The 281,661-nt window shown below is 48.9% G+C and overlaps 3 protein-coding genes and 5 long non-coding RNA genes across 25 annotated transcripts, besides 24 other annotated features; 5 read left to right on the plus strand and 3 right to left on the minus strand.

The window, feature by feature from the left end:
• Window positions 1-7,772: 7,772 nt before the first annotated feature.
• On the plus strand, window positions 7,773-9,333 carry LINC01757 (long intergenic non-protein coding RNA 1757). Its single transcript, NR_147205.1, has 2 exons — window positions 7,773-7,892; window positions 8,974-9,333. It is a non-coding gene; the product is annotated as a long intergenic non-protein coding RNA 1757 (long non-coding RNA).
• Window positions 13,743-13,852: an enhancer, noted in NCBI's record as "active region_318". NCBI's record gives its function as "activates an Ori minimal core promoter by ATAC-STARR-seq in GM12878 lymphoblastoid cells {active_cell/tissue: GM12878}" and the evidence as "EXISTENCE:reporter gene assay evidence [ECO:0000049][PMID:35858748]".
• Window positions 13,883-13,942: an enhancer, noted in NCBI's record as "active region_319". NCBI's record gives its function as "activates an Ori minimal core promoter by ATAC-STARR-seq in GM12878 lymphoblastoid cells {active_cell/tissue: GM12878}" and the evidence as "EXISTENCE:reporter gene assay evidence [ECO:0000049][PMID:35858748]".
• Window positions 30,414-31,613: an enhancer, noted in NCBI's record as "MED14-independent group 3 enhancer chr1:20592229-20593428 (GRCh37/hg19 assembly coordinates)". NCBI's record gives its function as "activates an origin of replication core promoter dependent on BRD2, BRD4, P300/CBP and CDK7 cofactors, and independent of MED14, by STARR-seq in HCT116 cells {active_cell/tissue: HCT116}" and the evidence as "EXISTENCE:reporter gene assay evidence [ECO:0000049][PMID:35650434]".
• LOC105376828 (uncharacterized) lies at window positions 36,282-39,185 on the plus strand. Of its 3 annotated transcripts, none has more exons than XR_001737788.2 (3): window positions 36,282-36,786; window positions 37,538-38,381; window positions 38,967-39,185. It is a non-coding gene; the product is annotated as an uncharacterized LOC105376828 (long non-coding RNA). The 3 variants fall into 3 exon arrangements; XR_001737786.1 differs by having other exon boundaries at window positions 37,538-38,287; XR_001737787.1 differs by having other exon boundaries at window positions 36,282-36,492; window positions 37,538-38,287.
• Window positions 43,329-43,870: an enhancer, noted in NCBI's record as "NANOG hESC enhancer chr1:20605144-20605685 (GRCh37/hg19 assembly coordinates)". NCBI's record gives its function as "activates a minimal SCP1, AML or CMV promoter by ChIP-STARR-seq in naive H9 embryonic stem cells {active_cell/tissue: H9 hESC(naive)}" and the evidence as "EXISTENCE:reporter gene assay evidence [ECO:0000049][PMID:30033119]".
• Window positions 54,934-55,445: an enhancer, noted in NCBI's record as "H3K4me1 hESC enhancer chr1:20616749-20617260 (GRCh37/hg19 assembly coordinates)". NCBI's record gives its function as "activates a minimal SCP1, AML or CMV promoter by ChIP-STARR-seq in naive H9 embryonic stem cells {active_cell/tissue: H9 hESC(naive)}" and the evidence as "EXISTENCE:reporter gene assay evidence [ECO:0000049][PMID:30033119]".
• Window positions 55,446-55,956: an enhancer, noted in NCBI's record as "H3K4me1 hESC enhancer chr1:20617261-20617771 (GRCh37/hg19 assembly coordinates)". NCBI's record gives its function as "activates a minimal SCP1, AML or CMV promoter by ChIP-STARR-seq in naive H9 embryonic stem cells {active_cell/tissue: H9 hESC(naive)}" and the evidence as "EXISTENCE:reporter gene assay evidence [ECO:0000049][PMID:30033119]".
• Window positions 55,553-124,196, plus strand: VWA5B1 (von Willebrand factor A domain containing 5B1). 15 transcript variants are annotated; one of them, NM_001039500.3, is made up of 22 exons: window positions 55,553-55,766; window positions 75,254-75,418; window positions 77,514-77,666; window positions 79,000-79,270; window positions 82,208-82,353; window positions 83,268-83,399; window positions 84,060-84,184; window positions 88,034-88,210; window positions 92,568-92,678; window positions 94,858-95,060; window positions 95,547-95,661; window positions 97,444-97,629; window positions 100,981-101,164; window positions 102,324-102,514; window positions 107,110-107,287; window positions 107,757-108,071; window positions 110,134-110,271; window positions 112,923-113,036; window positions 114,834-114,908; window positions 115,535-115,604; window positions 116,733-116,850; window positions 118,435-124,196. In NM_001039500.3, the coding sequence occupies exons 2-22, from the start codon at window positions 75,280-75,282 to the stop codon at window positions 118,939-118,941; spliced, it is 3,648 nt and encodes a 1,215-aa protein (NP_001034589.2). In that variant the 5' UTR covers window positions 55,553-55,766; window positions 75,254-75,279; the 3' UTR covers window positions 118,942-124,196. The 15 variants fall into 15 exon arrangements, with proteins under 15 accessions (NP_001034589.2, NP_001364460.1, XP_047301755.1 ...); NM_001377531.1 differs by having other exon boundaries at window positions 79,056-79,270; XM_011540684.3 differs by lacking the exon at window positions 55,553-55,766 and adding an exon at window positions 55,962-56,450.
• On the plus strand, window positions 104,187-105,465 carry LOC124903870 (uncharacterized). Its single transcript, XR_007065527.1, has 2 exons — window positions 104,187-104,717; window positions 105,138-105,465. It is a non-coding gene; the product is annotated as an uncharacterized LOC124903870 (long non-coding RNA).
• Window positions 107,226-107,726: an enhancer, noted in NCBI's record as "H3K4me1 hESC enhancer chr1:20669041-20669541 (GRCh37/hg19 assembly coordinates)". NCBI's record gives its function as "activates a minimal SCP1, AML or CMV promoter by ChIP-STARR-seq in naive H9 embryonic stem cells {active_cell/tissue: H9 hESC(naive)}" and the evidence as "EXISTENCE:reporter gene assay evidence [ECO:0000049][PMID:30033119]".
• Window positions 118,215-118,715: an enhancer, noted in NCBI's record as "H3K4me1 hESC enhancer chr1:20680030-20680530 (GRCh37/hg19 assembly coordinates)". NCBI's record gives its function as "activates a minimal SCP1, AML or CMV promoter by ChIP-STARR-seq in naive H9 embryonic stem cells {active_cell/tissue: H9 hESC(naive)}" and the evidence as "EXISTENCE:reporter gene assay evidence [ECO:0000049][PMID:30033119]".
• Window positions 118,716-119,216: an enhancer, noted in NCBI's record as "H3K4me1 hESC enhancer chr1:20680531-20681031 (GRCh37/hg19 assembly coordinates)". NCBI's record gives its function as "activates a minimal SCP1, AML or CMV promoter by ChIP-STARR-seq in naive H9 embryonic stem cells {active_cell/tissue: H9 hESC(naive)}" and the evidence as "EXISTENCE:reporter gene assay evidence [ECO:0000049][PMID:30033119]".
• A 282-nt stretch (window positions 124,197-124,478) lies between the features above and the next one.
• On the minus strand, window positions 124,479-193,472 carry LINC01141 (long intergenic non-protein coding RNA 1141). Its single transcript, NR_033887.1, has 12 exons — window positions 193,262-193,472; window positions 170,865-170,947; window positions 170,253-170,372; window positions 165,613-165,665; window positions 164,158-164,227; window positions 163,161-163,465; window positions 143,651-143,704; window positions 142,989-143,110; window positions 142,059-142,187; window positions 138,273-138,416; window positions 126,822-127,072; window positions 124,479-126,719 (listed from the first exon to the last, which is right to left on the minus strand). It is a non-coding gene; the product is annotated as a long intergenic non-protein coding RNA 1141 (long non-coding RNA).
• Window positions 140,162-140,661: an enhancer, noted in NCBI's record as "H3K4me1 hESC enhancer chr1:20701977-20702476 (GRCh37/hg19 assembly coordinates)". NCBI's record gives its function as "activates a minimal SCP1, AML or CMV promoter by ChIP-STARR-seq in naive H9 embryonic stem cells {active_cell/tissue: H9 hESC(naive)}" and the evidence as "EXISTENCE:reporter gene assay evidence [ECO:0000049][PMID:30033119]".
• Window positions 141,626-141,675: an enhancer, noted in NCBI's record as "active region_320". NCBI's record gives its function as "activates an Ori minimal core promoter by ATAC-STARR-seq in GM12878 lymphoblastoid cells {active_cell/tissue: GM12878}" and the evidence as "EXISTENCE:reporter gene assay evidence [ECO:0000049][PMID:35858748]".
• Window positions 144,740-145,939: an enhancer, noted in NCBI's record as "CDK7 strongly-dependent group 2 enhancer chr1:20706555-20707754 (GRCh37/hg19 assembly coordinates)". NCBI's record gives its function as "activates an origin of replication core promoter dependent on BRD2, BRD4, P300/CBP, MED14 and CDK7 cofactors, with strong dependence on CDK7, by STARR-seq in HCT116 cells {active_cell/tissue: HCT116}" and the evidence as "EXISTENCE:reporter gene assay evidence [ECO:0000049][PMID:35650434]".
• Window positions 145,595-145,824: an enhancer, noted in NCBI's record as "active region_321". NCBI's record gives its function as "activates an Ori minimal core promoter by ATAC-STARR-seq in GM12878 lymphoblastoid cells {active_cell/tissue: GM12878}" and the evidence as "EXISTENCE:reporter gene assay evidence [ECO:0000049][PMID:35858748]".
• Window positions 165,224-165,724: an enhancer, noted in NCBI's record as "H3K4me1 hESC enhancer chr1:20727039-20727539 (GRCh37/hg19 assembly coordinates)". NCBI's record gives its function as "activates a minimal SCP1, AML or CMV promoter by ChIP-STARR-seq in naive H9 embryonic stem cells {active_cell/tissue: H9 hESC(naive)}" and the evidence as "EXISTENCE:reporter gene assay evidence [ECO:0000049][PMID:30033119]".
• Window positions 167,356-167,895: an enhancer, noted in NCBI's record as "NANOG hESC enhancer chr1:20729171-20729710 (GRCh37/hg19 assembly coordinates)". NCBI's record gives its function as "activates a minimal SCP1, AML or CMV promoter by ChIP-STARR-seq in naive H9 embryonic stem cells {active_cell/tissue: H9 hESC(naive)}" and the evidence as "EXISTENCE:reporter gene assay evidence [ECO:0000049][PMID:30033119]".
• Window positions 170,820-171,408: an enhancer, noted in NCBI's record as "OCT4-NANOG-H3K4me1 hESC enhancer chr1:20732635-20733223 (GRCh37/hg19 assembly coordinates)". NCBI's record gives its function as "activates a minimal SCP1, AML or CMV promoter by ChIP-STARR-seq in primed H9 embryonic stem cells {active_cell/tissue: H9 hESC(primed)}" and the evidence as "EXISTENCE:reporter gene assay evidence [ECO:0000049][PMID:30033119]".
• Window positions 175,304-175,497: a silencer, noted in NCBI's record as "fragment chr1:20737119-20737312 (GRCh37/hg19 assembly coordinates)". NCBI's record gives its function as "represses an EF-1alpha promoter that drives an FKBP-Casp9 reporter gene in an ReSE screen in HepG2 liver carcinoma cells {active_cell/tissue: HepG2}" and the evidence as "EXISTENCE:reporter gene assay evidence [ECO:0000049][PMID:32094911]".
• Window positions 204,061-204,261: a silencer, noted in NCBI's record as "peak103 fragment used in MPRA reporter construct". NCBI's record gives its function as "represses an SCP1 promoter by STARR-seq MPRAs in K562 erythroleukemia cells {active_cell/tissue: K562}" and the evidence as "EXISTENCE:reporter gene assay evidence [ECO:0000049][PMID:32103011]".
• Window positions 205,564-205,623: a silencer, noted in NCBI's record as "silent region_364". NCBI's record gives its function as "represses an Ori minimal core promoter by ATAC-STARR-seq in GM12878 lymphoblastoid cells {active_cell/tissue: GM12878}" and the evidence as "EXISTENCE:reporter gene assay evidence [ECO:0000049][PMID:35858748]".
• Window positions 207,617-208,117: an enhancer, noted in NCBI's record as "H3K27ac hESC enhancer chr1:20769432-20769932 (GRCh37/hg19 assembly coordinates)". NCBI's record gives its function as "activates a minimal SCP1, AML or CMV promoter by ChIP-STARR-seq in primed H9 embryonic stem cells {active_cell/tissue: H9 hESC(primed)}" and the evidence as "EXISTENCE:reporter gene assay evidence [ECO:0000049][PMID:30033119]".
• On the plus strand, window positions 240,900-243,471 carry LOC124903871 (uncharacterized). Its single transcript, XR_007065528.1, has 2 exons — window positions 240,900-241,083; window positions 242,670-243,471. It is a non-coding gene; the product is annotated as an uncharacterized LOC124903871 (long non-coding RNA).
• Window positions 243,472-247,068: 3,597 nt separating this feature from the next.
• CAMK2N1 (calcium/calmodulin dependent protein kinase II inhibitor 1) lies at window positions 247,069-250,888 on the minus strand. Its single transcript, NM_018584.6, has 2 exons — window positions 249,892-250,888; window positions 247,069-248,397 (listed from the first exon to the last, which is right to left on the minus strand). Exons 1-2 carry the CDS (start codon window positions 250,055-250,057, stop codon window positions 248,327-248,329), a joined length of 237 nt encoding a protein of 78 aa, NP_061054.2. The 5' UTR covers window positions 250,058-250,888; the 3' UTR covers window positions 247,069-248,326.
• Window positions 248,189-249,123: an enhancer, noted in NCBI's record as "H3K4me1 hESC enhancer chr1:20810004-20810938 (GRCh37/hg19 assembly coordinates)". NCBI's record gives its function as "activates a minimal SCP1, AML or CMV promoter by ChIP-STARR-seq in primed H9 embryonic stem cells {active_cell/tissue: H9 hESC(primed)}" and the evidence as "EXISTENCE:reporter gene assay evidence [ECO:0000049][PMID:30033119]".
• Window positions 260,378-261,577: an enhancer, noted in NCBI's record as "P300/CBP strongly-dependent group 1 enhancer chr1:20822193-20823392 (GRCh37/hg19 assembly coordinates)". NCBI's record gives its function as "activates an origin of replication core promoter dependent on BRD2, BRD4, P300/CBP, MED14 and CDK7 cofactors, with strong dependence on P300/CBP, by STARR-seq in HCT116 cells {active_cell/tissue: HCT116}" and the evidence as "EXISTENCE:reporter gene assay evidence [ECO:0000049][PMID:35650434]".
• On the minus strand, window positions 264,126-272,829 carry MUL1 (mitochondrial E3 ubiquitin protein ligase 1). 2 transcript variants are annotated; one of them, NM_024544.3, is made up of 4 exons: window positions 272,583-272,829; window positions 267,900-267,987; window positions 266,747-266,867; window positions 264,126-266,097 (listed from the first exon to the last, which is right to left on the minus strand). In NM_024544.3, exons 1-4 carry the CDS (start codon window positions 272,700-272,702, stop codon window positions 265,368-265,370), a joined length of 1,059 nt encoding a protein of 352 aa, NP_078820.2. In that variant the 5' UTR covers window positions 272,703-272,829; the 3' UTR covers window positions 264,126-265,367. The 2 variants fall into 2 exon arrangements, with proteins under 2 accessions (NP_078820.2, XP_011540439.1); XM_011542137.3 differs by having other exon boundaries at window positions 272,202-272,829.
• Window positions 272,158-273,157: an enhancer, noted in NCBI's record as "H3K27ac-H3K4me1 hESC enhancer chr1:20833973-20834972 (GRCh37/hg19 assembly coordinates)". NCBI's record gives its function as "activates a minimal SCP1, AML or CMV promoter by ChIP-STARR-seq in primed H9 embryonic stem cells {active_cell/tissue: H9 hESC(primed)}" and the evidence as "EXISTENCE:reporter gene assay evidence [ECO:0000049][PMID:30033119]".
• Window positions 272,373-272,862: an enhancer, noted in NCBI's record as "active region_322". NCBI's record gives its function as "activates an Ori minimal core promoter by ATAC-STARR-seq in GM12878 lymphoblastoid cells {active_cell/tissue: GM12878}" and the evidence as "EXISTENCE:reporter gene assay evidence [ECO:0000049][PMID:35858748]".

Below are 281,661 nucleotides of genomic sequence, written 5' to 3' on the forward strand. Positions count from 1 at the left end.
CCAAGGCCAGAACAATTCATCACCCTGGTTCAAAAGCATGTATTTAATGCCTTCCAATGACCCAGCCAGCCCTCAAGAGATTACACCAGAAGACAGAAAATGATTTAGAAGCTGCATTTCCTTCACATATAAGACTATGCAGTAGGAGAAAGGTAAATAAACATTATACAGATTCCTTTCTTTATCTTTACTTTCCTCCAGCTCCTCCAGCTTAAATTGTAAGAGTAAGGACTATAGTTTTACTTGCCTAGCCAACACTTATTTTAAAATTCAACAAAGCTATATTGCACTTCATACTAAGGTACCTCTTGGTGCTATTACAGAATGAGAGTTTTTTTTTTGACAAGTCCACATTTAAAGGATGCAAGATAAGTTGAAGACAATATTTATACATCTGCCAAGGGCCATCTATCTCTTTAATAAGATGGTTACAGTATTCTACTATTTTTCCCTTTCTTTTCATCCCTTATTGTTGTTGTGATGTTATCTGTGCAATAAACAAAAACCAGGAGAAAAGCCTAAAAAGCATCTGGTCTTTTCTTAACCCGTTTTTTAAGTAATAAATTCAAAAAGGGCTAAATCACCATAAGCCACACAGATGGACAATCCTGCCAAGGTGGCGGCCTTCCTTTCCCCAGCACACTGCTACAACAGATACTAAGATGGAAGGATGAGGCTCTTCTTCCCACACGGCAAAATGGGACTGGATAATGAGATCGGTGGCCAGCCTCCTACACACCCCAAACCCACCCCAATTCTGTCTTCCCTTCTGATTTCTCTCCAGAGAAACAATCAGTAGACTGATGGGAACTTTGGTGAGCAGAGCACTGGAAGAGGCGTTCTGGCCATTGTAAAGAACTGAATGAGAGTCCAACCCTCCCAGACCACTGCAGAAACACAAGAATGACAGACAGTTCTCAGCAGTGGTCTCTCTCTGCTCCAGTCTATTCTTTACATTACCACACTGACCTTCCTTCTTGTAACGGACATTTGTTGGTTTGGGGCCCGGCCTTCAAGTACTGTTTGCAGCCACAAGCCTGTCTTCACTTAGAAATTCACTCCTCCCCTGCTTTCATTCAATGTGGTTGGGTTGGAGCCAACCCCACTCTGAGCTGGGGAAGGGGGACTGTGAATTTAAACTAGGCTTAAGGCACCTGGCACAATGCATTCTTCCAGTAACAAATACTGGTCCTGAGGTGTGCATATAAACCAAGCCAGGCGGTCCCAGCCATCTAGACTTAATTCAAGGATAGTTCTTGGAATCACTGGGAAAGCTAATGACCTCTCTTCCCCTAGACCTCAGTCTTGGAAGATGTGAGCCTGGAGCTCATGCACCATCCCACACCATGAGAGGAAAGCCTGCCTGAGAAAGGAGCCTACACAAAGGATGCAAAGCAGAGAGACACAGGAAGAAGCCAGTTCTATCACTTGCGCTGCTGGATCAAGCCACGCCTAAAGATGTCTCTATCCCTGGACTTTCCAGTTAAGCCTATTTGGATGGCTTTCTCTCGAAGGCAACTCAGAGTCCTAATAGAGATATTTCCAATGCCACTGATTTCCAGATATTACCACTTATGCTCAAAAACTATCAATGGTTTCCTACTGCCTATAGGATAAAGTTGAAATTCCTTAGCCTGGCACCAAGACCATCCACAAGATGGCCTCAAGTTACTTCCCCACCTTTATTTTGAATTGCTATCTTAAATGTAACCCTTCTTCTGTCAAGCTGTACACTCTGTCTCCTGAATATTCACCTTTGAAAAACAGTCTTGTTTTTCTAAGAAATATCGTCTCACCCACCGCAGGCCCCAGTGATCTCTCTTCTCTGAATTTCCATCACAGCCACTGTCTTGAGCTTTTCTCTGACACTCATCATAAGCTACCTAACTGCTCTCATTCTTTAACCATTATTTAATGGGCATTAGAGGTACTGAGGAGACGTGACATCTGTCCTCAAGAAACTTGCAGACTAATAGGCGAATCAATGACCAAATATTTATGCAAAGAGTATTACATAGTTAAGATAAGCAGTAAGAAAAATAAAAGGCCAAGTTTTCATCAGAAGGCATTCGTCAGAAGCGGCCTGATCTTTTGTACCTAAAAATAAGACCATAAGCCCCTCAGCTGACTGAACGGAACCCCTCTTGGCCACGTGGTCCCCAGAGAAACCTTAAAAACTGCGTTCCCAGCCATGGCCCGATGGAAGGTCAGACATGCCTCATTATACCTCCTTCCTTTTGCAGTTTAGACACAACAAGGCACCAGCACTAATATGAAAATAGAGATCATACAACTGACAGAATGGACCCTTTGTAGCAATAAGATACTAAACTATAAACAGGACCTAAGGCCACACCGGGCAAGGGTTAAGTCATATATCCTACGCTCAAAGGATAAACTCTGTTCTAGCTGCCACAAGATTTTTCTTTTCCTCCAGAAGCTAAACAAGTGCTGGCCTGGAGATAAGCAATACTGAAACAATGGCAGCTCATCCACTGCCAGATGCTGACCCACTGACCCCCTGCTCCACAAGCCGTAACTACAGCTTTGATTGGACAGGAAACTGATTTCAATAACTTTCTGCTGGTAAGAAAACCACCGACCATGCACTGGCTCTGGCCGGTTCACAGAGGCTACGCACTTGAGTGCCTTTGCATCCTGAAAAGACCTTTTGACATATAGGGCCTAACTGTAATATATTTAAATGTTAAGTCTTCACCCCAAAGTGAACATGGGTTGTATGTAACATGCATGTTTATTCAGTATGCGGGTGTTAGGACCGCCTTCGTGAATATTCATAGCTCCTCCTGTAACCTGTTGAGTATGTATATTTGGCCAACCCATTAAGCTTATGCTCTTATCTTACCCCTTTCTCCCTCAAAGTGCCTGCCTTTTGGGCTCTGTCAGAGGCTATGCTTCCCAGCCTGTCAGGACAGCCACTGTGCATGCTGTAACCCTTTATAGAAAATAAAATCTCCTTTCGAAATTTATAAAGTGTGTAATTTTAAAGTTAACATAAGGAAACTTAATCTAAATTATAGGGGGCAGGGGAGGCCTCCCTGAAAAAGTAATCATCAATGCACAAAGAAACGGCCAGGGTGGGCCAGGCACAGTGGCTCATACCTGTAATCCCAGCACTTTGGGAGGCCGAGGCGGGTGGATCACGAGGTCAGGAGATTGAGACCATCCTGGCCAACACGGTGAAACCCCGTCTCTACTAAAAATACAAAAAAAAAATTAGCCAGACGTGGTGGCGGGCACCTGTAGTCCCAGCTACTTGGGAGGCTGAGGCGGGAGAAGGGCGTGAACCCGGGAGGCGGAGCTTGCAGTGAGCGGAGATCACACCACTGCACTCCAGCCTGGGTGACACAGCGAGACTCTGTCTCAAACAAAAACAAAAAAGAAACAGCCAGTGTGGCTGGAAGGGGAGTGATGGCAGCTGGGAAGGGAGAAGCCAGTAGAGGCAAAGTATGCTGACTGTCAGAGGGCTTGGGAACAACTAAACTTTAATCCTACCAGCGAAGGCATTGGGAGATTTTCAGCAGAGAAGTGGCCTGATCTTTTTGTACCTAAAAAGATCACTCTTGTTGCCATGTGGAAAATGGATTACAGGAGAGTTGAGACAGACAGCTGTTACCACTGTAAATAAACTTTAAAAAAAAAAATTCTAAGCTCCCAGCCAATTGAATTGACCCCTCCTCCTGGCCAAGAACATTCCCAAGTTAACCTGAAAAACTAGGTCAGGCCATGATGGGAAGTGGAGGTCAGACATGCCTCATTATACCATCATCCCTTGGGAATTCAGGCCGAGGGTGACCAGCATTTAACATTAAAACACACCTTAAGACTGATGAAACAAGCCAGGTGCAGTGGCTCACTTCTGTAATCCCAGTACTTTGAGAGACTGAGGCAGGTGGATCACTTGATGTCAGGAGTTCGAGACCAGCCTGGCCAACATGGTGAAACCCCACCTCTACTAAAAGTACAAAAATTAGCCGAGCATGGTGGTGCATGCCTGTAGTCCCAGCTACTCAGGAGGTTGAAGCAGGAGAATCCCTTGAACCTGGGAGTCGGAGGTTGCAGTGAGCTGAGATCGTGCCAATGCTCTCCAACCTGGGTGACAGAGTGAGATTCCGTCTAAAAAAAAAAAAAAGACTGACAAAACAGATTCTTCATAGCAATAAGATACCAACATGGCAGATAGGGGGCCCTAAAAGAAATCAAAGTATTTTACCCCAAAATGTATTTCTTTGACCTTTTTTTGTTTTGTTTTGTTTTGTTTTTGAGACGGAGTCTTGCTCTGTTGCCCAGGCTAGAGTACACTGGCATGATCTTGGCTCACTGCAACCTCTGCCACCTGGGTTCAAGTGATTCTCCTGCCTCAGCCTCCTGAGTAGCTGGGATTACAGGCACTCACTACCACACCCGGCTAATTTTTGTATTTTTAGTAGAGACTGGGTCTCGCCATGTTGGCCAGGCTGGTCTTGAACTCCTGATTTCAGGTTATCCACCCACCTCAGCCTCCCAGAGTGCTGGGATTACAGGCGTGAGCCACTTCTTCTTTGACATATTTTGAAACAGCCCTTGCAAAGTTTGTCTCTACAATCTATAGATTTTCCCTTTCCTTTCCAGATCTTTTTCCTGATCCACGAGGAAATTAACTAAGAGTCTGGCACCTTTTTAAGTCTGATAAGAAACATTTACAATCTATTCTCTCTGAAGCCTGCTACCTAGAAGCTTCACCTGCATAATAAAAACCCTTGTCTGTATAACCCCTCATCTTAACCCCAAACACTCCATTTATTGGTTCCAGGTCTTTAGATAAACTCTTTTCAACCAGCTGCCAATAACGAAATCTTTGAATCCACCTATGACCTGGAAGCTCCCCACCCCACCCTGCTTCAAGTTGTCCTGCCTTTCCAGATTGAACCAGTGTACATCTTACATGTACTGACTGACATCTCATGTCTCCCTAAAACATATAAAACCAAGCTGTAGACTGACCACCTGCACATGTTCTCAGGACCTCCCGAGGCTGTGTCCCAGGCATGTCCTTAACCTTGGCAAAACAAAATTCTAAATTGATTGAGACCTGTCTCAGATACTTTTTGGTTTATGCAGTGGTACAGGAGACAGATGATGGTAGCTTAAACGTTGGTGATATGAGTGGATATGGAGAGAATTGGGTGATTTCAGTTATACTTTGGAGGCAGAAGCTATATGACTTAGTGATTTACTGGATATACAGGCAGGGGAGATATGAGCGACAGGAGATCACAGGATGATGCCTGGGTCCCTGGTTTCAACCACTCCATGAAGAAGGGCAACACTGGAGGTAGAGCAGGCTTGGAGAGATTTATTTCAGGTAAGTTTAATGTTATACAGTTGTAGAATAGGTGCATTTATTAAAGACAGTTGTAGATATGAGTTTGAAGTTTAAAAGTCTAGACTCTTAAGTATGAATTTGGAAGCCTCTGGCATGTAGAAGTCTCTGGCATGTGCCAGAATCCACAGGGGTGGATGAGTTTACTCAAGAAGAGTGTAGAGCTAAAAGATGGCCTGAGAGAACTCCAATTTTCAGAAAGTTGACTTGTTGGGATAGAGGCAACATGGATAAGAGGAAGATATTCCCAGCTTCCCAGATAGACTGAAACTTCTTGAGAAGAGTAACCTGTCTCATTTTCTTTGAAGGCAGTACAGTACTTGGAACTTAACAGGTGTTAAGAAATATTTGTGAACTACACTGAATAACGGACAGAGAATCAGGCTGAGAATCAGAAGTGTATTCTAAAATTTTATGATTCTGGATTATGAGAAAAAACTTTAGCCCACATTCATAATTTAACTGGATGTGACAGGCTGTCATTAATTAAACTGGTATTAAATGGAATCTATAGGCACAAACACTGTATAAGGCTGGGAACAGAAAATAAAAAGGGGTGCAGGGAAGGAAAGAAAAGTACTTCCCATCTTATTTAGTTATTTAATTCTTACCACGTATCTACGAGTAACAATCCTGCATAAGACAGGTTTTACAGATACGTGATTGCTGAAGAAACTGAGGTTCACAAAGTTTCAGTTACACGGCCAATAAACAGGGGGACCAGAATTCAAACAAGTCTATTTATCTTCCAAACCTGCGCTTTTTCTTCTACTGCACATTGTCCTCCAACCCCCGCTCAACAACTCACAGTCTTAGAATGAAAGTTAACTAACAATGCAAATTGGTCTACAATTAAATGTCAAGAGCCGTGTACCATGAATGCTACAGTTTCAAGGGGTGAACAATATGATATAGATGGTTAGGAAGGTCTGGTGGACTAGCTGGATCTTGAAGTAAGGATAAGAGAATATAAGAGTCATGGGACAGGGCAGCAAATCCTGAAGCCACACCACCAACACGAAAAGCAAAGTTAAGCCTCAGAAATTCTCCTTTTATGTATGTGCCTCATTCAGATTCTTAGAGAATATATTCCCAGAGTTAGGTGGCATGTCAGTGATGATGGATATTGGAAAGGAGCAGGTATAAAACTTAAAATCTCTTTCATGACAACTAAAGGTCTGAAAAAGCATGTAACTTTAGCTCTAAATGTAGTGTTCACTGGAAGACATGACGCCAATCACAAGTAAAATAATGGCTGTAATAAAATAAGGGAGGTTGTCTGTGAAAGCTTCATCTTGTCCTAATGTAACTCTACTTGCATCAGATCCCCTACTACCTTATTTTCTGTTCATACCGCGAGACCCTTGAGAGGCAGGACCATTATCATAGTCATTTTCTCATCTCTCAAAGGCTTGGCACAGTGCTTTTGATCCATGTTAGTTATTGCATAAAAATGTGTTTTAAAATATTAGAAAATTTGTCCACAAAAGGAATGGTGAGCTTGTGAATGCAAAGAGGAGGCAATGAGGATGCCAAGGCTTTCCCCCACTATAACTGGGGTTCTATCAACCAAAAGGGGAAGAAGGGAAACAGAAGCCAAATGTTCCACGTTCCATTTTCAACATCAACAATTTCCAACCTCCCAAATTAATTAGTAAACTGAAAAACATTCTGAAACTGCCAGAGAACTATACTTAGAGCAGCTACAAATTACTAACTCATTTTAATTCATTTGAAGGAGTATTAAAGATATACTCTACAGCAAGGACAAAATCAGTCGCCTATATGTACTGGGCCAATCTATTCTCAACTCTTCCAGTGATTAATTGGATCTGTTTGCAACAGATCTGGCCAGGGAGAGTGGGGTGACCAGAGCCCAGGAAACAGCAAAGTTCGACCTCTTTCTTTATAAAAGCTAGCTACATATAAGGCTCAGTCTTTCATAAGAGGTCACATTTATATCATGCTTAAAAGCGTGCCGATGGCTTTCACTTTCATCATCTCATTCGATTTCCCCACAATAATCTTGTGAATAAGAAGCACTTAACACAGTGCCCATTAAGAGTGCAATCAAAGGCCGGGCAGGAACCGGTCATCCCATTTCACAGATGAGAAATATAGGTTCAGAGAAATAAAAGTAAGCGACTGAAGCTCTCTCCAGGGATCCCAGAGGGGACAGGGCTCAGTCTGCCCATCTGTGAAATGTGTGCGTGGGTTGAGATGATTATCTCTGAGGTGTGGTGCATTCCATGACCTCCGAGAAGCTCTACACGGCCACCCGCGGGCCCCAGGGCGTCAGCCGTTCCTACACCCCGGGCCCTCTCGGGGACCGAGTTTCCCAGACTGCTCTTGGTCCCTCCGCTCCCACCCTCCTCGCTACCCCCGTCCTCCGCCCTGCCCCGTGAACCCTCTCCGCTGCCGCCTCCCCTCGCCCACCTCGACGGCCATGTTCGTGGGTGGGGAGAGGCCAGCCCGACCCTCGGACGGCGGGACTCGCGGGCTACTTTAGGTGGGCGCGGACCTGGGGCTCTAGCACTGACTAAGTCACTGCACCTGCGCAAGAGTCTCCGCCACTCTTGTCCGGGTGGGAATCAAACTCTAGCGCCGCCCTTCAGGGCGCTGAGGATTTGTTTCTAGATCTCACTCCCGAGGCTACCCAGGGCCTTTCTCTCTAACCCTCAGGAGGAAGAGCAAGCTCCATAACAGACAGAAGTTTAAATTGTCATTCCCAACTGCTAATCAGGAAGCGGAAGTTAAACTCTTAGCAAAATGGCAGCACCTGGAAAGACAAATGGAGCCAAACTACCTGGGTTCAAATCCTGACTCCACCACACGCTACGTAGGCGACCTTGTCCTTTATTATAGTTTCTTCATCTATTAATATGAGGTTTGAATGTATAAATAGTTGTAAATCAACTGTACCAGAATAATGCCTGGCATACAGTAAGCATTATATAAGTGTAAATTATTATCCCAAATATTTTACTTGGCAAACATTTTATCAATACTACTCTCGAAATAGGCTTTTTGATATTGTTAACATACGATTACAAGATTTTCCCTCTCCTGTCCCCTTAATTGCCAAGAAGTGTTCTCTCCTTTACCTGAGATTTTACCATCCCTCTCAATCTGCTGACCATAAGCCATTTTTCCAAAGGGGGTGTCTGTCTTAGGTTGTACTTGTATATAAAAGAAAACTTATAATTTTGATGTGTTAAGAAACTGAAATGTAGTTGTCACTCAACATTTGACTAGTGGGGGCTCTCTCAATATTTCACTACTTAGTACAAATATTTCAATTAACAAAAAAGCCCTACTTTCATTTCTGAATCTGTGGTCTTACTTTCCATAAAACCTGTAGTAGATTGCAAAAACAAAACACTTCTATTCCTGTATGCATTTCCCTTTGCAACATGTGTTAACTGTATTTCTCATCAAGAGATGAAGTCTATTTCTCTACCCTCTTGAGTCTGGGTTGGCTTCGTAACATGCTTTGACAAATAGAATGCAACAGAAGTCCCACTGTGGAATTTCTGAGCCTAGACCTCAGAGGCTTTGTAACTTCCACCTTCTTTTTTTCTTGTTGGTAGGGTTACCAATGATCCTGATCTGCCCAAGGCTGAGGAGTTTCCCAGGATATGGGACTTTCACTGCTAAAACCAGGATAGTCCCATGCAAAGCAGCATGGCTGATCACCCTACTTGCTGCCATGAGACTACCACCATCCTCGAGGATGATAGATCCCAAGGAGAGAGTGACCCAGTCAACATCCAGCCCCATCAGCATGTGACTTATCCAGCCCCAGTCCAGTCACCAGATAATAGCAAATGCATGAGTTAATTCAGGTGAGACCATCAGAACGATCTAGCTGAACTTGTCTCAAATTGCTGTCCTCTGTTGGAGTTTTTCTGCACATAAAAAATAAAATTGCTGTCCTACATAACTGTAAACAAGCAAAATGGTTGTTTTTATAAACCACCTAGTTTTGGAGTTGTTTGTTATATAGCAGTAGATAACTGTTACAATACTGCAACCCTTTAACTACAGGGAATTATGCTTAAAACCTAAGGAGTAGACTCCAATTTTAAGACAATAAAGCCCAGCCCTCCCTCACCACTTGTTCATTTCTTAGACTCAAAGAATATTGGTTGAGTGCTTACTGTGTACTAGGAACTGTATCATGGGCTTAGCATCCACTACTGAACAAGACAGGTAAGTACTCTGCCCTCAAAAATCTTATCCAGTTTGGGATACAGATATTAAATGAATAATTATAAGTTACGGGGTGCTTTAAAAATAAATGGGACTGAATAGAAGTGAAGGAGTGTAAAAAAAGCAAGTCTTTTTTAAAAAAGAAGTGGCATTTAAACTCAGTTCTGAAGTAGGAGTTATCCAGGTGAAAATTGGGCTGAAGTGTGTTCCAGGCAGAGAGAGCAGCATATGGGAAAGCTGTGGACTAGGAAGGCTCTTGATGAGGAGGGACAAAGTAGCTGGAGTTTAGGAGCTAGGAAAAAAGAGGCAGAAAGTGAAACTAGAGATGCAGGCAGAAGCCCAATCCTGCAGAATCTTATAGGCACAGTGAGGTTAAAATGCACCTATCTGGCATCCATCTTTTCAAAATATGTCCAGCTCCATCTGCTTTTTCTTAAAGACATCTTATGAGGCAACTGTGCTATATGGAAAGATTGATAAACTGGAAGATAGAATGCTGTATTTGTTCATTTTGTGCTTCTGTAACAGAATACCACAGCCTGGGGAACTTATAATAAACAGAAAGGTATTGGCTCACAGTTCTGTAGACTAGGAAGTCCAATATTAAAGTGCTGACGTCTGTCAAGGGCCTTCTTGCTGCATCATAACATGGTGGAAGATCAAGGAGAGGGCGAGAGACAGCAAGAGGGGGCAAACCCACTCCCTCAATAACAAACCTATTCCCATGATAACAACATTAGTCCATCCATGAGAGTGGATCCCTCATGACCTAAACCACCTCTTAGAAATTCCACCTCCCAATACTTTCAAAATGGCAATTAAATTTCAACATGAATTTTGAAGAAGACAAACATTTAAACCATAGCAAGTCCCTAAATCCATTTCAGCAAATAATTAAATTTCACCAACCTAGGTTTTCTTATCTATCAAAGGAAATAATAATCCCTATACACTACAATATATATTTCAGGCATGGGATGGGTACAAAGTGAGTGAGTATGGGAAGGAACACTATAAAATGACAAGTGTTCTATAAATATAAGGGCTATGATATTGAGGTGCTGATAGGCCCACACCCCATGTTTTTGGTCACATATTGTGTTTGGTTCCACCTATCCTAGTAAGAATCATAGATGATTTCATCATTCCTTTTGCTGTGCCCATGGATTCTCCCCATCCCAGATAAATAAATTTTGCCCTACTTTCTTACTGAACCAACTGATAATTAACACTCTAACTTCTGTGTTGCACTTTTTAAAGCGTTGTTTAGCATTAAGTGTTTCATCGTCTGATTATGCGTTCATTCAACAAATATTTTTTGTGCATCTACAACTGCGTCAGGCACAATCCTAGATATGGAGGATATGATCATGAACAAGACAAAGTCCCTGCTCTCTAATAGAAGAGACAGATACCAAAAAAAAAAAAAAAAAATTCTGTAAATGTAATGGCAAGCAGTGACAAATGTTATGAGGAAACAAAAAGCTCAACAGGAAAACAGGGAGTGATGGGGTGAAATATTGTTCATTTCAAACAATAGTGTTATGAATGAACTAATTACCAAGGAAGAAAAATTGTAGTCAGTGTCCAAGGTTTAAGAGAAGCCAAGAAGCTGTTATTTCAGCACCTCTGTCATTAGTTCAGCTCTTTCATACACCAAAGATATTGGTCGTTTATTGTGATGTGGGGCATTGCTCTGGTAGGGTGAGAGGAGACAAGATAAAAATCATCAACTTTTCTTCAAAGGGATCACTATAGTTGGGAACATCACGAAAATGCACAATGCTACAGGACATTAATTTTGCTCAGTGCCATGCGAAAGGCAGATACCTGTATCCTTTCCTTGCCCGTCTCTCCCACCATGCCTGGTCACCCTTGGCTCTCTATATGCTCACCCCTAGGAACTCCTGATTTTTTTCACTTTCTCTCTTAAAAGTTCATGTCCTTCCTGTTTCAGGACTTTTGCTCATTTTGCTCCCTCAGCCTGAAATGCTCCTCATCTCTTCCTTTACCAACTTAATTTAGTTTTCACTGACATGCCATTTCTTTAGGGAACCCTGCCATAGGCTGTTCAGACTAAGTCAGTGTAACAGTTAACTATAAACAAGAATGCTGCGTAACAAATAGCCACAAAAATCTCAGCAACTGACAACTTAAGCATTAATGAACTCCCAAATGTGCAGTTTAGCTAGAGGAGCTGGCCTGGATTGGGATTGGCTGGGCAGTTCTGCTAACCTTGGCTGGCCTCTCTCATTCATCTTCAGGGATGAGGAGCCAATCGGGGCTCCTAGGCTTCACTTAGCTAAGGCAGTTCAGCTGGGATGGGTCTGCTCCACAGGTCTCTCATCATCCTCATGAGACTAGCAGGCCAACCAAGGCATGTTTTCAAGGTGATGGCAGAGGAGCAAGAGGGCAAGTGGGAACACACTAAGACCTGTCAAGGCCCATGCTTAGAATTAGCTCACTGTCACCTCCACTTCATCTTACTGGCCAAAGCCAGTAACATGGCCAAGCCCAAAGTCAAGGGGTTGTGGAAATATACTTTGATGTTATGGAAGAAACTTCAAAGTCACATGACAAGTTTGAGAATGCAAGGAGAGGTAAAGAATAGGAGCAGAAAATGCATTTTACCATAATCAAATTCCCCTTCCCACCATCTCCAAGCACCCTAAACTTCTTCATGGGGCTTGCCACACTTAAAATCATGTTACAGGGTAAGAATTTATTTGTTTGATGTTTTATTTTCTCACTAAATAATGAACTCCACAAGTGTAGAGAATAAGTTAAGATTGTTTATTTCTAACATGGCATCTAACACTGCACTTGGCACATAATAGGTGCTCAGTTTATATTCATTGATTGAATGAATGAATGGCAGAAGCATTAATGGGAGGCATTCACAGGAAGGAGAAATAATTTCTGCATGAGTTAAGCAAAGCTGGCTTCTTGGAGGAAGGGGCTATGAGTTAAGGATTAAGTGCATTTCTCTTCAGCTCACTTTACTCCCTCTGACTGGTTTCGAAGCAGAGACTGGAGTTTACATCTCTTTATTCCAAACAGCAGGAGGCTTGCTACTTCCCCTACCCTCCCTTTGTGGGTGGTGGCGAGGCCTTTGGGAGGGTCCAGATGGTGACTGAGGATGCCCTGGACTGAAGCTGCAAAATCTTTGGATTCTCCATTCATGCCCTCTCCGGTTGCCACTTCACCTTCAGCATCCCAGTCCTGCAATCCTTTCTCCACGTGGCAAGCAAATTGATTTTGTGAAAAACTTGGTATCAAAAGTGGCTTCCCATTTTCCCTAGGATTATGTCTGAAGTCCAGGCAGGTGTCAGAACCATTCAAACCAGAGCAACTCCATCTTAAATAGGAGCTGGGTAAAATAAGGCTAAGACTTACCGGGCTGCATTCCCAGATGGTTAAGGCATTCTAAGTCACAGGATAAATTAGGAGGTCAGCACAAGACACAGGTCATAAAGACCTTTCTGATAAAACAGGTTGCAGCAAAGAAGCTGGCTAAAACCCACCAAAACCAAGATGGCCACTACAGTGACCTCTGATGTTCCTCACTGTTACACTCCCATCAGCACCATGACAGTTTACAAATGCCATGGCAACATCAAGAAGTTACCCTATATGGTCTAAAAAGGGGAGGCAGGGAGGGGAACATCATATACTGGGGCTTGTTGAGGGGGTTGGGGGGTGGGTAGGAGAGGGACAGCATTAGGAGAAATACCTAATGTAGATGATGGGTTGATGGGTGCAGCAAACCAGCATGGCACAGGTATACCTGTGTAACAAACCTGCATGTTCTTGCACATGTATCTCAGAACTTAAAGTATAATCGAAAAAAAGTAAAAAAATAAAATAAAATAAAAGGGGAGGCATGAATAATCCACCCCTTGTTTAGCACATCATCAATAAATAACCATAAAAATGGGCAACCAGTAGCCCTCGGGCCTGCTCTGTCTATGGAGTAGCCATTCTGTATTCCTTTACTTTCCTAGTAAACTTGCTTTCACTTTACCCTATGGACTTGCCCTGAATTATTTCTTGTGCAGGATCCAAGAACCCTCTCTTGGGGTCTGAATCAGGCTCCCTTTCCTGTAACAAAGGCATGGCCTACAGCAGCCTCAGCAACTTCAGGCATGGCACGTCCACCTCCCTCTTAGGCCTCATCTCTTTTTCTGTGCCCTGCCTTTCACCATGTAAGTGCCAGCAATACTATACTACTTTCAATTTCTAGAAAACGCCAAGCCATTTCCTGCCTGGGCCTTTGTTCACACAGCCTCCTCTGCGTAGAACACCCTGCTCCACTTTCCCCACCCTCACCACTGGCTTCTAAGGCTCTACTTATTCATTATATCCTCTGGAAAGTTTTGCCTGACATCTCTAGAAAATTGGTCTTCCCCTCCTTCATTTCCACCTCTCAGACTTCTATTATAGCACATGAAGTACTGTTTAAGAGTATTCATTTCTATGATGAAGTGGTTAAGATGAGAAATTTCAAATGTCAGCTGTGCCACTTGCTTGTGTTAGATGACAGCCTTTTCTTCACAACATATTGGTTAAATAGGTTAAAAGCACTCGGAACATTGCTGGCACAGGGTGAGTGGTCATTAAGTGTCAGCTATTTTCTTTTCTCTTCTTCCTTCCTTGTCAACATGTTTCCTTTCTTGCCTAGGCTGCTAGGAACCTCTGAGAAAATAATAGGGATAGTCAACACATCTATAATCACCTCCCTGGTTAGGGGGTGCTTTCTGTCCAGAAAGGGAACAGACATTAAATCAATAATTTTTACAACTAAGCAGTGAACTACAATGTTGATGGCCACTGTGAGTAAGGAGTATAGGTGCTTTGAAAACATATAGATTGGGAAAATTAAACTGTGTGAGGGGTGGTGTGGTAGGCAGAGTAACAGCCCCCAAAAAAGTCCCTGTACAAATGCCAGAACCTGTGCATAAATCATCTTACATGGCACAAGGGACTTTGCAGATGTGATTAAATTGAGGATCTTGGGATAGGGAGGTGACTCTGGATTACCACGGTGGGTCCTTATGTAACCACAGGGGTCCTTGTACATGAAAGACGGAGGCAGGAGCATCCATGTCAGAGTGAGGGGACATGAGAAAGATTTGACTGGCCACTGTGGCTTTGAAGATGGAAGAAGGGACCATGAGCTAAGGAATCAGCAGCCTCTAGAAGCTGAAAAAGGCAGAGATGGCTTCTTCCCTAGAGCCTGCAGAGGAAGTGCAGCTTTGCCGATGGACGCCGTGATTGTAGCCTTAGTGAGACCCATTTTACACTTGTGAGCTCCAGAACTGATAATAAATAGAAGATAATAAATGTGCATTGTTTTCAGTCACCGAATTTGAGGTCATTTGTTACAGAAATTGTAGGAAACTAACACAGGTTGTCAGCTCAATGCATTTTTGGGAGAAAGGGAAGAAGGGAGAAAGGAAGGGAAGAGGGGAGGGAAGAGTCTAAACCTGGGGGTGCTGAACCAGTAGAAGGAGATGGTCTCTAGGGTCTGCTATAAGCTAATAGCTTCAGAGCTGTTTGTGGGAAGGAAAGCCTCTTGTCAGTCAATATTTACTCAAGGGGAGTCTTGACCTCTGTGCTGTTCCTCACGCTGCTTTATTATGAGCCACCTTTAGCCTTCATTTTAAAACACTCAAAATCAAACACACTGCTGGCCCCAGGGCTCCTGCAAACATATGGAGTTGAGATCCCCATGGACACAGGAGAAACATTTTAAATGTAGATTAATACTTTAATATGAACCCAGCTCCAGCACAGTAATCCTTCATGCCACGTAGCAAACCCCAGGGGAAGCTGTGATTGGTTTGGTGGGATCACCCAGTCATCTCTGTACACAGAGTCTGCACGGCTGCGCCCTGAACTGCCTGACGGTTAAAACAGGATGGAGCTGAGCCAAACTTTGTTTCTCAGCCTCTGCCCTAGATTCTTCTGGGTGCCTCCCTGGCCAGGCCCATGGAAGACGGGATAAAGGCAAAGTCCAAGTTCAGAGCCGACTGTCATGTGCCACAGTGTCCTGGGATGTTCATATACCCTAGCGAGGCTTGTTTGATCTGGTTTTTAAAGTTTCTCTCCAGCAAAACCAATATGATCCTCGAATTCTCTCTCTTTCTGCAACAGCAGAAGTTGCTCTCTGGATGGAAAGGCCTCATTCCTTTTTTAAAAAAAGTTTTATTTTTATTTTAAGTTCCAGGGTACATGTGCTGGATGTGCAGGTTTGTTACCTAGGTAAACATGTGCCATGGTGGTTTGCTGCACCTATCAACTCATCACCTAGATATTAAGCCTGCATTAGCTATTTTTCATAATGCTCCCCCTCCTCCCACTCCACCCCTCAAGAGGCCCCAGTGTGTGTTGTTCCCCTCCCTGTGTCCATGTGTTCGCATTGTTCAGCTCCCACTTATAAGTGAGAACATGCAATGTTTGGTTGTCTGTTCCTGCATTCGTTTGCTGAGGATAACGGCTTCTGGCTTCATCCTTGTCCCTGCAAAGAACATGATGTTGTTCATTCTTATGGCTGAATAATATTCCATGGAGTATATGTACCACATTTTCTTTATCCAGACTATCATTGATGGGCATTTGGGTTGATTCTTTGTCTTTGCTGTTGTGAATAGTGCTGCGATAAACATACACGTGCATGTTTATTTGTAATAGAATGATTTACATTTTGAGGGGTATATACCCAGTAATGGGATTGCTGGGTCAAATGGTATTTCTGGTTCTAGATCTTTGAGGAATTGCCACACTGTCTTCCACAGTGGTTGAACTAATTTACATTCCCACCAACAGTGTAAAAGCATTCCTATCTGTCAGAGGTCTAATATCCAGAATCTACGAGGAGCTTAAACAAATTTACAAGAAACAAACAACCCCATTAAAAAGTGGGCAAAGGACATGAACGGACACTTCCCAAAAGAAGCCATTCATGTGGCCAACAAACATATGAAAAAAGCTCAACATCACTGATCATTAGAGAAATGGAAATCAAAACTACAATAAGATACCATCTCATGCCAGTCAAAATGGCGATTATGAAAAACTCATTCCTTATTTTTGACCACACTGCCTCTGCCAGGAATGTTCCACCCAAATGGGGTATTCAGATGGTGATTCCTGTCTCTCCTCTGAGTATCAGCTTTCAGATCTCCTTAGAGAGGCCACCTCCATCTCTCTAGCTAAAGTCAACTCAGTGCAGTCCCTCTATTGTACACCAGGTTTATCCTTCCAGGGCTTGTCATTGTTAGAATGCTGCAGTGTATACGGATTTGTTTGTTTGTGGAGCTCTTGCTCCTGCTTCACCCGTTCCCACTAGAACATAAGCCCCTTGAAAGCAGGGACCTCTTCGCTCTTGAATGTTACTGTATCTTCAGGCCTTCAACATGTTTTGTTCCTGCCCAATAATCACATTCCCATTTCTCAACCGCCATGTTAAGGGCTGAATCGTGCCCATCCCCCCCCCCCCGCCCAATTCATATCTTGAAGTCCCAGCCTCCAGTACCTCATCATATAGCTGTATCTAGAGATAAGGTCTTTAAGGAGATAATTCAACTAAAATGAGGTCATTAGGATGGGCCCTAATCCGATATGACAAGTATCCTTAAAAGAAGAGGAAATTTGGACATAGACAAGTACAGAGGGAAGACAGTTTGATGACACAGAAAAAAGATGGCCACCTACAAGCCAAGAGAGAGGCCTGAAATAGATCCTTCTCTCACAGTGCTCAGGAGGAACCCACTCTGCTAACACATTGACCTTGGACTTCTAGCCTCCAAGAACTGTGAGAAAATCCATTTCTGTGGCTTCAGCCACCCAGTCTGTGGGACTTTGTTACAGCAGCTCCAGCAAACTCATACACATCATCACAAAGTGGACCAGGAACTTGCAAGAAAATACTCAGTGGAATGTTCATTACCTTATCCATGAACACGCTAGCAAGAAATAGATGCCACTCTCCATTTGTGTAATTTGAGTTGAGTTTAATAAAAGGACTACCTGGAAGATGTGGGCAGGGTATGGGGCAACATAGGGAGGGCGCAACACTGTGGGGGCGAGCAACATGGGGAACCAGTACCACCCTGGGCTGCCAAAGAGAAGGAAGGGGACAGTTAGCAGGAAGCCGAAGAGAAAGAACATTTTGTGGAGAGAGAGTTGCCTGGATAAAAGCTGTGGTCTTTGGAGATCAGCCAGCTTGCAGTGATGCTGCGGGGAGCGGGGGCAGGGAAATAAATACCCGCACCTGACTCTTCCCTCCCACGCCAGGCAAGGCTCACAAATGGCAGAACTCACTGACGTGGTCCACATGGTCCAGACTTCTGTGGCAGAAGCAGAGTAAAGAGGGGTGGAGAGTGGGTCTGGAGGGCTATGTGGAAGATTTCAGTATAACACCCTCTTTCCCCAACTATTGTCAAAGCACGTCTCTTCCACTTGCTAACTCCTACAGAGAAATGAAGCAAATGCACTTTCATCTTCACCTCCTGCAGGCTAGGAGTGCCATTTCTAAACAATGCTCTCGGTATTGAATTCCACTGCAGATGGCCAAATGAGTCTATTTATTGAGTTTTACCAAAGCTTTATTGATACCATGTTGGAGAAGGATAGCACAATCTCAGTCCTGCCTCACCCGGGCTAGAGAGATTGCCTTCCCTAATTATTCTCAGGCAAGAATAATCTACAAGTTTGATGTAAATAAGATGCGTCAGAAGCTCCATTTATCAATGCCCAGGAAGACTCAGAAATAGAAAGAGTGGGTGGCTAACATTTGCTGAACACCTATTAAGTGTCAGACAGTTAACTAGCTTAATCCTGGCAAGAATTATGAAGTTAGCCCAGGCTTAATGGTGTGGGGTTGTAGCCCCAGCTACTTGTGAAGCTGAGGTGGAAGGATTCCTTGAGCCCAGGAGTTTGAGACCAGCCTGGGCAACACTGCGAGACCCCTGCCTCAAAAAAAAAGAATTATGAAGAGATATTACGCCAGCTTCACAGATGAGGACTCAGGCACAGCCAGCAAGTTAGCAGAGCTGGGATTGGTGCTCTGGGGTACCTCACTCCAGTGTCTTCCTCTTGCCCCATCCCAGATGCCTTTCAAGGAAATGAAATGGCTCAAAAAAAAAAAGCTAACAAATAAGGTTAGACTCTCAGAATAATAATAATGCCAGATACATTTTGAGTAGTTACCATCTGCCTAGGTACTCCGATTTACATAAGTTATCCCATGAAAGCCTCAAAACCACCCTAAAGAAGTTTATGCTATTTTATCTCCATTTTAAAGATGAGGACCTTGAGTCTTAGAGGAGTTCAAGGACTTGGCCCAGGTAAGGCCTAGGCTCTCAATTCAAACCCCAGATAACCTGGCTTTAGAGCCCAAGTTCTTCATAAGAATTGGAACTACAGAGAATGGAATTACGATGAACAAGAATACAGGACGTGGGTGAAGAAGGGAGAACCCACGTGAGCAGAAAACCCAACCAGCTTGCTGCCTTGCACTGAGTCAGCAAAGGGAGGTGAGAATATGGCAAAAAGTGCTCAGGAAACCTTCCAGAAAGAACCTGCTCTCTTGGTGTTCGGGAAGAATACAGGAGATTAACTTGGGTTTCTCAGCCCCAGCACTACTGATATTTTGGGCTAATTTTTTTCTTTTATTTATTTATTTATATATTTATTGTTGACGGAGTCTTGCTCTGTCGCCCAGGCTGGTGTGCAACTCAGCTCACTGCAACCTCCACCTCCCAGGTTCAAGCAATTCTCCTGCCTCAGCCTCCCGAGTAGCTGGGATTACAGGCGTGTGACACCACACCCAGCTCATTTTTGTATTTTCAGTAGAGATGGGGTTTCACCATGTTGGCCAGGCTGATCTCGGACTCCTGACCTTAGGTGATCCGGCCGCCTCAGCTTCCCAAAGTGCTGGAATTACAGGCCGAGTTAATTTTTACTGGGATAATAAAATAATTATTGGAGGGATAATTTTTATGGGGGATAATTTTTATTGGATAATTTTTATGGGGGGATAATTTTTATTGGATAATTTTTATGGGGGTAATTTTTATTGGATAATTTTTATGGGGGGTAATTTTTATTGGATAATTTTTATGGGGGATAATTTTTATTGGATAATTTTTATGGGGGGTAATTTTTATTGGATAATTTTTATGGGGATAATTTTTATTGGATAATTTTTATGGGGGTAATTTTTATTGGATAATTTTTATGGGGGGTAATTTTTATTGGATAATTTTTATGGGGGATAATTTTTATTGGATAATTTTTATGGGGGGTAATTTTTATTGGATAATTTTTATGGGGGATAATTTTTATTGGATAATTTTTATGGGGGTAATTTTTATTGGATAATTTTTATGGGGGGATAATTTTTATTGGGCAGGGTTGAGGTGGTCCCGTGCACTGCAAGGTGTGGAGAAGCATCCCTGGCCTCTCCTTTCTTAGATATCAGTAGCATCTACCTGCCAGTTTGTGACAATCAAAGATGTCTATACGCTCTTTTTTGGTTGAGAACCACCGCTGTAGCTCACAACAAGGGTGCAGGGTAGGAGGGAAACTCAAGGTAGAAGCTCTTCATCTTGCAGAGCCAGAAGTAAAACCTCCAGATGGAAGGGCTGACCTCCAGAAAGAAGGCAGAACCCAGGACCAGGAAAGCCACCAAGAAGATTTTGTGGTTTGATGAAAGGACCATGGACTTCAGCACTGGATGGGCAAGACTCAAATCTAAATATGTCACTTATTGCTCTGCAGTGGGGTGGGAGGGTGGCAAATTGCTTCACCTCGCAGAGTTCCGGTTTCCCAGGCTCTCAAAAGGATATAAAAATATCTACCACACAGGGTTGTTGTGGGCACCAGCTGATGCCTCAGTGTTCTCTCAGATGATTGGTTGTCATTTCTCCTCCTCCCTCGTTTCTAAGACCAGCAAAGCCAAGTTCTGCAGCGGGGCTGTGTGACTGCTCTCCATCTTCCTGCGTACATTTCACTCAGATGAAGTCCTTTCTCGCCCTCTAAACAGCTGGCCGAGGATGAGTCACCACCACAGGAGAGCCATATCCTAGAGAATGAAAGGGGAGGGGCATTGCAGGCAGTAAAAAAGCCATTTTGTAGAAGGGCACGGAGATATAACAGAGTATGGAATATGTGGAATGGTAAATTGTCTGGAGCTCTAAAGCATGCAGAATGTCTTAATCCCAAAAACTGAGGCTGAAAGATTACATGGTAATCGGAGTTTGAAAGTTCTCACTGTTGTCTGGAGAACTCCTACTCATTTTCCAAGATCCATCCCAAAGAAGGAAAAATAGAGCTAGTTATAGGTGGATGCAAAGCATTCAGAGTGGGGTAATTCCAGGAGCTGGGGCCAACAGGGTGTTTGGGGACCAGCTTTCCAAAGGCCAAGCCCTTGCTCTGTTTCCCTGAACATTCCTGTCCCATTGTCATCCATCGCAAACGTCATCTTCTTTGTGATAGCTATTCCAGCTCCCCCAGGTAATCTACTTAATTTCACCTACTCACTTTTCTGTGCTCTGTCACTCTTCTAATGTTATCTATGTTGTACTGTAAAAGGTTGGTCCCATGACTGGCTCCTCTACAAGGCATTATGCTCCATGGTGGAAGCGGGGTGCATATATATTAGTCATCTGTATATTCTGCTCACCTAGCACAGAGCCTAGATGACAGGTATTGCCAGTGACCTGCCCAATATCCATCCTTCCCATCTTCCTTTCCAATAGAATCCCAGATGGGCAACATGCTTTATTAAAGATATTCGTGTCCCAGGCTCCCTTGAAGCTCCGATGCCATACGACCCAGTTTGGACCAGTGAGATGCAAGTTGAACTCTATAGGGTGTGCTTCTAGCAAAGCTGTTGTTTTCCTGATAAAAGGTCAGCCCCAGGGGGCTCTTTACCTTTGGCCTTCATTTCTAACCACCTTTACCCCATCTTCCCACCTAGAAGCTTAGACTCCACACATAGAGGTGGAACAGTCATCTTGAGACCATGAGGATGCAAGACACACTGGGGATAGCTGCGCAGGTGCCTGAAGGGATCCTGAGTCCTCAGGATCTCCTTGAGCAGCTGCAGCAGCCTAGGACTTCCTTCGTCTCAATGGTCATTAGATGCAAAAACCAATTCCCAGTTTGGTTAATCCACTGGCTGGGCTTCTGCTTTGTGTAGCTAAATGCTACAACTTGGCACATAACCTATGCTTAGGGAATTTTGATGACCCAGTTGAATGGTCAGCTCTCCCTCTGTGCAGCTTAGGCCACTCAGCCTCCAGTGATGCAATAAAGAGCCATAAGGGATCTGCAACTTTGATAGACTCCTTGGGTTAAAAATTCTCAGGTATTCTCTCTCTCTTTTTTTTTCCCAAGACAGAGTTCCGCTCATGTTGCCCAGGCTGGAGTGCAATGGTGCGGTCTTGGCTCACTGCAACCTCCACCTCCTGGGTTCAAGTGATTCTCTTGCCTCAGCCTCCCAAGTAGCTGGGACTACAGGCATGTGCCACCACATCTGACTAATTTTTGTATTTTTAGTGGAGATGGGGTTTCATCACGTTGGCCAGGCTGGTCTCGAACTGCTGACCTCAGGTGATCCGCCCACCTCAGCCTCCCAAAGTGCTGTGATTACAGGCGTAAGCCACCACGTCCAGTATCTCTCTATCCTCAATGCAGCAAGGACTCCAGGGCTTTCTCCTTCTGGGAACCCTTCTTTCTTAGAAGAGGCTAATTTTGGAGACCATTTCTAACTAGTTGATATACATTTTGGGGAAATCTGTGAAACTGTGGCGTGGGTAGAAGCATTGACTTTGGAATTGGTTGGACCATTTGCCTTTTCTTTCTTTCAGCGGATACATATTGATGGGATGGAGATGTGTGGGCAAAAACAGTCCTCCTTAAGGAACTTAGTCTAGTGGAAGAGCAGAGCTACACTGATGAGTGACTGATTATAAAGGGAGATAAGTAACACATAGAGAATGCCAGAGTATACAAAAGGACTCTTCTGGTGTTCAGAGAAGGCTTCCTGGAGGAGGTTTCACTTAGATTGACATCAGCAAGTGACCTGGATTCAAACCTCTATCTGTCACTTACTATTTGATATACTCCGGGCAATCATGTAACCTCTCTAGGCTTCTATTTCCACAATTGAAACACCAAATTTCTCATATTTCCCTCTCGTATTTGTGAAGCTTAAATGAAACAATGTTCATGGTGCCTGGCCCACAGGAAGCACTTCTTAGACTGTCAGTCACTCTTACGTTTTTTGTTTCAGACCAAGTTCCTGGCTTCTCCGGCCTGGGGTTGGTGTCCTCAACACCAGTGCTCAGGGTGGGTCAGACACTATTAATCTCTGCCAGTTCAAACCTGTGTAGATGGGCTCAGAAGATCATATGCTGGGGAGGATGAGAACAAAGGCTTCAGGCAACAGTAAAAGATAATTAAGTCCCCAGGGCCGACCCCAGGAAAGTCTCCATTTCCTCTGCCTTGGCCCCTTCCTGGGGTCCCTCAATTACCCCAAGATTTCACTGGAGTCAACCTAGTCAAAGGGATGGCTAGGGTAGGGAGACAGTGGGGATCACCCGTGGGATATCCTGGGGAGATCCAAAGATACTGGGCTCTGAGGGGGCTGCATAGAGCAAAATGAGCTCCTTGAACTCAGAGTGTCTCTTCCCCAGTGCTCCCACCAGGAGGGCCGCAGGGCGGGCCCACGCTCGAGGGAAATCCACTTCCCTTCTTTGACCCCCAATTCCCTTACCTGTAAAATAGGTAATTGGACTAAATTAGTGGTTCTTAAGCTTTGCTGCACATTAGAATCATCTGGGGGAAATTAACGCCCCCCACAGATACCAAGCTGCTGCCCCCCAAACCAACTAAATCAGAACCTCTAGGGTGGAAGCTGAGCATCAGCGCTGTGACTCCCTAGATGGTTCCATGTGCAGCCAGCGTTGAGAACTGGTGGCTCTGAAGGTCTTTCCAGCTGTAAGAATAGATGCTGCTTCCTGGCTGTGTGAACTCAGAGAAATGACTTTAAAACTCCATCCCTCCACTTCCTCATCAGCAAAGAAAGAGTAAGAATGATACATCCCTCATCGAGGTATCATAGGATTAAAAGGATGGATTTCTATAGAGTGCTGATAAGAGGGACTGGGCAGCATGGAAGGGCTCCAGCAGGGCAGTTGGAGGTCGCTGTTGCTGCTCTTGTTATAGCTGTTATTGTGATTATGGAGAAGAAGGAGGAAGGAGAAGAGATGGAGGTTGGGGGTGGGGAAGAAGAAGAAACTCTGTGTTAGGCCCTGAACTCTGTCCTTCTCCCCACCGTGGCCATGACCTTCGCCTCAGTCACAGCAGTAGAAGTAGGACAAGTTCTACTCTCACATAGTGAAGAACCCAGGGGACAGGTGTGCACTAGCTTTTGGGAGTGCCCCATTAGTAGGAGAGAGAATGGGTAAACCCACTCTCCTTAGTGGGGCCTTAGTGTTGCACTGCCCAGCGTCTTTGGGGAGCTACTAGAAGGAGTCTTAGACATTACCTAGTTCTAACTTTTTCTCATTTAAGCAATGAAGACTCTGAGTTACAGAGAGGTTAAGTAATTCACTCAAGGACACACAGCCTTGCACCAAGCCAGGTCTCAAGTCTAGGTTTTTAAACAAAAAAAAAAAAAAAAAAAAAAAAAAAAAAAAAAACTTCAGTCTCAAAGTCATTAAAAAAATAATAATAATACTCTGCAGCCTCCTCTCAGAGGACAAAATCCGTCAGCATTAATCAGTCTTTTTTACTTTGGCAGGGATGCCTTATCTCTTCCTTCTAAGCAGACACAGTGCCTGCAGCTGAAAGAGCAATTGTGATAATTAATAATAATATTTTGCACTTGGAATTTTCCCCTGGCAGCAGCTACTCTAAAAGCATCTCCTCATTCAGCCACACATATCAGCCAATTGACCAGTCCACAGGAGCTCCTGGAGCTTCTGCTGCTGGTTCCACAGCCCTGCACGGGGTCCTGGGAGGAACCCAGCCGCATGGGAAATGCTTCCAGCACTCAAAGAGCTTGTTCAGGGGGCCATGCAAAAGTAAACCAGACTAGAGGCTGTCACTGAGAAAGGCATCTGGACTCTGCAACATCACTCTCCTAGGCACAGTAATAAAAGTCAGATATTATAGGAGCTTCCGTTTGATTTACCATCTTATTTCCTTCATCTGGAACGATGCCTGAAGTTCATTGGCCAAGGGTAACTAGCATCCATTCGGGAATAATGCCCGAAGGCACCTACTCCAGAGGGAGGATTAAATGAGTTAAAACACGTACAGCACTTAGAACAAGGCCATGCATATGGTGAGCACCCCATAAATGCTAGCCTTTGTTGTTGTTAACTATATGCCTTGGTGTCTGCATCAGCAAGGATCCCACTGAGAAACAGATGGAGTGCCCAAAAGGTTTACCAGGAAGACAGCATAATAAAGAGACTATTTTTGAGGTGTGGGCAGGGTTAAGGGAAGCCATAAGGGATAGTGAATAGCTTTCTGGCAATAGCAGAGAACTGTTACCATTAAAGGACAAGACCTTAAGGCACAAGGGGAGGGACTAGCTGCTGGTGAGAGCTGGAGCCACAGAAGAGGGAACTCCACAGGGGCTCTGGCCACTGAAAGACCCACCGTAGCCAGACACGTAGGAGTGGGGAGGATAAAGGCCCCAATCTCTCTTTCTTCCTTCCTTGCAGTCTCCTCTTGGTACCTCCTACTGGAAGCCAAAGCCAAGGACAGATGAAGATGGGGTTTGCAGTGGCCGGCCTCTGGGGACACAGAGCAAATCCGAGAACAGCAGATGATGAATCTAGCACGGGGCAGTAAAGGTAGGGAGGAGCAAACAGTGATTAACCAAAGTTAAGCACAACCAATAATTCGACATGACGGCGATGCTTTGTTGTGACGATGCTTTGGTGTGACGATGCTTTGGTGTGACAATGCTTTGGTGTGATGATGCTTTTCATGCCATTGGCCCTGGAATGTTGCAGTTGCATTCTTACATGCCCTCCACACTCAGTTCTTTCTTAAACATTTTAATTTTTCTGGAGAATGTAGTATACCTGTTCCTTGTTCTAGAATTCTGGCCGTGGCCTTGGGCCAAATGCTTTAAAGCTTTGAAAAGGTAGACCCTAGGAAATAGGTGTGAAACTGTGGAAAAAGGTACACCCACATCTAAGCAGCCAAGGAGAGCATCCCGATAGCAAGGCAGGTTCACACCCTCACTACCTGGAACTCCTCTCACAACTCTAGTCTCTCCTCTCCAGGAAGGGAGCCTGTGTGCTGGGCATACTTCCCACTTGCTCAGCAACATAGAGGTTTCTTTCTCTTGGGCTCTGGAGTTGGACAGCCTGTGTCTGGCTCTCAGCTGTCCACACTCAGAGGCTCTGTGCATTTCGGCGAGTCACTCAGCCTCATCTGAAAATGGGGATAGTAATTGTCCTAACCTCATAGGGGCATTGTGAAAACTCCATGAGACCATGCGCGTAAAGCACTCAGCATAATGTCTGGCACATAGCAGGTGCTCCATAAATGTCAGCTCTCATTACACCCCACTGACTGTTAGTTCCTTGAGGTCAGAGGTCATGACTTTTTAACTCTGGACCTCAGTATGAAGGACAGTGCTTGACACATACCTAGTAATAATTGTTGTACAAAGTAGGACAATCATTCCTATTTTCCCAGTGAGGAACCTGAGGCTCATGGAAGTTGTTTGCGTTGCTCAAGGCCACAGAGTTGTTAGAACCAGAGCTAGGATTTAAACCCATGTGGGTCTGATTCTAAAGCTGCATCTTCTACGTGGGTGGTTCTCAAATTCTAGCAAGCATCAGAGTCACCTCGGGGGCTTGTTAAAACATTGTCCATGTTTCTTATTCAGCAGATCTGTGGGCCCAAGTGTCTGTATTTCTAACAGATTTCCAGGTGACATGGATGGAGCTGGTCTGGGGACCACACTTTGAGAACTCCTGGTCTACACTCTCAGCCTCCCAGTCAGTGTCCATCTCCTCTGTGAAGCCTGCTCGGACTTCTTCAGTCTCCCACCAAACATCTGCACCATCCAGTTCCAACCCGAGCCCATAATCCTATCTCACCTTCCAGGCGAGGTCCTAAAGGTTGTCTGAGCTTTCCCACAGGACTGGCAGCTCCTAGTGGTCAAGAGCCCTGCACAGCATTGCCCCCGCACCCCGTTAGAGACCACCTATCATCTTTCCTTCCCTTCTCCACCCTCCCGCTGGGGCAATCTTGCTGTTCCATGCCTATCTGTATTCACACAAACATATACACACTTGCAGCTTTTCCCTTTTTTAAAAACGAAAAAAGTTTATACTATACAATTTCTCTATCCCTTCCTTCCTTATTTCCTTCCTTACCTCCTTATTTCTTCCTTCCCTTCCTTTCGTTTCTTTCCTTCCTTCCTTCCTTCCTTCCTTCCTTCCTTCCTTCCTTCCTTCATTCTTTCCTTCCTTCCAGTTTTACCCTTCTGGAAGAAAATTTCTTCCCCATTCTTTTTTTTTGTTCTCTTTCCTTTTTTTTTTTTGAGATGGAGTCTCACTTTGTTGCCCAGGCTAGAGTGCAGTGGTGCGATCTCAGCTCACTGCACCCTCCGCCTCCTGGGTTCAAGCAATTCTCCTGTCTCAGCCTCCTGAGTAGCTGAGATTACAGGCACGCACTACCATGCCCCGCTAAGTTTTGTATTTTTCACAGAGATGAGGTTTCACCATGTTGACCAGGCTGGTCTTGAACTCCTGGCCTCAAGTGATCTGCCTGCCTCAGCCTTCCAAAGTGCTGGGATTACAGGTGTGAACCACCGTGCCCAGCCTCTTCCTCACTCTTGATGAGTCCTCCAGGAGCCGAGCTATCATGACTCTGCTGACTGTCTCACCCCCCACGTGCCCTCCCCTCTGAGTGACCTATCTCATTGGTGAGTCTGGGCTAAGGAACTGAGTGGCAGTAGCCCAGGCCCTTCCTCCCCACTGTCTCTTGGGTATGAGCTGCCCACGGGGAGCCAGGTTCTGTTTGGCTCTTCCAGTCCCTGCCACGGCCCAATGCTGCCTACACCCGGGTGGGCGAGTCTGCCTATTCTGAGTACAACATAAGGCAACCCACTTCCCCACAGAGCACCATCTCTCCCAGAGCAGCTTTATCTTTAGTGAAGGTGATATTTGGGGCTCCATCTGCCTTTCTCTGGTGCTTATTTCTCAGTTGGTTCAGAATGTGGGTGGGGAAAGAGGGTTATTGTTTATCAGCACTTACAATATATCACATACCTAAAGACCTGGCTCATTTTAAGCCACTGATTCTGTTGGGATGCTTTTGGTGGCACATAACAGACGGTCCAACTAAAAGTAGCTTGGACAATAAGGGGGCTGTTCTCTCATATGGTAAAAATTCTGTGGGCAGATCTCTCCACCCACCTCCTGATCTTAGACTCATTTCCTTCCTCAACTCCTGGCCCAGCTCTGGGTCAATTTTCCCATCACTATGCCTGCTGTAACGGGAGAAAGGGGACAGGAGAAGGTGCACCACCAGGGCCCAATATCTGCTGTGCTACTTCTATCTGTGGGTCCTTGGCCAAGTGATCTAAATGCTCTGACCCTCAATTCCATCCTCTGTGACATGAAAATAACAAGATCTTCCTGCTAAGAGTGCGGTAGAGATGAAATTAAATCATCAAGAGTGCCTAGCACAGTCCTTGACACATAGCAGGACTCAGTACTCGGTAGTTCATGCCCCATTTCCCCTCCTATGACCTTCTCAGTGAAGAAGAAAAACTTAAATCGTCCACTTTAGTGCTTAGAAATGCTTTGATTTATGCCTTAGCTGTGTGTGTGTGTTGCTCTTTGTAAATGGGAAGCCACCCTCATGTACCTGTGCTTTCAACCAGGTCCCAGGCAGTAGGGAACGAGTTTCTCCCATTAGCCACTCCCTGACCTATTTCCCTTTGAGACAGGAGATATTCTTGGGGCTAAAAGTGCAGCTCCTAAGGCACAAAACAGCATTTCTCTCTTGAGGCCACCTGCTGATACAGATGCAATAGGCACCAAACAGACACCCCGTATGAGTCCGCTAGGACTGCTGTAACAAAATACCACAAACTGAGTGGCTTAAACAACAGACATTTATTGTCTCACAGTTCTGGAGGTGGAAGTCCAAGATCAGGGTGTTGGCATGGCCATGCTCCCTCCGAAGGCACCGGGGAAGGATCTGTTCCACGCCGCTCCCCCTGGAACACGTGGTAGCTCCTTAGCACATGGCAGCATCACGCCAATGTGCACATGGCATTCTTCCTGAGCATACATCTTTGTGTCTAAATCTCTCCTTTTCATAAGGACCCCTGCCATATTGGATTAGGGGCCCATCCTACTCCAGCATGACCTCATTTTAACTAAATACATCTGCAGTGATCCTATTTCCAAACAAGGTCACATTCTGAGGTGCTGAGCATTAGGACTTGGACATAGGAATTTGGGGATACGTTCCAACCCATAACATACCCCATGCTTAGCCATAGTATCTCTCAAACACATCACCCTCTTCCCTCTCTCTGTTCTTGCTCATGGGTTCCCTTGACCTGAGATGTCCTTTCCCTTCCATCTCTGTCAACATTCTACCCATCCTTTAAGGCCTACTCAAACACCACCTCCTCCATGCAGTCTTCCTTCAACCATCTGGTCAGAAACAGTCTCTCTGTTCTTTGCCTTCTCTGACATTCTCTTTGTGCCCTCATTATAGTGCTGTTCTGAAGTCAGCCCCACACTTGATTTAGTTGTGAGATGGTGTGTCCAGGGGCAGAGCCCAGATCAGCCACCTTCCAGCTATGTGGTCTAGGACCTCCTTACTCAAGTGTGGCTCATGACCCGCAGCATCCATATCGCCTGATTAGAAATGCAGAATCTCAGGCCCCACCACAGCCCTACTGAAGCTGAACAATCTAGAGTTTATCAAGGTCTTCAGGTATTTCATAGGCACACTACAGTGTGAGAAGCACTGGTCTAGCACAAGTTACTTATTTGAGCCTCAGTACTCTAACCTGTAAAGTGGGGATGGTGATAGTACCTGCCTCATAGAATTGTTAGAGGAATAATCGAGAAAATGTGTGTACAGTGCTTAACACAGCACCTGCAGCAGGATAAGTAACTACTAAATAATGGCAGTTATTATTAGTATTAATATACATTCTTAAAGAGCAAAGATCAAGATTAAATAAAAGAATGCAAATAAAGCTTTCAGAATAACCTCGCTAGGCCCTCAACAGGGGAGAGCTGTTGTTCATCTTAATGACTCTCTCCTGTTTTTCCTACCCACCCCATCTCGGGCTGGTGCCTTGCTAAAGTGTTTATTGGTGTTTATTGAGAAGAAGACAGTGGCCAAGTTAACAGGCCCATATGGAGAGGGAGCCCTGGGCCTCATCAGCGCTAATTGCATTCTCTGGCCAATGCCAAGGCCCTCCTCCCAGGCAGCTGCCCCTTGCCCCAGTTCCACTCCCAGCCAAGAGCCCTGGACACGCATACACAAGAGTTTCCTATCTTCATTCACCTCCTGCAGTGTCCACAGCAGAAAGAGAGAGAGAGAGAACATGCTGGAATTGTCACTGAGAGTGTAGAGAGGTTGTGGAATGTGATTCTGGAACATGAGACACTGAGTTTCTGCCGGGAAGGGAAGGGACAGGCATGTCAGGGCTGCCCACTCTGTGCTGGGATCCTCTTGGACCTTTGCAAGTTCCTTGTCTCATTTTTTCCTCACTACAAAGTCCCTAAGAAGCCATTATTTTTCTTTTCATTTTGTAGATGAGGAAACAGAGGCATATAGAGATTGAAGAGCTTATGTGAGCTCACCAGGCTGGTCAGTGACAGAGTTGGGATTCCAATCTGTGTCTCTCTGATCCTAAACCAGCTACCCTGAGACAGATGGGAAGAAAGGGGAAATGGGAAGACCTTCAAAACCCCTACTGCCCAGTTCTCTTCAGAGCAGAATAAAGACTAGCATAGAGAAGAAGGCTGCCACACAGGTGAGGACCACAGAGGAACCTTCTGGAGCAATCTAGAAGGAGGGTGTGTTTGAGCTGGGAGGAATTTCTGTTTTTATTTTATTTAATTTTTGAGATGGAGTCTTGCTTTGTCACCTAGGCTGGAGTGCAGTGGTGCGATCTCGGCTCATTGCAACCTCCACCTCCCAAGTTCAAGCAATTCTCCTGCCTCAGCCTCCCAAATAGCTGGGACTACATGTATGCACCACTGTGCCCTGCTAATTTTTGTATTTTTTAGTAGAGATGGGGTTTCACCATGTTGGCCAGTTTGTGTCTCGAACTCCTGACCTCAGGTGATCCACCCACCTCGGCCTCCCAAAGTGCTGGGATTACAGTCATGAGGCACCGCACGTGGGCTCAAGCTGGGAGGAATCTTGGTGAGCATCCAATTCAGCCTTCCCGTGGCCACTCCTCCCACAGACAGGCAAACGGAGGCCTGGGGGTTTCAGTGGGCCTTGTATTAGCAACATAAGGAAAATGCACATTTATTGAGTCCTGCACTAGGTGCTGTCGCGAGTGTCTCATCCCCTCCTTTGGAGGCTGCATGAGCTCACCAGCCCATGACAATCCCTATCAGCTGCCATTCCAAATCTTTTTGGGAATTAGGTGGGGAACACATGTTTCAAAAACTCTTATCACTCCCATTTTACAGATAAAGCAACCGAGACTCAGAGCGGTGAGGTGACTTTCCCAGGGCCTCAGAACCAGTGAACAGCAGGGCCAGGATCAAAACCCAGCCCTGCCTGATCCTGAAGCCCGAGATTCCTGCCACTGCCCCACTTAAGAGAAGGAGTCTCAGAGAAAGAACACAGATGGAGGCTGCTCTCTTCTGCCCCCTGTAACCACAGCACAGCTTGTCCCAGGGGGTGGGGGACAAGAGTTCCTTTTCCCAAAGCACAGCAGGCACAACCCTACGATATTAGGAGGTGGGCAGAAGTCCAGTCTAGAGGCCCCCGCTCAGTGGGAGCCTCTGACACCTACTCACCATTGCCAGAGGTAGAATATTCCAGACATCTCCAACTCTGAGCCCAGGGGCCCCTGATTCGGCCAGGCCTTGCTTTCCACTGTTCCTGTCCACTCTCTCCAGCCACGTTTGTCTCCCCAATACTCACCTCTGTAAGCACCCTGTTTATAGCTGCATTCCTTTGATCGCCGCATCCTTTTTCCTCCTATACTTTTATTTACTTAATATTTTTCGTTAAAGTGACTAACTCTTATAATCTGACCTCTTCCTGAAAAATAGCCACAAAATTGCAGCCATAGTATGCTCAACATTCATGTTGAAATCCATAGAAATAAACATGCAACTATTAGAATAAAATTTGTTTATTCTTGTACCAATTAAAAGTATCTAAAGTTGCACCGGAAATAAGAGTATCAAATTCCAGAAAACTCTGGCCTACAGAAACTGAACTAATCTCCACAATGACTTTTGCACGGCAGTGTTATCCTTACCCTCAATTTGACAAAGAGGAAATTGAGCATCAGGGCGGCTTGCCACCCAAGGTCACATAGCCAGTGAGTCGAGGAACCCAGGTTGCCTGATTACTGGTGCCCCACTTTCCCTACTGACCTGAAAAATACAGTTACCTCTGCTTCTCCCTCACCAACTCTTCCCTGAGTCTCTGGCAGTGGCTTCTGGGCCACTCTGCCAAGGCTACCATCCAAAGAGCTGTCCAGTAGCCTTCCCTTTGTTGAAGCTCCTGTTTTCTTTTTATTTTTTTCCAACTATCATTGCATTTATTTTTTTAAAATTTTTTCTTGTTTTTTTAAATTATACTTTAAGCTCTAGGGCACATGTGCACGACGTGCAGGTTTCTTACATATGTATACATGTGCCATGTTGGTGTGCTGCACCCATGAACTCGTCATTTACATTAGGTATATCTCCTAAAGCTATCCCTCCCCCTCCCCCCACCCCACGACAGGCCCCGGTGTGTGATGTTCCCCTTCCTGTGTCCAAGTGTTCTCATTGTTCAATTCCCACCTATAAGTGAGAACATGTGGTGTTTGGTTTTTTGTCCTTGCGATAGTTTGCTGAGAATTATGGATTCCAGCTTCATCCGTGTCCCTACATTCTTGCAACCTTTGGCACTGTCATATTCAGTCTGTGAACCCTCCCCCTGCAGCCTTTGAGGCAACTGGGAAAGAGCAATCAAGATTCTGCAAGGGAGGAAGCCATGCAATGCCTCCAAGTTGTCTAAAACGGGCACATTCTAACTCTCCCTCCCCAAATGACAGCTTGAAGAGAGGTCTTCCCTGAGTCTAAGCTCCTTCATGCTACAAAGGCCAGCAAAGACACGCGAGATTTCTGCAGCCAAGATCAATGTTACAGATCGTTGATTTCATGAAACAGAAATCCACACTGAACCACTTAAGCAAATAAGAAATTCATTGGGAAGATGGGGGAAAGCTTTCAAATTAAAGGAAAACTGAAACAAACATACAAACCAGATCTCAGAAAGAGTAAGAAACCAAAAATCCAGGTAGCGGTAGCAAAAGGGCATCTGCCAGGGCCCTGAGGGTGAATTGTGTTCACACAGTCACTATTTCTGTGTGACTCCCTTTATTTAAACTCCAGAGCAATCTCGGGTTCTGAGTTCACCTCTTAGCTGGGCATTGGACAGGATACCTCGATTGACAGCCCCACCAATCCCGTTCATGGCAGAGAAGGGGGTGCTCATACCAGGAGCATCAGGGCTGTCTTATCATAATGAGGAGGGATGGGTACTGACATCCAAGATCACCACCACATCACCTTTAGAAGACGCCAAGGGGTCCATTATTTTCACAGTCAAGGTAATTCGAGGTCCTTATCAGAGCTGTGAAATGATGTAGGTTTCAGTGTGGATGTTCTCAGATAACCAGCTAGACTAAAGGAGGGTGAGAAGACGTTCTCCTGAGGAGGTCTTGGCCTACAAGTGGTTCTGCCTCCAGATAACTGTCAAGTCCCTTGGTGGTGACCAGAGGTCTAGGGAGAATTCTGCAGGTTCCTACTCACTCATTCTCGAAGCCTCTGTGATGCCTGCTTCCAAAGATGGGCACACAATCTTTCCCATCCCATGTGCCCTTTTGCAAATGTGGCTTTGCTACTCCTCCCACTAAGAGATGAAATCTATTCTCCCCACCTTCTTGAATCTGGACCAGCTCTAAGAGTTGCTTTGACAAATAAAATATAGTGGATGCAATGCTGTGTGACTTACCCATTGAAGTCTTAAGTGGTCTTTTAGCTTTTGGTTTTGCATTTGGTACCTGAAACTTAGGAAATCTACCTGTTATGGACTGAATTATTACTGCCTGCCCACCCCCCACCACCCCCCAAAATTCATATGTTGAAGACCTAATTCCCAATGTGACGTTATTTGGAGATAGAATGCAGATGGAGACCGCCGTCTTCTGCCCCCCGTAACCACAGCACAACTTGTCCCGGGGGGTGGGGGACAAGAGTTAAAGTTAAATGAGGTCATAAGGGTGGGGCCCTAATCCAATAGTACTGGTGTGTTTACAAAGAGAGGAAGAGACACCAGGAGTATGTGTTCGCAGTGGAAGGGCCATGTGAGGACACAGTGAGAAGGTGGCCATCTGAAAGCTAGAAAGAGAGGCTTCATCAGAAATGAATTCTGCCAGCACCTGGATCTTGGACTTCCGGTCCTGCGAGTGGTAAGAAAATAAATTTGTGTTTTAAGCCACCCAGATTTTGTGATACCCTGTTATGGTAGCCCAAGCAGGCTAATGCACCTCCAATTTTTAATGGGTGGAATCTCTCAAGGATTAATCCTGGCCCCTTTCTTCATCCCACACTTTAGTACTGGTATATCTACCCCAGGACTTAGATGTCACCTATATGTTGGCAACTGTAAAATATAGCTTAAACATGGCCACTTCTCTCCAGCCCTGTTGCCATCACCTTAATTCAAGCCAATCTTATCTCTTGCCTAGTATATCAGTCAGCTAATGCTATGATAATGTTGCATAACAAATACCTCCCCCCCACAACACACAAATCCCATTGACCTGCCACAACAAACATTTATTATTCTTGCCAATAGGTTTGTGGGTCATTTCGGAAAGTTCTCTGGGCTACAGGTCAGATTCTGATCTTCTCTGTAGGTCTCCTCATTCTCTGTGAACCAGCAGCTACCCAAGGCATGTCTTTCTCATGGCAGGTGGCAGATGCATAAAAGAGCGAGCCAAACCATGCAAATGCTTTTAAAGTCTCTTCTGTGTTCCATCCACTAACATTCTAACATTTAACTAATGTTAAAGCAAGTCACATAGCTAAGCCTAAAGACTAGGGGGCAGAAAAATATATTCCTCCCATGGAAAGGAAGCCATGACAAGAGGCAGGAAAGGAGGAAGAAACAAAGACAAATAATACAGTCTACCACACCTGGGCTGCTATAATAGCCTCTATTATGGGCATCCCTCCCCAAACCACCAGAAGAGCCACCTTTTAAGATAAAAATTGGATCAAGTTGCTTTTCTGCTTAAAACCTCTTGGTGGCTTCCCATTGCTCATGGAAAAAATTCCAAATTCTTACTGCTGCCTGCAAGGTTCTGCATGGCCTGGCCCCTGCCTCCTGCTTACACCGTTCACCCACTATTCACTCTACCCCAGCCACACTGGTCCTCTTTTAATTCCTTGAACTCACCCACCTTAGGAAAGGTACTCTCCCTAGAAGTCCATCTCCATCTTTCCTCTCTGATATGGTTTGGCTGTGTCCCCACCCAAATGTTATCTCGAATTGTAGCTCCCATAATCCCCATGTGTTGTGGGAGGACCCCGTGGGAAGTAATTGAATCATGGAGGCAGCTTTTTCCTGGGCTGTTCCCATGATAGTGAACAAGTCTCACAAGATCTGGTGGTTTCATAAAGGGCAGTTCCCCTGCACACTCTCTCTTGCCTGCCACCATGTAAGATGTGCCTTTGCTCTTCCTTCACCTTCCACCATGATTGTGAGGCCTCCCCAGCCATGTGGAACTGTGAGCCCATTAAATCTGTTTTTCTTTGTAAATTACGCAGTCTCAGGTATGTCCTAATAGCAGTGTGAGAACGAACTAATACACTCTCCCTTCCTGGAAAACTTCTAGTGCTTCAAGTCTCTATTGAGTTGTCATTTCTTCGGGGAGGACTTGCTTGCCCCTTTCCCACCCTGATACCTTGTATCTTCCTCTTATACATTCTCCTCACTTCCTGTTAGGGTTTTAATTGTGTCCCCCCAAATTCATATGTTGAAATCCTAACCCTCAGTACCTCAGAATATGACTATATTTGGAGAGAGGTTCTTAAAGAGATGATTAAGTTAAAATAAGGTCATTAGGGTAAGCCCTAATCCAATATGGCTGGTGTCTGTAAAAGAAGAGGAGATTGGGACACATACACACACAGAGGGAAGACCATGTGAAGATAAAAGGAGGAGGGAGCCATGTGCAAGCCAAGGAGAGAGGCCTCAGAAGAAACCAATCCTGCTGACACCTTGATCTTGGACTTCCAGCCTCCAGAATTGTGAGAAAATAAATTTATTTTGTTTCAGCTACCGCATCTATGGTATTCCATTATGGCAGCCCAAGTAAACTTTTATACTTCTGATACACTTCTTGACTGCATGAATCACAAAGGTAATCACATGTTTATGATGTAATTTCTTTTACATGCCTGTCTCTCCCACTAGATGGTGCAACCACACAGAGACGTCATCTGATTTACCTAGCGTGGTGCTTGGCACATAGTAGGTGCTCAAAAAATTACTTGAATGAATGAATGAATAAATGTGCTTCATCTTAGTTGACAAAGCAACGGGAGAGGCTGGAGATGGACTTGGTACGGATCCACCCTGCAACTTCCCTTGAGGCATCCACCCTTTCCTCGTTCCTCACAACCCTTCCAAAGCAAAGCTGTTCAACTGTGAGATTTGCAATTTGATTTACTCCTGAGTGACATCATAGCCATTACCATGGCAACACCCAGCGATGCCTGTCTGCCAGACAAAGTCTCTCCCATCAGCAAAGGGCAGATGGACACCCAGGATGGAAAGGAGCCATTTGTGAGGCACAAGCATCAGCCTTTGCTGCCCTGCAGCCAGGGGCTGATGGAGCTGGTGCTGGTATATCAGGGGTGGGTGCCCCTGCGGGGTGGAAGCCTCAAAATCCTTCCTTGCCACGGAAGAACTCTTTATCTCTAAGACAGGCCAGCTGCAGCCAAAAGCAAAATTACGCCAGTGGGGGCCAAGTATAACACAGGCAACTCTGGCTGGCTTATCTGTGTAATCCTCCCTTCGGCCCTCAAAACACTTGAGCAGTAGACAAAGCCATTGTTTTCCTGTCTGACTATCTCTCTCTTTCCCTTCCTGATTTCTTACTTTCCCTCCTGCTGCCTTTCTGTCCTCTCTTTCTCTTACCCTACCTCACTACCATCTTCTCTCTGTTTTTGTCAACAGTTGTCACAAACCTGAAGTGTGTCAGACCCTGTCTTGGACAGACGTGGAGTATTAACTGGTGTCTAGGATGGGTCTCTCTCTTATGGAAAAAGGAGTAAAGCCCCACCCTTTCCTTTTGGGAGGAGGTCTTAGGTTGCAGCTTGTGGGTGAGGGGCATTGAAGAGGAAAGAAATGTTGCTGGTATGATGAGTAAAACCTCAGAACACATTTCTTATAGCAACAGAATTATAAACAAGAGTTGGTTGTAGTTAAAATACTACTGGTATCTCTCCAAGTAGTTAGGGATCAAATAAGATTTTATGGATCAGTCTGGAAATCCAACCAGCATCTTAGGTGAAAGGATCCTGATTCTAAACTTTTAGACACTATCTCACATGCACTGAGAGCTGTATCTAGTGTTCTCCCATTTCCTCTCTCTGTGCTTCTCAGGGCCACTTAGACTTCCTTCATCCCCAGAATCAAAGGGACCAGAAACTTAGAAGATGTCACAATTTTATCTGCTACTGACCCTGCAGGCAGGGCTGCCTGGTGGTGAAACAATATGGTATGTAACAGAGTCGAGACAGGTTTGTGTAGGATGGATGCAGGCTCCAACCCTGTGCTGCACTGCCTGGCTGCCCGATCTCCCTCAACGAGCCTCAGTTTTTCACCTGTAAAGTGGGGATAATGCGTCCACATCTCAGGATCATTGTGAAGAGTGAGGACATCACATATAAAAAAACTGGCCCACAGAAAGCATGGAGTAAATGCCAGCTGTTACAGCAGCTTCTGTAGGAAGGCAGAGCCTGCCTTGCAGCCACTCCACTGGCAAACGTGTCAATAGGAAGAGTGAGAAGTGAGCAGTGCCTCCTGAGCTGATGCCTACAGAGGAGCTGTGACAATCTGCCTCTAGAACAACCTCAGCAAGCTGCCTGGCCCAGGGGAAATCCAACCGTGGTGACTTTGCCCAGATTCTGCAAGATGCTTTCTAATTGTTGGTGTTCACGAGGGACAAGCAACAGCTGAGCTCATTCCCTTCCTATCAATTTGCAACATCTGCCCCAGCCCTTACTGACAGTAGAGAAAAATAAGGACTTTCCGATCACACCTTTAGGCCACCAATCTTCAATGAGTTACTGGGCCCTTCCAGAAATCAGATTTTCTAACTGGTCCCTGCATTGGCTCCAGCAGCTTTGGAGTGTGAGTGCTGTCTCTTTGGAGAGATTGTGGGCTCCTTGAGGGCTCTGCCTTTTTGTTCTGTGTAGCCCCAGCACATAGTAGGGGAAGTCACACAGTAGGTATTAATAAATATTGGGTGGATGGATGGATGGATGGATGGATGGATGGATGGATGGATGGATAAATGGGTGGATGAATGGGTGGGTGGATGGATGGATGGATGGATGGATGGATGGATGGATAGATCAATGGGTGGGTGGGTGTATGGAAGGGTGGATGGATGGATGAATAAATGGATAGATGAATGGGTGGGTGAATGGATGGGTGGATGGGTGTGTGGGTGGATGGATGGATGGATGGATGGATGGATGGATGGATGAATGGATGGATAGATCAATGGGTGGTTGGGTGTATGGATGGGTGTATGGATGGATGGATGGATGGATGGATGGATGGATAAATGGATAGATGAATGGGTGTGTGGGTGGGTGAATGCATTGGTGGATGGGTGTGTGGGTGGATGGATGGATAAATGGATAGATTAATGGATGGATGCATGGATGGGTGAATGGATGGATGGATGGGTGGATTGGATGGATAGGTGGATGGGTGCATGGGTGGATGGGTGAATGGATGGATGGATGGGTGGGTGGATGAGTGAAGTACAATGACTGAAGTAAGAATTGCCTCCTTTCCATAGGGAAATCCAAAAGCATGGGAAGACCCTGGGCCGAGGGAGCAGAGGCTGAAACTCTGGGAAAAGCTGTGAGGACCACAAAAGTGGTTGGGCCCCTAATGGCCTCAAGACCCGGGGCAAGTCATTTCTTGTACCCATACAAGGCGTACTTCATAGAGGCGGGTTGGTGGGCTCGGGTCTCAGTGCAGCCTTTTGCATTGTAGATGAGGGCTTGGGCCTCCATTTCCTCTCCATGGCAGGGGCATAATTATGACAACTCCCTTGTGAGATTCTTGTAAAGTCTTTATTGAGATAATGCTAGCTAAGCAGTTCACAGAGTCTGATGTTTATGCATACTCATGATATAGTCAGAATATATTCATGTTATTTATAACACACAAACATTTATAACACATAAACTATTAATATAATTGTCCAAGGCAGAGGAATCTCTAGAGAGGGCAGCTACAGAGAGAGGGAGAAGTTTGCCTTTATTTAGTCACATTGTTTTCTGATTTCTTCCCTCCCCAGGTACAACAAACCCCACAGGAGGCCCAATGACACCCCCTGTCCTAACTCAGCTCAGGAAGAGGCAGCTGCCATGGTTTAAAGAATGTGGGTTTTTAGGGTAGATAGACCCCACATCTGCTCCATACCTTGCTGCATGAGTTATTTCCCTTCTCTGAGCCTTAGTTTCCTCATTACAAAAATGTAAATAAAAATATCTTCTTTACATGATCATTGTTACTAGGATGAGATGAATTTATGTATTTTTAAGAACGTGGGCCGGGCGCAGTGGCTCACGCCTGTAATCCCAGCACTTTGGGAGGCCGAGGTGGGCAGATCAGGAGGTCAGGAGATAGAGACCATCCTGGCTAACACAGTGAAACCCCGTCTCTACTAAAAATACAAAAAAATTAGCCAGATGTGGTGGCGGGCACCTGTAGTCCCAGCTACTAGGGAGGCTGAGGCAGGAGAATGGCGTGAACCTGGGAGGCGGAGCTTGCAGTGAGCCGAGATCACGCCACTGCACTCCAACCTGGGCGACAGAGCGAGACCCCATCTCAAAAAAAAGACAAAAAAAAAAAAGAACCTGGACTGGGTAGATATTCCCATCAATTCTCTCCCTCCCCTAAAGAGGCAGGGTAGATATAAATCGGGAGTTAGTCCAAGTACAGGAGAGAGATGGTCAACCAGGGGCAGAGCCATCAGGAAAAACTCTGCTCCCAGTCAGCTCTGAAAGGATAAGGCAGAGCATTCCTGGCAGAGAGCAGTATCTGGAAGTAAATCCAATGTTCCAGAAGCTGAGGGGAGGAGGGGAAGAGGGAAGGAAGGAAGGAGAGGCAGGTGTGGAAGTTGCAACCGCAATGACAGAGCTCTGCATTTCAGGCAGAGGGAAGGAAGACACAGAACAGCTTGTAATCGTGGAGGACATGATCAGAGCTGGAGTTCTGAATGGGAAACTGCTGGCCACGTGCGAGGCGGCTAACAGATGGAAAATAACAGAGGCCATGCGTCTAGTGTGGAGGAGATGAGGGGGCCTGAGCCAAGGCAGTGGCAGTGAGGAAGGGAGACTGGGGAATGGATTTTAAAAATCATTTGAAAATATCCATTGAGCACTTTCCCCCAACCTCTGACCACTCCATATCCACTCCAATCCCTCCCTCCAAAGTTTCACTCTGCAGCCAAGTGATCATTTTAAAGCAGATCTCATCACATCTCCCCTGCTTACCAGTTCTCTGATGGCTTCTGAATTCCTTTGAGATAAAAGCCCATGTTCGTTAGACCCCACAGGGTCTGGTGGTCAGCCTGTCCCATGCTGCTCCTTGCTCTTCGCTGCTCCAGCCTGTGTGTTCCCCCAGCACAGGGCCTTTGCACGGGCTGTTCCCTTTCCTGGGAGGCTCTTCCTTCTCCTCCTCCTCTGGTTAACACTCACTCATTGAGATCTCAATTCAAGTAGATGTCCCGACCTCCCTGATTAGCTCAAATTCCCCTAGGATAGGCAAGCACCCTGTAGCTCTCTTGATGGCATTTGTCATCCCAGTTGTTTTTGTACTAACTGATGGCTCCCTCCTCCACTAAAATGTAAGCTCCATGAGGGTCAGCACTGTGTGTTTCTTATCTCATTGTATCCGCAGGGCTTGGCAAATAGACGTGCTCAATAAACATGGGTTGAATGCTTGAGTGAAAGCATGAGCACGCACTGCATGACAGGTACTGTGCTAGGCATGGTGGGAGGCATTGACAGGCAGGGACTCATTCAGGAGCAGAGAACCAGCCGCCCTAGAAGAGAGCTGTCCTTCTGACCCCCTGTTCCCATTTCCCACTGGCTCCTGTCCAGCGTTCAAAGGGCCAGAGCATCTCACAGGGCCAGCATCCCCTTGGCAATGTTGCCACCAGTCAGGCATGATTTGATGCTTATCGGGACCATGCTGGCTGGGCCCAGCCTTGGAAGAGCTAAGGCGGATGCCATGGCAACGACCTAGCTCCTCAGAGGCCCTGGCTTGCTCCTAGGGCTATCAAATCAGGCTTCTCCATTCTCTGGGGACTCCACCCAGCATCCAAGGTCACAGCGACAAACGTCTGAGGGAGAAAAACCACCTTCAAATTTACTCGGAATACATCATTGCAATCAATTTCCTCTGAGAGCCCAGGGGAACCACAGATCAATTAGCCCAGCCCATAGGTCTGTCCACAAGTCCATAGTGACTGTCACCATGGGGACCTGAGTCTCCTAGGTGGAGACAGAGAAGTCACATCTTACAGCAGGTCGTGGAAAGCTCCATGCAGCAAGCAAGAGGCAGTAATATGGTACTTAGGAGAGAGGCAGGCGTCCTAGGCTCGAATCTTGGCTCTGCCTCCTACTTCCCTTCACCTCTCCGCATCCAGTGTCCTCACTTACAAAATGAGGATCATCATAAAGACTTATCTTCTGAGGCTCTTGTGAGGACCAGATCTGCTAATAAGTGAAAATTTCCCGGGCCACCGAGAGTGTACAACAAATCACAGCTGCCTTCATTGGTATCACTGTTGAGAATCCACAAACAGGACCTTATAGAGAGGTGTTGCTAGTTCTTCTCTGTAGATGCTTAAATTGGATTAGCCACCTTTGGAAAATGATGTGCCAAGGTCCTGGTTCTTTTGGTAGGGCTGAGACCAAGGGTTACCTGTCTGGATGTTGAAAGGTATGGCTTTCCTGGCCTGAGAGAGGATGGTTTATCTGAAATGAACTAAATTTCTTAAGTCTTGTGCAATGAAGATGGAGGAAGATTTCTGTGTCAACTCTGTGTGGGGTGGGGGAAGAGGCAGCTTGGCCTGTACCAGGCCCTGTGCTGAGCCCTTGACCTACCTAATCTCTTCTGTCTTCACAACAGCCCCATGAGGCAGGTATCGCCATCCTACTTTATAGAGGAGGATATTGAGTTCCGGTAACTTGCCCATGGTCCATCACGTAATGAGTTCATATATTCTCACAAATACAACTGAGAAGACACAGGGGTAGCTGCTAGCCCACATGCCGTGAAAACCACCATGGGCCATCTTTGGCCAGGAAGCCACCAGTCCCAGTCTCTCCCTGGACTCTTCCCCAACCCAAATACCAATGTTTTTTGATAAGGATGAGGATTGCATGATTGCATTTGCTTGGACGATGGTCCTGGCTGGACCCTGGGCTCTTTTGCCAGCATGTGCTAGTTTCCTCCAATTCCATAGCCGGGACTAAGGACCCAGAGCAGACAGGTGCTCCCCTGGAGGATGTCTGTGAGTTAAATAGGCGAACAGACATCCCTCAGCTCCTAAGCACTATCCCCTCCTTTTTCTCTTTGAAAAGGACTCAGCACAGGCCAGAAGCCATTTTCATTTATGCTTTTTGCCCATGTTACACAGGCCATGGAATGTCTGCAAAAGTAAGGAGCAAAGAAGCAGTTGTGAGAGATGATTTTTTTCACACGCTGTCTCCAGAAGCCCTTGTGAGAGATGATTCTGTTCATGTGTTTTCTTTTCTTTTTCTTTTTTTCTTTTTTTTGAGATGGAGTTTCACTCTGTTGCCCAGGCTGGAGTGCAGTGGTGTGATCTTGGCTCGCTGCAACCTCCGCCTCCCGAGTTCAAGCAATCCTCTGCCTCAGGTGTTTTCTCCAGAATTAAGTCATATTGTTGCAGTAAAGGCCTTCTGCCTCTATCAGAACCAACTTTAGAAGCGAGTGCTGATCCTGACTTCCCGTGTGAGGATGCAAGACTGATAGGAACACAGACACGCTTACTAAATCAAAACTCGACTTTGATTTACTACTGAGAGCAAAGGGCCATAATGAAGGTGTCTTAGTCCATTTTGTGTTGCTATAAAGGAATATCTGGGACTGGGTAACTTATAAAGAGAATAAGGTTTATTTGGCTCATGATTCTGATGGTTGGAAACTTCACAATTGGGCATCTGCCTCTGGTGGGGGACTTGGGCTGCTTCCACTCATGGCAGAGGGTGAAGGAGAGCTGGTGTGTGCAGAGATCACATCTCAAAAGGGGAAGCAAGAGAGAGATGGGGGAGGTGTCAGGCTTTTTTCAACAACCAGCTCTCTTGGGAACTAATAGAACAAGAACTCACTCACCCCCGGAGAGAAGGCGTTAATCTATTCATGAGGGATCCACCCCATGACCCAAACACCTCCCATTAAGCCCCACCTCCAACATTGGGGATCAAATTTCAACATGAGATTTGAAGGGGACAAATACCCAAACCACAGCAGAAGCTGAGCAACCATTAGCAAGTTGTCATTAACGTGAATACACAAAACCCACAGGCCTGGGGCTGCCGCCAGCTGGGTAGGGCCTCAGATGCCTACAAAATCCCTTCCTTTGAGTATTTCTGGAGGTCCAAGAGTGGGGAAGGGCTTGTCCTGCACATACCCTCAAACAAGTCCATGCTAGCTGGACAGCACCACACCATCGTGGTTGTCTGCGCAGGGCTGCGTCTAGTTTTTGTGGATGCTCAAACTACTGTCTAGGATACGATGCTATAGTTTAGTGTTCTCCAAGATGAAGCCTCAAGATGTCAAAGTGGCCTCTCTTCCCATTCTATCCTCCCCATGTGGGAGCCATACTGGGGTCCGTGCGGGTTGGGAAGAATTTGTTCATGCAACAACTATTTATTGAGCATCCACTATGTACCAGGCACTGGGATAAGGTGGTCAGGGAGGACCTCTGTGAGGAGGTAACATTTATGCTGAAGCCTAAAAGTCATTCATGCAAAAAGCAACGGGCATAACACTCTGGTCAGAGGGCACAGAGTAGGGGGAGGACCTGAGGGTTGGGCTTGAGGCACTGAGAGAGGTTGAGTGGCTGGAACACAGGTTAAGGACAGGGAAGTAGGAAGTAAAGTTTGTAGGCGAGTCTGGGCCCGGTCATCCAAGACTGTGGTGAGGAGTCTGGGTTTTATTTTGAGTGTGATGTCATCCCCAAAGTATTTTAAGCAGAGCAAGGATGTGATTTAATTTATGGCTACCAAGCAATGAGTGCACAGTGGGGTGAGGCATGAAGGGCAGCTGAGAGCGGGGAGGAACCACCCATGTGGGCCAGGAAGGAGGCTGGGGCTCGGTCCTGCAGGGAGGCAGGGGGAATGACGAGGGGTGTGTGGACTCGAGAGATATTCTGTAGGGAGAATCAACCATGCTTGCTTATGGACTATCCATGGATAACTTGGTTTTTTGTTGTTGTTGTTGTTTTAATTATAAGAATAATATGTGCTCATCATATCAATGCCTTTCTCAGTAGAGCCCAGACCTGGCCCATGTGTCTACGTCAGGACAAGGCACTCCACAGATTTCTCCCTCTCTGGCCCTGGGCATTGGCACCCAAAACTTCCTCTACACACTCTTCCTTCCCCAGACAGAGGTCATGACTTCTTCTGTGGCCTGTACTGGCTTCAGTTCAGCCAGGAGCACCACGCCCCCCACAAATGAACAGGTACAAATGGGTACATGCTATAGACAGCAGGAAACCAAGCATTGCAGACATTTCTAGGCTATGCCTAGAAGAAACCACCATGTGGGCCATGTGACTACATTTCTAGGCTATGCCTTGAAGGCCCAGAGAGGTCAAGAGACTTCCTCCATATTCCACAGCTACCATGTAGTGAGTTTTAAAACCACAAATGTAGTTTTATTGCCACTGGATCATATATAGTAATTCCAAGAAGCATTACCTAAGAGATATTTTTGAGAATCTGTTTCAATAAATAGCTAGGAATTCACTTATGCAATAAACCCATCAAGTTTCTATTATCTATTATGGTCATGTGTTATCTATTATCTGCTAGATATCTGGCACCCAGCCATCCCCTGGAGTTATAAAGATAAATCAGATAAGGCCTCCTACCCTTGCAAAGCTCCAAGTTTGGTGGATGAGTGGGTACAGGGCGGGTGGGGAGAGGAGGAGTAAGGGTGCCTCCAAACCAAAGGGCTACAATACCACCAGAGAAGTGCTGTGACAAAGTCATGCTTAATATGCTACAGGAAAGCAAATTAATTGTGCATAAGCCCATCAAATGTTTCTGATATAGAGCCTGTAATAGGTACTTCTAATGGCTTGAAAAGAGTTGTTCTCAAGCTCTTTGTAAACATTTTCCTCACAAGTGTACTTAGCCTATTAATTTGGACCACCCACCACAGCAGGTTCTGTGAGGCTAAGGAAAATGTCAATCCTGATGCATACAAATGGTCCCTGATTGCAAATTGGCCATGTGACTGTTTTATGGATTTAAGGCTGTGTTTGTTTCTGGGTGCCCTCACCTAGTATGAGTTCCTTGGCGGAAGGGATCATGTCTGTGGCTTCCTTTTATGTTCTCCCTTCGGTCTTCAATAATGACTCAAGTGCCTACCACGTGCTAGATTGTAGGTGCCGCCGGGCAGAGAGCAATGAACAAGACAGGCACAGTCCCTGCTGTCATGGAACCTGCATTTGATGCTCAGAGGATCTTGTTGCTGGGTATTAATTTCCATGTATAGCTTTACGACTCCTGAATTTCATCTCCAGCTCAGTGTCATCTGAACTCCAAGCTAATATATTCAACTACAGTCTGTACCTGGATACATGATTTACTATAAACTCATTACATCCTAAAAAAATTTCTAGATTCCCACCAATGCCACCACCCAACTGGTCCTCCCCCTGCCTTGCCTATTTCTGCAAATGGCACCACCACCCATGTAATTACACAAACCCATAACTGGGGAGGCACCCTTGATTCTTTCCTTTCCCTTTCACCCACACCCAATCCATCCACTGCTCTCCGTCCCCTACCGCTCCCCACCACCACCACCATCTTTTATCTATTACCACAGTAGCGTTCCCATGATCTTCTCCCGGCTTCCCCTACTCTAACCCATTCTCTACCCAGTGGCCAGGATGAGCTCATAAAATGCAACAAAAGCACATTTGCCCTCTTTATATATCCCCCAGTGAACTCTCATGGTGACCCATCTGTCCCTCCGACCTCTTACTTGCCCCTCTCCTTGGTGTGGGCCACTCTCACTTTGCTCTGGCCCGTTTCATCCCCTTTCTCTTCCTTGGGTTTACGGAGCCCCTTCCTACCCTTTGGAATTATTGCTCCCACTGTCTCTGAATGCTCCTCCCCTGCCCCACCCTTTGAACAGCTGGGAGCTGGGTTCCTCCTCATCTTGCATTTTTCAGCTCGGGTGTCACCTCCTCAGAGAAGCACCCCCCTGACTTCCCAATACAACATAGTAATCCCAGTCCCCCACCCTAGTGACTCTGTAGCAAATGACTCAAGTTATTCCCTTTGCAGCACTTATCAAGACTTTAATGACCTCATTGCTGTGGAGTGTAGGATCCAGATGGTGAAGACAATGTCTATTGGGTTGACCAATCATGGCCCAGTGTCTACACAGAGGAGATGCCCAAATACTGGTTGAATTAAAACAAAACAAACAAAACCCAAACACTTCCCAGGGCTGTTTTGAGGATGGCACGAATCAGCATGTGTAAAACACAGCCCCAGGTACCTGGTAGGTCCTCAATATACTCACACAATGTCCCAGGCAGCCTGAAGATTTCAGGCACTAGAAATGCACTATCCTTTTCTCCTGGGTGTGGGGCAGAGGGGAGCATGAGAGGCCAGAGGGCAGGAAACACATGGAAGTACTCCTGACCACACTTGAAAGAATCTATTTACCTTTGTTTTCCTCCTTTTTTAAAATGTGTTTTTGCCATGTGTCTATTTTTAAAAAGCTGGAAGAGCACGGTACAAGATTGATAGCTTCAGAGATTCAGCCCTTTTTTGTCCCTCTAGCAGCCCTCCCTTGCCTTGATCAGCCACCTGTTCTGAGACGCTTGCATCTGCCCAGCCCCTGGCTCTCCCTGCCATCAGTGAGCTGCCTGGGGCCCCTGGCCAGGCCAGGCTGTGTTCCTGCCCCCAGGACAGCTTTGAAGCCAGGAGCTGTCGCTGCTTGTTTGTTTGTACCAAGGCACTATGAATGGCAACAGATCATGAATAAGAAACAGGCACCTGATGACAGAGCAGTCATCTCCAGCCAGCACCGAACTCTGCCAGCAGCCATCTGTACACTCCAAGCAGCCTGCCTCCAGGAGAGACAGCAGGGTGCAGGGCACAGGGTGCTGAAGTTGTAGGGAGAACCCGCGTTAGCTCAGTAAGCAGGGATCAAGCCCCTCTGTGTGCCAGGAACTATGTCTGTGTTCCGGCCCTGGCTCTGCCACTAAGCCAAGAGACAGGTAAGTTCCTTAACTTTTTGGCTCTTCAGTTTTATCGCCTATTAAGTGGGTATAATAATAATTCCAAATGGATACCTTTTATTCTTGATAAAGGTCTTTTCCATTAGTGATTTCATTTGGCTTATACTCAGTTGTTCAACAAATATTTTCTGAGTGCCTACCTGGTGCAGGCGCCAAGCGTGGCATAGCAGAGGAAGTAACCGAAAGAGCTAAGGTATTGGCCTTCATTGAGCTTGCATTGTAGTAGAGGAGAAAGACATTCATCAAGTTGTTAATTGCAGTTGTGATAAGTGCTACACAATCTACAGAGAGACTGGTACTCAGGGCACGAGAACTGGAGATTGGAGGGTGTGACCTTGATGGTCTCCTGGGGAAGTGATGCTTGAGCTGACACCTGAAGAACTAACGGCTTTAATTGAAGGGAGGAGGGAAGAACACTCTGGGTAAAGGAAACAGCTTAGACAAAACCCAGATAGCCCAGAGCCAATGAGGGCCTGAAAGGGATCCAGTGTTTCTGGATGGTGTGGAGTGGATGGAAATGAAGTGGGAGCCATTTGCAGGGACCAGACCTGCAGGCTCTTGTCGGCAGAGGTGAAGAGGAATTGTGTCTTCATCCAAGCGCAGTGGGAAGACATTGACCACTTTAGTCAGCGTGTCTTAAGATTGAATTTGATGCTTTGCAAGGTCCATTCTGGCTGCTGCATAGAGAGCATTTGGGAGGTGTCTGAGGGGAAGCAGGACACGAGAGGCCGTTGCAGTTGTCCCAGAGGGAAATGAGGGCAGGGCTGGAGAAAGCATCACGGTGGCCTGGGCTGCCATTCACCAGTGGGGAGACAGGAACTCCCATCTCCACTCTAAAGATAAGAAAATCAAGCCTCAGAAAGGAAAAATGGTCCCTACAAATAGCCAGTGATGGAACAAGGACTCATGTTTGACCCCCAGGGATCCAGGGGTGGGTGTCATTATTTAGGTGGGTGCCGGGTGGCTCTGAGTAAAGACTGGTCCCCGAAGCCAGGGAGGACCTCTTTCCTAAGGCTTTTGCCACTAAAGGTGATGAGAGCAGGCTCCAGTTTGACTCCTCCCTTCTCAACAAACGCTGAGCCTTCAGCCAAAGCCCAAAGGGGCCAGCAGTGGCCAGAAGGAGACCAAGCTCGAGGACCAGCTACAGACAGGACCTGGAAGGTGCATTGTGTGAGCTTTGGTAGCACAGAGACCTGGCACAAACTCTGCCTCTACCACCTTCTGGCTATGTGCCCTGTGAGCTTGCCTGTGGCTTCCTGGCATCCAACCTAAGCTACATAGCATTACACCAAGGGCATAAGCCTTTGTAACCTAGGCTGGATACACTGAGGTTGTTAGGGCCCCTTTGACAGATTCTCAGCTGTCCTGTCTCTCCAAGACTGTCCTCTGGTGGGACAGACTCAACATCAGGGCTAAAAGGGGGTGTATCCTCCCTGTACTGGGGCATTAAGGCATAGGCACTGGCGTGGTCAGTGAGGAGGATTATTTTCTCAGTGCTTTGTTTTAACATAACACCATAAGTGATAATAAAATGAAAACTGACTTTGAGTTGAATTGTTTTTAAATTCCCTACAGAAAATGCAACTCTTATTGCCTGGACCTAGAGCAGATGGCTTCCACCACCCGGCCCCCTGGCATGCCATGATCTCTCTCCCACCTTCTTCCCGCCTATGTCAGGTGCCAAGGCTTCCCCACTCCCTGCCACTGCCACCTTCTCTGGGGAGGAGAGGAGTAACTTGCCATGATTCTTTGGGGGTACTGAGATAATAGGGTCATATGTTCTTTCATTTGCTGATTCAACAAATAATTATGAAGCCCCTCTATGTGTCAAGATCAGCAATAGATGTTGTGAATACAGGTGTACATGAGACATGATGCTGCCTCTGAGGTCTCATTTACTTCTTCATCCAGTATTATATTAATTGAGCACCTACTGTGTGCGGGGCCCTGTGCTGGGCATGGGACACTGTGGCCCCCTAAGTCAGGTAATCTAACAGGATGGTTCTGCTTCCTGGAGGAGATGCTTCAGCTCTCCTTTGCAGGGCAGGTAGAAGAGAGCCAAGAGGGGAAGTGGCAGGGTGTCTTCTAGATGGAGGAATCGACATGGGTAAAATCTCAGCGGTGTGAGACAACTCCAAGTCCAGGGAACCACAAGTAGTTCTATGTGGTTGGAGTGAAGAGTCCATAGGAGCAGGGCCAGACATCAAGACAGATCATAAAAGGCCTTGAATGTTATGCTAACAAGTGGGACTTTTTATGGAAGGCCATGGGAGAGTCAATGAAGGGCTTCAGGGCAGGTTGAGAAAAGGGATTAACAGATGGGTACAAGTATCATCAGATATTACAAAGAACTGGCTACAGCGTGGGGAATGGACTGGAATCCATAAGACTAGAGACAGAGAGACCAGGTAGGAAGCTGTTAGGAGGCTGGAACTGATGCCAGGGGAATGGAGAGGAGGACCTACCCAAAAGACATCAGGAAGGTGAAATCTACAAGAGGTGGTTGATATGGTTTGGCTGTGTACCCAAATCTCATCTTGAATTCCCACATGTTGTGGGAGGGACCCAGTGGGAGGTACTTGAATCACGGGGGTAGGTCTTTCTCGTGCTGTTCTCGTGGATAGTGAGTAAGTCTCATGAGATCTGATGGTTCCTATAAGGGGGAGTTTTCCTGCACACACTCTTTTTTGCTTGCTGCCATCCATGTAAGACATGACTTGCTCCTCCTTGCCTTCTTCCATGATCCTGAGGCTTCCCCAGCCACATGGAACTGTAAGCCCAATTAAACCTCTTTCTTTTGTAAATTTCCCAGTCTTGAGTATGTCTTTATCAACAGGATGAAAATGGACTAATACAGTGGTATATCAGGTAGCTATAGCCAGAAAATGCTGCATAGCAAACCACTCCAAACTCAGTGACTTAAAGCAGCAATAATTTATGGTCACATATCTCTAGATAAGCTAAGAATTGGTTGATCCTGGCTGGGCTCTGCTGGACAGCTCTGCTGAGCTGTGCTCGACTTGCTTCTGCATCTGCAGTTGGCTGATTTCAGCTGGGCTTGATTGGGGTGGTTTGGTGCTGCTCTGTGTATCTCTTCTCCTCCTGGAACCAGTGGGCCAATCTTGGCGTATTTTTCTTATGGCAACAGGGGCAGAGTCCCAAGAGAACAAACCCAATCAGGCAAGCCCTTTATCAGCCTTTAATTATGTAATTCCCACCAATATTAAATTGGCTACGTCATGTGGCTGAACCCAAGGTGAAGGGATGGGAGCAACATTCCACCTTTTTAGAGGAAGAACTGCCAAATCACATAGCAAAGGGCATGGACACAGGGAGGGGTGAAGAACTAGGGCAAGTCATGCAATTTCCTGGAGCAGGTAAGAGGTTGGAACAGGAGAGTAGAGAGAAAGGGAGTTCATGAGGGTTTGTTTGTTTGTGTGTTTGTTTGCCAAGAGCCCAACTGTCTCCAAAACTTGAGCTTGGCCCCCTTCATACCCCACAGCCATACTTGGCTGGGTCCAACCCCTTCAGGAATTAAGCCTGAGGCAGGGTCCTCTCAGATGCAATGCCTATGCAACCTGGCTACCCTGCTCAAGATGTTCTAGGGAAAGAGCCACCCCTAGGCCCCTGTCCCCCATCTAGACTCTCCCTAGTCTCTCTGACAGCCCTGCTCTGGCCCCCGCCCCAGGCTGCATCACTGAAGGACTAGCTTTCCTTTCTTATCCAGAATGTGTTGGTTACACACTCCAGAGATTTGTTTCCCTCCATGTGGGCAGAAACAGCCGCACAATTGCTTTCAATCATGTAAACAGAGGGCTGGGTGGGAAAAGAGGTGTGTGTTTGCAGGCAGGAGGAATCCATTGCTTCTGTCCTCTGAATTCCCTCTTCATCTCTGCACCCACCTCTCTTCTCTTGCTGCCATTCCAGACCATCCACCTTGCATTCTCCAACTGCAGAACAAATAGGAAGGAGATTTAGCCTCTCCAGAGGTCAACCCTGAAGGAAGGAGGCAGAAATGGCCTGTACCCTGGCTAGCCTGACCAGGTGACCTGGGAGAAGTCATCTCCCCTTTCTGGATCTCAGTTTCACCCCTATAACATAGTAATATTCATCTAGGGAACATTGCATGTTTATTAACATTGCATGTTATTTTAACAGATGCTTGTATGGTGCTTACTAAGCCCTTTGCAAATATTAACTCACTTAATGATCATAACAGCAATTCAAGGCACCATCATTTTACAGAGAGGAGACTGAAGCACAGAGAGAGGTTAAGTAATTTTCCCAAGGGCACACAGCTGGGAAATGATCAAGCCAGGGTTTGAACCCAAGCTATTTGGTACCAGAGTCCACATTTAATCATCCTATTATGCTGCTACTTCCTTTCCTGGCCTCTCTGAACTTCTAGAAGTTCAGCAACCTGGACTCTTGGAATCATGCCTGTCCTGTGTCCTTTATTTCCTCTGAATGGGTATTGTGGATTAAATTGTGTCCCTCTGGAAGATATGTTCAAGCCTTTTTTTTTTTAACTCTTAAGTTCTGGGATACATGTGCAGAATGTGCAGGTTTGTTTCATAGGTATACATATGCCATGGTGATTTGCTGCACCTATCAACACCTCATCTAGGTTTCAAGCCCTGCATGCATTAACTGTTTGTCCTGATGCTCTCCCTCCCCTCACCCCCACCCACAGGCCCTGGTGTGTGTTGTTTCCCTCCCTGGGTCCATGCGTTCTCATTGTTCAACTCCCACTTATGAGTGAGAACATGCGGTGTTTGGTTTTCTGTTCCTGTGTTAGTTTGCTGAGGATGATGGCTTCCAGCTTCACCCATGTCCCTGCAAAGGACATGATCTCATTCCTTTTTAATGGCTGCATAGTATTCCATGGTGTAACATATGTTCAAGTCTTAACCCCCAGTACCTGTGAACGTGACCTTACTTGAAAGTAGGGTCTTTGCAAATGTGATCAAGCTGAGATGCAGTCATACTGGGTTAGGGTGGGCCCTAATCCAATGTCTTTATATGAGAAAGGAAAGGGAGATTTGGAGACAGACATGGAGACACACACAGGGAAGACGGGCCTGTGAAAATGTAGGCAGAAGTTGAGGGATGCAGCTACAAGCCGCAGGATGACAAGGATTGCCAGCAACTGCCAGAAACTATGAGGGAGCAAGGAACAGTTCTTCTGCAAAGACTTCAGAGGGGGTGCGGCCCCACTGGCACCTTGATTCCAAACTTCTAGCGCCTAGAAATATGAGAGAATAAATGCCTGCTGTTTTGATCCACCCAGTTTGTGGTCATTTGTTCTGGGAGCCCCAGGAAACTAATACAATGGGGTAAGAAAATCTTGAACCCTTCAAGAAGAGGCAGCTCTCAGCCTTCTCCACACACACCATTCACATCTCAGGTCCTCTGTCTCCCGCCACCTCTCATGTCCTCTTCATGCCTTGTATCCACTCAACCAGGCTGATGTTGTTCTCCCAAAGAGTTTTGGTCCTAAAATGTAAACTCCAGGCTTGGGACGGTTTAGTCAAAAGGATGACCAGTGGATACAGATTTCTGGTCCCATATTCACTGAGAGACAGGGATCTTGAACTTTGTGGGGGACTGAGAATTGGACTTTGGGAGCCTGGGGATGTGTGGAGGTGGTGGAGGTTAGAATTCTAAGTGGCTATGTCCCCAAGCCCCGGTCCCCTATCTCCAAGGAACCAGGACTCTCTGAGCTGAAAAGTGACTCATAGCCACTCTAAGAGGCATGAGGTCGTGTGGCATTGTTGCAAGGATGCTAGACTTGGGAGTCATGGAGAACTGAGTTTGAATCCCAGCTCTGCCACTTCTTGGCTATAACAAAAGGCCAGTCACTTCACCTCTCAGGCTCAGTCCCCACCCCCTGTGGAGCGGGGCTGATGGTACCTGCTGCACTGGGTGATTATGAGGGTTAAATAAAATAATGCATGCAGAAAGGCTTCAGGGAACTGTTGTGTGGGACAAAATCTGGTTGGGAACCTGTGTGCCAGGTTCCTGGAAATCTGTGTCTTACTCATCATCACTTTCCCCAAGCACTGGCTCCAAGGCCCAGCTCAAGGTGAGCAAGTGTAAGTATCGAACTGAAGGTAAGCTTTGTCTCATCCTTGGTTAGTTCTTGTATGACAGAGGCACCTTTCCATTGCCCAACCTATCATTTTCTCCTCAGCCTATGACAGCAGTTTTGCTTCTCTCTGGAGACTGATCCAACACCCCAGCCGGCCTTCAGAGGTAATCCAGGCAAAACAGCCAAGCCTGAGAAGTTCATTTGCCCGTGTCTAGTTCACCTTCCTCTCACCTCCTCCATTCCCTCTGCCCAGCAGTCCCCCCAAATTCCCCCTCCAGAATGTTCTCTAAGGTTCTTTTGCTGGGGCTTCCCTTTCAACTGTCTGACACCTTCATGGATGGGGAAGTCCTGAGACTTCAGGTAGCATGTTTCATGAAGTTCTGGGGGGGGATTCAAAACTCTTTTGGAACCCTAAGGTGTGACTGCATAATGGGGAATCACTGGTTCATGGACTTCTGGCTAAGATCACATATCATCTGTTACCCCAGCAGGGAGTTCTTGCACCCCACCTGACATCTGTGCTCCCTTTTGCCATTGCATCCACCCACTACCCCTATCCTATCCTCAGGCTCCTCTCTCCTTAGGCAGAGAGTCCAGAAGAGGGGCTGATCATCTGTCCCAGATGAAGTCTCTTGTGTGGAGAAGGAGGTAGGGTGGAGAGGTGGCATCAGACAGACCTGGGTTCCAACTTTGGCTCCTCCACGTCCTGTGTAGCCTAAGGAAACTCACGTCACCTCTCTGAACTCATATTTGAAATGAACATAGCATAGCATCCACCTCCCAGTGTTTGGTACAGAACAAGTGAGATGCACTTCTTCCAGGCTATGTGTGCGGTGCCCAGCTCACAGTGACAGCTATAAAAAGCCAATAAGATATGGTGGAGTTTCCGGTGTTGGGATCACTGTGAATTTGAATCCCTGCTCTGTCATTTCATGGCTCTGTACCTTCAGCAAGTCACTCTGCCTCTCCAAATCACAATTTCTCTGTAAACTTGGAAGAAAGGCCCTCTTCTTGAGGATTTTTATAAGGCTTAAATGAGATGTGTGATCATTTGCTTCATCCTGTACCTCTGAAGCATCTTTCAACTTTGAACTCTTTAACTCTAGGCTCTGAATTTAGATTTTGCAGTCCTAACCCAGCTGGCCACTGGCTTCCTTGATTATAGCAAGCCCCTGGCTCTCTGGGCTACGCAACTTTGTATCTCCAAAGGCCAGACCTCCAGTCTGATGCCCCCAGGGGCTGCACCTAGAATCCTAGCAATTTCCCGTGTGGCTTTGGCATGGCCAGGAGCAGCAAGGGATGGCTTGGGACTCTAAGGGTGAATAGGCATGGCCAAAGGCCCCGGCAGAGGACCTGCCCATGACCACGGTCACCAATACTGTCTGTTCACTACACCGTGGCCTCATGGGGGAGAATGGATTGGCAGCTTGTAACACTTGGCTAAAAAATAAACTTGCTGGGGGGCAGGGAGATATAGAGGGGCCAGCTCCTGCACAGGCAGTAGGTACCCCTGGCCCAGGCAGACTCTGCACAGTGTTGAAATACCCTGGAGGCAGCCCCACTCCCCAGGGAGGAGCTGCCCGAAGGACTGTTATCACAGGCCAGGCCCTTTCCTTCAGCCTCAGCAGGGATTAGCTGAGGCTGCTAAGTGGCCTCCAGCTTTCTCCTGTGCTCCGGAGAAGGGGGGAGGGAAGGGCGAGGGGTGGGGAAACAGCACCAGCGGTGTGTGCGTATGGGGTGATTGTCATGGTTACGCTCTGACAAAACAAATGGCTCGGCCTCCTGCAGGCCACCTAAACAGCTATCGCAATGTGGGCATTGATCAAGCCAGCTGCCAGGGCAGCGGGCGCAGGGCTTGGGCACTGGAGCCCAGCCCCGGACCGCACCTCCAGCAGTGCTGGGTGCAGAAGGCAGTCACTGTGGCAGTGGAGAGACAGAGTGTGTACCCAGACACGTGTTGCTTCTGGGGTAAGGTAAGGGCTGGCCCCACTTGTGTCAGGAGGAGAGGCTGGACAAGGGGGCTGCTCTGGGTGGGCAAGGGCATGCATGAGTGTGTGTGTGTATGTGTGTGTGTGTGTGTGTGGTGAGTTTGTGTGTCTATGGGCATGTGTGTCAGGGTGTGTACACTGTGTGCAGGCACCATGGGGAGGAGCCCAGGATGCTTCAGCATAAGAAGTGAGGGAGCATGGCCACATGTTGCTACTCAGGTCCAGCTCTCTCTCTCTCTTTCTTTCTTTCTTTCTTTCTCTCTCTCTCTCTCTCTCTCTCTCTTTCTGTCTCCTCTATTTCTCTCCCTCCCCACCCCTTCTCCTGCTCCCTCTTCTCTTTCTCGTTTGCTTTCTGTGTCTGTTTCTCTTTTTTCTCTGTGTGAGTCTGCGTCTCCTTCTCTCTGTGTCTCTGTCTCTCTCTTCTCTCTGCCTCCTTCCTCCCTCTCTCAACCTTCCGTCCCTGCCACCTGTTTCCACCACTTCCTGGTCAGTCCCCCATCATCCCTCATTTGTCCTCCAGAGCTCTGGGGCAGTCAGGAGCTCTGCAGGGTGCCCACCCCGGCAGCCGGGCTCATGCCTGCTGCCCTTCGGATGCCCCGCAGCTTGTGACCATCCCCAGAGCCACCGGCCAAGGGCACACCCTTTCCTGAGCCCCGTGTCTCCTGCAAGGTAAGAGGGGAAGGAGAAAAGGTCCTCGGGCAGAAGGAGGCGGCTAGTGGAGAGGAACTCAGCAGCGGGTGCAGTGTGGCGCCTGCTAACGCATCAAGCCTCCGCTGGAAGTTCCACCATAACGTCTGCGGCAGCCCCAACAGTTCCACCCCATGCTCCCGCCGCCGGCACCACAGCAGCAGAAGGAGGCCTGTGGGGCGGGGGCCAGAACCTTTCCCTCCTCCCTTCTGAAGAGCAACAGGCGTCACACCATCCTGCCTCTCCCACTAACCCCGTTCCTTCTTTTGCTTTTTCTTTCTTTTTCTCTCTTTCTTTTTTCTTTTTTTCTTTTTCTTTCCCTCTGTCTCTCTTTCTCTTTTCTTTCCCTCTCTTTCTTTCTCTCTCTCTCTTTCTTTCCTCCCCCCCTCCTGTCCTCCCTTACCTCCTTCCTTCTTTTTTTTTTTAGACTTAGGAAGTAAGTCTTCTCTGCTGAGGCGCAGCCCCTTCCCTGGGCTCACCTGTCTAAACCCAGCCAGCTCATGGGGACTGGACGAGGCTCAAAGGGGTCTAGATGAGCTCTGGTCCTCCTGCTCCTGGGAAGAGGTGGTGAGGCCACGAGGCTCTGTGGTCAGCTGGGTTGGCCGGTGGGGCTGAGCACATGTGCATGTGTGTGCGTGTGATGCATGCAGGCATATGCTCTGGAAAGGTATATTAGGGCATGTGTGTGTAAGGGGATTACCTGGAGGGTAGGGACGTGTATCGGGGAACTACATGAGTTGGTAAGTGGGTCTGTGTGTGTATATAAATGTGTTTACGTGTTTGTGGGTGCATGTGGGGGACACCCTGTGTTTGCTGCTGTGCAGGGATTTAAGAGTGCAGTGGCATGCGTGTGTGTGTGTGTGCACACGTGTGCACATGCAGAGAATTGTGAGTTGAACTTGACCCAAAGGTTGCTGGGCAGGGTCCCCAAAGTCTGATATGTGGCTGTGGGGCCCTCATCACCCAGCCTTGGCTGGCATCTGTCTGCAGGGATAGTGCTTCAGTTGTCTCCAATCCAGCCCCATCCAGGTGATGGTGCAGGGCTGGTGGTCACTGTGCCCGGGTGGGTGGCCTGCAGACCCCACTGCCTTGCTGGCTTGAGATGTGCCAAGGCTCCTGACCTGGAAATGGCTCAGGCTCTGAGCAGCCTCCTCAGCTTCAGGGATTAGGAAACTCAGGATCTGTGACCTCACAGAAAATGGGGTGAAGACCAGCCCCAGATCTGGGCCAGACACAGCTCTCAGAAGGTGCTCTAGACACTGGCGATTAGGCTGTTAGCAAAGTTGTCCTAGCTGGGAGGAGGAGGTAGAGGACAGGCAGCCCCACCCAGGGTGATGACACCAGTGTTCTGTTCCAAGGAGCTAGGACACCCACTCAGCCATCCCTGTGGCCCCTACTCACCTGGCAGCCCCTGGGCCCAGAGGGAAGAAGCACTTTTGTGCTTCCTCTGTCTCACTCATTGCGGCTTTGCTCCAGGCTCTGCTCCGAGCCAGCACCTTCACTGACCTCTTGTTACCAATGATGCGAATGCTGGTTATGGCTCTGTGAGAGGCCAGCTCCATGGGGACAAGGGACAGCTCTGAGGAAAGGAGGGCAGTGGAAGAGGCACCCAGGGACTCAGGGGCAGCACTCCTCCAGGCCACTGGCCTGGGCTCCTTTTCGGATACCGGTTGTCCTCTCTGCTAAATACCTACCTGGGTTTCTCTCAGTACCCCGATGGTTCCCTCTACAACACAACCTCCAGTGACCAATGACCAGGCTATACAGACACAGGTTTCTCGTGGTCTCACAGGCGTCCTTACTCCAGTCAGCCTGGGAAGGGGCTTGAGCAAGGCCAAGAAGAGGGTCACCTAAACAGGAAGCTGACAGACATCCCTGGGGGAACTGGGAACAGCCCAGTGGGGTCACTGGACTGAGTATGACTCCAGGTCACCAGGGGTGCACAAGTCTTTTCATCCTATGAAACCCTCTGGGTTCCTGGATTCCTTAGGGAGAGGGGATTGGGATCAGCGGTATTCTGTGTGGGGCTAGGCAGGCTTCCTGAAGGAGGTGACACTAGAGTGGGGATTTGGAGGAAGCAATGGATGGATGTGGCTACGTGGGTGGACAGAGAGGAGCAGGGAAGTGTTTCCCACGTGACTGGAGTGTGAGTGCAGGCAGCGCTGGGAGGGGCAGGAGGTCTTCGTCGATCAATGTCAGTTTGAATGAACAGACAAGAAAGGGTGGAAATAGGGAAAGGAATGAAAACCATTGGATCACTGGGCACCCACTTCATGCCGGGCTCTGGGCGGGATGTTGGGTCTCTGTCCTCAAGAGGCTTGCAGTCTCAAGTGGGGAGACCAGTGGTCATCAATTACCCAAGCTTATGCAAAATAACACTCAGGAGAAGAACTCCTGGATTTGAGGTACAGAGGCAAGGGCTGGGTCAGAGACACATCTTTATTGAGTCAACTGCTTATGCATCGAAGCAGGGTAGGGCAAGTTTGAACCTGGAGGAATTTTTGTCTTCGGCGTCTGGTCACTTGCCTCTCTATAGTCCTGGCCCCAAGGATGAGCCTGCAAAACTAGCAGAGAAGGAACAGTTAGACATGGGGGTTGGGGAAAAAGGGACAAAGAGTACTATCTAGTTTCTTTCTTACCTGTGTCATTCCCTTACCTGGTGCCTTACCCATGGGGTTTTATTTATTTATTTATTTATTTATTTTTGAGACGGAGTTTCACTCTTGTTGCCCAGGCTGGAGTGCAATGGCATAATCTCGGCTCACCGCAACCTCCGCCTCCCAGGTTCAAGCAATTCACCTGCCTCAGCCTCCCAAGTAGCTGGGATTACAGGCATGCGCCACCACGCCAGGCTAATTTTGTATTTTTAGTAGAGACGGGGTTTCTCCATGTTGGTCTGGCTGGTCTCAAACCCCCAGCCTCCCAAGTAGCTGAGATTACAGGCATGCACCACCACGCCAGGCTAATTTTGTATTTTTAGTAGAGACGGGGTTTCTCCATGTTGGTCTGGCTGGTCTCAAACTCCCAGCCTCAGGTGATCTGCCCGCCTCAGCCTCCCAAAATGCTGGAATTACAGGCGTGAGCCACCATGCCTGGCCTCCCATGAGGTTTTACTAATCTCTACTTTACAGGTGATAAAACTGAGCCTTGGAGAGCTCAAAGAGCTAGCTATAGCAAACAGCAGTGCCACCCTCTAGAAGAGAACTTAAGACCGCTCCATGCATGGAGATTGTTACAGCAGGATTTAGCTGAGCAAAGCTGGATCCTAGGGGCCCAGAGGAGGGAGCAATCACTCCTAGATAAAGGGGTGGGGAAAGGCTTCAGGGAGGAGGTGGGTTTGAAGGGACCCAGCAGGATGAGTAGGTTTCAAAACACAGAGATGGGATCACAGGGCTCTGGGTTGAGGGAGGAACGTAAACAAGGGTGCAAAGTTGAGGCTCACAGAGGTCTGGGGAAGAGCACATATTCTAGTCTGGAACACAGAGTCAGAGCGGAAGAGAAATATGGAATCAGGCTGCAAAGGGGGATTGTGGGGCGGAGCTGAATTTGACGTGAGCAAGTCAGGCTTAGTTAAGACTATGAACAGTCCCAGAGCAGGGAAGCACTGTGGTCAGATCAAGATCTCAGGAAGACAAATTAACAAGCCTGAGAAATTGAAATCTCACCTCTTGAATCCTCACTGGGGTCTGGAAGGATCCTAGTCCCCAGTCTGAAAACCCTTTGCTAGATCGTGCCTTGTGAATCTTCCTAAGGCAAGGGTCCCCGGGTGTCTCAGCACAAAGCTCTTCTCCCTATTCCCATGACCACACTGAGGATCAAACTGCTGGGCACAGGACTCTCTGCCAAGAGGTTCCTTCCCTGGGTGCCACTGTGGAGACAGAGACAGGACCCAGGGCCAGGGCAGGCAGCTGGAGTGATGGTCCCAACCCAGCCTAGAATGTGGCCATTGAGGGAGTGGCTGGAGGGCAGGAGATGGGTCTACCTGGTTCGCCGTAGTGTCCCCCCTTCCTTATTCAGGCCCCATGGAGGAGTCTGCTTAATCATTATCTGTGACCCCATAGATGTGAGGTTGTAGGTTGTTTGGTTTGTTTGATGGAGTTTTGTTCTTGTTGCCCAGGCTGGAGTGCAATGGTGCGATCTCAGCTCACTGCAACCTCCGCCTCCTAGGTTCAAGTGATTCTCCTGCCTCAGCCTCCTGAGTAGCTGGGATTACACGTGTGCACCACCAAGCCTGGCTAATTTTTTTATTTTTAGTAGAAACAGAATTTTCCCATGTTAGCCAGGCTGGTCTCGAACTCCTGACCTCAGGTGATCCGCCCACCTCAGCCTCCCAAAGTGCTGGGATTACAGGCGTGAGCCACCATGCCCGGCCAAGGTTGTAGGTTTTTTAAAATGTCACCCTAATAGAGAACATGAATAGACTGTCCACTTACAAAAGTAGTCCCTGAATAAATGTCTGTTCTTGCTCAGAACCAGCGTTGATCCCTGCCCTTCACCCAATACCCATGTCCATCAGTTTCTCCGTCAGGTGGGGTAAGCAGCTGATTATACAAAGCCAAAGGATTGCACGGTGAAACTGACATCATGTGAAAGTTGTGGGAGTTAGTGAGGCCAATAAAAGAGGACATTGGAGGACTCCTAGTCCTACACAAGGCCATAGATAAATGAGAACCTGGCATTTAGGCCAGAGAATGACAGAAGAGAATATGCACAACAATGAGTTCATGATAAGAAACTTTAATCATTATGCTGTGACAGTGAAATATGACCTTTTTAAAAATGTCATATCATGCTAGCATATAATTCTGTTCAGGAAAACCATGCCCTGCTAAACCAATCAATATTTGATTTGTCCTTTGAGGATTGAAAGTTTTGGCACATGGTTGTAACTATAATCTTATTTTGGTCCAACATAAGATTCTATTTTCATATTTTTAGTCTCATTTCTCAAAATGAAATCCCAACTGAAATCTTTTCTTCATTCACCCTTTCCTATGACACGTTGGTCCCTGTTCTAAGTGGATTCACTTACAGTGGGCTTTTTCTGGTCAAATTATTGGGTTAACATGGGGATCTCTCATGATGAGTGTTTAATGCTTGTAGAGTTTATGAATGAATGACTATGGAGTTCTTTCCAGAACCATTCACTTTTGCCTTTCAGGCCTCTTGCTTCTGCATTGCCTGCCTCGCCTCAGGTCGTTCATTAGTTTATTCAGCATTTAATGAGCACCTGCTGATTGTCAGGCTCTCTTCTAAGGCACTGGGAATACAATTGTTGACAAAATATACAAAGATCTCTGTCTTCCTAGAGCTTATATTCTAGTGGACCCACTAGAATCTCACCTTCTTCCACCTCTTACTCCCTTTGGATACCATGGATTCTATTCCTGGGACCATCACCTTTGCTCAAAGACCCAAACATTCATGGCTGTACTAGCCAATTAGATTAGGCTACGCTGCAGTAAAAAAGCAGCAACGTTTTAATTCCTGCTCTTGCCACATGTACAAAGTAGGCCGTGCCTCTAACGGAGGCTCCTTGGGGGCACATTCCTCCATGATCGCTGTGGCAGAGAACATGACATGGGCAAGCACACATTGGCTTTGAAAGCTTCCACCTGGAAGTGACACACGTCGCTTCCACACATTTCATTGGCTGAAGCCAGAGGCACATCTAGGCCTTCAAGGAAGCTGGGAGCTGCAGCTTACCACGCACCCAGAGGAGGAGAAGGCAGAAGATCTGTACAATGGCATGAAGATCACATGCAGCCTTATTTAAGAGCGGGGCATCATAGCCTTGATCAGAATACTTATAGGAAATAGGGGAGAAAGGACAGGTCATCTTGGGTTGAGTCCCTTCAAGGATCTTAGCCCTCTTTCTCTGACAACTAGCACTCAGTGCTGACCAGCAGATCTGAATGCCTGGTGGCCAGCAGGATTGGCCTCTGCCACTCTCAAGCCTCAGCACAGCAAAGCAGCAGGTCCCCTATTCACAGAGGAAGCTCTGCCCTGGGAGCTCCAAACCTCTTGTGTTATTTCCCCTCTGAGCCTCAGTCTCCTCCTGATCCTTAAAATGGGATAATAATCCGTATTTTGCTCCTATTCATAGAGCCCTAATTAATTCATGGATGTGAAAGTGCTTTAATTATAAATTGCTTTCTATGAGGCATGGAGGCTCATTATGATTACTTTCATGACTCGGTGGTGGATTTTTTTTTTTTTTTTTTTTTTGTTTGTTCAGGGGACAGAGTCTTGCTCTGTCTCCCAGGCTGGAGCACAGTGGTATGATCATATCTCACTGCAGCCTGGAAGTCCTGGGCTCAGGCAATTCTCCTACCTCAGCCTCCCAAGAAGCTGGGATTACAGGTGTGCCACCACACCTAGCTAATTTTTGTGTATATGTGTAGAAATGGTCCCTCTATGTTGCCCAGGCTGGTCTCAAACTCCTGGCCTCAAGCAGTCCTTCCACTTCAGCTTCCCAAATGGTAGGATTACAGGCATGAGCCACCCTGCCCAGTCTCAGTGGTGAATCTGAAAGGGTAAGCTGGTCAGGGGCTACAGTCTCTTCACTGCTTACAATTCCATCATTTTTAATCCTTTCCTTTGAATTCTTGAAGACTTTTCTAAGATACCCCATTTCTAAGAGATTCCTTACAAGCCTATCAGGAAGTCTGGCCTTGATTAGCTTTATCCCCACATCCCACCTTCCCCTACACAGGGCAAAGCCACCAGCTCACCTTCACAGTCAGCCAGGCACTGTGCCTGGCGCTTTATGCACAGTTCTCTTTCTCATCATCATGAGGCAGTGAGGCGAGCTCTACTTCTGTGCCCTTTTATAGATCAGAAAACTGAGGTCAGTGAGGTGAAGTAGCTTGCCTGTGTCACCCAGTGCTACAAGTCAAAGCCTGGCTTTGAGCCTAATTCCTAGAGCCTGAGGAGCTCCTGATGCCCAGGCTGGCTGACGAGGGGGACTCTGCAGCTGGCCTCCTCTCTCTGCTTCCTTGTCCCTGGTTGGTTCAGTCTGTGTTGCTGACAACCCTGTGTTGTACTTGGGACTCTCAAAGAGAGGGCTTTTCTCTTGCTTCTGTGGATGTGGGATACCGTTACCATGGATTTTGCTATGGCACAGTGGTAAATGCAGAGGCACTGGAATGGAAGTGGCCGGAGTTCAGTTCCCAGAGTCATCCCTTCCTAGCTTTATGACCTTGGGCAGTTTTACTAACCTCTCTTATGTTCACTCAGATCACCCTGTAAAAAGAAAGAAAGATTGCACTTACAGGGTTATGAGGGATCCATGTGATCATACACATAACTTTCTTAGCACAGTGCCTACGACCCAATGGAGGAGTTTGTGCAAAGTGTCGGGAACCTCTAAACCCTAAAACCCTGCCTCCTTAAACCTGGTTGGCAATGGGAAACTCGGTATCCTAAATGCAGCCTCTCCAACTGTCTCTCCCTTCCCTCTTAACCTTCAGCTGGTTCTGCACCAGCTGGAGCCCAAGAAGAGGGGCAATACCAACCTTGCCTGAGGTTTTCCTGCAGTAAGATGCCCCATGAGGTCCATTCTGAGGCCTCTTTGTGTGTCCCTCGTGCTCCAGTTTTGGTTTTTTGTTTTGTTTTTGTTTTTGTTTTTTGAGACAGAGTCTCACTCTGTTGCCCAGCCTGAAGTGCAGTAGTGCGATCTTAGCTCACCGCAAGCTCCACTTCCCAGGTTCAAGCGATTCTCGTGCCTTAGCCTCCCAAGTAGCTGGGACTACAGGCGCCTGAAGCCCTGCCTGGCTAATTTTTGTAGTTTTAGTAAAGGCGGGGTTTCACCATGCTGGCCAGGCTGGCCTCAAACTCCTGAACTTAAGCGATCCACGCACCTCAGCCTCCCAGAGTGCTGGGATTACAGGCGTGAGCCACCACGCTCGGCCTCCAGTGGCATCTTGTTGAAATGACTTCGAAGTGGGAGTCTTCTCTAGTGTGCTGACTTGGTAGGAGAGACAGCCAGGGTACTGATCTACTGTCTCCACTCAAAACATGGGGAAGATGCTGTCTCCTTTCCCCACTCCTACCCCCGCCTCCCCACTCCTAGAAAGCACAGCAAAAGGGCAGAAGCCAGTGAGAGGTAGAGCCCTGGGGGTTTGCCGCAGTTGGTGTGGAAGGGTCACAGGCCCTGCGTAAGAGCAGCTGGCTGGCAGGTGCACTAACTCAGCCTGGGCACCTGGACCTCACTGGAGAGGAGCAGGCAGCAGGGGGGCGCCATTAACAACCCAGGATCTGGGGCCAGATGCTTGGATTCAAATCCTGGCTCTACACCCACTCACTGTGTAACCCTGAGGTTTTCTTCACCTTTCTAGGTCTTGGTTTCCTCTGCTGCAAAGTGAGGATGAGCTGCTTCATAGGGTCTTTCTGGGGATTCAGTGTGAAAATCCCTCTGGCACTCAGGAAACAGTGTCACCTCTGAGAAGAGACTAAGTAGTCAGACACACAGATCCCTTCAACTGGGCGGGGTGCATGAGGAATGAGTATACATCTTCAGTCCTGATGTGGGTTGTCTCTCAGAGCAGCTGAGACCCTGGACTGTCAATCTGAAGAGATGGGTGGCATGAATTCTCAAGGTGCACCTCCTCTTGTTGTTAGATAAAGATGCCAGGACCCAGAGCCCAGAGGGACCCCGTGGGAAGGACCTTCTCCAGGTCATTCATGTATTCATTCAGCAAATAAGTATAGAGGGTGATGAATCTCTGAAGGTGGAGTCCAAATCCCACCACCAGCTCCACCACTTACAAGTGTATTACCTTGACCAAGAAATGTAACCACGCTGGGCTTCAGTTTCCTCTTCTGCAAAATGGGGATAATAGCCTTGCCTTCTTGATAGGATTGTCCTGAGGGTTACTAGAACTAATTCATGAAAAGCACTTAGAATGCCACCTGGCATCTACTCATGGCTCAATATGTGTTAGCTGATATTTTTTGAAAACTGTTTTAGGCACCGTTCCATGTGCTAAGAACCATAACAAGGAAGAAGTACAGTTTTGACCCCTACCCCAGGGTCTTAAGACCCCACCAATCTTTACGCCCCACCAGCTGTGCTCCGTCCAGGCCCAAGAGGTATAGCCAGACCATATGTGTGATGGCAGGGTCCCAGTCTGGGGTTCACATGCAGTTGGTGGCAGGACTTGTCCTCAGGCCAGGGGGCACTTTGACTCCCAGTGCAGTGACCTCTGCCACCCCACAAAGCCTCTCTGTGGAGGGGGCGCATTGTGTACGGGGAAGCAGTCTCACAGGTTGGCCCAAACTGCTCTGGGACCTCAGAGAGAAGGGAAGGCAATGAATGTATTCTTTAGCCAACATCTAGGCAGGGGGCCCTGGGATGGCTGGGTGGCAGGTCTGAGGGCTGTAGGTGGCCAGAGCCCCCATGGGGTAATGCCAAAACTCAGATGCCCAGATGCAGTCATAGTGGGTGGGAGAGTGAAGCCGGAAGGATAACCCAAAGAGAAAAGGGAATGAAAGCAATAGCCAACATTTACTGGGGACCAGAAACTGGGACAAGCATTTTATAGGACAGTGTCTCCCTTGCAAGCCTCTCAATAACCCTAAGAAAGAGAAGACATTTTTACCCGCCCACTATACAGAGGGTGAAACTGAATTTCAAAGAAGCATCCAATGAGAGACCACTGGAGAAGGAAGAGGAAAGGCAGGTTCCAGGGGCAGGAATTCACTTCCAAGCCTGTCATTTTACCACTTCAAGGTTTTGCAGGCAGGCACAGCACAAGGATTTACTCTTCAACTCCCTAGAAGCCCCACTGCAATGGAGTAGCTCTAGAGGGGCAGTGGCTGGATTCAAAAACAGCTCTCCCTGTGCGCCACCAGCCGGTGAGCCCCTCAGCACACGGGAAGCGGTGTGCTGGAGACAGGGACAAGGCTCGAAGCCACATAGAGAATTTACTTAGTGCTTTTCAGCGGAGCCACAGGGATGCTAGCAGCTCTGCTGGGTGAGCTCAACTTGCAAACATGCCCCCAGAAAGGTGGGTGTACACTGAATTTGTGTAATACAGCCCAATTTTCCCAGCGATGTGTGGGTGCATTTCTGAGTGACCCTCAGTGAGCAGAGGCTCCAACGCAGGAATCTTACTGGGCCCCCAGTGGACAGGCATGGCGCAGTTTCTGTATATGTAAACCACTTCCTCGTTGATCTAATCCGACAAGCATCTTTTCACACGCTTAGCCCAGATAGATGGCCCTCATTTATCTTTTCAAATGTGGATGTGTCTATTTCTCCCTTCTTCAGCAGGCCCAAACAGTCTCCTAGCTGGAAGCCCCAGACACCGTGGTGGCTTGGCCCCAGCCTCCTGTCCAGACTGACTGTCCAGGACATCTCAACTGGCTGGACTCCAGGTCTCTCAGGCAGTGTGAGGACATAAAGCACCGAGAAGCCTGAGCATTCTGTGCCTTGACTACTCCCCCAACCCCCTGCCCCCACCAAAGGAGACTACAGCTATCTCCAGGATAGAATCTCATGGGCTGTGGGCTGAAATAAATTTCTCCCATTGTTAGATTCTTCAGACGAACCTGTAGCCAAGTCCTATATCCACCCCATGACACATTTCATTCTATTTATTTGGCCACTGACTCATTCATTCAACCAATAGAGCACATGCCATCCATTCATTGTTGAGCACCAACTATGGGCCAGACACTGAGGAGAGACAGAGTCTCCTGCCTCAAGTTCTGGGGGCTAACTGCTCCTGGTTGGGGTGGGTGGGGGACAAGACACAAGGCCTGAGGGCAGGGGCCCTGTACTTCTTGGTCATTGCGGTAGCCCAGCCTAGCAGTGTCTGGCACAGAGCAGGTCCTCCATATAGTTCTGTTAAATGGACACACGGCACATGGATGATGAGACAGATAACGTGAGTGGTGCTGACTGTGCTGGTGGCAGGGGGCAATCTTAGGCAATGCAGGACCCCGAGAAGGCTCCATGGAGGTGGTGGCATTGAAGCTGGCCTTGAAGGATGGCTAAGGAGGGAGAGGTGGAGACAGCATTCCTGGCAAAGCCCACAGTGCCAGAAGAGATAGCGGTAGCAGAAGTCAGCCTTGTTTGGAGACGTAGCGAGAGGTCTTGACTGGCTGGAGCATGGGGTAAATGGGGTGAGGGTTGGCCTCACCGTCAGGGATTTGTTACCCGTGTTGGCTGGATATAGGCCTACGCGGGGAGGTTTAGAGGAAAGAGACCAGAATACGAGAAGCCCAGAATTCTAGAAGGTTAGGACAATCAGACCAGATCCAGAGAACCTACCGACTTGGCCCCACTTTGATAAGAGTGTTGGTGCTATTGGTGATTGGGTGGCCCTTAGAGCACGGGCTTCTAAAGGGGACATGAAAGCAGGACTTCCTAGAGGGGGCTGGAGATAAGAAAAGAAGCAAAGGCCCCTAGCCCCAGGTAAGAGGGCAGGTGGCAAGCCCAGAATTGCTTGTGGGCTCACAGTCTTCATCTAGCCCAGGCCTGGCTGAGCCCACACAGGTAGGGGACCCCAACTCTATGGAGAAGCATCTAGGAGGGATCAGGCCAGGATGAGGGTGAGTTGCTTCCAGAATGGCTTTGCAGGTGGGAGGAACATGTTTCTGGGACAACAATGTGCTGGAGATGCAAGGGAAAGGGTAGATTTCAGCAGTAAGATCAGAGTCAGGGTCAGGGGTTACTAAGGCAGATGCTAGGCAGAGGCCCATGGGACCTTCCCAGCTCAGACCTGGAGGAAGCTAAGGCACAAGGAGGTTAAGTAACTTGCTCAAGAATACGCAAAATGTGAGTGGCAGAGCCCAGCAGAGTGACTGGGCCAATTACTATGGAAGTGGCCATCCCAGGGACACTAACCTCAGGCAGTTTGCCAGAGACTGGGACCTAGGTACCCCTAACCACTACCCCATGGGCAAGTTTCTGCCTTCCCAATCTCTTTCTGAAAAGCAAATATCCCCCAGCAAGAGGGGCATGAGGGCCTTCTCCTTGACCCCAGGAGCCCTGACACAGCCCCCTGCCACCTCCACCTCCCTTGTGATGGCTGAAGCCAGCAGGGCCCCAGCAATCTCTTCCCTCCTGTGCTCAGCACGAACTGGGAAGCAGCCTGAGCAGGGGAAATAGCAGGCTTTGGAGTCCGGGCTGGTTTCCATTCAGCTTGGCCACTTTCTGGCTGTGTGATGGCTTTTGGACCTCCATCTGAACCTGGAAATTGGGAGTAGATGTATTAGCAATGCCTGTAAAGCACTAGAACCTGGTAGATGCCCCTATTCAGAGCCCCTCCTCCAAACCAAGCACAGTCCAGGGAGCTGGAACAAGGCAAAGGAGGAGGTGCAGCCATTGCTCTTTCAGAACTCACAGCCCCATGGGAAGTTAAAGCCATTGCAGATGAGTGGTTACAGTGCCGCAGGATGTGGGGTGTGATAGACAAGGGCCCAAAGGCTATGCAAGCCCGGAGGAGAGCGTGTCTGATGGACTGGAGTGTCAGAGAAGGAGAAGGCTTCCTGGAGGAGGTGGATCTAAGCCTTGAAAGAGGAACAAGACTTTGAAGGCAAAAGAGGCAAAGGGAGGCAAAGAACCTGACGTGTTCAGGGCATGATGAGAGGGTCAGTGTGTTTGGAGGAAGGCAAGCATGTAGAACGTGGAGGGCGGTGGCACTGGAGAGAGACAAGGACCCAATGGGGAGAGCCTTGAATGCCACACTAGATGTTTGACTTACTCTTTTGGACAAAATCAATGGGAAGCCATTACGCTAAGGAAAAATGGAGGTGTGTGTGTGTGTGCACGTGCGTGCATGTGTGTGTGTGTGGTGACAGAGGGGACCAGAAGGGAAACAGCCTGGAGGTTGAAGGAACAGGTAGGAGATGATACAGTCTAAGGGAGATCAGTGAAGCAGCAGCAATGGGAAGAGAGAAGAGAGGATTGCAAGACTCGCTCAGGCAGAGGTGACAAGGCTTGAGGGAAGCTCGGCACAGGAGATAGTGTACCCTCATGTTTAAGCACATGGTCCTTCTGCTGTGGTTTACTCTTAGGTCATTGTTTACTGGCTGTGTGGCCATGGGCAAGTTGCCTCACCTCTTCGAGCCTTGGTATTTTCATTTATCAAATAGGGATACTAAGAGTACTCACCTCCGAGAGATGCTGAAAATCATATATGTAAAGCACTCAGTGGTATTTCATCCATTCAGCAAATACTTATTGAGCATCTGCTATGTGCCTGGCACTACTCTGTGGGCAGTGGATACAGCAGTGAATAAACTAAAACAAAATCCTGGCCCTCACAGGGATTACACCTTGGAGCGTTGGGAGACACATTAAACAAGATAAATAAGCAAGATATATATTATGTCAGATGGTGATAAGTGCTAAGGAAAAAAAACAAAGAAAGGAAGCTGGAAAGTGTTGGGAGGTTGCAATTTTAGGAATGAGCGAGTGGTCTTGAAGATGGACCCATCACAGATGGTATGTGAAGTTCAAGGCATGGGAGTGGAAATGCAGGCTGAGCTGGGAAGGAAGCAAAGGTTGCTGACATGCGGGATCAAGGGGTAAATGCCCAGGTTGTTGATGCACTGTTCCCAAGCATGCTCGAGTCACCTGAGATGATGGCAGGGCTTGGGAAACAGAGGAAGTCATGAGCCAAGCGCCAAGTGTTGACTAAAGGAGTATGATTGAGACCTTAGAGAAGGCAAGCCACAAGGATGGGATAGCCAAAATGCATCAGCCCCCCAAGGAGAAGGGTTTTGACAGGAGGACAGAAGAGTGACAGTCTTGGAGCAGCAACTGGGACCAAGGACACAGAGAGTTTCAGGAGAGGCACAAGATCTGGGGGAGTTTGCTGGCCATGCAGGGGCAGCTGTAGAGGACACAGGGGAAGGTTTGGAGAGGTGGGCAGTGGCCAGGAGCTGACTCAGGGGCACAGAATTACAGAGCTTCCCCCATGGTTTGATGGCCTGTTACAAGACGGGTGGCACTTATGGTAGGCAGGGAGGGTGGGTTTGGGCCATGGTACATAAAAACTGGAATGGGAGCCCAACAGATTGAACCTCCATAGCTTCTCTGTGGAGCCGCCCCTGACCTCATGGCCAGAGGATATCTCTCCCTCAGCGGAACCCATGCAAAACCCAGAAATGACCAGCCTGGCATTGTGATGACATATGGATCCATGCATTCATTCAACAAATATGTTTCACCCCTTTCTATGAGGGCAAGCACAGTTCAAGGTACTAAGGATGCATCGATAAGAAAAACAGGCCCCAATCCCTGCCCTTGTGGAAGGAGGCAGATGAAAAGCAATAAATGCAATGTTTTCTACATAACACATTGGAGAGACATGCTATGGAAAAAACTCCAAACAGAGCAGGATGAGGGATCTGAAGGAAAGGAGGAGAGGGGTGCAATTTTAAAGTAGGTTTTCAGGGCCCTTCCTGAGAAGGTGCCACCTGAGCAGACGTGAAGGGGTGAGGGAGCGAGCCATGAGCACGTGCATGTCTAGAGGCTGGAGTGAATCAATTAAGGGGTGGTCAGAAGGGAAACCAGCGGGGGCTCAGATCAATGGGGGCTTGAGGGACGTGGGGGCCATCAGGGAGTTTGAGCCATGGAGTCACACAACTGGATCCTTGTCTTCAAAGGACGACTCTGACTGCTCCACTGGGAATAGACTGTAAGGGGACAATGTGGCTGCTGCAGTGGGGATGACAAGAAGAGGCCAGATCATGAACTTCTGTCTTTATTTACTGGCTGTCTCTTCCATTAGTATCTCTACTCACGCCTGCCTGTTCCCACTGCATCCCCAGCACCTGGTGTCCTTCAGTGTCCTTGGGAGGCTGCTGGCACTCATTCATTCATTTCACTTTAGAAATATTTATTGAGCACCTATTATGTGCCAGGCATAAATATGAATAATGTCCTGCCCAGAAGGACAGCAACCATTTGGGATTTAGCATCTCTAGGCCATCAGAAAAGTGTTGGTATTTAACAGGCACACCAGGAACCTCTCTAAGCCGTATAGAACTCTTAGCATCCAAGTTGGACCCAACATTTCATCAGGAAAACACAGTCCAGAGCCTCAAATCATTCCAATCTTTCTATGTGCCTCTTAGAGAATATGAGAGGGGATCCAATTTATAACTCCGGGCACTCCTTCTGAAAAATCCTTTTTTCTTGCCCTCCCCAGTCCTCCCTCCCTTGTTCTTTAAGGCCCTCCCTCCCTCTTCTCCCCTGGCCCCTTTTGCCAGCTCCACTCAATCCCTTTCTGGTTTCTCTCACCTCACCAGCTCTTTTCCAGATGTAGCATCCCAAAAGTCAAGGAACTGGACAAAGACACGCTGTGTGGCACACTGAGGAAGGAGGTGGGGAAGGTAAACATAGTGTTGACCCTCACACACTTGACAAGCCCCACTCACACCAGACACCATTCCGAAGACTGAGCCCTGGCTTCCCACACCCTGACCCGGAGATGCCATGGCCTCGTCCCTGTCCCTGGGTGTTTCCTGTGGCCCGCGCCCACCTGAGGCCCAGGTTGGGACAGAGCTGGAAGGGAAGACACTCAGCAGAATCTACTCTGGTCCTCATGGTCCCCATCTCTCATGGGGATGGCCCTGGGCCCCTCCCAGGAGAAAGTCCTACACGCACACCCATTTACCTGTGTGCCATTGAGGCACCCCAAACCCACATCCAAAGCCAGCACACTCCCTTGAGGCCTCACTGTCCTCATCTGCAGAAGAATAATACCTTAGAAGGTTTTATGAGGATTAAATGAGATAATATATGTGCCTGGCACATTTTCAGTGTTTAATAAATTCCCGCTGTCATTGCTGTGACCTTTCCCCACTCCCACATTTCCTCTGCTGCTAGATTATAAACTCCTTGCCATGTGGGCTGGGTCTCATCTTTGTATAGCCAGTGGCTAATTCAGGGCCTGGAATACAGTAGGTGCTTATCAATGCTGGATGAATTGATAAAAAATATGCATTAACCAGGCCTCCACAGGATTTAAAGTTTATTCTTTCCAAGGGGTTCTGACATTCTTTTTTTTTTTTTTGTAATATAGATTTTGGTTTTTTATTTGCGTGCATGTGTGTGTATTTTTTTTAAGATAATTTCAACTTTTAGATTTAGGGGGTACATATACAGGTTTGTTACATGGATATGTTGCATGATGGTGAGTTTTGGGGTGCCACTGATCCCGTCACCCAGGTAGTTAGCACAATACCCAATAGTTAGTTTTTCAACCCTTTCCCCACTCCTTCCCTCCCCGACCAGTAGTCCCGAGTGTCTATTATTGCCATCTTTATGTCCATGAGTATACAAAGTTAAGCTCTCACTTACAAGTGAGAACATGGGGTTTTTGGTTTTCTGTTCCTGCATTATTCGCTTAGGCTAATGGCCTCCAGCTGCATCCATGTTGCTGCAAAGGACATGGTTTTGTTCTTTTTTATAACTGCATGACATTCCTAAAGGGTCAATGCTGAGGGAGTCTGCCGTCTGTTATCAGATGAGATGTCCCTCATCTAAGCCCCGCTCCCTGGGCCAGGGACAGTGTGGGCAGATTGGGTTGGGTAAGATGCCTTCGGCAGAATCTCACCCCAAGGTGGACTGGAGCTGAGGTCTGGGATCGCTGCATGTCTGGGTGCTGGCTCCCTAAGGCTGCGTTCCCCAATCAGCATTCCAGACAGGAGCGAACCAGGATGCAGGGGGACTGGGCGGGGAGTGAACATTGGGAGGGGGGATGTGGCTCTGTCAGGAAATGAAGGCCGCCATCTTGTCCAGCACCCTCACGTCTTGCCTCCCCACCCCCTTGAAGTTGCCAGGCTTTGCTCTGGCCACCAGGAGAGAGATCTCCTGAGAGAAGGCTACTTGGGGAGACAGCAGCTCCCTCCCGGCTCTTTATCTGCCTGCTGCTGTCAGTCAGCCCAACAGGAGATAAGCCCAGAGCTGTCTGGGCCTGAGCCCAGAGGGAGAACATAATTAAAAAGCCACTGCTGGCCTGGCGGGGTGCCGGGGTGTCGGGGAGCACCTGAGGATCTCAGCTGGGGACATGGAGGGGACCCAGGGGGAAACAGTCCCTTCTTTGAGAAAGAGCAGGGTAGTCAGCACTCACTGAACAGCCTTGCAAATAAAGGGCAGCAGGCTACCAGCCCAGGGAAGCTTTGCCTGGCACCTACCCCGCAGACAGGAAAACCAGAGGGAATCTGACCTCAGACTTCTATCCCACACCCTTCATTTGACTTTGCTTCCCATTCCCACCCCACTTCTTCAAGGCATGTGATTACTTGGGCGAGGGTCTTGGGAGGCCCTAGATCATTGAGATGTGGTCCTGAGAAGTGCTATGGAGGCCTTCATCCTGCAAGGATGAAAGCCATGCATTCTCTTATTCATTCAATCAACACAAAGGGGGTTGTGAAGCCAAAGTCGAATCAAGGTGAAGCCAAAGTCGATGTGGCCCATGCCCACGTGTGTAGCGCCTATGCTCAAATGGGAAACAGAGAGTAACAGACATCGCTCAGAAACAGAACGCAGCACAACAAATGGATAGAGATACTCTTGGGGAGAAAAACTCAGCTCCGTGGGGGGATGACAGAGGATGCTGGGCACACTGGTCTGGCCTCCCTGCAGAGGGGACCCAAGTTGACCATGAAGGATGAGTAGGGGGTTACTGGTTTAAAAATGAGCATGGGGTGGGCCTTCCAGGCAGAGCAGCAAGCACAGGGATGGAAGGAACAGGACACATGTCCGGAGTGGAAACTGCTGGGACCCGCAGGGTGTGTTTGGGGACCGTGGTGATGCTGGGCTGGAGAGGCCAGCAGGGGCCCAACCCCACAGAGCCACAGGCCACCTTAAGCTTTGGTTCTCTGTCCAAGAAGCAAGGGAACCCATTGGTGGGTAGAAGAGGGTAGTGGGGTAGCAGAGACCTGTCCAGTTTATGTGTCCAGAATGTTTGTTCTGGCCAGTGGGTGGAAGATGGATTCTTGGGCAAGAGTAGATTCAAGAGGCAGATCAGGAGCTGCAGTCCAGGCAGAGGTGGTGGTGGCCTGGGACAGGGTGCTGGTGGCCATGAAGGGAGGATGTGGACGGATACAAGGGCTTTTCTAGGGAAGACACATGGGTCTTGGCGATGGATTGGCTGTGTGTGTGTGTGTGTGTGTGTGTGTGTGTGTGTGTGTGTGTGTGTGTTGCGGGCGTGGGGGTGGGGGGTGGTGAGAAGGAGGTGCAGGAATGACTCCCAGGTTTTGGCCTCTACACCTGGAAGAATGTGGCTCCCCTTACTTTGGTGACTATTGGGGTTGGCCCTCACATACCAAGCGTTCACTGCAGTGGGCAGCCTCACTGAAGTCAGAGGAGGGACGTGGTGAGCTATTCCAACGCTCTCATTCTGCAGAGGCAACATCTGAGGCTTAGAGATTACCGGACACATAGAGGATGGGGTCAGAGCCTGAGCCCCTCGACTCCCCTCCCCGCGTGGTCTGTTGGGGAGAATTCCAGGCTGAACGTGAGGCTCACTGGGCTCTAGCCCTGACTGTGCGCCAACGCTTTGAGTGAATCCCAGCAGGTCACATGCTTTCAAGCCTCAGTTTCTCTACCTGTAAAATGAAAGGAAGAGAACGGCCACTTCTCTTCTCAGGGGAGATTGGTAGTTATCCTGCGGTCACTTCCTTCCCAGGAACTGGGAAGTTCTTGGGGAAAATGAAAACAATGATGCTCTGATTGCTTGAGGGTGTCTGAAACGGGAAAACTAGGTTGAGGGGACCTGGGGGAGCCTCTTCCCACTTCCTGCCCTTCCTGTGTCTCACAGGTTCTGAAGGCTGAGTAGCCAGCGGGATGCCCGGCTTGCTGAATTGGATCACGGGGGCAGCCCTGCCCCTCACCGCGTCTGATGTTACCTCCTGTGTCAGCGGTTATGCCCTGGGCCTAACTGCCTCCCTCACCTATGGCAACCTGGAAGCCCAGCCCTTCCAGGGTAAGGACACCTGCTGGGGCCTCCCCGGGACCACCCCCTCCTCCACAGTGAATCCCTGTTTTGACATTTACTCGCTGACTGACCTTAGGCAAGTCATGCCACCCCTCCGAGTCTGTTTCCTCATCTATAAAATGGTGAGATTCTTTCTGCTTTGCAGGCCTCAAAGCTAGTAGCAAGGAGGGTCAGGATTTGAGCTGAGGAGGTTTGGATTCAGCCCCAGCCAACTGTCCCTGCACTTTTCTTTTTCTTTGAGACAGAGTCTCATTCTGTCGCCCAGGCTTGAATGCAGTGGTGCGATCACGGCTCACTGCAGCCTCCACCTCCCGGGCTCAAGAGATTCTCCCACCTCAGCCTCCCAAGTAGCTGGGACTACGGGCATGTGCCACCACACCCAACTAATTTTTGCATTTTTTGTAGAGATGGGGTTTTTCCATGTTGCCCAGTCTGGTCTCAAACTCCTGAGCTCAAGCAATCCACCCACCTCGGCCTCCCGAAGTACTGGGATTACAGGCATGAGCCACAGCGCCAGACTGTCCCTGCATTTTTACAGTCCACAAGGCACACTGTCCACAGGTCAGTCCCACACTTTCTCCAGGGAGCCTCACAAGAGGAGAGGCATCAAGACTCAGTCAAAGCCAGGAGCCTCCACTCCTACCATGGTTCTTGCTCCTATGACCCTGGGGAAGCTGCCACTCCCTCAAAATCGCTATGCTCCTCTCTGCTGTCCAGATGCCCTGGATTGTGGCGGAGCAGATGAGGTAATACAGAAGGCAGGACTTTGTGGACTGAGAAACCATCTGTGAATATGAACCACGGTCAGGGATGTGGAGTCACACTGGCCTGCCAGAGTCATTTGTAAATCAAACTCCTCTCCTTCCACTTCAGGAGGGGAATTGTGGGAAGGCTAGGAGGACACCGGCCAGGATTCCCTTCCTATCCGCAGTGATGGGGCCTCATAACCACCAAACTTCATGTCTTTGGTCACCAACCTTTGGTGACCAAACCTCAGCCCCACCTGAGGTTCTGAAACCCCTGCAGGCTACCCTGAGGACCAACACTACCCAAAGGGAGCTGCAGGGAAACTTTCTTTCCCTTAGAAATCTCCTGGGCAGGGCAAATGGCCCTGTTCCTCTGTTCAAGGAAACCTAGAGAGGGCGACTTAAATGAGGATCTACCTGTGGACTCAGGGGGCTAAATACCAAATAACTTCCAGCAGCCCTTTGGCTTTCCACGTGCAGAAGGAACAAGTGCCCCCATTTTACAGATGAGGAAACTGAGGCCCAGAGGGAGCGGAGGTCGGGGTTTGTGAGGGGCTCACCCTGGACCCAACATTGTGCTGTTCCAATATTAAGAGGGTAGATAAAATAAGACCTTAACACTGTAAATGTGATCCCCAGCCGCCAGCATTACTCAGAAGCTGCTTAGAACTGCAGGACGTCTGGCCCTACCCCAGAGCTACTGAATCTGAGTCTGCATTTTAACAAAATCCAAGGTCATTCGTGAGCTTCGAAAGTTTGAGAAGCACTAAGATATAATAATGTGTGGCACGTGGCTTAATAAATGATGCCTATTTTTTCGATTCTCACTACAAACCCTGGGAATTAGGCTTCATTATCCCCATCTTACAGGTGGTGCCAGGAGGCCTAGAGAAGCTAAGTGTCTTATCCAAGGTCACCTGGCTAGGAAACATGATGGGGTCTGGATTAGAACTCTAGTCTTCCTCCAAAGCCCCAATCTTCCATGCCACAGGTGGCAAACCTGTGGCCCATGGACAAAACTGACCACACAGATGTGCTATATGAGGCCCACACAAGTCCCATAGAAACCCATGTTTTCACTCTCTTGGAAAATCAGAAGTTCTGGCCACACCAGGCTCACACACCTGCAAAATAAGAGCTGGCCCTGCCGCTGTGCTTACCCACCTGGTCCCAGAGCTGGGAGGTCCCAGTCTGGCTCTCTGCCGAGGCCTCTCGGCATCCAATAAGCGGCAGTGGGCACCACCCAACAGGCAGACCAAGGGTTCAGGTTCCTTCCAGGCAAGGGGTGTGCAGGGTAGGCCTGGGGCACCCCGTGATGCTGGGCCCTGCTCCGACAGGCCTCTTCGTGTACCCCCTGGATGAGTGCACCACGGTGATCGGCTTTGAGGCAGTCATTGCCGACCGTGTCGTGACAGTACAGATCAAGGACAAAGCCAAGCTGGAGAGCGGCCACTTCGATGCCTCCCATGTTCGATCCCCAACAGTCACAGGTAAGGAGACCAGAAGGGCTGCCGCGGGACCTGGGTTTGGCCAGCCAGAGGCTGCCTGGGCTGGAGCCTCAGGCCAACTGCAAGGATAGCAGTGGGATATGAGGCAGAAAGAGCACTGAACTAGTCAAGAATCTTGGACAGAATCCTGTGCCACCTTGGGCCAATAATGAACTTCTCTGAACCTCAGCTTCACTGTCTGTAAGACAGAGGTAATTGACTTTCTGTAGTCACCTCAAAAGTGTGAGGCTCAAAGGAAGGGAGGCAACAAAAGGATTTTAAAGGTCTCTCTAGAGAACAGAATAACATATCTTTTAAGTTCAGAGGCTGTGGGACCAGTCACACCAGGATTTGACTTCCTTTCCTGTTGCTCACAAATGGTGGAGCTTAGAGAAAAAATTAACCCCCTCTGTAAAATGGAATAAATAGCTGTCCTCACCCGATGCTCAACAAGGACAATGCACGCAGAGGACTCACATCACAGTAAATACTCAAAGCATGGCTACTAATGCCTGCTACTGAGGAAACTGAGGCTCAGAGAGGGAGAGCAACTGGCTCAAGGTCAGTAAAAGACAGCTGTTACTGCCTTTTAGGCAGCACGTCACACAGCATGTTAGTGGAAGAGCCAGGGCTAGAATGTAGACCAGGTATAATATAATGTAAGAGATTCTTACTACTGGATCTACGATCAAGGTGAAGTTTGTTCACGTGGTTATTAAAATGTTCGGTGAGCACTCATCCTGTGTAATGTGCAAAGTTGTCCCTGAGTTGTTATGATTTATCACAGTCTGAAAGGCTAGTTAGGATCTGTCTAGGAGTAACCATGATGGGAGCAGGGGGTGGAAAGTGGCTGTGTCAAGAGAGGTTGTGATGATGTTAGAGGAAAAGACCAGCCCAGATCAGGGACCAAGGAGGTGTTCACGGAGGGGTTGTGTGGGTGGGTAGACTGGCTAATTAGGGATGAAGGAATAGGTGTTTTGATAAAAGGAAAGAGCATGAGCAAAACTATGGATCCCCAAGGTGGAGGACGCTTCGATTTGGTTCTTGGGGTGGGAAGTAGAGTTTGGAGGATGAAGATGTAACTCTCTGTTGGGGGTTTTGTGAGTCCAAGTTTTCCACTCCCAGCAAGGTAGAGTGGAAAGTTCACAGGCCTAGAGTCAGACGCATGGGGGTTCAGATCCTGCTTCAATGGCTTACTTATTCACAAGTCACACCCTCAAGCTGAGCCTTGATTTTCCCATCAGCAAAATGGGCCACTCACACTTACCACAACAGCAATCTTAGAGGGGATCAGAGATAATCTATGTACAGCCCCTGACGCCAGCCTGGCACTTAGGGAACATTCTGCAAGACGGGGTTTCCATAGCCCCTCATTCCTGCACACCGGGAAAGGTGACCTTGGACGAGGATTTGGAGCGGATCCTGTTCGTGGCCAACCTGGGGACCATTGCCCCCATGGAGAATGTCACCATCTTCATCAGCACCTCCTCGGAGCTCCCAACGCTGCCCAGCGGGGCTGTGAGGGTCCTTCTGCCTGCTGTCTGTGCCCCAACCGTGCCCCAGTTCTGCACCAAGAGCACTGGCACCTCCAACCAACAGGCCCAGGGGTAAGGAAGCCCTGCCCAGACCAATCAGAGTCCCAGGTGGGCAGCAGAGAGTGCGTCAGGTGACATTAGTAGGGGACAGGGTGGGGGGAGACAGGGAGGAGATGGGGAGGCTCTGCTCTACGATTGCCACCCTCTGAGCCATTTGCTTCTCCCCTGCTCACTTTTAGAACACTTAAAAGTATCCCTGAAATGCCCCTGTAATGGTACTGGCCAGAAGTTATGAAATTTGGACAGCTTGGAATCAGCATTTCCAAGCTGTCCAAATTTCATAACTTTACTCAAGAGGTACTTTCTGAGCACCTACAATGTGCCAGACACTGAGCTGGTTGTTAGGGATAGAGAAAGAGAAAAACCAACATGTTTCCTGACATTTTGGAACTTGGTGGAAGACCATTATACAACGATTAACACAATGAATTATGTGACTAATTATGTACTGGAATGCGTTATTGACTGAAAAGTACAAGGAAGGAGAAGTTCATTGGGCTAAGAGTATAAAAGACGGACCCAACCTAGGGGGCCAGGGGCTGGACCAGGCTTCTCCGAGGAGTGATGTTTCAGCTGAGAACTGAACGATGCGGAGGATGTAGGCACAGAGAAGAGCGTTCTCGTGGGCGAAAGCAGCAGGGACAAAGGCCCTGGGGTAGCAAGGACAGGGCCCCAGAGAAGAACAGAAGCACAGGTGGCACGCAATGAGGCTGCAGAGGCATTGGATGCCCTTTGGCCCTGGCTAAGACTGCGTTTCTCCCAAAAGCAACAAGGAACCATTAAGAGGGTTTTTGACAGGATGGGGAGGGGAACATGACAAGCCCAGTACTTGGACAGTTTCTCTGTCCTCCCCTGGTGTACAGGAGGGAAAAGGAGGTGGGTCACAGTCCAAGGCACTTACAGCTGAGATCATTTTCTATGAAAATAAGTGCTATAGGGGATGGAAGGGGACAGAGTGGGACAAGTGCTATTTTAGCTGCAATGGACAAGAACTAGACACCATTTGTGGCCTGACCTGAATGAAGGGTGCAAGCCATGGACATATTCTAGAGGGAATATTTTGTGCAGGGAGAGTCACAAGTGCAAAGGCCCTGAGGCAGCAGCAGGTGCCATGTGTCACGGCAGCAGCAGAAAGGCTGGTGTGGCTATCGCAGAGTGAGAGAGGAAAGGAGAGAGGTCAGATGGGTGGTGACAAGGGGGAACGTGCAGGGCCTTGAAGGACAACACTTGGCACAACAGAGAAGCTGGTGGCATAAGCCAGTCTCAGACCAAAGAGCGCCAGCCTGTGTGTTGTCTTTGTAAGTGTTGCCAGTGATGACGAGCCTTGTGCATTTGAGAGGCAGGGCCTAGCTAGGACATCCGGACCTCAGTGGATCAGGGAACAAGAGGCTCAGGTGGCCCTGATGCCACTGAGTGGGTCCTAATACGCTTATTCCTGCCCATTCCAGCAGGCAGAGTTAAGAGTGACACTCTTGGGAAAAGACTGCCTCAAACCCCTGTGAATCTCAAAGGAGCTCAGATAGAGTGACACAAGACAAAATTCAAAAACCAGATGATGCCAAGTATTAGTGAGGAGAGGGGGGATGCTTGTTCACTGCTAATGGAATTAGGAAAGGGGACATCCACCCTGGAAAGCAATCTGGCAATCCTCGGTGTGGCCTTTCACCCAGGGATCATGGAGAAGTTCTTTCACAAGTCCAAAGGGAGCACGGACAGGGATATTCATGGTGGCGTTATTTGTGGATGCAGGGAGGCCGAGCTGGGAACAACAAGTACAATGTAATGGATGCCCCCAAGTGACATCAAGTTAGCAGCGAGGACTTGGGTTTGCAGCCACCTGGGTAGAGTTTTAAGACGTAACACGGTGCCAAAAAAAGTAAGAGATCGAGGGAGACTCATAATATAAGGCAATCTTGTCAGCTTAAAGCACAATCACACCCAAATGCTGCCAAGTATTTTACAAGGATGTGTGCATATGGAAGGACATAGATTAAAGACCTTAGGGGGTGTGCCTGTGGAGACAGAACAGGATGGGAGATGGGGTGGAGATTGCAAAGAAAGAGGGTCCCGAAACGTGAGTACTCAGCAGGTGACAGACACTTGGCTAAGCCGTTGCTCCTGGAGTCCTCAAAGCAACTGCAAAGTATTGTCCCCATTTAAAGGATGGGAAAACAAACACTTAGAGGAGAAATGACTCGCAGGGCTTGCAGCTTACAGAGACAGAGCAGAGATTCAGGACGTGGCGTGACGCAGTACAAACTCTTTCACCATGGAGCCAGACAGACCTAGGCTAGGAGATCTGGGCCAGGACTCTGCCAAATCTTAATAGTGGGAATGGAGGCCGAGACGGGCGGATCACGAGGTCAGGAGATTGAGACCATCCTGGCTAACACAGTGAAGCTCCATCTCTAGTAAAAACAAAAAAATGAGCCGTGCGTAGTGGCGGGCACCTGTAGTCCCAGCTACTCGGGAGGCTGAGGCAGGAGAATGGTGTGAACCCGGGAGGCAGAGCTTGCAGTGAGCCAAGATAGCACCACTGCACTCCAGCCTGGGTGACTGAGCAAGACTGCATCTCAAAAAAAAAAAAAAAAAAAAAAAATAGTGGGAACTTGTGCCAGTTACCTCACCACACTGAGCTTCAGTGTCCCCACATGGAAAGTGGAGACCCTGAAATCTTCCTCCCAGAGCTGCGGTGAGAACGATGTGAGCTACCCATCGGGAGCACCGTGCCTGGTGCCTGGCCCAGTGTGGGTGCTCCTTGGAGGTGGCTGTGCCTTACATCAGAATCCAGGCTCTCCCTGGGGTCAGGTTGAGTGGGAGAGCACGGGTCTGGGGGCCCCCTTGGTGGGCTGGGCTGCCTGGAACTCATCGTCCTCTCCTTGTCTTCTCGCGCTGGACCCCTTCTTCCACCCTGGCTGGTCTCCTTTCCTTCCCCCGGCCCTTTTCCAGCAAAGACAGGCACTGCTTCGGTGCCTGGGCCCCGGGCTCCTGGAATAAGTTGTGCCTGGCGACTCTCCTGAACACCGAAGTGTCCAACCCCATGGAGTATGAGTTCAACTTCCAGCTGGAGATCCGTGGGCCATGTCTGCTCGCAGGTGAGAGGGAGACATCCAGACGGGATGGGTGAGCTTCAGGCGAAAAGCCAAAGGCTGCCAGGGATGGGACGGGGGTGGGAAGGAAAGCCAACTGGCCCAGATGGCAGACCTACTAAAGTACACAAAGCCTGTGGACCCCCATTTCCCATGGCCCCAACAAGCAGCCCAAAGATAAGTCCCTTCCCAGGATGGATTTCAAGGCAACCGACTTTCACCCCAGTGGCTTCCTCGGAAGAATGTCCATGGGGAATGGTGGCCCTTGGTTCTCTCCTAGAGGCCACAGCTGTAAAGCTGCTTCCTGGTTCTCACCTTGTCTACATATCAGAAGCACCCAGAGACACCCAAACATCCTGCATCCTAGATCCCACCCCCCAGAGATTCTGGGGTGAGTTCCAGGCATGGAAACATTTAAAAGCTTCCCAGGAGATTCTAACATGTAACCAGGATTGAGAACCATTGCTCTGAAGCTTCTCCCCACAACCACTCAGAGCCTTAAAAGGACACTAGGATATGGTTTCTTGTCAGTGCGTCCTCTCCTAGAGCAACATTGCATTCCAGTGTGAGGTGCGTTTATGGAGCACCCGTCAAAAAAGCACCCTCCGACGGAGCGCTGAGAGCCATCTGCTTGGCAGGATGCTGGGATCAGTGCGTGCCCTATAAGAATGCAACTCCTCCGACCCCCACTAGATCCTGAGTTCAGAGCAGGAAGAGTCATCAGACACCATCTATCTAAGCTTTCATTTTACAGGTGGGGAAATTGAGGCAGCCTGGCCATGGTCACACTGCAGGTCAGGAGCCCCTAACGGGGCTGGCATGTCACTCATCTCTGGCCTGGATCTCGGTGTGCCCCAGCGAACTCCTCTCTCTCCTGACCTCATGAGCCTATATCCCCCTTGCCTTTCTATGCCACTCAGGGGTGGAGAGTCCCACTCATGAGATTCGTGCCGACGCCGCCCCATCTGCCCGCTCGGCCAAGAGCATCATCATCACCTTGGCCAACAAGCACACCTTTGACCGGCCTGTGGAGATCCTCATCCACCCCAGCGGTACGGTGCCCCACAACGGGCCCCTGGGCTGCCTGTGGGAGGGAGGAGGTGCTGATCCTGTGGGGACAGAACATGTGGCCCCCCGCCCAGCAGCTAGCTAGCCAGGGAAAGAGTCGGGGTGGGGGGTGTGGCCAAGGAGAGGAGACCCACTACTTGCCTTCTGGGAAAGTTGGCTCTAGCTGGTGGAATCGAGTGTCTCCTGCCCTGATTCAAGCTCCAGAGGCCTAGGGTCTCATCCACCCATCGGGGCACTTTACCCCCAGGCCAGCTGAACAGAGAGAGGATCTTTGAAACCCAAAGCTCAGTGATACCCTGGAAATTCTGTAGCCTCAAGGAGAAATTCTTGTCTGTTCAAGAATTCACAGAATGTCAGGACCTAAACACATCAGAGAGTCATTTAACCCCATCCTACTACCGTTTTACAGATGGCTCAGCTGAGGCCCAGAGAGGGGCAGTGAGTCACCCATGGCCACTAGGCTCCCCTGCCTCCCAGCTAAGGAGTCTTCCCTAGCCCTACACTGCTTCAGGCAGCCAGGGCTTCCACCCCGCTTCCAAATGGGAGTCCCACCCCTGTGAGAATCTTGCACCTAAACCAAAGCCCCCAGCATCCTTCTCCTACGATACCTGGCCAAGTGCTGAAAGTCGATCTCATCTCTGCAGAGCCCCATATGCCCCATGTCCTGATAGAGAAAGGGGACATGACCCTGGGAGAGTTTGACCAGCACTTGAAGGGAAGAACAGATTTCATTAAAGGGATGAAGAAGAAGAGCAGAGCAGAGCGGAAGGTGAGGGCAACTGAGGTGGGGAGCGGACGGTGGCAGAGTTGGGGTGGCGCTGAGGCCTGGTCTCCACTGAACAAGTGAGGTGGGGAGGTAACCTGCCCGAGGTCATCCAGCAAGCTGGAGGCAGACACCAGGCAAGAAGTGTTTCCTTCTGTGGGCCCCCGGGCACTGCAGGGCACTTTCAAATGCCCCGTCATCCTGGCTCTATTCCCGCCTCCTGCCAGATCACCTTTCTCCAGGACCTAGCAGGTGCCTAAGCCAGGAAAATTTATATATGGTGGCAGAATGGCCTTGGCCTCCTCCAGGCCTCTGCATCCCCAGGGGTGCCCAGGACCCTTCAGCTCCTTACCTCCTGGACCTCCCTTACCCACCAGCTGGGTAGCCTCTTGCTCTTCCTCCCTCTGGGGCCCTTGCTTGCTATGACATAAAGGACAAAGGCAGAGTGGGGAAAGCCTGAGAAAGATCCTCTCCTTCTGCTGTCCCCCACCCCATGAAGCTGCAGGACAAGGAGGCCTGGCCAGGGGCCAGGAATGGGAAAGGGAACGTTGGAGGCTGAGCGTCAGCCACAAGTCACACCCCATGCTCTGCCTCCCGCTCATGGTCCTGCACACTGAGCCAGGTCCTGAATGCCAAGATAGGTTTCAGAATGATGGCTCATCTCTTTCCATTAGCCCCCTTTTTAGATGAGAAAACTGAGATCTGGCACCCAAAGATCACCAGTAAGCTGGAGGAAGGGAAAGACTGTGATCTCAGAAGTTAGATTTGGTGACCAGGAGGCTAAGGGATGAGAACGGATTCTGTGGGGCAGTTGAGCTGGATTTCACACCACCACCCATGCTCTGCCCGCCTAGCTGGCACAGGGCAGTGGCAAGGTGGGGAAGTGGACAGAGACCCCCCTAGAAGCACATGCTCTCCCAGAGGTGCCCCTCAGCCAGATGAGTCAGTTGGGATAAGAAGCTGGAGCCCGGGGTTCTCAGAGTAGGGGGTGGCAGTGCCAGAGGTCCCATTGAGCTCTGAGAACTGCTGCCTATGGGCCAGTGGGGCCCAGTGGGCCTCCCAGGCCTGGGGCTGGCTGCCCTGCCTGCCAAGCCTTAAATAATTGGCTCGGGGATGGCGGAAGCAAATGAGAATTAACTTGCCACCTTGGGGTGGTTATGCAAATAGCCCGTATTCTCACAAACTCCAGGGATGACAGCAATCAACCCACAGCTGCTAAGAAATGATGAGTTTATTAATAATTGGATAATGGCAGCTTGAGGAGACATTAGAGAATCCTGAGCCAGGGCACCAACCCAGTCCCTCTGAGAGGCAGATAAGGTTTCTGGAGGTGGCTTCTCTCACTGGCAGATGTGGCTGCTTCTGCCTAGGGCTCTGTCATCAAAAGAGCCCGTCTGGGCTGTGGCCTCTGGTGGAGCGGCTTCACGTGGGAGAGAGACAGCGAGATCCCTTGGCAGGGAGAAGAGTGGGTTGTGGGTATCCACAGGGTGAACATCAATCAGGAAGAGTGGGTGGGACAAGCTGTCAGAAACCCTGGTTTAGCAAGGAGAGGGTAGATCACATAGAAGGGCACACCACGCGTGAGACACAGAGATGCCAAGAGTAACAGAGGCAAAAAAAAAAAAAAAACACGAAAAGATGCACACACAGGTCATTGGCAGACAAAAAGGCCCACACAGATTAATTCCCTCACTTATTTATTCAACAAATAAATCTTAGGGGGGCAATACTGAGAATGACACAGTCTTCATCTTCATGGAGCTTATATTCTGGGATGGAAAGACAGAGGAAGAAAAGCAAATCAGGCCGGGCGCGGTGGCTTACCCCTGCAATCGCAGCACTCTGGGAGGCCGAGACAGGTGGACCACAAGGTCAGGAGATCAAGACCATCCTGGCCAACATGGCGAAACCCCGTCTCTACTAAAAATACAAAAATTAGCTGGGCTTGGTGGCGCATGCCTGTCATCCCAGCTACTCGGGAGGCTGAGGCAGGAGAATCGCTTGAACCAGGGAGTTGGAGGTTGCAGTGAGCCGAGATTGAGCCACTGCACTCCAGCCTGGTGGCAGAGCGAGACTCTGTCTCAAAAAAATAAAAATAAAAAAGCAAATCAATGAGCCAGATCTGTTTGGAGAGGGCTGATATGATCATGAGTAGTAGGTGCTGGGTGTTCTTTAGCCGGGCGTCAGCAAAAGCCTGTCTGAGGATGAGACCTGGCAGAAGACCAAGAGCCCAACGTGGGAGGAATGGATGGAGAGGGCACAGGGGATGGAAGAGCAGGAAGCAGAACAATGGTGACCTTTTTGGAAAACAGGAAGAAGGTCAGTGCGGCTGAAATATAGGGAGCAGAGTGGGTAGAGAGGAGGTGGACAGGCAGGCAGGGGTCAAGCCACAGGGGGCTTCCTAAACTATGGTTCAGAGTATTCAGTGAGGGCACTGCTTGAGCAAGAGAATGACAAGAACAGTCGCTCTGGCTGCTCTCTGCAGAATGGACCACAGGGAGATAAAAGTTGGAGAAAGAGAGCAGGATGAGACTATTGCAAAGGTCGAGAGAGAGAGACAGTCCTCTCCTGAACACGGGCAGTAGCAGTGGAGTCAGAGAGATGTGGACGCGTTCTGGCTGCATGTTAGCAGCAGGACTGGCAATGCTTTGCTGCAGGATGGAATGCGTGGAGTGAGGAAAAGAGGGGAACTGAGGACAACTGTTAGGCGTTTGGTTTGAACAACTGGGTGGGTGGTGATGTCATCTATTGAGATGGGGAAGGAACCCAAATAGACAGAAACTGAGAAACAGACACAGAGACACGTGTACACACAGAGACAGCCAGATAAGGAGACAGAGAGAGAAAGTCGGGGTGGAAAGTGAAAGCAGCGTGAGAACAAAGGAAATGAGATTCTGTGTGAAGGGGAGGGGGAGAAGCAAGGGGAAGGGTCCTGGCCTCAGGGCCAGCTAGGAGGCCACATAAAAGGATAAACACCAAGGCCCTGTCCCTTCCTTAATCTTTACTGATCCATCTCTGGACTAGGCCCTGTGTTAAATTCTGGAGAGGTAAAAGAAGCTAAGAGATGACCTGCCCTCAAGTATAATAGCAAACAAGTTGACGGGAGGCAGAGATCGGAGCAAAAAACTATTCGGTGTGAGAAGTGCCTGGGCCTCCAGGACCAACAACAGCAGCACCAGCAATGGCAATGATGGCTGCTGTTTAGAGGCCATTGCTCTCTGCCAGGCAGCCAGCTTCACAGGTGCACTGAACCCATGCAACGACTCAGTGAGGTATGTCTTCTTGTCCTCATTTAATGGATGAGGAAACTAAGTAATTAAGTCCACCTGGAAATTGGGGAAGCCTTTCCAAACAGGTAGAATTTGAAGAGTGAGTAGGAATTTAACAACGGGAGAGAATCGGTAAACCAAGGAAACCCAGTTCACAGCCAACATGAGCCAGAGAGCAGTATACACACTGAGTGTAAAAGCGAGAGACCATTACTCAACCAACGGGCTTCTCGCGTCTGTGCTGACTCAGTTCATCCTCACAACCACCCTGAGAAGCGGACATTATTCGCCCCATTTTACAAATGGGTAAATAGACCCAGAGGAGGGACTCACCCCCATATCACACAGTCGGATGGTGACAGAGCTGGGATTCAAACCCAAGTCTTTCTGTCTGCAAAGTCCATGCTTGCTGTTGCAACCCGTGAAGGTCTAGCAAACAGAAGAGCTGAGCACAGTCAGCCCGGAAGTCTTCCATGCAGAGCCTGAGCAGGATGTGGGTGCACGGTGAGTGACGGGGACCAGCATGAGTCCCCAGGAGTACCTCTTGACCCTGATTGCCCAATCAGAGTGTTCTTTCCTCTTCCAGACAGAAATCATTCGAAAACGCCTCCACAAAGACATTCCCCACCACTCCGTCATCATGCTCAACTTCTGTCCCGACCTCCAGTCAGTCCAGCCGTGCCTGAGAAAGGCCCACGGGGAGTTCATCTTCCTCATTGACAGGAGCAGCAGCATGAGCGGGATCAGCATGCACCGAGTCAAGGTACCTGCTGAGAGAACCCCTCCCGAGGACCCGGGGCTCCAGGGGAAATCAGCTGTGTGCCCCCAATCCAGCTTCCTCAGCACTTTCTGTTCCAAGAAACAACTTTTAAAAATCAGTTTAAACAGAGATACCCAAACTCCATTTGCATCCCCATAAAAACATGAAGTGGTGTGAGCAGAAGCTGAGCTGGCATCCATTTATAAGGGATGAAGTCATCCGTAGCTGTCCTTTGCATTCTACAAACTTTAGCTAAAACACTCCAGTAGGTACTGAGTGGAGCAGGGCACAGGGAAGAGGGGAAGGGAAGTAACATTTGCTGAGGGTCTGCTATGTGTTGGATACGGTGCTAGCCACTTAACGTGAAGCTTGGTACCTCATCCAGACAATAATCTTATGCGTTTGATCCTATTTTTGCCATTTTCCATATAGAAAAGCTGATCTTGAGAGTTTCAGTCACCTGCCCAAGGTCACATGGCCACTGTGGTCTAAAATTAAATCCATGTCTCCCTGACTGTCCCCACCACCTGACATCAGAGCTTCAGTGGACATGGCCCCTGCCATCAAGGAATGTGTAGAATTTGGTAGAAAAGACTTGGTTTCTCTTTTTTTCAAATGCCTAATAGGTGCCAAGCCTTGCCCTTGGCCATCTGGAAAAACAGCAGAATGTAAACACATTTGCTGTCCTCAAGGAGCTGACAGTCAAGAGAGAGGCACAGGCCTGCTAGCCAATCAGAATACATGGGAGCTTGGTCTCCCTGCTAAGGAGAGCTCCTCAGGAGGGTGGAAGCAATGGTGATAGAATCCTCCCCCCTCACAATCCAGATGCATTTCACCTGCCCCCTGCCCCACCCCCAGGAGATTACTGGTCTCCATTGTGGCATTATCCAACACTCCCTTGTATTTTTGATTGTGCAGATGTCTGTCTCTCTGGAGTTATGAACTCATTTAGGAAAAGGGTCGTCTATCCTCTCACCTGTCTTTTTCCATGGGGCCTAGCTCTGTGTTTATGCATAAAAAGCCTTCTATCTCTTTATTGATCCGGGTAAAGGATAACTGAGTTCAGGAGAACAAGGAAGGAGGGGGCAAGAACAGAGTGGGGCTCTGCCGTCACCTGAAATTTCATCTTTCCCCCTAGTTTGTTCCCAGAGCAAGCTCTTGTTTCCAGGGCAGCAAGCTCAGCAAGGAGAGGAGGGTTGGGTGGGATCTGGGATGCCAGGTATCTCCATGGGTTTGCTACAGTTGTCTTGAAGTATGACAAAGGAATCATACACAGGACCCAAGTTCCTGTTTGAAGTCTCATGACACAGGGGTGTAGTAGGGCTGATTGGCACCTTCTTCCCCAACCTGCCCACCGTCAGAGGCAAACATTGGAATGAGAAGCTGTCCTCGGTGCTGGAGTGCTGAAGCACGCTCAAGGCCTCTGTGGCCATCTGTATCCCGTTCCGCATCTTTATCAGTTCGTAAGATGTCTCAGTTACCCTAGAGCATCACAGAAGCATAAACCTAAAACATGCCTTAGGGAGCATTTAATCCATTTTCCCTCCACTTTCCAGGTAAAGAAACTGAGTCGCCAAGAGGCTAAGTGCTTTTCCCAGCATCACAGGGCTAGTGAGAGAGCCTGGGCCTTCTATGTCTTGCTTCAGAGCTCATTTTCCTTACATTGCTTATGGAGAATTATGCATACTGTTCCACTAAAAAATTCTCTTCTCTGATGATGTCATCTCTGCTGCATGGCATCATGCCAAAAGCAACACCTGGATTCCAGGGTCAATTCTGCCACCGATTTGCTCTGTGACTGTGGACAAGCTGATTTTCAACTCTGGGATTCATTCATACTTTCTGTAGAGAGAGAAGGATCAATTCAGGCAGAGTGAACGTATGTCATATATCCCTCCGCTCCCCTCCCTCTCCCAAGCCCAGGTAGACCTCAATTCAATAATTGGTCATGACATTTTTTTTCCTGCTGAGCCTGGACTCAGTCTATATCCTTCTCATCCAGTGTTCCAGGCAGTTACTACCAGTTAAATGTAATTAGTTCATAAATGGAAATCCACTTCCTGGACTGAAAGCCTGTCCAATCTTTGCATTCCAGAATTCTCGGACAATAACTTTCTCTGGCTCTCCTTTCAGTCCTCTTTCTCCTTGGAATCTCTCCTGCCCTTCTCCAGTTCAGCTCACTGAGCTCAAGGTCATGCCTTCACAAATGGCTTTGCATTGGTGCCATCCATTCTGCTAAACATGACCCTTTTAGAGAAAGGCACAGAAATTACTCAGGCTACACACCCCTTTCCCCACTGACAATGAGGCCACTGGAAGGTTGCTTGGGTCCTTAATTGTGACCCACTGGGTTGAAGTTTTAGGAAAATCTAGGCTCAGGGAGGAGGGAGAAAATAGAAATCCAAAGAGCTTATGCCAAAGGGGAAAGTCCGGCCAATTTAATTTCCTGCAGCTGGTCTCATTCTTCAGCTGCCACTTGCTGCCAAAAACATGGCTTTAAAAATTCTAATAGGTGTGAGCAGAGACAATCTGTATGGATCAGCAGAATCTCCTCCTAGCAGGAATATGCATTAGTGACTAATGAAAAAATAAGCAGACATTGACTTCTTTTGTAGAGAAACCAAATGTATTGACGCAAGCAATGAAGAGAGATTGAGAGAATGTTAATGTTAATGTTTGCAGGGTGGGGGATGGGATTGGGGTGTGAGTATGTGGAGCCTGGAAATCTGTGTGGTGTAAAAGGTGCCAGAATCCTCTTGCAGCTGTTTTCTTCTAGATCATGAAGGATGACGGCTTCCCTGAAGCCATGCTGAGATCCCTGGGGTACTATCAATAAACAAGATGGGGGACATGGGGGTGAGGGGGAGACAGACCTTCATTCCTCTGCCAAGGCAGAGCCAACATGAATAAAAATCTCAGAACTGTGGGGTTTTTTTGTTTTGTTTTGTTTTGTTTGAGATGAGTCTCACTCTGTTGCCCAGGCTGGAGTGCAGTGGCGTGATCTCGGCTCACTGCAGCCTCCGCCTCCCGGGTTCAAGCAATTCTCCTGATTTAGCCTCCTGAGTAGCTGGGATTACAGGCGTGTACCACCATGCCCGGCTAATATTTGTGTTTTTAGTAGAGACGGTTCAGGCTGGTCTCGAACTCCTGACCTCATGATCTGCCTGCCTCCACCTCCCAAAGTGCTCGGATTACAAGCGTGAGTTACCGTGCCCAGCCAAAGCTGTGTTTTTAAAGCCTCTGTCATTAGTCTTAGGTTTTGCAATCCAGGGCAATTCCTTAGCTCTCCTGAGCCTCAGTTTCCTTATCTGTAAAGCAGGGTTATTAATATTAATATAGATCTCACTGAGTTGATAATGATAACCATTTGCTGAATGTTTACTATGCACCTAGCTGAGGCTCAGAGGGGTGACATAACTTAGAACATTTAGCACATAGTAATTGCTTGATATTTATCATTGCATTGTATCATAACCATCGTCACCATCATGATCATCATGATCATCATCATCATCAATTTTGCTTCTACCATCACCTCCACCTCCCTCATTGTCACTATTTTTTTTCAGTCTACCTTTATCAAGGTCTCCTGCTGGGGTTACATGGGTTATGTTTAGTGTCCATAGACTTTGGAGGCAAAGTGACATGGCTTTGAGTCCTGACTCCATTATTTACCCTCTGGATGCTCACCAACATGTTACTTCCCCTCTCTGTGCCTCAATCTTCTCTTCTATAAAATGGGGATAAAAGCGTACCTGCCTCGAAGGGTTATGGTGAAGATCAGTGAAGTGATGCATGTAAAGTACATCCTGTGTACCTGACAAATATGAGCTGAAGAGACTGCCCCTGAGGATGTGTCCTTAGTGATGGTTAGGTTGAGTCTGATGCAGAAGGTCCCACAGGAGGGCCAGAAGCCATTCCATCCACAGTGTGACCTGGACCAGGCCACTTTCCTCCCTTGGACATCAATTCTGCTTTGGCAGCAGGGAGAGGGTGCTCCCTGCTCTCCCCACCTCTCAGGATCAGGAAGAGGTTAAATGGAACTGGAAAGCCATAATAGAAAGGCTTTAAGAAATCAGACCTGCTACATGGATAAGTTTGATGATGATGACGACGACGACGATGATGATGATGATGGTGGTGGTGGTGGTGGTGGTGGTGGTGGTGGCTTTGGTCCAGCCTCTGGTCAGTGTCAGCAAATTTCTTGATGTGAGGGAAAAGGAGTTGCTGGGTGCAGACAGAGGAGGGTAAAGGTCTGTTTGGAGGCTGCTCGTGTGCTGGGAAAGGGAATATTGGAGTGCAGTGGCCGAGTGACAAGAACTCCTTCCTGAATCCTGAAAACCCCTTTCTCTCCTGCCAGGATGCCATGTTGGTGGCCCTTAAGAGCCTCATGCCAGCCTGCCTCTTCAATATCATTGGGTTTGGATCCACATTTAAGAGCCTTTTTCCTTCCAGCCAGACCTACAGTGAGGTAATGAGGGGGCAAGGCTGGGACCAGGAGGGTGGTGCATGGTGGGGAGCAGAGGAAAGGAGGGAAAGGGGAAAAAATAGTTAAAACCCTAGTGCTGGCCTCAGAAGCTGCCTACCCACAGAGAACCCAGATCACACCCGGGGGCAGAGAACTGAAGAGAAACTATCTCTGTTTGGACATTTTTCTGACATCTCAGCCTTCTGACATCCCCTCCTCTTTAGAATCAAACAATATTTTGGGCAAAGTGTGTGTGTGTACAGAAATGAGGTACGGAAAGTGGGTAGAGAGAGGACATAGCCCAGGCCTGCCACTCACTGAAGCCTCCGTTTCACAAGGATGATGGACGCATGCAAGGTTGAGCTAAGGAAGCGGCTGATAAGGAGTAGGGGAGTGAATAGGTGGATGAGTGGGCGTGGCAGCGGGCTAAGAATGGAACTCACAAGGCTCAAGATACTGTGTGAAACAAGAAGGCTGTGGCCCCAGCAGCGTGTTCAAAATTGGAGCATCCTACCCAGATCTAAGAAGAGGAAGAGAGGGAGGGAGGAAGGAAGGAAAGGAGGGAGGAAGGACAAGCAAATGGGACACTTTTCAACTAAAAATAATGTTATGAGTTTTAAAAATGCAAGAATAATATATGTTGCATGCGCTTGTAATCTCAGCTACTTGGGAGGTTGAGATGGGAGGGTCGCTTGAGCCTAGGAGCTTTGACTCCAGCCTGGGCAGGACAGTGAGACCTCATTTCTACAAACAATGACAACAACAAAAGAATAATATGTATTGATCATTCCACAATGTTTAAATGTACATATCAAAAACAAATTTTTTTTAAAAAATCTCCTGTGATTATGTCAGTCAGGATAAAAGGAAGAAAAGACACTGCTAAGAGCTTAGTATAAATCCTTCCAGCCCTTGTTCTATGCATTTACACACATTTTCAATAAAGATAGGATTAGGCCTTCCATACTGTTCTGTAACCTACTTTTCTAACGCAGCAGTCTATCATGAATGTATTTCCATGCCAGTAAGTATTAATCTGTAATGTAACTGTAATGGCTTCCTAGTATTTCACTACACAGATAGATTGGGACTTATTTAACAAAACCCCTGCAGTCAAGCATTAAAGTTCTTTCCATTTTATTTAGTCATCTTTGTATCACAGATTTTGCATGTATCTTTAATTATTCCCTTAGGATTAATTCCTAGCCTTGCTGGCTCAAAAGCTACACATACATCTTAAGACTTTTGAAACATGCCATTACTGCTTTTTTTTTTCTTTTTTCTTTTCCCTTTTTTTTTTTTTTTTTTTTTTTTTTTTTGAGATGGAGTCTCTCTTTCTCTGTCACCCAGGCTGGAGTGCAGTGGTGCGATCTTGATCTTGGCTCACTGCAACCTCTGCCTCTCAGGTTCAAGCGATTCTCCTGCCTCAGCCTCCCAAGTAGCTAGGATTACAGGCATGTACCACCACACTTAGCTAATTTTTATATTTTTAATAAAGACAAGGTTTCACCATTTTGGCCAGGCTGGTCTCGAATTCCTGACCTCAAGTGATCCACCTGCCTTGACTTCCCAAACATGCTGTTACTTCTAAGTCCTGTCCAAGGGTGGATGTTGAAATAGCATCCCCCTGAGCCAGGAGAAGGAGGTCACTGTATCCAGTGGGAATTTACTCTTGCTGCAAATGACATCCATCCTTGGCCAGTTGGGACCCACACAGTTGGTCCAGAGCAAGGAAATCTGAAGCCTGGATTAGAGAAATGATTTTCTCAAAATGTCACAGGGGGCTGGTGCCAGAGTCAGTCTCTGGTCTCAGATCTTAAGATTTCTAGTCCAGTGCTCTTTCCCTCACACCACCCACCTCCCTCATGAGAAAAAGAAACCTCATGTGTGCTAAGGAATCAGGGGTTTAATGTGTTCCAGGAGTGCTTCTATTTTTAAAGGAGAACCCGGAAAGGACAACTGGTTGGTGTTTCAGGCATTGGTAGGGGGTGCTGTTGAGCAGGATGACACCAAATGAGTGGCCACCCATTCTTCCTGTGAGTGTGGGCAGGGATGAAATTGGGAGCATGGGTCAACTCTGGTGAGGCTAAAAGAAGATCTAGGGAAACAAAGTCCTCTTCCTTAGGTGGTCTAGAGTCTCTGTACCATACGGTGACACTGGGGACTGTCTGCTTCTCTGCAGGACAGCTTGGCCATGGCTTGTGATGACATCCAGAGAATGAAGGCCGACATGGGTGGGACCAACATCCTTTCCCCTCTCAAGTGGGTCATCAGGCAGCCAGTGCACCGAGGCCACCCGCGGCTCCTCTTCGTGATCACAGATGGCGCTGTCAACAACACAGGGAAGGTGCTGGAGCTGGTGCGAAATCACGCCTTCTCCACCAGGTCGGCCTTGGCTGAGGGTCTAGGCTCGGTGACTCCAGGCTGCCGGGGCTGGGGCGCCAGAGCCCAAGGGCAATGTGGAAAATGCCAGAGGGAGAGGATAGGACCCACAATTCCCAAAGGGCTTTGCTTCCAAGATAGTGTGGGCTGATTTCAAAGTTCATCTTTTTCCCTCTCAAGTTCTGAATGGGTGAGCTACCCATGCCTCTGCACACGACTCACAAGAGAAGCCCAGGGAGAGGTCCCACAGCCAAGGGAGAGGCTGCTCCCGCTCTGTGCTGGGTGGGAATTAATGGACTGTCTGTGGGTGAATTGATGGGTGTGTATGTGGGTACCCCCGATGGCCCCTCTTCCTTCTCCCTCTCCCTCTACCTGAATATAGGGCCAGCTCCAAGATCCTGCCAGACCATGCTCTGTCCCTTTCTGCATCAGGAGGCAAAGATGCAGAGAGGATAAGACATAGCAGCCTCTCTTCTCCCTTTCCGCCAGGTGCTATAGCTTTGGAATTGGACCCAACGTCTGCCACAGACTGGTGAAAGGACTGGCATCTGTGTCCGAGGGCAGTGCTGAGCTCCTGATGGAGGGGGAGCGGCTGCAACCCAAGGTAGGCAGCAGAACCCACGCAGTCCCTTCTGGTGCTGGAACCTCAGAGGCTCAGACCAGTCACATGGCAACTCAGTGGTGGAGCTGGGATGACACCCCAAATCTGAGCTCTTCACTAGGCCACACTGCATCCCAATGAGAACCAGAGACTTGCAAGCCACAGAGCAGGCAACTCTTGAAGCAATGCCAGGACGCTAGATCCCCTGGTCTCCAGCCACTGGACACACACTCCATCCACTGCTGGACAAGATGAGGCTCCTGGAAAAGCTACCACCTATATGGATTGAAGTTGTGTTTGAGGTCCATATCTGGACATGTTCCTGATGATGACAAATGGTGGCTCAGAAGAATCTAAAGAACCCAGAAATAAAGGAGGCTATAGTCTGCTTTCCATGTCCTGCACATTTGACACGAATAATCTAACCCTTAGAAAATCCCCTTGTCAGTCCAGTAAACAAAGACAGGGCTGGGATTAAGAGTGAAGATGTTTATTGGGGATAGTGTCTATGAAAGGTGGAAGAGGAGGAAGCAGGAAGAAAAACTCTTCAGGCCAAGAGGCCAGTCCAACAGCTGTGAAAGGAAAATGGGAGCAGAATTGGGCAAGAGAGCCTCAAACTGTGATGCCCTGGCAGGGTCTCAGCCATCCAGCAGGGAGCTCTGGAGCAAAGGTTGCCCATCAAAGTCAGGGATGTGCTGAAATGAGCAGGATCTAGTATCCCTGCCATGCTGAATCATTGACTTGGGGCTTCCAGGGAGAGAGATGGTCTTGGCTCAAAAGCTGGGGTGCTGCATCTGGAAGCTGTCACCTAACGGCATTTCTTGCAGCAAGAAGGCATGGTCTTTCTTGAAGAGAGATTTGAAAGCTCACCTCTATACTTGCCACAACCCCCAAGTCATTTTCTCCAGGTTTGCAGTACAGAACATCCAAGGAAATCAGTCTAGGTGATGACCACAGCTGTCATTTACTAAACACCTACCACACCTAGCGCATGTCATTTACTAAATACCTACCACATGTCAAATTCAGTATTGCAAATAATCCTTCAACTACACCCTCCTACTTTAACAGAAGGGAAAACTGAGGCCCAGAGAGGTAAATAAATTTGCTCAAGATCATCATCCAGTCCATGGTTTGGCGCAAACCTGTGTGCCCTTGGGCTAGTCACAGCCCTACTTTGAGCCTCAGATTTTCTCATTTATAAAATGCTAAACTGGCCAGGTGTGCAGTGGCTCACGCCTGTAATCCCAGTACTTTGGGAGGCCTAGGAAGGTGGATCACTTGAGGCCAAGAGTTTGAGACCAGCCTGGCCAATTTGGTGAAACCCCGTCTCTACTAAATATACAAAAATTAGCTGGGCATGATGGCGGGTGCCTGTAATCCCAGCTACTCAGGAGGCTGAGGCAGCAGAATCACCTGAACCCAAGAGGTGGATGTTGCACTGAGCCGAGATCATGCCACTGCACTCCAGCCTGGGTGACAGAGCCAGACTCTGTCTCAAAATAAAATAAAATAAAATAAAATAAAATAAAATAAAATAAAATAAAATAAAATAAAATAAAATAAAATGCTAAGCTTAGAAAAGATGAAGCGAAGATGCTCCCCAACTCTGACATTCTGTGAGTCTAAGAAGCTCAGAAGTGTGCTCAGTGCTAGGCAAGTCACCACAAGGCCTACTGTCCCCTCTTCCCTGCTCCCACTCCCCACTAAGCTGATACTTACATGATCTTCTGTACACATCTCTTCTCATACATCCCCCAACTGCATTCTGACCCTGCCCTACAGATGGTCAAATCCTTGAAGAAGGCCATGGCCCCAGTCCTGAGCGATGTGACTGTGGAGTGGATCTTCCCTGAGACCACTGAGGTCCTGGTCTCACCCGTCAGCGCCAGCTCCCTCTTCCCTGGAGAACGGCTGGTGGGGTATGGCATTGTATGTGATGCTTCTTTGCACATCTCCAATCCCAGATCTGTAAGTATCCTAGAAATTCCACGGGTCCGTGTGGGCCCAGAACCCATGCCTACAAATCAGCCTTAGCTGGAAAGACTATTTGTGACAGCTAGAAACCAACTGGAAGTGGGTTTGCAGCTGTGGGTTTACAGTTTTCCCAGTTGTGGGTTTACAGTTGCCAGGCCACAGGCATTCAATCACAGTGGCATGGCTAAGGTAGATGCCACCATCTCAAAAATGTGGTTATTAAGAGCCCCTGCAGTAGAACCACTTGAAGAACTTGTTTAAAATGCACAGCTTTGGGAGGCCGAGGCAGGAAGATCACTTGAGATCAGGAACTTGAGATCAGCCTGGCCAACAGGGTGAAACCCCGTTCTCTACTAAAAATATAACAAAATTAGCCAGACATGGTGGCAGGCACCTATAATCCCAGCTACTCAGGAGGCTGAGGCACGAGAATCACTTGAACTCGGGAGGCGGAGTTTGCAGTGAGCTAAGATCGTGCCATTGCACTCCAGCCTGGGCGACAGAGCGAGACTCCGTCTCAAAAGAAAAAAAGAATGCAGAGCCCTAGCTTCCACCCAGGTCTGTTGAATAAGAATCCCCAAGGATAAAGCCCAGGAAACTGCATTTTACATAATTTCCCCTAAGTGATATGGTGCACACTTTAGTTCAAGAACAAATGCACTCAGATTTCCTTCTCCACACACTCTAGTAAGCGCGTATCTCCTTAGATGAGTTTGTGTTTTATTTCTTTACGTGGATGATTCCCTTGTCTGTGGTGGCAGAAGTGGGATGAAAGCCAAGAACTTCTGAAAGGGAGGTGAAGTTCATGCTAAAATGTGAGAGGTTGCCAAAGAAGCTGTTTCCTCACCTATCTTTCCTCTTTCGTGAGTCTGTCCACTCTCTCTAAAGGATTTCTCATCTTGTTTTGTTTTTCAAAAAAGAAGTCACAAACTCAATGCCTATAGAAATTGGGCAGGTGTGGAATGAATGAAATGGACTTGGTGTAAAAATAAAAGGGGCCAATGCTGTGATGGATAGCAGTTACCACTGAGCTCACAGTTGGAAAGGCAATAGGGAGCGGTGAGGAATATGGCAAACTGGATGGCACACGCCCTGGCTAAACTGGGCAGCCCCTACGCAGCCCTAACAAAGTGCCATCATGCAGAAATGTGAGCCCTATGTTAAATGTGTGTCTCATTTTTCAGGAGAAATTGGAACTTTATGTGAAAGCTCCAGATTTTTTAATGTTATGAAATGTTTTCAGAACTGTGATCAGGTTAATGGTTAATGTGTTATGGAAAATGGAGTGTTCAGCCGCAGGGAGAAAATGCTAAACAAAATGCTGGCCAAGTCCTTGCACAGTCCGGGCCTTCCTGGGAGGTCTAGAAGGCACCAGTTCATCAACAGACCCTCCCACTAGAAGGGACTGGACGCAGTCATCAAATCCATTCTCCTTTGCTTACTCAATACTGGCAACGTTTGCCCTGCTACTGGTAGGGATAAAGAGGACCTTCACATATTGTTGGTGTAAATATAACTTGCCGCAGCCCTCCTGGGAAGCAACCTAGAAATAACTAATAAAATTAGAGATAGGCCGGGCACGATGGCTCACGCCTATAATCCCAGCACTTTGGGAGGCCGAGGCAGGTTGATCACCTGAGGTCAAGAGTTCGAGACCAGCCTGGCCAACATGGTGAAACCCCATCTCTACTGAAAATACAAAAATTAGCCAGGCGTGGCGTCAGTCACCTGCAACCCCAGCTACTCGGGAGGCTGAGGCAGGAGAATCACTTGAACCCGGAAGACAGAGGTTGCAGTGAGCCAAGATCATGCCACTGCACTCCAGCCTGGGGGATAGGGCGAGACTCTGTCTCCAAGAAAAAAAAATTAGAGATACATAAACCTTTCAACCCAGAAATCCTACTCCTAGGAGTCTAGCCCATAAAAATAAAAGTGATGTAATGGATTTATGTCCAAGGATTTATTGTAGTATTTTTTATGGTGACAAAAATAAATGGCCACAAACTGAATGCTTAACAACAAGGGGTGGTAAAATATTGTGCAGTCAAATGCTAAAAAGAATGGTTGAGGCCAGGCCATGGTGGCTCACACCTGTAATCCCAGCACTTTGGGAGGCCAAGGTAGGTGCCTGGCTTGAGGCCAGGAGTTCAAGACCAGCCTGGGCAACCTAGTGAGACCACTTCTCTACAAAATATAAAAATTAAAAAATTAGCCAGACGTGGTGGCATATGCTTGTAGTCCCAACTACTCTGGAAGCTGAGGCGGGAGGATTGCTCAAGCCCAGGAGTTGGAGGCTGCAGTGAACTGATGATGCCACTGCACTCCAGCCTACGTGCAGTGTGGAGACCCTATCTCTAAACAAACAAACAGAAAGTAATAGTTGAAATGCAGAATTTCCAAAGTGTTTCAAGTGCAAAATTCAAGATACTGATAAGTGTGAGCAGTATAGCAAAGTTTTTATGAAACAAAAAATGACCCCCAACAGCTGATGTGTTATTTATACATAGAGGTGACCCTTGAACAATGTGGAGGTTAGGGATACTGACCCCCTATGCAGTCAAAATTTCACATATGACATTTGACTCTCTAAAAACTTAACTACTAATAGGCTACTGTTGACTGGAGGCTTTACGGATAATATAAACAGTCAATTAACGCATATTTTGTGGGTCATATGTATTATGTGCTGTATTCTTACAATAAAGTACGCTAGAGAAAATAAAATGTTTTTGAGAAAATCATAAAGAAGAGAAAATACATTTACTATTCATTAAGTGGAAGTAGATCATCATAAAGGTCTCCGTCGTCATTGTCTTGACATTGAGTGGCGAAGGTGGAGGGGCTGGTCTTGCTGTCTCAGAGGTGATAGAAGGGAATAAGTGGAGGAGGTGGAAGGAGAGGCAAGAGAAGCCGACACTCAGTGTAACTTTTATTGGAAAAAATCCACATATAAATGGACCCACGCAGTTAAAGCTTGTGTTGATCAAGGGTGAACTGTATGTTTAGATCAGGGAGAATGGAATGGAAGGAACAGATGGTTTATTTTGGTAATTTCGGTTACCTATTTGGAGACAGGAGTGGCATTTAGACTTACATTTAAAAAAATTTAATGAAGTCAATAATTAAAAACATAAACAACCTAAGTGTTATGAAACGATAATTCCATTCACCATCTCTTGAACAGAAGTTTGTCTCAATTCCCTAAGCAAACACAAAGCTTTCCTGTTGAGCTGTTTCTTCAGAGATGAAAACCGCACCACCTCTGCTCACACCCCTTGCTCCCTGCGGAAGTCCTTCCTGACACCTAGCCTCACTCCTAGCCCTCTTTTCTGTTTCTCCCTACAGGACAAGAGGCGCCGGTACAGCATGCTGCACTCTCAGGAGTCTGGCAGCTCTGTCTTCTACCACTCTCAGGATGACGGACCCGGGCTGGAAGGTGGAGACTGTGCCAAGAACTCGGGGGCACCCTTCATCCTAGGGCAGGCCAAAAATGCCCGGCTAGCCAGCGGAGACTCTACCACCAAGCACGGTTCGTCTGCGGCTCTGATGATTGCTGCCTTACATTGAGCACTTACTATGTGCTAAGCACTTGGTAAAAACCACCTCATTGAATAGTTAGCAGCTGCAGAGGTGGGTACTGTTATACCCACTTTACAGATGAGGAAATTGAGACTTGGAGAATTTGAGCAACTTGACTTAGCTCATAGAGCAATAGGTAGAGTACAGACAAAGAGTCCGGATCTATCTGACTCCAAAGCCTCGTTATGGTGTTAGTTTCCATTCAAAGGGTACTTATCGATTCCTTACTAAGGTTAGGGGCTGAGAGCAACATGGGAAGCAAAGATGACTCAGACATGTCCCCTGCCCTTCCGGAGCTTTCCACATAGTGAGAGATACATCTGGCACTAACTCTGATAGAAAGCAGAGTGACAGGGTGCCAGGGACCCCTAGAAAATTTAACAAACTATGGGAATCCCAGGAGAAATGAGCACATCTGCTAGAGGATATCCACAAAGACTTCACAAGGGGACTGCTTCTTAGAGGTGGGAAGGGAGAGGACGTTCCAGGCAGCAGAAACTGCCTGAGCAGCAATGTGGAGAGTGTGACACTTAGAAAGCACACACACAATTGGCTTCTGATCTAGTGTGTTTGACCCACTTTGTACCTTTTATTTTATTTTTTATTTTTGAGGCAGAGTCTCACTCTGTCACCCAGGCTGGAGTGCAGTGGTACGATCTCTGTTCACTGCAACCTCCACCTTCTGGATTCAAGCAATTCTCATGCCTCAGCCTCCCGAATAGCTGGGACTACAGGCGCATACCACCATGCCTGGCTAATTTTTGTATTTTTTGTAGAGACAGGGTTTCGCCATGTAGCCCAGGCTGGTCTGGAACTCCTGGCCTCAAATGATCCACCCACCTCGGCTTCCCACAGAGCTGGGATTACAGACGTGAGCCACCACACCCAGCCACATTGTACCTTTTGAAAGAAGCAGCAGGGAGAGTAGCTGGGAAGCTAGACTAGGGCCAGATCCGGAGAGGCTTTGGATGCCAGGGGAGGCATCTGCATATATTTCAGTAGGCAAGAGGTGGAGAACGTGAGACACTTCCAAACAGGAAAGGGGATGCAAGCCCCACTCTTTCCCTGCTGTCCCACTCTGATGGTTCCCCATCACTATCCCTGTCCAGATCTGAACCTCTCTCAGCGACGGAGGGCATACAGCACCAACCAGATCACCAATCACAAGCCCCTCCCAAGAGCCACCATGGCAAGTGACCCCATGCCAGCTGCCAAGAGATACCCACTGCGGAAAGCCAGGCTGCAGGACCTCACCAACCAGACCAGCCTGGATGTCCAGCGGTGGCAGATTGATTTGCAGGTACCCAAGCAGGACAGATTAGGGAGGAGCTGGGGAAGGCGACAGGCAGGGGAGAGCTGTGTCCCCTGCTTCAACCGCAGGACGTGGCCATCCACAACTTACACTGCCAAGTGAGTCACTCCCTCTTTCCTTCCCTAGGCCTTCATCTGCCTTACCTCCGAGGACACCTTCCAAATCAGGACACCCACCGGTCAATAAGCTCGCTCATTCCCTGCACACACACTGCCCAGTTGGCAAGGAACATTTGCATGTGCTCTTTCATTTGACTTTATAGCAGACCTGGGGGAGGAGAGAGTTTAGGGGCCCACCTTGGCTCAGTACAGATGTGGAAATTGAGAGCCAGAGAGGTAGGGCACTTATCCAAGGTCACACAGCCAGTCAGAGGATTGTAACCTGTCTGACCTTTGAAGGACCCCCTGCCTTCAAAGCCTTTTATTCCCCCTCATTAGATTGCACCTCCTACAAATTCCAGGGGATATACATTTACCCAGGGCAGAGAGGATTTTTTGTTTATTTGTTTGTTTGTTTGTTGAGACAGAGTCTCGCTCTGTTGCCCAGGCTGGAGTGCAGTGGTGCCATCTCAGCTCACTGCAACCTCTACCTCCTAGGTTCAAGCAATTCTCATGCCTCAGCCTTCCAAGTAGCTGGGATTACAGGCACGTGCCACCATACCTGGCTAACTTTTGTATTTTATTTATTTATTTATTTTTGAGATGGAGTTTTGCTCGTGTTGCCCAGGCTGGAGTGCAATGGCGCAATCTCAGCTCACTGCAACCTCTGCCTCCTGGGTTCAAGCGATTCTCCTGCCTCAGCCTCCTGAGTAGCTGAGATTACAGGCATGTACCGCTATGCCCGGCTAATTTTTGTATTTTTGGTAGAGACAGGGTTTCACCATGTTGGCCAGGCTAGTCTCGAACTCCTGGCCTCAGGTGATCCACCTGCCTCGAACTCCCAAAGCACTGGGATTACAGGTGTGGGCCACCACGCCTGGCCTGATTTTTGTATTTTTAGTAGAGACAGGGTTTTGCCATATTGCCCGGGCTGGTCTTGAACTCCTGGGCTCAAGCGATCTGCCTGCCTCGGCCTCCCAAAGGTCTGGGATTACAGAAGTGAGCAACCATGCCTGGCAGCAGAGAGAATTTGAGAGTTAGAGAGCCACAGCTAGGCCAGGGTTTCTCAGCCTCAGCACCATGGACACGATAATTTTATATTTGGGGGCAATTCTGTGCACTGTAGAATGTTCGGCAGCATCCCTTGGCCTCTGCTCGCTAGAGGCCTCCTGGGAATAACACCATCCCCAATCATGACAACCAAAAATGTCTGCAGACACTGCCAAATGTTCCCTGGGGAGCTAAATCACCTGGTTGAGCACCATTGTCCTAAACCAAATTGTGGTTTCATCCATTTTATTAAGAATGGGCTTGGCCAGGCATGGTGGCTCATGCCTGTAATCTCAGCACTTTAGGAGGCCAAGGCAGGCAGATCGCGTGAGCCCAGGAGTTCCAGACCAGCCTGGGCAACATGGCAAAATCCTGTCTCTACAAAAAATACAAAAATTAGCCGGGTGTGGTGGCACATGCCTGTAATTCCAGCTACTCGGGAGGCTGAGGCAGGAGGATCACTTGAGCCCAGGAGGCAGAGGTTGCAGTGAGCTGGGTTGATGCCACTGCACTCCAGCCTGGGAGACAGAGAGAGAGATCCTGTCTCAAACAAAACATCAAACAAACAAACAAAAGAATGGGCTTTATGTAGATTTGTCCTTGTAAGGCAGTGGTTCCATAAAAGCAGTCTTTTCACTCTCCCTATATGCCCCCTCCCACTTCCAACCACCACCCCCATCCCTCCCTGCCTCCACTTACACATAAGCCCGCTCTCTAAGGGTAGGGACACTGCAATCTTATCCCTAGGGGCCCTTCTCTGTGCTTATTGAGGGACCACTTGATGCAATCAGAAGGCAACTGGCCCTGCGGTCTGGCTGACTCTGATCCTCAAACATGTCACTCCACTCTCTGAGCCCCAGCTGCCTCATCTACAAAATGGGGAGAATAGCTTAGGCACATGATTGAACTGCCATCCATCAAAAGATATTTATTGAGAGCCAACTCTAAGTGGAGGACTCTTCCAGGCATTGGCTGATAAAAGATGCAGCGCCTGGCCCAGCACCTGGCACCCAGCAGGCATCCTTGGCTGGCAGCTCTATTTGGTGAGAGCTCTGGACAGGCTGATTCCCCTTTACTTCTTTCCTGCGCGCTCCCTAGCTCTTCAGACCCATCTCTGCTCTTCTCTCGCCCCCTCCTGCCTGGCTTCTTCCCCAACCTGATGCCCCCTTATGCATGCACACGCAACACACTTATATGTGCGCGCACACACACACACACACACACTCCATGCACCCTCTGGCTGGATGAAGGGCTGGATCTTAGACTCATCTGTTGCCATGGAAACGTTACCAGCTTCTGTTGCTCTCTGTGACCCAGTGTAGTGTTGACGGCTGGGGGAATCCTAGTGTTTGATTGGGCAAGGAGCAGAGGGTAGGGATCCCCTGGGACTTAGCAGCCCTGGCTGGGGTCATCCTGGGAGTGACCAGTCCCCTCCTTCTCCCACATCCTTGTACCCTTCCTAGGACCTCTGGCTTAGAAAGACAGAAAGGCAGCCCCCATTTAATGGGGAAGCACGGTCCGCCTCCTAATAAATACTTGATAGGGATGGAAAAGCCCCCATGGTTAACTGTTGGCCTAAAAAACTGTTACACCTGGTAAGTGTCTTTTCGCCCTCATCCCCTCCCCCTACCAGGGGATATATATGGTCCCAGAGGCTTCAAATTCATTTCTAATTAATTTAATATTCTTCAATTACAAAAGTAATACATACTCAGTGTTTGCAATAAAAACCCTCAAACAATTCAGTCAGGTATAAAGTACAAATAAAAGGCCCCCTGTCCTATTCCCAGACCCACTTGGTTTTGAGTGTTTCCTTCTAGAAATATTAATACTACACACACAAACACATGCATACACTATACACGTATGTATTTTTAATAATCACATATAAAAACTGCTCTCCAACTTACTTTTCAAATGTCTTTTTAATTCACTTTTTAAATAAATAACAGTGCAAGGTATTTATTTAAAAGTGAATTTACCCTTTTTGGTGAACAGTTCTATGAGATTTGACTAACGTATATGGTCATGTAATCATCGCCACAATGAGGTTACAGGACAATCACAATTTACTTTTTTAAAATAAGTTTTATCTTGGACGTCTTTTCACTTTGGCATGAAGAAAGATACTTCTTTATTTTCAATGTTGTGTGACGTTCCATTGCATGGGATATACCAGAACTTATTTGCCAACCCCTACTGATGCCAACCCCGACTGATTTGGATCGTTTCCAGATTTTTACATTTACAAACAATACTGCAACAAGTATACAGTACTTGCACATCGATATTTGCACTCTTGTGTATTTCCACAAGATTGAATTCCTGAAAGAGGAATTACCAGACCAAAGGGGCTTGCGCATTTTAATTGATAGCACATTGCTAGATTGTTCTCCCACAGCTGTGTACCCATTTACATTAGCACTGACAGTCCATGACAGACTCTGTCTTTCCATTGACCACAGGGGTGCCATCAAACACTTAAATATTTGCCAATCTGCAAGATGGAAAAAAATTACAAACTTGTTTTAATTTACATTGTTCAAATTTTTCGTGAGGCTGAGAATTTTTTCCTGGGTTTATTGGATACTTTTGCTATAAACGGCCTGCAAATGCCCTTAACACATTATTCTATTAAGTTAGTCTTTTACTCCCAGTGATTTATGAAAGCTTCTTGAAAATGATCTTTGTCATGACTATTGCAAATGTATTTCTCCATTTATCCCTTGCCTTTTGATGTCTGTTTGTACCAGCACAAGAATAGATAGATTAAATCAACAAAACAGAACAGAAAGTCCATAAATAAAACCAAACGTGCATGAAAGCTTTGTTGGGATAGAGGTAGGAAACTGATTAAACTGCCTGGATTCAAATGGAAAAACTGCATTCAATAAATTGTGAGATTCTTACCATTTGAAAAATCAAGAAAAAATCTGATTCCTTTCTCCTTACTCCAAAATAAATTTCATGTAAATCAAAGATTTAAACACACAAACAAACAAAAATGAAATCCCAAAAATTCTAGAATATTTTTTGAGTGAGAAAGACCTTTTAAGTATGACATATGGGAAGACATAAGGAAAAAAGATTGATAATTTTAACCATACACACAAAACAGTTTAAACTTTATGGCAAAAAAAAAAAAAAAGTGGGTTTGGAATTATCCATGGTGTATGATTTTCCATGGCTTTCCATGGTTTGGGATTATGATTGTTGATGTTTCTCATGGATAATGGAGACTGGGTCATGCGTCCCTGAGTACTGGAGGGGCAGTGCCCAGGAGGAGCTGCTGTGCCCCAGGAAAGAGCTGGTGGGGTGGGGGTGGGGGAGCAGAAGGAAGGAGGGTCCAGCCACCAGGAGCTCTTCCTCCTCCTTCTCCTCCTCCTCCTCCTCCTCGTCCTCCTCCTCTTTCTCTTTCTCCTCTTCCATCCCTAGCCCTTGCTGAACAGTGGTCAGGACCTGAACCAGGGCCCCAAACTCCGTGGCCCAGGGGCCCGAAGGCCCTCTCTGCTGCCCCAAGGCTGCCAGCCCTTCCTGCCCTGGGGCCAGGAGACCCAGGCCTGGAGCCCTGTGAGAGAGCGGACTTCTGACAGCCGAAGCCCTGGAGATCTGGGTAAGTGACCACAGGGTCCAGGACCCAACTGGGGACAGGGAGGAATCACTGGCTGTTGTTCAACTTCAGATGACAGGCCCAGAGGGCAGATGCCTGGGTCTGTCCCCTTGTGGTCTGCTGCGGCTCACCCCTCTCTGAGGACCTCACCAATCCCACGCTTCCCAGTCACCCTGGTTCTTGGGTGGCCTCTGAGGCTGCAGCTCCATTCTCTGTGCCCCTGTCCCACCCCATACTATCTGGCCCCCTCAGGCACTGGCTTCCTGGGAGGCGGATCTGTCCTCCCTTGGGGACAAGCCCATGCCCCCGCAGCTGTCCTAGGAAAGCAGTTGGAGTTGCCTGTTCCCTGGGGAGATGGAGTGGGTTGTACTTGCTTAGAAGTGTCTGCTCCCTGGGGAGGAATGATGTCCCCTGGGAGTTGGCCGTCTGTCCCCCAGGTCAGCGCTTGGCCCACTTGTCCCTCTGCCCGCAGAGCCGTCCCACCATCCCTCTGCCTTCGAGACAGAGACGTCCTCGGACTGGGACCCCCCAGCCGAGTCCCAGGAGCGAGCCAGTCCCAGCAGGCCCGCCACCCCGGCCCCGGTGCTGGGCAAGGCCCTGGTCAAAGGCCTGCACGACAGCCAACGCCTGCAGTGGGAGGTGAGCTTCGAGCTGGGGACCCCTGGACCGGAGCGGGGCGGCGCGCAGGATGCCGACCTATGGAGCGAGACCTTCCACCACCTGGCGGCCCGCGCCATCATCCGCGACTTCGAGCAGCTGGCGGAGCGCGAGGGCGAGATCGAGCAGGGTGAGCGCCACGGAACTGCGCCCCTCCCGCGGACGGCCTCCGGAGGACAGCCCCGCTCCACAGCCGCTCCCCCTTCCCCACCCGCCCCCGGTGATCCTCTCAGCCCCGCGTGGTCCGCCCACCTGCTTCCCGGGTCCTACCCCACCCCCTCCTCACAGCCCCGCCCAATTCCCCGCCTACTCTCCCTATGACCCGCCCACCTCTTCCCCTTCCAGGCCCCACTCTCGCCCCATCCCCTCATTACAACTGTGCCTAGTGCCCCGCACACCCCACCCCTCCATGGCCCGCCCACCCCGCCACTCCCCGCCATAGCCCGTCCCCACCTCCATGGTCAGCCCACCTCCTTCCCTGACCCAGCCCCCACCCTGTGCCTGTCCACTTCCCCCAGGACCCGCCCCCCCTCTCCCGTCGGCCTCCAGGACCCGCCCCCTCCGCACAGCCCCGCCCACTGCCCGCCCACTCGCCTCTCCGGCCTCCAGGCTCCGCCCCCTCCCCATTCTGCTCAGTGCCTGGGCTCATTCCCTACCCCCACTCCAGGATCAGCCCTTCATCTCTGGCTTCAGCCCCCTTCATCTCCCCACAGCCCCGCCACGGCTCACTGCTCCCCCACTCCACCTCACACCACAGCCTTCAGGTGCCTCCCCTCATTCCCAATCGCCCTTCCCCTCACACCCGTCCACCCACCAACACACGCATAGCCCAGGGCTCCATTCCATTCCCGCCAAGATCCACCCTCTTCCCCCTGCCTCCGAGTAAGTGGTCCTCTCCCCCAGCCCTGGGCTCTTCCACCCCCATTCAGTGACCCGTCCTCTTCTCTCCTGCCTCATTTCTCTCTCTTATGGGCGCCCCATTTCCCAGTGCTTCTCCCCTGCAGCGGCCCCTGTCTCTCCAGAGACAGAACAATGGTGACAGCCCACACCTTCCTCCAAGTCCCCCAGTCCAAGGGCTCCACGCACTCATTCATCACGCCATTATTTACTGTGGATCTGCTGGGGGCCAGGCTCCCACTGGGCCCGGTAAACCAGCTGAACAGCCCAGTGAAAAAGCAATCTCCATCCCTTCCTTACCCATGAGTGCTTGACAAACTAGCAGGGAAGCCAGCATTAATCAAATCATTACACAAATAATTAATTGAGTGCATTTGTCCTAAGTGCTATTAAGAAAAAAGACAGGGATCCAAGAGATTGTATAACAGGGACGGTGGGGGAGCTAATTTAGTCCAGGAATTGGGGCAGACTTTACTGAGAAAGTGACTGGTGGGATCTTGATGGAACACACTTGGAGAATATAAATATAAATAGAGAACGGTTATATCATTTCTTTGTCGTGGGTTTTGCTTTATTTCTGTAATAATATTATTTTGTTTATATTTTACTTGTATTTTTGTATTGTACGTGTTACTTTTTTTCTTCCCATGAGCTCCTCACCTTACAGTTCACGAAGCACTTTTCTACCCTCTCTCTCCTTGGCTCCTCATACAGCCTTCTGCAGGCTGCAAGCCACGGAGACTGCTCACCTGTTCAAAGGAAAGGGATTGGGCTCTGGGGTCAGACCATCCTGAGTCGTGATCTCAGATCCGTTCCTAACTTGCTGTGTGACCCTCAGCTCACCACTCTCCTCTGATTTGCAATGTCCTCAGCAGTTAAATGGGTCAGATAAGTGGTCCCCACCCACCAGCCAGGGCACCTGTGAAGTTTTACGGCAACGTTCCCATTAGACATCTGCAAAATTAAAGTACAAAATACAGACAACATAGTGGGTTGGGTGTTTTTAAAAATAAAACTACAGTTATTTAAAGGAAGTAGCTGTCTTTTATTCTGAGACAATGTCTTACATTTTTACATTAAAATATCCTTTATTTTGTGAAATGATGACGTGAAATGATGGTGTTGTTTTAAAAAATGTCTTTAGTTAGCAAGTTGGCAAGCCCTTGATTTTAAAGGCTTCTTTAATCCCAAAGATGGGGACCACTTAGGTAGAGCCCCCTTTTTAGCTTCCAAAGCTTGTGTGTCAGGGAAGACTTTCTGAGTCCAAACAGTGACCCCAGTTTCTCCCTCCACAGGGTCCAACCGCCGCTACCAAGTGAGCGCCTTGCACACCAGCAAGGCCTGCAACATCATTAGCAAATACACAGCCTTCGTGCCTGTGGACGTGAGCAAGAGCCGGTACCTGCCCACCGTGGTGGAGTACCCCAACTCTGGTAAGGCAGGCGAGCGGCCGGGGGCACTCCTGGGGGCCAAGCAGCCCCTGTGGACTAGGGGAGGGGGCTGAGATACAAAGGACCACAGACCAGCAGGGAGCGGGGTGAGACAGGGCCTAGAAGCAGAAAGGCCCCCAGTGGATGATTTGGCTGCTAGGGGGTGGGCGCCCCTGGGGCCTCATCCCACTGCTCTGCAGAGGCCGTTAAATCACCCCACTCCCTTTTCTCCACCAGGTGAAAATGATTTTATTGTATTTCTTCAACCGGGACAATATGTGCTCATTATAGAAAATTCTAAACTATAGAAAGATATAAAATGTAAAAAATAACTAAGACCAACAGTCATCCAGGAGTGTATACTAGTCACCCACTTGGTGTGACCATCCTTCCAGACTTCTCTCTATGGATATCAGCATGTAGAGAAATCAAAAGACAGATCATTTTACATGAATTGGATTATCCTAATATGTGCTATATTTTACAAAATATGGGCGTGGAAAGTGCCACTCCATGAAATGAATCTATATCATTTTAATAGCATATTCCTCTGCAGGGAGCTGTCATCCTCAGAATAGCCAATTAGTGTTCCAAAGCACTTTGTATATATTTTCAATCCTTTAATCCTCAAAAACAGCTCTACAAAGTAGACGCTATTATTATCCCCATTTTATAGATGGAAAACAGAGGCAGAAGGAGCTGAGTTACTTTCCTGAGGTCACACAGCCGTGATGGGCTGGAGCCAGGCTTTACATTTATTGCCCTGGCTCTGGATTATGCATTTTCTTCCACTCCTTTCTACTGTCTCTGAAAATTTATTGCAATTTTTAAAATCTATTTAGACCTTTATTTTATTCCCCATTTGGTTATTGTAAATTATACCTTAAAGAACATCTTTGTGCATCTGTCTGGTTATCTCCTCAGGGTTAATTAATTCTTAGAAGTAGGATTGCAATGTCAAGGGGATGCCCATTTAAAATTGTGATGTATGTTACCAAACTGCCCCCTTACCATCCCACAGGTTATTCAAATCTCCATCCTCTCCAACACTGAATATTGTTTATCTTTCTAAACTCTGCCAGTCTGATAGGTGAGAAGAGAATCTCTCTTTTGTCATTTTTTAATTGTGAGATGCTTGTCATGTTTATGAACTATTTGTGCTTTTTTTGTTTCAAATTACATTTTCCTGTCCTTTATGGTCACCCCTCCCCTGCTTTTTATTAGCAGACGTCCAGAAAGAATTGTGTTTGGAAATAAAATATGCCCTTCCTAATTCCACCTGTCCCCCTTTTCTTATCTGTGGTACCAAAGTGATCAACCCTTCTCAACTGTTGTCATTTCAGGCAATGGAGTGGCCATTTAATCAGGCTGTTCGCTTATTCATGTTGCAGGGATGAGCGTCCCTCCCACCTGTCTATGACCAGCCTGCTAGCATCTGTAGCCACAGCCTAGGAAGTTAGGGACCTGGCCCATATCTTAACCAAAGTCCCAAAGCCCCCTAAGATCTAGATCAGCACTTCCCCAAGTGTGTTCCAAGAAACTAGAGCTCTAGTCTCATGTCCTATGAATAGCCATCCAGCATAAAAATAGAAAATACCAGATTAGGAAATACATTTAAGAACCACTGGATTAGATAAAGTTCAAAAGCTTTCTTTACTGCAGAACTTCTCAGAGCATTTTGTATGTTAATATACATCAAGAGGCTCAGAGAATGGGCTACAGTATGCAGCTTCTCCAAAACTTGTTTCCCAACACAACTCTAATTTTTAAGGAAAAACTTACAGACTAGTGCTCTCTGAGAGTGGGGTTCCCTAAAGCATACTTTAGGGTGCTATAACTTCTTTCTTCTTCTTCTTTTTTTTTTTCTTTGAGAGAGTCTTGCTCTGTTGCTCAGGTTAGAGTGCAGTGACACAATCACAGCTCACTGCAATCTCTAACTCTTGGACTCAAGTGATCCTCTCACCTCAGCCTTCCCAGTAGGTGGGACTACAGGCACGCACTACCACACCCAGCTAATTTTTTATTTTTATTTTTTATTTTTTTATTTTTTTTGGTAGAGATAGGGCCTCGCTATGTTACCCAGGCTGGTCTTGAACTCCTGAGCTCAAGTGATCCTCCCATCTCAGCCTCCTGAAGTGCTAACATTACAGACATGAACCACCCTGCCCAGCCCAGGGTGCTGTAACTTCATCTCTTTTCCATCCAACCCCTCTTGGTGATGCCCTGGGATTTCAGGGGCCTGCCCTGTGGGAGGGGTACTTGGGACATGGATCTCTGAGACAGTAAACAGAGAGAAGAACAGAATGTTCCTGAAAAAACTGGCCTTTTAACTTCCTGGAAAACATTGTGCCTTCTTGAACATTCTCTCAGCAATAGTATCTACCCAGCAAGCTAGATATTATTATCCCCGTTTTCTAGATAAGGAGACTATGGCTCAGTGGGGTCCGCACCCATCCAACTGGAAAGAGATGGGGCTGGGGCTCAAACCTGGGTCTTTCTGACTCTAAAGCTTATGGTCTTACCCTGTACAACACCTTCCTGCCTTTGGATAATTGAAAGATTGAAGCCAGAATCATTCCTGTCAGCTCTGGGGGAAAGGCAAAGGACTGGCACATTTGTACCCAACCACCCGCTTCCCCTTGTCTTCCGCGAAGGAGCTGCCCTGCGTATGCTTGGCTCTCGGGCCCTGGCCCAACAGTGGAGGGGCACCTCTTCTGGCTTTGGAAGGCCGCAGACGATGCTTGGAGAAGATTCGGCACCAGGAAATGGTAAATTTCAGGCCCTAAGTAAGAGCCACCCTGGGCACTTTCGGAAGCCTGGGCCCCTGAGGTTACCGCGTCCTCCTGTCCGAGGCCCTAGGACCACTCTCTGAGTCTGCACTGTGGGCTTAGGCAGGCCCAAGGCAAAGCCAGTCCTCCCAGGCTCTCTGAAGCCTAAGAGGGACAGAGAGGCTCGGTATGGCCGGAGCGCACCACCACTGACACAGTTCTCTCTTTGCCAGGGAGCGGCACCACCTCCCTGCCGGCACCTCTCCCCTTCTGAGGTCTGCTGACCCTGGTGCTGTTCCCTGCCTCCAGCCTCTGAGTCCTCCCAGGCACCAACTGCCAGGAAACCTAATAAACAAGGGAAAAAGCGAAGAGCGAAGAGGCAGTCCCATCTGTTTGGGTCCCACCATCTGTTTCTTTCAGGATTCCCAACAGCCTCCTTTGAGCCTTCACCTGGTTTCATTGTGCCTGCAGCTTGGCTCCTTGAAGAGCTGGGATTTGACCTTTTTGTGACCTTGCACTAGTTCCCAGGATGGCTTTAACCCTCTGTGTCCTGCATGGATGTGTGTCTTTCTGTCTCTCTAAAGACAGCCTAACTGCTGCACTCATCCTAACCCCTTTCTAGGTTCCCTCACGTGCACAGGGAGGATCTCCTGCCTTTTGCTGTGCAGGAGGAAGACATCAGAGGTCCCGCCTGGCCACTAGCCCAGCCACCCAGACCATAAGGATTTTTTTATTCCAGGTCCTAGAAAGTGCTCACAGACATTGATGGGTTTTAAAACAAAAACAGAAACAGAACACAGTGTGAGGGGGTGGAAACCCAGAGGAGCTCTTCAGAATCAAAGTGTTCTCTCAACTTCTTGGTCCCATTGGCCTCCAAAACCCAGGAGAACCAGCTCCACCCCTGAGCCAAGCTGAACTTCCAGTCTTCAGGAAATTGCTGGTCTGTACCTTCCTTTCTCCGAAGCTTAGCTTTTGGTGGCCTATGGCTTCCATCAAAATCACAAATCCTTTATTTTATTTATTTATTTATTTATTTATTTATTTAGATGGAGTCTCACTCTGTCCCCCAGGCTGGAGTGCAGTGGCACGATCTCGGCTCACTGCAACGTCCACCTCCTGGGTTCAAGCGATTCTCCTGCCTCAGCCTCCCGAGTAGCTGAGACTACAGGCACCTGCCACCATGCCCCGCTCATTTTATATTTTTAGTAGAGTTGGGGTTTCACCATATTGGCCAGGCTGGTCGCGAACTCCTGACCTCAAATGGTTCATCACCTTGGCCTCCCAAAATGCTGGGATCACAGGCATAAGCCACCATGCCTGGCTACAAATCCCTCCCTTGAAATTGTTCTCTGATTCATGCCCACATTCCTGACTTTTTTTTTTTTTTTTTTTTTTGAGACAGGGCCCGTAGTCCAGGGCTTTACTAAGCACTTAGCAATGGACTAAGCACTATCTGCGTATTATCTCATTTCATCTTTACAACACTGTGAGATAGATAATATTATCCCCAATTTGCAATCAAAATGTATAAAGTAATTTTGCCAAGTCCCCACAGCTGGTCAGTGGTGGTGGTAGTGGTGGCGGGGGTCAGGATTTGAACCCAGGCCTGTCTAACCTTATGGTGGGGCAACGGTTATATCTGTGAAAGATGAAGGCCCATCCGAGCAGGGGTGGAAACCCTAGCCTTGTTCCCCAACCCACCTGCAGACACCGTGAATTAGACCATTGCTCTCCTGAGGGGATGGGAGGCGAGGAAGGGAGGGGAGAGGTCCAGCCTCACTGGCTCCTCTGTCCTAGACATGGAGGCAAGTCCCACTGCTCTCTTCAGCGAGGCCAGGTCCCCCGGCCGCGAGAAGCACGGTGCTTCTGAAGGTGAGTGGGCAGGTGGCGCTGCCTCTTCATCAAGATGGTGACAGGGATTGGTCCTGGGGTCAGGAGAGTATCTTAGCACCGACAAAGTCCTCAGGGCTTCATGGAGTCCTCAAAGCAGCCGTCTGCATGGGGAATAGGATTATCCCCAATTGAAAGATGAGGAACAGGTGCAAAGAGGTGAAGTGACTTGCCCAAGGTCACAGAGTACTCTGGTGACAGAGCTGGGCCTGGATCAGGCCTCCTAGTTCCCCGCTGAGGGACCATTTTTGCCACTCCGCTCTGCCTAGAGTCCTCTAGCAACGTGCCAAGGAGGTCAACTCAGTGTCCCCATTTAGGAATGAGCAGGGCTAAGTGAAGCTGTCACTGTCCCCACAAGTAACTTTCCAGAAGATCCCAGGGGCTGCCGGCCAAGGAATCTTAGAGGCCAGCTTTTTACAGGCAGACATCTCATCCCACCCTACACCAACTGGAGCGGAAGGAGCTCCACAGCCTAATGGTTAGCTCGAGTCCCTAGGAACTTAGCTAAGCACCTGCCCCTCTCTAGGCCTCTGTTCCCCCAGTTGGTCAGTGAGCAGTTGGACGGGGTCATCTTCAGGTCTCAACTTGGTCATTCTGTGGCTCTCCAGGTCCCCAGCGCAGCCTGGCTACAAATACTCTTTCTTCCATGAAGGCCTCAGAGAATCTCTTTGGATCCTGGTAGGTGGGATTTCCAATAAAGGTACACTCTCCTGCCACCCATTTTCCTGGGGTGGTCCCTGGGGTTTTCCCTGACTTGGAAGGCCAAAGACAGGTTCAGCCTGACATTTAGGCAGGTGTCGTAAAGAAGGCACTCCTGCCCAGAGCAATCACTGTCTCCCAGGTCTCACCCTACCTCAAATCCCCCACTTTACTTTATCTCCCACACTTCCAAGATCTCTTTCCAAATGCAAGTATGCATGGGAGGGCTGACATAAAACTCTTCTGACCACTGGACTGGACAAGAATGTGATAGTAAAAGAGGGTCACAATCCAGGTATAGTAGCTCACACGTGTAATCCCAGCACTTTGGGAGGCCGAGGCAGGAGGATCACTTGAGGCCAGGAGTTCGAGACCAGCCTGCGCAACACAGTAAGACCCTGTCTCTACAAAAAATTTAAAAATAGGCCAGGCATGGTGGCTCACCCCTGTAATCCCAGCACTTTGGGAGGCCGAGATGGGCAGATCATAAGGTCAGGAGTTCGAGACCAGCCTGACCAACATGGTGAAACCCTGTCTCTACTAAAAATGCAAAAATTAGCCAGGCATGGTCGCATGTGCCTGTAGTCCCACCTACTAGGGAGGCTGAGGCAGGAGAATCACTTGGACCCGGGAGGCAGAGGTTGCAGTGAACCGAGATTGCTCCACTGCACTCCAGCCTGGGCAACAGAGCAAGACTCCATCTCAAAAAAAATAAAAAATAAAAAATTAGCCAGACATGGGTGTGTGCCTGTAGTCCAGGAGACTGAGGTGGGAGGATCGCTTGAGCCCAGGAGGTTGAGGCTGCAGTAAGCTACGATTGTGTCCCTCCAGCCTAGGTGACAGAGTGAGATCCTGTCTCAGAAACAAAACAAAAGAGGGTCATCAGGAGAACACTAACCTCTTCCTAGTCCCAGCTGCTGCTAACTCATTGAGTGACTTGGAGCAGTTGCTTCGAGCCCATGTTTCCAGGCTTCTGCTTCCTTAGCTATCAGATAAGGAGGCTGGAGGGAGCCATCTATTGCATTCCTTCTGACCCTGACTTTCAGGGGCTTCTGGGTGGGCACTGGAGGTTGGGATGCCCAGGGCCACCTGACTTCACCTGCACAGGCTAAATCTCAACAAGTCCAGGCTACTGACGCGAGCAGCCAAGGGCTTCCTGAGCAAGCCACTGATCAAAGCTGTGGAGTCGACCTCCGGGAACCAGAGCTTCGACTACATACCTCTGGTGAGTGCCCTGACCCCAGGTGTCAGTCTCCCTCCGCTCCACTCAGCAGCAGGGCCTTCCTGTGATCCCCCTGCCCACCTCTCCACTTCCTCAAAGAGAAGAAGGCTTTGGTCTTAGAGCTCAGATCCCCTGAGTTTTGAGGTTTCCTAGAGCTTCCCACCCAAGTAGTTAGCAGGGCAGAGGGAGTTTGCATGAATCTCCCCTGCCCAGAGGCCTAGGGATATTGCTAGAAGCCAGCACCAGCATCACGAAAATTCTTTGCAATCTGCTATCTTTGCCTTAAAAATTCGTGGGAATTTTGCATTCTACTCCACGCATCTATGTGTATCTGTTTTTCAGTACATAAAAATAAGCTTTGAAATGACTCACAAGTGAGTAAAATTAACATCCCAGGGACATGGACTGTGTTTAGCAACTGGGTCTGCAGACACCTCAGCATGCTGTAGCAGGGTGAGAGACTCAGGTCTGGAGTGGGCTTCTCTGAATTAAGGAGCAAGGGAGACTGGCCCTGCCACATCTGGGGCCCCTCAGGGCTTGGGAAACAGAGGATGCTCAAAGGAGGAGCACAGTTTGAGCATCACTGCATACCTCTTCTGTCCCTCCATACCCAAGTGCATAATATTCTGAATTTCCAAATATCCAGGGCAACTGAGCACTAGGCATGTTTTTACTCAACAAGTATTTATTGAGTTAGGCCCAGTGCTAGACCCTGGAGAGACAACATTGAACTAGACAAACATAGTTTCTGCACTTATGGTGCTAAGTATCTAGTAGGATTCAGACAAGGAACCAGGCAATTCTAACCCTTGGGAGTGGCAATGGGAGAGGTCTGGTTTGGTTGGGGAGTACAGGGGGTGGACATCTAGACCAGGCTTGAGATGTGGGGAGCAGACCCAAGCATGACTTCTTGGAGAAGGTCAAGGCTAAGCCAAGACTTGCAGGATGAGGAGATATGGCCAAAGGCCTCCAGAGGAGAGACAGAGCTTGGCAGCTGGGGAATGGAGTTGGAGAGGGTAAGAGTCAACGATTAGGTGGTGCAGAGCTTTATTGATCATATTTTGGACTTAGTCTATGAGACACTGAAGTCATTGAACTGAGCCTCCAAAAAGTGTGTGATCTATGCCTCTTAGAGATCCCTCTGTATGTAGGACAGATGGATTGGGGGTGGGGAGAGGGGAGGAAAGAGGAGGCAGGAATAACATGAGGAAGCACGTGATGGATTGCAGAGCGATTTAGAAAGTAGACCTGTTGAGACTCGGAAACTGATGGTTACACAGGGAGAAAGAGGAAGGTGAGCTGCTAGAGTTCCCTGCATTGCAGGGGACATTCCCAGTGGCTGAGGTGAGGCCACCCACCTAGGACAAGAGGCAAATATGGAGTGAAGATGTTGACTTCGGCTTGGAGAATGATCTGTTTGAAGTGTCTGCAGGATAAAGGATAGAGATGCTCAATTGACCTGGGTATCCTGAAAATCCCCCAGGCAGGCAGGGTGGGGTGGGCAACATGGATCCAGACTTTTGCATGGCCTATGGCTCCCTGGGCTAAAACATTTGAGGCCCACTGAAGGGCTTCCCCCACACACAGGTGTCTCTGCAGCTGGCCTCCGGAGCCTTCCTGCTCAACGAAGCCTTCTGTGAGGCCACGCACATCCCCATGGAGAAGCTCAAGTGGACGTCCCCCTTCACCTGCCATCGAGTGTCCCTCACCACCCGCCCGTCTGAGTCCAAGACCCCGAGTCCCCAGCTGTGCACCAGCTCCCCGCCTAGGCACCCGTCCTGTGACAGCTTCTCCCTGGAGCCTCTGGCCAAGGGCAAGCTGGGCCTGGAGCCGAGGGCAGTGGTGGAGCACACTGGGAAGCTGTGGGCCACGGTGGTGGGGCTGGCATGGCTGGAGCACAGTTCGGCCTCCTACTTCACTGAGTGGGAGTTGGTGGCTGCCAAGGCCAACTCATGGCTGGAGCAGCAGGAAGTACCCGAGGGCCGCACGCAGGGCACACTCAAGGCCGCTGCCCGCCAGCTGTTTGTGCTTCTGCGGCACTGGGATGAGAATCTCGAGTTCAATATGCTCTGCTATAACCCGAATTATGTGTAGTTGAGTGACGGGGAGGCTGGGTGGAGGGAAGGGTGGGGAGGAGAGGGATGGGCAGGGCCATGTCGGCCTGGTTTCGGGGAGCTTTTGGAGCTGTAACTAATATTTCAGTTACTAGAAAGAGCCCTGGACTGGCAGCCAGGAGGCCTGAGTTCAATCCCAACTTTGCTACCATCCAGCCATGCAACTTTAGGCCAGTGCCTGCCCCCGTCTGGGCCTCAGTTTCCTCATCTATAAAATAAGAGGGCGAGATGAAGGAGGTGGAGTGGATCTCAAATGGTTCAGTGGTTCCTTTCTGCCCATTCAGGCAGTCCCGGGCTGACTGCTGCTGGGGCTGGCGAGGGAAGATGCAGTGGAAGCCTGAGCCCTGTCTGGAGGTAGACCACGTGGGCACGGAGTGGACACAGCAATGCCCACTCAAATAAAAGGGCAGATGAGAGAACCCAGTGACCTCAAGTAACCAGGCCTACAGGCTTGCATAGGCACATAGAGACTAGCAAGTCTGGTGCCTGTAGGACAGGCTCTTGTCTCCATGGTAACAGCCAAGGACCCCCCCTAAATCCCACTTAAAAGCCAATTGGAGAAGCATCCTTCTCAACGCTTTACAAAAGAGTAGTTTGGGGGCCTTTTGTTTTGGCTAGGAAGCTTCCTTAATACATACTAGTATTGCCTTGCAGATCATTAGTGGCTCCCTCACTAAGAAGAGGTGGTGGCAGGACCAGGGGAGACACCTTGTGAGTTGACGTGTTAGATTTAAGCAGCAGTCTGTGCAAAAATAGTCCTAAAAGAACAGACATGGTCACAGAAGTCAATGAAGACACCAGACAACACCTTACTTAATTTTCCCACTTTTAGGAATTGGGTAAAGCGAACTGCATCACTTGTACTGAGGCACGAGGGAGCCACCACCAAGTAGGTCGCACCATGGGATCAGGGGGTCCTCTGGAGCCATGCCACGCTGTGGGAGAGAGGCTTGGCTGCAGTGCCTTTGGGGATGGCAGCTCTGGCCAGGGGAGGCCTGATTTGTTTGGTGAAATGAATGAATTGACACTTCAGGCTGGATCCCCTAGGGGCTTCCTGCCCTCAAGCCCACTGTGTGATGCCTACATGGGGAATGGCGTGCTGTGGCCGCAGATACCCTAATGGCTGGCATAGAGCTGCCCAGTCTCCTCTTCCCCACTGACTCCCCTGGAGGTGGGTCTAGACCTCACCAAGGAACCCCACCAGCTTGGGACTTCAGGCTGAATCTATCCACCCTCGAAGCCCCCTCCTTCAAGGCCTTAATCTCTCCTCATCAAATTCCTGTCCCAACCTTGGAGTGAAGCTCCACAGACTTCCCTCGTGGGAAGGCCTTGGAAGCTTAGCTTATCAAACCAACTCGTGGGGTCCTGCGGGCTCTGGCGCAAGCCCCGGCCTCAGGAAGACTCGAGGGGTGTGCAGCCTCCAGCAGGGGCTGGAGTCAGGGAGGAGGCTCCAGCAGAACGCCCACTGGGCACAAGGGGAGAAAAAGCAGCCCCAACATGATATGGTGCCCTGCCCCCCACCCCCACCCCTCCATCTATGCCACAAGTCTCCCGCGAGGGATTCTCACAGCCCTTTTGAATACTTAAGATGAAATCCCATTGCTGCCTTGTGGACTGGCTCTGCTTCAGACTTACCCTCTGGGGAGGAACCCAGGCAGGCAGGCCTGGACACTGTGGCCATCACAACCCCAGGTGGGGCAGGATGCCAATCTGGGGTGTTGGCTCAAAGTCAGTGCCACCAAGGCGGGTAAGAGCTTTGGGTTGTCTTGCTCCAGGCTTCCAGGAGATGTGAGCGGAGCTTTGTCATCTCCCTGCACACTCCCCATCCCCTGCCAAAATCACTTCTTTAGCTATGCAGGCAGCAGCCTCAGCTTCAGGGTAAGGGTGGCCGGGGGTGGCATCTACTTCCTGGACCACAAGTAATGGAAAAAAAATGCCAGGTTTTGAGTCAGAACACCCAGACTCAGGTCTCAGCCTAGTACTAGTTTGGGCAAGTGGTTTCTCCTCCTAGGTGCCCTGGAGCTGGGGCTTTCTCCTGCTCTGACAGTCCCAGACTCTCTGCCTCTGAGATGTTTCCCTCTTCATGAACATGAATTTGCTTGAGTTCTCTGTGTGACCTTGAACAAGTGGCGTGTGTGTTCTGGGCCTCTTTCTTCCTCTACATAACCAGGCTGAACTGGGCTGTCCAGCACCTCCCTGCCCCACCAGATGAGTCTGATTCTGGGTCTCCAGGCCTCAGCCTGGACAATGGCCAGGGCTTGAGGTGAACCGGTCTCTGCCAGCATAGAACTAGTGCTACAAGATGCCTAGCAGGAGCAACCAAGAAATCCAGCAAGGTGGTGGGCATGCCACCCACTTCTCTAGGAAAGTTCCTCAGACTGCTCCCGCACCGGCCACTGGAGCTCTGCAACATGTTTGAGGCCCAAGAAAACTGCTGATCTCTGCAACCCTGGCTCCCCTGCCCAGCCCCAAAGGTGCAGAAGAACAAATCTTCATTGGTTGCAAATAACCCAAGAGCTATGGGGGCAGGTCTGGACAAGAGACATTTTTAAAGAACTTCAGTGGTATTGAGATGACATGCAGCCTCAAAAACGTGCTACCGGGACTGCTAGGCAGAGGACCTAGGGGACTCGCTTTAAGGAAAAGATAAGAACCTTTGGTAATTAGTACATACATTGAAGCTAACAGAGTTCTAAAGTTTCTCAAGCAGGGAACACATTGCCCCTGCAATCTCATTTACTTTGGGTTAATCTGGTTTAACTTGCTAAACCAGCCCTTGCTTTCTAGGTCATACAAAGGAATATTTATGCCCTGCACTGTCTGAAGAAAGGGCTAATGCCACCGTAAGACAAAGCCCAGCCTCCAAGCTGCCTTCAGTGGGAAAAACACTGAGCTGAGAGTTGAGGAACCCAAGCATGGGTCCCAACTCCACCACTAGTGTGCTGTGTGACTTCTGGCAAATTACTTGCTTTCTCTGAACCCCTGTTTCATCTTTTGTGGAATGACGGGGGTTCACAAGATCAGCATTTCCAACCCTGTTCCTCACTTAGATGAGACGTGAATAAGCAACCTATGAGAAACTGTGCTATGGGCAAAGATGTTGAGGAAGCAGTAGAAAGACAAACTTCTTTAGATTAGGACAACCTGACCCGTTAATATGTTACTGTGCGTTGTCAGGCTCCGAGCAGGTGACCCAGCAGCAGCTCTTCTCTGGTTACTAGGTCGCAAAATGCTGGTCTAGATCTCTCTTAGGGCTCCTGCGGCACTGGCGTTCAGAAAGCCTTTACTGGGTGCCTACTGTATGCCAGGCATGGCATACTGGGGTACCACAGTGAACATACGAGGTGCTGTCCCTGTCCTTTTTGGAGCTTGGCAAGGAGCATTTGAAGAGTCTCTGTTTCATGAATCATTTTCCCACTCCTTGGTTCTCTAGGTGGGTTTGTCTTCACTGGCCCTAGAATGGTCCTGCCATCTGTGGGTGTGGCCTCGTATTAGCACTACCTAGGTACCCTTTGCGCTAACGGCCAGCCCCCTGAGCTTTCAGGCTCTCATTTATGGTATGGGTACAGATGACCACAATAGCTCATGGTATTGCACAGCCAGAGGGGAGTTGGTGCTGGGGGCCTCCTTGTCCAGGTGGAGCAGGAATGTCCCTGCAACAGAGTGCCCCGAGGGCCCAACCTCCCACCACATGCAGATGCAGAACCCTGTCTCAGGCCCCTCAGCTCGAGACCAACTCCAGATGCCAGGATAACTGGGCCCCATCCTTTGGCAGACTTACACTGGACTTGTCCATAAGCGGCCTCGGTTTCCAGCCGGCACCCATGTTTCCCCAGCCAGTCCCTTCTCTGCGGGCAAAATGAATGGCATCCCCTAGCCTTCACTGACCTGAGCTGCCACTCACTGCCACTTGCTGTGGCTGATGAATAGACTAGCTGCTTCCAAGACTCGATTCTGGTGGGCTTTCACCTGCTCTTCAGAGACATGAAAAGCAAGGGTTCCTCCTTCTCCCTTCCAGCTGGTTCACCAGGAACAGCTGTCAAAAAAGGTTTCTGGAAGTTTCCTCTAGATCCTGACTTGCCCTCTGTTAATCCCTACCCTTATTTGAGGGCCATGCTACTGTTCCCCTTCTCTCTTCCTTGGCAGGGACTCCCCATGAGAGGGAAGGAGGAAAGGGGGTCTCCCCTATCTGTGTACAGTCTGCCCCCCCACCCTGCAATTGCCTGCCCCATTGACCTGCCTGGCTGGATCCTGTGTGACACCCCAGCACCTATCATTCAGGGGTCCAAATGCCCAAATGCACATCTCTCTATGTGCCCATTATAACATCTCTAAGTGGTCTCTAGAATCAAATGCACTCCATACTTTTAGTGCCCTGGGAAAGGAGAGGGAAGGGTACTGCCGCCCCATGAATGGGGCATGTGCTCATTGCCTTGGCATCTGGAAGATTTTGTTCTTACCAATCTAGCAGAGACTAGAGAAGTCAACAGAAAAAAGATGGACACATTCTTCAGCTGTAACATAGCATGCTCTGCAAAGCCAGTGTAAAAATAACCAGGGCAGGGGTGTGTGTGGCATTTTGCAGCTGGGTAATCTGATCCGCAGAGATCTGTCCAAGGTCAGGGGCTTGGCAGCAGCTCCTGGCCACGCCTACAGCTCCCAACCGTGGACCTCTCTGCCCTGTGTGTCCAGCCCTGCTCCCAGCCCGTTGACTTTAGCCTCTCAACAGCACTGCCTCCCCGGGTTACCCGATGAGGTGGGATTTTTCTCCTGTTCATGCTGCAAATCTCCTTGGCTCAGGGCCAGCCGTTTTGAGCTTACAGCCACGTCCCAACGCAATGCGCCTCATCTCAATGCCGCTGACTGTGGTGACACATGTGGTATAGTTTCACTATCTGCCCAGGTGGCTTTGGCTCAAGTGGCATGGCTGGTGCTTGTCCCCATCAGAGCCTCAAGTGCCTATGGCATGCTACCCGTGCCCTTGCCTGCTCATCTGTAATGTCCCCATAGTGCCTATGACACTTTCTTCTTCTTGGGATATGCATCACCTGCTTGCCTGGTAGCCAATTACATAGATGTCATGGAAGCCCTGGATGTCAGCCGTCTAATGTCCACTAATACTCAGCAAATCCTACCATGGGGCTGTGTGTGTGTCTGTTCTCAAAGAAATGGCTTCTTTGTACATGGTGGCTACCATTATCTAGGCTTTGAGCTGATAAAAATTGTTGAACCTGATCATATGACAAAGTTATACTTGTGTCTGATCTTTTATTCTCAAAGCCAAGGATACCTGGCTTTCAGACTAGCAGTTCGGCGATCTGTTTGCCTCACTTCATGTGTCACATCTGTCTTCGTTCGGGTTCCCCATAAGGTGACTAATTGTCGTGGTGTGCCGGGGACTGAGGAAGGTTACCAGGATGTGAGACTTTCAGTTTTAAAACTGGCACAGTTCCAGTCAACCTGGAACAAGTTGGTCACAGCAGTTCCTTCAAAAGCAAAGCCTGAGACAAGGATTCAGTGCAAATAGTTTATTTGGGTGATTCCAGAAAATACCCTTAAGGAAATGTGGAAGTGAAATAGGAACGCAAAGAACACCAGTAAAGGGAAGGTTACCAAGGAGATTACTGCTACAGGTGTGGACCCTCGCCCCACTGGTAACTCTGGGAGTCAGAGTAGATGCACACCCCAAAGCTCACAGTGAAGGAACGGGGTGCGTGTACACCAGCTCCACTCAGCCCTTGGGGAAGGCCACTCTGGAGGATTCATTCCTTGGTGCTTCTGGTCTAGCACAGGTGCACCAGCTGAGCAGGCTCCTGCAGCCCGCGAGAAAGCTGCCAGGCAAAGAAAGGTAGGCACTCGTGCTAATAAAAGGAGAACATGATGCAGTGTCTACCATGCGTTTCCTTCAACCCTGGCACCTCCCCTGCACAAATGATTGAGACATGCGTACAGTATCTTTGCAGATTTTAAAGTTCCAGATATGCTATCTACTATTCCAAGACCTCTGTAATAATAAATGACCAGGATGTATCATTATTGAATAGAGAAAGCCTAAATTACAAAGGGTAACCCACATTTTTTTTAGTACATTTGGTTTGAAATTAGCAAGATGAACCATGAAACTGATTTTTTTGGCTTTTTTAAAAAGAAAGAGATGCAGGTGCTGGCAGATGGGAGTCAGGCCCAAGTGCACTGACCTGAAACACGCCAAGGGGCTGCAGCAAGGCACTGACGGCACCTGCAGCAGTGTCTCTCCTGAGCTGCTTGCCACATTTCAGATTTCTCCCGGAGGCAATTCGTGATCACAAAATATATTTATTTGAAAATCATTACCAGCCACCATCTTGTCTTGGAACCCACACAGACTGACCCCAAAATCAAACATAAGGCTCATTTAGAAATCCTTCAGCAACTTGCCTTGTTTCCTCAAAATCAATCATCCCTTTTCAGATTTGAGGGAGGACAATGGACTATAATAGGAATTCCCAATAAGCCAGAAACATTGCAGCGATGTGCTAAGGGCTCCTAATGGGAAAAATTGGAGGAGCCCCCAGGCTGAAGCTGACATGGTAAACAGAAACCCTGTTCACATGCATGGCCCTCCTAGGTGATGTTCAGCTGGATAATGGACTGTCACTGTGATAGACAAGCCCTCTCCCTGGCCCTCACCATGGCTCTAGGCTGCTGGGGGGACCTGACGTCCCCTTTGTAGTACCTCACTGACTTCTATGAGCCTGGCACTGCCTCTCCCTTTGTAAGACACGTGCTTCTTTGTTCTTTTCCTCCACTGTGCATCCTGTAAAGGCCAGTTTTGTGTGTGTGTGTGTGTGTGTGTGTGTGTGTGTGTGTGTGTGTGTCTGTGTGTGTGTCCTGCTGGGATGGCAATTAGGATGTCCTAGTCCCTCACGGGTGAAGAACACATTGAGGAAAGCAGGTTCTCGGGGCTCCTGGGTTAAAGAACTCTGTAGGAGACGAAGTCAGCCCGACAGTTCAGGATTCTGGGTCTCCTGGGTCCTCCGTCCCACAGTACCCCACTCCCTCCAAGGCACTGCTTGCCCCCCGCCCCGGGAAACCTGAGCTCCGCTGGGCTCAATTAATCCGTATCCTGGTCTGAAACGGAGAGAAAATGCCAAGTCGAGTCCAGCCTAGCTCTGCCAAGCTCTGTTGTTCTGCCATCAAGCAGCAGTTGCCCTCATTTCCATCTGAGCATCACCTAGAATCTCCCAATTATGAATTCATCCTAGAAGCATCCAGACCACCCACGCACCAAGTCCAGCAACCCCAGATCCAGGGCCTGGGAGAAGGAAGGCGGCACACGTCCTCTATGATAAGTGAGACAAGGGTAGTCTGGGAAGGCATCTGCTGGGAGGGGTTCCTCTCCTAGCCTGGGGGAAGGAGGGGCCCTGGATACCCAGGATGGTGGCCATGCCAAGTTCCTGAGCCCTCAGTAAGATCTCGGTGAAAGTTGTTTAAAACGGCTTCCTCAGCCATCCCGAACTGAACTAACCACCCCCTACGCTACTCCCAAGCTCCAAGATCCTCCAGGTTGCACATATGGGTCCTCTCGGGTGCTGACCCAGGCTCCATCTACCCTTCATTCCTGGCTTCAGAATCTGGGGTTTCCCATGGGTAGGAAACCAGGGATCCTTTGCAGGAATTGCCTTCGCCCTCCAAGCCTGCTGTTCTGATACCGTTCAGCAGAGGGCGCTGTGGGCGTGCACTGCCTTCCAGGCCCGGACCAGCTCCTGCCAAAGGCATCTGTGGAAAGAGGAGTGGCAGGGATGAAGGGAGGCTTCAGAAGCTATTCCTGTCCCCTGTCAACAGTCTTTCTTCTCTGCTAAAAATGTGACACTAGCTCACCTGGGGCTGGAAAGGAGAAGGTGACCTCTTGGTCCTTCCCTGCTTGGCCCACTCCTCCTCCTCCAAACTCCATGGGAAGCCACTCTCAGGAACACTTCCCAGAGCTTCTCTCAGCAGCAGCCTCACAGGGGACACTCTTATTACACGTATGTGTGTCCTGTCTCCCCCATCGGATTGGGAGCTCCAATCATGCTTGGAAGTCTCCTCCAGGGCAGGATGCTGTTAGGTGAAAGGCACTTAGAAGAGACCTCCTGACAAAGCAACACAGGGTAGAGACCAGATTCTCAGGATTCCCCAGACAAGCCATTCAAGTCCTTGCATGTTCACTCTGCCTATGAGGGACATTTCCCAGGGACACACTCCACTCCTGTCATCCTTCAAAGTTCAATGCAGAGCTCATCTCCTCCAGGAAGTCTTCCCTGACTGGCACCCCCAAGGCAGACTGGACCTCTCCAACCTCTGCTCCCACAACCCTTTGTGCGTACTCTAGGTAATGCCTGCTACGAGCACTTCTCAATGACATTTCAGGGCTGTGTGGCCATGTGTCTCTCCCATCAAACTATGAGCAACTTGAGAGAAGAGACCTGGCCTCAGTCATCTCTAGGCCCTCTGCAAGGTCTGGAACATCCTAGCTGCTCAGTAAATGTATGCTCAAGTGCAAGGTTAAAGTCTGACCCAATCATTCCATCTTTAGTGAAAATCATCAAAAGTTACAATTAGAGAGTCTTAAATGTCAGACAGGAGTCCGAGGTCTTTCCATTGATTCATCTCATTTGCTCCTCACAACTCTACAGATTACCATGTTGGTGTTATGAATTAAGGACACTGAAGTTCAGATTTATTAATTAATTTTATTTTTAATTAGATAAATAAAATTACCTATAATTTTATTTAATATAATAAATAAAAATACAATAAAATAAATAAAAAATAAAATAAAATAATAAAAATAATAAAAATAGATTTTATTATTAATTTACCCAAGGTCACCCAGCTAGAAACCAGTGGGGCAGGATTCAAACCCAGGTCTGCCCCACTCTGCAGTCAAGTCCCTTAAAGGCATTTATGCGTTCATTCATTCATTCCATCTGTGAATTCACTACACAGCTACTGAGTGCCAGGTGCTACCAGGCTAGGCTAACACAGCCAAGTAGGGGGAAGACGGGAGAATTTGTTACTGAGCTGTTCATTTTCTCCCAAGTTAATGGAAGAACTGCTCTTCCCTGCTCAACTGCTGGGACTGCAAGTTCCCTCTCCTCTCTCTCCTCTTGCTCGCCAAGTCTCTCTCGCCACACCATCTCCAGAAGGCAAATGAAGCCCAGCTCTTCCTGTCCCTCCCCAAGGAGGCAGCTGGGAACCAGGAGGCTCAAGACACAGAAGGAAAATCAATGACACATCTTCCTGCCTTTCCCCAGCTCATCACACACTGCTCATTGGGCCAGCAGGAAAAGCAGCAGACGGGCTCCGGCTTGGGGGACCCAGGTTCCAGCTGCTCCTACTGTGAGCAGTCCCAAGATGTCAGACCTGGAAAGGGTGCTTAGAAACCTCCAAACACTCACCCCCACCCCCATTTTATGGATGGAGATACTGAGGCCCTGGGAGGGATAGGCCCTGGGCCAGAATCACTCAGGTCCCGAAACACCTGCCTTCACTGGGCCTGAAACTCTCACATTAGAGCTACTCTAGGGTAATGCTATGGTTTGAGTATCTGTCCCCTTTGAAACACATGTTGAAATTTAATCCCCAATGTGGTAGTATTCAGGGGTAAGGCCTTGAGGAGGTGATTGGATCATGAGCGCTCTGCTTTCATGAATGGATTAATCCATTAAGGGGTTATCATAGAAGGGGAACTAGTGAGTTTATAAGAGGAGGAAGAGGGCCAGCTGCAGTGGCTCACGCCTGTAATCCCAACACTTTGGGAGGCCAAGGCAGGTGGATCACCTGAGGTCAGGAGTTCGAGACCAGCCTGGTCAACATGGTGAAATCCCATCTCTACTAAAAATACAAGAAATTAACCAGGCATGGTGACAGACACCTGTAATCCCAGCTACTTGGGAGGCTGAGGCAGGAGAATCACTTAAACTGGGGAGGCGGAGGTTACAGTGAGCCAAGATCATGCCACTACGGTCCAACCTGGGCAACAAGAGCAAAACTCCATCTAAAAAAAAAAATAATAAAGGACAAGACCTGAGCTAGCACATTTGCCATCTGCACACTCGGCCTCCTCACCATGTGATGCCCTGTACCACCTTAGGACACCAGAGTCCCCACCAGCAAGAAGGCTCTCCCCAGATGTACCCCCTTGACCTTGGATTTCCCAGCCTCCATAACTGTAAGAAGTACATTCCTTTTCTTTATAAATTACCTAGCTTCAGTTATTCTGTTATAAGCAACAGAAAATAGACTAATACAGGTAACGTATTCATAAGAGCCACCGTGAAAACGTATGTGTTACACGTAGAGGTGAGGGCTAGAGATAAGTGACGGCAGAGGGGCCATGCACATAACCTAGATACTTAGGATGGTGGAGATGGGGCCCTAGAGCAGCAGGGAACCCTAGATGGAAGGGTAGCAAGATCCGGAAACGGGCTGGAAGAACAGGTGGGGCCCAAAGAAGACAAATCCTGCTGCTCTCCCCAGTTGGTAGTAAAACCCAGATCCCTGGATGCTGCAATAAGATGGGGGGAGGGGCTGTCCACAGCTCCTAATAATCATTCAGCAAAGGCACAGCTCACTACAGGTGCACAGACTATGTGCCCCTAGGCAAGTGCCTTCACCTCTCTGGGCCTCAGTTTCCCTGTCTGTTAAAAGAGGGAGGTGAACTGGATAACTCCTAAGGTTCCCTCCATCTCTGAGGCTGTACATTAAATATCTTGCTTCCAGACCTGAGAGCATTCAAGGATGACAGGGTGAAGGAGACTGCCTCCATCCCGCCCTTGCTTGCTGTGAGGTTGTGTCTGCTTTCCTGGAGGCACGGACTCTTCTTCAGGCCAAAAAGCCCAGCTTTCAGGTGGCACAGTCCAGCATGGGTGCACCTGGTCCAGGGATGGAGAAACGGGCTCAAGGAACCCAAACAGCCACCTTGAGCCTCCAGTAACCACCAACCAGGCAGAACACCCGGATTCAGTGTCAGAAGGCCCCACAGCCACCAGGACAACATCCCTCCAGGCTTAGGGACAGGAAGAAATTACAACCACCATCAATCAGAGGTTTGGCCTCGGGTAGCGAAACATGCATGAGCTTCTGGGCTGACCTCCCTGGCCAGCCATCATCTGCCTCTCACTAGCTGGGCAAGTGACTTTACCTCTCAGTGCCTTCGTTTGCCCATCCGGAAAATCCCCATACTACCTCACTTACGTTCACACAAAGAAATGTGCTTGGCCCAGTGTGGCTCAGCAGAGGGTCCCAGGAGGTCCCTGCACAGCTGGCTTTGAATCCGACTTTATTGTGTGGGATGGGAGGGGCAGGGCACAGTTCCCTGGATTTTATTAAGCTGTGATTCCCAGCCCAGAGAACTTTCAGGATGACACCAGCAAGGCCTAGGAGTTGGCAGACAGTACCCACAGTACCAGTAATAAAATTAAACGAATCAGTGTTCTCAAGTTAGCCGCTCTCCTAATCACAACGGCTGCCTAGAGTGGGGCAGTGCTAATGCATGGGGCATGGGTGGTCCCGGCAACAGGGGTGAGGGGTGAGGGCCTCCACCAGGCAGGAGGCAGAAGCCAGCGTGGCAGGATCCCGCTCCCTTCTGGGTCTTTCCAGCCTACAGCTGGCTTCTGGCTTTGCTGGGCTATATTTTATGTCCCTCTTCATCTGCTTCTCTGTCCCAATAGGTCGCCCACCCCTGGCTTTGTCCCATCTCTCCACGCTCCTCCAGGGTCTCTCAGTCTGTTTTCCCCCTCCCCTCACCCCTCCTTCCTCCAACGAGCACCCTCCCCAACCCCTGCGCGCGCGCTCCTCCAAACCCCGCAAAGCCGCAGCTGTCCTTAACCCACAATCCTGCCAATTAAACCGCTCCCTCCGGCTCTGGCTGCGGCTGCTGACGTCGGAAGATCCAGGCGAGGCGAGGCCGCCGCCTACGCGGGTGGGGTTGGGAGAGGCGACGGCCCCCTCCTCGGGCCCCGCGGCCGTCGGTCAGTCAGCCGGCGGCAACACGAGCCCGCACTAGACCCAAGCGCCGCCCGTCGGTCCCCACTCCCGACGGGCCTCGCATTCCTGGTCCTCCACCTTCTGCCAAGACCCTGCCCACGCTTCCCGCACCAGCCTTAGGTCCCGAGGTCCCCAACTTTGGCGAAGATCCCGCCTGGGCTCCCCGCATCTTCCCTTGGTCCCAAGGTCCCCAACTTGTCGCCAAGACCCCGCCTGGGCTCCCAGCACCGCCCCTCGCGCTCGGGGTCTCCCGCCCCACGCCAAGTCAGCAAATGCACCCCAGGTTCTGCCTCTCGCGCTGCCGCTCCGCGACCCCCACTCCGAGTTCCCCGCGTCCCAGCATCCCAAGTGCGCTCCCAGCACCCTCCGCGCCCCGACCGCGCACGCCCCGCGGACGCCGCGCCGCGACCCCGCTGGGTCCCCCGCCCTCCCGGCAGCCTCCGCGCGCTCGGTCCTCGGTTTCCCCTCTCCGAGCGTCGCTGGCTCTGTCTCCACGAAGGCGTCGCAGTGGGAACCGGGAGGGGGCACATTAAGAGCAATTAGCCTGCGCACACTTGGCAGCGATACCTTAATAAATAATAGTCTGAAAGTCATGTAAATAAATATTAGAGCGCATTACGCGGGCAGGAGGCGCGGCACGGGGCCCGCGAGCTGGTGGCGAGACACCGCCGCCTCTCGGGATTGGCACGTGCAGGCGGGGGCCCGAGATCCCCGCGCCCCGGCGGCCTGCGACCCGCTGCCAGGGGCCGGGCAGGCAGGGGTGGAGGGAGAGGCCCGGGGAAGGAGCCCCAGGGAGACAGAGAAAGCCACAGAAAGAAATAGGGAGAGGGGAGGGGGAAGAGAGAGAGAGATGGAGGGTGTGAGGATGCAGCAGGGAAGTGGAAGAGGCAGAATTTGGTCCCCTAAGGCTCTGGGAGATTCCTCCCTGCTCCTGGCCAGGCTTCTTTTCCTTGGCCGGGCTCTCCTCCTCTGCCTCTCTGACTGCCCCTTCCCAGTCTCCTTTGCTGGTCTCCCTACATCTCCCCAGTCCCACCGCTGGAGGCGCAGGGCTCAGACCTTGAATCTCGTGGCTCCTAGCCTCATTCATTCACTCGAAGAGCACAGCCCGCCTAGGTGCTTCCCAGTCATCCGCCTGTCAGGGGCTCCCACCTGCAGACCTCCAGCCAGATCGGTCTCCTCTGACCCACAGGCTGACAGCTCCCTTGGACGTTGGACCTCAACTGGCCGGACACTGAACGCCTGCCCTCCCCTCTAGAACCTGTTTCACCCATGCTGTGCCCCAGTTCAGGAAACAGCTCTAGCTTTCTACTTGTGGAGGCCAAAAACCTTCGTGCCATTCTTGAGACCTCTCTCTGACACCTCATATGTAGCCCCTCAGAGAGTCCTGCCATGTCCACCTCGAACATGTTTCCAGATTCCTCCCACTGCCACCTGCTCCGCGCTGCCGCTTAGCCCAAGCCTCCCCACTCTCTCACTGGGACTGCAGCCACAGCTCCTCCTCCCTGGGCTCCTGCCCCCCTTAACCCTCACCATCACTGTGGACAGAGTGGAGGCTATAAAAGTACAAGTCACCGGAGTGGCTGGGACTACAGGCACGTGCCACCACGCCTGGCTAATTTTCTGTGTTTTTAGTAGAGACAAGGTTTCACCATGTTAGCCAGGATGATCTCGATCTCCTGACCTCGTGATCTGACTGCCTCAGCCTCTCAAAGTCCTGGGATAACAGGCGGGAGCCACCGCATCCGGCCAAGGCAGGAGAATCGCTTGAACCCGGGAGGCGGAGGTTGCAGTGAGCTGAGATCCCACCACTGCACTCCAGCCTGGGAGACAGAGCACGACTCTAATTAAAAAAAAAAAAAGAAAGAAAGAAAAGAAAGAGAAAGAAAGAGAGAAAGAAAGAAAAAAGAAAGAGAGAAAGAGAGAGAGAAAAAGAAAGAAAGAAAGAAAGAAAGAAAGAAAGAAAGAAAGAAAGAGAAAGAAAGAAAGAAAGTGTTCACCTCTCTGCTCAAAACTTTGCTTCAGAGGAAAAGCCAAAGTTTTTAAACTGCCCCACCAGGCTCTACCATTTGCCCTCCACCCCCGTCCTGGCAGCTCCGACCTCCTCACCCACCCCTCTCCCCCTCGCTTCTCTGATCCAGCCACCAGGACACCCTCCCTGCTCCTCAAATGCGCCAGACCTGCTCCCACCTTCGGGTTTTGGCCCCGGCTGGCCCCTCTTCCTGGAACATTCCCCAGATGTCATCTAGTTTAGCCCATCTCCTTCCAAGTCTTTGTTCAAATGTCCCATTCTCCCTTTGGCCATCCTATTAAAACTGAATTTCTCCTCCAGCCCAAGAAAACCTCCTCCTTGACATTCCGCTTTCTATTCCTTCATAGAACTCAACCCTTTCTAATACCCTACATCACTTACTGATTTTGTTCATTCTCTCTCTCTCCCAAATAGACAGTAAGCTCCATGAAAGCACGGATTTTTGCAATTTTTTCCCTTCACTGTTGTATCCCCAGTACTAGAAATAGTGCCAGGAACATAAAAGAGATTCAGTAAATATTTGAAAGAAGAAAGAGGGTGGATAGGAGGCTGGAGGGAAGGAAAGGGGAAAGGAGGAGAGAAAGAGAGCCCGGAAGGAGGGAATGGTTTGGGCAAAGGCAGGGCAGCCTGGGCAAGCATCATGGGGAAGGGAGTACTTGGAAGGACCCTGCCTGCTTGGAGCTTGGGGTGGCCCCAGGGCTGGCATTTGTGAGTGACTCCTTCACCAGTTGGTGCCCAGGCTGAAGGGGCACCAGGTTGGGGATCTCAGATGCAGCAGCCCCACCCCAGCCAACACCCCCACCCCCAAACCCATGGCAGGGAGCACCAGCTCCACCTTAGGCCCCAGCTGGGTGTTGGACGCCAGTGCTGAGGGCGGCCCTGCATGGGTAGGCCCCTGGTAACAGCCACAGTAATTACTGGTTGTATGCGATTAGGGGATAATTATGCTTAATAAGTCCAAAAGTAATTACCACGCAGGCTGCTTGCTGCTTTGGAAAACAGGGGCCCCCAGTGAGTGGGAGCCAGATAATTGAGAAGGGGGAGAGTGGGCATTATGGGCATCGGGGTGCTGGGCCATTTCTCTGGCAGATGCCCGAGTCCTCCCTGCCTCACCCCCACCAGGGGCTTGCTCACCTCCAGTGATGAGGAGCTCACTGTTGCGCAGGCAGCTCCTTGCATCATTGGAAGCCTGTGTATACAATTTTGCATACAATTTAGGCTATTGCTATTCCTGACAATAGCATAACCTCTTCACTTTCTTACTAACATCTTAGCATGTGAATAAACACAGACCTAAAGTATCATTCATAAAAGAAGCAAAGTGTATCCTTGTAGGTATCACCATGGATTGTCTTATTGACTCACCACAACACCGACGTAGTGTTTCTCATTAGTGCCACTGCACAGTGAAGAAACCGAGGCTCTTGGGGCCCAAGGTCACAACAGTGGAGGATAGCAGAGTCAAAACTCACATTGCAGTCTGCGTGATGCTGAAATCCATGTTCCTAACTCTTTAGCTATACTGTTACTCCTTGGGGGCCCCACAGAACCAATCCAATCCACTTTTCCAGAAACGAATCCGTGTCTTCTTGAATCTTTCTTTCTTTAGACAGAAGCCAGTGGCTGGACACGTTGCACCCTGCCAAGGAGGCCTTGTGGTGCAATGAAAAGGGTGCCCTGATCCTGCTGCCAACTAACCTTATGGCCTTGGGCAAAGTCGCTTGACCCCTTTGGGCCTCCATCTTCCTGTCTGTGCAAAGGGGGCAGGGGCACCCCAGCTTTGCTCCCTCAGGCCAACCCTAAGACCCAAGCAGCCCCAGGCCCATGCTGGCCAAGGGCCCCCATGCTAGAGGCTGGGGGAAACTCAGGGACCTTTTCCAACCCTGGAATGGTTCCCTTTCTTTCTCACTGTGCTGCTCTTTAGAGTTACGTCGGGAAGAGGCCTGAGAAAGAGCAGCGATCAACACTCTGATCTGGACATACAACCCTGCCCTTCCATGACCTCAAACATCTGCCTTCAACTTCATTGTTAGAACTCAATTTCTACTCCACCAGAGGAGTGGAAGTTTGCAGGACTCCAAGAATATCACAATAAAATGTAAATGCTTTTCTAAAGTTTGCCATCGTCACTTGGGTAGAGATCCATTTGTATGATTGTAATAAGCTACGATGGTTTATAGGATGACACTTTATATCAATTTTCTTACTTGATCTCTACCTCAACCCTGTTGAGGCATGTGTAGTGCTGTCTGTATTTTACACATTAGGCAACTGAGGCCCAGTAACTGGGAAAGAAAAAGAAAAAAGCTTGTCCAGAGTCAGATGGCTAGCAAAAAGCAGAGCCAGGATTTGAACCCAGGTCCAGTTCCAAATCCTGTGCTCATAACCACGACTGTATACTTCCATCTGGCCTAGAGCTACCTGCTGTAGCATCTGGGACATCAGATAAGAGAATGAGACCGGATGCAATGGTAGAATCCACCCTCCTCCCCAGTATTAGAGCCCAGGGGCCTCGTCACGGGCTAATGAAGCTCTCTGGCCCCATCTCGCCGGCATCTTTCTTGGCAGGATGCCCAATGCAACTGTTTCTCCACCAAGGAGGGTTTTCCTGAGGATCCCAGGGGAAAAGAGAAGTGCCTGAAAGAACAAATACCACAGCAGAAGCTTCTCATCTCTGCCTGGAGCAGTGCAACATGGAGACAGAGAACACGCGAACATAATTAAGACCATTCCAGCTCTGTAAACCACAAGACCTGCAGGCCAAAAGAAGGAATGGGGAGGGAATAGCCTCATTTAGCTCCTGTGGACTCCAGAGGACCACAAATGTGGATTCACTAGGAATATGCATCCTAAAGCCCCCAGAGTAGAAAAAAATTGCTACTGCCATAAAAATAATAGAACTGTCAACCGGCCATAAAATCTGCTCCATTAATAGTAAAAATATATCATGGAGTTTTCTTTCCTGCAAGAGTATCAAAATTACAATTTTTTTCAGAAAATCACAAAATAATATCACTGACAAACAATGATCCATGAGAGAGGTGGACCAGGGTTGGGTTACATAAATGCTCCCCAAGGTAGTGGGGTCCCAAATCACCCTCCTCAGGAGATTTTCGAACACATGGAAGGCAGGTGCCCACCCCAGGGGATTCTGATCCAACAGGTGAGATGCGAGACCTTGAAATCACAGAATTAAGTGGAAATCTCCCGTCCATTCCCACAGAAGATTCTGCAGCAGCCCTTCCAGCCAGTGCCGGGGTTGGAGACCACTGCCCAGGTGCCCAGCCATGTTTCAGCACCAGGGACAGGGCACACAAGTCCTCTCTCAAAAGGATTCTACTTGGTCACTCTGCGTATGTGGGGAGCTTTTTTAAAAAAAAATGCCTTAGCTCTTTTACTTTTCTTTTTCTTTTTTTCTTTTTTCTTCTTCTTGTGGGTGGGAAACTGAGGACATCTCGCCTCCTCCCTCTCTCTGATTGGGAGAAAAGCATGTGCTCTGGGGTGAGCACTGCAGCCCAGCTCCCGAAAGGCATGAAAAGCCAACCAGGGAGGGAGCAGATGAGGAGGGACTGTCCTCTAGCAGCAACAACACAAAGACCTCCTGCCTTTATTTGATAATGAGGAAGAGGAGGGAGATGGAAAGGTCTAGGTTTGGAAATCCTGTGTAATAATCTTGAGTCTCACCCTAACTGGCTGTGTGGCCTTGGGCAAGCCTTTTCTCCTCTTGGGGACTGCCCACACACTTCCTGGGCCCTGTGCCTGGGGAGGGTAAAGCTCGCATTTGACCCTACATCTTCCTGATGACTCAGATAATGCTTTCTCGCTCTACCTCACTCAACATGGTCTTCAAACAGTGAATAATCCCAAATCAGCAGTTCTCAAACTGTGATCCACTCAAAAAGTGAGAGTGTCCTCAGAGACAGGTGTTTGGTGCATAAAAGAAGAGATTGGGAGTACTATAGTAAAAATAAGTTTGAGGATTACTAAGGTAAACAGAGTCATACAGGTCTTTTGCTGTAGGACTTCTGGACCCTCTAATGTGCTATTGTGTTATTTTCAAGATGGCAGCCAAGAAGTATTCAGTGTTTTTCAAACTTCCTTTCATGCAATGCTTCTAGGAATCACTAACACTTATAGAGCACTTATTAAGAGCCAGGAATTGTCCTAAGATCTTTCCATTTTAAGGCAATTAATCTTTATAACAACTTATGAAGCAGGTATTATTATTATTACCATTTGCAGAGAGGGAAACTGCAGCACAGAACGACTTAAGCCCTTGCCCAAGGTCACATAACTATCATGCTGCAGAGCAAGGATTTAAACCCAGGCAGATGGGCTTCAGTCTGTGCTTTTAACGGTATCATGGAACCACCTCTCCCAACTTGAAGGCTTGGAGTTTATTAAGTCACAGTTTGGGAAATGCTATTGTACATGCATGTCAACTTAGCCTTGGAAATTTTTAACAATAGATTTTAAAACTTTTTCTTTGATTTTGGCTGATGTTTAGATACCCTGAGCAAATAGTGGCAGGCCCAGATGATGGCTGGGAGGCGGCGGGGGGGCCAGTGTGGTTCGTTTTATTTATTTGTTTGTTTATTTATTTATACTTCAGATTGGCTTTTCTGTATGTGAGGCAAAGAAGCTACATTTCTTTTTATTGATATGCAGTAATTTACATATTTCTGGGGTACATGTGATATTTTGATGCATGCATACAATATGCAGTGATCAGATCAGTGTAACTGGAATGCATTTCTAATGCCCTGGTTGGGGACAAGAGAAAGGAGGGAAGAGGGCATAGCTGTAGGAAGGAGGGAAGAAGAGAAGAGGTAAAAGAGAAGACAAGAGGGACAGAGAAGGAAGAATGAGGGCAAGAGAGGAAGAAGGAAAGGCCCAGAGGCTGAAGAGCGGTGAGAGACTGGGCTAGGGAGAAGGAAAGTAGAGAAAGAGAGACAAGACAAGAGAACAGGAAAAGGGCCGAGGAAAGAGGGAAGTGAAGACCGCCCCAGCCTCAGCTTCAGTACTCTCGGGGCTTCTCTCCTGTCCCCTGTTCTCTGCTCTCCCAGCCAAGAGCAGCTGCAAGGAGAGGAAGTGAGGTGTCCCCTGTCAGGGCAGTGGCTCTGCAGGCTCCTGGGGGGACAGGTTTGGGGGTTGGTCCTGCCTGGGAGCCCAGGACTGTGTCTTGAGGGTCCTTCCCATCGCCTACATCCCATTTTGGCCCCGCCTCCTCTCCAGGCACTTTTCTGTGCTCTTTCCCCAGAACAAATCAGCACCTGTCACCAGCCACCAGGAGCCTCCGCTCTCTTGTTCTCCCTCTGGAACTTCAAAAAGGCTTAACACGGTTTCTCTGCAGCGGTTCCTCCCCTCTTAGGTGGCTCAGTCTGCTCCGGACTCAGCTGTGCCTCTCATCATCCAGTCTTTAAAAAAAAAAAAAAAAAAGTGAAACATGGATTCTGCTTCTCTTTGCACAGGGAACATCAGCACCAAATTGGAGCATTGTTGGTGACAGTCCATGCTCTGGGCCCAGCCTTGGGTCTTCCTTGAGGGCATCAGGGTGATGTCATCGCACTGGCATGAGCTTAGTGGACTCCAGCCCCATTCCGGTCAGCACCCCCATCCCAGCCTCAGAACCCTCATAGCCCAAGCCCTCACTCCTAGCACCTCTAGCAGGAAATTTGGAACCAGTGTTGCCATGGCAACCATGATACCAGCAATTGTTCTTCATTATGCTTGGGGATAGAATTATATGACCTGGAATCAAAACAAAATGCAAGGCATCTAACACAGTGGAGGGAGCCATGAAGCCAGGGAGCCTCCATCTGCTCTTAGCAAAGTTACTCTCAGGCAGATTGAACAAGTTACCTGTCCTTACTGGGACTCAGTCACTGCACCTGTCAAATGGTACAGCTGTGTGCATATGAGGAGGGTTGAATAAGATTATCCCCAAGCTCTCTGAATCTGCGGATGCCTTCAGGAACCCAGTAGCAAGGTGAATGTATGAAGGGCCCCTCAACACACACCCACAGTGCTTATAAGAGGGTAAAGAAACAGTCAGAAGGTCAAAAAGGTATCATTAAAAGTTCTGATGTCGGTGTAACTTAGGCCAGTTAGTCCAAAGGAAGGCAGCCTCCCTCAATGAGCTGGTCTGTCTTAGAAAAAAAGTACCCTTCTTGGGGGTGACTGCCAGGATTCCTTGGTCCTCTTCCACTCGACCCACTCCCCAAAGCAGCCCTCCCTTTGACCCAACCATTCCCCTTCCAGAAATCTCCTGAATGCTCAGGCCTGAAACAGAAAAAGCTTGAACACAAAGAAACACATAGCAGTCTTGCTTATAACAGTGAAACTTTGGAGTCCATCCAAATGTCCAGGTATAGGGGAATGGCTAAGGAAATTAGGGCACGTATCCCCAACCAGAATACTATGACAGCCAGTAAAAATTATACTTGCCAAAAGTTGTATTCTCCAAGGACAATGCTTCTGCTTTAATGTTAAGTAGGAATAACAAGAAGCCACATGGTGCCTGCTGTGGTTTTTTTAAGGGCATAGGGGAAAAAATGCTGGGTTTGGGGTAAATTCTGTTTTCTTCTTTGAACTCTACTTCCCTACATTTCTACAGCTAGCATGTATTATTATATTCTAGAAAAATTAGTAAGCCATTTCTAAAGGGTAGGCCTTGCCAGGAAGGCAACAGGGCTTGGCTGTTCTTGGTTCAGATCAGGACTCTGACATTCTACAGCCATGGGCTTGAGGACTTCTGACCTCTCCAAGCTGTGGTTTCCTCACATGGAGATGACAATGACACCTATGCCAGAAGGCTGCTGTGAGGATGGAATGAAACAAGGCCCCTGGAGCCCCGAGTACATGGTAGAGACCTGGCACATAGTAGGCGCCCAGAAAAAGTGGCTATTGTCTGGGTTCTTAGTGGCTGTCATCTCAGACTGGAGCTGGCTCGGCTCTGGCAGCCTTTCTGAATCTTGGCCTCTGCCTCCCAGCCTGCAGAGTGTTGCCTCTCCTGTGCTCTCTCAGCCCTGTCTCCAGTCCCATCTGGAAAGCCTGCCCGCTCCCCTACCAGCCCAAGCCCATCCCCAGATACCAGCCTTCCTGGATCGTGCTCAAGGAATTGCCCACGAGGTTGTTCCAGAATGCCAAGTGGAACTGGGGCTCCCCTAGCTCCGGCACAGGCTGAACCACCTCCCAGCCCCTTCCAGCATCCTTAGGGTCTGCCCCACCACATTCAAGCCAAGGGTTCTCTGATCCCAATTGCTCAAAAAGAAATTCTCTAGCTCCAGGGGCTGTGCCCTTTTCGAAGCCTGTGCTACATTTTCTGGACCCTCTGGGGAAGACACCGCTGTGACCTTAGGAGAGAGGCAGCCAGGGCTGAGTCAGCCTCTGCAGCAGAGCCTGGGGGACAGGAGCATCTTTCGATGAATCAGCCCCACCATGCCTGGTGACAGACATGCTTTACCTCTGATCATTCCACCATTTTGGCACCTAACAAGCAGGGAGAGGCGGAGCAGAGCAGGCAAGAGAACAAAGAATATTTTGCGGGAGCCGGAGGCAACTGAGGACCTCTGCGGAGTGACAGGCAGACAGAAGCAGGCAGGACGGGGGGTAAGTAAGTTTCATAGCTGGGACTTGAGACATCAGCATGGCGGGAGGGACCCTAGGAGGACCCACTTCCTTCTCTGCCTTTTCTCTCTCATTTCTTTTCATCTTCTGTTTTCTCTCCCTCCCTTGCTTTCTTCTCTTTTTCCTTTATTTTGTTTTTTTCCTTCCTCCATGCTTTCTTCTTTCCTTTCTCTACTCATTAATTCATTTCTATTTTCTAGTGCTTCTTTTATCTATGTATTCAACTGATATTACTCCTGCTGAGTCCTGTGCTGGAGTCATTGGGACAAAAATGACACAACCCTGGTCCACACACACTGACCGTTACAGACCTCACCACTCTAACAGTATGGAGGCTCAGAGAACCCAGGATAGACCAATGCCCTGAGGGTGTCTGGGAAGGCTTCCTGGAGGCGGTGCCTGCCATGTAGAAGGAAGAGACCTTGGCCCAGCAAGCAAGGCAGGGTGAGCGTCCAGGCAGAGAACAGTGTGTGCAAAGCATGGCAGAGGAACTGGGCAGGAGTGGCCAGAGGTGAAAATGTAGCCAGATGGCAAGGGGCTGATATGCCGCTTGTTGACTTAACTCTGGACCAAGCACTTTGACAAGCATCTCCCTTTTACAGATAGGGAAACTGAGGCTTGGAGAGTAATGTAACTTGCCTAACATCACCCAGCCAGTAAGTTGCATAGCTGGGACTTGAATCTAGACGAAGGTGGCTCTAATAGCCATGATCTTGCCCCTTGACCACGATAAACCTCAGCTCAGGGGTTTGAAGAGGTGTAGACCACTGCCGACAGACAGGTGACCAGTGAGGCAGACTTCTGCAGTCTTCGGACACATGAGGCACTTCTCTGCTACCCACAGAGGCAAGGGGCACCTGTCCTGTGGGTAATGCCACTGGGGAAATCTGTGGCATTGTGCTTGGCCTGTCTGGGAAATGAGCCTGAATGATTTGAAGGACAGCACTCTCTCCCGAAATCCCTGTGTATTGTTCTGACTGGGCACCTCTAGGAGCCAACTGCTGGAGGTGGTGCGTGAACCACACAGCAGCCACTTGCTCCCAGCCCTGCCCTGGGTCTCTGAGAATCACAGAGTTGCAGGCAGCGTGCCCCAGGAAGGAGCCTAGAGGCATTACCACCACAGGCCTGAGGGTGGCAGTGCTGAGTGACTTCGCCCGCAGCCATCACCTCCTCATCTCTAAAGCACAAAGATTACCCTCAGCTCCTCGTGGCTGGTGTCTCCTCTTTGCTCGACAAAAGGTGGGGGCACCCTGGGGGAGAGGGCTTTGGAGGCAGAGCCTTGAGTCCAGGTCCCAGCTGTGTGACCTCACCTCTGGGAACCTCAGTTTCCTTGTGTGTAGGACCCTGATGATAACATCTCCCTCAATACCTAATGAAAGCAAATATTTATGACATCTACTTGAAATAACACAAATTAAGCACCAACTTACCAAGTTGCACTTATTCATTTATTCAGCAAGCAGGTATCAAGTATCTATATGTGCCAGGCACTCACATGGGGGTAGCGGTGGGACACCCCAGATACCAGAAGCAACAAGGTTCCTGATTTAATGGAGCACCTATGCCGGAAGGGGAATGGAGTGACAAAGAATAAAACTGAGTACTGTAAAGGCAAGTGGCTGGGAAGCTACTTGAGGCAGGGTGATGATGGAGGGCTTCTCTGAAGAGGTGATAGCAAGGAGCCAGTCAGGCAAAGACCACGGGAGGACATTCTGCAGAGGGAACAGCACGTACAAAGGCCCTGAGGCAGGAACAGGCTTGGCGTACATGAGCCTGGTGAGGTTGAAAGATGGCAGGATGGTGTGGGGAGAGTGGCAGGGGCTGAGGTTGGAATGGTGAGTCCGGCCAGCTCAGGACGGGTTCCCGGAAGGCCCAAGAAAGGAGTGTGACACATAGCAGGAGGTTAATGTTAGTAGCTGTGGGTATGATCTCCTGGTCCCATGCCCTCATTTTCTAGCTAGGGAAACTGAGTCTGGCCTATCAGACTTATCTTTTTCCTACAGGTGGGCTCCTTTCTGGCCTGTGCAACTGCCAGTCCCTCTGCTAATGGCCCAGATGCCGAGGGCCCCTGCGCCATCACAGCTCAGGTCTTCAGTTCTGAATGAGATAAGTGGAGCCCCAGCCTCCACTAGGCCTGGCACAACTGCCTTTCCCAGCCACCTCCAGCCCTGCCAGTTTCACCGGCTTCAAAACTGTAAGATGGCTGGGTGTGGTGGCTCACACCTGTCATCTCAACACTTTAGGAGGCTGAGGCAGGAGGATCGCTTGAGGCCAGGAGTTTGAGACCAGCCTGGGCAACACAGCAGAAGCCTGTCTCTACAAAAAAATACAAAAATTAGCCAAGTGTGGTTGGTGCTCACCTGTAGTCCCAGCTACTTGGGAGGCTGAGATAGGAGGATCACTTGAGCCTGGGTGTTCAAGGCTGCAATGAGCTATGTTGGCACCACCACACTCCAGCCTGGGCAGCATATTGAGACTCCATCTTAAACAACAACAACAAACTATAAGATGATGGCTATCAGGAGAATGACCACCTCTCTCAACACCTGCACCACCTGTAAGCTGTGCTCATGTGTGACCCCTCAGGCCCTCTCCAAGAATAGCTGGGACAACTAGGCCCTTTCTGTCAAATGCCTACAATGCTGTTATTCAGGGCTGTCCCCCAAGAACCACCGCATCCCCACGTTCAGCAGTCTCTCCTCTCTCTGTCTCTCGCTATCTGTTCTCTCCCTCTTTCTCTTCTCACTCCTCGTCTCCATTCTCAATCTCTCCTCCATCTCTTCTATTTTACCTTCTTCCTTGTCTCCACCCCACTCCTCTTCCCTCTCTCTTCTCTAGATTGACTAATTCGTTTGTTGGATGGTTGACTGAATGATTGATTTCTCTCTCTCTCGGTTCCCAACAGATTTCTAGAATGCCTAAAACTCAGGGTCCACTATTGTATTAGTCTGTTTTCACGCTGCAGATAAAGACTACCCAAGACTGGGTAATTTATAAAGAAAAAGAGGTTTAATGGACTCACAGTTCCACGTGGCTTGAGAGGCCTCACAATCACCGTGGAAGGCAAAAGGCACATCTTACATGGTGGCAGGCAGGAGAGAAATGAGAGACAAGCAAAAGGGGCTTCCTCTTATAAGACCATCAGATCTCTTGAGACTTATTCACTACCATAAGAATGGTATAGGGGAAACTGCCCCCAGAATTCAATTATCTCCCACCAGGTCCCTCCCACAACATGTGAGAATTATGGGAGCTACAATTCAAGATGAGATTTGAGTGGGAACATAGCCATAGCGACCATATCAACGATGATCCAGTCCAGGTTTTCGGGTGGCCAGGGTCAGCCCGGGAGCTGACGTCCACAACCCCAGAAGAGGAGAGGGCTGCCAGGGAACCAGCACTGGAAAGTCCACCAAGAGAGTTTCTTTCCACAGTGCTGTAGACAAACATTGAGATGGGGGGCAGTGAGCTCAAGGTGTGTCCCCCAGCAAGTGTCTGCAGGGCGGCACCCCACCCCGATGCTGCCCCCTTACAAGCAGAACCACCAGCTTCCAGGAGTGTCCAGGGGCAACCAGGCAAAGTCAGAATCATCTTGGGAGCTTATTGAAAATACAGATCCCCAGGCCCACCAAGAATTACTAAACTGCATTTTCCAGGGCTGGAGCCCCAGCAACTAGAATTTTAATAGACAGTGGGAACTGGGGAAGCCAAAGCTGGGTGAGGGCTGGAGAGAAGGGAGTTGGCTCCCTACTTTGTCCTTCACCAGATCACTATTGGGCATCTCCTATGTGCCAGGCAGTGTGCTCAGAGCTGGGTATACATGAATGAAGAAAAGAGACACAGTGCCCACCCCTGTGGAGCTCACTCTGCTGGGATCCTGGCCGGAACCATAATGCTCCCAGGCTCCATGTAATCCTGCTCTGTCCATTTCCCCTGCCTGCCACCTGCCCTCTTTCCCCACCCCCCAGCCCCTTGGCCCCTAATGCCAGCTGCACCAGCCTCACCTGCTTCCTTGAGTGTCCTGTGCCCTTCCTACTACCAGGCATTTTCCACACAGCTCTGTGCTTGAAACCCACCCCAACCCCACAGCTGCCCCATCTTTACCTCATTAAACTCACTCATCCACCAGAAGCATTAGGAGTGGAATGGAGAAAGGCTAGATTCTGAAGCCAGAGGGCCTGCGTTCGAACCCTCACCCTGCTGCTTATTAGCTGTATATTATTGGAAAATGCACTCAATCTTTCGGTGCCTCCGTTTCCCAATCTGTAAAATAACAAGAGTTCTTATCTCATAGGGGTAAGGAGGAAATGAGTAAATATGTATGAGTGAAGCACTAGGAACAGCGCGTGGCCCTGCGGATAACAGAATATTGAAGAACTGATACCACACAGGTTACAGCCAGCTAACAAAGTTAACAACCAGTGCTGCAGCTGCAGCCCAGCCCACCCAGCACCATTAGCACTCTGTAAGTGTTATCACTGGGATGCCCAAAACCCACTGGCCAGTCCCTGTTCCACATTCTCTCAGCAGCCCTTGCTTCTTTGGGGGTAGAGCTTAAAACTCTGTGTAATTGTTTCCATTCGTGTAACTACTGGAGTCACATCTGTCTTCCCTTCTTCCCCATAAGGGCAGAAACCACATCTACTCTGTCCTCACCACTGCCACCCCGCTTCCCAGCACAATGCCTGACACTTCGTGGGAGGCCAAAAACTATTTGTTGAAAGAGCAAATAAATGAAGGAATCAAGTGTAACCCTCTTAGAGCCTGGCCATTTCGCCTCCTCCTTGAAGTCAACCTCAGCATGAGTCACATTCACAGAAACATTCATCTCATACCCAGAGATCATCAAAAGACCAGCTGAAGGCTTTTCTGCAGTCCTTGAGAGAATGCCAAAAGGTGGGGTTGCATTCACCGCTCAGGAAACAGCTCAAAATCCTTCCACTCTCGCTCTTGCCTGCTCCAGCCTCTCGGGAAAAGGGCCAGTCTGCTACTCCAAGAGAACACGCGGACTGAAGTGCTGTCCACGCGGTGTTCAGATGGGGCTCTGGAGGCCATGCCATGTGATCCCTCGGTGAGGAAAGGATTCCCTGGCCAGCCATGGGGAATATGAACTCCTGAAGATGAACAAGAGCTCTCAGCCCCCTCCCCCAGGCCCACCCAGCTGTCCTGAGGTCCCCTTGGAAGAGACCAAAAGAGAAGAAGCAACAGGGGGCCAGAGACCCCCAGGCCCCCAACCACCATATACCACATAAACCAACTGATGAGGAAAGAAGGTCCTAATACAGGCACTTCCCCTTTCATTCTTGATAAACTCAGAGTCCAAACAGCCCTCACAGAATGACTGCAATGTCAGGGAACTGAAAAAGAAGAGCTTACTCTCTCCCTTCAATAAGTTTCTTCCCTTCTCTGAGCCTCAGTTTTCTCCATCTGTAAAAGGGCTGCTAAACTTCCTTCCAGCTGGAAACCAAGATGGCGGTCTTGGCAAACCTGGCACAGCAAGAAAAATTGGCCTAGGGCATAGGCAGGAGGAGTTAGAGAGACAGCCAAGTCTTCCTTTGAGTCAGTCAGAAAGACAAGAAGGCTTTTTTTTTTTTTTTTTTTTGAGATGGAGTCTTGCTCTGTTGCCCAGGCTGGAGTGCGGTGGCGCACTCTCGGCTCACTGCAACCTCTGCCTCCCGGGTTCAAGTGATTCTCCTGCCTCAGCCTCCCGAGTAGCTGGGATTACAGGTGCGCACCACCACATCTGGCTAATTTTTGTATTTTTAGTAGAGACGGGGTTTCGCTACGTTGGCCAGGCTGGTCTCAAACTCCTGACCTCTGGTGATCCACCAGCCTCGGCCTCCCAAAGTGCTGGGATTACAGGTGTGAGCCACCACACCTGGCCAAGAAGGCTCTTACATGACCGAAAAGCTTAGGACAGATTTTATCAAAATGTTTGTATTATAGGAATGCCTCTAGATCGAGGTCTTAACCAGAAGTGATCTCTCCCATGGCCCTCAGGGTAGTTTACCTTATCTCTCGAAGACACACCTGTAGGCTGTGTTGTATTAATTATATGTCTGATCTCCTTGAGAAAGCTGTAAAGATCCCTGTGGTCAGGAAATACACTCATTTTTGTGTCCCTGGTACCGTATCCTATGTGCTAATGAACACTCATTAAATGTCTGCTGACTTGAGTTAAAAAAAGAAACAAAAACCACTTGCTGTGTGATGTTGAGCAAGTTTCTTAACCTCTCTGAGCTTCAGTTTTCTCATCTGTAAAACAAGAATTTAAAATGTACCTGCCTCTAGGGTCATTTGAAGGATTAGTAAAGTCACACACATAAGGGGCTTAGTTCTACATCTATCATAGATAAAGCTCTCAATAAATGTTAGTAATTAATAGTATTAATTGTGATTGTAATGAATGTGGTGTGGTGAAAATGATGGTTATGATGATGTGGTAATGTTGAACATGGAGATAATGATGGTGGCTATGCAGATGGCAGTGGTAATCATGGCAGCGAAGTTGGTAGTAATAGTGATGGTGGTAATGATTGTGGTGATGGTGGTGACGATAGTGGTGGTGGTGATGACAGTGGTAGTGGTGATGGTGGCTATGGCCATGTGATGGTGGTAATGCTGGTAATGGTGTCAGTGATGAAGACAGTGATGTGATGTTGATAGCCTTGACTGGGTCAGCTCAGGTTAACCCAGAATCAGGTCCCACACTGGCTCCTTGGGTCCAGCCAATAGTTGGCCACGCAGACACTTGGAACCCTGACAAGGCCTTCTGGCCTCAGTACTGCTGTTGAGGCGGAAGCAGAAAGCAGACACCCACACTCAATAAGAGGCTGGGATGTTTCATATGGCATGTTCTGCCAACAAAAGGTGAATGTAATAATTTTGAAAGGAATATTTGTGCACTGGAGCTGAGGAACAGCCATTTAATACGGTGCTCGGCAGGGGAGGAGAGGCACGTGGGCAATAATAAATATGTATCCATTACACCCAGGAGGGCGGCGGATGCTCGTGTGGATCAGAGGCTGGATGCTGTTTGTTTGGGAAGGGATTGCCTGCAGAAATAAACCACAAACCTTTATTGGGAACCTACTGTGTGCAGGTCTGCTTCTGTGAAGGGCACGGCTAAGCATGAAACCCAGCTGTAACCTCTGAAAAGCTAAACGCAGGGAAGGGAAGACAAAATATATAGAATAAAAACTCTGGCACCTGTCCATTCATTCAATAAATGCACACTAAATACCTAGTCTGTATCAGCCCTGTGGTACGCACTGGGAATACTGAAATAAAAGAAAGCCTCCGTCCTCAGGGAGCTCCCAGCCTGGAGGGGAAGACAAATGAGTAAATAAATATGCACCTAACAGTGGGCTGCATGCCACCTGGGTCCATCACCCATCCAGGGCTCACAGTCTGCCAGGCATCGTCTCACTCATCTCATTATGTTAGTCTCATAACACATTATGTTAGCCTGTAAAGTTGGTGCCATTATGATAGCCACTTTACAGAGCAGCAAACTGAGACCCAGAGAGGTTAAGTAATTTGCTGCAGATCACTGAGCTCCTAAGTGGAAGAGTCAGGATTTGAACCCGGCCCTGGGAGACTCTTAGGCACCCTGCTGGTTCATGAGAGGGAGGGTTCAACTCTGCCCAGAGAATCAGGGGGGAGGGTTCACAGAGGAGACCCCTGAGCTGGTCACAAAGGACAAGAAGGGGTGTGCTGGAGGCTGGGATGTGGAGGGTGGGCAAGGCTTGAGCAGAACAAGACTTTCTAAGAGGGGCAGCAGCAGAAGCAGTGGTGTAGAGGTGAGAAAGCCTTTGGCACTCCCACGGGACAGTGAGAAGACCAAAGTGGCTGCAGCTGAAAGGTGAACGAGGTATTGAAGCTGCTAAATTAGGAGTGGGAGCCAGGTGCAGACAACTGTACTGAGAAAGCTCAGCTCTGAGCTTCCACTAGACCGGCAGTGCATAAACCAAGTAGACTCTCTGCCCTCCAGCTCCCTGGCCCTGAAGAAAGCCAAATCCTTCCTGGGCCCCAGATTAGCACTCCACTTTCAGATAGGACTGGTGAGGTGAAAAGAACATGAGCTTTAGACATAGGCATGCCTGGGTTAAAATTCCACCCCCGACCCACACTACCTGTGCAATTGGGACAATGTATCTAACCTCTCTGAGCCTCAGTGTTCTCATCTGTAAAACGGGCTCAATAATACATACCTTAGTTTTGTGAGAGTTAAACAGTGTAATGCTAGTAAAAGAGAAAAGGCTCACCTAAGGTCTGGCATCCAGTAGATGTTCATTAAAAATAGGTCCCTTTTTCCTTTCTCCTGCCTTCCCTTCTGGTTTTCCCAGTTCCTATACAGCATGCAAATCATAATGCACATTACTCCTGGAACAAGCCTGAGAATCCTTTGTGGGTGCTGTCTTGGAATTCAGAAAATACAATTCCCATATAGGGAGGATGCAAGTTTAATACACATAGTAAAGGAAGGTGCTCTTTGCATTCCCCAATGTTCTGCTTACTCTTAGGTTAGAAATAAGTCTAAAACACTAATCTATAGACAGATGAGGCCAGGTGCTTCTGTAAGGTGCAGGATGCAGGGAGCCCCCCTTCCTGTGGCTGGGGGACTGGGGGTGGAAGGACACAACACCCCTATCTGCCTCTTCCCTTCTGCCCAACTACCACTAGGATGCTTGAATGGAAATGCAAATTTAACCATATTCAATTCCTTTCTTCACCCCCAAACCTGGATTCCCCCAGCCCCACGTTCACCACTTCAGTCAATGGCTCATCTTCCCGTCCAGAAGTCTAGCGGTCATTGTCAACACCTCCTCACACCCCTGTCCTCCATCTACCACTAAGCCTTGCTTATGTCACTGCCTGATGATCTCAGGTCACTTTCGTGACCCTAACTCAAGCCCTTGCCTTGTGTCACCTGGACAACCCCCACAGCCTCCCGATTGGCGTTCTCATTTCTGCTCCACCCCTTCTCCACACGCTGTTAATGTCACTTCCTCGCCTTGTGTTTCCCACTGCTCTCAGAATAGAGGCACCACTGTCTTAAAGACAATCTTCCGTAACGGGCCAGAAAAGTCCTGAGGAGTCGGCCCCACCTTCCTGCGTATTCTCACGTCACACCCTTCTCCACTCAGTCACACTGCCTTCCTCTCCCTCTGCACACTCATCCTGCTCCTTCCCACCCCAGGGCCGTTGCACATACTGTTCCTTCTAAGTGGAAAGCTCTTCTTGGCCCTATTTGTCTATATAACATCTCAGTGGAAGGACGCTTTCTCTAGGAAGTCATCCATGACCTTCCAGACCAATTCTGAGCTTCCATGTAGCACCACATATGTCTCTGTGTAGCACTTATCTAGACCGTAATTGTACATTGATTGATGTGGTCATTTGATTAAAGCCAGTCTCCCTGAAACCCCCAGAGGGCAGGGAACATGGCTAGTTTCACTCCTTCTAGAACCAAGGGCCTGGTACATTGTAAGCACACAATGAATAGAATCAGATGAATGAATAAAGGAGGGAAGGAATGAATGAAGTGATGCTTCTGTACCCTCCTCCCCCGATCTTCAGTAAAACCTAGACTCATACAAAGGCAGACGGAGACACTAAAAGTGACCTTCCCATGTCACACAGCAAGTATAATTGAACTAGACCCAGAGCAATCCAGGCTTCCTTACTGGAATGGCTTTCCCAGACCTGCTGACTTGGGGTCTAAGTTCCACAGTGGGGAGGGGTGCAGGAAGGAGTGAGTTGGAGGAGCATCAAGGGCCAAAGGAGGGAAGAGTTTTATAGCTCCTGGTCTCTGCGCACCTGGGCTCTAATCCAGGCTGCAAAGCACCCTGGCGAGAAAAATGTGTTTTCTGCATGTTATGCTGGGCCCCGCCGACACCATATGCAAATGTATGCAAATTATGTGCAAACACAGTCTCTGGTTTAGATGAGAAAAACCAAAAGCCTGGTATCAGGGGAGCCATCTAAGACTAAACCAAGCTGGCAGGCCCTCCTGGCCCGCAAAGCTCTGACGCAGCCCTGCTGGCTACACAACTAAAATGGGGTGCAGGTGTAAGCAAGTGGGAACAACTCCCCCAGAGAATCCCCCACCTTCTGCCCTCCAGAAACACAGACCATCAACCCCAGGGGACTTGGCTGCTGTGAACTTTGGGCTATTTTTCCTGAAGTGGGCTTACTCCCCAGGCCATCCTCAGCACAGCTGTAAAAGGGTGTGCTCTGGGGGCCACTCTGCAGCCCCCACAGAAATGTCTCCATCAGTAGTGACTTTGCATGACCTCACTCTTTGGTCTGTGTCTGAATCGCCTGGGATGCACACTCAAAAACAGATTCCGTGGTCACCTTCAGAGGTGGAACTTGCAGGTCGGGGAAAGCCTTCCCCTTCTTGGCTGACGAACTCCTGTTCCTCCCTCCTGGAGATGCAGATCTAAATGTCCTGTGAAGCGCACCCTCAGGCCCCCTCACTCTCTCCAAGTACCATGGGCCTCCTGCCTTCCTTGGTGATCCCACAGCCCTGGATACCCCCAGTCACAACACTGGGCCTACTGGGGGCAGGAGTTTGTGTAAGGGTTTGTCTCTCCCACTGCACTGGAAAGGCTCGGAGGTACATGACCAATAGGAAGGGTTTTGTGAGTGAATGAATGAATCAGCAAACCAATGAATGAATGTGAGTGAAAGGGAAGCAAGGAGAGAATGCATGTAGCATCAATGATCTCTTCAGGAAAATTCCAGAGGGTCTGAGAGTGCTAGTAAGGCACAGACAGCATGGGCTGGGCAGATCTGGCCTCCTGCTCCCAGGTGCCTCAAGGGCCAGCCCTGCCTTGGCTGACATCTTCCCTGGCTCCTGTTCCCCCTGCCCCCCACCTCCCAGCATCAGCCTAATCGGCTGTCAGCACCAAAAAGAGCTGTTCCTTGAAACCTCACAGCCCATGATTGGATCTATGGCAGCTTCCTAAGCCGCTCAGTGGTTCCCATGGCAACCCGGCTGGTACCAGACTGGCAGCGGGCCACCTGGAGGAGATGGGGGGAGGAGGGGAAGAGGGGCAGACATGTGTGGGGTGGCTGCCCGAGGCAGGGCTGAGGGGGAGGAGGAAGGGAGAGGCAGAGAGAATAGAGAAACTCAGAGAACCCTGGAGAGAGAAGAACAGGAGTTACAGGGACACTGACATGAGTGGGGGGCTGCAGGGGCTGGGAGAGATGGAGAGAGGTCAGATGGAGGAAATTCAAGGAGGCTGGGAACTTGGGAGACGGGGAGAAGGTGGGAACTTGAAATGGGGCAATACGGGGATGATGGGAGTGGAGGGAGGGGTCTAGAGAGCCATGGGAAACTGGGCAAGAGGTAGGGCAGACCAAGACCAAGGGGGATGAGGGCAGAAGGCAGAGAGGGCCTGGTCAGGCTGCAACTGAAGCAGGAAGCCAGAGGCCTGCAAATTGGGGAAACTAAGGCAGAAAATGGCCTCTGACCCTGCCCCACACGACACACAAATCAGGAAAGGAGGCGGACAGAATCACTGCCCACGAAGCCTCCAACCTCAGCCCATGTCCAGGCTTGGTGCCTTGGCATCACCGTGATAGAGCCTGGCAGAGGACTGTCTTTTTTGACACTCTAAAGGCCAAGGAGCCTCAGCAAAAAGCCCCTACATGACTAAGGTGCCTCCGATCATGATGAAATTGGACTCCAGGAGGAAGCTCTGCCACCCCTCCCAAGCAAACAGTGACGCTGACAAAGAAACGAAATGGTACCTTCAATGTGCAGGGTCAGCCTACAGATGCCCGCCCCAGAGAACCGACTGTCGAGGCCTGGGAGATATGGTTTGGGGTTGCCTTGTCGGGAAAAGGCAGCCAATAAGAGGTGACAGACTGGAGATTAGGAATCCCAGCACTGCTTCAACTCACTGATGGCCTTGGACTCACTTGCAGTCACTCCTTTGTTTAAGTCAGATGAGGTACCCGGCAGGAGCTGTCCATGTGCAACTGCCAGGAGCCCAACTCAGAGTGGCTGAAGCCAAAGGGAAAAGAATTTGCTCATGAAATTGACAAGTCCAGCCATGGATCCAGGAGCTCCAAAAATGTCCTCAGGGACCCCTTGCCTCTTGACTTCCTTCTTGGTCATTTTATTCTCAGGCGAGCTTTCCCCCTGAGGAGGCATGCGGTCACCAGCAGCTCCAGGCTTATACCCTACCCCAGTAGAAGGAGCCACTTTGTTCCTAATGGTACCAGGAAAAGTCCTAGGATTGCTCATTGGGCAGGGTTGGGTCTCATGCTCATCCCTGCAGAGTGACAGTGACAGTGCGCCCTCCTGCAACAAGTCACGTGCCAGGGACTTCTCTAGGAACATGTATGTCTTAACCCACTTAATCCTTAAAAAGGTCAGGACTACTGCTATTTACATTTCATGGATGAGGAGATTGAAGCACAGAAAGCTTATATAACTTGTCCATAGCTAATGAGTGGTGCAGCTAGAATTCCAACCCAACCCAGATGGTGTGGCTTCATGGTCCAGGCTCTCAAGTACACAAGGGTCACATGGAGGGCTTGTGAAAGCACAGAGTCCTGGGTCCCAGCTCCGAAGCTTCTGATTCTGGAGCTCAGGGGTGGGACCTAGGAATTCGATGCTATCTGCAGACCATGCTTTGAGTGACACTGAACTACCCTCAGGTGCTTCTCATGAGCAGCTACTTGCTTCAGCTGCTTGCGCCAATCACAGTGACTCTGATTCGCCACACCTGGGTCCCACGGCCAACCAGGTATGGGGGAGGTGGGGAATCAATACCTAAGCCATATGGCCCAAAAATGAGGGAGGGTGGATGTAAAGGAAGAAAACGTGTTCTGTAATCAGAAGGGATGCTTGAGCAACTTGGCACCCTCACTGTGCTTTGATTTCCTTATCTATGATATGAGGATAGTAATAGTACTTCCTCATAGGATTGTTGTGAAGATGAAATTAGTTGATACTTGTGAAGCACTTACAGTTGTCCCTGGAACATAGTAAGTACCCAATAAAAATTGGATACTCACTTAATGTACATTAGCATGAACACACACATATACAAGAACACAAAGGCACCCAGCCACTCACTTGCAAACACACACGTGAGGACGCAAACATATGCAGGACACACACAACACAATTTTGGGCATGTGGTCATATACAAAATCTCAAACACATATAACGACCCACCCGTGAACACACAAATGGTTACACGCTCAAAAGCCTTGGAACACACAGTAAGCTGGCCCGAGTTTGTTCTCCCAGATCCTCTGAGTCCACTGCCACTCTCTGCTCCTTCGAATAAGCTCTCTTTGATGAATATCAGGAGGAGGAGCAGGGCTGGAGCAGGGCAGCCTCCTGCCTAAGAGCCAGACCAGATGTTTAAATCAGACAGTTAGGTTTAGGATTGTTTCTACCAATTACTGGTTGACTTTCAGCGAGTTAACTTCTCTGAGCCTGTTTCCACCTTCAAAAAATGAGGATGATGAAGTACCCACTCCTTGTGGTTGTGAGAATTCACAGGGTAAATTCCTTTATGCCTTGGAGCTATAGAAAGTGCTCAGCGAGAGTTAGCTGTGCCTATTGTTTTATTATGACAATCATCTCTGGTTTCTGGAGTGGCCTCCAGATGTGGGCAGGAATCAATGCATGTTTAGAAAAATGGCCAGGATTGGGTCAACCCTCAAAGCTACCACAGAACCAGGTCCCCACCTACCGCCGAAGCAGTGGAGGCCGCGGCAGCACTGAGTGACTGCCACCGTACCAGAGCTGCAGCGCGCACAGCCGGCCCAAGAGCTGTTGACAGCTTTCTGCAAGCACTCACCATCTCCCTCTGCAGCTACGAATGGCGGGGTGGTGTTTGTAAATTACAGCAATATGTAATTTTTATTCAGTGATTTGTGTAAACTTACAGGATCCATAGCGGGTGTGGGCAGACATGATTTGCATTGCCAAATGGCCTTCTCTGTGGGCAGGAAACAGGCAGCCTGGCTTGGTAGGTCTGCCTGAAGTCATCAATGACAGCTCCACATTCAAGGACAGTAGGTGTTAGGAACAAGGTGGCATGCAGGACAGCTCTCCAAAGCCCTCCTAAAGCCAGGCTCCAGCTCCTGCAGACCCCTCCTGCCACCCCTTTCCACCCTCCCCGGCACTTGAGCCAAGTGGTTAAGAACCCAGGCTTTGGAACCAAACAGACCAGGATTCAAATCCTAGCTCTACTACCTCCTCCCCTCATGGCCTTGGGTGAGTCACATCAGCTCCTGGGTCCTCAGCGCATCCTTGGGGAAGCAGAGCAAATAAAAGAGCCTGCCTCGGCTGGGTGTGGTGGCTCACACCTGTAATCCCAGCACTTTGGGAGGCCGAGGCAGGTGGATCATGAGGTCAGGAGATCAAGACCATCCTAGCCAACATGGTGAAACCCCATCTCTACTAAAAATACAAAAATTGGCTAGGTGTGGTGGCACACGCCTGTAATCCCAGCTACTCCAGAGGCTGAGGCAGGAGAACGGCTTGAACCTGGGAGGTGGAGATTGCAATGAGCCAAGATCACGCCACTGCACTCCAGCCTAGCATCAGAGTGAGACTCTGTCTCAAAAAAAAAAAAAAAAAAAAAAAAAAAAAGAGCCTGCCTCATAGGGTGATTGGAGAACAGAGAGATAAACATACACTGTATGTGCACGGGCATATACAAGGGCTCAGGATACAGTAGCTAGGATCCTGACCAGTATTGGCTCCTCAGTGGGTACTGCCCTCTCTTCACCCCTTCTTCCCAGAAACAATCACCAAGTCTTGGCCCCAAGACACCATCACCCATTGGCACCTGCAAGCTTCACTTGGCATAGACCTCAGGAAACAACAGCAGCAGTGTATAAACTATGAGAGGTATGACTCACTTTTGTGTTTTTAAAACACTTTGAGCACTAAACCGAGATCCATGAGGACAGAGCATTTGTCCTATCTACTGTTGTACCTTAGCTTCTAGAACAATGCCTGGCACATAGTAGGCACTCAATAAATATTTGTTGATATATTTACCCACTCATTCATTCTATAAACATTACTGAGCATCTCCTATGATCCAGACGCTGTGAGCACAGACAGAAATCAAGGATGGCAGTGGGAGGGAGGTGCCAGAGGCGAGGCTGAGATGAAAGGTGGAGACTTCTCCAGGAGGCCTGGCCCCCTCACTGCCCCAGGCTTGATTTTAACCCTGAAGAGCTACTTGAAATCTCTACGCAAAGGAAGAGGCATTTGAAAGTCACTGCCTCCCACATTATGTAGTCATTCAAAAAGTTTTTGTTACCCAGCCCTAAACCCAACAAGGATGCCAGAGAGCCTGACTAGGTACTCTCTTCTTTGGGAACTTTTGGCTTTTGAGTACAGCCCATTCAGATCATTCCATCTGCTCCCTGCACCTTAGAGTTAGCATAAACTGGGTTAATAAGTACCTAATCTAGGTGTTTTGCTCATGAGAGTAGCTGTGTCCCATCTGTTCCCCAGCTCTCTCCAAAACTGGCATGATGGCACTGAGAGGTGACTTCTTGAAGTGCCCAGGCCCCACTTATTCAGCCTGCTTAAGTTCTAGTGAGCTTCCAGCAGGCACTTGGGCTGTTCATATAAGTTAACCTCCTCTCCCTGGCAGCTGTCACGAAAGATAGTTTTCAGTCTAACATCTTGAGGCTGCCATTCAATGACCACGTACAATCTGGCTCTAACCTCACATGGATGGATGGGATGGATGGATGACTGGATAGGTAGGTGGATGGATAGACAAATAAACTGTTGACTCTATCTCTCCCTCTCCCCTCTCAATGGGTCTGCCCCTCTGGGCATGAAAACCTGCACAATCTGCCCCCACCCCTGGATGGATGGGCAGATGGGTAGATAGATGAATGGGTAGGGATGGGTGGGTGAGTGGATGGATAGATGGGTTGATGGGTCAGTGGATGAACTGTTGACTCCCAGATCTCTTCTTTCTTCTTGGTGAGCCTACCCCTTTGAGCATGAAAACGTATGCACCACTGTCTTGAGGGTTCCCTACAGGTTACTTATCCAGAACCCCAGAAGGGTAAGCCTCCAACATTTCCCCATTCTTGGGGAATGTCCAGTCCATAACAGCTAGTGAAATAAGTGATGTAACACAGAAAAACATTCATTCACTCATTCATTCTTTCTTTCTTTCAACAAACATGTATTGAGGACTTACTATGTGCCAGGCACTCTGTTAGGCATGGAGTGATAAACCAACCACTTAGTGGCTTCAGGAACCTGAACAGGATCAGCAGTAAAAAGAAAACGCCTGCATTCCTCCACATTCTCATATACACAGGTTTGGATTTATACATTTATCCAAATGCCTAAACCCCCTTCCCCTTCTCCCATCCCTCTTAGAATTTCCCCCAACCCAACCCCAGGGATGGTATCTCCCTTAGGGTTGTTTATACTATCTCTAGGTGGTATCACAGGGAAGTCTTCTTCCAGGCCTAAATTAAGCTTGTACACTCATTGCCTCCTATTACTATTATTCCATGTGCAGCGGTGGATGTGCTGTGCTGAGCTGCTTTGCTCTTATGGTAATAACCCTAATACCAAGGGCATGCCAACCATAGTATGCTTCTCTAATCAAAACCTTGCAAACAATCAAACATTTACTTTCTTGTTTCATCCTACAGATGCCAAATTATATTCAACTGATCTATCTCTTTTTACTTTCTAACCAAGCCTTGTTTCTCTTGGCTTAGCTCTACTTATTTTGTTAAACACTGTAGAGAACCAAGTTCTCTTGGTTCTGAACCAAGAGACGTTCCATAACCATCTGGTTCTGAACCAAGATGGAGTAGATGCATGTCTCCCTATTCCTCATGCTAAGTACAGCTAAAAATCTTGGACATTGTATCTAAAACAAGCAAAGTAGACTCTGAAAGGTGGAGAGAAGAAGGAAGACTGGCTAGGAACTTCTGAAGCTAAGGGATGACACAGTGGTGAGTTCCTTGAGTTCTCTGATTATTTCATAGATCTCAGGCTGAATGCTGGAGAAGCCAGCAATCTGGAAATGCCACTGGGAGCAGATTTAAAAGCCCCAAGGAAATCTTGTTGTCCCTAGTCAAAGGACCAGAAAGAGCAAGAACCTAGTACATAGAAAACTTCTAAATGATTACCACTCCACCCTAGCCAAACATCAAAGGGAAGTAATGTGGCCCAACCTAAAACCCCTTCAGCAAAGGCCAAGTAGAGAGCCTAGGCCTCTACCCCCACCAAAGTGGTATCAGAGAAGACTCAATGGAGAGCCAGGACTTTCATACCTGCCAGGTAGTAGTACCCCCTCTCTCACCCCAATCCTGGAGTCAGTGGAGGCCACATTAGAATTGTGGACTTCCACCCCTGCCCATTGGTAATGAGGCACCCCCTACCCTCCCTACTGGTGTGGTATTAGAGGAGACTGAGTGGAAATCATAACCTTCCTCATAGTCATGAAGCCTTCTCCAGCTCCAGTATCAGTGGAGACTATGTGGGGAGCAATCATGAGGTACCCCTTCCCTCCCAGCTGGGGCTGTGTCAATGGAGATCTAGTGAAGAGCCTGAAATCCCACCTCTTCCCAACAGTAGCAAGCCATGTCTCTCATTTGGGGTGTCAAATGAGGATGAGCGGGGAACCTGAGCTCTCATTTGCCTGGCAGTAATGAGAAGTCATTTCCCTTCCCCCACGGGCATGGTGTCAGATTTAAACAAGATGTAGAATCTCATAACACCCAAAATGTTCAAGATATAACTGAAAATCATTCATCATACCAAAAACCAGGAAGATCTCAATTTGAATGAGAAAAAACAATCAACAGATGCCAACACTGAGAAGACACAGATGTTGGAATTATCTGACAAATTTTAAAGCAGTCATCATTAAAAAAAAAATCATTGAACAAGCAATTCCAAAACATTTGAGACAAGTGAAAAAATAGAAAGTCTCAGGAAACAAAAGATATAAAGAAGAGCCAAATGGAAAATTTTAGAATTGAAAAATATAATAAACAATTTTTTAAAAATACAATGAATGGGCTCAGCAGCAAAATGGAGAATAAAGAAGAAACAAGCAATGAATTTGAAGGTAGAACAATAGAAATTACCTAATCCAAAGAAGAGAGAAGATAGACTGAAAACAAATGAGCCTCATGGACCTATGGGACTATACCAGAAGATCCAACATTCAAGTAATCAGAATCCTACAAAAGGAGAAAGAGGATGGAGCTGAAGAAGTATTCAAAGAAATAATGACTGAAAATTTCCCAAATTTGGCCAAAGACATAAACCTATAGATTAAAGAAGCCAAGTAAAACTCAAAGAGGATAAACCTAAAGAAACCCACATTAAGACACATCACAACCAAACTTCAATAAGCTAAAAACAATGAAAAAATATTGACAGCAGTGAGAGAAACAACACCTTATCTATGGGGGGAAGAAATAGCTTGGGCAACAATGGTTTATCAGAAATCATGGAGGCCAGAAGAAAGCAGCACAAAACTTTTCAAGTATTAAAAAAAATAGTAATTGTCAACCCTTAATTCTGTATCTGGTGAGACTATCCTTCAGGAATCAAGGAAAAGTCAAGACAATATCAGACAAAGGAAAAATGAGAGACTTTGTCATCAGCAGACCTACCCTAAAAGAATGGCTAAAAGAAGTTCTTGAAATATTAATGGTAAAGAAATGAATCTTGGAACCTCAGAAAGGAAGAATAACAGAAAGAGCAGAAAAATGGAGAGATATATACATAATAGATTTACCTTCCCTTGTAGAGTTTTCTAAGATAAATATATATATATTTGAGACAGGGTCTCGTTCTGTCATCCAGGCTAGAGTGCAGTGGCATGATCATGGCTCACTGCAGCCTCAACCTCCCAGGCTCAATCAATTCTCCTGGCTCAGCCTCCCAAGTAGCTAGGACTGCAGGTGCATGCCAGCATGCTCAGCTAATTTTTGTCTTTTGTTTTTGTTTTGTAGAGGTGGGGTTTTGCCATGCTGCCCAGGTTGGTCTAAGTTATATTTGATCATTGAAGCAAAAATAATAAATTGTTAGATGTGGTTCTCAAAATATGTAAAGAAAACAATTAAGACAATTATATTTTAAATGAGGAGGAAAGGGAACTTTAAAGGAGGTAAGGTTTCTATATTTCACTGAAACTGGTAAACTATTAACATCAGTAGACTGTGATAAGTTACGTAAGTATAATGCAATACCTGCTAAAACCACTTTAAAAGATCTATATACAAAGAAATACACTCAAATATACTCTAAATGAATCAAAATAGAATTATTTTAAAAATGCTCCAGTAAACCATAGGAAGGCAAGAAAAATAAAACAGAAATAAACACAGAAGGAACAAACAGCAAAAAGTATAATGACAGACTTAAGCCCTAAAGTATTAATTACATTAAATGTAAATGATCTAAATAAGTCAATTGAAAGACAGAGATTGGCAGAGTGGATTTTAAAAAACATGATCTAACTATATACTATCTATAAGAAACTTACTTCAAATATAATGATATGGATAAGATGAAAGAAAAGATTAGAAAATGATGTATCGTGCAAACAACGATCAAAAGAAAGCTGGAATAGTTACAATAACATCAGAAAAAGCATAGGAGCTTTATTTGTAATAACCAAAAACTGGAAACCACCACAATATCTTTCAATAGGCAAACGATTAAACAAACTGTGGTACATCCATACCACCAAATACCACTCTGCAATAAAAAAGAACTAACTATTGGTACATATAACAACTTGGATGAACCTCAAGGACATCATGCTGAGTAGGGGAGAAACATCTCAAAAGGCCACACACTGTATTACTTCACTTATATAATATTCTCAAAATGATAAAATCATTGAGTCAGGGAACAGATTAGTGGTTGCCAAGGTTTAGGGACAGTAGGGAAGAGGGGCAGGGGTGGGTGTGACTATGTAATAAGGAGTCAGCTCTATTTTTTTATATATTTTTTTCTTTGAGACAGAGTCTCACTCTGTCACCCAGGCTAGAGTGCAAAGGGGCCATCTCAGCTCACTGCAACCTCCACCTCCCAGGTTCAAGCAATTCTCCTGCCTCATCCTCCTGAGTAGCTGGGATTACAGGCATGCACTACCACACCCAGCTAATAATTTTAGAAGAGATGGGGTTTCACCATGTTGGTCAGGCTGGTCTCGAACCCCTGACCTCAAGTGTTTGATGTTTGATATCTGACACTAGCCACACCCACCACTCCCCCTTCCCCTTTTGTCCCACATCTAGGCAAGATAATAAAACCTGAGAGCTCCTTCCTTTGGCACTAACAGTAAATTCAAACCACAAAGGCCAGCCCATGCACCAGGAACCATTGAGGTCCACAAAAAACTCATCCCAATTCTTGAGGTCTATTTTTAAAACTCTATAATATCCTTGTGGTCAATCCATCTATAAAAACTGAAATCCAGTCCTCCTTTCCTAGTCTCTCAAGCCATTTTTTACCTGCTTGGGAGCTTTTCTGCTCTTTCTTAAGAGCCTCATTGTGTGAGTAATAAACCTTTAATACCCTCTTAGGGTGTGTGGTGGGTAGGGGAAGCTGCAGGGGATGGGTGGGTGTCTGTGTGTGTGATCATTGATCTCTATAAGGATACAGCAGTGTCTGCTCAACACTGTGCCTGGCACATAGTAGGAGCTCAACCTCAGAGTAGAAAGTGAGATATAGACGGGGACAGAATATGAGAAGCTTTGTAGTAAAGGGGTGCATACAGAGGGGTTGGACCCATGGGAAAGGGTCAGGGCTGAGGTTCCCCAGGCCCATGCCTGAAATCAGAGAAGGGTATGCAGTGCTTTACTGTCATTTAGCTCAGTTCAGGTCCATACTACAAATGCTCTCTCAAAGCTCTTCTGTGCCCAGTTCCGTGGGATAAAGATGGTCCCCTGCCCTTAGGCACTCCCAGAACTAATGCCAAAGAAGTGGGAAGGGTCTTGGCTACTCTTAGAGACAAAAATGGGACTGAGGCTTCTCCAGGGCAGGGACTGAGTTCAGGTTATCTCCAGGTCCTCCTGCCCAGCACAATTGTAGCACACAGTAGATGCTCAATACAGATTTGAAGAATGAATGAACCCACTATTCTCTCCTTTGAGCCTCTCACTAAACCTCCCCTTAAAAAGCCAACACAGGGCCAGGCGCGGTGGCTCATGCCTGTAATCCCAGCATTTTGGGAGGCTAAGGCGAGTGCATCACTTCAGGCCAGGAGTTCAAGACCAGCCTGGCCAACACGGTGAAACCCCGTCTCTACTAAAAATGCAAAAATATAATAATAATAATAAAATCAGACAGGCGGCCAGGCATGGCGGCATGTGCCTGTAATCCTAGCTATTCGGGAGGCTAAGGCAGGAGAATCGCTTGAACCCAGGAGGCAGAGGTTGCAGTGAGCCAAAATCACGCCACTGTACTCCAGCCTGGGTGACAGAGTGAGACTCCATCTTTAAAAAAAAAAAAAAAAAAAGCCAACATAGGAGTTGTTATTTCAGCTTCAGAGATGCCAGCGATGCCTCTCCAGAAGGAAGGAAGACAAGGAGAAGGGGGCTGGAAATGGATGGGAGTAGGGGTGGAGTTTCTCTGAAGTGGATCCTGTGGACCAGATCCTCAGGCAGGAGACCCAGGTCAGGCCCTGTGAGTCCAGAGTGAGCTGGTTTGTGCCCGAGTGAGCAAGCCAGGGAGGGCCAAAGGCCTGGCTTCTGAGCCTACCAGGCTTCATCCAGCTTCCTGGTGTCTTTGTGCCTGTCCCATTTTACCTCCCTAGATTCTCAGTAAATCTCTCAGTGTTTTTCTGCTGGGCCCAGGGGACTCAGGAAAGAGCTAAAAACTCACACTGATCCTTTGTGGGGAGTGTTTGCAGCAGGAGGTGTATCAGGAGAACCCTAAGGGTCCGTGAGCTCGAGAGCCCCAAGCAGCTCGGTATTGCCAAAATGACTGACCAGGGTTTGAATTGGCTTCCACTGCTTACCAGCTGTGGTATGATCTTAGCAAGTTACTTCACTGCCGAGGGCCTCAGTTCATCTATCTGTAAAATGGGGATCATTGTAGCAACCCATATGGTGAATGACAGGATTCTCTTTGGGAAGAAAGTGATTTTTTTGTGTGTTTTCATTTTGGGGTGAGAATGAAATGGCACAATGAAAGGAGAGAACATAGCCCAGTTTCTGGCAATGGCTGGTACCTCAGACATGCAGAATCTCCAGCAGAGGGGCAGGTATCTGGGAAAGAAAAAGAGAGACCCCAGGAATGATAATGAGGATGGCAATGATGATGAAGATGATGTTGGTGATGAAGGTGACAATGATGGGGATGATAGCAAGAGGACAGAAGAAAGCTTTACTAAATACCTACCTTATTGAAGGTTAGGCTCTGTTCTAGAAGTTTCTCATGCAATATCTTACTGAATTCTCCTACCAGCCATCTTGTTAACCCATTTCACAAATGAGGTACCAGACCCAGAAGTTAAGTGACTTACCCAAAATCACAGAGCTCAATTTCAGGTCTGTCCAACTGTGGGACATTAGTTCAATCTCAGTGAGTGGGAGACAGATGGAGCTGTTCTGGAAGCTGAGCCTGGGCCTCACCCAGGGAGAATTTTGCAGATCTATCATCCTCTGCAGCTTTCTGATCCTCTCTCTTGATTCATTCATTCAGCAATAAATGTCCACTGTGCCTGGCCTTGGGGCTGGGAACACTGGAGTGGCTCACATAGTTCCTTGCCTCTGGGGACACTCAGGTAGTCACAGGTGAGAAGGGAGAGAGTGCCAAGAAAACAATTAACTACAAAACAAAGCAATGAGAACCACCCTTAAGACAATGGGAACACCAAGAGGGAGTGACATTCCACCAGGAGCAGGCTCAGAAGGCTTCACAGAAGAAGTGACTTTGGGGTGGGTTTCAAGGGATGGATAGGAGTTTGAGGACAAGGTGAAAATGGCGGAGGGAACTGTCTGAGCTAAGGCACGGGGAAAGGGAAGAAAATCTGGCCAGGGAGTGCTGTGGAGGGAGAGTCCAAAGTCGCTCTTGCTTGGGTATCAGCCAGAGTAGAGGGTCCATGGAGAGGTGGTAAGGGGGTGCATTACAAAAGGACCCGCTGAATGCCAAGTTATGCAGTTTGGATGTTCCCAAGGGCAGTGGAGAGCCATGGAAAGGGGCTGAATCAGGCAGTGAGATGATCAGGTTTGTGTTTTCGAAGGCTGGCACTGGTGGCAGTGGCGCAGGGAATGGAATAGGCAGTGGTGGAAAAGAAGGAATTTGGAGAGGCAATAGGAATGGGTCTGGGCCCCCTTTCCCTGGGAGGAGGCCAGAGAAGGGGACTGACACCCCAGTGACGTCTATCTCGGACATCCTCTCCAATGCCCTTTCTCCTACTACTTGTCTTTCCCTGGAGCAACTTGACACCCCGGAGTGGAGGGCGTAGACACTGGCTAAGCACCTGGGCCCTGAAGACAGACCCAGGTTCTGCCACTTACCAGCAGAGTAACCTTGGACATGCCACGGACCCTCTCTGAGCCTCAGTTTCCTCACCTGAGCAATGAGTCACTGCAAAATTGAATACAATCATATATAAAAGGGATTAGCCCAGGGCTGGAATAAAATTGGTACTTGGCAAATGCTAATGATTATCCCCATTGGATGAATGAAGAAACAAAGGCCCCAGAAAGGGGCTGTGACAAAGCCATGGAGGGCAGCTCCTCCCACTCCATGCCCTTCACCTTCATCATGGTTCTCCTGTAAATGGCCTCCTGGCCCCTCACTTTCCTGCTCTGCACAATGTATGAGGGCCCCTCCTGGAGCCAGGGGTCAGGGCAGGGAAGTTGGCAGATACGTGGAGTATCAGAAGGGAGAAGCAATGGCAGCCGCAGGGGTTTAGTGAATTACTTCACTCCCCAGCCACACCCTCAAACTCCTCTGTCTCCCCTGCCATCATCCGACCCCCCCTGGCTATGAAACTCTCCTCTGGCTCCTTTCCCATGGAGCCATTCATGGGCATGAATGGCTTGTCCTACTCCTCCTCCCCTGCCTTCCTACAGAGCAGATAAAATTCCCCTACCCGGGAGCAGAGTACCCATGAACAGGACTTCCTGGCGACCAGGATAAATAGTGAGCCCCCAAATTACCCTTGCTTGGGTATCAGGAGCTCTGGGTTCAAGTCCCAGCTCTGCCATTAACTCGCAGTAGAATCTGGATATTTTCCTTCTCACGACCTCAGCTTCCCCATCTCAAACGGAGTGGGTCGGATTCGATGCTCTCTAAGGACCTCCCACCTCTGTCCTGCGGCTCCTTCTGCCTTCTGTTGGCTTCCTCCCTCCTCTCCTCTCCCGAGCCCTTTCCTGGTCCTCCCTGGTTTTCTCCTTCCAACCCACAGCCTCAGACCTACCCACGGTTCCCACAAGCTTTGCTCAAGCTGCCTGGGGCTCCCAGGGTCTGAAGGACACAGATCCCACCCCAGCTGTGAGCATCCCCCTGGCTGCCGTGGGCACAGTGCCTTCTGACACAGTGGTGCCTGGGCCCTCCCACTCAGAGTCAGCGGGGCCCAAAGGAAAACCCCTCAGCTCTGTCTGAGCCAACTGCAGAGGTGGCCAGAGCTGGGTTTAAAAATATGAGAGCCCAAGTACCCTCAGTGCCAACTGCCCACACAGCCTGCAGGCTGTGCTGCCCACTTCCCAGATGTCATCATGGCCACCGTGGGTGGCACAAAGGGAATGTGGTGGGGGGGTGGTGAGCCCAGAGAGGCCCGGGGGTGGCTAGTGAGGGGGACGGACATTCCTGAGAGCCTAGACCACAGAACAGGGCTGTTTACACCATCTGGTCATACCCACTTCTTTGGTCTCTGGAAATAACCAAGCCAATTCTGTTCAGACTCACAGTGTCATAGGAAGTGGAGTCTAACGAGCCTGGAATCGAATCCTGAGTTGGCCACTTACCGGCTGTGTGACTTTGGGCAGGTCACTTGCCCTCTCTGAGCCTCAGCCCCTATCTGTAAAACAGAGATAAGAAAAGTACCTACTTCCTAGGGCTCTTATGAGAATTTGATGAGACAATGCCTGCAAAGAGGCTTAACATAGGGCCCAACCCGTAGTAAGGACTTGATCAGTGGTAGTTGTCTTGGCTATTACTGTTATCATGATGTGGTATGGCTGGTCTTTGCTAGAACTCCACCAAGGAGCAAAGGAGAGAGTAGGAAATGAGATGTCCTTGTTCCACTCTCTTGTCACATCCAGAACCCCCAAAGTCCAGGCACATCTGGCACCCATGAAGCTGACAATGGGGTTCCTTCTGTTTGTTAGATAAACAGGGATACTGGGGCCCAGAGAGGGACTGTGTCCTGCTCAAGCAAGCTGGCAGCAGGTAAGAGTCAGAAGCTAGAAATTTGTATGACCCTCTCCAAGGTGAGAAAAACATAGCACCCCTGGAACTGGGAGGGCCCCTAAAGATTTCCCCTCCTTTTTCCAGAAAGGGAAACTGAGGCCCAGAGAGGGAAAGGGATTTGTCCAAGTCATGAGACAGCTAGGACCCAAGCCAGGATTCCCAGCTCCCTGACCCGGGCTCTCTCATTCCGTCCCGCCGCCTCGCCCTGCTCACTCCTGCCCCGGCCCTGCCTGCAGTTCTCAGTCCCAGGGTGGGCAGCTGGGCAAGGCGGGAGCAGGAGCCTAGCCCTGCTCTGCTGGGGCTGGGGGCTGCTCTGCTCCCCCAATCCCACTGGAGCCTGCTGCATCCTTATGTAACCCGCTCCTGCTTTCATAACCCACTGCTGCTTCCTTCTGGAGTGGGAGCTCCGGGAGCAGATTGGAACGCAGGGAGACATGAGCTGCCTTCCTATGAAAATAGGGTCATTACCAGCACTTGGGCTCCAGTGCCAGCTAATGGCCTTCTCTCATGGCCTGGGGCCTGCCAGCCTCTCCCCAGGCCCAGGGAAAGAGGAGAGGCCCAGGTTGGACTGGCATCCCATGCCAGGGCAGGGCACAGAGGGAGATCACCATCTTGGGATGCGGATGGATTCTCTACTGCTCTGGCATCCAAGGCAGGGACCAGCTCCCAGACTCCAAAGACCCAGGCAAGTGTATCAGCCCTAAAGAGTTCCCTGGAGAGAGGCCTGCAGGCAGGCACATTGGGGAGGCCATAGGCTCTCAGGGTTGAGTTGGAGTTGGAGCATCCTGGTCTCTGGCCAAATAACTATAGACACGTCAGTTCACTTCTCTGTGTCTTCATTTCCTTATCTGGAGAATGGGACTAAATGAGGACCAACCTCATTGGTTGCTGGGAATATTAAATGAAATTCTGACTGGCAGGTGCCTGGCCTAAAATAATGGCTGAGGAGTCAGCATCCCCATTTAGCAGATGAAAAAACTGAGGCTCGGACAGGTGACGTGACTTTAGGAGTACACTTCATCTAACAGCAGCAAAGCTATACATAAGACAGCAAACTCATCGTGCACTGAGCACATGCTACACATACGTGGACTGAGCTTCTCCCCAAAACAGCCCTATGGGGAGGTGCTATTATTATCCCCATCTGACAGATGAAGAACTCATTTTAAAGGGGCTAAGTGACTTTCTTAAGGCACACACTTGGGAAGCGGCCGAGCCAGGATTTGAACCCAGGCATCTGGCTTCAGAGTCTGAGTTCTTTGCCACCCCTACAAAACAACCAGGACCAATAGACTGAGACTGCAGTAAGCAGGAGTTAAGCTAGACGCGAGTCAGGAAGTATGCCCCTTCGGCTTGCCACCATTCTTTAGAATCCCAGTCACCTTCCACCTTACCTCTCTTTGGCTGCCACTGTGCTGTGTGATCTTGGCTGGGCCACTTAACCTCTCTGGGCTCTTATCTCCGCATCTGAAACAAGGAGGCTGATCCCTAGGCTAACAATTAGCAGGGTCATTGTGAGGACACATTAAGATAACGACTTGTAAACTGCTTTTCAGCTGAGAAAGTATCACACAGCTGGGACGGCTCATCACTTCCCTGGCCTCCAACTCCCTCCAACTCAGCAGGAACCCGCTAATGGACACCAGGAGCCTCTCAGCACCTCTGGCTGTTCAAACAAACACCTCTCCCCTCACTGCCCCTCCCCTGGGCTGCCCTTTGGATACAGAGGCAAAGCTCCCAGTCTTCCCTCTAGCGCTGGGGCAGACCAGTCTGGACACTTGAGTCACAGCCTTCCTGCCTTCCCTCAACAGGGCATTCATTTTAGCTGAGCCCCTGCTGCGTGTTTCATGGGCACCCTCACACCTAATCCTCGTGATTACCTCCACGAAGCTGGGCTTCATCTCCCCCATTTTATGGATGAGAAGCTACAGCTCAGAGAGGTGAAGTCACTGGCCTGGAGTCACACAGCTGTCAACCCAGTAGAGCCAGAATTCAAAGTAGGTCTCCATGCCTTTAGTGGCCTCACTAACCCACTTCTCAGGAAATGGGTCTTGTGCCTATTTTGCAGAAGTGACTGATGCTCAGGAAGCTGAAGGCACTTTGTCCGAGAAGCCAGGAAGAGGAATGGCCAGGCTGGCAACTCAGAGCAGCTGCCTGCTACCAGGCCCGTGCTCCTCCCTGCAGTTGGATGTCTTGACCAGGATGCACAGATGAGACCTGTGACATCCATCCCCCCAGAGAAGCCAGGCAGGTGGACACCATCATTGTTGATGGAGAAGCTGAAGCCAGACAGACCTAGAAGTTTGCCCAAGTCCCAGGGCAAGGAGTGCCAGCGTGAGAACTGGACCAAGTCATGTCCCTCTCTGGACCTCAGTCTCCCCAGGTATATGAGAAGTGCCGGACCCTGGCTTGGTCAAGTAGACCCATTAAGGCCCCTCCAACTCCAGGAGGTTGTGGCCTGGGCAGAAATCCCCAAGCCTGGCTGATCACCAGAATTCCCTGGGAACATGCTTAAACCCCCAATGCTGGGCTGCACCCCGAGAATGTCTGATTTGGTGGAACTAGGGAGGGAGCTGAAAACCTGCGTTGTTTTATCCAGCATGACCTCAGCTCACGGCCCCCAACCCCAAGCTTCTGTGATCAGCCAAGTCAAGATTCCCAATATAGGACAATTTTCCCAGTGCCAGATGGAAACCAGTCCCCTGCCTGCCTTCACAGAGTTCACGGCTGGGATGGGAGGTGGACTCAGGGGCCTGTGGGACTCTGGGGTAGGTCAGAGATGGCATCCAGGGGTCTCTGTTGCAGACCACTGCTCTGTTAGAATTCTAGATTTTGAATTGGGGTGAGACCTTGAGAAGTCTCAGCCTTCTTACTTGAGTAATTCTTCATTTGGCAGATGTTTATCAGCCCCCACTATGTGCCAGGCACTGTTTTCGGTGCCAGGGTGTAGCAGTAATACAATGCCTTTGCTCTCATGCTGTTTCTGTAATGGCGCAGAAGACAGTCAATAAACAGCCAGGAGCAGCAGGGCCTTCCGCAGCTCCAAACAGCTTTCCCCAGGCATGATCTCTCCAAATCTGCCCTGAATCACAAGCTGGGAGCTTAGACCCCATTTTACAGATGAGTCACTGAGGCTCCGAATGCCATTTCCATACCATGTCTCCCCACACTGGGCAGGCGACACCGCCGATGCTTCCCAAGCAACCCTGTGTGTCGGCTGCTGATTAGAACTTTCCTGTTGCCATGGCAACCCCCCTGGGGAGGCCTGCCCTACTTTGCATCCCTGGCATAGGGCGGGCAGCCTCACCCCGCACCCCTGAGACAGAGAGATGGGGTTTATCCCACTTGCTGCAAAACAGGTCCCGCTGGAAGAAGACCTGGGCTCCCTCACTCAGATGTTCAACCAATGTTTAGCAGCACCAACACCGTCCCAGAGACTGAGCCAGGCCCTGGGACAAGAGGAAACATAAGCTGTGGTCCCTGCCCTTGCAAAGCACACCGATTCACAGGGGAAGCCGACAGATAGCCACGAGCCTGCCTGTGAGGCTGAGGACCACAGCAACGATGCCAGCAACTCAGGGCCAAGGCAGTTCTGAGCCCTTCCCAAGGATTCACTCATTTACTTCTCCCATTAACTTTTGGGGTAGGTATCAACAGTATCCCCATATGACAGATGAGGAAACTAAGGCCTCAGAGAGGTTGAGAACCTTGCCCTAGGTCACACAGCTGAGAAGCAGGAGAGCCAGAACCTGGAGACAGGGAGACTCTGAGCCACTCTGTAGGTGTTTGGTGAAGGGACCCCGACTCCATCAGGGTGGCCCAGGAGGGTTTCCCAGGGAAGGTATCTATCCTCCAAAGTGATCTCAGTAAGAGGAGAGGAGGGTAGAGATGGGAGCATGGTGGAGCGGGGACTCTGAGAGCTTCTGATCACTCAGTGTTGGGGTGAGTGGCCTAGTCCCCCACTCTGTGCCTGGTGAGACTCAGCTAGGCCTTGGGACACACGACTTGGGAAAAGAAAATACAATCCAGGTAGCCAGTGCTGGAGAGGGGCACCGCAGCTACAAGGCACGGGCCTCCTGAAAAGGCTGAAATGCCTCTGGAGGCTTCCAAGGGAGCAGTTTGGGACAGGTGTGCACACACTCCACTCCCTGCCCATCTTCCCACCCTTGGGCAACAACACCCTGTACCTACGCACCTGTGAGGAGGAGAAACTCGGAGTGCGGCCGGGCTTAGTCCTTGCAGTCCCCGCACAAAAATACTTTTATTTCCAGGTGAGTGTAACGGTTACGAGTGTGGACTGTGGCGCTGACTGCCTCTGAAAATGCAGAGAATCATCAGTCCTGTGTATATCATAGTGTTGTTGCAAGGGCTGGATGAACAGACACCTACAAAGTTCACAGTACTTGGCACAGAGGGTGTGTAACTGTGAGCTGTAATTATCTTTGTAGCACGTGGATGCACATGGATCTGCATTTTTACACAGCTACATGTGTGCAGGTGTACAAGCCCATGCACACAGTGAGGGCACACCCATGAGAGCACCCCATGTCTTGCCAGTATATGTGTAAAGCTACCTCCTCGAGTGGGCTTGAATGGACACTAACTACCGTGGGGAGGGGGGATTAGCAGGGAGGAGCCAGTAAACACAAGCACCCACAGGTGTCTGCAGGGAGGGAGGGCGCGGCACGCCCATCCCCAGAGAATAGGTGCCTTCCTGTGCGTGCACCTGGGCTTGTATATTGGCGGGGTTTGGGCAGCGAGGGGGTAGGGATGAGGATATGTGATTTGAGGTTGAAGCATTACAGACCTGGGTTTAATTTATGTTGAGATGAGGAAGGATCTGGCTGTGTTTTTCTCCTTGAACCACTGTGATGTAAAGAAATCTCAGCTCTGCAAAACAAAGATCAATCAGCAGGGAAAATAAAAAGTGCTTAAGGCTTAAACCTCCTACCACAGGCCCCCAGGGAGTGTTAAAGCCACAGTTGAGGAAAGAGAAACATGATTAAGATTGAAGTCAGGAGTCCACAGAGGGGGAGTCACGCCAGCCAAGGGCTTTCCTGTTTTCCCAGAAAGGAGGCTTCCCGGAGGAAGCCATGACCCGTTGGAAAACACTCAAAAGCCTGTCTGGGCCCCAGCCTTCCCCAACCCATTGAGAAGATGAGTCTTCTTGGGAGAAAAACAAACCCTGCTTTCCCCACCATCACCTTGGATCTTACTTGGAGGGAAGGGACTAGAAAGAAAAGACTACTTGGGAGATTGCCCTGAAATAAGACCTCCCCTTTCTCCTTCCCAGGAGGATATCTGTGCCTCAAGCTATCAGCAGTTATACAAGACCACAAACCCAAGTAGCAAGGAGGAAAACACACCCTGGAATGAGAAGCCCCCTCCTGCTCGTTTAGCACTTAAGAGTTTTTGAAGGCATCACCTGGTGAATCTGCGGCACACACAGCGAGACTCAGTTCCTTGCTTGAGATCACACAACCTTCCATCAGTAAATCTAAGATTCGACCCCTTGTCTGACTCCACTTCTGGTGTCATTTTCTTTACATCACAGCACTGCCCAAATGTAACTGTGGGGACTAGTGTATGCCACCCGAAAATATGAAGGATGGTTGAGCTGAAAGCAATAAGAAGCAGCAGGCCAGGCACGATGGCTCAAACCTATAATCCCAGCACTTTGGGAGGCTGAGGCAGGAGGATCAACTGAGCCCAGGAGTTTGAGACCAGTCTGGGCAACATAGGGAGACCCTATCTCTATAAAAAAATAAAAATAAAAATAAAAATATTAATTAGCCAGGCATGCAAGACAATCCTAAGCAAAAAGAGCAAAGCTGGAGGCATCTCATTACCTGACTTCAAGCTATACTACAAGTCTACAGTAACCAAAACAGCATGGTACCCATACAAGAACAGACATATAGACCAAAGGAACAGAATAGAGAACTCAGAAATCAGACCACACACCTACAACCATCTGATCTTTGACAAACCTGACAAAAACAAGCAATGGGGAAAAGATTCCCTATTTAATAAATGGTGCTGGCAGAACTGGCTAGCCCTATATAAAAATTGAAACTGGACCCCTTCATTACACCATATACAAAAATTAACTCAAGATGGATTAAACACTTAAATGTAAAACCCAAAACTATAAAAACCCTAGAAGTAAGTCTAGGCAATACCATTCAGGACATAGGCACAGGCAAAGATTTCATTATGAAAACACCAACAGCAATTGCAACAAAAGCAAAAATAGACAAATGGGATCTAATTAAACTGAAGAGCTTCTGCACAGCAAAAGAAACTATCATCAGAGCGAACGCACAGCCCACATAATAGGAGAAAATTTTTGCCATCTATCCATCTGACAAAGGTCTAATATCCAGAGTCTACAAGGAATTTAAACAAATTTACAGGAAAAAAATCAACCTCATTAAAAAGTGGGCAAAGGACATGAACAGACACTTCTCAAAAGAAGACATTCATGCAGCCAAGCAACATTTTTAAAAAGCTCAACATCACTGATCATTAGAGAATGCAAATCGAAACCAAAATGAGATACTGTCTCATGCCAGTCAGAATGGCTATTATTAAAAAGTCAAAAAACAACAGATGCTGGTGAGGTTGCAGAGAAAAAGGAGTATTTTTACACTGTTGGTGGGAGTGTAAATTAGTTCAACCATTGTGGAAGACAGTGTGGAGATTCCTGATAGACCTAAGGCCAAAATACCATTTGACCCAGCAATCCCATTACTGGGTATATACCCAAAGGAATATAAATCATTCTATTATAAAGATACATGCACGTGTACGTTCACTGCAGCACTGTTCACAATAGGAAAGACATGGAATCAACCTAAATGCCCATCAATGATAGACTGAATAAAGAAAATGTGGTACATATATGCCACGGAATACTATGCAGCCATAAAAAGGAATGAGATCATATCGTCTACAGGGACATGGATGGAGTTGGTTGGAAGCCATTATCCTCAGCAAACTAATGCAGGGACAGAAAACCAAACACCACATGTTCTCACTTATATGTGGGAGCTGAACAATGAGGTCACATAGCCACAAGGAGGGAAACAACACATACCAGGGCCTGTCAGAGGGTGGGGTGTGGGGAGAGGGAGAACATCAGGAAGAATAGCTAATGGATGCTGGCCTTAACACCTAGGTGATGGGATGATCTGGGCAGCAAACCACCATGGCACACGTTTACCTACGTAACAAACCTGCACATCCTGCACATGTAATACCCCTGAACTTAAAAGTTTGAAAAAAAAATGGAAAAAGAAATAAGCCAGGCATGATGGTACGCACCTGTGATTTGCAAGGCTGAGATGGGAGGTTTGCTTAATCAAGGTGGAGGCTGCAGTGAGCTGTGATGACGCCACTGCACTCCAGCCTGAGCAACAGAGTGAGACCCTGTCTTAAAAAAAAAAAAAGAAAGAAAGAAAAAAAAGCAGATACAGGAAAACTCTCGGCAAACTCTCAGCCCTCCCTCTATTGGCCTAAAAGCAGAACATAGATTTACAAAGACAAAAGGTATCCTGACCCCCTTCTACCAGGAAGGGCAAAGGTTAACTGTTGAAGACAACTATAGATGCCTATCACCTGGAGGTGATACCAGAGGGATGGGGACTAATGAGCTTTACTAACCTTGATCTGCCAGCTGTTACCTTCCCCCAAGTTGCTGCCCCTCAAGACTCAAAGTTCTTTTCCTGTGTCTTGTCACTTCTCCAGAAATTGACTGTTCTTTATTGAAGATATTCTATGAGCTGGAATTCAAACCAGCTCTCCGAGAACTACTCATCCCCTGGCTGTCTCCCATATGGATATGAAATATCCATGTTAATAAACTTTGGTTTGTTTTCTCTTGTTAAGCTGTCTTTTGTAACAGCAGTTCTTTCCAAGAACCTATAAGGGTTGAAGAAAAGCTTCTACAAAATATACCAACAGCGATGCTCATAATAGAATAGCACAGGGTCTGCTCTCAGGGAGTGTACTGGCACAAAACCGAACAGTCAGAAACAGGGGCTGGTTTGTGCGGTTCCTAGTCAAAGAGTCACAGAAAAGGAGGGCTCCCATGGCCTGGGTGGGCAAGAATGCTCCCAGAGGATGGGGAGTTTTTCTGGGAGCCTTAGAGGATAAGTAGGGTTTGGATAAGTTGTGGGGTACAGAGGCATTCTACGCAGGGAGACATTATGAGCAAAAGGGCAGAGACCAGAAGGAACTCGGTGTGGTGGGAGTGGGGTAGGGAGGTGGGCATGAGTAGACTGGATGGGAGATTGTCTGTTTGGCAGAAAGGGAGATAAATGAGGTTGGGTGGAACAGATTGCCTGGACCATAAACAGGAGGCCCAGGAGACACAACTGTGAGCTTCTTACCATGCTTAGGCCCAAGGTGGTGCAGGCCATTCAGCAGGTACTTAACATCTTTCTGGATGGATTGATGGATGGATGGATGGATGGATCGACGGACAGATCTCTAGTCATGTATGAATACATGAATAGAGTGAATGAATACATGAATACATGAATAGAATACATTAATAAATAGTACATGGTGGGAAAAGTGAGTATTACAAAAGGGGATCTGTGCTGAGAACCGGGAGTCTGAAGTTCAGGTTCCTGCCCTGCCACTAACCAACCATCGGAGGGACACTTCTGGGCCTCAGTTTCCTCATCTGTAAAGCCCTGGTGATTCTCGAGAGTTCTTCACACTTCTTTGTAGACAGACGCCGGGGCTCAGGCAAGAAAGCCTACGCTAATAAGCAGCCCCAGGGGAAGCCAGCAGCAGGGGCCCTTCCCTCCTGGCTAAGAAAACTGCCACTGGGGAGAAGAGGAGGAGAGCCCAGGCCTAGCTCTGAACGTACCTGATGTCACTTCCCCTCCCTGGTCCACAGTTCCAGCAGATTCACTCCAGCATTTTAGGATTCTGCGAGATTTGTCTGAGGGGCCTGATTTATAGGAGAGAGGAGGCCAGCCTTGCCCCTCCCTTACCCCACTTAGGATGGTAAAGCAACTTGGGAAAAGCATTTACTCTCAGCTCCCGGAATTACCCTTCACTTTCCTGGCAGATAAATGGGGCAAAACAGAAGATGCAGTTACATTTAAATGGAGCGAGGCAGGTGGAAGTTTATAAGATTTGAATACACTTTTTGGCTGCTTTTGAATATTCATTTGCCCAAGGGAGAATTGGGCAGCCAGAATCTATGGGTCTAAAGGAGGTTATTTAAGGTTGGGGGGAAGGGTTGGCAGGAATCCCTGTTCATCAGACTCTCAGGAGCTAATTGCAATTCTTCACCAGCTAAAATGTCACAGGCTCAGAGTAAATTCTGGGAGTTGATACACCTCATGGTTACTGTTGCCATAGCAACTACCTCCCTGTAACCATGTGTACCAGCAGATCACAGCTGACAAGACAAGCCCAAGGAGGTGAATGATGGGGAGCCAGCCCAGGACTCCAGCAGGCCCCCAAGAGTTCTAAAATATGTCTCATAAAGCTAGAATACACTCTGGGCTTCCCAAACATCCTTGAGAATTCTGAAACAAGAGCCCAGAGTGCTGGAACAAGCTGGAATTCCAAAATCTGTCCTCAAATTCCAGAATACTTTCCCCAAGGTCCAGAACACACCCCAGAGATCCAAAGACTCCCCTCCATTCCTGTCAGTCTCTCCAGGTATGCACCTCCAAATCCTAAAGCGTACCCCTGGATAGCTAGAGCAGGCCCTTAAATTATTCTCACCCTCTTGAATTGATTCTTCCTGGGAACTGGCTTTCTGTCTGAACTGCAAGGATTAAGGAGCACTCAGGGCTTGTGTTGGAGAAGACAGTCGGGGGGGTGACCTGCGGAGTGAGCAGATGAAGGCCTTGTCCTGATCCCTTGGAAACACAGAGCATCACAGACGTGCCTCATCACATGCCAGGCCTCAGAGTCAAGGGTGGCTCCCCTGGCCCAGGCATCCCTGCTGCACTCCATGCTGTGTCTTATTCTCCGCAGTGGGGATGACTCGCCCCTGACTCATCCCTGCTCTCTGCCAAGGCTCCTGTGTGACCATTAGCACATCGATCCTGGGGCCCTTGGGAGGGGGTGAAATTGGAGGACCTCCTGGCCCTCAGAGAAAGCTCCTCTTTACCCAAGCAGCCTGAGGTGGGATGTGGCTGAGTTGGGAAGCCTCACCCTCCCTGCCTGGGGCTGGGGGAGCTTCCTGTCTGCAAGTTGACCCTTCCCCAATCATCCCTGATGACACAGTCACTCAGCAACTCCTGAACAAGGGCACCATCTCCCCAGATGGGTAGGAAACCTCAGCACTATCTTAGACTCTTCTCTCTTCCTTCCCCACCACATTAATTCACTGCCCAGTTGGCTCCATTCTTTGTTTCTTTCTCGCCTGGATCCCATCCCTCCCACCATCCCCACTGCCTCGGTCCAGGCCTTGTTATTACTTAGCCTCCACTCCTGCCCTCTCCACCTCATTGGCCAAATGCAAGGCCCTGGTGACTTCACTGCTCTGCCCAAAGCATCAGTGCCTGCTCCCACGTGCTGCCCATCAGGTTCAACCATCTCACCAAGAATTCAAGGCCCCCGATATCTGGCTTTGTCCAAAACTCAACTTCTCCCAAATCCTGACGGTTGTGTGAAATAGCCCCAAATTCCTGCCCTCCCAAACCTTTGCTTCTTCTCTCTTCCTCCTCAAGGGCTCTTTGCACCATCTCTAAATCTCCAAACCAGTTTAGGGGCCACCTCCTTGGAGACTACTGAAGCCATTACTGACCTTGCCCTTCTCTGAAACCCCAGAACTTCTTGTCTGTGCCACTGTTTTTAGAGTTAGCTATGGGTTCTCAGAGCTGCAAGGAGTCTTAGAGGTAATTAAGTCCAGTGTTGTTGTTTTTTTCTTAATTTCTACTTTTATTTTAGATTCAAGGGGTACATGTGCAGGTTCATTATATGAGTATATTGTGTGACGCTGAGGTATGGGGTATGATTGATCCCGTCACCCAGATAGTGAGCATGGTTACCCAAAAGGTAGTTTCTCAATCCAGTGGTTTTCAAACTTGGCTTTGTGACACCCTGAGAAGCGTGGGGCCTTAAAGACTGTAGGAGGAGGGTGGTCCTGAGGGGTGGTCCAGTCAGCAGGGACACAGCCCTCTACACCTGCTCCAACTCAGAGCAGCCTTACCTTGATCTGTCTTAGACGGGCCATTCATTCATTCATGCATGCATCCATTCATCAGCTGTTTACTGAGCACCTTCACTGTATCAGCTTCTATCAATAAGACAGTGAATAAAGAAACTAAACCTGTAGCCTCATGAAACTTGCAAGCTACCGGGGAAAACAGACAAGAAACATATTAACAAATAAAGACACAAGAAAATGTCAAAAAGTGGTAATTGCTGAGGACACAGTAGGATGGGAGTAAGATCCAGAATGCCGTGGAGTGCTCAGGGTATCATTAGATGGTCTGGCCGGGGAACGCTCCCTGAAAAAGTAACATCAGAGCTGACCCCTGGATGGCAAGATGAGGGCCAGCGATGCACAGCGTGTTCTAGGGGAAGGATAATCATGACAAAGAAAAGACCAGTGCAGAAGCCCCAAGGCAGAAACAAGCCTGTCATCTTTAAAATCACAGAGGGCAGAGAGCAGTGGCAGAGCTGTCCAAGATGAGACTTTTGTAGCCAATTCCACTTGAAGAATTGGATTTTTCTGCCAAAAAAAATAGATAGACAGATAGACTTATAGACAGAACCCACTGACCTAGTCTAATCCTGCCACTTCACAGAGGAAAAACGAAGATCCAATGTGTCCAAGGATTGTCCAAGGTCCAACTAAGAGCTGGTGGCGAGCTGGGACCAGTGCCCAGGTCTCAGGATGCTGCCCGGGCACCATCTGTCACTCCTTGTGAGTGGGTCACCCAGGGCAGGCCTCCCTGGCCTTTGACTTTCCCAGCCACTTGGCCAGCCCTGCTCTTGATGCCAACCGCACCCTACCCTGCACACAGGTAAGAAGTGTGAATGAGACAATGTCTCCCTGGCCAGCCGAGCTCCAGGGAGCAAGCAAGAGACAAATAAAAGGCTTTATTGGATTTGTTAAACACGCACCCTGTGGCCAAGGGCCTCCTGGCACCAGACGGCATCACAGAGGGAAAAAAGAAAAGCGGATGATGAAATTAAAAGGCATTTCATTGCCAGAGCCAAGGCTGACATGCACAAATCCAGAATGTGTCTCTCTCCCTGGCTTCTCACCCACCTGTCCTCCTGTGTCCCCAGCCTCTCTCTGATGCAGCCGCCCTGGCCGGGGTCACAGCTCACACCATGACACGGGGCCTCCTGCACAGCCATCTTGAGGCATCTGACCCAGGAATCAAAGACCCAGAAGGGATTCTGGGGAAAGAGGGAAACGTGAGAAGTGCCTGAGAGGTCATGGAGTCCATCCCCCTGTCCCTGGCATGATCTGAACTTGCTAACCTCTTCCACATAAGAGCGCAGGCCCCAACCCAGGAGAAGGCAGCTCAGGCTAAGGCCAGAGAAGGGGCCAGAGGGGTGAACAGGGAGAAGACAGACAGTCCGGGTCCATGGCCCAGCTCTGCCACTGGCCAGCTCTACAATATTGGCAATTCACTGTACCTCTGTGAGCCTCAGTTGCCTCTGCTGCAAAAGAAGAAATGCCCATGGTGAGGATGAAATGAGGTATTTTGGTGTAAAGCTCCTGGCATGTAGAGGGCACCAACAAGTATTGGTTTTAGAGGCATCTGGAGCCCCAGTTTTCTATGTGACCTCCACTGAGGTGGGAGAAAGTTTTTAACTCCCCCCGATACTCCACCAGACTCACCACAGTTTCCCCAGAGTCTCTGATCAGGGCAAACTATTTGTGTCTAATTACATTAAATTGCATAATATTTTCACCGCTTTCCCAAGAGACTTACCTGATTTCTCTCTGTTCATTTCTGTGTGTGTGTGCATGTGTGTGTGTGTATGTGTGTGTGTGCATGCATAGACACATTTTGTTAAATGGATGTTCCTAAGGCCAAGGTTACACTCCTCCTGTCTGTGCTGCCCTCAAGAAAGAATCTATGGGGATTGCCAAGCAACCTAAGGAAATGAGATGGTTTGTAGATTTCTTTAGAGGAAGTCATGTCATGCTGGCCCTTTTCAGTGGTTTTTCCAATAAACATCTTTTGAGCACTTCATGTGTGCAAGGCAATGTATTTATTAATATATTTTGTTCACAAAAGTGAACAAGAGCCCCTCTTTCTTTCCTGTTGGAGCCTACATGTCAGGGCTCTGGGACTGGATGATTAAGAAGACCTGTAATCTGTCAAATGACCCAGTTCAAAAGGTGCTGATAAATGAACCCATGTCAGCCTGAGGAGGTCTCTGACAGCATGCCGTGGGATTCTGTCTTTGGGATTTCTCATCAAGTACACAACAGTTGAGGAATCCTGGAGACAAGCAAGTTCAGGGCATTCGTGCACAAATGTTACAGGACACCTGCTCTGTGCCAGGCACTGGGGACACAGCTGTGAACAAGACAAACCAAAATCTCTGTCCTCATGGGGCTTACATTCTAGTTAAGAAAGACAGACAGTCAATCAAGAAATAAGTTAAGTAAAGAAAATGTCCAGAGGCTGGTAAGTGCTATGGAAAAAATAAGTGGTTGGGAGTACTAGAGAGTACTAGGAGACAAGGGTTAAGATTTTAAAGAAAATGATCAAGGAAGGCTTTGCTGAGAAGACAACATTTCAGTAAAGGCCCAAGGGAGGAGAAACAAACCATTCAAACCACCTGGATGATACAGAACATTCTGAACAAAGGGGAAGCAGGTACAAAGGCCCTGGGGCAGCAATGCACCTGGCATGTATGCATGTATGTAAACAGCATCTTTTTACATGCAGGTATCTTAGTGGCCTGATTGATCTGAAAGAAATAAACAGAGAGAAATCAGGTGATGCCCTCGGGGAAAGCAGTAAAAATATAATGCAATTTAATGTAATTAGACACAAATTGTTGGCTCCGATCAGCCAGTGTGGCTGCAGCAGAGTGACCAAGGAGAGATGGGCAGGAAATGAGGTCAGAGGGGAGACAAAGAGGGGACCATTGCAGGAATCCAGGTGGACAATGAGAGTGCTTAGCCCAGGGCAGACATACAGTATAGTGGTTAAACATGGGCCCTACAGCCAGGTTGCCTGGGATCAAGATTCACCACCTATATCAACTTGGACAAGTGACTTTGACTTTTCATTCCTCAGTTTCCGCAACTGTGAAATGGACATGGTAAGAGTATCTTCCTCCCAAGGTGGTTGTCAGGGTTAAATGAGCTAAGGCCTATAATACGATTTGGTGCATGTTAAGTACTTAAATATTAGAACTTTAACTTTACAGTGGAGAGAACTGGCAAACACCACCTTCACCAAGCAGTCAAGGTTGACATCACCAGTGATGTCGTGTGATATCGTGCACTTCCAATACCATATGAGATGGCACTTTACCCCTTTGACGTGCTTTCCAACAGCCCATAAGCCCAATCTAGTTAGGAGAAAACATCAGACATCCCCAAACTGAGGGACATTCTACAAAACACCTGGCCCAATACTCCTCAAAACTGTCAAGGTCATGAAAACCAAGGAAAGACTGAAAAACTGTCACAGATTAGGAGACACTAAGGAGACGTGAAGACTAAATGTGATGTGGGATCCTGGGTTGGATCTTGGAGCAGAAAACATTAGTGGAAAACTGGAAAAATCCAAATAATGGAATTTAGTTAATGGTGATGTACCAATGTTGGTTTCTTAGTCTGAACAAATGTACTGTGGTCATGTACGATGTTAACAATAGGGGAAACTTGGTGGCAGGGATGAGGATGGGAGGTTCGTGTGTATTAAACTCCCCCAAGGCCCAAAATGGTATCTTTATATTATTCATTCAACAAATATGTAAATTCCACTCAATCTACAGGATCCCAAGGGGAGAAACAAGAACCAAGCAAGAAAGCAAGGACTGGAAAGGAGGAGGAGTTTTCTTTTTTTCTTTTTCTGAGATGGAGTCTCACTCTGTCACCCGGGCTGGAATGCAGTGGTGTGATCTCGGCTCACTGCAAGCTCCGCCTCCTGGGTTCAAGCCATTCTCCTGCCTCAGCCTCCCAAGTAGCTGGAACTACAGGCGCCTGCCACCACACCCAGCTAATTTTTATATTTTCAGTAGAGACAGGGTTTCACCACGTTTGTCAGACTGGTCTCAAATTCCCAACCTCAAGTGGGAGGTTCGGCCTCCCAAAGTGCTGGGATTACAGGCTTGAGCCACTGTGCCCAGCGAGGAGGAGTTTTCTAATAATGTTATCTATCCCTGAAAATGATGACTTCTCCACTACAGGAAGGGCTCAAACAGGAGCCAGAAGAACACTTTGCCGTGGAGACCAGACTCTAGCGTTCCAAAAAGAAGGCTGCAAAAAAGCCTCGGCATTCTAGTCTCCACCTTCTCATCTGAATTTCCAGTAGGTCTCCAAGCCTGAGCCCAACCACCACTGGCTTGGCCCAGCTCACACTCTCCCTTCCTGCCCCTGACAAAAGCTGCAGCTGGCAGAAGTGAGCTGTTCAAATCTTTTACTGTTGACACAACCACACATCACCACAGGTCATCACTGTCAGTCATTCAGCAAACCCTCACTCAACATGGCAGAGGGTCACAGAGTTCAGAACACAAGCCTTAGAGAGGCCACCTCTCAGCTGTGCCACCTCTAACTATGTGACCGTGACCGGAGCCCTTTACCTCTCTCAGCCTGCTTCTTCATTCAAAAACAGGGATAATAATAGAACCTACCTCAGGGTTGATGTAAGTGCTCACTAAAAGATAACTATTAATATTATCATTATACTTATGCAGCAGGCACTATGCTGGATGCAAGCAGGGCACAAAGTTGAATAAATCTAACTCTAACGTCCTCTTGGAGGGAAGTCAGGTATTGAACAATTAATTACAATGCAGGAGATAAGTACTATCGGGGTATCTATCAGAGCACCCACTCCAGGCCTCCAGCCCCAAATCTCAAGACCTCAAGGAAGGAACTGAGGGGGCTCCTCCCACCTTGACTTTAGCTGGAGCTGACAATCTGCCAAAGAGGACTGGCATTGGAAATCAATGCGCCTTGATTACAGAAAACTCTTTCTGACTTTCTAAAGACACACCAAACAGACAGACTTCCCCTAAATCCTCAGAGCAGAGCCCCGATCAGCCCTCCTCTTCCCCAGACAGCCCTGCCCCATCACCCCGCCAGCCCTTGCCTTCTGCCGTATCTCTTTCCTGCAGGTACCCCAGGCGCTGCTCTTCACTTGATGCCTACTGCCCCGTGTTTGCACCAAGGAGGCCTCAGTTGCCCCAGTGATGACTGTCCCCAGCTTGGCCAGCAGGCAAGGACACGATGTGTCAAGGCCAGGCTGTTTAGAGGCCAACACTGAGCGCAGATAGGCCAGTCCCTTAATGGCAGAGGACTAAGCTGGTGGACCAGGAACTCATTATCCAGCTGCCCAGGGCAATAGAAGGAAGTCAAACGGAAGCACCCACTGCTGGGGGAGCACAGAGGGAGTGGGCCAGGGCTGGGGAGGCCTGGCTCAGGGTCACAGCCATTTTTGTTGCATGCCTACTCTGCACCGGGCACTGTGCAAATGGTCACACCCATTAACTCATTGTGTCCTCATGGAAAGGGGGACTGTTTTTCTCTCCATTATTTAGATAAGCAGATTGAGACCCACAGCATGGAGGAGCTTCTGCAGGTCCCGCAGCTGGTGGATGGCAGAGCTTGATTCCCCATTCAAGCCCACACACAAGCCACTCCCCTGGCCTGTAACATCTGCTCCTCTAGGGCCTCCCGGGCTGCAGGCCTTGCATGGGCTCTTGGGACACTGAGCTGAACAAGATACAGTCCCTGTCCTGGAAAAGTTCACAGTTAAAGGTGGACAGAGAGCAGCGGCCATTTGCAAGAAACCTGATGGAAACCTGATTGATAGAAGTGTCCCTGATGGAAGGACACTCACGACTCTGACACAGCATGCAAGCAGCAGCTGACTGTGCCCTGGTCCTGGGGAACTGCCCTGAGGTGCATCCTGGAGCTGGACCTTGCAGGACTTTCTCAAGGGACTGCTCTTCCAGCAAGGGGAACCTTAGGAGCAAGGGCCACCTGAGTCCAGGTTCTGTTCTAACTTCTGACCCCAAGTCAGGGAACTGGGTCTTATTCCTTGGGCCTTGGAAAGGTCCTTCTTTTAGCATCCTGGGCAGCAGCCAGGGCTTTGGAGTCAGAGAAGCCAAGGCCAAATCCCCCCTCTCCCACTTTCTAGCTGTGCAATCTTAATCCTCAAGACAACAATAATAATGCATGGATGGAAACATGGATTAATTAATTAATTAAGGGGAGGGCTGGTAGATCCAGAGCTCCTGGCTGCAACCAGGTCAGTTCCAGAACCTGGACCAAGGTCAAGCAATCATTCATTCATGCCTGCAGGCAACACATATTTGTTGAGCACCTACTATGTGCGTGCCAAGCACTATTCTAGGTGCTGAGGATACCACAGAGAACAAAATATATGTCTAATGCCCATAGTTGCTACAGAGAAAAATGAACTAGGATAAGGAAGGTAGGGGGGCCCCAGAGTGAGGAAGGCTTTACTTTTAGATGGAAGGGTCAAGGATGCATCACAAGTGTCCTGAAGGAGACGAGGAATTGAGCCCCAAAGATACCTGGAGGAAGAGTGTCCCATTTAAAGAGGAGAGTGGGGAATCTTGCCTGTGTGCAATGAGGTGGCCAGAAGGCCAGTGTGTCTGGGAAGGTGGTAGAGCTGGATCACACAGGCCTTGGTCTTCACTGGGATTTGGACTCTCATTCAGAGTAAAACGGGAGCCACAGGGGAGCTTTAGGAAGAGGAGTGACAGAGTATGACAGATAGAACATGCTGCTGTGCTAAATACAAAGAGAGAAAGAGGGAGGTCAGTGAGTGAGGAGGCTATTGCGACGTCCAGGTGAGAGACAGTGGAGGCTTGGTCCTGAGTGGTCACAGTGGAAGTGGTGAATTCTGAATAGATTTTGAAGGTAGAGCTCACTACATTTGCTGAGCGATTGAATGTGAGGTATAAAAGAAAGAGAAGAGTCAAGGATGGCACCAGAGTTTTGACCTGAGCAACTGGAAGCATGGAGCTGCCATGCTGGGATGGGGAAGTCAGTGAGAAGAGAGGACGTCCACATAAAGATGGCAGCTTGGACACGCACAGCCACTGCAATGCTAAAGTCATCCCTTGGGTGCTCCAATAACAGTGATGAGATTTCTTTAAATGTCTGAGGGAATGAACCCACAGGATGGGAGAACAGGAGAGGGGACAATAACAATGAAATTTCAGGAGCTGGAAAATAAACGAATGATTGAGAAAAATGCATCAGAAAAAAAAAGTCCCCCAAAGGCTCAGGGTTTGGCAGCACCAGTTACCTCTGGAAGCTGAGGTGAAGGAGAAGTTACAACAAAGAGGAGCCTTTGAAAGGCTGTTTCAGAAGCTGTCATTGTCCCAGACTAGACACCTCTAGACTGGGGGACACCGGGCTCAGTGCATGCAGTGGCACTCTATTGATGACACAGAGTTTCCATGAAAATGAGCAGTCTGGATGCCAAGACCCCAACCATGACAAACCACTCTGCTCTTGGGACACTGACAGCCAGACTTATACCCTCCAGACAGACAATTGGAAGAGTCTTCTCTGGGGAGCATGATGGACCAAGGAGAAAATATTATACCTAGAGAAACCCTAGAGATATCAACATGGAAGTTTCTCCAATTAAACAGCCCAGTCACACCATCCTACAAGGAAGCCCACAGCCCACAAGACCCACTCATGTACTCAGAGCTTCTAATCAGCTTATGCTTTCCTATTTTAAAATACATGCAAGATAACTGAGGTTTACTAGACATCAGAAGAAAGCCTCTAATCTGAAAGATAAAGAACAAAACACAGAGAAAACACCAACTTGAGGATAACAGAGAATAGCAAGGAGAGGGGGGAGAAAACCTCCTTAATATCATCAGAGAGACAACAAAAGACATGCATGAAATTGAAATAGGATTCTCATAAAAAAATAGGAAGAGAACAAAATAAAAGAGCTTTTAAAAATGAAAATACAATGGCAGAAATTAAAAAGGGAAAGTTGGAAGACAGGGTTGAGCTCTTCTAGAGTGACAGATGCAGAAAATGGAAGAGAAGTGTTTTTAAATTAGGATTTGTCCAGGAGTTTCATCTTCTAAAAAGAATTTTTAAAAAGTAGAGTGGAGGGAATCATCAATAAAATCATTCAAGAAAATTTCACAGACCCAACGAACAGCTTTCTAGATTTCAAGAACTCACAGAGGGCCCAGCACAGTAAGTGAAAACAGACACATTATTGTCTATTTTCATTATTAAATAGACACACCAAGGCATATTATTGTGAATTGTCACTACCCTGGAAACTAAGAGAAGATTCTCTACTTCCACATTTAAAAGATTAGGAATACAGAACAGCTTCCTTCTGAAGGCAATACTGATAGCCAGAAGGTAATAGAGTAAAGCCTTCAAATTCTGATGGAAAATAATTTCCAGGCGAGAATTCTATACCTAGCCTAAAAGCCAATCAAGGATAGGGATAGAAGAAAGACATTTTCAGATGTGCAAAGTCTCAAAAAACCAACATTCCACGTATCTTTTCGCAGGAAGTACTGGAGGATATGCTCCACCAAAACAAGGGAATAAAACAAGAAAGAGGAAAATATGAGATACTGGAAACTGAACATCCAACACAAAAGAGAGACGGAGGAACCCTCCAGGTTGACAGTAAAGAGAGAGCCTAGGATGACACCTGTGTGCTAGGTGTAAAAAGCAACCAGTCCAGCCTTAAGCAGGTCACAAGGCTCTGGAAGATTTCATCAGGAGGATGAAATTGATAAAAAACCTGATGCATCTAATTGTCTTGAGAGAAAATGTACACTATTGGTCAGGAGTTTGGCATACTTAATTTGTTACAAGTACAAGCAAACAAATATATCTTTTTAAAAAGGCAACTAGTAACTCCAGGGAAAACAAAAACTTGCACAGAGAAAAAAAAAGAAATCATAGCATTACTGGGAGGATAGGAGAATGGAGAGAGCAAGTTAAGGACTGGGAAGGAGAGCAAAGAGAGCTAAATCATCATCTTCCCCAGTGCAAAGTCAAACAGCTAGAGTTCCGCTTCTGTCATGGAAATGTGAGGCTCTCTGCAGATTTGTTCCCTTGTGAAACTGCTGGAAATTATTTTTAAAACACTATTTAAAGCCCCTGGAAATGGTCCTAAGAGCATACAGCAAATAAAGAAATGTTTGTTCAGGAAAACGTATGAAAACTCCATAAGAATAGCAAGAGTCTGTGACATTTGAACCATGATCCACTCTCTCCCTCTCTCATCCCATCACAGCACTATAAAAACTCCACTGCAGATAGGTGCAGCCCATAACACGGGGCTCCTTCTCCCCTTAACTCCAAGTTGGAAGCCTACAGTATCTTCTCAGGAAGAACAGGACATAAGCATTTCTCATCCTGTCCAAGCTTACTGTTGCAGATGCTAAGTTTTAGGTGAGTATAGCTGAGAGATAGGGGATCCCTTCTTCTTCCCAGCCCTCACCAGTGAGATGGCCACTCTAACTTGGGTGTGGCAAGCTGACAAATCCTAGGTCCCCAACTACTCTCACCCTGGCTCATTCATAAAGCAGAGGTTCCACACCAGGAGAGGCAAGCTGAGAAGACCAGAGGTTACAGCCAGCCCCCACTTCAGCAAGCACCCAACTCCTAAAGTAAGGGTCTTACTGAGAGAAAAGCATGCCACTGTCCCCATCCCTAGCTCCAGATATTTCACCCATGGGGAGAGACAGACCATGAAACAGAGAGTTCTGAAGCTTGTCTAAAAGAACTGACTTCATTTGCAACAGCATGTGGGGAAGTTAAAGTCTAAGGGCACTCTCAAAAACAATAGAGGTTGTGGTGAAAACAATTCAGAGGAGACTGGTAGATCCATCCATTTGAGATATAAGCTAGACCACTGACTAGTTTGCCAGAAAGAACTAGAGAATGAGAGAGCTAACAAGAGCCCTCCTGGGGTCAGAGCAGATCTCAAACAATGACCTCAAAAACTACACCTGCAAAGGAGGTCAGAATTGCTACAATATATTATTTTAAGTGTCCAATTTCCAATGAATAAATTATGAGGCATGCATAGAAGCAAGAAAGTTTGACACACATGAAAAAAAATTAGGCAACAGAAGCTGCCTGTGAGGATGACCATATGTCAGATGTAATAGAGAAAGAATTCAAAGTAGTCATTATAAATATTTTCAAAGAGCTGAAGAAAACCATGCTTAAAGAAGTAAAGGAAGGTATGGTAATAATGCCTCATCAAATAAAGAATACAAATAAAGGGACGAAAATTATTTTTCTGAAATGGAAATTCTGGAGCTGAAAAGTACAATAACTGTAATGAAAAATTCACTGAAAGGGCTCGACAGTAGATTTGAACTGGCAAAATAAAAATTAGCAAACTTGAAGGTAGATTGACAGAGATTATGTAATCTAAAGAACAGAAACAGAAGAAAAGAATGAAAAAAATGGGCAGAGTCTCAAAGAAGTGTGGAACATCATTAAGTGCATCAACATATGCATAATGGGAGTGCCAGAAAGAGAAGAGACAAAGAAAAGCACGAGGAAAGGTTCAAAGAAATAATGTCAAAAAAACTTTGTGACTTGATTTTTTAAAACTTTAATGTACAGATTTATAAAACTCAAAAAAGCTCCAAGTAGAATTAATGCAAAGTAGTAAAAATGCTGAAAACTAAAAAGAAGAAAAGAATCTCAAAAGCGGCAAGAGAAAAAAAAAAAAAAAAAACAAGAATCATCACTTGCAAGGGAGCCAAATAAGATTAACAGCTGACTTCTTATTAGAAACAGTGGAGGCCAGAGGCAGTGGGATAACATATTCAAAGTACTTAAAGATAACTCCCAACCAAGAATACTATATCCTTAAAAACTTCTCACCAAAAGGAAGGAGAAATAAAGACATTCCCAGTATTAATCTCATACCAAATCCAGACAAACATATCACAAAAAACTATATATCTTATGAATATAGATGCAAAATCCTCAACAAAATGCTAGCAAACCAAATCTAGCAACATATTCAAAGAATTATATACCATGACCAAGTGGGATTTATCCCGGGAATGCAAATTTGGTTTAACATGTGAAAATAAATTGATGTAATATGCCATATCGATAGATTTTTTAAATTACATTATTATCTCAATAAACACAGAAAAAGAATTTGACAGAATCCAACACTCTTTAGTGCTAAAAACACTCAACAAATTAGGAGTATTAGGGAACCTCCTCAACCTAATAATGGGCATCTATGAAAAACCCACAGCTAACATACTCAGTGGTGAAATACTGGATGCTTTTCCCCTAAGATCAGGGACAAGACAAGACTATCCATGCTCACCACGAGCCAGGGAACTTAGGCAAGAAAAAGAAAGGAAGAAGTAAGATATAGTTATCAAAGAATGACATGATCATGTACATAGAAAATCCTAAGGGATCAGAATCCATTAAAACCTATTAAAACTAATGAACAAGTTCAGCAAGAGTAAACGAAAAAGATAATATACAAAAATCAATTGTATTTCTTTACATTTGCAGTAAACAATTTGAAAATGAAATTAAGAAAACAGTTCCACTGGCATTAGCACCAAAAAGAATAAAACATTTAGGAAAAGGTTAACTAAAGAAGTATGAAACTTATACTTTAAAAAGCGCAAAATGTTGTTGAAAAAAATTAAATAAGACCTAAATAGACCAGGCACAGTGGTACACACCTGTAATCCCAGCACTTTGGGAGGCAAAGGCAGGTGGAACACTTGAGCCCAGGAGTACAAGACCAGCCTGGGAAACATGGTGAAACCACATCTCTACGTAAAAAATACAAAAATGTAGCCAACATAGTGGTGCATGCCTGTAGTCTCTGTTACTCTGGAAGCTGAGGTAGGAGAATCACTTGAACCTGGGAAGTCAAGGCTGCAGTGAGCTGTGATTGCACCACTGCACTCCAGCCTGGACAACAAAGTGAGACCCTGTCTCAAAAAAAGAGGACCTAAATAAGTCAAAAGATGTCCTATGTTCATGGATTACCAAACTCATATTGTTGATATAAGCATACTCCCCACACTGACCTATAGATTCAATGCAATGCCTATCAATGCAATCCCAATGGCATTTTTTGTAGAAATGAAAATTCCAATCCCAAAATTTATATATAATTGCAAGGAACACCAAATAGTCAAAACAATCTTGAAAAAGAAAAACAAAATTTGAGGAATCACATTTCCCAATTTTAAAACTTAATACAAAGCTATAAAAGTCAAAACAGTGTAGTACTGGCATAAGGACAGACACATAGGTCAATGGAATAGAATTAAGGGTCCAGAAATAAAGCCATACAGCTATGGTCATTTGATTTTTGACAAGGATGCCAAGACCATTCAATGGAGAAAGAATAGTCTCATCAATAAATGATGCTGGGGAACTGGATAGCCTCATGAAAAAGAATCACGTTTGACCCTTAACTTACACCATACACAAAAAGTTAACTCAAAATGGATCAAAGATCTAAATGTAAGAGCCAAAATTATAAAGCTCTTAGAAGAAAACAGAGCGATAAATCTTCATGACCTTGGATTTGGCCATGGGTTCTTGTATGTGACACCAAAAGCACAAGCAACAAAAGAAAAAAATAGATAAGTTGAACTTCATCAAAATTTAAAACTTTTGTGCTTCCAAAGATACAATTGAGATAGTGAAAAGAAAACCCACAAAATAGGAGAAAATGTTTGCAAATCATATGTCTGACAGGGGACTTGTATATAGAAGGAACTCTTACAAGTCATAATAAAAAGCCAAGTAATCCAAATTAAAAATGGGCAAAGGACCTGGATAGACATTTCTCCAAAGAAGATGTACCTATGGCTAAAAATACATGAAAATATAATCAGCATCATTAGCCATCAAATCAAAACCACATTAGATACCATTTCACACTCACTAGGATGGCTATAATCGAAAAGTCAGAATAACTTCACTGTTGGTAAGGATGTGGAGAAACTGGAACCCTCATATATTGCTGGTGGGAATGGAAAATGGTGCAACCATTGTAGAAAATGCCTGGCAGTTCCTCAAAAGGTTAAACATAAAGTTACTCCATAACCCAGCATACCCAAGAGAAATAAAAGCATATGTCCACACAAAAACTTGCACACAAATGTTCACAGCAGCATCATTCACACTAACCAAAAGGTAGAAACAACCCAAACGTCCATCAACTGATGAATGGATAAACAAATGGTGGTATATCCAGACAATGGAATATTATTCAGCCATGAAAATGAATAAAGAACTAATATGTACTATAACTTAGATAAACCTTGAGAAAACTGTGCTAAGTGAAAGCAGCCAGTCACAAAAGACCATGTACTATATGATCTGTTTACATTCAATGTCCAGAATAGGCAAGTCTATCGAGACAGAAAGTAGATTAGCAGGTGCCAAGGGATGGGGACAAAGGCAGGAGATAATAGCTGAAGGGCACAGGCTTTCTTTTTGAGGTGATGAAAATGCTCTAAAATTGATGTAGTGATGGTTAAATAACTCTGTGGATATACTAACACCCACTGAATTGTACCTGTTAAATGGGTGAATTGTATGATATGTGAATTATATCTCAATAAAGCTGACACAAAATAAGTTAATTAACTAACCAAAAAAAAAGAAAATTCAAGAAGCAGTGAAACAAGCATGTCATTTAGAAACATGAATACAAATGTCAAAATAATCAGCTAAAAGAAGTCAAAGTGGTTTCCTCTCTGGGGTGGGGGAAATGAGAGTGAGTTAATTTTATAATAAACCTCGTAGAACTGTGTTATTATTTAAACCGTGTGTGTATGCCTTTTTGATAAAGATTAAAACTTTTGGATTTATAAATAAAACCTTTAGTCTTAGGTTCTGAGCCACCCCATTGCAGAGCTTGGAGGCTGTAAGGAGGGTAGCTGGCCAGGTACCTTAAATTTGCTCTTGCAGAACTGAAAGCTTATACATTTGGCCGAGGGCCAGCCAGGTTCTGGCCCCAAAGAGAGGGAACAGGTGGGGCTATGGGGTTATTCCAAGGCTGTAGATCTTGCCTGATCCTACCCACTGCCTTGAAAATCTGGGCCTCTGCTTAAAGGAGAATTATTCAGAGTACACAGTGGTCTAGAGGAAACAGGCCCACTGCTGGGGAAACTGTCAACTGATCTAAAATCCGCTGGCCTACAATGAACACCTACTGTGTACCAGGCACCTCCACAGACATCCTCTTGTAATCATCTCAAGGACCCTGGGAGGCAGGTGTATTGATCCCCGTGCTACAGATGAGGAAACTGAGGCTCAGGGAGGTTTAGCAGCTTGCCTGGAGCCACAAAGCTAAAAAGATCCAGGTTAAGATCCCAAGTCTGGCCATCCCCCAGTCCAGCACTCTATTCACTACAGAGCTTTCCAGTGCAGAGGAGGCAGGGAAGGGACTTGAGAAAGGGGAGCCCCTTCTCTGAGCAATAGAAACCATGTTTGAGCTCAGCTCATTCCAGGATGTGAGTCATAGTGAGAAGCCCAAGTTAATCACGAGACAATGAAGGCTCTAACTTGGAGAAATGACTCCACAGGCTCCATGGGAGCTGCAAGCAGTGGCTCAAAACAGGCAGGTCCAGCCCCACAGCGTTCCACATCACTAGAGGATATCGTCCGTCACTGCTCCTCTGCTTTTGGGGCCATTCAGATGTAGAACCAGACTTCAAGACTACCCTTGGACCTCTGATGCCAGTTAGGGCCACCCCACACCAAACTCCAGGTGAGAGTCAGCAGTGACTTTTTAATCTGGAAGGGACCTTAGCCACCATCTAGTCCACTATTCTTATCGCACAGATGGGAGATGAAAACCTCAAACAGAAAAGAGTTGCTCGGGGTCACACAGCGAGCGAATTCGCCACCAAGCCAGCTCTCCAGCCAAAGCGTTCTGCATGCCGCCTTCCCTGCCTCTTCCTCCTGTTAGTGCCAGTGCCCTCCTGCTTCTCACTGCCACACCCCCAACCTGGACGCCCCCTGTTCTCTTCGTAGTCACACATGTCGCGTCATTACTTTCTCCTTATACACCCAAGCCCAGCACCAGGAAAACTACAAATTAGCACTAAAGAGTGACCGCTGGTGGCTCATGCCTGTAATCCCAGCACTTTGGGAGGTTGAGGCGGGTGGATCACTTGAGGTCAGTAGCTTGAGACCAGCCTGGCCAACATGGTGAAACCCCGTCTCTACTAAAAATACAAAAAATTAGCCGGGCGTGGTGGCACACCCCTGTAATCCCAGCTACTCAAGAGGTTGTGGCAGGAGAATCGCTTGAACCTGGAAGGTAGAGGTTGCAGTGAGCCGAGATCACACCACTGCACTCCACCCTGGGCGACAGAGTGAGAGTCTGTCTCAAAAAAAAAAAAAAAAATTAGCCAAGCGCAGTGGTGGGCACCTGTGATCCCAGCTACTCAGGGGGGCTGAGGCAGGAGAATCGCTTGAACCCAGAAGGTGGAGGTTGCAGTGAGCTGAGATCACGCCACTGCACTCCAGCCTGGGCAACAGAGCAAGACTCCGTCTCAAAAAAAAAAGAGTGACTGCTGGGCCCTCACTTCCCCAGAATCTTTATATTTTAAAAGAATCTTAGAATATCTCTTCCTCTCCCTCTCCCACTCTCTTTCCACAACACACAGGTACCTCAACGACCCCTGGGAAAGGCAATCATGGGTTCACATATATCATTAGGTTTGGATTCAGATAGGCAGACTTGGGGTCTATCTAATTCTAGGTCTGACATTTAGTAACTACATGACCTTGGGACAGTCACTCAACTTTTCTGAACCTCAGTTTTTTCATCTGTAAAGTGGGGACAAGAATACTCCCCTTCCAGGCTGGGCCCAGTGGCTCACACCTATAATCCCAGCACTTTGGGAGGCTGAGATGGGAATTTGAGATCAGCCTGGCCAACACAGCAAGACCCTGTCTCTATAAAAATAAAGAAAAATAAATATATATTTTAAAATACTCACCTTTCAAAGACACGGCAAGGATGAAGGGAAGTTGATGGCTGTGGAGTCCTTTACACAGTACCCAGAGCAGAGTGAACCCCAGAAATGCTGAGGTAGACAGAGAGAAGGAGGGAGGAAGGGAGACCTACAGGCTTTTCTTTTTTCTACAACAGTCGTAATTATTTCATGCACGAATCTTGTCTCTCCACTAGAGCTCCCTGAGGCTGAAAACACAACTTCTGCTTCTGAACCCCTACCCCACCCAGCACAGGGTTTACATCATAGTGGGGACCCCAAAATCCTTTGTCTCCCTGCTTATTACAGAAAGACCAGCTTGATAGGGAAACCCACAGACCTGGATTGTGGCACCGGCAAACCTCCTCTCTGGCAAGGAGTTCAGAGCGGCTTTTCACAGGGTCCCTGGGAGGCAGTCAGGACCAGCTCCCCCTCATTTCACAGATGGGCAGACTGAGGGCCACGGCCTAGGCAGCAGTGCCAAAGACCCAGAGTCCTGACCATCAGCCCTCCCCCACCACCAGTGCTGCGAGGCCAGCTCAGCCTCCGGGTCCACTTAGGTCCTCCTCCTGTCCACATTCGAGCCCTGTGTTGTGATGGCACTGCTGGGATGCTCTCTTGATGCCTGCTTTATTTTTAGATGCTCTAAGACTGTTGGGGAAGAAGAAGAGACCCACTTTCCTGTTCAGAAACATTGTCATCACTTTGAAAACGCCTCCTCCGTCTGTCACAAAAAGGCAGCTGGGCCTTCCACTTTGCAGTGCCACAGCTCCAGAGCCATACACGCTCCCATATCCTCCAGGCAGCCTGGCCCCTGCCCGAGTACTCCCCAGTTTATCTCACACCCTGTTCCTTCACTCTCAACCCTCCACAAAACCCCTGGGGCCTGGGATCCATCCTATTCTCCCTCCCTCCACCCTGGCTTTGCATCTGCCCTTCGTTCAGCCTGGAAGCCCTTCCCTCTTGCCTCTCTCGTGGGAAAGAAGGAACCTATTCACCCTTCAGCTGCAGCTTAAATATCAGACCAAGACGATCCCCTGGTCTGCACCCAGAACTTCTCTTTTGTAACACAGTCCACATATTAGCAACTACTTAAGAATTTACAGGCTAGGCAAAGTGGCTCATGTCTATTATCTCAATACTTTGGGAGGCCAAGGTGGGAGGACTGCTTAAGCTCAGGAGTTCAAGACCAGTCTAGGCAATATAGTGAGACCCCATCTCTACCAAACATAGAAAATTAGCTGGACATGGTGGTGTGAGCCTGTCATCTCAGCTACTCGGGGGGCTGAGGTGGGAGGATCGCTTCAGCCTGGGAGGTCGAGGTTGCAGGGAGCCGTGATCACGCCACTGCACTCTAGCTTGGGCGACACAGCAAGACCCCATCTCAAAAACAAGAATTTGCTGCTAATTTCTAAATTATTTTTCTCTTTTATATAATAATTTCATCCCTGTTAGGTTGAAAGATCCATGATGCTAAGCCCTCCTCCACCTTGATCCCCGCCATCCCCAGTGCCTAGCAGAGCCCCTAGCACATTGGAGGTGCCCAATAAACATTTGTTGACTGACTGATTCACTTCTAAGGCCAAGATATGCTCCCCCTTGAGCGTTGCGATCAGTTCCTGTACGTGATTCCATCCAGTCCTCACAACAGCCTCTGAGCAGGGAGTGGTTACCCCCCTTTCACAAAAGAGAAGACAAGCTTGGAGAGGTGAGGTGACCTGCTCAAGGTCACACTAGGTGTGAGGGTTGGGATGCAAATTCAGGTCCCACAGAAGCACCCTCCCCATCAAATCCCCTTCCCCTGAAGGCTGTTAGGAGAAGGTGGTCGTGCCATCCATCCTCAGTCCTTGGGGACAGCCCAGACCTGCCCCAGGCTCCAAACAGGCTAGAATCAGCCCCGCTCTGCAGACGACCCAGTTGCTATAGGGCCTCCTGCTTCTGCCCACCCACCCCCGGTGAGGTGCCCATGGAGGGTCTTAGGCTGCTAAATCCCTCCCAGGGAGACCGTGGCGCCCCAGCGCCCTCTAGTGGTGGCAGGAAGAGTCTGTGGGGAGGGCAAGGAAGGGGAAAGGGAATAGGTTGCGGGAGGGAGGAGGTGAGGAAGGGGAGAGAGGATAAGAGATGGGAAGAGAAAGGTGGAGCTGAGAAAGGGAGGGGGAGAGGAGCAAGAGGAGGCAAGTGGGGCACTTTGTCCTGGGCCCTGGAGTCCCTTCTCCTCTCTGGTGCTCCCTCTGACAGTTGCCACCCTGGGTTTCTGCCCTCCAGCTGGCCTAGCCCTGGGGGCCTGAGAGGGACATCCCTGCTCCAGGGAATTGCTGATTCGGAAGGTCCATCTCCTGGTCAAAGCCCTCTCCCAGCTGAAAAGGGGCTGGGAAGAACTCCATCCGTCTCCTCTCCACCTCCTCTCACCCATCAGAGTCAGTAGGGGCTTCCAGATGCCCCCCGCCCCACAACCACAAGGACACACACCACCCGGCTCTGCCCCAGCCTTTCCCTTCTCCCTCCCTGCCCAGCCACCCCAAAATCCCAGCAGCTGCAGTTGCCATAGAAACAGCACCCCCACCCCACCCCCACCCCTTTCACACAAACAAACTGCAACCTGGGGAACAGGGAGCCGCTGGAAGAGGCCGAATGTGCAGAGCCAGCTCATTTCCCGCTCCTCTCACTTCAGGATAATTAGTGCAAATTAAATTTCACACCCCTTCTCCCGAGCAGTTAGAGCTCCCTGGGAATGGATACTCACGATTCATGGGGGAACATGCTCAGATGTCTCTTTGCAATGTGCAAATACAAGAGAACATTTCTCAGCTTCGAATTCTCAACAATTCCCCAAAGTTGGCACTAAGGCAGGAGTGCAGGGCCAGGAAGTAAGTGTGCATGTCCGAGTGAGGTGGGGACAGGTCCCCCCAGAGACGGGAGACTTGAGTCCAACACTCAGCTCTGGCACCCTTCCCCTAGGTTTTCTCACCTGTAAAGCCATAAAGAGGGGCCAAGTCACCGAAGAAAAGAAACCTGCTGGTCACCAAGGCCTCCAGCTCAGAAGGGTCCCTTCTTGGTTTAAGACTCTGCTTTCTAATTTTTGAACAAGAAGCCCACATTTTCATTTTGCAATGGATCCTGCCAATTTTCCAACCGGTCCTCCTTGCACGAGTTTATTTATGCATATTAGGTATCTGGGTGAGGAAACATGCACAACACTCCTAGGCGCAAATAATAATAATAGCACCCGCTGTGGGCCGGATGCTGCTCTGAGTGCTCTATGTGGCTTCATCCTCACAGCAAGCCTGTGAGTGGTTTAACACAGGGCTTCTCAAATGTTAAGGTGCCTGGGCCTGGGGATCATGCTGGAGCACAGGGTCTAAATCAGCAGATCTTGGGGAAGGCCTGTGATTCCGTATTTCTTTCTTTCTTTTTTTTTTTTTTCTTTTTGAGACAGAGTCTCTCTCTGTCGGCCAGGCTAGAGTGCTGTGGTGCAATCTCGGCTCACTGCAACCTCTGTCTCCGAGGCTCAAGCAATTCTGCCTCCGCCTCCTGAATAGCTGAGATTACAGGTGTGTGCCACCGCGCCCAGCTAATTTTTGTATTTTTAGTAGAGATGGCGTTTCACCATGTTGCCAGGCTGGTCTCAGACTCCTGACCTCAGGTAATCTGCCCAGCTCAGCCTCCCAAAGTGCTAGGATTTTTGGCGTGAGCCACCGCCCCGACTGACATTTCTAACAAGCTCCCAGGGGAGACTGATACTGCTGTCCCTGAGAACTCATTTGACAAGCAAGGGCAGCAAAAGCGTGGCCTAGTAAAGGCCTTGGTGCTCCTGTCCCCTTCTCTGGAAATGCCTAGGAGATACTTCTTCCTCCAGGTGAGGGCTAGGAACACACGGCCAATTAATGGCTGGCAAGGGCTGGCCTCCTTCTCTTATGGTGGCCACCTCTGCGAAGCTATTTATGATTCAGAGCTCCCCATGGGATCAGGCTGAGACTAGACACCAGCTGACCCCACATCTCAGCTTTGAGCTTTTCCTCCAGTTCTACCCTGTTTCCCACACTGGCTTGCAGTTTCTCCCACAATAAATTGCTTGAGTAAGAATGCTTGTCTCGGGCCCTGCTTCCCAGCAACCCAACCTAAGGCAGGGAGATACTACCATTTTCCTTATTTTAATGATGCAGAAACTGACCAAGAGGTTAGCTTGCCCAGAACATATAAGTGATAGAGGCAAAAGTTGAACAGGCAGACTCATTCCACTACCTCTATATACTTGGATATACAATGCAAATCCGTTTTTGGACTCGCATACATACACTCACATCAATGCACCTGTTTACATGCATGTCTATATACACAGCATATTTTTGTGTGCAAAACGACACTCATATGCACACAAGTAGATATCAGTTCACTCAAACACCTACTTCCACACATGCACACACCCCTGACATCTACATCCCCAAAGATGAAAATGTGCATATTCATTCATTCATTCAATTCATAAATGAATTGTCACATACGTGCTTGGACATCTTTTCACCAAGTCTCAGTGCAGACTTCGCCCCCTCCTGGAGCTTTCCCTGCCTCCCTGAGTGATATGGTTTGCATCTGTGTCCCCACCCAAATCTCATGTTCGATTATAATTCCCAGTGTTGGAGGTAGAGCCTGGTGGGAGGTGACTGATCATGGGGGTGGGTCCTTCATGAATGGTGTAGCACCATCCCTTTGGTGCTGTTCTGGTGATAGAGTTCTCACAAGATCTGGTCGTTTAAATGTGTGTGGCACAGTCGGCCGGACACAGTGGCTTATGCCTGTAATCCCAGCACTTTGGGAGGCCGAGGCAGGCAGATCACCTGAGGTCAGGAGTTGGTGACCAGCCTGACCAACATGGAGAAACCTCATCTCTACTAAAAATACAAAAATTAGCTGGGTGTGGTGGCACATGCCTGTAATCCCAGCTACTCAGGAGGCTGAGACAGGAGAATCACTTGAACCCGGGAGGCAGAAGTTGCCATGAGCCGAGATCGCACCATTGCACTCTAGCCTGGGCAACAAGAGCAAAATTCCATCAGAAAGAAAAGAAAGAAAGAGAGAAAGAGAGAGAGAGAGGGAGGGAGGGAGGGTGGGGGAGGGAGGGAGGGAGGGGGAGGAAGGGAGGGAGGGAGAGAGGAAGGAAGGAAGGAAGGAAGGAAGGAAGGAAGGAAGGAAGGAAGGAAGGAAGGAGTGTGCGGCACCTCCCCTCTCTCTCTCTTCCTCCTGCTCCAACCATAAGAAATGCCTGCTCCACCTTCGCCTTCCACCATGATTGTAAGTTTCCTGAGGCCTCCCCAGAGGCAGAAGCTGCTGTGCTTCCTGTACAGACTGCAGAACCTCTTTTCTTTATAAATTACCCAGTCTCAGGCATTTCTTTATAGCAGTGTAAAAATGGACCAAGACACTGAGATTAGGTCCAGAGTCCCTCAGGCCCCGTCCTCACCCCTTTTTCCAGTCTGTCTCCTCTGCCAGTCTGAGAGCTCCTCTGGGACAGGGTACTTGGTCTGATTTGCCATTGTAACCACAGGGTCTGGTACAGGGCCTGGCCCATAGTAAGTGTGCCATACACATTTGTCGAGCTGAATTTAATCCAGCTCTGCCATTTACTAGCCATGTGACTTTGGAAGAGTCTCTTCCTTCTCTGCATCTCAGCTTCCTCATTTCCTCAACTCCCAGGGAGGTGGTGCTGTCGGGTAGCAGGTGACCCAGTCCAGTCTTTTTTTTTTTTTTTTTTTTGAGGTGGAGTCTCGCTCTGTCGCCCAGGCTGGAGTGCAGTGGCACAGTCTCGGCTCACTGCAAGCTCCGCCTCCCGGGTTCACACCATTCTCCCACCTCAGCCTCCCGAGTAGCTGGGACTACAGGTGCCCGCCGCCACGCCCTGCTAATTTTGTGTATTTTTAGTAGAGACGGGGTTTCACCGTGTTAGCCAGGATGGTCTCAATCTCCTGACCTTGTGATCCGCCCGCCTCGGCCTCCCAAAGTGCTGGGATTACAGGCGTGAGCCACCACGCCCAGCTGACCCAGTCAAGTCTTAAGGAAAGTACTAGAAAACATTTCTTAAAGGACAGGAAGGGGCATTGAGCTGAAATTTGAAGGCATGTCAGAATTCAGCCAGGTGAAGAGGGAAAAGAAGAGTTCCAGGCAGATGGAATAGCATGTGATGTGCAAAGGCTCAGAGGTAAGAAGGAGCTGAAAGGAGAAATCTGCGTGCCTGGAGTGCGGTAGGGAGATTGCCCATGGAGAGGTGCTGAGAAGCCACAGTTTGCATTTTATCTTGAAGGCAATGGAGAGCCGTTGAACATTTTAGTGAGGACACAGCTGATGTGGGTTTTTAAGCACCCAAGCCAGGCGCGGCAACTCACGCCTGTAATCCCAGCACTTTGGGAGGCCTAGGCGGGCGGATCACCTAAGGTCAGGAGTTTGAGACCAGCTTGGCCAAAATGGTGAAAACCCATCTCTACTAAAAGTACAAAAAATTAGCCAGGGGTGGTGGCGCGCACCTAGGTTGAGGCAAGAGAATTGCTTGAACCCAGGAGGCGGAGGTTGCAGTGAGCTGAGGTGGCACCACTGCACTCCAGCCTAGGGGACAGAGAGAGATTCCATCAGAAAAAAAGAAAAAAGCACCCAGGTTGCTATGTAGAGACTGGATCAAGGCTGAGGTTGGAGAGCAAGAATGGAAGTGCAGACACCATTTGAAACACTGTTGCTGGCAGCCAGGCATGGGCATGAGATGACAGCGACTGGGATCTGGGATTAGGATGGGGTCAGTTGAACCAGAGAGAAGCAGATGGTTTCTACACAATCAGAAGGTAGCATCAAGAGGTCTAGTAACAGCTTGGATGTAGAAACTCAGAGAGAAGGAATAACTGGCTAGACACTCCAGACCTCAGAGGGACCCCCATTTGACGGATCTTCCCTTGTATACTTCCCTGCCACACCCATCCCCATGGGAAGCCAGGGAGCTAGTCCCTCTCTCTGCCTCTGGTCTGCTCCCTTTGTCTTCCCTGACCACTGCCAACCCCATCAGTGTTCAGGGGCAACTCAGTCAGGGAGCTGTTCTGCAGCCTGTCTGGTCCTTTAAAGTCATGGAATTTCCGTCCTTTCCAGCCTCATCTCCCACAGAGTTCCTCTAGGCAGGGCTCTACCACAGATCCCAACTCAAAGACACCAGTGGGCGTTCTGCTCAGCCCACGCTCGTCTAACTGGCCCCCAGGCACCACCTGCAGCAGCAAGAGCCCCAGAACTGGAAGTTCCTGCCTTCACTGTGCCACTCACTTGCTGTGTGACCTTGAGCAACTCTCTCTTCCCCTCTGGGCTCCAGTTTCTCCATCTGTAAAATGAGAGAATGGGATGCAATGATGCCTAAGGCTCTGGCCAATCAGAGCACCAAATCCCCTAGGTTGCAATAATTGGTACCAAGGTGGGCGCGTGACCCAAGTTAAGCCAATGAGCACCCATCCTGGGGCTCCTGGTTGAAACTTTGTATAAAAGCATCTCACTTTCAGCAGGGTTTGCTAGCTGGCAGCATGTGAGCCTGGAGATGGTGGTAGGGGGCCTCAAAAGAAAGTGTGCTTGAGGACAAAGCCAATACTTCTCCCTGAAGGTATGTCTCAAGCTCCTGGATCCAGCCATGCCTGAAATCAGTTACATGGAACAATAAATTCCACTTTTTGCCTAAGTCAGTCTGAACTGCATTTCTGATGTTTGTATCCAATGGGATCCTGACCTGTATAAGTCTTTCTTTCCACATATATGTGCTATAAAGTTGAGGACCTCAACTTTAAAATATTTAATGCTTTCTCTAGTGATGCCTTCAGGATGCCTTCTTTGCTCTCACCTGTTTCTCCCAGTCCCCCTATCCTTGAACCTAGCTGAGGTGTCACCTCCTCCAGGAAGCCTTCTCTGACCGCCCTACCTTCCAAAGTAGGTTTCTCTAAACACTAATCCTTCAAAAATCCCATTTAACAAAAAGGATTCTATGGTCAAACAAGCTTGGGAAATGCAACATACTATATCCTCCTTTCGGAGGACTCATTGCACTGAGCCCATAAAGAATCCTGAGAAGTTCTATCCAGAGAAACCAGTTCATTTTGTCCAGTGTTTCCCAAACTTATTTCCTCATGGAGCCCTCCTCCCTTTTTCCATGGAATATCTATTAACCTCCTGCAGGGTGAGATTCCAAGGTGTCACTTGGGCAAACACTATCCGTAACTTCCATAGATTCACTCTCAGTCCCCTTCAGGGGGGGTTTCAGAGCAATTAAATGCCTACTGTGTGTGAGGCCCACAGCAAGTGGCTAGGAATACATCAATAAATCAGACACACCCCAGCTTGGGAGGAACCTGCAGGCTGAGCGACAGCCACACCTTACTGCTTGAGTCTGACCTGGGCCCACCAAGGCTGTATAACCTTGACCAAGTCACTCTTCTCCTCTAGTCTTCAATTCCTCCAACTGTAAAATGAGAGAATGCAATGCCACAATCCCTAAAGACCTGGCCAGCCGGAGCACCAAATCCCTTAGGCTGCCATGATTGGTTCCAGAGTGGGTGCATGAACCAAGCTGAGCCAATGAGCGTCCATCCTGGGGCCCTGCAGGAAGTCAGTTGCCTCCACAAATCATGTGCCAAATGTGGGTTTGAACGCATGGGTGCATATTTTGGAGGAAAAAGAATGTGTTGGCCAGGAACGTTGGCTCACGCCTATAATCCCAATACTTTGGGGGGCTGAGGTGGGTGGATCATTTGAGGTCAGGAGTTCAAGACCAGCTTGGCCAACATGGTGAAACCCTGTCTCTACTAAAAATACAAAAATTATCCAGGTGTTATGGTGGGTGCCTGTAGTCCCAGCTGTTCAGGAGGCTGAGGCAGGAGAATCACTTGAACCCAGGAGGCAGAGACTCCAGTGAGCAGAGATCACACCACTGCACTCCAGCCTGGGCAACAGAGTGAGACTCCATCTCAAAAAAAAAAAAAAAAAAAAAAAAAAAAGAATATGTTTTCTCCAATGCCTCCATGACCCAAAGGAGGTTTATAAATGCTGGCAGCGATGAAAACTCAGTACCAAGAAAATGTTAGGGTGAGGAACTTAAGGTTTTGTACGAAAGGGTAGGGGGATTAAGACTGTGAGTGGATGAATGTGTTCAAGCCTCCCTGAATACTTTACATTCACCTAGCTGAGATGGTTTTGATTTCCTGGCAGATAAGGACTCAGTCTCTGATGAATTGCAGTGATATCATTTAATAGCTGTGTGTCCTCAGGCAAATTACTCAACCTCTCTGCACCTAAGCTTCCTCATCTTGAAAATGCCCCCCAGGTCTGACCTCACAGAGGGAGGATTAAATGAAATCAGGTAGGTGAAGTTCTTAGTCCAGAGTTGGACAAAAAATAAACTTTAAATAAAGGTTAGCTTGAACCGTGATAGCACAGTGAAAACCAATCACAAAGAATGGTCCCTCAATGATAGGGACAGCGATGCTCTTCTACAGAGTTTCCCTAAGTAATAATGGGGAGCCCCACCCTCCATTTCCATCTCCCTCCCACCTCCTGCCCACCAAGACCTTTGCAGGCTCCTCACCCCTGCAGGGTCCCCAAGATGCCTGTCAGTCCTCCTTACCCTGGGACAGAGTCGAGGCTGATTTGGGCATCCAGGCTTCCGTTCTGACGCTCACAGCCCTTCTGGGTTTGTGCCCTGGAACTGGGAGTTCATAATTCTTACAGTCTATCTTAAGCAGCCGATGGTCCTCACCTCCTGGTATCCACGGCCCTGTGTACTGGTCTCCCCATCAGGGTGCACTGGACCTACAGACTTGCTTCTAAGGAATAGAATACAACAAACATGTTGAGATACCATTTAAAAATTGGGTTCCTAAAGCCTCTGGCTTCCTTATTGCTCACCAGCCCTCTCTTGTTCCTTCTCTGCCTGCTCTGCTGGAAGCCACTGCCGTGGTATGAGCTGCCCTATTTGGAGGCCCATGTGGCAAGGAAATGAAGGCGGCTTTTGGCCAGCAGAGAGCAAAAAGTTGAGGACTTCAATCCAACAATCCATGAGGAACTGAATTTTGCCAACAGAAGGGATCGTGGAAGCAGATCCTTTCCCAGGCAAACCTTGAGACATTGCAGCCTCAGCTGGCACTTTCATTGCCATCTCATGGGGGAACCCGGGCCAGAGGACCCAGTTAAGCCACACCTGGATTCTCACCCACAGAAACTGCGAGATAATAAATGCTATTATTTAAAACCATTCAATTTGGGGATAATCTGTTACACAGTAATAGATAACTAATACACATTGCAAAAAAGAAGGGGGTTGATTTTGGGGGACTCACTGACCTGGAAAGTCCAGGAGTAGAGCTTGTTTTGGGTATGGTTGGATCCATCAAATGTCAACAGGCATCCTTCTGTCTCAGTCTGGGTTTATGTGAGAGCAGGGCCTGAGACAAGGGGATGCTTGCAGGTGGTTTATTTGAGGGGTGATTGCAGGAATGAAGGTGGGAGGAGATTGAGATAAGCACGCTGCCTCCCAGAAGTGTCTTTCTGAAAAACAGGAGCCAGGGGCACTTACCCACCAGCTCTGCACTGCACTGGTTGAGGGTGGTCCCAAGGGTATTAATTCCTCTGGACTTCAGAGCTGCACCCACGCTCAGGCTAGCGGGCTCCTCAGCTCAGGAAACTCTTGAGGTGGATCCTGCCAGTGTGTACAGGACTATTCACTGCAGCTGTACCTGAGCTCAGGCACAAGGAGCTAATGCAGGATGCCAAAAACATCTACACTCTCTCCTGCATCCCTCAACTCCCCTCCTCTGAGATGCTTGCAACATCAGGCAGCTTCTTCCAGAGGCTGGCAACAGTACCATGGACAGCCCCAGGCTTTCTTCCTGCAGCCTAGCAACCCCAAGAGAAAGAGCTTCTTCTTGGTAGTTCCAGCAAAAGTCTCAGGATTGCATGTCATTGGATGACAAAGATCATATGATCATCCCTGAACCAATCACTGCTTCAGTGGACTGGGCCTAAGGTTTGACCCATCCCTGTAGCCATGGACTAAGAGTAGTTTCCCTAGGGAAAATTTGAGAAGCTGAAGAAGAAGAAGCTATAAACGCTGGCCAGAAAACAGATAAACAGGCGTCAGTTACATCCACATGAGTCATGACTCATATTAGTGGATTATAAGGTCAATTTATTAGGTGATAACCAGCATTTTTAAAATTAGCATTTTTGAAATTAAAGTAAAACAGTGGCTATCAAACTTTAGCTGCTTCAGAATCACCCAGAAGGCTTCTTAAAACAGCCTTCTGTTTTAAGGCTGGGCCCTACACCAGAGTTTCTGATTGCTGGGCCCTACACCAGAGTTTCTGATTGAAAGAGTCTGGGATGGGGCCCAAGAAACTGGATTTCTAACAAGTTCTCAGGTGACGTTGATGTTGCTGGTTCAGGGACTCCACTTTGAGAACTATGGAAATACAAAATATCAGACTATACTGCAGGTAATATGGCTGTTTTATTCCATGAAACTTGTTTCAATTACATATGCATGTGGACACTGGGTAGCCACGTGAAAGGTATTTCTTTCTTTCTTTTTTTTTTTTTTTTTTTTGAGACTGAGTCTCACTCTGTCACCCAAGCTGCAGTGCAGCGGCACAATCTCTGCTCACTGCAACCTCCACCTCATGGGTTCAAGCGATTCTTCTGCCTCAGCCTCCAGAGTAGCTGGGACTACAGGTGCATGCCACCACGTCCAGCTAATTTTTGTATTTTTAACAGAGTTGGGGTTTCACCATGTTGGCCAGGCTGGTCTCGAACTCCTGACCTCAAGTGATCTGCCCATCTCAGCCTCCCAAAGTGCCAGGATTACAGGCATGAGCCACCGTGCCTGGCCAAAAGGCATTTCTTATTGAAATCACCCTACTGCAGTGAGATTAAGTAATTTGTCCAGAATCACACATCTACTAACTGAAGGGACAGGAATTTGAAGGCAGGTCTAACAGGCTTTTAACTGCAGTGCTCTACTGATCATGGCACTGGCTGCGCTAACTACAAGTAACTCATTACAGGATCTAGGCTAGTTGTCAAATCCTGTGTTTGTCACATGAAGAAGTTACGATACAAAATAATAGACCCCAAAATATATTGGCTTAAACAAGATAAAAGTTCGCTTCTCTCTCATATGACAATCCAGAGGTCCATTGTCCAGGGCTGGCAGGGCAGTGCTGCCAGCCTCCACGTGTGGCTTCCCTCCTGGGGCCCAAGGGGTCTGCTCCAGCAGCGGGAAGTGAGGAAGAGGAGGGTAAAACACACTCACTTTAAAGAGCACAGCCCAAAGTCGCATGTGCCACTTTTGCTCATATCCCATTGGCTGGACCCCAGTCACATGGTCAGACTGGCTGCAAGGGAGGCTGGGAAATGTAGTCTTGAGCTGGAAGGCTGTGACTACTAGGGGACAACCGGTATACTCTACAACACCAGGTAGTGTGGCCTCATATGCCTCACTGAGGTGCCCATCGAGGGGGAGGACAGCCCTGGAAAGACACCCAGGTGGTCTCCCAGTGGCGGTTTCCCCCACAGAGCACAGAATGATGGCAATACTCCCAAAGACAGGGTCCAGCCACCTCTCCCGAGCCCCCAGCTGTGGATCTAATACTAAACCCCTACCCAGACCATTCTTGGCTTAACATTTTCTAACAGCTTTCTACGGACAGCATATTTTCCAGTTTATTCTATTGTGTCAAGTGGAGCTTTCAATTTTAAGCTTCAAAGTTTATTTACTTAGAAAATGTTTGCTTTATCAAAAAAGGATGCTGTGTGGATACTAATAAAGCCTTGTACCTCCAGCCAACAAAATAATCACCTCTGGCTGAATGGAAGTGAGACCACATTAGACTTTACTCCAGGGCTCATTTGTACTGGCCCTGCCACCAAACTTCACCTCCCTGTCTTATTTCCAAACTGCAGATGCCTCGTTTTCTAATTTTCCCCATAAAGCAGTGACTCATAAACAAGAACAGATTTCTCTTGCTTGCAGAAAAGGTAAATTGCTGGCAGAAATAAATTTGCAGATGCTAAAATTTCACAGGAAGGAGCTCACTGGTGCAGAGGGTTTGATATCCTGCCCTGCTCCGCTCTTCCCCCACCTATGTGTACCCTTTATCTTCCCTACCAAGCCAAGCTGGGTGCTGTTAGGGCCTTGCTGAACTCTACAGGCATGGTGAGGAGGTGGGCTCTGCCTTGGAGAATGACTCCCCTGTTTATCTCTGGGTTTGTCCCAGTTCCTGGGCCTGGGATTGGACTGGGGGCCCCTGAGGCAGAGGACTCCAGCATCCCGGCTCCACTCAGTACAACGACCTCGATTTATGTGGGTTACTCTCAGCCTGTGGACCTGTCACTTGGTGAAGAGCAGGCCTGTGGGACCTGCCCAGGGCCTGCAGGAGGTGCTTCCTTGCTCAGGCAGATTGTGGAACCCAGGCCAGCAGGTGGCCAGCTCAGATGCCACAGCATCCTCCTTCCAAGAGTGAGAGCCCGGGGTGAGCTCTAGAAGTCTCCCTGTCTGACACAGAACCCGCGTCAAAAGGGAAGAAAGATGCAAACTGTCATTTCCTAAGCAGCTGCCGTGTGCTCTCACTGTGCCAGGTCTCCAAATGCATCTTTCCCAATCTTCACAAGCAAGTCCTTGTAACCATTTTCCAGGTAAGGAAACTGAGGCACAGAGACGGGACATCACTCACCCACACTCACACTGCCCTCAAGTGACAGAGCCTGGATTCAAACCACCCTTGTGGCTGGTCTCACCTTCCTGCAGGCCTCCCTTCTTTCTCCATCTCTCCCCAATTCCCCCACCCCCTCATCCTGCTTCACTCCTGCCCAGCCTCATCTGGAATATTGAATCCCTCCTTCTCTCCCCTGCTCTTTTCACAGTAAGCACAGAGCATCCAAGGGGGAACATTTTTCCAAAGAAAACAAATTTAAAGGAGCCAGGGGTGGGGGTAGGGAAAATCTCTGAACGCAGTAGGAAAAATTCAGCAGAGGCAAAGGCCTCAGAGACTCAGGCCAGATGGGGCATGGGTGCCTCCTCCACCCTCAGCAAGACACTCAAGGACAAATTCGATTTACAGTCACCCACTGCATACCCAGGGCTACCTTAGCAACTAAGTTTTAAATTTGGTAATATCCTACACCTCTTTCCCATGCCTAAAATCTTCCCTGTTGATAATGTGTTAATTTAAGCTTCTAATTTCTCTTAAAATCCAGGTTTCTGCACCCTCCCAACCCACCACCCTCCTAGGAGGGGTTAGTCATTTACACTCTAGTATAAATAAGTCTCCTGGCCCTTCCTGAGAGAGGATGTTCTGAGGAGAGTTTAGCCCCAGAAAGAATCATAGGCTCTCTCAATGTCCACTCTTCTCCAGTAGCCAGAGGGACTCCAGGCTGTATCATCTCCAAACACTCCAGGGCTGAGTGGTACCAGATGTGGCCAATGACTGCCCTGGAAGACAGCAGGTCAGGTGCCTTCCCACACTAATCCCTAGCATGGCAGAGGCCTGACTGAGGTCCCCACAGACAACAGATGGTGAGCCAACTTCTGCGTTGCCATGGCAGCCCTGGAATGGGGGTGAGGAGACTGTGCTGGGTGTGCACAGACACTTATACCTAGATTACATGAGGGCACGTGGGGAGATGGATGCAAATTTCAGACATTATAGTCCTCTCCTCCACCCCCATCTGGGGACTGCAGGACTCTTTAAAGGTGCCCAGGCAGATGGGGCAGTGGTCGGAGGTCCAGGACCCAGAAACAGACCTGGGCTCCAGGGCTAGGCCTCCTCCTCATCCCTGGCTAAATCACGGCCAGCTGTTAGGTCAAGCACAACCAAGGGGCTGCCAGGGCCTGCATCCCCCTGCCTGGCAATTCAAGGACTTATTCTGTGTAGGACACTCAAAGACAACAGGAGCCCCAGAGGCAAAAGATCTTTGGGGGCCAAAGGTCAGATCTGTCAAGAGAGGCCCCTAGGACCTGCCTCTCTTGTCTCTACCAGGAGTCTCTGAGCGGCACCAGGGGCCAGTGTAGGACCCAACCCAAGCTGATCCACCCACCTCCAGCTCCTTGAGGGCAATTCTCACTCCCTGGGCCTGTCTGAGCTGTGAGAGCAGGTGCCATTGAACCATGATCTGGGTCAAGCTAGCAGAGTTGAGCCACAGCACTGAACCTCGAAGCCCAGCCCCAACCCACCTCCAGAACCAAGCCTGCTTCTCAGAGGACTGACTGCATGCATTCACACGGTGCATTCACACCATGCACACACACACACAGAGTTCACACTCAGTGCACCCGGTATATACAGGAAGCACTCAGGGTGTGAGCACATCATGCATCTGCCCCAAGGGTCCCCTTATCCACCAGTGCATGCACACACACTGTGCACGACTTGTGCACACAACACACGCCTAGGAGGCCCACACACCAGGCAGAAAAAGGATACAGTGAGAACTTATGCAAACACACCCACATTCCTACGTGCAGTATAGACAGTGCATACAGTATAAATACAGCATGCATGGAATAATGCGCATATAGTGCCACAGTAGAGCAAGTTCACACTGCACAGGCACACACACACGTGCACATATACATAGCAGCATTCACACACGCACGTGCACACACACAAACACACACACACAGAGTATCTTCAGCCCTGCAGGGCCAGCCCAGGGAATGTCAGAAAGAGCCAGGAAAATCCCTTCCCTCCTCCCTGGAGGTGAACAAAGACCTGAAGGGTCATTCACTGAGGCAAGTTGGGACCTGGGGAATTCCTGACTTGGCATCTGGGCCAGCCCCTACAGACAATGAGGTCAGGGACCTATTCTCCTAAGAGAGGCCCAGGAAGGAGTATCCTGGCCTAAGCCAGGCCCAAGAGCCTTGTAATCACCTGGGACAGAGATGGGGCTGGAGGACAGCCCCAGGGAGGCTCCTGAACCAGCCCAAAGCCTGCGGCTCCATCCTGCCTGGCTCCCGCCTTCTCTCTCAGTTATACCCAAAAGGCCAGGAGCCCAAGGTGGTGGTGGGGGGCACTGAACAGAAAGGAGTCTGGGTCTAGGCCTGGCTCCACCTCTACACAACTGGGCATTCTGGACAGGGCCCTTCCCATCTTGAGCCTCGGTTATCCCCTGATACCCAGAGGGAATCACCTTGATCCTTCTTGTCCTCATATTGAGGTATATGTCACATGGGTCACTCGTCACCTAAACATCTGACCCTTGGCCGGGCGCATTGGCTCACACTTGTAATCCCAGCACTTTGGGAGCCCAAGGCAGGCAGATCACTTGAGGTCAGGAGTTCAAGACCAGTCTGGTGAAACCCTGTCTCTACTAAAAAAAAAAAAAAAAAAATTAGCCAGGTGTGGTGGTGCGTGCCTGTAGTCCCAGCTACTCGGAAGACTGAGGCACAAGAATTGTTTGAACCGGGGAGGCAGAGGTTGCAGTGAGCTGAGATTGTGCCACTGCACACCAGCATGGGTGACAGAGTGGGACTCCATCTCAAAAAACAGAAAAGACATCTGACCCAACTAGATGGTGAGCCCACGGTCAGGGTGATGCCCCCCCACCCCCTGTAGGATCTCCCCAGCATCGGCACTGGATGGGGCTGTGGACAAGATCAGTAAGAGGCTTTCACCACCCAGGGATAGCCTAGTCCTTCCATCTGGCCTGTGCAGGCTGGAGGGTCTTGCCTGGTCGGCTCTTTTGAGCCACCAAGCCCAAGCCCAGAACTGGTGTACCTTGCTGGGGCGCAACAACCCTAGCATGATGCAAGAAGCACCAAGCTAGAGGTCAGAATGTGTAGGTTCCAGCCACTGACTCTCTGTGACCTTGAATGAGTCCTATTTTGTGCCTCAGTTTCCTCATCTTTAATACAAGGAAGTTGAACTAGAACTGGTCTCCGAGACATCCCATTCTAAGCTTCCATGTCACCAGAAGCAGGTGGTCTGAGCTGGAGCAGGGAAAAGGAGAATCTGCCAGGGAAGGTTCCTCTCCCAAGCTGAGATTCCCCGAGCATCCTTCAGGCAGGCGCTGGGTCAAGCCCTTTCTGCGCACAGTCTCATTGACCAGGAAGATGCCACTAGGATCTCCCATGTGCAAACCAGGATGCAGCAGCTGAGGAAGGACCCAAGGTCACACCCGCAGTAAGTGGCAGAACCATAATTGAATCTCACGTTTATCTGATCATTTAGGCATAGCTTTACTAAATTCTTTACAAGTATTAACTCACTTAATCCACACAATTCCAAAGGTGGGTGCTATGATTATCTAGATTTTGGAGAAAACAGAGGCCTGTCTGTTAAGTAACTTGGAAAAGCCATACAGCTAGAAAGTGGAAAAGCTGAGACCTGAAGCCAGGCACTTTCCACCCAGAACTTAACCTCCTAACCATTGTGCTAAACTCACCCTTCCCTGCTCCCTCAAGGGAAGCAACAGACCGTGCCCAGACGAGGTCCTACTCTGGCTAAAAGCCACATTTCCCCCCCGCTCCTGCCCCGCTACTGACCATGTGTAGCTGTTATCAATTGACTCAGGAACACTGTGTAACAACCACCCACACGACCTCTATGGCACACAACAATACATAGTTACTTCCCCTCACCAGTCTGCAGGTCAAGTGGGTGGTTTTGGGGATCTGGACCAGGCACAGCTGATCTCAGCTTGTCTTGCCCAGGTGTCTGCTGACAGCAGGCAGGTGAAATGGGGGCTGAATTGTCTAGAATGCTCTCACTCGCATATCTGACAGTTGGCTGGCTGTTGCTGGGGTGATGGAAGTGACTGGGCCACATGTCTGTCATCTTCTAGCAGGCTAGCCCGGAATTGATGACATGACAGTGGTAAGGGTCTGCGAAAGAGAGAGAGAGAGAGACAGAGAGAGACAGACAGACAGAGAGAGACAGACAGAGAGAGAGGGAGAGGAAGCTGCAAGTCCTCTTGAGGCCTAGACTTGAAACTAGCACATTGCCACGTCCTCCACTTTGCAGTGGCTAAAGCAGATCACCAGGACAGCCAGAGCTGGGGAAACAGACTCCACCTCTTGAGGGAGAAGCTGCAGAGTCACTTTGTAAATGGTATGATTACAGAGAAAAGGGAAGGATTGGCACATCTTTGCAATCAATCTGCCACACCATGGGTCTGTTTCCCACTTTCATTTTTACACATTTTCTTATCCTATCCGAGTCACAAAAAATCAGAGCTGGGATGGGGGCGGGGGGACTTAAAAATTAGCTAGTCCCTAGTTACCCATTCTGCAGATGGGGAGACTGAGGCCCATAGAGAGAAAGGAACATGCCAGGGGGCCTGGGTTCAGGCTCTTCCCTTTGGTTTGGGGACCAGTGCAGACCAGCAGCCTCCCTCTGCCTCCTTGCTGCTGGTGTCCTCACCACCACCCCACTGAGCTGGCACTTGGCACTGAGTGCCGGGTAGACGGTTCTCCTCTCATCCCCCGCCCACCTCTGCTATCCAAACTGAATGCTCTTATTTATATGAGTCACACCAAGCCCGGACATTTGTGCAATTGTCTTCCACATACAAAGTGCCTTTGCGCATTACCCTATCCCCATGATCGCCCTAATGAGAAAGGTAAAAGCAGTAATAATAGTCACCCTTAACACTTACTGTGCACATTCTAAGGGGCAGGCATTGTTCTAGGTGCTGACTTCTATTCACTCATTTAATGCTTATGTCAACCCAAGGAAGGAGGTACTATTGTTATCCCAAACTATAGAAGGGGAGAATAAGCTCAGAGAGGCAGAGTGGCTTACCCAAGCTCCCGTAGCTGATAAATATCAGGGCACAAACCTAGGTCTGTCTAGCGTCAACGCCAGGCTATGCCAACACACTGGGAGGTGGTGCCTAGGTTCCTTCAGTTTCCTCTCCCCAGAGTTCTGGCCTGGAGTAGGGCTGGAGCTGTGGCTCATCTCCTTAAATAGGAGAGGTAAGCCCATCAGTCTACGTAGCAGAGAGATAAAAAAAATGTAAGACACCTGTAATCCCAGTACTCTGGGAGGCAGAGTGGGGTGGATCACTTGAAGCCAGGAGTTGGAGACCAGCCTGGCCAACATGGTGAAACCCTGTCTCTACTAAAAATACAAACAAACAAAAATTAGCCGGGTGTGGTGGTGCGTGCCTGTAGTCCCAGATACTTAGGAGGCTTAGGCAGGAGAATCACTTGAATCCGAGAGGCGGAGGTTGCAGTGAGCCGAGATCGCACTACAGCGCTCCAGCCTGGGTGACAGAGTGAGTGAGATTCTGTCTCAGGAAAAAAAAAAGATGTAAGAGAGCAGAAGAGCTCAGCATGTGGAGCTAAGCAGCCCAGGTTCAAGTCCTGGTTCTGCCACCAGCTAGCTATGTGACTTTGGGTGATATATTTGACCTCCCTGCACCTCAGTTTTCCAATCTAGAAAATGGGTGTAATTATTATAGTACCCACTTCCTGGAATGGTCATGAAGATGAAATGAGTTGATGTATATGAAGCAATAACTGGCACGTAGTAAATGCTCAATAAGCGTTGGCTGTTATTATCCATATCTGGCCCTTTTGGCTTCTGGAACACCAGAGAGCAGACAAGTCAGCGCTCAGAGCTGCCCTGCAAGAATAAGATCTCTCCATTGGCGGAATGATAGAGAAGCCGACCAGGGGTCTGCTCCCCTCCCTTTGTGCCCCCTGAGCACTGGGTTCAGGCTTTTAGAGACTCTAAGCAATGAAAAGAAGAGGGGGTCCCATCCCCACCCCCACTATCTAAGTCTGAATAAAAACAATGCTAAAATCTAAAAGGAGCACGAAGAAGTTTTAACCATGCTGACTTTGGGGATGATGACAATGTGGATGCTGTGTCACAAATATCATTGGAGTTTATTTTGGTGCCTCCTTCTTGGAAACACTGAAGCATTCGCTTGGTCTGACTTGGTATGGTCCTGCCCTGGGCTCCCAGGTAGCCTGAGGGGTCAGTGAATTCCATGGCAGGGACTGGGGACCCTCAGGAGGGGAGAAGCAAATCCTTTCCCAAGAGCACCCCATACTACAGGGGGACGCAAGGAGAAAACCCTCACCCAGGATGCTAAAAAAAAAAAAAAATTCCTCCATCCAACAATGTGGCAGCTGCGGTTGCCAAGGAGATGATGAGGAAAGCAGGCAGTGCTGCCTCCCACTTGGCAGAGCCCCTGCCTCCACCCCGGCCCAGGAGGGCATTCTCCTGGTGTCATCCTGGGGGCGAGAGGCCAGGCCGGGAAATAGGAGCCCGAAGGTCACATTTCTGCATTGTCACCCATTGTCCCCAGAGCAGAGGGCATGGACCAAACAATGGGCTGATGAACAATAGGGAACAGCAGATGGTCTCTCCCCCAACCTGCTCACCCCCCACCCGAAACCCCACCCCCACTCCCCAGCTGGTGCCGCTGGGCTTGCCAGGCCCGCCTGGGATGTCCGGGTGGGGGGCCCAGGCTCAGCTGGCTGCAGACCCCAGCATTGCACCTGCCCACAGTGGGTTTTTGGAAAGAGGCTCTGACTGGGAGTTAAGACCCCTGCATGATGGAAAATCAAAGGAAGAATAATAACAGCTAACATTCACTTGTGTCTAAAATAAATCTGCTCTTTGTATAAAATCCGAACTCCTAAAAGGCACAGCACAAGCCAACCCCAGCCCACCACTCTCTACGACTCTCCCTAGATGGCTGTCCCAGGGTGGCACCGCCCTTCTTTCTGCCCCGAAATACAGTAAGTCCTTTCCAACCTCTACACCTTTGCAGGTCCTGTTCTCCCACACCTGGAAATGCCTCTCCATGTGGCCAGCTCCTCCTCATCAATCAGGTCCCCCTTCCAATATCACCACTTCAGAGAGACTCTCCGACCATCCTGTCTAAAGTAAAGGGCAACTTGGCCCCTTCAAATGGCGTTTGTCACCAGTTATAATTGTTGATTTGTTTCCTTCTTTATAATCTGCCTCCTCCACTGTGGATAGGTGCCACGAGCACAGGGACTGCGTTTATCTGTTTATCTTCTTCTCTGCTGTCTTCCCTGCACCAAGAACAATGCCAGGCACACAGTAGGTGCTCAGTAAATATTTTAACTTCTGGACAAGCTCTCCATACTTAATCCTCCCAATCCACCCTTCGAGGTTGTTTTTGTCCTCCTTTTATAGAAGGAGGAATGGTGGCTCAGAGAGAGGTTAGGAACTGGGCAAGCCAAGACTGATGGTAACAAGGATGTGGAGGGAACTTGGACTCTGCTGGTGTGGATGCACAATAGTTGAGCCATGTTGCAAAACGTGTGCATATATTTACCATATGACACAGCAATTTCATTCCTAGGCATTCACTCAAGATAAATGAAAACACATGTCCACACAAAAGACTCATGTGTGACTGGTGAAGCAGCTTTATTTGTAATAGCCAAAAACTGGAAGCAACCCAAATGTCTATCAACTGGTGAGTGGACAACATGTGATACCTCTTACCTCTTTACAATGGAATACTATTTAGCAACGAAAAGGAATGAACTACTGATACAAGAAACAACATGGATGAATCTCAAAATGACTATGCGTGAAAGAAGCCAGACATGAAAGACATAGACCATACAATTCCATTTATGTGAAATTCTAGGAAGGGCAAAACTATAGTGACAGAAATGGTGGAGAGGATTCACCGCAAAGGTGCAGGAGGGGCAGGAGGGGGTTCCATGAGCTGATGAACATGTTCTATATGATTGCAAGATTGTGATATGATAAGAAATATATATTTAGTTCTCCTCCCAATTCCTGGTGTAAAAGTTTTTTAAAACCCTTGGAATTTCCTAGGTTACAGGAGGGGGGTAGGCAGCCTCTTATTATTATATTATTCATAACGAGTCCCTTTCAACCACACCTGAGTTTATTCTAATGAGGTGGCTCTTTCAGGATACCGCTGGATGCCAAGAAGACCAATCCTGTGATTAGAAGGGTGGAATTTTCAACCCCACCCCATGACCGCTGGAGAGAGGAGAGGTGCTGGAGGTTGAATTGATCACCAATGGCCAATGACCTAATCAATCATGCTTACATAATGGAGCTTCTGTAAAAACCCTAAACAACTAATTTCAGGTAGCTTCCCGGTCTGTGAAAGTATCCACATGCCACAAGAGTGGCACACCCCAAATTCCACAGGGACAGGAGTTCCAGAACTTGAGACTCTTCCAGACCTTACCCTATGAACCCGTCCATCCGGCGGTTTATTTGTGTCCTTTATAATATCCTTTATAATAAGCCAGTAAAGTCTAGGCAGGGTGGCTCACGCCTGTAATTCCAGCACTTTGGGAGACCAAGGTGGGCAGATCACTTGAGGTCAGGAGTTTGAGATCAGCCTGATCAATATGGTGAAACCCCGTCTCTACTAAAAAGACAAAAATTAGCCAAACATGGTGGCACATGCTTGTAATTCCAGCTACTCGGGAGGCCAAGGCGGGAGGATGGCTTGGGCCCAGGAGGTTGCAGTGAACTGAGATCACACCACTGCCCTCCAGCCTGGGCGACAGAGTGGGACTCCATCTCAAAAATGAAGAAGAAGAAGAAGGAGAAGGAGAAGGAGAAAAGGAGAAGGAGCCAGTAAACTATTGTCCTGAGTTCCGTGAGCCCTTATTGCAAATTATTGAAACTGAGAAAGGGGTGTGGGAACCTCTGATGTGTAGCCGTCAGACAGAAGTGTGGGTTACCCAGGGACCCACTGCTTGCGATCAGCATCTGAAGTGGGGCGCAGTCTTGTGGGACCGAGTCTTTAACCTGTGTGGTCTGTGCTAACCTCAAGTAGTTAGTATCAGAATTGAATTAAATTGTAGGACACCCAGTTGGTGTCCACAGAGAATTGGAGAATTGCCTGGCGTGGGGGGTGGCGGAACACACATTTGGTGCCAGAAGTGTTGAGTGTAAAACAGATCCTAGAAATAGTAGACAAAGTTTTCCTTTCATCATGACTGTAATCGGTTGTGGTAATGAGACTGTATACATTTGTCAAAACTCATCAAATTGTATACGTGAAATTGGCAAATTGTCTTGTCTATAAATTACACCTCAATAAAATGACCAAAAAGGGGAGGGAAGGAGTCCTGAGTTTCAGTTCTAGCTCTGGCATTCTTCCCCTTGAGCAAGCCACTCCCCTCAGCAAAGTTGTGGAGTCAACCTGGGCGCTGAGTCTGGGCCTCCTTGACACTTGGCTCTCGCCAACCTGGTGAGTAAAGCCCATCCAGGAGCATTTGCAACCCAGCCAAACCCATCATTCAGGCTACTCCTGGTACCCCCTCCAGCAACCCCTCAGCAGGCCTGGAGTTGAATGGGGGCCTAGGGGTCCCACTGTCCTGCTCTCTATCCCTTGGGCCTAAAGATGTGTGCACGGGAAGTGCAGTCCAGCTCCAGGAGAAGAACCCAGGGAAGAGGCCCACAAGGCCCTGGAAGCAGCCCAGTGCCATTCAAGCAGGTTGAATTGATCACCAATGGCCAGTGACCTAATCAATCATGCTTACGTAATGGAGCTTCCGTAAAAAGCCTAAACAACTGAGTTCTGATAGCTTCCTGGTCTGTGAAAGTATCCACATGCCACAAGAGTGGCGCACCCCAAATTCCATAGGGACAGGAGTTCCAGAGCTTGGGACTCTTCCAGAATTGGGGGGCCCAGTCCCCAAAGTATAGTCCAGAGAAGGAGGTATGGCTTCCAGGGGAACCTGGGCCATTGGCGTTGCAGACTGCTTGCCCCGTAAGGATGGGACTCGCCGGAGGAACTTCAGATCAGAGCCTTTTAAAGCATATGCAGAGGCCCCAGCTGCTGAGGTCTCACGGCTACAGGCAGTGCTGACAGGTAGTGATTCTGGGCTCAGATCACGAGGAGTTTCAAACGCCAGGCTAAAGAGTCTACTCTTCTGAGGACGTGTGAAGCGCCATTGAAGACTCTGGGAGCAGATCTGTATTTTGGAAAGATTCATTTCACACATTATTGATTATCTACTATGTCAAGGTGCCAGCCACACACAGTAGTGAGAAAGGAGTATTTGGTGGGAGGGGAAAGGGAACACCATTGACTGAGCAGCTGCTCTGTGCCAGGCAGGCTCAGTACTGGGCACTTTAGAGAAATGCTCTTGGTCAACCCTCCCCCATCAACTAGAAGGGAGGCACTCCTCCCCATTTCATAGATGTGGACAGTGAGGCTCAAAGAGGCAAAGTGAGCTGCTCAAGATTACACAGGCAGAAAGGGGTTGAGCTTGATTTGGAACTGGGTCTGGCTCTAAACCCAAGGTCCTTTTTGCTGTCCCCAAGAACGTAACTCTTCTGCAGTGCAGGCAGGAGTGAGGTGGAGAAGCCTCTGCCCTCCACAGAAGGAGCCCCACAGCCCAGCCAGCTGGAACATATATTGACTGCCTTTTTATTATTATTATTTTATTATTTTTAGAGACAGGGTCTCATTCTGTCACCCAGGCTGAAGTGCAGTGGTGAGATCATAGCTTGACCTCTGGGCTCAAGCAATTCTCCCACTTCAGCCTCCCAAGCAGCAAGGACCATAGGCACTTGCCACTGTACCAGCTAATACCTGCCTTTTTTAGAAGGAATTTAAAACTATGCAAAGCAATTAATTTCAGTGGGATTTGCATCCCAATTCTCAGTGATTTTACCACCCTCACCCTCCTCCAGCCCCTTTTCAGTTGGATTTTCCATCATCCTCACAGAAAAGCTAGAAGGGGTTAAGGGAGGGGGATTTTTTCCCCTCCAGGAAGCCTGCTTTTTATATTCCTTGGAAGGATTGGACTGGAGCCAGCCAGGGAACACCACTAAAGTTTCTCAGCTGAGCGCGGTGGCTCACACCTGTAATCCCAGCACTTTGGGAGGCTGAGGTGGGCGGATCACTTGAGGTCAGAAGTTCAAGACCAGCCTGGCTAACATGGTGAAACTCCATCTGTACTAAAAATACAAAAATTAGCTGGGCGTGGTGGCGGGCGCCTGTAGTCCCAGCTACTTGGGAGGCTGAGGCAGGAGAATCGCTTGAACCCAGCAGACGGAGGCTGCAGTGAGCCAAGATCACACCACTGCACCCCAGCCTGGGTGACAGAGCGGCTCTGTCTCAAAAAAAAAAAATAAGTAAAAAAGAAGTTTCTCTAGGATTTACTCAGGTGGAGACACCAGCCAAGCCATCACGGATTCTTCTCCAAAGACCACAACTGCTGGGTGTGTGTCTGTGTGCCTGTGTGTGTCTGTGTTTGTGCATATGTATGAGTCTGTGTGTCTGTGTGTACCTACATGTCTGTATGTGTATCTGTGTGTCTGTGTATCTGTGTTTGTGTACCAGTGTGACTGTGTGTCTGTGTGTGTATTTGTGTGTGTGTGTGTGTACCAGTGTGTCTGTGTATCTGTGTGTGTACCTATGTGTCTATGTGTAGCTGTGTGTCTGTATGTGTATCTGTGTGTGTGCCTGTGTCTGTGTGTATGTCTGTGTTTCTGTGTGTGTATCCGTGTGTGTGTGCACCAGTGTGTCTGTGTATATATCTGTGTGTGTGTGTATATTGGTGTGTCTATGTGTCTGTGTGTACCTACGTGTCTGTGTATGTGCTGATGTGTCTGTGTGTCTGTGTGTGTACCGGTGTGATTGTGTGTGTGTGTCTATGTGTCTGTGTGTATCTGTGTGTCTGTGTGTGTAGCTGTGTGTGTGCCTGTATGTCTGTCTTTGTGTATGTGTGTGTAGCTGTGTGTGTGCCTCTGTGTATGTCTGTGTGTCTTTGTGTATGTCTAGTGCCTGTGTATCTGTCTGTGTGTGTGTGTGTACCGGTGTGTATGTGTATCTGTGTGTCTGTGTGTATCTTTGTGTGTGTGTCTGTGTGTGTACCTATGTGTCTGTATATGTATCTGTGTGTCTGCCTGTGTGTGAGTGTGCGTGTCTGTATCTGTATCTGTGCATGTTTCTGTGTGTGTATCTGTGTGTGTGCCTGTGTCTGTGTGTGTCTGTATGTAAGTCTGTGTACCTGTGTGTGTGTGTGTGTGTGTGTGTGTAACAGTGTGTATGTGTATCTGTGTGTGCGTGCGTACTGGTGTGTCTGTGTACCTATGTGTCTGTATATGTATCTGTGTGTCTGCATGTGTGTATGTGTGTGTGTAACAGTGTGTATGTATATCTGTGTGTGTGCGCGTACTGGTGTGTCTGTGTGTCTGTGTACCTATGTGTCTGTATATGTATCTGTGTGTCCGCATGTGTGTATGTGTGTGTGTGTATATGTGTGTGTCTGTGTACCGGTGTGTCTGTGGGGCTATGTGACCTTCTAGTGGCTTACGGTGAGTGCAGATGCTCTGCATCAGACCAGGGCCCCAGTCCTGTCTGTGCCTCTCATTGGCTGTGGGTTCCCCACCAAGTCACCTAACCCTCAAGCCTCCTTTCCCTCCCCTGTGGAATGGGAATGGTGATGCTTTTGCTGGCTAAGTTGAACTGAGGATTGATTGGACAATGTATTGTGTGCATCATGCCAAATGCAAGCGGATTGTTCAATATATGTAGGTTTTTGTGTCGTTAGGGCCTTTCCTACTTCTTGCTAATACCCCTTTCATTCACCCATTCCACACGTATTGATGGAACTCCCATTATGTGCCAGGTGTTCCCGTTCTGGGCACTCAATATCCTTTCCCAGAGATTATAGAATAGAAACCAGACTCGAGTACACCTAGTTCAAGTCCTTATTCATTCATTCACTCACTATTTATTGTGCCCCTTTCTAGCTATGTCACCTATGCAAGTCATTTTCCTCATGAAGCCTCCATTTCCTAATTTGGACAAAGGACATGGAAATAATACCTGCCTGCCTGCCTTGTTTCCACTGGAAGGATGGACTAAAAACAATAAAGTATAAAAGAATGTTTTCATTTAAAACATTGTAAAATAGTAGTTGTTACTAATGCAAGGGGTTGCAACTCCACGTAGGGTATGGTGCTGTATGACTGCAGTCAGAGGAAATCTCAGGCTATAAATGGGAAAGATAGCCAGGCACAGTGGCACATGCCTGTAATCCCAGCATTTTGGGAAGCCAAGGCAGGCAGATCACCTGAGGTCAGGAGTTCAAGAACAGCCTGGCCATCATGGTGAAACTCCGTCTCTACCAAAAATACAAAAATTAGGCGGGTGTGGTGGCACATGCTTATAATCCCAGCTACTAGGGAGGCTGAGACAGGAGAATCGCTTGAACCCAGGAGGCAGAGGTTGCAGTGAGCCGAGATTGTGCCACTGCACTCCAGCCTGGGAGACAGAGCAAGACACTGTCTCAAAATAAATAAAACAAATAAATGGGAAAGGCAGTGGAAGTTTATAGGTGTCCAGCTGAGCCACAGCACCCGTCTTGCCAGAACTTAGTATGAGGTCCTCACTTTAGCAGGTGCATCCTGACTCCATGCCCACCCTGGCCCAGGGAGCTCCACTTTCTCTGGGCCTCTGTGCTCTTCCTTCCTTGAGACAGTCTCTTCTTGGATTGCTTCCTGTTCTTGAAACTTTCTAATTGATCAGCCTCAGGCTACATTACACTCCAGAGCGCATCAGTGGCCTCTACCACCAGGATGCAGTCACTTCTCTTCCCCAGCTCCACATTTCTAAATAGTTGTCTCCCCAGCCTGTTACCCTCAGGGGTAACCAACAACACAACACTCTCAACAGAAACTTCAAGAACCAAGGTCACGCATACTCACTTTCAAAAATGTTTTGGGTTTGCCAGGTGTCCCAGCCTGGAATACTCCCTCCTCCTCCCTTTGTCTATAAAATGGGGATAATGATAATACCTACCTTGTTGAATTTTTGTGAGAATTCAATTAGAATGTGTAAAGTCCTTAGAATACTGCTTGATGCATAGTCCATGCTCAACAAATGTTAGTTTATGATTCCATCCTGCAGGAAGCAAATCAAGAAGTCTCCCCGGCCAGCTGATTTCTCCCTCTGAGCTATTGCAATGCTTGAGTGGGTCTTGACTTTTGCGTAACTTCATCCATTTTGTAAACATTCATTGGATTCCCATAGAGATCAATAAAGCAGGGTGCTGGCCCCGAGGAGCTCCAGCCCAATGGGGAAGACAAAGAAGCAGATCACAGAATCCAGGGTAAATAGGGCAGGGATGGAAAGAACACAGGAGACTGGAGAAGCCCAGGGCTTGGCAGGACTTAGTCTAAAAGGCTTCCTAGAAAGACCATTGCCCGAACAGAGTTTTTGTTGTTGTTGTTGTTTTGTTTTGGGTTTTTGTTGTTGTTTTTTCAGACAGAGTTTCACTCTTGTCGCCCAGGCTGGAGTGCAATGGTGCGATCTCGGCCCACTGCAAACTCTGCCTCCCGGGTTCAAGCGAGTCTCCTGCCTCAGCTTCTCAAGTAGCTGGGATTACAGGCGCGCACCACCATGCCCAGCTAATTTTGTATTTTTAGTAAAGACGGGGTTTCACCATGTTGGTCAGGCTGTTCTCGAACTCCTGACCTCAGGTGATCCACCCGCCTCAGCCTCCCAAAGTGCTGGGATTACAGACGTGAACCACCGCGTCCAGCCCCGAACAGAGTTTTGAAGGATGAGTAACTGTTAGTCTGGCCAAGAAAGGGAGTAAGGACCCCTTAGACAGAAAGAACAGCATGTCCAAAATCCCAGGGGTGAAGGAGGCCTGAGCCCTTTGAGGAATTTCAGGTCATTTGGGGTGGCCAGAGCGGAAAAAGGTGAGGCTAGAGACAGGCTGGGAAATCATCAGAGACCAGATTTTGAAAGCCCTGTTCAAAAGATAAGGCTTCTTTTTTTTTTTTTTTTTTTTTTTTTTTTGAGACAGAGTCTCACTCTCTCGCCCAGGCTGGAGTGCAGTGGCATGACCTTGGCTCACTGCAACCTCCGCCTCCCAGGTTCAAGTGATTCTCCTGCCTCAGCCTCCCGAGTAGCTGGGACTAAAGGTGTGTGCCACCATGCCCAGCTAATTTTTTGTATTTTTAGTACAGACAGGATTTCACTGTGTTAGCCAGGAGGGTCTCGATGTCCTGACCTCATGATCTGCCCACTTTCCTTCCAAAGTGCTGGGATTACAGGCATGAGCCACCACGCCCGGCCAAAAGGTAAGAATTCTAAATGTAACCTGGTATCCTGGATCAGAGCCTTCAACAGAAAAAAGGACAATATTAGGAAACCTGGTAAAATCTGAATAACATCTGTAATTTAGTTAATAATGTTGTACCAGTGTTCATTTCTTGGTTTTCCCAGCCATACCATGGTTATGTAAGAAGTTAACATCAGGGGAAGTGGGTAAAGATATACGAAGATATTCTGTAATATCTTCGTAACTCTTCTATAAATCTAAAATGATTTCAAAGTTCAAGGCTTTTTTAAAAAGCTAGATTTATCTTGAGGGTAATGGGGAGCCATTGAAGGTTTTATAGACATGATATAACCAGGTCAGATTTGTGTGCTCTGAAGATTACTCTGGCTAAAGTGAGAGATTGGAGGGGGCAAGCCACAACCCAGAGAGAGAGCTGCCCTGATCCAGAAGGCTGCAAGGATGGGGAGAAGTGAGCAGAGCTGAGAGCTCACTAGAAGGTAGAGTTTAAGAAATTTGGCTTTGATTGGATAAGGAGGTGAAGGAGAGGGCTAAGCCAAAGAAGACACTTGAGTTGCTGGTTTGAGCAACGTAATCACCAGCATTCTTTGATTACAAGTGACAGAAACCCTATCAAACCATAAAGGAAAGGGAAAATTGATTACCCATCCATCAAGCCCTGTTCTGAAACAAACTGAGAGAAGTCAGAGGTGGAGTTGACTCAGGGGTGATTAGGACCTAGGCCTTAGGCTCCTTCTTCAGGGTGCCCTCTTTCCTTCTTCTTTTTTTTATTTTTATTTTTTGATGGAGTCTCACTCTGTCATCCAGGCTGGAGTACAGTGGCACAATCTCAGCTCACTGCAACCTCCACGTCCCAGGTTCCAGTGATTCTCCTGCCTCAGCCTCCCGAGTAGCTGGGATCACAGGCACCTGCCACCATGCCTGGCTAATTTTTGTGTTTTTAGCAGAGATAGGGTTTTGCCATGTTACCCAGGCTGGTCTCCAACTCCTGGCCTCAAGTAATCCACCTACCTCGGCCTCCCCAAAGTACAGGGATTACAGGCATGAGCCACGGTGCCCGGCTCCCTCTCTCCTCTTAATATTTTAGTGTCATTCTCTCTGTCTAACTGCAAAAAGCTCAGTACTCTTGTCTTTAAAGCCTTATAATCACCCAGGAAAACACATTTTCCTATCAGCTCCAGCTAGAAAAATCCCAAGGAAGACCTCTCATTGGTCAGGGTTGGTCATGTGTCCCTCTCTATACCTGGCCCTGTGTCATGGCCTGGGGAACTATGATTGGCCCAATTTGGATGTTTTCCACCCCATGGCCAGAGGGTAGAATGCTGATGTGCAGGTCCCATTGGAACTAGAATGGGAGAGTAGCAAGTGCCAAGAAAGGGGGTGCTGGTCCCAAAGAAAGAGGGAAAGAAAAGTGCAACAGACAGGCAAAAGATATGATGTCATTTCCAGGAGATAGAAGAGCAGGGGAGAGGCAAGTGAAGGAGATGGAGCAAAAGAAATTGGGTTTAGCTCTGGAGCTGGGGAATTTCAGGTGCTTGGAGGACATCGAGTGGAGAAGCCCCACAGGCTCAGGTGGAGTCCTCTGTGTGAACTCCATTTGGCTGCCTGTGACCTTGGAACAGTAAACATCCTTCTCCTGAAGCCCCCAGGGCTTCTGGGGCCAATGCTTTTGTCATTGGCTGGGCCTCCCTGGCCCTCCCTGGCACACTAACTCGTCACTGCCCACTCACAGTAGAGCTACATGCTTTGTGAGGCTCTGACCCTCCCCAGAGGAGGAGAAGGGAGACAGGATATTGGGCTGCCTGTGGAGAGTTTTGTCTCCTTCCTCACCCCAGACCTGGCCTTCATGGAAAGCTCACTCAGGCCTTTCTCACTCTTCTCTCCCCAGAGGTTGAGATCGGGAACCACACTCCTTATTAGGAGGGAGTTGGAGATGGGAGTATGAGGGCAGGGTCAGAGCTTGAAGAGATGAAGGTTGGGTGTGGGAAAGTTTACGTTGTTGGGGGGAAGATGTGCAGGTCAGTGTAAATCATTGCCCCGAAAATATTTCCCACTATGATAAAGCAAAAGATCTTGTGCTCTGGAGTCAGAAGCCTGGCTTTAAAGCTCACCCTGTCATTTGCTGACCATGTGACCTTGGGCAAGGCATTGAAACTCTCTTAATCTCACTTTTGTCATTTGCAATATGAGGATAGTAATCCTACTTCATGGAGTGTTTGGAAGATTTTAACTTCACTTACTTGATTAGTTCATATATGTACTACATTTAGCATAGTGCTTGGAACAAAGTGAGCACTGGATAAAGGATAACTAACCATCCTCTTTGGCTTCAGTTGTGCAACTTTCTGGGATTTTGAAAGAATGGGTAGATGGTTGCATGGATACATGGATGGACAAATGAATGGATGATGGATAGATGGGTGGTTGCACATATGGATAATTATACAGATGGATAGTTGAATGGATATCTGGTGGGACACAAATATGAATGGATGGATGGATGGATGGATGGATGGATGGATAGATCAATTGACTGATGTATCAATTGATGGACTAATGATTGGTTGGACAGATATATAGATGGATAGATGGTTGGACGGATAGATGGATGGATGGATCATGGATTGCATTATGGTTTGAGTGTGTCTTCCAAAGCTCATGTGTTGGAAACTTAATCCCCAATGCAACAGTGTTGAGACGTGGGACCTTTAAGAGATGATTAGGTCCTGAGGGCTCTGCCCTAAAGAATAAATCAATGTTATTATTGTGGGAGTGGATTTTTTTTTTTTTTTTGAGATAGAGTCTCGCTCTGTCGCCCAGGCTGGAGTGCAGTGGTGCAATCTCGGCTCACTGCAAGCTCCGCCTCCCAGGTTCACGATATTCTCCTGCCTTAGCCTCCCGAGTAGCTGGGACTACAGGCGCGTACCACCACGCCTGGCTAATTTTTTATATTTTTCGTAGAGACGGTGTTTCAGCGTGTTAACCAGGATGGTCTTGATCTCCTGACCGTGTGATCTGCCCGCCTCGGCCTCCCAGAGTGCTGGGATTACAGGCGTGAGCCACTGCGCCCGGCCGGGAGTGGATTTATTATCACAAGAGTAGGTTTGTAATAAAAATGAATTTGGGCCCCTCTCATGCTCACACTGTCTCACCATGTGATGCCTTTCACCATATTATGAAACAGCAAGAAGGCGCTCAATGTGGCCCCTCAATCTTGAACTTTCCAGCCTCCAGAACCTTGAGCCAAATAAATTTCTGTTCACTATAAATTACCTATTCTCAGGTATTCTGTTGTAGCAGCACAAAACAGACTAAGACAGGTGGTTGGATAGACATGTGGTTTGTTGGTTGGATAAATGATTGAATGGATGGATGATTGTTGTTGGATGGATGGATAGATGGATGGATAGGTGGATGGATGAGACAGTGAGATATGTAATACATAGTCCCTGTCCTCACTGAGTTCACAGTTCAAGGGAGAACCAAGATACTGAAAAGGATTATTACAACAGAGAGAGGTAGAAAATCCAGCTAGAGGAGGCCAGAGGGTAGGGGCAAGCAGGAGTTAGCTTGTCAGAAGAGGAGAAGAGATAATGAAGGTAGTTCCTGCCCTCAAGGAGTTCATGATCTAATTAAATAATTAGCCATTTCAGATTTCTTTTGAAACCGAGTCAGGTATAAATAAATCTGTAAACAGAACAGTTAAGCAAGCAAGGTGTTCTTCAAAAGGCAGTGAACTCAGATGTATAATAACTCCTGATTCAAAATATCATTTTCTCCCTGGAACAACCTCAGAGTTAATTTCCCAAATTTGCCAGAACACACACATTTCTTTGTCTCTGCTACTCAGCCTTACCTCCTCCCTAGGCTGCCTATGCCACTGTGATAGAAAAATAAGTGCACGAACCCATCTCCACTGTGAACACCCACAGCTGGTGAGTTACAAGGTGAGACAAGCCCAATCATCTCTGTTAGAGCTCTGCTCCCCTCCCACAAACAGGCCATCAGAAGCCAGGGACTAAATGTCCGCAAGCTTGCACAGCATTTGCCTACCTATAACTGGTTTAGGTTTTAGTCTTAAATGGGATAAAATTCATGATATGAAATTTGAAAAACACCTACCCAAGAGTCATTGAATGAACCGCAGACTTGGCCCTGGCCCCAGCTCTGCCACTGGTCATTGTGCAGTCTGGGGAAAAGAGGACTCTTAGGGCCTCAGCTCCCTATCAGTCAAACAAACAGATAGGTTGGGATGATCTCTGAGCTGTCTCTTAATTCCGATATTCAGCATCATATATATTTTTATTTGTAGGTTAAAAATGAAGGGATTGCAAGGATGTCCCAAAGATTGCATGACTTGAAGCAAGCTCCTTCCACTCTCTCAGCCTCTATTTACTATCTGACACAGGATAGTGGTCATGCCAACCTCACAGCCTTGTGGTAGAGTTCAAATGAAGCTATGCCTGTGAAGATGCTTAACAGTCTATAGCGCTCCAAACCAGTGAATAAGGGGATGGCTTTCTGGACATTCTGAATAAGGAAGGAAGAAGCAAAAGTGCTATGGGGCATCCACGTGTATGTGAGCTCCACACTGGATCTGGAAGGCCACTGCCCAGCTTTGGGTGGGGAACTAAGGCCCAGAGAAGTACAGAGACCCCTCCCAAATCAATGGGAGCATTAGGACTGGAACCCAGGTCCCATCACAACCAGTGCACCACTTGCCACAGTCCAGGCCTGACCAGAACCTTGGTCCTGCTGGGGTCTCAGCTCTTCCAAGGTCTTAGATGTCAGAGTAAAGTGAGATCAGATTCCAAATCTCTTCTCCCAGCAGTTTTTGCAGCTGCACCATCCACATGTGAGGAGGCACACAGGCGGAGACACCCACCCTGGCAGCAGTGACAATGGTGTTATGTCGGCAGCTGGGAAGTGGGTGGCCAAGGGAGGTGTTGTTTTCCACTGTGAGATGCTGGCACACTGGGAGGCTCATCAAGACTGCTGCTGCTGCTGCTGCTGCTGCTACTATCATGGCTGCTGCACAATGGGGAGGGAGGGGGATGTGAGGCCTCAGAGCAAATGGCAATGGGACCGAAGTCTCCAGGCAAGAAGGGGTTACTTACTGCCCTTTGATAACTGCCTGCCCATTGGCCAGGCTCCAGATGGTGGCTCACAGCTGGGGTTCTGGAGTCAGGTGCCCTGCATTCAAATCCAAGTTCTGCCACTTACTACCTGTGTGGCTGCAAGCAGGGATTTAATCTCTTTACTCTAGTTTCCATGTATATAAAAATGGTTTAATCATAGAGTCCCCTTCAAAGGGATGTTGGGAGGATGACATGAGATAGAGTGGGCAAAGGGCTGTCAGATTCTTAGGTCAGATTCCTAAGAAACAGCTTCTAAGATGAACATTTGCATGCAAGAGGCTTGTCGGGGAGGGCTCTTGAGAAAGCACCTGATGAGGTGAAGGAAGGAGGACTGCACAGAAGGAGACACTGAATGATCTGCAGCAGCCACAAACTGGAGCTCTAAGGCAGGATTCCCCTTCAAATTCTCCTGAACTGAGGCCATGGGGCTACACCCAGAGAAAGGGTGTGGCCTTGACTTAGGCCAAAGGCAATTCCAGGGAAGCACTCAGCAGTGTGCTTTCAGCAGATAACACTCTTGGAAACTGGGGGATGAATGCCCCAGTCCTGAAGGGGGACTTCAGCAGTGCATGGCATCATCCACCAATAGGGCTTAGGACTCAATAAATATTAGCTGTTAATCTTCATCATCATTACCACCATCACCACCACCATCATCATCATCACCACCACCAACATCATCACCACCATCACCATCATCATCATTACCACCACCATCACCACCATCATCACCAACATCATCATCACCACCACCATCACCATAAGCACCAACAACAGCATCATCACCAACATCATCATCACCACCATCACCATCATCAGCATCACCATTTCTGTCACCATCATAACCACCATCGCCATAATCACCACCACCACCACTACCATAATCATCATAATTACCATCATTATCACCATCACCACCACCACCACCATTATCACCACCACCATCACAAGCACCACCACCATCATCATCATCATCATCATCATCATCTTGTTTAGCCCCAAAACCACCTTGGAAAGTGGATGCTGTTAATGCCATTTTGCAAATACAGAAACTAGGACAGAGAGAGGTTAATTGACTTGCCCAAGGATGCACAGTTGTGCATGGTAGAGCCAACACTGGGATACCAGATCTGTCTGTCTTCATTCCAGTGCTCATGCCTCTTCATTACAAGGTGAAATTCTGTCCATCTCAATCACCTTTCCTTCCAGAACTGGATAGATGGCCACCCACCCACTCCATGGACAGGAGCTCACTCCCACTCCAGCAGCCAGCTCCAACACTGAGAGTCTCTGTTACGGAGTCACGAAAAGTTTGTTTCTCCAAAGCTTTTACCCATTGAAGCCCTAGATCTATGCTAAAGAAATCTAGCTCCCCCTCACACATTTCAACCATGACTATGTCCACCTCCATGGCAAGAGAATAATGGGGTTCCAAGGGATGGGCCTTAAAATATCTGAGTGTCACATAAACATCCAAAGCCCTGAAATGCTCTTGGCCAGACACCTTCCTGGAGAGCTGCTGCTCTAAGCCCTTGATGAACCCATGGCGACAAGATGAAATCTAAACCCACCCACTTAGCTAACCCCACCACTGCCCTATCTCACCTCCCATCCTGGGCCTCACTGGCATGTTTCAATCCCTTCACATACCCTGACTGCTCTCACTCTGCACCTCTGAAGAGACCCTCCTCTCTTCTGGGTGCTCCCTTCTTCTATCTCCTCTCCTGGTTTCCCCCGACTCACTCCTTGTGTACCAGCTTAGACATCAGCTTCCCCAGGAAGCCTTCTCTACCCTCCAAAGCCCAGTCCAGGGGCCTCTCCTTAGAGTCCTCTGTACCCAGCACTTGTGCCTCCCCCACCACACCGAGAGCTTCGTGAAGGCAGAGACTGTGTCCTCACTGCACTTGGCACAGCATCGGGCATGCAGCCTGTGATTAATAAAGTGAACAAATGAATGAATCACTGAATGAGCGGATGATGGAGCAATGAAAGAAGGAGAGGCATTTGGTTTGATTTACCCTAGTCCCCTAGAGATTATCCAAAAAGAAGAGAGTCCTTGACCTCAAGTCTGGATACTTCAGCTTGTCCTGGTCCCTTTCTGCCCTACCTCACTCCCCAATCTGACATCTAGGGGCCCTCCCCCAACCCAACCCAGTGAGAACTGAATCTGCTCTTAGACAGGGATGTTGCAATTGTTCTAAAAGCATAGCCTCTAAGGGTCCTTAAAAGCTTGTCGAGGCCAGAGGAGAAAACTGGCCTCAGAGAAGACCCAGAGAGGGTGCAGGAGCTACACAAGATCACACAGCAAGCTATTAGCCAAGCTTGACTGGCTGCTCAGTCAACCATCCCTCCCCGGCCCCAGTGAATCCAACTGGCTCTTTTTCACAGTTGTACTGGAATGGCAGCCCCCTTGGCCTCTGTGGGAGCAGCAAGTGGACGATACACCTCTTCTCCCTGTCCTGCCCACCAAGAGGACACTTGGAAGTTCTCGGGGAGCTCTAGATCCCTCTGTCTCCCCACTTCCCTCCTCCCTCCTCTCGTCACCTCCTTTCCTCTTGCCTTGCCTCTCTGGCCACCAAGCTCTGCAGGAGTGGCAAGCGTAGGAGCCTGGCACCAGGGAGGCTGCAGGTTGGAAATAAATTCTAATCAAACACAGAATCATTCCATCTTCTCCCTCTGCTCCGAGGACAGCATTTTTGCCAGGTATTACTCATATGTGTGGAGAGAAATCTTCTGAGACTTCTCAGAGCCAGAGGGGAACTTGCAGGGTTGGGAGGATAAAAATCTCTTTTTCCCCCAGGCTGGTTCTTGCTTTTATTATCTTCTCTCTCTGCCTCTCATTACGGCAGGACTTTGAGGAGATAGATTTCATTTGGCCCTTCTCTCCTCATCTTAAAGGCACAGGAGCTTTAGGTGCTGACGGCTGGCAGGTGCCCAAAAGCAGGGGACAGCCAAGGGTCTAGAGAGTGGAGGAGGGGATGTCATGGGGGCCAGCCTTGAATGTCACAGGGGAAGGGATGGATTCTCATAACCATTCAGCACAGGAGCCACTAGCAAGAAAGCCACTAGGGAAGGGATGAGCTTTCCCAGAAGCAGGGATCAAAGGAGCTCAGGGCAACTATGTTATTCTTAAGGACCTTAATATCTCTCTATCCTTCATCACACAAACCCGCCTCAATCCAATCTCTATCCCCAAAATGGATCCAAAATTCAATCACCTCTCTCTCCTCATAGCCACCACATCCATTCTAGTGTTCATCATCTCTTTAGACCACTGTAACGTGCCCCCCAAAATGTGGGCCCCCTTGATTCCAGCCTCTTCCACTCCCACAGTCCCTCATCCACCCAGCAGCACAAGTGAGCTTTCAAAAGCTTAAATCCTGCCACATCCCTGCCCTGCTTAGAACTCTCCCCACTGCAAGCAGAATCAGATCCAATGCCCCCCCACCCCATGGCCGGTGAGGTGCAACCCCCTGTAGCTCCTGCTGCCTGGCCAGCTTCATCTCCTCTTCTCCCCCGCGTCTCCCACCTCTGTGCCCCAGCCACCTGCCCTTCTTCCTGTCCCTGGAACTTGCCCAACTATAGCTTCCAGGCTCTTGTTGCAAATGCCACATCCTCCAAGGGGCTTTCCCCACCCACCCAGGCTAAAGCAACACCCCAACCCTGTCACTCTGGGCCACGTTGCCTACTGCGTCAGCACAGCTAACACAGTGCAACTAACTAAGCTGGTATAACGGCTCCCGAAATACCCTTCCCAGGATGGTGCTGGGGTGGTGTGGGGAGCAAGAGACATCTTGCATGCGACTCGGAAGGTGGGAGTGAAGCAGCAGCAGCTATGTGTTTTGAATATGCTCTGAAGGTCGGGGCAGGGTGCACCATTGTCACTGTCATGGCCCATCTTTTGACGAGGGGCAGCTCTTGGGACGGCAGGAGCTCCACTCCACAAGACCTCCCCCTTCCACCTCTCTAAGTCCTGGGCCAAGTGTGTGTGTGGCTCCACGGTGAAGGGTGCCAGCCCCTGTGGCAGCTCACCCCAGCGGCATCGACGTTGGAGGTCACCAGAGACAGACACGGGTTCCAGTTTGTCCTCATGCTGGCTCCATCCAGCTGTCCCTCCTGAAGGCCAGTTGGCTGACCTACAGTGACTCAGGCCTAACCCCAGGTGCAGAGACAGCGGCCTGCACAGACTGCCCATATGTTCCCACTGCTGAACAAGGTCTAACCCCTATAATAAAGCCCCAGTTCTTCACCATCAATAGCAGTGTGGCCTCTCCTGCTGAAGCCCAGTGGATTAGTCTCGGGTTAGCCCTCGCTGGTACCCAGCCTTCTTAGTACTGGCTCATGCCATTTCTCACCACGTGACATGGGAAGAGCCTCGATGGCAAGGATCCTGTCTGTCTTTTCTCAGCAGCACCCCCAGAACGCAAAGCGGAATCCGCTACCCAGCAGGTGCCCAGGGCTGACTAGTATGATTAGCTGGCAGGATCTGGTGACAAAGAAGTCACTGGAGATAGAAAAAGATGACCAATCAACACATACTGTGTACATACCTAGTATATGGGCAGCATCAAAGAGACCCTTTCCTGCTGCCTCAAACTGCATCCTCCCCATAGCTGTCCCCAGCCCCAAGAGCACCGCCTCCTTCTCACTTCCCACCTCCTCCAAAGAATGGCCAAGGCCCCCACTTCCTTCTAATCCCTACATTCTGGTTTCTGCCTCCTGGTCACAGAGGAGGCCATGTTGAGGTCGCCAATGCCCAGTCAGCCCCCAGCCCTGGGTCTCCTCGGACTCTGCTGATCCCTGCCTTTTCTGAAGCTCTCTCCTCCCACCCAGTGCTCCTCCCATCTCTCAGAACGCACCTCCTCTGGCCTCCCCATCTTTAACTGCTTGTTCCCAGGGTTTCTCCCCCCAATCCCATCCTCTCTGCTTCTCTTCCTCTCACTTCTCCCTATATATTCCCCATTCCCCACCCTCAGCCCAGGCAATAACACCCACCCCCATCATTTGACCCATTGCCTACAAATTTAGAATCTCAGATCTATCTCCAGTCCCAACAACTCTCCTGATTCCCCCATTTCCAACAGCCTGAGAGAGTTGTGACATTCTGACACTTTTTAGACACAGAAGCATCAAGGTGGGTGTGCCCAATTGTAAGTTTATGCCTTTTATTATCAAGGACCACTTTCAACCCCATTGCTGAGCCTCAGCCTATTGCATCATGGGAGCAGACCCTCGGGAAGGGCAGGAGAGTGCCTGAGACCACTCGTCAGAGACTCTTCCAAAGCTCAGCACCAGTCACCCACAATACCCTGTTTCACATGCAGGGCTCAGCACGTGGTAAGACTTAACACAGGTTTGCTGAGTACATGCATGAATGAATTTGCGTATGAGGGATGAGGTCTCTCCAGAGGGATCTCACGGAAGGAGAACCAACTTTTTTGCAGATTCAAAATCAAAGGAAGGAGGTTAGGGTACGTGGTGGGAGGCCAAAGCACTCTTGCTCTCCAGGCAAGGAACACAGAGGTCCAAGCAGTGGAAGACAAGGATCCCCAGGGAAGAAAGTAAGGGAGAGCACCCAGCAATGGTGCCAGAGATCCCAGGGGACATTGGCATGGGAGAAATCTTGTAAGATTTCCTGCAGGGCCCTACATAATCAAGCCCAGGAGAGGACAATCAGATGCCAATCAGTCTTAGGCCACTCTATGGTGCTGCCACATCCCTGGAAACTGGTCACAGCCAGCCCAGTCTACAGCCCTAGAGAACCCAACCTGCTCCAAAAGCCCCCTGCATCCCCAGCCACCTGGATCTCTGCCTCTGCAGAAGGAGCATCTGCCCAGCATGTAAAGCTCCTGGGATGACTCTCACACTAACATGGTGCTTAACAGTTTGCAAAGACCCTTTACACATTGTCCAGTAACCCTCCCCACCGCCCTGCCAGGTAGGTACAGTATTACTAGCTCAGAGGCTCGGAGATGGTAAGTGACTTGTCCGTGGGCATAAAGCTATCAAGAGGTTTGGTGAGATTTCAACCCAGGTCTGTCTGACTGGGATCTCACTTCTCCACTCCAGCATGCTGTCTTTTGAAGAAAGTTAAAGCCTAGACCTGGTTGAAATTCATAGTTAAAGGTGCGCATTATGTGTTCGATAATGCAGTCAATGCACATAGTCAATGCTCAAAATACTTAAAAATTGCACACCAACAGTGCTGGGTAGTGCACAATGTTCAGAGTAGGTGGTTTCATTATGCACAGTAAATACACTTACTAGGTACATGGCAATGATGGTGCTGGGAGGTGGACTCACGCCAGGGACAAGGCTGAGGCTCTCAGGCCAGTTTTGCCAATGACTGCACTTGATCATGGCCCCACCATGGGTCAAAGAAATCCCCCTGGTGATAATAATGGTGACAATGGGTCCCCCTCCAGCAGCCTCCTCTGAGGCTCCAACTGGGTGTCAGGCCCCTCTTCTCTGCACCCACAGCACCCTGAACTTGCCCTGTTGCCTCAGTGTCTGTTTATCTGTCTGCCTCTCACATGAGAAAAGATTTTAAACCAGACAGTCTAGCTTTACAGTCTGATTATTTATCCACCATTATACTGTTTCACAATGGATGCACAGATAGAATGGATGGTTCGGTGGTGTCTCAGTTTGTTTTTGCTGCTATAACAGAACACCTGAGACTGGGTAATTTATGAAGAACAGAGATTTATTTCTTACAGTTCTAGAGTCTGGGAAGTCCAAGGTTTGAGAGGCTGGCATCTGGCAGGGGCCTTCTTGCTGCACCATCATCCCATGGCACAAGAGGGGGCCAAACTCACTTTTATTACAAACTCACTCCCTTGATAATGGCATTAGTCCATTCATGAGGGCAGAACCCTTGTGACTTAATCACCTCTTAAAGGTCCCACCTCTCAATACTGTTGCATTTGGGATTAATTTTCCAACACATGAGCTTTAGGGGACATATTCAAACCATAGCAGATGGAGTAAGTGGATGGATAGATGGATAGATGGACAGATGGATGGATGGACAGATGGATAGATGGACAGATGGATGGATGGATGGATGGATGGATGGATGGATGGATAAGTGGGTGGATAAATGGATGGATGGATGGATGGATGGATGGATGAAAAATAGGGGATGGAAAGGTAAGAGACAGTAAGCTCTTGACAATGATGGTTGGTATGGTAATTTAAACCCATATCCCAAGAAGGTTCAGGAAAAAAATTAAGTCAAGATCTAACATAGACCCCTAGCCCAGAAACCACCATCCCAAAGGCCTAGAACTCATGAAACTCTCAGTAAAAATGTCTGAAAAGATCTATTGGTCTTTGCTCCTTAAAGGTGAAGACCATCCTCCAGCATCCTACTGTCCTTGCCGTGACACGTACACACTGCCCAGGATACAGTTGCACACGTTGGTCAGAACTAACAAAATTCTCATCAGATGGGATGAGAAGTTATTGAACACCTACTGTGTGCTTGGCACAATTGTTTGCTGAGCAACTGGCTGGCTGGCTGGCTTTCTCTGGCAGGCTGCCAGCCTGGCCAGCTGACTGGCAGGGCCCATATCAGCTCACACAGCAGCTGGCATTTCCTTCACTGTAAATGCCCTTGTCTCACTGGATAGAGGGAGAGTGTGATGATGACAGGGCTGGTCAGAATGATTTAGTTTCATTTCTGATGTGCCCTGCCTGGGGAATTCTCATTGTCATCAGGTGGTGACAGTTTATGGCTATGGGTATTTAAACAGCTTGGCTATTCGTTTCAATAGGCATCATATAAAATTATTAAACAGGCAGAGAAGAGATGGGAGGCATAGCCTGATCTGTTTGGAGAAAGATTACCTGGGAGCTGATCTTCCAGGTAAAGAAATATTGACACGGGTGTGTTTTCAGAGTGTCCCCGGTGTTAATTATGGAGGGGACACCCTGCAGTCACCCCCTTGTGTCCAAAAGGAAAGTGCTGCTGCGTTTATCTCCAGTTGTTTGGGGGAAAATAAAGTTTATTCTTTCACGATCATAAAAGTAAAACATCCCCATCGTAAAATATTTAGAGAATTCAGGGAAGTGGAAAAAAAGAAAGTAAAAAACATCCATTAACCCACATCCCAAAGAAAACATTCTCCTCCATCTTTTTATTTTTTCTTATTCAGGCTTGACATAGCTGAGATGACAATAACGACTAATAATAGTAACTAAACCTTAACAATATATGCGAGGCATTGTTTTAAGTGTTTTCCAAGTATTAACTCATTTAATTCTCCCAATGCTCTCTGAGGCAGGACTATTATTTTGTCTATTTTACAGATGAGGAAACTGAGGCACAGAGAGGTTAGCTTGCCTGAGTTCACAGCCAGTAAGTGGCAGAGTTGGGATTCAAATCATTCTATGACACTGTCTCTCCTACCACGCACACTATTTATATTTTCCTTTTTGCCTTAAGCTTCATGCAGACACGTGCACTTTCCCTTGTCCTTGCATGAGCTGCAGAAACATTATTATTATTATTATTATTATTATTATTATTATTATTAAAGATGGTGTTTCACTCTTGTTGCCCAAGCTGGAGTGCAATGGCATGACCTCGGCTGACTGCAACCTCTGCCTCCCGGGTTCAAGTGATTCTCCTGCCTCAGCCTCCCCAGTAGCTGGGATTACAGGCGCCTGCCGCCATGCCTGGCCAATTTTTTGTATTTTTAGTAGAGATGGGGTTTCACCATGTTGGCCAGGCTGGTCTCGATCTCCTGACCTCAGGTGTTCCACCCGCCTCAGCCTCCCAAAGTGCTGGGATTACAGGCGTGAGCCACCGTGCCTGGCAGATACATTATTATTAATGGCCATCAAATATTGCAAGTTTCTGGACTACAATTTACTTAGTCATTCCTCTGTTTGGGATTTTTTTTCCTGAATTTTCAGTATTCTGTACCATCAATAGCATAGCGGTGAACAAATCTTCACAGAAGAAAACCATGGCCTCCTACAGTTTCCCCTCCCGAGAACATGCCCACCCCATCACCACCACATAAGGCTGGCCCCAGCTCCCTACTAGGCCTTGAAAGCAACAAGTCCTGGCCCCCTACTCTTCACTGGCCCCCAGACGGGATCGGAACTCTGAGGCAACTCCCACTGTGAACCAGATATCTCTCAAATGCATCCAGGCCTGCTCAGGCAAGACCATGTGGACATCGCCCCTGTCCCACCAGCCACCTGGCACTGCACCTCATTTCTTCCAGCCTCAGGTTCTTCCCTTTAAAATGAAAGCACCAACTGAAACCCTACCTACCTTAAATGGTGAGTTTTCTGTGAGGCTCAGATGACACCATTGCGTAAAAAAGGCTTTTGAAACTGGAAAAGAGCTCTATTTATGCTAGACTTTGTTATTATCATAACATTAATTCACTAACATTCCCTGCTGCTGTGTGCCAGGCATTTGTGCAAATCCCTGGGGATATGGAGACCAAGGAGGAAGCTCCAGCACCTGCCCAAGAGGGAACATGGTCTGACAGAGGAGGCCCGATCAGCAATGACACATGGGCCTTGGACAGAAGGAAGCATCGGCACTGCAGGAGCCTAAGTGAGGGAGCTCATTCAGTTCAGGTGGAAGGGTGTCAGGGAAGGCTTCCTGGAGACGGTGACATCTCAGCTTAAACCTGGAGGATTTAGCTAAATGGAAAGGGTAAGAGGCTAAAAGAAGAGCATGTGCAAAAGTGCAGAGGCATAACAAGTATGGCACTCTGGAAACAACAGAGTGGCCAGGGCATTGAAGCGGGCTTATGGAGAAGTGGAGGAAGATGAGGCTTGCGGTGTAGACCACACGCCATCTGCTCTTTTACCTGCCAGTGATCCCCAGAACTGTTTAGAGAATGGGAAAGGTGCTGCACAACCCATCCCCAGAAAAACAGCATCCCCGGGCACACCTGTGGGTGACAGGGCAGCATGGCCCACTGTAGAGCCTAAGGGTGGGGCAGCATAACGGGAAGGGGCCCACCGAGACAGTCAGGACCCTGCTTCATAGAGCAGGGCAGAGCAGTCATTAGAGACCTTCCCCTTCCTTCTGCGCCCCTGATATTAGAGGAAGGCTCCCCCTTCCTCTAATATCAACTCCACAGCAGCGCCTCCCCAAGGACTGCTCCAAAGGTCAGACTTGAGGATGGAGCCCCAGGAGGCTCAGGGAAAGAATCTGCTATTTATTGAGCACCTACTAGGTGCTGGGTAATAGGTCATTTTACCACCTTTCCAGCACTCCTCTGAGGCCTTGATTCGTGGCCCCATTTCACAGATGAGGGTCAGAGAAGTAAAGGAATCGTGCGCTGAGCATTCAGGTTAACGTAGCCATCAGAGAGACCAGGCTGAATCACTGGTCTGCAGCTTCCCCGTTGGTGCCCTTGAACGAAATTACCGCTTCTCTAGACCTCAATGGGGTAACAACAGTGCTGCTGCTTCTGCGGGCTACTATGGGGCTTCACCGAGATGGGGACTCAGAGCATGACGCATGCGCATTCGGACCACGCAGCAGCTGCAACGATAGACCACGCCCACCTCTCCCATGTGCCCTGCAGAGTCCCACTTTCCTGAGGTCAAGACCAGGACTGAGTTAAATCTGAAATCTCTCCGCATTCATCCAGGGAGTCGACCAGTCCAGTCCGAGGCGCTAGTCACGTTGTTGTGCCGTCTTAACTCCCCAGTTTGGTCGCTTCAAAATGCTAATGCTTTCCACCTCAGCTAGGATTGCAGGGAAACCCAGGGCCCGCCCACCCCCCGCCCTCTGACCATCTCAGAAATGCCCAGACACACATCAGCTTCTCTCTGCCAGTGATAGGAACACAGCCAGGTTCCAGTGGACCAAAGAAACTCTCCAGGAGCTTTCCCAAGACCTCCTCCCGAAAGCAAGGGGAGACGGCCCTGCTGCATGACTCCAGTCAAGACCCTCAAACTTTCTGTGCCCCAGTTTCTTCACAACTCCAGGAGATTGGTGGTCCCACTGAAGTCCATGGAGGGTTTATTTATTTCCTTCTTGACAAATATTTATTTAGACACTGTTCTAGAGAGAGTAGCAGACAAGGCATTGCCCTCAGGAAGCTTCTGGCCTTTTGTGCCTGTTTCCCTGCCTGTTAAATGGAGATTATAATAGTGCCTACCTCATACAGTTGTTGTGAAGATTAAATAAATTAACATGTATAAGAGCTTAGTGCAGCGCTGGGCGTGGTGGCTCACACCTGTGCTCAGCACTTGTGAGAGGTCATGCCAAGAGGACTGATTGAGTCCAGGAGTTGGAGACCAGGCTGGGCAACATAGTGAGACCCCCATCTCTACATAAAAATTTTAAAAATTAACTAGGTGTGGTGGTGTGCACCTGTAGTCCCAGCTACCTGGGAGGCTGAAGTGGAAGGATGGCTTGAGCCTAGGAAGTTGAGGCTGCAGTGAACTGTGATCACGCCAGTACACTCCAGCCTGGACAACACAGCGAGACTGTGTCTCTCAAAACAAAAAATAAAAACAAACAAAAAAAGAGCTTAGTGCAGGGCCTGGCACTTCATAAGTGCCCACAGAGACTTGGTAGTGGTGTAGTAGTAGCAATCCTCAGTGGGCTATAAGGACTGGATGAGATAACACACATAAAGAATTTAGGGTTGTAACTGGCACACAGTACTCATGAAATATATGGCAGTGATTTCCTTAAATGCCGTTAGCTGTTACATCAGCCCATTTTAGAGAGAAGGGAACTGAGGAATGAGAACTTAAGTGACTTGCCCTAAATCTCACTTTAAAGGCTCTTAAGCAGGCTCTAAACTAGTATTTCCTAACCTCAGCACATTGCTGTTTGAGGCTGAATCATTCTTTGCAGTGGGGCTGTCCTGTGCACTCTAGGATGTTTAGCAGTATCCCTGGCCTCCGCCCACCAGATGCCAGTAGCACTAGCCCTCTCCCCAGCATTTTGACAACCAAAAATGTCTCCAGACATTGCCAAAGTCCCCTGGGGGGCCAAATCAGCCCCAGCTGAGAAGCACTGCTCTAAACTGACCTTTGAGCTCATATATGAAAAACCTCCTGATCTAGCCCTAACCTCCTTTCCCCCAGTCCCAACACCACCACAAATGCCTTGTTCCAACCAGCCCCTAAAGGACTGCCCTTTCTCAAGCAAACCCCAAACTTACCAACATCTGTCCCTCTGCTCAAGAGTGACCTTGCCACCCCATCCCCTTCTCCAAGGCCCCGCTGAAATCCCGCCCACTCATTAAATGGTCTCCTCACCCCCCAGAACACGTTGTTTGTCTGTGCCCAGCCTTCATCATGATGGGCATTTCATTTTATATCGCATCTGATCGTGAGCATATTCATGCTTCCCTGTTCCCTGTCCCTCATACCCACCCCCAACTCCAGGGGAGGGGCTGTGCCTGACTCACCCCTGTGTCCCCGGCACCCTGCATGGGGCCAGGCACACAGGCCGGGTCATCACTCTGTGCAGATGGTTGTCATAGATGAGACTGGTGCCCAAGCAGCCTCTTGGATGCTGGTGAAGGACCCCCAGGTTAGAAGGCAATGTGGCATGGAATTTAGGAGTGGTTAAGAGTTCAGAGTGGGGGCCGGGCGTGGTGGTTCACGCCTGTAATCCTAGCACTTTGGGAGGCCAAGGCGGGCGGATCACCTGAGGTCAGGAGTTCGAGACCAGCCTTGCCAACATGGTGAAATTCCCGTCTCTACTAAAAATACAAAAATTAGTCAGGCATGGTGGCAGTCGCCTGTAATCCCAGCTACTCGGGAGGCTGAGGCAGGAGAATCACTTGAACTCGTGAGGCGGAGGTTGCAGTGAGCCAAGATCGTGCCATTGCGCTCCAGCCTGGGGCACAAGAGCGAGACTTCGTCTCAAAAAAAAAAAAAAAAAAGAGTTCAGAGTGGAAGCCAGACTCAGACTCAGTTTCCACTCCTGGCTCCTTCCTGACTGAGGACAGGTTACTCAGAACCTCTGGGCCTCGGTTTCTTTGTATGTGAAATGGGCATGATATATAGTTGTAACTGGCACACACCATAAACATGATTCCTAGGGCTGCTGTGAGAATTAAATAAGAAAATGTACACGGAACACTTAGCACTGTGGCACATGACAAGAAGGCTATTAAGAAAATTTAAATAATGGAAAAAAAATAGAATACCGATAGTGATAACTGCGCACTCATACAATGCCTTGGTTGCAGAGGTCATTCCCCCACATTACCTTGTGGGGTTTGATCAGCAGTTCTGGAAGCACCTAGGGCAGGAATCACCACCCCAGGGTCACAGATGAGACTGCTGAGGTTCCCAGAGGACCCAAGCAGGGCTGCAGGTGCCCTGGCTCCCAACTCAGTCAGTGCTCTCTGGTTCCGGAAAAGAATTCTGGGTGAAAGCGGGAGGGGGTGGGAAGCTCCTTCCCCCCAGGTACCCCTGAGGTCTAACTCTGGAACTCCTTGGATAATGAGAAAAGGGGGGCTTCGGAACCCAGGACGTGGGTTCCACATCCTGCGGGGGCAGGGAGGCCGCGCGGGAGGCCGCCAGACGCAGTAAATAATTCACACAGATGAACTGGAGATAAGGGCGGCTTCGTGGAGGATCGAGTTCAGGTCGGAGGAGGCTCAGACGGCTGGGGGGACTTGTGGTCTCCCCGGTCTGAGAGGGGAAAATTCCTGGGACTCTGGCTGCCAGGAAAACACAGTCCCCAGGTGCCGGCTTGGTGCCACTCCCTGCCATTGGCGGGAGGGAGCTCCCCGGAACTGCCCCGCGGGGCAACAGGCCTGGCCAGCCGCCTCCGCCCAGCCGTCCCCATGGCAACCGGCTGGCCTGGTCCAGGGTTCACGGACAACCGGATCCTCTGTCTCCCCTCCCCCACGGGAGGCTGGGCGTCTTAGACTCCCAACTGTGTTCTCTGGGAGCTTCCAGCTGCAGGAACCTACAGAATCATCCTGTCTGACCCCCTCGTTTTATGGGAGTAGTTGAGACCACGGACTCTGGGGACCTGCCCGTCCTGGTTGCAAGCCCCGCTCCACCATTTCCTGCTGTAGGATCCTAGGCAGGGGACTTGGCCACCCTGTGCCTCGGTGTTCATTATCTGTAAAATGGGGATGATAATAAGTGACTGTCTTATAGGGTTGTGAAAATTGAATGGACTAAATGCAAAGAGGGCAGAGTGGTTACTGGTCTGTAGCCAGCACTGAGGAAGCATTATTTTCCATGTTGGGAAGGTGACGGTCACACAGCATGCTATTAGCAGATTTGGGATTGGAATGCAGTTGCCAATTCTTCCTAAAACACCCAGGGTGGCCACATTGGGATTCTCCAAGGGTTACCTGTGCTTCCTGCGGGCCCACCCAACCCCCCTCTCTAACCTCTTGACAGTCACAGTCATTGAATTGTCTTTGACCAGGCAGTAAAATCCCTGAACCAGAAAAGGTCTTGCTCTAGCCAGCCCGGTCTCCCCAGTGCCAAGCACAAACCCGTTTCCTGCACCTCCACTTTCCACCCCATGCCTGGTAGAGGAGTTGTTGAATGAATATAGATTTAATTAATTAATTAGTTCATCTCCTCTACCCAAACACCCTCCCAGAGCAAGCTCCTGAAGCCCCTGGCCACCCAGCTCTCTCTCTTACAGGACACCCCTTACGCTGACCACTTCCTGCCATCAGCCCCCACCCCACCCCACTGCCATCACCATGCTGTTCACAGTTCCCATGGCACATTGCCTGGGTCCTCCTCCTCCCTTCAGCCTGCCCTCCCTCACTTCCCTCCCCGGTTAGTGACCCTTTGTCCTCAAAATGGCTGTTTTGGGGTCAAGGACCCTCCTCCAGGTCCAGAGGTGTACATTTCCCCTGGGTTAAGGAAAAACCCTCCAATGTGAGAGGCAACAAAGTAAACCGTCCTCATCCCCCATCCTGGGGGAGACAAATGGGGGCCTGGTACTGCCACGATGGGTGTAGGGGTAATCCAGCGGCTTTCTGGGACTCTCCATCCCACTAGGGAGGTGGCAGGGGCTTTTGGACGCAGAATCTCTGCCCTTAGGGGCCACCCCACAAGCTCCAGCCCAGCTGCCAGGTTTCCTCGGATACGGCCCAGTCGCCTCTGATTTATTTTTGCATGTGGTTTGGGAGAATCTCTGTTGCTGGAATAACGACAACCTTTTTTTTTCTCTCTCTCTTTTCCTTCCCTCCAATAGGCAGACTTTATAAACCAGAGCAGCTGCCTGAAGGTTTCCAAGAAAAAAATTCTGCACAGTTTCTAACCAGGGTGACAGTTCCCCTCCACAGGAAGTTACTTTTATTAATTTTTTTATCTCTTCTTTTGTAAGACTATATACTGGTCATCAGGCAGCACCTGTGGGCATTTTCTTATTTCCCCCCACTGCTCCCATTTGCCTGGAATTCATTATTAAATCTAACTCATAGTGGCCTTGCCCAACACAGGGGCGAAGTTCAAACTACTGAAAAATGGGTCACTCAAATCGCCTGTGCAGAAGAATCCCAAATAATTTATGGAGATACTCCTCCCTCAAGGCGGTGAAACATAAATCCCTGTCCCTGAAGTGTGGGCTGTGCATAATGATTTCCTTCTATGGAGTATAGTATGGAAAGCAGGGGGAAAGAGTAATCTTGCAGGAGAGAAACCTGACAAGCACTAGCTCAGCCAGATGGCCAAGGTCAACATCAGCAGCGATCAGTCGTGTCTATAGCATGGACACTTGATATGATGTGATGGAAACAGCACATCACCCCCAAACCCATAACCACAGTTGAACCATGAGAAAAACAGCAGACAGACCCCACCTGAGGGACAGTCTACAAATTACCTGACCAACAGTCCATCAAAAGCAAGGAAAGTCTGAGAAACTACCACAGCCAAGAGCAGCCTAGGGAAATAAGATGGCTGCATACAATGTGAGAGACCCTGTGGAACAGAGAAAGGATGGTGGGTAAAAACTAATAAAATCCAAATAAACTACAGAGTTTAGTTAACAATAACATACCAGTGTTGTGGAAAATGTACCGCAGCAATGTCAGGTGTTAACAATAGGAGAAACTGGGTTGGGGTATATGGCAATTCTGTACTATCTGCAAAACTTTTCTGTAAGTCTAAAACTATTCTAAAAGTTTACATTTTAAACAGTGAGTCATCTGTCTGGGCTTTAGGTAATCCTCAAAACCTAGCTATCTTTGATTCCCCTTTTTTGCCATTTATGAAGGATTTGAGCTTCTGATGTGGGGGGTATCCAAGCCCCTAGATCCCAACCTCATTTCCATAGGAAGAATCATCATTTTCAAGCTCAGGAAAAACATCCATTTTGTTCACCATGGTATACCCAGATAGCCTAGCACAGTACCAGGCACATAGTAGGTGCTAAATTGATATTTGTCCAATGAAAGAAACTTGAGGAGGTCTTCTTGAAGGAAGTGATCCAAGCAGAAAGCCAAGATCTTCCCTTCCCAGGGCGAGAAGTAAGTACCTCTTAGTCTCCATCCAGAAAAGGAAGACTTCTGGCAATCTGATTAGAAGCGGGTAGAGACTCCTCTTGACTCTGCCTTTGGAAGGCAAGCATGTGGATTTACTTAGGATTGTATTTATTAGGACATTTTGGGAGCTGATGGAGATCATGAGAGGCAGGCTGATCCCCCCAAACCACTCCCCACCTCCTCACCCAAGACCCCACCCTTCAAACCCCCAAGATGCCTCCACTGACCCTCAGGGCAACTGCCAAAACTATACGCAAAGAAGCTTCATGCAACAAAAACAGTTGGCTAGATCTTAAAAGTGCATTTCCTGGCACATGGTAGTCACTTCATATATGTTAATATTGATGGATGCCATTTATTATGCACCAGGCCCTGTGCAGGGAGAAGGGAGGAGTTTCCATCTAATGATGTGTGAGAATTGTCATTATCCCTATTTTATAGAAGACAAAACAGAGGCCCAAAGAACTTGAGAAATGCCCAAGTCACAGCTAGAAAGTATAGGAGATTTCAAATCCAAAACATCTGTGTCCCAAACCCATGTACCAGCCACCCTAATGTCTGACCCCTCCCTCTAGGCCAGAGCTTCCCACCAGGCCCCCAGACCCTGGGAGTCCCCTCCCTGCTCTCTGCAGAGGCACCCCTTACTCATCCCTTCATCTGTCTCCTCCAGACAGCAGTGATTTTCAAGTCTCTCTCTTTTAAAACTTAATTTGCCAATTTCCCCCTTAGAGGTGCTTTTTGATATTCCTTCAGGCTGTCAGCCTGGACAGGCCACGCAAGCAGAATCCAGGGAGATGGATGCTTATTACAACCATTCAATTAATTAAGTTTGAATAATGCAGCGCTGGCATGCTCCCATCGATCAGTGGAGGCCTATAGACCTCCCCCACCTTGGACTTTTAATAGCCTTTTCCATATTTATTGCTACCTAACCGGACACTTCAAGCATATCCTGCACTTGGTATAATTTGATATCTGCCCGGTCCCCAAAGTGCCCTCTCAACAAATGTTTACCTGATGCTATAGTGTATTTAAAAGATTTATATTCCTTTTTGCTGAATGGAGTCCTTCGGAAAGGAGGACTGTCTTCCCAAGCAGAGGATCCGGCATTCGCTGGCGGGGTGGCCTCCAGCAGGAATGTTTTAATACATCACTTATTAAAATGGACCTGGAGCCTTGGCCGAGGGCTCCCATACTCCCTGCTTCCCAACAGAGGACAGCCTTAGGCCTTAGCTGACCACTTCCAAGCCCTGCCCCCCTTCTAAACCCTTACACAATGACTATCAGAGCCGACAGGGCCTCAAACCAACAAACCAACAAAGGACCTTTAAGGCTGAAGGACAGTGACTGCAGCTGGGACTGAGCCTGGTCCTGGGGTCAGATGACCCTGCATCCCCCTCCTGAAGGGTGGACCCTGGGTTTCAGTCCTGGCTCAGTGACTTACTAGCTGAGTCACCTTATACAAGTTACTTCACCCTTCTGAGCCCCGGTTTCTCCTGTACAATCAGGATAATAATAGTGCCTATTTCACAGGGTTTTGTGAGCCTGGTATACAGTAAGAGCTCAATTAATGCAGAGGCTGTGCGATCCTTTTGGCCTCTCTGGGGCCTCGATTTCCTTACCTACTGAAGAGAGCAACTCATGGGTTTCTAGGGGTGCTGGGATGATTGCATAGGAAAACAGGAGAGAAAACACCTTGTAATTACACAGTGCTTTGATCACGTCAGTGGCAATTACTCCTGGGTGTGGACACAAATCGTGTCTTCTGAAAGAATCTTTTCACATGGCTTCTGCCCCTCGGCAGATTGATGCCTTGTCCCCCTCAGCCTATCAGCGGGAATGCCAGGGGATGGCTGAGCTCCATGGTGCCCATCAGCTCCCAGGTGCTGGGAGTCCCCGGGTAAGCAGGGAGGAGAGCAGGTTCTGGAGGAGGGTCAGGTGCCTGGGAAAATCAATCTGGCATTCCCACTCCTGTTGGCCCCGCCAGCCCCAGCTTGCTCACCATTCCCAATAATAACTGCTTGCATGGAGAGCTCTCTGCTGGGACCTCCTGAGCCCTTGGGCCTCCACTGCCTGGGAAGGAGGTTGAGACATCACCCACTCTGGGCCCTCTGGAGCCCCTCTTCCTCCTGCCTGCCCCCCTCCCCTAGCCTCTCACCTGAAGTCTGAGTCACTCTTAGGCTCCTGTCACTGTGAGCTGTGTTGTGACGCCTGGCTGACAGCTTTACCACAAACACATTAAAAGCTCCCAGCACTTCTGGGTGTGTAATAGCCCAGGAGAAAAAAAAAAACTCTCCCAGTCTTTCTTCAGCCAAAATCCTCCTCCCAAACCCTCCTCCCCCAGGGGCCTGCTCCACGACCTTTGACTGCCCCAAGCCTAACAAGGGGCTAAGATTTGTCTTCCTATCAAGCCCTTCTAACTGATGATTAGAGAAAGGCTGATAAGTGCAGGTGCCTGAGACCTCTCAGGCCGTGCACCCCCAGGAGCAGCGCATCCCTTGACCTGTGAGCCCCGGAAGGTGAAGATGAAGACAGAATGCAACTCATCTGCAGCCCCGCCTCTGAGGACAGGGGGCCCCTGGCGAAGTATGAAAGGTGCGTAGAGTGGCCTGATACTGAGTGTTCCCATGTGCTGGCACTGTGTTCATCCTCCTAATAACCCTATGAGGCAGGGGCTGAGTTATCCTCACTTTACAGATTAGGAAATTGAGGCACTTGCTCAAGTCTAAAGACCTAGGAAGTCGGGTAGCTGGGACTCGCATCCAACTCTGCCAGCCTGCAAAGTCACTCTTAACAAGACTGCCTGCTTCCCTGCACAGTATCCCTCTTTCTCCCCTCACCCCACCAGAGATGGCAGAAACCTCAGGGATGCAGTGAGAGCTCAACCTGCAAATCCAAAATGGAATAAATTCACCTTAGGGGGATGGCCTTGCCAGTCCAGTCCATCTTTCCTCTCATCTGAGCCCACCCATAGGGGACCCCAACATTGCCTTTTTGCCTCGCAGACCAAAGCCACCATCCCTCCTTCCTGTCTGCAGCCAGCCCACAAACAGCAAGTCATGTCCCCCCCACCCCACCCCCCCAGCCAAAGCAGAGAAAAGAGAGGAGTGAGACACAGGAACAATTCTTTTATTGTACATTGGAGAAATAGCCCTGTGTGCTGGTTCAAGGTGCAACATACAGAATATTGAATTAAGAAAAGAGGGAACGGGGAAGGGAAGGGAAACCTCTTGAGGTCCAAAGTTGCAAACAAAAAATGGTAAAAGATTTCCTCACGCAAGAGGCATTTTTGCAAATACCATGCAAAACAGGCAGCTGGTGTGCCTTAAGAGAATCCCTATAAATAACAGAAAAGACACTCCAAGCATTCCTGTACGTGGACTCAGAGCACAGAGAAAAGAAACTAAAATGCCTTTTGGCATTTCAAGATATTTGGCACTCTTGTGATTACATTTTTTTACAGTCCATTAAAGAGAATAAACTGACATAATATTAGAGAAATAAACAGGCTGCTCACACAACAGACTGCAAGGGGAAGTTAGAAAAAGCTCAAGCATTTTTTTCTTTGTTTTTCGTGTGTGTGTGTGTGTGTGTGTGTGTGTGTGTGTGTTTTTCTGACATAAAAAATGTGTCCATTTGCATTAACTTGGGCAGATAGCTTGCAGCAACAAAGAAACACAAGCTTTACAACTCATTTTAAAATAAAATCTTTTCTATGTATCATTCCTTAGAAAAGTTCTCTTCTTGTTTTAAACACATTCCTGATAACTTCTAAAGATGACCAAAATAAAACAGAATATCTACAGAGATCATTTTCTGAATTTTTTGTACATCCAAGGATAACAACATAAAAAAAATAAAACTGGACAGCATTTCACATCCAAGTGCACAGAACCATTTTTGCAAGATTAAATAATGTAAACATTGGGAACAGCCAAATCAGCGAAGAATGCCAACACCTCAAAACACCTGGTGTTGCCGCTTCATTAAGTGGTTCAAAATCCAGATCTATAATTGCGCAATATTCACCGTATATAAAAAGAAATGGATATTAATTTTGACAAATAGCTGCAACTGAGACTTCTTTTTATTTCTTTATATGTGTATATAGTGAATTTTTATTATTTTTAAAATTTTATTTATTTTTTTATTTTTATTTTTGCAGAGGAGCCCAGAGCCTTCTCCTCCTCCTCCTCCTCCTCTCGCCTCATCTGTCTCCCGGCCTGATACCAGATACAGGTTGTTGATTTCATCGTGGGTAGCAAGCTAGTAATAAATTTCAAAGTGCTTTCTCTTTTCATGCTTTTTGCCAATAACTGTTACCGCCGTTCTTATTCTCTCCCTTAACTCATTGTCTTTGGGGGAGTTAGACACCAGGAGGTGCCTTGTCGGTCATATTTTTCAGCACGTCATCAATCCTATCATCTTCAATAACAACTGCAAAAAAAGGGGGGAAAAGAGAGGTGAGCGCGCTGGGGCCTAGCCAGAGGTCTCTGACATTTCCCGTTATGCCCAGAGTGGGAGGTCGGGAGAGGAGAGGGCGAGGGAGCAGGGCTCACTGCGCGGTGAAACAGCTCCATCCTCCGTCCCTGCCAGGGGTCCCTTCCCTGCTTTCCTCTGAACCACCCACCACCCTCTATCCTCCAGCCTGCGTCCCAGCTCCATTCTGAGAAAAGGAAACAGAGGGCGCCAACCCAGCCGCTCCTGCTGCAGCCAGGGCGCGCACTGGCCCGCGTCCTCCCCGCACCAGGCGCACTAATTTAGACAGAAATGTCTGGAGCTGGGATAGGAGAGGGAGCCAAAGTCTTTGGGTCTCGGGACCCCAGGTAAGTCCCGAGCGCAGCTCCGGTGGGCAAGGCTAGGTGCGGAGATGAGCGGAACCAGGAGGGGACGCCAAAACCGGTTCCCACGACGCGCAGCGGGTGGGGGTTAGGGCCTGGCCTGGGCGGGCGCCCCCTCCTGCGCGCCCTCTCCCAGCCGCTGGCCGACTGACTCGGCCGCCCCGCGCTCCCCGCTGCCGCAGAGGTCAGAGCCTCCCTTCGCTGCCTGCCAGGGACACATGCCGTAACCTCGGCCTCTCTTACCGTCTCGACTTAGCCTCGCCTTTCTCAGTCCCTCCATCGTCCCTCGGCGCGACGGCCGGCAGCCGATCGAGGTCTCTGTCTCTCCCTGTCTAAGGTGTCGGTCGCCCTTATTGTTTCGGCGGCTTCTGCGTCCTCCCCAAACGCGCGTCCTCGGCTCTGTCTCTCCCGCTTCAGCTCCCCTCTCGGGAGCTTTGTCTCGGTCTCTGCCACCCTCGGTCTCCCGCGTACCCCCTCCCCTCCATCCCTGCGTCTCAGTCTCTCTCTGCAGCCGTCGGTCCCCCTCATTGTCCCCGCGTCTCTGGAGCTCCTCTCGGAGCCTCTCTGCGTCTCCGCCTCTCTGGGGCTTTTCCAGCTCTCGCGCGGATCGCCCAGGCCTGGCAAACCCCCTCCCAAGCCAAGTAACAATGAAAAGCCCGTGCGACCCGAACACCCTAGCCTTCCCCGCAGGAATGGGATCCTCCCCACGCAGGTCCCCACGCCGTCCCCTGGGGGTCCCTGGGACCCCCTCCCCACAGGGTTATGGAGCGAGTGCAGCTGTGACTACACTGCGCAAAAGGCGGGGGTGGGGGGCGCAAATCAAAAAGCAAACTTTGCCGCGCGGGTGGAGACCCCCAGCTGCTGCTAGAAGCCGCCACGCCCCCAGGGTGACCCAGCCGGGGATCCGGCTTAGGGGGACGCGTTCCTGCGACCCGCTTCAGCCGGACCCGCAGTGCGGGATCCCCCAATTCTGCAAGAAGGGATTCCGTCAGGTCTGAACGGGCTCCAGCGGGTGGGAGACCTCCGCAACCCTTGTTCAGGCCGCGGCGCGGGAAAAAGGGGGTGTCAGACAAGGGGGCCGCGAACTCACCCCGCTTGCTCCGGCCGATCTGGCCCAGCTTGGGCGGCCGCTTGTTCTGCCCGGCGCCGAAGAAGTTGTTGGTGTCCTGCAGGCGGCAGGAGAAGATCTGGCCCACGTCGCCGCCGTCGCCGTAGGGGCTCAGCTTCTCGTCGCCGTAGGGCAGCACCTCCGACATGGTCGCGTCCGGGGGCTCCGCCGCGGCGCCTCCTCCGCCCGCGTCCCCGCCCGCGGCGGACAGGGTCAGCGGCGCTGGGGCCGGGGGCGGCCGGCCGGGGACGGCCCGCGGGCTGCTGCGGCGGTGGCGCCGGCGAGAGGCCGGGGGACGCCGCTAGGGCAAGAGCGCGGCACTCGCGCGAGCGGCCCGGAGAGCGCCCGCGGCTGCGCTGCGCTGCGCTCCGGCTCCGCGCGCGAGTGGCTGCTGCTCCGCCAGAGGCGAGCAGGACTCACATCCTCGGCGCGCTGGGGCTCTGGGCGGGGGCCGGGCCGGGCGGGGCCGCGAGCCGGGAGGGAGGAGACGTCCCTGCGAGCCCGGAGGGCGCGGGACCGAGGAGGGCGCACCCCGGGAGCCGGGCGGGCCGGTCCTGCGGCGAGTGCGGGCGGCGGCGCCGGTTCGGGGAGGCAGACTGGGAGCTGCGAGCGGCGGGGCTGCGAGGGGCGGAGGGGGAGGGGAGGGAGAGAGGAGGGAGGGCACCGGGGAGGAAACCCGGAGGGAGGGTGGGGGAGAGAAACCGAGAGGGAGACGGGGCTGAAAAACAGGGACTGAAAGACAGGGAGGCAGGGGAGACGGTGGAAGGAGACAGAGGAGAGGGGGAGAGGAAGGAGAGGAGGAGAAAGAAGAAAAGGTGGGGTGGGGGACGAGCTAGAACGGAGAGACAGGGGAAAGATGAGAGGAGGAGGGAAAGGATCGGGAGGGAGAGGAAGAGGGTCGGAGAGGGAAGGAAGGGAGAAAAACAGAGGGGGGAGAGGGAGGCAGGGATAGAGGAGGCAGCGAGCTGCGAGGAGAAATGCCGGCCGCGGCGCCGAGGCGAGGCGCGGGGAGGAGGGCGGGAGGAGGCGGGGAGGAGGGGACCCGCGGGCCTCGGGGAGAGATCCCTGCGAGCGGAGCGACGTCACGGGGCCGCGCCGGCCGGCCCGGGCTGCCGCTAGCTTCCTGCCCCCGCCCCCAGCCCCCGCCGTCCCGCTCACGGGTGTTTACGGGGCCCGGAGCTGGTGCGCGCCCGCCCCGCAGCCGGCTTTGCCTCCCGAGGGGACCTCGGGGGGAGTGGGGGTTCCGGGAGCTGGAGAGGGAGCGGACAGACGACGCACACGCGGGGAAGGGCGGAAGCATGCTGACCCCCCTGGGGGGCAGATGCTGCGGGGCAAAGATCGGAGGGCTCCAGGGCGACCCGCGGACATAGCCTCCCCCGCCATCTGCAAACCGGGGAGCCCTTCCTCCCCACCACACTTGCTCCCCAATTCAGACCCTGAGGGCCCAGCCACTGGGGCCTCACACTCTCCTCCCGCCCCGGCTCAGTCCGACCTGGAAGGCCTCACTCCCCCACGCCCCCGCCCAACTGCGCTGGACTCCGGCTCCCGCAGGGCCTCCAGGAGGGGGAGGGGGAGAGGGAAGGGGCAGCCCCGCCTCCCGCAGGAGAAGGGAGCGCCTCATTACGCCGGGCTCGCCCGGGATGCCTGGCTCCCGGCGTCCGCTGCCTCCGCTGGGGACGTCCCGGGTCTGCCGCCCTCTGCCCTCGGGGGTCTCCCTTCCAGCAACAGCCGTGCGCCCTGTGGAGAGACTATGGCCTCTGAGAGGAGGAGCGGGCTCCTCGATGCCGGGAGGGAGACTGGGGCAGCCCCAGAGGCCTGGGAGGCGCATCTGCCAAGCAGATGGTAACTCCGAGGGGGCAAGGTGCATGAGGAGCGCTCATTATCCTCGCCGGAGCCAACAGCACCTGCCCTCCGCTGGAGACCGTCTTTGCTTAGTAGAGCCGGCCTGACCACAGGGAGGGGCAACCACCCCAAGGTCATGCCAGCTGCTGGAGGCAGGGCTAGGAAACACATCCAGGTGGCCCAGGTGAGTCTCACCTGGCTCATCCTGCTGCCCTGCAAGGGGTCCCATCAACAGTGAAAGGAGCTCTCCCCTCCTATCTAGAACTCTGGCGGGTGGGAGCTGGAGGCAGAAGGGGAAGGTTTTTTCCTGGTATAACATCTGGTGGAGGGGGGAGTCAGTCCAGCCCCCTCTCCAAACGGTGTAAAAGGATTGGCTGGCCTCGGGAAGCCAGAATCCATGGGGGGAGGAGGAAGGGAGCAGAGAAAAGGGAGACTGAAGCAATGTGGCAGGTGGAATAAGCATGTCCCTTGGATTTAGGTCTGGGTTTGAATCCCAACCCCGTGGTTTGCTGACTGTGTGACCCTGGGTGGGTCATCTCTCCTCTCTGAGCTTCCATGGTCTCAGCTGTCAAATGGGTATATGGCTAGCCAGTACCTGTGTACCCTGCAGGACAGTTATGAAAACAAAAATAAAATCAGGCTCTGATGCCTGGCTGAGAGTGGATGTGCAATAGACATTTGAGAGATGACTTAATGAGTGAGAAAGAACGGTAGCACTTCATTTGTTTCCATTTCAGGACCACATGAGCTGGGAGAATCCTTAGAGATGAGCTGGGCCTATCCCTCATTTCCATATGGGGAAACAGAAGTCCAGAGGGCCAGGGGCTAGCCCCAAATCCCACAGTTTGTCGATGGCAGAAGCCTCAGGTCCCCAGACTGACCTTGTTCCTCTCCACAAGCCACCTGGCTCATTCATTAGGACTTTCCCAAGTGCCTGCTTTGAGGTTAGTGCCAAAGCCAAGTGCTAAGAGAGAAAACAAGAGCGTAACAAGCAGGATGATAAAGTTCCAAGAAGCGCTGACATTTGTCCCCTTTCTTATTTTCCTCCAACGCATTTTCACATCTATTATTGACCTTGCTTCTCAAAATAAATACCTTTTGAGGTAGAAAGAGGAGACGTTGCATCCCTGTTTAACTGACATAGCAGAAAGAGGATAAGTGACTTGCCCAAGGTCACAGCCTAGTGATAGAGCCAGGAGAAGCCACTGTGGCCAGCCCTGATTCCGTAGGGGACTCCCTGCAGTGGTGACAGCATACAGGGCTGGGACCACCCCATTCATCTCACATCCGCCTGGCTCCTTCCTTGCTGCTGAGAGGCACAAAGCAATTTACACGCTGAGCACCTACGACAGTCCCACTGCACAGAAGGTAAGCAGAAAGACCCAGCGAGGACTGACGAATCCCTGCACACACAGCAAGTGAGAGCAAGAAGAGAAGTCCAATTTCCACCCCATCTGTTTTTATGTTTACCTTGCCTTGTTCCAAATAAGGTTAAAGGTGACAGCATCCCATGTTCCCAACTCAGTACCCACCCCCTTCAGGAAGCACACGCGCCTCCCAGCACATGGTGCTTGACAGCTTGAAAAGCATCTCCATGACTATTCGCTCATTAATCGCTAAGCTTCGGAAGTGGAGGGGACTGGGACTGTCAGGCCCATTTCACAGACAAGGTGCCTGAAGGTGGAGTGATGTCCCCAGGGTCACACAGAAGTTCTGCAAGGGCAAATTGCGAATCAGTATGGCTTTCCTCCACCTCCATTCCTCCCACTTGTCTTTATCACAAAGGCCTCACTCAGTCCTCCGTTCCTTCCAGCATTTGGTGGGGGCATCTCTTCATCTTGAAGTCAACACATGTGCTGGGACTCCATTCCTACCTGTTTACACTCATTCCCCAAAGCCAAGAGGCTGGCTCTGAACCAGAGGCCCAGAGCTGTGTTGAGGAGGCCAGACCCAGGTGAAGGAACCTAATAAGGCAGGAATGAAGGCTTCCCTCCCCACCTCCCCACAAGGAAGCCTGGCAGTACATGGTCTGGGGCAGTAGTCTAGGATGAAGAGCCCACTGGGGCAGTCAAGTTCAAAGCCCTGGTTGGGCGTGGTGGCTCACACCTATAATCCCAGTACTTTGGGAGGCTGAGGCAGTCGGATTGCTTGAGTGTAGGAGTTGTAGACCAGCCTGGGCAATATAGTGAGACCCTCATCTCTACAAAAAATTTAAAAAGGAATCGGGCATGGTGGGGCACACTTGTGATCCCAGCTACTCGGGAGGCTGATCAGGGAGGATTGTTTGAGCCAGGGAAATTGAAGCTGCAGTGAGCCATGATTGCACCACTGCATTCCAGCATGGACAACAGAGCGAGACGCCATCTCAAAAAAAAAAGTTCAAAGCCCTGCTCGGTCATTTCCTAGGTCTGTGATCCTTTCACTCTCTGTGCCTAAGTTTTTTCATCTGTCAAATTGGCATAAGAATCATTATTACTTGGTGGTTTATTGTGGGGAGGAGATCATACACACACCACGCCTAGCACAGAATCAGTCCTCAATAAAAGTGGTTGTTATTATTTGCTATAGGCTTTCTTTGTGGCTTTGAAAAAGCTGCCTCTGACTCTACATCATCCAATGGGAAACCTGGAGAAGATCACATCTTTTCAGCGGCAAAACCAGTTTTCCCAAATCCAAAGTAGATAAAACCTGCTTGAAGCAAAGGTGGGGGTCCTAGGGCCTTACTCCAGCTTCCCCCTGAAACTTCATCTGAAACTCCTTCACCAAACCCCAGGACTCTAGAAATAAGAACCACAGGACCAGGCCATCTCCATGGACCCTTTCAGCACAGACATTCCAGGATCAAAAATAAGTATTTGATAGCCCAGACTGTGCACCGAGCCCCACACTCAAGCTGGTGGGATAAGAAAGGGGAAGGTCAGCCCCAGCAGGGCCCAGCACAGAAGGGAGGCTCAGCACACATCAGTTTCCCCTTGATCTCGTCTCCTCCCTCCAATCCAGATGGGGAAACTGAGGCACAGGCAGCGGCATCAGACAGTGATGGCAAGACGTAGAGAAGAACGTGGCTGTGGGACAGCCCAGCCCAGGCCTCTGTGCCTGCCTTCTGGGCTCGGTTCCTTCACCTGGGCATTGGATGGCAGGCCAAGCCCAGGCTCCCGTAGAGATGGGGTGCTGGGAATGCTGAGGTTTGCCAGGGCCGGCTCAGACCCTAAACTGTCAGCAGGAAAGGCCAGGGGGTGATGCCCTCTCAATAGCCAGCTGGTCACCTCAGGAGAGGCTAAGTGGCCATCCAGCAGGGAACCACCACTCTGAGCCAGAGTTGGATAAAAACCCAAGTCCCCGCCACCCCTCTCAGCTCAGTGACTGGAACCTGGGTTGCAGCCACTTCCCTTCCCTACCCTCCTTGAAAGGCAGGGCCTCTGCCCCCGTCCCCGCCTCGTCCACACACACACACACACACACACACACACACACACACACACACACACACACGGTGAGAGACGAGCACACGGGCCGACTGGAGGTAGCTTAGATCCAGAATCAAGGAATGTTAAGAGAAGGATTCATTCATTCAGCAAACACTTGTTGAGGACTTCTGTGGCAGACACAACCCTGCCCCCAATACAACTCAAAGGGTGTTAACTTATTTGTCTGTCTAATCACTAAGACCCTCTCTCCAAATAAAATCTTACAAGGAAATTCAGTAGATGAAACTTAGACAAAGGATAAGCTGATGGGGTCACAAGAGTCAGAACCCCACCTTCTGGGCCCTCCATCCCCCAGCTGGTCTCCAACGGTCTCCAAAGAGCCCCCAAAGCCCTGCCAGGCTCGGTGTGAAACCACCGCCAGAGCTCATCTAGTCTAACTCCTCACGTGACAGCTGGGGAAACTGAGGCCCAGCCAGGGAATGGTAAAACACAGGCTTCCTCACTCCGTTTCACATTCCTGCCACCCTGACACGACATGTGTCACACTTGGAGTCGCAAAAGAGAGGGAAGTTCCAGCAATGAGCGATCAGTCACAAAAGCTCATTTTTTCTGACAATGAAGTTTGGGGTGTTTCTTTAAAATAAAATACAAAGATCACAGGGTCATTGTTTAAAGTTTTTATTGCACCAACAACCTACAGAATGAGAGTCTCATGGGCTCTTCAGGAAAATGTAAAAAACCATGAGGAGAGCTGGGAGGGGCTTAGGAGCCAAGCCTCAACAGGGCATGGGAGGGGGTAAGGCCACCAAGGTGCCTGACCCTGCCCCCTGCCTGTGCGCCCCCCATCCCCATCATTCCACGTCAGCAGTGCGTGAGGACCAATGGCATGGGGCCGGGCAGGGGACTCTGGGCTTGGAGCTCTGAGGGAGAAATTCTGTCTACAACTCCCAGCCCAGACTTAGCTGGTGGGAGGTGCTGGGGCTCTGGGCGTCCTGGAAAATTCTCACTGCCTCTCAAGCCCGGACAGGGAGGAGAGAACAGCAGACAGACCTGGCACAATCAGACTTTTACAACCACAGGAGTGTGTCCTGGGGGGCAGGTAAGGGAAGGTATGACTTTAACCCCAATGGGCAGATGGTGAAACTGAGGCTCAAGAGGTTTGGAAACATGGCCGGGCTCCAAAGCCCAGGCTCTGAAAACATCACATGGCCTATCAGGTTTCTCCTGCCCAGGGGTCCGAAGAAGCTAGAAGTCCCCCTAACTAAGCAGCCCCTGACTTCAGCAGAGCAATGAACTGAGCCAAACTGTGGCCACTAAAGGGGGCTAAGGAGGAGCTGACCCCACCCCAGTTCAGAAGGGGCAGCCACTGCCCTCTGATTCCAAATTCAATAGCCACCCCCAGTCATTACTGAGAGCCTGCCATAGAAGGTGGCTTGTGACTGCCACATCTATACCACGAAGGAGGGCTCTGAGGCCAGAAAAGTTCACAGATGAGCCCAAAACCACACAGCCAATAGGAGGCAGCAGTTCGGATGCCAGAGGCCGGCTCGCCACTGTTGGGTGGCACTGCCTCCCTGAGCAGGCCCGGGGCCAGGAAAGCCCAGCAAACCTCTTCTAGTCCCTACACCTCAGCCTAGCCACAGAAACAGAGTGGGCGTAGATTAGAGTCCAAAGCTCTCACACACTGAGGACCCCTTCGGGAATCTGATGAAAGAGACAATTCTCTTTCCCAGAAGCAGAACATTGCATAAACAATTTCCAGGGGATCGCTGAACCCCAAAGAGCCCTCACATGAAAAAGTCAGGGCTGGATCCTCAAGTGGCATTACAGCATCCCCCACCAGTGTTCCGTGACAACAGAAGAGCTCTTTACTCCTTAAGCTAAGAGGTGCCAGGACCGACTGAGGAGGCCCCCAGATCTGGGTCAGACCTGTGATGGCTCCATTATGATCAGAGGGATGCGGCCCCTCACTGCTGAGCCCAGGATCCCACCGAGAAGCCTGGCTGTGCAGGTCTCTGGACCCCAGTTCCCAAGCACTGCATTCAAGCACTTTCCCACTCGATGGATGTGAGGTATTTAACGTCCATGATAGCCCTGTGAAGTGGGCAGGACGCAGCAGGGATACTTTCCTACTGTGTGGTGGGAAAAGTGAGTCCCACATAAGGAAGATGAGCTGCTCAACTGGAGACAGAGCCACCAGCACTGAGACCAGGCCTCCCAAGAACCAGTGCAGCACCCTGCTCACTGAATCCCATGAAAAGCCAGTTAAACGAGGGTAGACCCAGAGACCTGAGTTCAATCCCAGCTCCACCCCCTCCAACCTGTGTGGTCTTGAGGCAGTTACTCCACTCTCTGAGCCAGAATCCCTCTGTGCCATAAAATGAGTGGGACAAGATCAGCCTCAAAGGGAGATTGTGGGGCTCAAATGAGTTGCAGACTGAGTCATTACGGTGAGAGCAAGGGACAGCTCCAGCAGTGAGTCCCACGGCCCAGAGCCTCCTACGGCCTTCAGGAGAGGAGAAGAGGGTCTCTTCTTCCTAGGAAGCGACTTCCTACGTAATAGGGAGAATAGAAGACTACAGAGCCACCGGTGCATGGTCACAGAGGCCCTCCCCATCCAGCCCTGCCAGGTCCTGGGCTGGACATGGCAGAGGACAATCTGATCGGGAAGGCAGGTGCTAGGGACAGGTGAAAACGAGACTTGCAGAAATTGGCAGAAACAGAATCCAAGAGACTAAAAACAATCTCAAAGAAGGAGACAGATCCCCACACAGGGGAAGAAACCCTTCCACAGGCTCCAAGGCAGGAGACAAACTGGGCAGACAAGAAGCAGAACTTCCAATTAAAGTAGGGGACAGAGGAAGAGAGGAAGCAGAAGACGGGGAAGTGAGAAGGCAGAGAGAGAAGCCGGAAGCACAGGAGAAAGCACGAGGCAGTGAAGAGAGCTGGCCAGGCTGGAGAAGCAGAATTTCTCCACGGAGGAAAATCTTCTGGGGAGAAAAATCAAAATCTGTGCCATACAATTTTTTTTCAAGCATCCTTTCCCAGTGTGAAGTCATTTGCATATTTTAAGAACATGCAATGCATTATGCATATCTCGTTTTTGTTTAAAGAAATTATGGTTAGTATATTTAAAGATGTGAATGCCTGGGAAATTACAGGGGAGAAATGTGGGATTTTTGGTCCCCCCTGAATTTTCTGGGTTTCTCAAAACTTTCACATCTGCAGCCAGCTCCCTAGTGAGTTGGGCCGACAAAGGAGGAAATTGAAGAGACTGCTTCGCCCTTTCCGGGCTGTTCCCAGCTGGCCCTGGGATCAGGAGGCCAGCGTCCTCCTCAGAGTCTGCTCTCTGACTTCCAAGGCCTGTTCCCCATCCCTTGGGGAAGGGAAAATTGCACAGGCCTTTGGAAGCACAACCTGTTTGTCCTCCAAGTCCTCCAGCCCTCCTCGACCATAGAGACATAGCGCCACCTGGAGGGCATTGTGGAGACTGCAGCATTAGGAGGGGCTGGGGAAGGAAGGAAATGAGGAAATGAAGATGAGCGATTTGTTGCAAGCACGCGTGGAGCACAGCCCAGTAACTAGGAATGCAGGAAGCACCTTTAATAGCTAGGGAAGACGGTGAGGGGATGGAGCCTGCAATTATGGTCATCTGGACATTAACATTAGTACGACCTCGTTTGTACCCCCCTCCCAGGCCTAGGGAGCATTCGGGTTACAGATGCAAGGTGCCTGGCCCACTCAGCGCTTAATAAATGTTTGTTGAGTTCGGCTGTGGCCCCCCAGAGTCATGGCCCAATGGCAGCAGCAGCAGCACGTGGCCACAAAATGTTGATGTGACGTCCCTAATGAGGAGCAATGGCTCCAGCAGGGACTAAGGGTTAAGAGCAGGAGATGAGGGGCTTCACCCAGACTGGCTCAGCGCCCCCTGCCCCACACCAGTGGCACTGGCTCAGCCTCACGTGCTCCAGTCTCAGGGAAGGGAAATGCCAAGTCCCTCGCTGGCATCTGGAAAACAATAAGGCAGCTGCAGGGGAAGTGACTAATGAGCACTTCAGGGAGCAATTCAGGACAGCACACATGGAAACTGATCTCATTCAAAATTGATCAGTTAACACTATCTAATTAGAGAGAAAATGTGCTGAGCACCCGGCTTTCTGGGAGCACGGTCTGGAGGCTGTGGCACCCAGCTAGCCTGCAGAGGAGCCACATCTCATCTCTCAGACCAGCTCCAGGACTGTCCTCCCTAGTCCCTCACCCATGCTGCCTCTCATAGACATGCAAAATAGAGCTGAACAGAGGAGAGCTTCTAATCCAGCTTGCTCCTTTCATAGACAGAACTAAGGCCCAGAGAGGTTAAATCACTTGATCAAGATCACACAGCAATGGAGCAGGACCAGAGAGAAAGCCAGTCACTGGGCTCCCAGTCAAGACCATTTATCACCATCCGGTGACACTGCCCTGACTTTCCTGTGTGGAGTCCTCAAAGCTCTGGACAGGTCACTGGACATGGCGTTCCTCCTGTACAGTTCATCCATCATAGCTCCCAGGTCCTAAAAGGGGGGCTGCCCTCACTCCTTACAATCACCACTTTCATCTGTGGTCCAAAAACCAGCTCCTCTAGGCAGTCTTCCAGGATTGTTTCGCCCACACCTACTATTTCATTCATGGGTTGACTCATTCATTCCATGTACATTCTGTAGTTAAGAGCTTGGGCTCTGGAGTCAGACTGCCTGGGTTTAAGTCCCATCCCTCTTGTGCACTTGGGCAAGACACTTGACCTCTCTGGGCCTCTGTTTCCTTTTATTTAAGAATAATACAAACACATTCCTCCGTACCTCGCAAGTGAGGACCGGAAGGGTTCATTATGTACTGCACTTCTCAGGGTACCTAGCAAATAGTGAGCCCTGATGTGAGTTCTAATTAGTCTGCACTGACAACCCAGAATTTGTGCTGGAGAAGGAAAAGTTATGAGACAGTCCCCGCCCAAGACATTGACAATATGGCTAAGAGCAGGAATCGAGATTTGAGACTCTTATTATGGAATCTCAGAGGAGGGATACCTAACCCAGCCTAGGTGGGGAGGGACAGGGAAGATTTTCCCTGGAGGACACACCTAAAGCTGAGTGTTAAAGGTGAATCGATCTTAGCAAGGTGAAGAAAGGACCAGCATTCCAGATCAGGAATTCATGTGAGCAAAGACAGACAACAGCATGGCATGGGGTTCTATTTGTTTTTATTTGTTTTTTGGAGTTAGGGTCTCACTCTGTTGCCCAGGCTGGAGTGCTGTGGCATGATTACAGCTCACTGCAACCTCAATCTCCTGGGCTCAAGCCATCCTCCTACCTCAGTCTCCTGAGTGGCTGGGACTACAGGTGTGTACCACCATGGTCAGCTTTGTTTTTATTTTTTGTAGAGAAAGTGTCCTGCTATGTTGTCCAGGCTCATCTCAAATTCTACTTCCTAGCCTCAAGTGATCCTCCTGCCTTGGCCTCCCAAAGTGCTGGGATTACAGGCGGGAGCTACTGCCTGGCCAGCATGGCATGTTTAAGGAAACTCAACAGTTCAATGTTGTTGGAGTCACAAGTATGAGACTGAAAGGGATGCAGGAAACTGTGGGGAGGTGGCCAGGGTCAGGGTCATGCAGGGCTTCTCATGCCATGGAAGAGCCAGGACACGATGTTGCAGATGGCAGAGAACCTGGAGGTGAACTTGAAGCAGAGGCGGGACATGGCGAGGTTGGTGGTTTAAACAGATCATTCTCGACTCTGTGGGGTATGTTTTCTCTGCTTCCCTTCAGCAATGATACCACCCTTGGTTGGTTGATCGCTAATGGTCATGGAATGTGCTCTAACCAGGCCTGTCACAAAGCCTCCTTTCAAGTCCTATATTCTGTGAACCACGAATGTTCCCGACAACTGAGTCACCATACCTGTTGATATGGTTTGGATCTGAGTCACCATACCTGTTGATATGGTTTGGATCTGAGTCACCATACATGTTGATATGGTTTGGATCTCATGTCGAATTGTAATCGTCAGTGTCAGAGGTGGGGCCTGGTAGTAGGTGATGGGATCGTGGGGGCAAAGTTCTCATGAATGGGTTAACACCACCCTCTCAGCGCTGTTCTCATGATAGTGAGTGAGTGATGTGAGAGCTGGTTGTTTAAGCGTGTAGCATCTCCCTCCACTTCCTCCTGCTCCGGCCATATGAAGTGCTTCTCCCCCTTGCCTTCTGCCACGACTGAAACCTCCCTGAGGCCTCCCCAGAAGCGGAGCAGCAGCTGCTATGCTTCCTGTACAGCCTGCAGAACCGTGAACCAATTAAACCTCTTTTCTTTATGAACTACCCAGTCTCAGGTATTTCTTTCTAGCAGAGTGAGAAGGGACTAATACACCTGTCAAACAGGGTTTACTCCTGTTCAAACAACTCAGATCCTTTGAAACAACTCTGAGCCCTTTGCAGGCACAGACTGTCTTATTCATCTTGTATTTCCAGGCACAAAATACACATTCAGCAAATGTTTGTTGGGTGAATAAATGCCCATCCATGAGCCGGGTGCGGTGGGGCACACCTGTAATCCCAGTACTTTAGGAGGCTGAGGCAGGTGGATCACATGAGGTCAGGAGTTGGAGACCAGCTGACCAACATGGTGAAACCCCGTCTCTACTAAACAAAAAATTAGCCAGGCGTGGTGGCGCATACCTGTAATCCCAGCTACTTGGGAAGCTGAGGCAGGAGAATTGCTTGAACCCAGGAGGTAGAGGTTGCAGCGAGCCGAGGTCATGCCACTGCACTCCACCCTGGGCAATGAGAGCGAAACTCCGTCTCAAAATATAAATGCCCATCCATGATACCAACTTTGAGCATTCCAGAGGCCCTGTGGGACCATCAGCATCCATCCCCCAACTGGAGTTGTCATGGCCTATGATCACGGCTGCAGAGGGTGTCAGAGTGGCTAGTTTGTCATGTTATTGTTTGCTTTTTAATTTTCCCACAGGTTGTTGCTTTTTAGATTTTCCATTAGAATTCTGAATGAAATTGGATTCCAAAGACTGCCTTCCAGCCCCCATCCACTAGATCAGCTGGGGATGTGATTGGTTCTTCCCGAGGTGCTGCTCGGCTTGTAAAATGCTGTGTATTTATGGTAATACTAAGTTGTCTCATGGACAACTTCCCTTTTTAGCCTCCCAGGCCTCGTGATAAAAAGCAAAGATTGCAGGTTTTATAGTCAGATCGCGGTAGCCTTGAACAAGTCACATAACCTGTAAAAGGGTGATGTGGCATCCCTTGCTGGTTTGCTATATTAGAAACAATACCTGTGAAGAGCCTGACATTGCTGGGCTTGTGAGGACGTGTGGATGTAGGCAAGATGTAACCCCACTGGGCCCCACTAATTGGAGGCAACAATATCCACTGCATAGGGCCACACTAATGCAAATGAAGTGCCTGGCACGGACAGTCAGAACACCAGCAGCAATTATTCAAGATGATTCCTGCCCAACGCTGGCTGCCTGGGAGTAAAGTGACTGAGCACAGGGGTGATTTAGGGGAGACTCAAAATTCATCATCATCCCATGGTCAGTTCAGAACTGACTTCCTGCTTCCCCTTTTCTCTGTCATCCCTCCTGCCAGCCTTGGTTCCACACATCCATTTAGGACCCATGCAAACCTCCTGGAGATTAGGCTCCTAAAATAGGTGGGAACGGCCAGTGACAGCTGAAGTAGAATATGGGACAGTCTCAGTCCCCGGCAGGATAGGACCAAGCAGGGCCCTCGCACCCAGGGGGTCCAGGCACATGCCAGCTTCCTGAGGCAGGGGCCGTGTGCCGGTCCTGGGTCTCCCACGACAGGGAGCTCAGCTGGGAAGCTCAGTGGGGAAGAACACTCGGTATGAATTGGAATTCCAATTCCAATTCATGAATTGGAATGTCCAAGATTGAGGTGGGCTAGGGAAAGCAGCCTACCTGCTCCTTTTTAATCTCTTTGATCAGATTTCCCCACAAAAGATATGCCAAGGGCTGAACTCAGATAGCTTACCATGCAAATCCCCCTAGGCCACTTCATTCACCTTCTGTTACAAGCTAAGCGCCAGAAGGACGATGAAAAGGGGACAGAGGCTTTCAAGGTGCGCAAAGAGGCCATTCCCATCAGGGGCCTGTCACCTTGCCCCACCCTCCAGCACCTTGTGTAAAACCAACGTCTTCGTACTTCACTGGACGGACTCAATATTGGCAAGTGGATTCTTACCCCAACTTTTGCCTGTTCCTCTAGTGTGGCCACCAGTTCTCCTCTATGGACTTGGGGAACACATCTCTTGTGAGTGTTCCTGTTAGCACTGAGGAATTCACTGGCCCCACACTGGTGAGAAGGATGAGGACTTTAGAAATAGCTTGGGGTTTAAATTCAGTCAGACCCGGGACTTGCTGTATCTGTGCCCTCAGCCCAGTGAATGTACCCTCTGGGCCTACTTCCTCACCTGTACAGCACAGACACCGGGACTCGGCCTGCAGGGGTTTTGTGAGGATGAACTCACTCTGAAATGAGTTTGAAACAGCACACGGCACAGTACCTCATACACAGTATTGCTAAATGCTCATTTCCTCTCTGCTGTCCCCCAGCACCCCATCCCCATCCCATTCTCCCAGCAGGTGAAATCTCACTGCCCTGATTTGTAGGCTGTCGGGACAGACTTCAAAGATGGTCAGCAAGGCCAGATATGACCCACGGGTGGGCTGTCCAGATTCCTCCCCAGGGGGCAGGCATCCCGGCCGGCCTCTGCATCACCCCATCTGGGGGAGCCCCAAACCACTATAGCCGAGGAAAAGAACACAGAGGCCTCAAACTCCCCCACCTTTCACTCCATTGTGGCAGGGATTCAATCCCATCCTGGGGACACTTAGGCTTAGCCATTTAACTCCTGTTAACAAAGCAACAGGCTAGCACTTGGTTGCAACATGTTTAATTTCTGCTGTTCACACTGGACACTGCATCATACTAGTGTCGGCCCCTGAGGGCACCCCTTCCTCGCCTGCACAAAGGAGGACGAGAGATGAACATTCAGAGGCAGAAAAGGGCAATAAAAAAAGAGCTGTGTATGTGACCTCCAACTACTCAGAGGTGGGGGAAAACAGCCCCATCTGTCTTGCACTAAAAGGCTCACCAAGGGCAGGTGAGGGGCAAATGGTAATACTGGGAGGGGGTAACACAAGGAGAAGCGACATGAGTACACCAAGATGTCAAAGCTGCGACGGGCTGGATGAGGGAGCCCCAAGAGGGCATATGCTCAGGGTGCCAGCCGGCTGCTTTTCCTTGTGACAGCCTTGCAAGGAAGCTGTGAGGCCAGGACACTAGGCCAGTGGCATCCACACTGCGTCCTTCAGGAGGCGAGGCCTCTGCGCCTCATTCTCCAGGAGGGAAAACCAGGGACCACCCCGAGCTCTCCCAAGTGGCAGGAGTTCAAATCAGGGCCAGTGGCGAAACCAGGAGGCCTGCCTGACCAACTGCCCTTCACATGATCTCTCTTCAATCTGTTGCCCGGGGCCCCGACCATCTGGGCAGAAGCGGATGTGCTGACTTCACTTTCTTTTGTCCTCTACACACACGTGCAGGCGTTAAGGAGGCAAGCAGGTGAGGGGAAAGGAACACAAGTTGACCTGCCCAGCCTGACAATTCTGAAGAAAGACTGTTTCCCGGGGCATGAGGAAAAAGAAGAAAAGCTGCGGCAGAGTCTCTTCGGAGGCAGCACCCAAGGCATCCGTTGTACTCGGGGCCCAGCCTTTCCTCCCCTCTGAGTCCTCCACCAAGTCCACAGCAAGCAACGATTCACCAGAAAAAAACAGAAGACACAGGAACAGAAGAGCTGCTGATCACTGGCTTTGGTGCTTAAGTGATGAGGCATTTTCAGTCACACTCGCACTGATCTGGCTCCTGGGAGGAGACGCCACGGCATCCTCCCAGGGTGAGGCTCTGATGAGGCTGCACATGGACAGGGTCCCCTCTCAGGTGGGAAAGGCAGCATCCTGCCATTGGAGGCATGGGTCTGGAGAGTTTCTACCCAATTCCTCCCTCAATCATACCTGGAGGTGACAGCTACCCCCACCACTGCTCCTCCAAAGGCCTCGAGATAAAAATCCCTGAAAAGGGGGCAGGGGTGCTTCCAGGTCAAGCTGTGCGGCTTCCAAACTATTAGCTGTTGTACAGGGGTATCACCCGGGTGATCGCCTGTCTGCAGATAGGGCACTTCTTGGGCTCTGGCAAGGCGCGGTAGCACTCGGTGCAGGAACAAACGTGCCCACACTCCAGAAAGACGCAGGACTTGAAGCTGCTCAGACACACTACACAGGCGCTCTTCAGACTCTCCCTGTCCTCAGGCTTGGCTCGGCTCAGCAGCTGGGCCTCATGCTCCTGGAACTCCTCCTGCATCTGCTTGAGGCGCAGGCGCTCCTGCCGCTGCAGATACTGCTTCCGGAGAATGAAGAAGAGGGTGGCACATGTGGCAAAGCCAAAAACCAGCGCCAGCACCTTCCAGAGCCTGACGCTCGACTCCTGCCTCTGCAGCAGGCTGTCGAAGTCCTGGCTGCTTAGATAGTACTGCATGCCTTGTTTGGGCGGCTGCAGGCGGACAGAGTTGTTGTCCAGGACCAGTTCGCCAACCCCTGTGAGGGTGGCCCCCACCTTCAGCATCTCCTCGGTCTCTTGGATGCCTTTGGGCCGCTCACCGCTGATGTAGTGGCCGATGACATCGGTGAAGGACTGAATCGAGGGGTGGAACTTCTCATACACAGTCTCTAGACCCAGATCCACTGAGTCCAGGGGCTTCAGCACTCGCACAGCCACATCCACGCCATCCTCGTGGGGCACCAGGTCAAAGGGCACTGTGTTGGTCCTCTGATGAATGATCTTTGAGCAATCATTCCTAGAAGAATAAGAGAACTAAAGATACAGGGTAGCAAACAGCAAACACCCAGGCAGAACTGGAGATCAACTAAATGTGGAGGACAGCATATGGTCTGAAGTAACTGGAAGAAGACAGTAAGATCACTATCTCCAGTTGCCTCCTAACAAGGAGGCTCCATTTGTAGGTCCTGGGGCGATATCAGTGGGCAACAAATAACCGCCACAGACTATCATTTCCCTTTCCACTGTAAAACAAACATCTAAAACAAAACTCACTAGGACCAGTTGGAAAACTGATATTTCATATGATGGCACAAAAGCATTTTAGGAAATACTGAAATCACTGATTCAGTGGTTCTCAAACTTCAGTGTGCCTAACAACAGATTCCAGGTCCCTGATCCTGGAAATTCTGGTTGGATAAGTCACCAGGGACTGACTTATCCACTTCAGGGACTGAAGGGAGCTCAGAAATCTGCATTTCAACAAGATGCCTCGGTGATTCCGACATAGGAGGCCCACAGGCTACACACAAGAATATGACCTGCATTAAGAGACTGGGCTTCAACCTGTCTCAGGAGAAGCTGAAGTCACGGCAACAGCACCCAGGACCCCAGCATTTGAATAGACCAACTGCAAGGGTTTTGGCCAGTGGAGAAGTGATACATACCAAAGGTGGGTGGTTCGATTCCACACCATCTTGTGCTCCTGAAGTGTCAGCCGCTGAATTACCCCCTTGCAGTTTTCCACAAACTGGCTGTTAAGCGTTTCTTTAACAGACCGCACAGCTCCTAAGTGGACACAAATTCTATTATTTCTGAAGAAGTTTTCTGCCCTCTCCTTTCAGATAATTTAAAATGTGTTTTCTGGTCTGGCACAGTAGGTCACACCTATAATCCCAACACTTTGGGAAGCCAAGTCAGAAGGATCACTTGGGGCCACGAGTTTGAGACCAGCCTGGTTAACACAGTGAGATTCCATCTTTACAAAAAATTAAAAAGTTAGCAGGGTGTGGTGGCATGTGCCTGTAGTCCCAGATACTTGGGAGGCTGAGGCAGGAGAATCACTTGAGCTCAGGAGTTTGAGGCTGCAGTGAGCTATGATCACACCACCATACTACAGCTACCTGGGTGACAGAGCCAAGACTCTATTTGAGACGGAGTCTCACTCTGTTACCCAGGCTGGAGTACAGTGGTGCAATCTTGGCTCACTGCAACCTCCGCCTCCCGGGTTCAAGCAATTCTCCTGCCTCAGCCCCCCGAGTAGCTGGGATTACGGGTATGTGCCACCACATCCAGCTAATTTTTGTATTTTTAGTAGAGACGGGGTTTCATCATGTCGACCAGGCTGGTCTCAAACTCCTGAGCTCAAGTGATCAGCCCATCTCAGCCTCCCAAAGTGCTGGGATTACAGGCATGAGCTACCACACCTGGCCTCAAAAAAAAATTTTTTTTTTAATTTAAAAAATGTTAAAAATTAAGTGTTTTCAGTTGACTTTTGCTAATTCATCAAAACAATGACATTCTGATCACCATAAGTCACATTTTAGAAGCACTCTCCTAAGCACTTTGCATGGATCACATAATTTGTCTTATAACAACCCCATAAAGGTAAGTATTATTTTCGAGATCAGGCAACAGTGGTTCAGGGAGGTTTGGTAATCTTAGCGATCACAAAGCAATAACCCATGTCTTTCTGACCCCAAAGTATGTTCTGGACCATGGACCCAACACCACAAAAGGCTCTTCATATTAGCCAAGATGATCTTTATCAATCTTTTGGGAAAAAGACGTTGTTTTCCATTGACCAATAAGCAAACATACCTTCTATAACAGCATAAGGCACGCATTTTCCTGGAGCTTCTGAAAGAATACTCTTTAAATCTTCACCCAAATGAACTTTTTTAGCTCCCTAAATAAAAAAAAAAAATTAAATTAATTGGCCATTGAACACTGACATGCTCAATCAAACTTACAGGCAAAAAAAAGAAAAAGATTCTATTTTTTTCGTGTCAAGAGAATATGGAAATTGGACAGGAAGGTGACTACTGAGAATCAGATTTCAAAGCTGTGTACATCAACAGGAATGGAGCCATGCCTCTGCCTCTTCCATCACTGCAGAATGGGGGTGCCACATACATTCTTGTTCCAGTTAACCAAAACCTATACTCCTTTTCATGTTAAGACTTTTTAGTGAAAATATAAAAGGTACTAGTCAATTTACATACCACAGACTGAACATCATTCAATCTCTTCCTGACAACACAGAGCTATGATCCAAAGGGTTCAGGTATAAAGTACCTAACCTATCACCTAGCACATGGCAGTGGTTTGAGAACTGGTAGGTGTTATTATTAATATTACCACATCTTTACGAACCAATGCTCTGCATTGTATGTTATTAAAAAAACAAAGCAGGGGGAGTTGCCTTTGCTTCAACAGGAAGACTGTTAACTGGTGCCAAATGCCATTCTACATTTTTTTTTTTTTTTGAGATGGGGTCTCACTGTTATACCCAGACTGGAGTGCAGTAGTGCAATCATGGCTCACTGCAGCCTCAACCTCCCAGGCTCAAGTGATCCTCCCACCTCAGGCCCCCAAGTTGCTGAGGCCATAGGCATGCACCACCACACCTGTCTAATTTTTTTATTTTGCAGAGACAGGGTCTCCCAATGTTGCCCAGGCTGGTGTTGAGCTCCTGAGCTCAAGCGATCCTCCTGCCTCGGCCTCCCAAAGTGCTGGGATTACGGGTGTGAGCCACCGCACCCAGTCTGTTCTACTTTTTGCCTTTTTCATGCTCATAATTAAGTGAGCACGGTTCTTTCTGCTGCTGTCTTCCTCTAACAATCCCTAGTTCTCCTCTGCCTTCCAACTCAGAGCGTCCAACCCACTGCACTTGGGAAACCAATCCTGTTACTGCTGTTTCAAAAATAAGAGAAAAGGAATAAAATCAACAATCATTTCCTGAGCATCTTTGTGCCAGGCACTGTGCTGGGTGTCAGAGATTCAGGACGAATAAAGGACCATCTCTGCTTTCAGGGTATTCCCAAAAACAACTCTTAAGGATGCCAGATTCAGTAACCTCTAAAGAGGTGATGTGATACAAGATGTATATGAAGGTCACTCTGAGTTTAAGCTACTGCTACACAGTAAGTGACAGGAGCAAGGTCAATCAAAATTTCTTAGCCACTTACACTGTGAAGATACCAAAATGACAGCAATAACAACTAACAATTTACTCATTATCTGTCTCCCTCCACTAGAATGTTAAACTCTAGGAGGGCTTGGACACTGTTTGTCCTGTTCACTGCTATCCCCCTAGTGCGGAGAACTGTGCCTGACACACAGCAAGCATTTAATACATTATTTGATTAATAAATTAATGAATAAGTAAGCATTTAAATATACTATGTACCAGGCAATATGCTAGGCACTTTAAATGCATAAACCACTTAATGCCCACACCATCCCTTTACGGTAGACATTATTATCACCAATTACAGACAAGGAAACAGGCTCAGAGAGGTGAAGTGATTTGCCCAAAGTGAGACAGCTAGTAAAGTATCCACCACAGGATGGCCAATTCGAATTTTAAAGGGGGAAGAGGGAGAATATGATCAGAAAGATCTGGAGTTTAATCTAGCGCCAATGCATCCACTGTGACTTGGGACAACTTCATTTATCTGAGTCTCAGGTTCCAAAACCATAAAGGACAGGGAAAATGCAATTTCACAGGATTTTTATGTGGGTTAAATGAACTTCAAGGTGTGAAAGAATCCAGCCCGGGGGCTGGCACATAGGAGGCACGCAATAAATTTGCATTCTCCTCACTATGAGAGATACACAGGATAGGACACAAGCCCCTCTCTGGAAGTTTTGTCATCTGATCAAGAAAATAGAATCTAGGACAGGCATGGTAGCTCACACCTGTAATCCCAGCACTTTGGGAGTCCAAAGTGGGATAGCTGCTTGAGGCCAGCAGTGCAAAACTAGCATGAGCAACATGCAAGACCCCATCTCTATGAAAAATAAAAAATTAGCTGGAGGTGGTGGTGTGCACCTGTAGTCCTAGCTACTTAGGAGGCTGAGGCAGGAGACTGGCATGGGCCTGGGAGCTCGAGGCTGCAATGAGCTATGTTTGTGCCACTGCACTCCAGCCTGGGCAACAGAGTAAGACCATGTCTCAAAAAAAAAAAAAAAAAAAAAAAAGAAGAGGAAAAAGAAAAAAAGAAAGAAGAAAGAAATGAAGGACAGGAAGGAAGGCCAAAGAGAAAGAAAAGGAAGGAAGGGAGGGAGAAAGAGAGGAAGGAAATAGAAAATAGAATCTAAAATATTAACAGTCCCAACTTTTTTTCCAGGAAGGGGCTATTTCATCCTCATTTAGGAACTGTTTGGCAAAGGTTTTAAGGTCACCCAAAGATGAGACCTAAAGAGTTCACTGCTTCAAAGAAGCCCTCCTCCAGCCAACTTGAGGCCAAAGTGGTTTGGAGTCAGAAAGTGAAGTATCAGATACACAGAGCTAATCACTTCAGGATTAACTTGATTATTTAATCAGGAGAAATACAGGGCAGCTGGAATCTCACTATAACGCCACTGCACAGCAAATCCAATTGCCTCATAACTTGGTTCTTTCCAGATTCCAAAACTCCCTTCATGGCAGGGACTGGAGTTCACACATTGGTTTCTTTTTTTTCTGAGATGGAGTCCTGCTCTTGTCACCCAGGCTGGAGTAGCCTGGCCCACACATTAGTTTCTAAACCCTTACTGAAAACAATCTGATAATTAAGTTAGTCAGGTTTAGGAATCCATCTTTCATATAAACATCAAATTAGGTTAGGCCCTTAGCTCTTGTATTGTGAAACTTCAGCCAAAAAGAACCCACAAACATTTACTGAGCATCTACCACTTGCCAAGTACTGTGTTAGAAGCTAGAGGAAAGAGAATGGATGAATAAGACCCTGTCTCTGACCTAAAGAGGTCCATCTCTCTGGACCAGTCAGATAGTCACAATAAAGCAATGTCAATCAGATTAAAATCCTACCCTTGGAATCAAAAGACCTAAATTTAAGTTTCAAGCTGACTAGCTGTATGGCCTTTCCTCCAAATCTCAATTTTCTGATTTGCAATGTGGTGGTAACTGTCATTTTATTTACTTCAAAAAATTATTGTGGGCCAGGCGCAGTGGCTCACGCCTGTAATCCCAGCACTTTGGGAGGCTGAGACAGAGGGATCACCTGAAGTCAGGAGTTGGAGACCAGCCTGGCCAACATGGCAAAACCCCATCTCTACTAAAAATACAAAAATTAGCCAGGCGTGGTGGCAGGTACCTGTAATCCCAGCTACTCCGGAGGCTGAGGCAGGAAAATCACTTGAACGCGGGAGGCAGAGGTTGCAGTGAGCCAAGATCGTGCCATTGCACTCCAGCCTGGGCAACAGAGCGAGACTCCGTCTCAAAAAAAAAAAGAAAAAGAAAAAGAAAAGAAAAGGAGAGGAAAGAAAGGAAAAAAAATTATTGTTAAGAAAAAAATAAAATCAAGATGAAAATGTGGCTGGGCGCAGTGGCTCACGCCTTTACATCCCAACGCTTCGGAGAGCCGAGGCGGGGAGATCACCCGACGTCAGGAGCTGGAGACCAGCCTGGCCAACATGGTGAAACCCTGTGTCTACTAAAATACAAAAAAGTTAGCTGGGCGTGGTAATCCCAGCTACTCGGGAGGCTGAAGCAGGAGAATCACTTGAACCCGGGAGGCAGGGGCTGCAGTGAGCCCAGATCCCGCCACTGCACTCCAGCCTGGGCGACACAGCAAGACTCCATCTCGAAAAAATAAAAAATAAAAATAAATGCAAATGTGTTGTGTAAACCGTAAAGCACAGTTCAGAAAAAAGCGCCATTTATAAAAATAGTTGTAATATAAAAAGGAAGCGTCTGTAAAGCAAGGAGTGGAGTGGTTCAGTAAATGGATGTCTGCACTTGCTGTTCCTTCCATCTCCCGCTAGATATCTGCATGACTCCCCTCATCTCCTCCTAGGCTCTGCTCAAATGTCACCTTATTTAAGATAGGAGATCCCCCTTTCTCCAGCATTCCATGTCCTCTCTCCCCTACCTTACTCTAAAGCATTGCTCACCATCTGTTACACCGCCTGATTTACATGTTTGCTGTCTAGTCGTACTAAAATGGTATCTCCACGAGGGGATGGACTTTCATCTGTTCGACTCACTGCCTGGAGCATCGCAGGTGTTCAATAAATATTTTTCGAGTAAAGTAATGAAGTCAAGATTCATTCTGAGTCATAAGAGGGACTTGGGAGAAAAGGAGCGGAGCAGCCGTTATCCCGAGCCCGAATCCTGCCCCTCGCTCCTCCATCTACTGGCTGGATGACACCCTTCAGAGGCTGTTTCCTTTTTTGGACAGTTTCCGACGGTGGGGCGGCCAAGGTGAATCATGGGCTCCCCAGCACCTGGGACAGAGATGACCCGGCTGAGGCCAGGCCGGCTCCAGCACTGACCTTGAGCTCTTGGGAGACCCGGGCCTTCTGCCGGTACACGGAGTACAGGGCGGCGGTGACCACAGAGGTGGTGCCCAGGAGGATGAACTGGCACAGCGAGGGCCGCCCTCCGCTCTCCATGACGGCGGCGAGCCCCGGTGGCCGACTGTGGCGCCAAGGATAGGCCTGGTGACCCCCGACTCTCCACCTCCTTCCGACCAGGACCGCACCCCCCCGGCCTAACCTGACCGGAAACTCGAAATCAGTCGCCCAGCGATGACGCACGACGCCGGAACCGGAAGCGGGGCAAGGGGTTGTAGAGGGAACCGGAAGGTGGGGTTGCCCGGGTGACAATCAAGCTGCTGCGGCCTCCAGGGAGGTCCTGTCTCCCCAGCCGGGTGTCGGAGAGCGATTGGGGAGCTGAGCGACCACCCACCGCTCCATGGCCGTCCCCTTCGAAACACGGCGCACTGGCCATGACTGACTCGCCCATCGCCCTGGTTTCCGTCCCTCTGGTTTCCTGGGGTTACTGGGCTGTTTGATGGGTTATTCCATGTCTTCGCCATTAGATTGGCAGGAAATAAAATAATTGTGTATTAAACTCTTATGAGTAATATACGTTTAAGTTTCAGAGCAAACTCTCAAGACTTGGAATTTATTCTGGCCACTTTACAGATGAGAAAAGTGAGGCCATAGAGGTTAGGGAATGATGTGCTCGAAGTCTAGTGAGTGCTAGAGAGGAATTCACCCAACTCCAAAGCCCTCAACTCTACCCCAGGAGGGCAGATTATATCACCAAAGTAGCCCCTTAATCTGCCATCACCACATAGAACAACATATTTATTAAATAATAATTACGGCTACGCTTAGTGCCTATTATGTGTCAGGTTCGAGGCGGGGGAGGTTTTGCAGGCACCATCCCACTGAACCTTCACAACACAGCTATAATGCAGATTACCGATAAAGAAACTGAGGCTCAGGTAAGTAACTTGCTCAAGGTTATACAGCTAAAAGCAATAGGTATGGCCATAAAACCCAGGGGATCCTTCTCAGAGACTGTTCCCTGATCTCTGTAATGCATCTCCTTTCTAAAATAATCGGAGATAACCCAAATCTTTCTTCTAAACATCAGCATTCATTGAGCTATCTCCTACAGGTTATGCTTTAATTTTTTTATTTGTTTGAGACAGGGTCTTGCTCTGTCGCCCAGGCTGGAGTGCAGTGGTGCAATCATAGCTCCCTGCAGCCTCCCACCCCGCAATCCTCCCACCTCAGCCTCCCCAGTAGTTAGGACTAAAGATGCATGCCACCCCCGGCTAATTTTTTAAAAAATTTTTTGTAGAGTCAAGGTCTCACTATGTTGGCCATGCTGGTCTGGAACTCCTGGGCTCAAGTGATCCTCCTGACTTGCCTTCCCAAAGTGCTGGGATTACAGGCGTGAGTCACCACACCAAGCCTAAATTCTTGTATTTTCATGTTTACATGTATAAGTATTTATGTAGGGAGAATTTCTAGAGGTAGAATTGCTAGGTCAATGGGTGTTGGCACCATTAATCTTGATCAACATTGTCTAATTTTTCTCCATAATGTCCAATTTTACATTTATGAGCAATATGTGGGAATTTCTTTTCTTTTTTTCTGGAGACAGAGTCTCGCTCTGTAGCCCAGGCTGGAGTGCAGTGGCGTGATCTCGGCTCAGTGCAACTTCCGCCTCCCAAGTTAAGTGATTCTCGTGCCTCAGCCTCCCAAGTAGCTGGGACTACAGGCGTGCACCACCACGCCTAGCTAATTTTTGTATTTTTGGTAGAGACAAGGTTTCACCATATTGGCCAGACTGGTCTTGAACTCCTGACCTCAAGTGATTCGCCCGCCTTGGCCTCCCAAAGTATTGGGATTACAGGAGTAAGCCACTGCGCCTGGCCGGGAATCTCTTTTCACCCACACTTTTGCTAACAAACTTTTTGACAAGTTCTATTAAAAATTTAAGGTTAGACCTCATTTTAAGTTTGTGTGTGTGTGTGTTTACCAAATTCATGATCATCCCTTGGGTTGAAAATCATCAAAGATATCTCACAGTGTTAACAATCTAATGATTCTAGCCCTATTCTTATAGAAAGTAATTCTTATTTGACCCCAATTGTATTTAAGGAATGGAGTTAAAAACTGTTATATATAACAGGCTGATTTAATAAAGAAATTTTACTTTTGTGGAGCAGTCTACAGTTTTTAGATACATCATCTGTAGTTTTTAGACACATCTTACCTAGTGGCCTGATTCAATGTATGTAAAACGTGTCCCTCCAGGCCCAACATTGTTTTTAATAACAAAATAATGAAAGTAAACTAAATGTTATCAATAGTCAGTTGGTTGAGTAAATTTTTTAAATATGTGTATGTGTGCATAGTCAGGTGAAACAGCAAACTGCAAAACTAAAGAGGAACCCCGTTTATTTTTAAAAGGAGAGAGAAGAGTATACTATATATATTGCATGTCTCCAGAAGGATTCACAAAAAGCTGATAATAATTGGTTCTTTCCATAGAAGGGAATGGGGTGGCTAGAGAACAGAGAAGGTGACTTTTCACTCTGTTGTATCTTTTGAGTGTGAATGTACAGCATATTTTGAATTAATAAAACTAGAATTTAAAAAAAAAATGGCCAGGCGAGGTGGCTCACGCCTGTAATCCCAGCACTGTAGGAGGCCGAAGCAGGTGGATCACCTGAGGTCAGGAGTTCGAGACCAGCCTGGCCAACATGGTGGAATCCCGTCTCTACTAAAAATACAAAAAATTAGCTGGGCATGGCCAAGCGCTGTGGCTCACGCCTGTAATCCCAGCACTTTGGGAGGCGGAGGCGGGCAGATTGCCTGAAGTCGGGAGGTCGGGAGTTCGAGACCAGTCTGACCAACATAGACAAACCCCGTCTCTACTAAAAATACAAAATTAGCCAGGCTTGGTGGCACATGCCTATAATCCGAGCTACTTGGGAGGCTGAGGCAGGAGAATCACTTGAACCCAGGAGGCGCAGGTTGCAGTGAGCTGAGATAGCGCCATTGCACTCCAGCCTGGGCAACAGAGTGAGACTCCATCTCAAAAAAAAAAAAAAAAAAAAAAAGAGCATGCTATTTACTTCACAACCAACAATTACAGAGAGCCTCCTACATCCAAGGTTCTAGGCTGGGCATTAGGAGATACACCTTATATAGCCAGCCTCTTCCCTCTGACTGGTTAGGGTCTTGTGGGGAGGTAGACATGGACAGTTACAGATTGCCCCAGGTCCAGTGAAATTAGGACAACCAAGTGCCACAGTAGGGAGATGCTGTTTATTTCCACCAGGGAAGGAATTTGAGTTCTGTTAACAGAATGGAGGGTGGAGTGGCTGGGATGGAAGTAGGAAAGGCCTTCCATGAAGAGGGGGGAAGAAACAGCAAAGGTACAAAGCTACCAAGAGTTGGCCCAGTATAGCTAGAGCCCAGGATGTGCGACAGAGAGCAAGGAGCAAGTAATTGAAAAGGAGGGTTGAGGCCAGATCCTGTAGGTCCCTAAATGCCAAACCAAAACTTTAAACTTCATCATTTTGGGGATGGTATCCATTCCAGTAAAGCTTTTTGAGGATCAGCAAGGGTGCAACCTAACCTGTTTTTTAAAAAATATATATAATCAAAATTCTTGTATCCTTAGGTTACAGCAAGGAAGAGAACAAAAACGGGTCCTTAAAATAAAACAGGCAGAGTGCTGCACTGCAATAAGTTAGGGGTCCTTGCTTACAGGTTCTGACTATTTTAGGCCTCCTTGTTTTATTCTCTGGGCCCTTTTATGAGTTCCCTGGGAGCTCATTAAAGCCATCACTCTTAAATGACACAGTTTGGTTTTAAATAACCCTTCCATTTTTTTTGCCAAAGGCTGAAATCCTTCATTAGCTATGCTGAGCACAGTCCTACTGGGACAGTCTGAAATTTACATCATGTGGACCTTGTTAGGAGCAATGAGAGATGGGCAATTTCAGCTGCAGCCAGATGTCCCTAGGGAACCATTCCCAGCCTGGAAGGCTGTCCTCACTGAATCACAAGTTAAAGATGAGCCTCTGACTTCAAGAAAGGGAGGTAAATTCTAAGGCAGGAGGCAGAGCTTCCTGGGAGAAACAGAGTTACTAAGGACAATGCCACTGGGGGGCATTTCACTTTAGATTTAATTCAGATTTCCCCTCCGAGGAGCAAAAATTCCCTGTGAGTCACTGGGTAAATGCCTCTTAGGCATTTGCCAAGGTCCAGGGACCAAATAGGTATGAGAGTGGCCTCTTAGCACCTGCACTGACATTGCCCACAGGTGCCACAGGAAACAGGAAATGAAAAACATGTTAATAGCAGCATCAGGTGGTCACTCAGTTTCCTTCCAGAACGTTCTCTTGGGAGAGCACCTGACATAAGAATTATCTAATAAAGTGAACATATTTTTAGTGAGCATTTATCCTATGCAATGTACTCTCCCAGATGCGTGGCGGGACACAGGGGTAATGTGCAGGACGTGCTCCCTGGCCTCATGGAAGGTACAGGGGAGACTTTTTATGATTTAATCCCCACCTATTTGTGAAAAAAAATCTGAGATAACTTCATTAAGTGGAACACATCATAAGATAGATGTATTAAAAATAAATAGGGCTGGTCGCAGTGGCTCACGCCTGTGTAATCCCAGCACTCTGGGAGGCTGAGGCAGGCGGATCACTTGAGGCCAGGAGTTTGAGACCAGCCTGGCCAACATGGTGAAACCCCATCTCTACTAAAAATACAAAAAAAAATTAGCCAGGCATGGTGGCACACGCCTGTAATCCCAGCTACTCGGGAGGCTGAGGTGGAGGAATTGCTTAAACCCAGGAGGCAGAGGTTGCAGTGAGCTGATATTGCACCACTGCACTCTAGCCTGGGCAACAGAGTGAGACTCTGTCTCAAAAAATAAATAAATACATACATACATACACATATACAGGGCCGGGTGCAGTGGTTCACGCCTGTAATCCCAGCACTTTGGGAGGCCAAGACTGGTGGATCACTTGGGATCAGGAGTTTAAGACCAGCCTGACTAACATGGTGAAAACCCGTCTCTACTAAAAAAATACAAAATTAGCCAGGCATGGTGGCGCAAGCCTGTAATCCCGGCTACTTGGGAGGCTGAGGCAGGAGAATCGCTTGAACCCGGGAGGCAGAGGTTGCAGGGAGGCGGAGGTTGCAGGGAGGCGAGATTGCACCATTGGGCAACAAGAGCAAAACTCTGAAGACAGAGAGAGAGAGAGAGACCAGGCACAGTGGCAGAGAGAGAGAGAGAGAGACCAGGCACAGTGGCTTACACCTGTAATCCCAGCACTTTGGGAAGCCAAAGCAGGAGGGTCACATGAGCCCTTTTAAGGTTATAGTGAGCTATGGCGGCACTGCTGCACTTCAGCCTGGGTGACAGAGTGAGACTCTGTCTAAAAAAAAAAAAAAAAGAAGGAAAGAGAAGAGGGAGGAAGGAGGGAGGGAGGAGAGGGGGAAAGGAAGGAAGGAAAGAAGGAAGGGAAGGAAGGAAGGAACTCAGCTAAAATAAAAGGAGCAGGAAACTGGTGATAGACACCTAAGATTAGTTAATCACACAGTTGGACACCAGCCTTGACTGTGAGCTTCCCAATAACCATGGTAAAAAAGAAATGTGTTGGGGTACGAGCTAATGAAGATAGTGCAAGCACTCAAAAGATTGAATTCGGCCAGGCACGGTGGCGCACGCCTGTAATCCCAGCACTTTGGGAGGCTGAGGTGGGCAGATCACGAGGTCAAGAGATGGAGACCATCCTGGCCAACATGGTGAAACTCCATCTCTACTAAAAATACAAATTAGCTGGGCATGGCGGTGCACGCCTGTAACCCCAGCTACTCGGGAGGTTGAGGTGGGAGAATCACTTGAACCCGGGTGGCGGAGGTTGCAGTGAGCTGAGATCGTGCCACTATACTCCAGCCTGGCGACAGAGTGAGACTCCATCTCAAAAAAAAAAAAAAAAAAAAAGATTCAATTCTAAGCAGTCTGTGAAAAGTCTTATGAAGAGGAAGGCATCAATTTATCTGCAGGTCATAGAGTTGATCCACTGTCTATCCATGAGGATGCTGCTGTCAGAAGCTCATAGAAGGATGTAGGCTTTGAGGATTTCCCAAAAAGAGGTCACATCCAGTGGGGGGTCACACTCAGGGGGTTCATTTTCTGTCTCCTTTGGACCAGTGGGACTTACCCACCATTGATTGGCCAAAGGTTCCAGCAGCAGACAACAACGGGAGACCTTGTGGAAAGAAAAAAGAAAAATGGTCCATGAGAATGGAATGATGGGCCTTGGCCTCACCAGTCACTCCTTCGCTCAGAAGTTCCTCAAATCAGAGTGTTATGAGCCAGGCACTGTCTTTTTTTTTTTTTTTTTTTTGAGACAGAGTCTTGCTCTGTCACCCAGGCTGGAGTGCAGTGGCACAATTTCAGCTCACTGCAACCTCTGCCTCCTGGGTTCAAGCGATTCTCCTGCCTCAGCCTCCTGAGTAGCTATTACTATAGGCGCCTGCCACCACGCCTGGCTAATTTCTTGCATTTTTAGTAGAGACGGGGTTTCACCATGTTGGCCAGGCTGGTCTTGAACTCCCGGCCTCAAGTGTTTTGCCCGCCTTGGCCTCCCAAAGTGCTGGGATTAGAGGCGTGAGCCACTGTGGCTGGCCTACTTTTCTTTTTGAATCAGCTTTAATGACCTATGATAAACTGCACATATTTAAAGGTACAATTTGATAAGTTTTGACATATGTATACACCTGTGAAACCATTGTTACCAAAATACTAGGGGTTCAATCTGGGTCCTGCTGCTCACCACACAGAAGGGTAATTACTAAGAAAATGAGTATTGCCAAGGAAGAAAGCTTTAGGCCAGTGCTGCAGCTGAGGAGATGGGAGCTCGGTCTCAAATCCATCTCCCTGATGGATTAAAACTAGGACTTTATATAGCAGGGAAGAAATGTAGCAATGTAGAAGAAAACAGGAACTCAGAAGGGACAAGGAAGCAATCACGATGAATGAGGGGTCCAGCATTTCATAGTCGGATGGGGTGATCTGGTGAGTTTTGGTTCTTTGATACTTTTTTTTTTTTTTTTTTTTTGAGAGGCCTGAGTTTCCTGAAGAAGTAACTCAGATAAAACAAATGTAAGGTTTAGGAACAGAAATGTCAATTTCTTTTTTGTTTTTTTTTGAGACGGAGTCTCACTCTGTTGCCCAGGCTGGAGCGCGGTGGTACGATCTCAGCTCACTGCAACCTCTGCCTCCCAGGTTTAAGCGATTCTCCTGCCTCAGCCTCCTGTGTAGCTGGGATTACAGGCACCTGCCACCAAGTCCGGCTAATTTTTGTATTTTTAATAGAGACGAGGTTTCACTATGTTGGCCAGGCTGGTCTTGAACTCCTGACCTTGTGATCTGCCTACCTCGGCCTCCCAAAGTGCTGGGGATTACAGGCATGAGCCACTGCGACCGGCCCCATGGCCAGAAGGGTCCATTTCTTTTTTTTTTTTTTTTTTTTTTGAGACGGAGTTTCGCTCTGTCGCCCAGGCTGGAGTGCAGTGGCACAATCTCTGCTCTCTGCAACCTCCACCTCCCGAGTTCAAGCGATTCTCCTGCCTCAGCCTCCTCAGTAGGTGGTATTACAGGTGCACGCCGCCACCTCACCTGCTAATTTTGTATTTTTAGTAGAGACAGTTTTGCCATGTTGACCAGGCTGGTCTCAAACTCCTGACCTCAAGTGATCCGTCCACCTCGGCCTCCCAAAGTACTGGGATTACAGGCATAAGCCACCACGCCCAGCCTGTCTTGCCACCCTTAATGCACACATGAGAGGCCCTAAAATAACTTCTGGTAACTTGGGACTCATTTGGAAAATCAGAGGAGGCGCCACAGACCCTGTTTTGGGAAAAACCTCTGTTTTCCTCATGAAACCCCAAGAATTAAAAGTGGATAAATGGCCGGGCGCAGTGGCTCCTGCCTGTAATCTCAGCACTTTGGGAGGCCGAGGTGGGCGGATTACCTGAGCTGGGGAGTTCGCGACCAGCCTGACCAACATGGAGAAACCCCGTCTCTACTAAAAATACAAAATTAGCCAGGCGTGGTGGCATATTCCTGTAATCCCGCTACTCGGGAGGCTGAGGCAGAAGAATTGCTTGAACCTGGGAGGTGGAGGTTGCAGTAAGCCGAGATCCCGCCATTGCACTCCAGCCTGGGCAACAAGAGCGAAACTCCATCTCAAACAATCAAACAACAACAACAACAAAGCAGATAAATCCCTCTCAAAATCGAAGGCTCTGTTCTGTTTTGCATTGTGTTATCTGACGGTTTGAGTTTTGGGGGTATCAGAAATTACTTCCCATTATGATATCTAGGTAGGAAATATACTTTAAGTGATGGCTAATAATAGTTATGGAGGGATACCTGACTCTTTGACACTTGGATCAGAGAAGCATGCTCTTGGCCACTTGGAAGATAAGGAAATATCTCCACCCCCCACACTGGGAGATGAGACTCCCATGAGAGATGGGCTGATTACAAAATGGGCTGATTGGCTTTGGGTTGCCTTTCAATGAAATGCAGGATAGAGACCAGGCACCGTGGCTCACGACTATAATCCCAGCACTTTGGGAGGCCAAGGATCATCTGAGGTCAGGAGTTCGAGACCAGCCTGGCCAACATGGTGAAACCCCATCTCTACTAAAAATACAAAAATTAGCTGGACATAGTGGTGGGCACGCCTGTAATTCCAGCTACTCAGGAGGCTGAGGCAGGATAATCGTTTGAACCTGGGAGGCGGAGGTTGCAGTGACCTGAGATCACACCATTGCACTCCAGCCTGGGCAACAAGAGCAAAACTCAGTCTCAAAAAAATGGAAGGGAAGGGAAAAGGGAAATGAAATGCAGGGTAGGCCAGGCTCAGTGGCTCACACCTGTAATCCCAGCACTTTGGGAGGCTGAGGCAGGTGGATCACCTGAGGTCAGGAGTTCGAGACCAGCCTGGCCAACATGTTGAAACCCCGTCTCTACTAAAAATACAAAAATTAGCCAGTCATGGTG

This window comes from Homo sapiens, chromosome 1, assembly GCF_000001405.40.
Source record: "Homo sapiens chromosome 1, GRCh38.p14 Primary Assembly".
NCBI lineage: Eukaryota > Metazoa > Chordata > Mammalia > Primates > Hominidae > Homo > Homo sapiens.

What these genes read in the sequence shown, in the direction of transcription:
- VWA5B1 (NM_001039500.3), top strand. Translation starts at nt 75,280, where the DNA reads ATGCCCGGCTTGCTGAATTGGATCACGGGGGCAGCCCTGCCCCTCACC. An exon ending in CCAGCCAGACCTACAGTGAG is followed by an intron (nt 92,679 to 94,857) that starts GTAATGAGGGGG and finishes GCTTCTCTGCAG; the next exon opens with GACAGCTTGGCCATGGCTTG. An exon ending in AGATTCGGCACCAGGAAATG is followed by an intron (nt 113,037 to 114,833) that starts GTAAATTTCAGG and finishes CCTCTGTCCTAG; the next exon opens with ACATGGAGGCAAGTCCCACT.
- CAMK2N1 (NM_018584.6), bottom strand. Translation starts at nt 250,057, where the DNA reads ATGTCGGAGGTGCTGCCCTACGGCGACGAGAAGCTGAGCCCCTACGGC. An exon ending in GATCGGCCGGAGCAAGCGGG is followed by an intron (nt 248,398 to 249,891) that starts GTGAGTTCGCGG and finishes CTTTTTTTGCAG; the next exon opens with TTGTTATTGAAGATGATAGG.
- MUL1 (NM_024544.3), bottom strand. Translation starts at nt 272,702, where the DNA reads ATGGAGAGCGGAGGGCGGCCCTCGCTGTGCCAGTTCATCCTCCTGGGC. An exon ending in GGGTCTCCCAAGAGCTCAAG is followed by an intron (nt 267,988 to 272,582) that starts GTCAGTGCTGGA and finishes TTTTTTATTTAG; the next exon opens with GGAGCTAAAAAAGTTCATTT. An exon ending in AATCGAACCACCCACCTTTG is followed by an intron (nt 266,098 to 266,746) that starts GTATGTATCACT and finishes TTATTCTTCTAG; the next exon opens with GAATGATTGCTCAAAGATCA.